This window comes from Drosophila mojavensis, unplaced genomic scaffold (assembly GCF_018153725.1).
Source record: "Drosophila mojavensis isolate 15081-1352.22 unplaced genomic scaffold, ASM1815372v1 contig_36, whole genome shotgun sequence".
In the NCBI taxonomy this organism is placed as follows: Eukaryota; Metazoa; Arthropoda; class Insecta; order Diptera; family Drosophilidae; genus Drosophila; species Drosophila mojavensis.
Genome location: NW_025318858.1, coordinates 3,704,416 through 3,983,385, shown reverse-complemented (window position 1 = coordinate 3,983,385; position 278,970 = coordinate 3,704,416). Strand labels below are relative to the sequence as shown.

Below are 278,970 nucleotides of genomic sequence, written 5' to 3'. Positions count from 1 at the left end.
GTGATTTAAATATTTATCTATATATCTAAATATATATATGTATATACATATAAGTAATATATTTTTAAAATATTTAAATATATCGTGGTATAAATAATGAAATATATATTTTATTAGATGTGTATCTATAAATATAAATATATATATATAATAAAACATTTTTAACATATTCAAAATATTTCGTAGTATGAATAATGAAGATAGTAGAATGTTTTTTACTTGCAAAAGTTCTATTTAAAAATAAAATATAATATATTTAGCAATAAATCTAAAGCAACTTGGCCCACATAAATTGATTAATTGAAGCCGCGCATTGCCTGCCAAAGTCGAATGGCTAGTAAATAAAATTCCATTGTTATAAAAATTGATCAGCATTCGACGTAGACTAGAATTTTCCTGTTGTTGGGTCTCGGAGCAGTCGCCATCAATCGAACTACAGTAGTCAGCCGAAATGTGCGCTTCCGGCAGCAATTGCAGGCGTTGCATTCAGTTTTTGGCAAACACTTTTTTTTTTTTTTTTTGTTGGCTGAGCAGAGGCCAAGGGGCCGCAGCGGACAAAACTGTGTTTAACTATATTCGGTTGCCGGACAATGGCAAAGAAAATTGCATGGAGTGTGCCAAATGGCGAACAATGAAGAGGAAAACGCAGCGCTTTGCCGCCTTTTGTCGAGTGCTATAAAAATTAAATAAAGTCATCAAATTGTCTATTTTCAAATTTCTAGAGTTTTTGCTTTTGTCAAATGGAGCGTGCAAGCAACAACAACAACAACAACAACAAAAATGCAGCAGCAACTGTTGAGTAATTTTTGTTAGCGATGCGAGAGCGACGAACCCATTGAACTACGCTCAGCGCCCACAAGCGTTCCAGGTGCAAAAATTTTCAGATCTCACTCTTTCTCTCTCTCTCCCTCCCTCTCTCTCTATAGCTGACTACGCTGCAGTTCTATCTCTTTCGTGATTTATGATGTTGGTCCTTTTCATGGGAAAAATGCCATGACAACTGCATTCAATAGGCAGCAGTTGGTTTTTGCCATAGACAATTATGTGTGTGTAGGCGTCAATGCACTTGGACTAAATGCCAATCGAGGTCAGCCCACACCTTTCCAAGTATTCGAGTAGCAGCAGCATCATCATCATCATCATCATGATCACCAGAATGACCACAGCGATTCTCATAATCAACAACCCTCATACGTGCCTGGCACGCTTACTGCCCCTATCTGTCTAGGTATATATACTATATTATAGACCCTATCGATGGCCATAACCATAACCCTACCCACTCAATTGTCCTTTTGTTCTTCGGGCCTCTAAAAACTCCAATCTACTCTCCCCCACGCTACTCTGGTCTACTTTCCAACCCCGCTAAACGCTGCGTTTAAGGCGTCTCTTTTTAATTTCTTCCGTGGCGTGTCCTTTTGTATAGACTCAGCCGATCCTTATCGCGACGATCGCCTTTATTGCCCTCGTGTATGTTATATCATATCAAAAGTGCTTTGTCATGCGCCCAATGCTGAAGAAAAACGTAACACTTACACACATACACACATACTCACTGAAAAACTCAATGCGAGGGTGTTCGTGTAATTCTCTCCCCCTTTCGATTTTCTTCTTGTTAAATTTATTATGACATTTGGCGCGTGTTGAAAGGTTTTAATAAGCGGTTCTCTTTCTCCCTCTCCCTCTCTCTCAGCGTGTGCGTGTGTGTGTGTGTGTGAGTGGAGCACAGTTGTGGCATAACATGTGGTGAAAGAGGATTGTGCCAGCTACTGAATGGCTTAACAAAAACGAAGCCATAAAGGATTGTCTCTGGGGCATATTTAAAAGACGTTTCAGCTTATATTTATGATTGGCTATCGAAGAGTTCTTAGTGCTTAAGTAGAAAGTATTCGAAAGCAGCTCAAAGTAACTAAAATTAATGGAATGTGAGGCGTCTCTCTATAAGATCTTAAAGTGGTTTCACATAAATCATATGGATCTCAAAAATAATTTTAGATATTATATTTTGGTTTTAATTTAAGAGAAATAGTTAGTATTATTTACTTATTTTAAATTTTTTTTTTTTTTTTAAATTATTTTTAATCTTTTTTTTTTTCAATTTTATTGCATTTTTTTGCTTCCTCTTGTATCTGTCTATCTCACTTTGTTTGTTTCTCTTCTCTCTTTCACTCACCCACCCATCCGCACTTTGTTTTTCTCTCTCTAGCTGCCGCTTCATTTACATATTGAATGACAACGACAAACGCCATAAAAATACCAAAGCACACATACCAAGCAAAACATTTAAATTTGTTGTAATAAATTGCGACAACAAAAACAACGAAAAAGGAGAGAACAAAGCGTAACGACAATTGGCAGAAGGCTAAACAAAAACAAACAAGTAAGAAGGCTCCAGTCGAGACTGCTCGACTAGGAGATACCCTGAACCCTCCAAGCTGATATTCGAATCATTCTGGACTTCTTTTATGCACACATACATACACATGCACTTATACGCACGCGCTGCGCTTGGCTGCGCTGCAATGTGGGCAATATTATGAGAATTTATTTGTTGAATAATTTATTTTGTAGACATACGATCTTTATGAAACTTTCAGAGCGTAATCATATGGTTAAAATGTGTGTACATTCCAAAGCACAAGTCTCTAGTACTTGAAATGCGTTTTTTACAAATTGGGGGCGATGGGGGCGTGGTATCCAAAATCTGTAAATTACAAAATCTTTGTGCCCATTAACTCTATATACAACTCTATATATAAAGTCTCCAGGTTTAAAAGTGTTCAAACTAGGCTGAAAAAAGCAAGTCGATTTTTCGATTATTCTCGATAAAAAAGTTATCGGATGAGTTATCGAAAAAATAAAGCAAACTCGTACTGCCTATGGTATACACGAGTATGCATGCCAAATTTCAGCTCTATAGCTCTTATATCTTCTGAGATCCTTTTGCTCATACGGACGGACGGACTGACGGACGGACGGACGGACGGACGGACGAACGGACGGACGGACAGACGGACAGGGCTATATCGACTCAGCTCGTCGTCCTGATCAAGAATATATATACTTTATGGGGTCTGCGATGATTCCTTCTGCCTGTTACATACTTTTCACAAAACCATTATACCCTGATTTCCCATTTTCAATGGGTTCAGGGTATAAAAACGAGAAAAATCTGACGATGTTGGTCAACAAAAATGATTGCAGTTCATAAGCGCAAGGCGAATCCAAAACCGAATGCGAATCCGAATTCGAATGTGAATTGTGAATCGCAGTTGTTGTGGTTGTTGTTGTTGTTGTTGTTGTTATATATGCGTGTAATGGCTTCCTTAAAGCCAGCCGACAACAACCAGCCAAGAGAAGAAAACGAAGCTGAAACTGAAGGGAATAACTTGCTGCATGATCAAAATCTTTCAGCCGACAATCGTCATGAAGGGACTCAATGTACGATGGCAAAAGTCCGGCTAGGCGCTCCTTTTGATGAGCCATAGTCAACCCGTCAGCACGTCGGTCCGTCGGTCCCTCAGTCAAGCAGTCAGTCAGTCAGTCAGTCAATCTTACAGTCAGCCATCATGATGAGGTTGTCAACAGAGCCAGGCAACTGGCTAAGTGGCTAACGGCGCTGCCTAAGCAGCCAATCTGGCAGGCAGTGTCAAAGATGGGCGCATGGGGCGAGAAAACCATATTAATTATGACTCTTTCAATATGCCCTAACAGAAGGAAAGGTAGCTTGGCTTTGCTATATAATACCAGAGATTGTGTAAAAAAAGGTTGATATCATTTTTTATTTTATGAAAGATTTCGGAAGCCTTTGGATAAACATCTATGAACCTAAATGTTACTATAAATAAATAATAAATTTAATTAAAATAGACTATCTTTATATAGGTTGTGGAATAAATTTATAAGCGTATTGAAAAGCTCGATTTATAAATAAAAACTAAAAAAAGAAAATAAATAAATAATTATAATAAATAAATAATAAAAAATAAATAAATAATTTTTTTTAAATATTTATAATTCATTTTTGTATCTTATCAAATAAATAAATTTTTCTTTATTAAAACCAGACAACTAACTTTAAGTCAAAGTGCACAAAACATTTAACGTTATCTATAATAAAATTCCTATGATTAGAAGAAGAAGAATAACATTTATAGCCACAACTTCTATAGCTAAGGTACTCAACATAAACATCAAATGAAAACTTTGTTTTTCTCTTAGAAAAAGTTTTATTTTCAATTATTTTGCAGCTCGTGGAAAAGTGAAAAAATGCGACATGAGCTGCCTGACAATAGTCGCCAGGAATGGGGGCGGGGCGAATGCAGAGGCTGACGCCTTAGTTACTAGTGCGAAGAGCAGTGCAAAGTTTCGTTTGTCATTAAAATGATTAAATGCTTTGGCTTATGCTTAGGCATAACTAAAATAGGAACTGATTGAAGTAGGAGAGCGGCGGGGGCGAGGTGGGGCGTGTGAGCTCTCTTGGCCAATGGCAATGCGTGACAATTCGCTGGCAAACGTAATCCAATAATTTTTAATTAAAACTCAACACTCGAGGCAAACAATTTTTTCCAGATAAACTGTCATTATGAGCCGTCAATTAATTTAGACGATGCGGCTGCTGTTCCTCCCATTCCATTCACTTGTTGTTGTTTTAGTTTCAGCTTTAATGATCAACAGCAGCAACAACAACAGCAACAACTGATACAACGACGACGACACTAAATGAATATTGATAAATGGGGCGGTCCGTGTGGGCGTGGTCGCTCTGACTCTGTCAGCTCTCAGTACTTTGCTCTACGACAACTTCACTAGCTACACACTCAAGTTGTTGATGTATTTTTTTTTTTTTGCTCTTGTCGGATACCCTGTTTAATCAAGTTTTGGAGCAAGTGGATAAGATAGTATTAAGATACTACAGAGCTGTAGAGCTATCATAGCCATATAATTGTATGTACTTATAGATTATTTTCTGTACTCTAAACTCTACATCCTAACATTCTTTACAAGCTCTACAGTCCCCACCCATTCTATATCTCTACAGTCTCTACACTTGCTACATCTCTACTCACTGTACACGCTGTACACTCTCTACAGTCCACAGTCTACGTTCTCCGGTTTTTACGTTTTATCTCTACACTCTCTACATTTCCCGTACTTTCTACACGTCCAGCCTCTCTACACACTCCACAGGCTCTATAATCTACACTCTCTAAATTCTCAACACTCTCTACACTGTCTACTCTCTCCACAATGTCTACACTCTTTACAATGTCATTCTCTACACTTATATATATCTCTATACTCTCTTCACTTTCCACATCTCTTCTCTCTCCAAACTCTCTATATTCTCTACACTCTCCTCACTGTCTACACCGTCTACACACTCTACACTCTCTACACTGACTACACTCTCCACACTGTCTACACTTACATATATATGCACCTCTTCACATTCTACACTGTCTACACTCTCTACACTGTCTACACTGTCTACACTGTTTACATTCTCTACACTTATATATACATCTCTATAATCTCTTCACTTTCACATCTCTACTCTCCAAATTCACTAAAATCTCTACACTCTACACCCTCTTCGTTTTCTACATCTCTACACTCTCCAAGCATTCTATACTCTCTACACATTCTACTCTATATCTTCAGCTCTACACTCTCTACACCCCCTACATGCTTTTCCATTTCATCACTTTCTACATCTCTACACTCTTTACACTCTACACCGAAGCATAAGTGTTATAGCTCTATAATCCTATAGTAACTTCCAGTCGCATATTCTCTCATAACATTTTCTCAGCTTCTAGCAGTCTATTTTGGCTTAAACGCTTTGAGCGCTGACAATACTAATAACTGATATGAAAATAACAGCCATCAATGTGGCTGACTGGAGACTTGAGCTGGCAACTGTGTGAAAAACTGAAGACGCATAGAAAGAGAGAGCAAAAGACAGCAATCGAGTGAGAGAGAGAGAGGCAATGCGACTAAGGCCTACTAACAATGGAACTGCAAGTTGTGCATAGTTTTTAAACTCAAATTAAAGCACAAATTGCTACCGCAATCACATCAAAGGGCCAAGAACCGACGCGTCGGTCAACTTCATTCCGGTAGCCGAAAGATTTGCGTTGCGGCACAAAGGAGCAACACACACACACACACACGCATACATCTATAAGCCATCTTCTACTCGGCCAGCATACACATCCATCAATTTCTGACGCTTTCATCAAGCGGCTGCCTTCTTGACGACATTTGCCACAATGGCAAAAGTTGAAGATTGAAGCTGCAAGCTGTAGCTGGAGTTGGAGCTGTAGCTGTAGCTGGGGCCATGTTCTGATTATTGTTTGCCACTCGAGAGCTGCGGCTGGGGCTTTGCGCATTTAAATTGTCGGCAGGATCCAAGCGTTTTGCGCTAATATCCAACCAAAAAGTCTCTCGCTGCTCGTCCCCAATGCATTCCATCAGTTTTAGCTATCTCTCTCTCCCTCTCTCTCTCTCTCTCTGTACCTCTGGTTCTCTCTTCATCTTTCCCTGGCAATGACAACTTTTCGTCAATCGTCAATCGTCAAAGTCAAATCATTCATTTTGCCGCATCACAAATGCATAAATATTTGAGCCGATTTTTGGTTCGCGATTCGCGGCTTGAATTGCTCGCTGATTGTTGCTGCGATTGTTTTTGGGGCTACTTTCTTTTGTAGTCTTCGGCAGTTGTTCGACGAGGCACGAAGCCAAAATTTAAATCGCCAAACATTGCCGTTTTAGACAGGCGCGAATGCTTCTGCAGGGTTGTCAAGCTATTGAAATATTTAGTTGGAAAAAAATTCCCAAAATATGAGAAAATAAATTTTTAATTAAATCCAGCTGGAACTAACAATAAACAGATTTATCTACAAAGATTTTAATTATGTTAAATCAAGCTATTACAAAATTTTAAGTTTAAATTGGAATTTTATGATTGGAATGATTGACTGATTGATGTATACTTGAGGTTTAAGACTGATGGATTCCTAAATGATTGATGGACTTCTCAGCTGACTGATGATTAACATTGATTAAATGAATTTAGTATCGAAATGTTATTTTATAATGTATATTAAGAAAAACTAAAACTAAAATTTAAACTATTTCAATTTCAATTGCAATTCGATTTATGTTTTATAGATATAATTATTAAATTTATATTTATTGAGGATAATTTCTTAATCTGTTAAGCCACCAATCAAAGAAATATATCTTAGATATATAGTATACATCCACATACATTATTAATCGTACAATCCATTTTATATAGAGTTCACAGTTTGCCTTTAGCTGGAACTTCATTTTCAATTTTCGAGAGCTCGGCAACCCTCTACGCCGCTTCACTACATTGATGAAATGCCAAATCCGCGTCCCATCAATCGGATTGATGCTAATCCAAAGCCCAAAAGCCAAATGCCGCTACAAACGGCTACCGTATTCCCCCGCCAGGGTTGCCCCACCAGCCAGCGGCAACGCTTTGAAGCTCGGTCAAGCAGCCGGCGATTGAGCCGGCAATGTGTGCACAATGCCATCAAAATTTAAATAGCAAAAGGCTACGAAAAAAAGGCAAAAAGAGAAAGAAAAAACAAAACAGACAAAAAGATGGTGGAGGAGTCGAGGAAGGGAAGCTGCGCAGCAGGCGCTGCATTCCCCAATGTCTGCGACATTTTTTGCTCGTCTTCAGCTTGGAATTTGCGGTTCGCATATGGCAATTAGGTATCGATGCCACAGTTATGCGCGGTTTAACGGTAAAGCTAAAGGTAAATCAGAGACGCCAAAGTGAATGTCAAGGTCAACTAAAACTGGCTGCAGACGGCAAGGCAAAAAATCTACAAGCCAAAGCTAAAACTAAAGCTAAAGGCTAAATGCGACTGCACGTACTTGGACAGCAAATTTATTTATTGATTTATTGCTGCTGCAATGGAATAACCAACAATTAAATCGAAAGTCCACAAAACCGAATGACAAAGATGAAAAACGAGCTCGATGCCCGGGCTATGGAAATGTGATAAGCTATAATTAGGCGGGGCCAAAAACAACAAATGGGAAAAAGAAAAGGAAAAACAGAAACAACAGCAACAAGAGCAACAACAACAACAGCAGCAGCAGCAGCAGAAAAGACTAAAAGGATGCGAGCAACTGGTTTTCTTAGCCCAATGGGCGTTTATATGCTAAACAACATGCAAGGGGCGTGGCGCTGTAAGCAAATTTAATTTATACAATATGCAAAGAATTAATTTGAAAGCCAAGTCGAGTCGGGATTGCTGCTGCTGATGTTGTTGTTGTTGTTGTTGTTGTTGTTGTTGTTGTTGCTGTTGCAGTGGGCGTGTCGGCGCATTGGCATTTCAATTGGCGTAGCTGGCGCCCCGAACTGGTTATCGAATTTCAATTGAACAGCGCGGAGATACATATATATACATACATACATATCTACATGCGCCTGTGATCCTTTTCTTCAACGGAAATATTAATAACAATTTTCATGTCTGCGCTTGGGCGCAAACCGCAAAATTATCTACAAACATGCAATATGTCATAGCAGAGTGAAAAAAGGAGACAAATACACATATGCACACACACACACACACACACACTGGCATGTATGTATGTGTATATAGCTAATCGATCAGGTGTGTCTAACAGCAATTGTGTAATAATTCATAAACATATTTCAGCTCGCAGCAAAATTAATTTGCTTGACCAGCGGCAAACAATCAACTCTATCTATCGCCCCTCGTTTACCTGTGCTGTTTGTTCATTTATATGACGTGTTGACATTCGGAATGACAACAACAGTAACAACAACAAACAGTTGTTGTTGCTCGCCTGTCAATCATTTTTGGGTGTTTAGTAACAACTTTTATTGGTTATGCCAATTATTCATAGTGTTCCAATGAAACGCAATCGACTGACAGCTGTGCGCCTTTTAAATGGGGTATATTAGTTATCAATGTGGTTGTCGTTGTTGGTGTTGTTGTGTCTACTGCAAGTACTCCTGCACAGCTCCCATATCCGTTACAGAACGTCACGCGAACAAGTCCATTGGAATTATTAACAATGAATTGTTAAACATTCGATTTACTTAGAATTCTTGGCGGATTATCAAGAATTATATGAGTAGTCATCTACAGTAGTATAGCATATAATATACATATATAATAATAATGTAATATATAGTTTATATTGCATAGTAAATAATGGTATATATCTTATTGTAGAATATCTTACAGTAGAATCCGCTTATAGACTCCGTACGGTTATAGCTACGATTCTGGTCCCCAGAGAAACCTTTATGAGCAAACTTATACGATTAAAGCATATTCCGGATATACCGAGGGTCCCTTTAACGTCGTTATAGCCGGATTCTACTGTATTTTATATAGATATCCGGCAGTCCATGTCAGTCTGCGTCATTTACCTAAATTACATGAATTTAATAATTTATATTTAAGATTAGTAAATATTAGAGGAGATTTTAAGTAGGAGAAAAAAAGTAGTCCATTACTTGCCTTATTTAACTCGCCAATCTCTACAGCTTTCATCATATTAATAGTCCTGAAAATATAGATAAATTTCAAATAATTCATATTTTTACCATACATAATATTATTCAAAATATTAAGCATTAAAAATATATTTCATAAAATTCCATAGCCGACGGCATTTGACAACTTCATGGTTCTTGGCTTTTGGCGTCTTCTCACATACTTAGCTCTAATGAGAGTCATATTCAAATTGGGTTAGGTGTAGAAACCGTTAATTTAATTAAGCAAATTTTCTGTTGAGTATTCAAATTAGGTGAATTAACGTGAATTGAGCTCAAACGCGATGCAAGACGTGTGTAATGCGTGTCTACTTCGTTACAGTTGGCCAAGCGTGCCGTGGCATAAAGTCTGTCACAATATATTCCATATACTCGTGAATATGTGAGCCCCTATCATAGCCAGCTGATGACTGAGCAGATATTGCTGCTGTTGTTGTTGTTGCTGCTGCTGCTGCAATTAATCAAAATTTACATGGCTTTCGAAATGCAATTGACCATTAAATCGAACTGTGACAGGCCATAAATCCAAATCACATGATTTGCATTTCTGTTGCAGGAAATGCGAGACAAACGAATGACCCCAAAGGAATTGTGACTTTTGTATTAAAAACTAAATGCGGAAAATGGCAAAGAAATGGAAAAGTGAAATTTCACGAGAAGTAGAAAATACTTGCTTTCTACATTTTTCTATACATATATAAGAATATGTTGTTGGAGAGGGTATCAGCATTTTGCCAGGGAGTGTCTTATGCTAAGAAGAACATATTTTGGGGTATATAAACTATATATGCCTAAAGGACAATGGAAGAATTAAATATAAATAAATATATGCACTTATTTTTTGTTACGTTTTAGAATGCATTAATTGTAAATAAATATTTTTGTACATATCATAATATATTAATCATTAATCAACTTATTTAAGTTATTAATTATTTAGTTGATTTATTTATTATTTATTTTTTAGTATTTGGTATTGTTGTTTATTATCTAATATTTAGTTTTTATTACTTGTTTTTAATAATTTTTTATTCCTTTTTTTTATTTTTTACTATTTACTAATTAGCTTCAATTCTTTATGAATTTTTATTTACATTAATCATAGATTTTCCCCGTATTACTTACTATATTTTTTTATTATTTATTATTTGTTGTATATTTTTTATTTATTTTTTTATCATTTGTTATAATTTATTATTATTATTTTTTTTTAATCGTTTAATTTTTTTATTTACTATTTATTTATTATTTATTTAATATTTCTTAGCTCCATTTTATATGCATATTATTTCTAAATTATTTTATTTATATTTTATATATAAAAACCTCTCCCAGGAATACTTTCTTAAATATGTAAAATATACAAATATATATTTTTTTCATACCATTAATCATAGATGTTCCCCCTATTTTCCAGCATAGATTGCAATTGACCATTATATGGCGCATAATGCAAGCAACGAGAAATCACATGATTTGCATTTTTACCATATAGTTATTGGGATATATTATTGCTATGGATTCCCAGGAGCTGTGCTGGGCGAGACAAATTGCAGGAGGGAAAATGAATTGGAAAACTGAAATGGCAAATCAAATGGAAAATGAGATGGAAAATCATCGCCAGCCGATAGCTGAGCATGCAAAGCGTGCATAAAAAGCAAATGATAAACAAGTAAGAAGGCTCCAGTCGAGACTGCTCGACTGGGAGATACCCTGAACCCTCCAAGCTGATATTCTAATCATTCTGCACTTCTTCTATGCACACATACATACACATGCACTTATAAGCACGCGCTCTGCTAACTGCGCAGTAAGCAGCGGCTACGCTTGGGCTGCGCTGCAATGTGGGCAATATTATGAGAATTTATTAGTTGAATAATTTCTCTTGTAGTAAGAGTATCTTTATGAAACTTTCAGAATGTGTTCATATAGTTAAAATGTGTGTACATTCCAAAGCACAAGTCTCTAGTACTTGAAATGCGTTTTTTACAAATTGGGGGCGAAGGGGGCGTGGTATCCAAAATCTGTAAATTACAAAATCTTTGTGTCTATTAACTCTATATACAACGCAAATTTGAAGTCTCCAGGTCTAAAAGTGTTCAAATTAGGCTGGAAAAACAAATTCGATTTTTCGATTATTCTCGATAAAAAAGTTATCGGATGAGTTATCGAAAAAATAAAGCAAACTCGTACTGCCTATGATATACACGAGTATGCATGCCAAATTTCAGCTCTCTAGCTCTTATAACTTCTGAGATCCTTTTGCTCATACGGACGGACGGACGGACGGACGGACGGACGGACGGACGGACGGACGGACGGAGGGACGGACGGACGGACGGACGGACAGACGGACAGGGCTATATCGACTCAGCTCGTCGTCCTGATCAAGAATATATATACTTTATGGGGTCTGCGATGATTCCTTCTGCCTGTTACATACTTTTCACAAAACCATTATACCCTGATTTCCCATTTTCAATGGGTTCAGGGTATAAAAACCAGAAATGATGAGAGCCAGCCGCACGCTGTCCAATGATGTGGCCAGGACGCACGCACCAGGACACACGGCTAACGAGCTGAGCCACCCTCGCCGCACAGAAGCCGCGACGCGCCACGGCTAGTAGATCAGCGCGGACGCCCTATCAAAACGTGATGGCATTAGAAAGGGGTGGTCTATCTCCACAATGGCAAAGGCATTTGGCTGCCCAGGACAATCATTGAATCCTTATTACAGTCATTATCAAAGGGGCTGGCCACGCGGGTTTCGTGGTTACATTTTGTTTTTTATCTTTTTACCAGCAGCAGCAGTAGTGGCTGGCAGCATTGGCAGTGGTTGCAGGACTCGAACTGCCGTAATTTCCAACTAATTTCAGTTTTAGCGACGCGTGTCCTGCGGCAATTTTTTGTAGCCTGCGCTCGCCGCTTGCCGTGAGAATTTCTATTGTGCTTTCAACGTTTAGCGTATTAATTGTCACATATAGACAGAGAGAGAGAGAGAGAGCGAGAAAGAGAGACAGAGAAGGAGACACAGCTTAGCGTGTCCTGCTCACACTCGCTTCCTTTTTGATTGCCGCATTTATCGCTTTCAATTTATTTGTATTCCAATCGTTGTATACGCCCACATCTCTCTCTCTCCTTCGTTTTTTTATTTGCTCGCGCATTGAATTTCAATTTCAAATTGCTTCAACTCCACCTCAAGCTCTTCATTTGGCCTAATGCCTGCCCAGTTCCATTTGCTTTTTAGTTAATTTGCTAAGTAAATAGGACAGCGCGCTTCATGGTAGTTCGGACCTCGTCATATCAAAACTAGGTGTGTTCTCCATTTCACCATTTGATCCACACTGTCCACTGACCCACTAAGCGTTTCATTTATTTATTTTTCTTAGGGCGGGCCCTATTCGATAGGAGGCGGGCGTTTAGCAACTGTCAATGTGCTCAAATACAATGTCAAGTGGCTAATGGCCGGTGGGTTATATACGCTTTAGATTTCACTGCTCCATATAAAAAGCTCTATAGCCAATGAACACGCTGTCTACAATTGGCGGAACTAGTTTATGTAGCTAAAAGAATTTATAGTTGTTTCATTTATTCTTATGCTTAGCTTTCAATCAATGGTATAAAGGACATACATCTTACATTTTCAGATTCTTTTAATTAGGTTCAACATTTTTTTATTTTTTGAAATTTGCAAAAGAAAAAAAAAAAAAAAGTTTAGTTTTTATAATTAATGGCAATAAAAAAGTTTGTTGTTTTTTTTTTAATGTGTATATCTTGATGGTAAATACATCAGTGAATTTGTGAAATTATTTTTACAGATTTCTAAAATTTAATGGCAGTAAGTGATAATAAATTTTAAGATCAAATAAATCGTTGAATAAAATAATTTATAAGCCTGTTTATATATTATCTCATTTTTTTCGACTTAAAAATGTTATTGAATAAATAAGCTTTTCAGAATATTTCAAACAATATAAATTTCCAGTTATAATAATTCTTCAAGTGAATTAAAATAGGAATATTATTTTCGTTTAAGGAACATTATCTATTTTTTTCTCTTCATTTTTGAAAGTCAGCAGAAATTCATTTGATTATTATAAACTATTATGAAAAGTTTTCGCTTAATCAATTATTCTTATACTTTTTCTAAATATAGCTAAGTCAAAATCCAAATTCAACTGGTATTTCAAGCTTCTCAATTATAATAGAGCTCGAAATCGAAATCAAAAGAAATTAATACACAAATTACCAATCAAGACTCAATGAGCTACGCCTTATCAACCAACAAATGCAGAAATAACAAATTCGATAACAAGTGCTTGAATCGATAAAAAAAAAAGAAGTAAGACAAGACTCTATTTTGGGGCACGTCATCATTCAAAGTCTATTTCGGTGCTTATCTAAACAAATTTACCATTATTTATAACCGAAGTCTGATGATATATGAGCTACGAAAAGTGACCGATTGTATATATATGGAAAAAAAATATCATCAAATATCTGAGAAACTACATGAGTTCATTAAAAGGTAAATGAAGAAGAGGCAGAAGATATTGCCCTAAATAAATACAAGAAAAGTGTTTTGACTGATAATAGAAATGAGTAGAAAATTTTATATTAATAATCGAGCGCGTAATTCAATTCAAATGTCTTTTCCAGCAACAAGCAATTAGAAAGAAATATTCTAAAGGGAAAGAGAAGCAGAAGAGAGAGAGAGAGAGAGAGAGAGAGAGAGAGAGTAGCATTAGATAAGAGCGAGCTAGCTTGCCTTGTAAATATTATCAACGATCACACGCTCGCATAAACAAATTTTTATTTCTTTCGCCGTTTATTTATTCTACGATATATACAGGTGACGCGCTGCCACCTGCGCTTATCTATTAGCAAATATTGAAATTCTCGGAAATGCAACGAACCAATAGCTCCAAAATAAAGAAAAACCTCACTCAAAGTCCACTTCAAGAACGGAAATGCCACTCGAGACATTTCAAAGTTTTTCTTATTTTTTTCTTTTAAACCTAACTCTTTATAAAATAAATTGTCGTCCATTTTGTTTGTGAGGTTGATATTTTTGCATTCAACATTTCTTTTCTTCTGTTTTTGTGGCTGGGTTTTTGTGCCTCCTGCCAGCCGTTGTCATCCACATGGGGACCTTGGCTCTTTGGCAGGCCAATCAATCAAGTTGCTTCGTTTTTTTTTTTTTGCTTCCCAGCTTCGGCTTTTGCATGCGCCGACAAGATGGAGGCATCCACATCGAGACATAAATATGCAAGGGCCCCAAGCATCAGCAAAAAACTAAAGAGTTGAACATCCAATACACACACAAACACGCACACATACAAATGCAGAAATTTACATTGCAAGGTGCAAAAGGCGTAGGTAGAGGTAGCCGAACAACTGCCGAACTACTAGCCGAAGCACAAATGCACTATCCTCATGTTAATTCAAGAGCTCTCTGATTATAATGTTAATTTAAGTGATTTACATGAATTCGAATGCTTATTATGAAACGTACGTTTTTTTTTTTCGATTTACACAGAAATTTAAGTTATCGAGAATTATCGGAATTGATTTTTTTAAGGGTATAGAATTTGCTTTGATTTATTGCCATTTTCGATAAAGCGGGGTACAAATGATCGCGACACGACTGTAATAAATCAGGGAATCGCTTCACACATTTTCATGGTAAAAGTTGTTCAAGCTAATATTAACAACAATCTTATCTAAAGATTAAATATGCTTTTAAAAATAAATCTAATACAAATTATAATAGTTAAGAGACTTACCTTTACGGCAATAATGACAATAACTATTTGCCAGCTGGTTAAATATTAGAAATTCTTTTAATAACTGCAACTAATTTATCTTATGGGAATCACAGTAGAGTTCAGGCGCAAACTTCTTGTTCAAGTTATGAGACTCTTGCCAGCTGTAAAAAAAAAAAAAAGAGCAGAAAAATGAAAGCCAAACGTGGCATGCAACGCAGCATTGACAAACTGCCAGTGAGCGAGCGAACGAACTCAGCGTCCATTGGACAGCGTCTGGATGCGATGCCAGCAGCAGCAGCTTCCAGTTTCCTCTCTCTCTCTCTCTCTCTCTCTACCCCTTCCTCCTCTAGCTGCATCTGCATTCTGTGGCTTTTTTTTGCTACTACTTCATCTTAGTCTTGACGTCTTCGAGTTTTTCTTAATTTATGCGTTTAACGCGTTCGATATGCAATTTTGTTGCTGTTCTAATGACAGACGCTGGTCCGCATGTTCGATGCATCTTCGATTCCTCGATTCCCCCATGGAGGGATGGGCCTTATCTGTGCCAGGTATGCTGCTTTTATCTTGTAATATTTATAATGTTTTAATGTTGAGCAAACATAATTACACAAATGCCACTTGAAAATGCAAAATTATGCCCCGAGATAAGAGTCTCGCGATCAGCAGTTGCCTGACAAGTGGGAGACATAAATTAATGTTGCTTTAACTACTTAGCAACTCCTTCGTCTTCAGCTAGTTAGAAGGAACTCGACTCATACATCAATTATTTATATGCGAGTTCTTTATTGATGAAGAAGATGCGATTGATGTGTGTTGAGGGAGAACTGAGTAAGTGAAGCCTTACTGCAGTTCTTATTAGGAATATTTAGTGATTGAGTCTAGATTCTAGGTAATAATTTATAAACTATGTTTTCATATACGCTTATTGCAATATTTCTATAGAGTCTTTGGAGTCTTATACAATAAGTAATCTATAAGTAATCTACCAATTATTACTTTTCATTAGCTTAGTGAACCTCAGAATGTTCCATATTAAATGGAGCATGGAGATATAATGATTAGTGATTATCAACTTGAGACTTCAAGTAACTGTTTCTCAGCTCTATTAATGAACTTTTCGATATCTTCTTCTTGATTATTCGTAATTATTATTATTATATTTTTTTTTTATTTAATTTTTTTTTTTTTTTTTGTATATATTTTGTATTTAATTGGTTTGAGTTATTTATTTATTTTAAAAATTTATTTTTTAGTTTTTATTTTAATTTTTTTATTTTTATAAAATAAAAAATAAGAAATAATACCAATTTGTATTTTTATATTTAAAAAAAAAAAATATATATATATATAAAGGTATAAATTAAAAAATAAATAAATAAATAAATAAATAATTAATAAAAAATATTTACAAATTTGTAAATTATTTTTGTATTTTTAGTTAGGATTAAAAAAAAGCAAAATCTTGTTTTATTTAAATAATTCCTTAAATAAACTATTGTAAGATCGAAGGAAATAACGAAATAATAATACTTGATCTGCCATTCATTCCCTTTCTCTTTCCAGTGCCTACGATTCCCTTTCTCTATCCATTTATTTCCGCTTTTTGTCTCCCTCCAGCCAATTATTTAAATGACCCTCATAAGAATTATGCGCTCTATTGATGGCCAATGCAGGAGGAGATTGTGAGCAGCCGCTGATCTGAATTTTCGTAGGCAATTAATTAATTAAGCAAAGGCAAACACCCACACATCACACACACACTCGCACACACACACACACGCTTTGCTACAAATTTAAGTCGGCTTGTGTGTATGTTTTTTTTACATAAACGAAATGCAATGAGAATTTATGACTAGCCGCCAGTCAAGTCAACAAATTTGTCAAAGCAAATCAATAGGCGGTCAGCCATGAGGCGGGGTCGGTCGGGTACTGGGTCAAGGGGCAGGCGGCTAACCCCCTCTCGAATAGTTCTCACAGTCTCGTCTTTCTGTATTTTTTATGCAATCGAAGCGCTTAATTGTAACTGACGCCCAGATGTGCGCAAAAGGTTCGGCGGCGACAAACGGCGACAAACGGGCGACACTTGGCTCTAAGGAGATAGCGGTCGGGGAGGAGGAGGAGGAGGAGGAGGAGGAGGAGGGGCGTGGTCGAGGCGGGTGCCACGTTGTGGTGACAGCTTATGCCCGTTGCTCACTCGAAATCGATACGGCCGACTGAGAGATGTGGTTAGGTTATACTCTATTGCTAATTATTCAATTGAAGAACGTTTAATTTATTTCAATATAATCGAATTGAAAGATCGGAGGCGCTGTGGCAGCAACAAAAACAACAACAACAGATACAGTAGTAACTAGCAAAGGGGCAACAGGCGCTCCCACGAAACTCAAACAAATTCATTTAATGTTTAATTGTTGTATGAGAAGAGGGAGTCTTAAGGAGATGTGACAGGGGCGTAGAAGGGGGCGAAAATTATAGATTAGATACATAAATATACAAATAGTTATATATATATATAAATATATATAGATACAACATTTTTAAAAAAATTTTTTATATTATATATAAATATATTTTAATGTTTGCAGAATCCCCCTAAAAACTCTCTACACTACGCCCCTGCTTGGCGCCCATGTTGCAAACGTTTAGTGCCGCCTACTTGAAAGGCTGCGAATTTAAATTTGATTAACGTAAATAACGGAAATTCAATTGCAAAAGCAAATGAAAAGTCAGCTTCAACTTTAATTCGTTTAAAACAAAAACGGGAGATGGGAACAAATAATTATTGAGTCGTTGCGTTCGACAGCGACCAGGCGCTGAGCAGCTGTGCCTCAAGCAAATAAGTTTATTGGCATTGAATGAGTTAAGAGAGCTTTCGTATAATGGATGAAGGCAAGTTCGATATAAATTATATATATATATAAATTATTAGTATTCGACTTTCATATGTTTCGAAGACACAATCTTGACTATTTTAATTTATTTCCAATACACAACATATCAAACTTGGCAAACTTTTTTTTTGTAAACTTTTCAAATCCACCTTCGACTGAAAGCCAAGGACCTGAAACAAACTTTGCCATATATCATCCACTCATCCACTCCCTTAAGTTAAAGGACTCGACTTCATTTTATCAGTCATGATGTCGCCAATCTATTACTTTTGCTTAATGATATGACAAACAATTGATAGACATTTTAATGCGAAAACAAAACGCATAAATTAATTAAGAGTGCGAAACAGGCTGATGGCAAAAATGGCACTCGTAATCGTAAATGTTTATTAATTTTTATGTTTTTTTCTTTCGCTTTTTCCTTGCGCAATTTAATATGTATGGAGCGTGTGTTGTATATAGTTTATATATGTGTATATAGATCGAGCAAGTTATACTAATGTATTTACGATCAAAACAAGTGTGTGAGCTATGAAAAACAACAACAACAAGCGAACAGGTCTATAAGTGGCAATGAGACAAAAACCGTAACACGGCCACACAACACGACAACAAAAATTAATAACTCACAACGACTTTTTCTATCTATATCTAAAGCATACACACACCATAAGTATGTGTATCTGTGTCTGTCTGTGTGTGAGGTAAACTCATTAAATTTATAATAATGCGTAACAATAACTAAACGCGTATTAATAAGTTCGCAGTTAGCGAACTTTGGACTTGTAGATACGCTGGAGAAAATGCAATAAAATTGTCTCATGAATTCCGAATTCTGAATGAACAAGATGAAATACGATTTACATATCTAGTTCCGATATCGAAAACGCTTAACTGTTATATAAATTAATGGAGCTCTATTACCTTTTAGATGAAACTATAAAATAATAAAAAATATATATATATTTTTATTTAACAAAAACATTATTTCGAAAAATTTGTAATTGAAATTCATATTCTAAGAATATATTTATCTGACATATTTTGAAGTTTGAACATATATAAAAAATTTTAAATATATTTTTTTTATTTTATTACATAGTTTTTAAAAATATGTTAAACATTTTGTCAAGAGATAAATTGCTTTGAAACCGTTTACAAATATGTTTACATATTAAAACTATTTATTTATTTATTTATTTATTTTTTTTTGTAAACTTTTTTTTTATTTTTATTTTTTTTTTTTATATCTCTCTATATGTTGCTTCAGTGTTTCCCAACTGCTAAATATACCATCATCAGCTACGCCTACAGGGTATAAAAATCCAAGCTGCTTGGTTATTGTCGAGCAAATGAAAAAGATGTCACCTTATGGATAGATAAACAGAAATGCTTTTTGGGGTTTGTTTTTCTATTATTTCCTACTTCTTTTTAGATGAAGAAACGTTTCATTGATGGCTGATAAAAGCGAGCAGTACATATAATTATTTGCTTTTAATTAAATTACGTAGAACATCTTTGGATTTATGTGGAAATTAGAATTGTTAAAATGTGTCCAACAGATTGCAGGAAAATAAACAGGCCCCCACACTCGCTCTCTCTCCAACCACTGCAATAACAATTGGTACATAAATTCATTAATGCCTATTGTTTTTTTTCCCTCGACTTATTTTGTGTGTGGGGGCAGATAGAAAAGCTTATCAGAATTTAAAAATTTGTTGTTTTTAGAGCTGATGATAAACGTCTGTGGAATGTGCCATGAATCAGTTTAGCCATAATTGAAGTGGTAAATGAGGTGAAGTATGGAGAGGGGGTGAGGGGAAGGTAGCCGCACGCATGTTAAAAAGCTTTAGCCACTGGCAAAAGTAAAAGGGCAACCCAAAGCGAAACAAAAACAAAAACAACAGCTTGCCTACCGATACGTGATCAGCGCATATTTATCGCGACATCTGCACAGTGTTTGCTTTGCCCATTAACAGGCTGGAGCCTCGGAGTCGGGGCTGGCTGGTAATGAGGCCACAGATGGCTGAGATAGAGGATAGAGCATCTGCCTGCCATCCTCGCTGGCTTGACTATCTGGCTGGCCGACTGGCTGGCTGCCTGGCCAACTATCTAGCTATAGCTATAGCTATAGCTATAGCTGTTTGCAGATTGTCAGCCTCGATATGGTAAGCACTCAAAACTGAAGCTCAACTCTGAAGCTAACTGCGCCTGTCTATGCAGAGCAGCCCCCAACTTCGACTCCTACAACTGCCACTGTCACTGCCACTGCCTCATGCCCCAGCTTCAGCTCCCCTGCTCCCTTCACTTCATTCAAGATCACAATCTTTGTTCAAGCTTCAGCTTCTGCTGGAGTACGCGAAACGCGTGCACGACCTGTCAAATTCTACTTTGTCGCTTTTTCTCGTGCACTCATTATGATTATGACTCCAGCCTGGGCATCAGCCGGAGCAGAGGACTCTCTGTAGCTGCAGCCAATGTGGCTGGGCGTAAAAAGTGGTGCAAGATGTGCTTAGCTTAGCTAGGAATGCTTACGAACAACTATAAAAATTGTTTTTACATATTTATGGAAAGCGATGTAGAAAGCACCGAGGTATACAAAAAGCGAAGCGAAAGAAGTCAGAGATAAATATTGATTCGATTAGAGGATATATCAAGCCCCCAGCTTAGTCTACCGACAATCAATGCTTTAACTAAACATTTCCACATATTCATATATAATTTTCATAAATTCTAGAACAGAATTTAAACCAATCAAGCCAAAGCCAGGCCATTTAAACCAAATGGACGACTAATTGGCGTCGACGACTCGACTCGGAGTCGGACTCGTACTCGAACTCGACTCGATTCTACGCGCCAATTAATGCAAGACAAACAATTCGGATTTTTCTTAAGCAAGCAGAGGCGGCGAGGCCGCTTGGCGCAAGGGCACAAGAGGGGGCTGCAACATGAGCAGGGGTATAAAAATGCTTTACAAGTACACAAAAGTGTCATTCCATCACTCACTTAAAGTATTCATCCATTAATTGCCCGAAAGCCATTGCAGAACGTTCCAAAGGACAGAGACAGACAGTGGCTGAGGAGAAGGAGCAGACGGTACAGGTCGCAACAACTGACGCCAGCAACAACAACAGCGACAACAACAACAACAACAATAACAACGATGACAGTCTTCAGCGGCGAACTGACTTTCAAGTCGAGGCGGCAGCCATAATGCAAAGAGCTCCATTTCCAGCTTCAACTCCAACTCCAACTCCGTTGCCAGCTCCTTGCTGCCGGGCAATTACCATGAGTCGCAGTTAGCTGTTCCGCGCGAGGGGGTTAACACTGTGGCGGTGCGGCACGGGCTGCTCACTGTACCGCAGATTTAAATCAGCAACAGAAGATTGGCCGCTGCTGCTGCCTTGACAGACAGGCGCACGTTGACAGTGCGTTTGACAGCAGACAAACAGACCATAAAGACGGACGCGGTCTCTTTCTAGCCGTCTCTGTCTCTCTCCCGCACACACACACGCACACAATCTCTCACTCTTTTCATCTCCCCCAGCCTCTCTCCCTCTCTCTCGCTCGCTCTCTCAGTCTGAACAGCGCTTGTCCTTTGCCAACTGCTGCTGCTGGTGATATTCAAAGTAATTGCTTGAAAAATGCAATAAAAATGTACGAGCAAAAAATAGCGGAATGATTGAGGCGAGCATGAACGACTGCCACATGCCCTGTAAGGGGATTAAGAGTATTGAAATATAATTTATTAATAGCAATTATATTTAAATACTTTGCAACATTTTTTTACAGATTTTTATGAGTATATTTCCAGACTGATTAATTGAATGAAATAAATACTCTAAGTATTCTTCTAAGTATAGGCGATATAAGGCGATTATTTATCAATATTTATTAAAGCTTAGGGCTTTTCGGATGATTGATTGATTGACAGCTTCAAATTATGTAATTGAATATGAACAAAAGGTATCCAACATATATTTATAATGTGCAGCAAAATATATTATATTTACTAATTGACCAATTGTCTGGGAAAAATAACTTTAAAAATCAAATCATCATAATATATATACGTATATATACGTATATTAATTCATTGATCCTAGTTACACAGTCCAAAAATTAAAAATAGAATTTTTAAAAAAGATAACTTTTGTTCTGTAAGTTGACAAACAAAACCTTATCATAATTGCTGATTGATAGACTAATAAACTGAGTGATTGAGGATCGTCTTAAAGCCCAAGTCTCACGAGTTAAAACTCTGTTTTCTTAAGTAATAGTCGAATTTTGACTTGTTTTCAATTAAAATAATATTATAAACTTGCTTTCTCAAACTTGTAAAACTTTGTAGATTTATTTTAAATTTCTTCTTGAAGTTTTTCCAGTCATTACATATTGATATGCTACTCTATAACATTTATTCCCTACACATTCGACCCTAGAACGCACATTTGAAAGCTACAGGGCATCACAGAGTTGAAAAGAGAACAAAATAAACAAGCTGACAACTGATGGCAAAAATGGTGGAATCTGGCCGAAGGAACGCCTGAGTATGTGAAAAAGTACAATTGTTATAGTGGCATAAACTATACTCGTAAGTGGACACTGGACGATCTCAGAAGCCTGAAGCCTGAGGCCAGCTCTGCTGCCTGTGACTGACTGCAACTGACAACAGCAAATGGGACGCAGTGATTGGATGCATATCAAAGTAGACAGCGGAAACAATGAAAGGCCAGCCATGCCAGGACAACGAGTAGAGTCATATATAGATATATATGTATATATATATATATATATATATAGAGAGAGAGGTATATATCAGGGAGCGATTGCAGCAACATTGTCTGTCTGTCGGCATTTTGGCAACGCCTTTGGGGCCATACGCAAAAGCCTTTGGCCTTCCATGTCATCTCTCACCAATCGGCATTCAGCAAAGACAAAAGAATTGCCGCTGAGAATGCGAAAGATCTGTCAATTGTAGAACGACAAAAATATATTGAGGTATAGAAGAAATGGACGAAAAACGCTTTCAGTTGACTTGAGAAAAATATATTTGTCTTATAATATGGAAGACATTCAATTTAGCATGAAATATGATCCAAATATATAACAGTTATGGATCGTCAATATAATTATTGATATATTTATAGCATACTCCATCGTTATAGATATATTTTTATCAAATTTTTATCAACGATATTATAATATGATTCTAATATTCACTCAGATCCATTAGGTTTACAAAAATAATACTAAGCTAATTATTATATTCGATTGGCATCAATTACATAGAGCAGTAAGCGATTACGTCAAGCATCAAGCGTTTAGCTATTCCAGATGAGAGAAAAAAAAAAAAGAAGAGGAATAGAAAAGGGTCAAGGACTTACTAAGGGGTAGGACACTGGTGTCTTGACCCAAGCATAAGCGACGTTTAAGTGTAACTCAAAACCGCTGGACCAAAGCGTCAAATGAAGGCAGACGGTTTACATAAGCGTTGGGCCAAATCGAGCAAACAGCCAATGAACTTACAGCTGTACAGCTACATCTGCAGATACAGATACAAAATGTATATATAGCTACATTTACAGATACAACATGATGCGAAGATACGCAACGGCAACGGCAAAGGCAAAGGCAACGGCGCCTGGTTAAATGCTTGCAATTTTATGAGAGTGAAAACTGCGAGTGCGAATGCGAGTAGGAAACACGATACAATGGCCAACAGTCAAGGACATGCCGCAAATCCTGCAATGCAATACATACACACAGAGAGTGTGTGTGTGTATGTGCGCTGCAGACGTTTAGCTAGACAGCTGGACGCGCTGGCTGGTTGAATCACATGGCTGGCCCATGTTGAGGTCATTGGTGCCAAAAAGTTCAAGCGCACATTTCGCGAATTCGCGCAAAAATATAATCAACTTTCGAGTGAAAGTGAAACAATCAAATGTGCGGGTGGCAGCCATTGAACCTAGCCAAGTTCTTTGAGCGCAACCGAAGAGCAATGCACTGCCTCGGATAAGGCTGAGCCAATGCGAATCTTAAGCATTTGCCGACGGTAAAGCATAAGAAATTTAGAATTAACTCAGTTGAGCTAGATCTAATAGATCTATGTGGTAGAATTAGATCTAAGAATTGATAGATCAACTAGACAAATTTCAGCTTAATTTAGAGTCAATAAATTGTTTTGCAATTTATCTTAAGTATTTATTTATGTTATTATTAATATTAATAAAAAAAAGCAATGAGTGTTGCTCATCTGAAATTTTGATTATAATTTTTAAATAAATCATTTTGAAACAGTTTGAATACAAACAAAAATTAAATCTTTATATTCGTAAATTTTTTAAAATTTACATTTAAGCATTTAATTTAAAAACTATATTTTGTTTATATTTATATTTGTATTTAAATAAATAATTGGAAATCATTTTGAAAGCAGATAATAATGAAATCTTTCATTTTTAAATTTCGCATACATTTTTAATTTTGTTAAATTTTTTTTTTTAATTTATCTTGTAAATGATATATTTTTCTATTTTTACCTATTTATAGGCATTTGTATCTTTAAGATTAAAATGGCATTTAACACTTTGTATTTATTTTATATTCCATTTTTAAATGCTTCTTTAAATTATTAAAATTGTTTTTATACTTAAGTTAAGGTTTTTTATCTTTACTGTAATAGTTTAATTTAATATTATTTTCAGTAATAAAAGAACTTATTAAGAGAATCTCTTATTGCAATATTAATATTATATACTTGCTATATCATTCGACTCTATTCATTCTCTTCTTTTGTAACCTTTCAATAGATAACCGTAAATCTAAATATATGAATCTCAAATAAAAAGTTAAACCAATTAATCTTCCGTTAATAAATACTATGCTCGATCTTCAGTTATTCTCCTCTCCATAGCTGAATTTTCGCTTAGATCTTCACTGTTAATTCACTGCACATTACTTATTGGCCGCTTTTTAATTAACTCACCCGCTACACAGAAGGTAAGGGCATCTCTAATCAAAACTTATTAGGTGCGTGTCCAGCGGGGTCGCCAAGGCAGCCAAGGCAGCCCAAAGAGCCATGAATGAAATGTGGATGAATAAAAAGACGACGACGACGACGACGCACACACGCGAATGCCAATGGAAAGCCTAGCCAGCGAGTGGGGAGAGGCGGGCAGGCCTGTAAGGGAGGGGCAGCGTCTTCAAGGCGACGGTCGCGCGCATGACTCGTAAATAAAATTGTTGCCACAAGCAAGCAAGCAGCAGCCAGCCAGCGCTTGCAACAGTTGGAGCTAAGCGGAAGCTGCGACCAGTTAAGTCAAGCGAAGCCTCGACTCTTGGACCGCACAGCAGTTTTTGCTGCTTGCGGAAGGTTAGGAACGAGGATCCACAGCAAACGGAGCTGCATCGCTGCCTCGCTGCCTCGCTTGCTTATCAGTGCTGCCAGATCGCAATAAGCGAGCAAGGCTGGCAAAGCTGGCAATGCTGGCAAGTGCTCTTGCTCCACTTTATGGCCAAGCGGGGGTGTAGCTGCGCTTAAGTGTATGTGTGTGAGTGCATATACTTGTATGTATGTATGTGTGTGTGTCTTTACACGTGTGCAGCTGTTGTGCGTGTTCCATAATATTTAAAAATCGCGAAAAATTGCCCAAGTTAATTGCAAAAAATAAATATATTTTTTTTAGCCTTTTGTTGTTGCAGCTACTTTTTTCGCATTGCGTGCTGGATGAGCGCACAGATAAGAGAGAGAGAAGATCAGTTGAATAACAGCCTACGAAGCGACTAAAAAGCGGGGCATAAAGTTGGAATAGTATAGATATAGGAAATTATATTTTATAGAATTATAAAATATGATGATAATATTCAGTTTGTTTAATAAATTCTTGTATTATTATTTAATATTGTTTATTATAATATTTTATTTTTTATTTATATAATTAATTATTATAAGATACATATAAATTTTTATCAAAATACTAAATTTGTTTATTCAATTATTTTTGAATAATGTTTATTATAATGATATATTGTATATATTAATTATTATAAGATTATTATACACATATTTGTTGATTATTGATTTTTTAAAATTCTTTTATTATTCCAAGTAGATTCTACTAGAGTAGACTCGGCTCAACTCGAGTAGCGTCCATTATAGCAAAGTAGACCAGAGTTTAAAGACCAGAGATTAAAGTAAAGTAGGCTATAAAAGAACTGAAATAAAAGAGTAAATTAAGGATAAATAGAATAGAATGAAAGTATCGCTATCTGTCTCTTGTACTATACTTTAATACAAATGTCTACTATACTATACTATACTTTAGTTCTTCTATATAGATTCATAACCATATTAAAATTTTCAATTCCTTTAATCTCATCTCATCTATTCTCGTTCACAGTTCCTTGGCAAATACTTTAGACTACCCTCGCACATATACCCACTGTAAGCAAATTTTCATCTTGAATGGGAAAGAATTTCAGTAGAGCCAACGAAAATCAAATGATATCGCAATATAGATAATGCACAGCTACCGATCATCGTCATATGCCAAGTTAATGTTTCTTATGAAAGTCTGGCTACCTCCTGCCACCTCGCAGCAGCAACCACATTGGCAACCACTGTGGGCATTGACAAGCAACACCACTTCCTGCACCAGACGCCCACACAAACCAGCAGCAACAACAACAGCAACAACAACAACAAAACACAATTTTGTGGCCACGTTTCGGGGGCTAATAGACATTTTGCCTATTTTAATAAGTGGCTAAAGGCGTGAAATACTCGAAGCTCGAGTCTCGAGGCTGAAACTGTGGCCGGGACCCCAACTATCGCTGTGGCAACTATCAATGGCATGGCCAACAAGGCAGCTTGCCACACGTTGCAAGCACTGCTCAGCTGCTGCTGCTGCCGCTGCCGCTGTTGTTGTTTGCCTGTAAATATGATTTTTGCAGTTTGTTTGTTGTCTTTCCCTTTGTGAGCTCTCTTGGCCCCCTCCTGCCCAAGCACCTCCCTCCGCCCGCTCCATGCTCTGCCAATTTGAGCTGCAGCCACAAGGTGAGAAATGAGATTTTAATCGGACGTGTCTGATTTCAAATGAGCTTTAATGGGGAACCCATTTAGCAGCATTTACCCACAGACTCCCAGTCTGGCCTGGTCAGCTCTGTTCTCTCCTCTTCTTACTTTATTTATATTTATTTTATTTTTATTTATTTTTATTATATTTTTTTTGGTTTTTACCACCTTTTTTTCTCGCGTTTAGCTTAGGGGCAGTCGACTGCTGCTGCTGTTGCTGTTGCCTTCGCCTGCTGCTGTTGCTGTTGCTGCCTGCAACATTTTTATTACATTGTTGTGCCACAGCAACTATTTCTAGCACGGCAACTCCAGCAATGTTATTGAAACAAACTATTTTTTTTCATAGCTAATTCTATTAACATTTTTATACCCTGAACCCATTGAAAATGGGAAATCAGGGTATAATGGTTTTGTGAAAAAGTATGTAACGGGCAGAAGGAGGCGTGGCAGACCCCACAAAGTATATATATTCTTGATCAGCGCGACGAGCTGAGTCGATATAGCCCTGTCCGTCTGTCCGTCCGTCCGTCCGTCCGTCCGTCCGTCCGTCCGTCCGTCCGTCCGTCCGTATGAGTCCGTCGATCTCAGAAGTTATAAGAGCTAGAGAGCTGAAATTTGGCATGCATACTCGTGTGTACCATACGCAGTACGAGTTTGCTTTATTTTTTCGATAAATCGTCCGATAACTGTTTTATCGAGAATAATCGAAAAATTTATTTTGTTTTTTTAGCCTAATTTGAACATTTTTAGACCTGGAGTCTTCAAATTTGGGTTGTATATAAAGTTAATGGATATAAGGATTTTGTAATTTACAGATTTTGGATACCACGCCCCCTTCGCCCCCAATTTGAAAAATTTCAAGTACTAGAGACTTGTGCTTTAGAATGTACACACATATTTACCATATAATTACGTTCTGAAAGTTTCATTAAGATCGTATGTCTACAAAAGAAATTATTCAACAAATAAATTCTCATAATATTGCACACACTGCAGCGCAGCCCAAGCGCAGTCGCTGCTTACTGCGCAGTTAGCAGAGCGCAGGCTTATGCATGCGTGTGGATGCATGTGTTTGTATGTGTGCATAAAAATGCAGAATGATTAGAATATCAGCTTAGAGGGTTCAGGGTATCTCCTAGTCGAGCAGTCTCGACTAGAGCCTTCTTACTTGTTTAAATTATATTCATTTTATAGGCATTGCTATTGAATTTTTAGGAAACTATTTTGGAATGGCTTTCATATGAAAATTTGTGTTTCTAAATTTGCTAATAAATCTATATTTATTTGTTCAGTCATGTATACAACTTTTTTTTTATACATCCATAAAATATTTTTCTTAAGTTTTGTTATGCTCTTAAATATTTTTGAATATAATTAAATAATTTTGAATATTTTTAAAAGATTTTCCTATATTTTATGCTCTTTCTTTATAAGCTTAAAAAAAAATTTTTTTTGCAAATTTTTTCTTAAACATTTTCAAGCCATTCTCATATATATATATATTTTTTTGTTTTTTTTTGCTTCAAAATTGGCATTGATAAATGACGCATTAAACAAATTAGAACAAAAATAAAATAAAAAATTGTAAAAATAATAAATATTAAAAAAATAATAATAATTTTAAGATTTATTTTAGAGGAATGCTTTAATTTTGATTATTCTTTGCTTTCGGAATTCCATGAATTCTTATTTTACTTCTTCAATTTTTTACTATTTATATTTTTTACTACATATAATATAATTTTCTACTTTTTTTATTAAATATTATATAACCAATTGTCATCACTTCTATGTTATCTTTTTCCCATTCCCTTTATCATTTACATAGCAGACTGTGGGTCTGGGCAGTCCTTCAGTTCATTCCTTTCTTTGCCTACCGTCGCAGCAATTGTGTCTGCGCCGGCGACGGCGACTGCGATTGTGACTACTGTGCCATTAAGGACCTAATAATTTTGCGACCTGTGTGCATCGCGATAAACACGCAAAAGTCGACACCTTTTTTTGTGTTGTATTCCAAGTCGAGATTTGCTGAGCCACCCATATGCTCCAGCTTCAAGTGGACCCCCAACACACACACACACACACACACCATGGTGCTCCTGTGCCCAGCTGCTTCGTTCCCTTTGGGCTATTTAAGCAAATGATCCGCCAAACACGCAACGAGCAGGCCCTTCCCCTCCTGCTTATGCTCCTGCTGCCTATCCGACTCCCTCTCCAGATCCCATCTCCCGTTCCCTTTTCTACTCGCGCACTCCGACTCCCTCGCCCACGTGCCTGCTCCACCTCTTTGGCCTGGCTTAAAGTGTGAATTGTTTGGTGCCCGAAGCAAAAACTTGGTCAAGAGATAAGTGAGGGCCAGCATTTGCAGGTAGCCAACTTTCAAGCCAGCTGCAAGGCCAGTTTTTGCATACGAAGTGCAGGATCAGGAGCGTCGAGCAACTGGAGGGGGAAGCAGGGGCTCAACTGGGGGCATGTGGCTAACTGCAGCTGCAATTTTCAACGCGCATTCTTGACGTTTTTCCCACATTAGCCGCATTGTCTGTGCCAGCAACAGCAGCAGCAGCAGCTACCGGTCTTTGGGCCAACTCCAAAATGCTCTCCATGCAAAACAGCTTGTTAAGCACCAGCAACTACAACAAGAACAGCAACAACATGAATGTGGCACATTGTCTGCTCGACTTTCGAGTCAAGAGTTTTTTGTTTTTTTTGTTGTATTTTGTTTTTTGTTCATTTCTTGTCTTCGCTTATTAGGCAAATAAAGCCACGCATTATTATCATAATCAGCGGGCGAGCAGGCGATCTTTAAGTGTAGGCAGCATATCATTATCACATATCAGGGCTCTTATCAACACGTGTCTGCCTGGCATGGAACAGGACTTTTGAGATCAGAGAGTCGATTATGCAAATGTAAAAGTTAAGAGTGAGCGCAGGTGGAAGTTTATGAAACGTAAATAATTATAAGGAAAAGTTATATGGCAAAGGCTAATGTATGTAATCAAAATTAAATGAAATTGAGAAAGTACTTAAACATAAAATAAGAGTAAATAAAATATATTATTATAGATTATATATTGAAATATAGTTTTGTTATTGAAATCTATTGAAAAAATCTCATTTATATTTTATATTTATCTCGATTACTTATATTAGAATTTAAATTTAATAATATTTCATATTTCTCCCATTATTATCTTCTTTTGAATGTTCAGTTACGATAATATTTGATAAGTTGATAAGAATCAATACAGAAGTGTGATGGGGATTTAAAGGTAGCTAAATGAATAAACTTAAAAAAAAACAAAATGTCGTTTTGATCTTAATCTTTTCCCATGAAATCTCTGTTTCTAAATTACCTATACACAGGAACTGAAAAAACAAGAAGCCAAGCACAATATGTCCAATGCCAAGTTGTTAAAATTTAGGTATATTATTGCCAAAATACTTTGTAAATACTTTTGTGAATCTTCGGGAACCCAACACAGTCGATATTCCAAAATGTAATACTCAGTCCCACAACTATTTTCACGTGCAAAAACGTTTATATATTTTAGAATATATATTTTACTGTACTCTTTTAAGCTTATGCACGTCTCTATATAAAGTAGTCAATATTGTGCCTCTGTGTAGGGGCTTACACAAATCGAATTTATTTCAGCAACACACAAAAAGCACATTACTCATACGTTCCGTGTGCCGAGCACTAAAATTCTCATATTTCATGTAAAAAATAAAAATAAAAGAACATGAACAAGCAAACTAACACAGGCATACCAAATTCAGCTTATAGCTGAAAATTCAATAAAAATTGGCCAAATTGAAAATCATTCTACCAACACCAGCCCCACGCCGCCGCCACCGCCGCGTGCTGCCTAACTGCCTTGAACAGTTGCTCATAAATATTTAAAAATTAATTTCACAATATGCCGTTGCAACATTTTCTTTTCCCCACTTCTCAACATTTCCTTTTGCTCTCTTTCTTATTTTGGGAGCTCGCCTTTGACCCGCGAGTCATTTTTCAATTTCATACTTAATTTTATGGCATAAATGCCAAAAGTTTTATATACCGCGAGAGAAGAAGAGAACGAGAGAGAGAGACCGAGAGAGAGAGGGAGCAATAGCTTATATAAGATGGCATCATATTTTATGTGTGTGTGGAAGGTGCTGTAATTACATACCCTATATGTATACATATACATAAAAGTCTATGTACGTTTATGTATATGGGCATATGGGTGCATATGTATATGGCTCGGGTGGTTTGGGCAGTACCTACAGTGCCCACTCGGTTCGCAGACAAGCTAGAAAGCACCTTTCATATGTAGCACTCGAGCTGCACAGTTATCGTATTTTATGTGCTCGTCCGGATGTCCTGGGCCCTGTCCTTGTCCTGCACACACACACATACACAAGGAGCAGACACTCAGTCTCTCTCAATGCACACACACATACATTCTGTGCAACATTTTCTGCCATTTGTGCAGTTTTTCATGTTCTCATGTGCAGGATATGAAAATTTTCCAAAGCGCATTTCGCTCGGCATCTTTGTATACACTCACATGAGAACCTATGTGTGTGTGTGTGTGAAGCACATTCAAGTTGGAAAATTGTGCACTTACATTATCATAATGGAAATGGTTTTGACTTGAGCGCCAGAGTTGCTACATGTGTCTTAAAAAATATTAAAAAAAAAAAAAAAAAAAAAGGAAAATACATTTATATAAATAAATATAATTTAAGAATAAATAAAACTATTATTAATATGGAATATATAATAAAATATTTCATTGTTAATACATAAACATAACAAACATCATTGTTAATATATAAAATAAATTCACGGCAAACGTGGCACTTAAATGTATTTCAAGATAAAGAGTTCAATTGCTTCTGGGCGACTTTTTACTTTTAATAATTTTTTTTACAATAATTTATGATTTAATTTATTTTTAAATTTTTATTTGCCAATGAACCATTTTAATTTTTTTTTATTTTTTATTATTATTATTATTATTTTTATTTTTTTTTTTTTTTTTTTTTTTTTTTTTTCAGAGGCAACGAGTTGATTTAAAATAGTCAACTGTCAGCTACTAAATATTCTCATATTATGCAATGTTCCTGAACTAAATAACTGCAAGTGATTTACTTAACTCATATAGCTCGCGGCTCGAACAATGTTATTATAAATTAATAAACATTTATTTTATAATTTCATTTAAATTTTTATTTCAGTTTTATAATTTTTAATTGATAACGCTTTAATATTAGATGTTTTTTTTATAATTCATTTAATTATTATATATAGATCAAAATAAATAGTTTTATGAATATTTTTATTATTTTAGTTTAATAATTTTTGTTTTTATTTTCATCATTCATTTAATGTTTAATAAATATAATAATAAAATTAATTTTTGTATACCTCTTTAAATATACTTATTTGATTCTACATTCGCATTTTATCTTCCTCACTATCTCAACTAAATTTTCTAGCTCGGCAACCCTGTTTCCGGCAGCTGCTCCGGCGTGCATTGCTCCATTTTGTGTGTAGGTAAATGCGCGTTAAGCCAAGTCAATGTGTATGCAGCACTCCCTACACAACGCGCCCGCCCACAGGCAGTCCCTACTCCCTCATTGCTGCCTCAACTCTGCTCCTTTTGTAGAGTCCTCGGCATCCACATCCATTATATTCTGATTGTGCGCCTTACGGGCCACACTGCTATATATACACTCATATATATATAAGTGTACGTGTGAGAGTGTGTGCGTATGTGTAGATGGAAAATATTATTTTTCATAAATTTTAAAATATACCATGCGAGGGACCTGGCTAGCCCCCAAAGCCCAGGCGAGAGTCCCTTTGACTGGGCCAAGCTCCGCTGTTAGCTACGTCTCACTCGCACTCACATGCATATATACATATATATAAGCGCATGTGTGGATATATATGTATATGTATATACTGAAGCATACAGATTTGGTAAGCATATATATAAGCACATACACACACACTAGGGAGCAGGCAAAATAGAGGAAAATGTATGCAACATTTTACAATGCAAAAGCCATTTACTTTGGCCGAAGGAAATGGAAAACCCAGAGCGAGCGAAAGCATATGATAAACTTGTGTAAAGGGAAATGCCAGCAGCAGCCACATATGTATATGTATGTATACACATATATTTATATATACATATATATTTGTATGTGTATGTGTGTGGCAGTCAACATATGAAAAATGAAAAGTCACAAACGGAACACAACAACAAGAAAAACGTAAAGTAAAGAAAAGTTGGGCAGTGCCCCGCCCAGCCACCCACAATGCCTTTTATATACATACATATATGACATCTTGTTCCATTGTATTCGCACACACACAGCTGCGTCTTTTTATGTCAATGTAAATAAAAAGAGACAGCAAATGAAATATGTAGACAAAAAAAGTGTATAAAAATATATAAAAAAGTTGGAAAATTCTAAAAGTTATAACAGCTTAGCTGCAGCCTCAACCACCCACACTTTCATGTGCGAAAAAAGAAAATGGGGAGAAAGACGGAAAGAGAGAGAGAGAGAGAGAAAGAGGGAGTGAGAGACAAAGAGAGATGGCGCTCTGCATATAGTCAAATGCTGAGCGGCTTTTTTCTTGCTTTTCTTTTACAGAAACTTTTCAGTAATATTGTCGTCTCACTCTTAGCCATTTCCTCTTTTTATGTGTGCATAAAATTCTGTTTACCTAAAATATTTTTAGGGGGCGTTATTCTAAAATGTTTCTTTTTAGATGGGTGTGGCATAAAACGTTTGTTAGATCGAATTCCAAAGAGCGGTTACTGGGAAAATGAGGTGGAAATCTCTTGGAAATTTCTCACAAGTATAATTAATAATTATTATTATTATAATATAATTTTAATTTACATATGGAATATGTATATATAGTATGGTATTATATATTTTTATTTGTAACTATAAGTCTTGTATTATTATATTATTATTATATCATACATTGAAACAATCCTAAATATTTTATTAAAAACTATTGAAATAAATACATTTAATTAAGATGCTTTTAAAGGGCTTCAAGCGATAGTTTTAGCAAGCTTTATTTAAAGATAAAAACTTTGATTCTCTTAATGCTACCCACATTAACTAAAACTTAATCCGACCCAAAACTAAGTTTAACTCACAAGTTGTGCCAACTATTTTGTCTGCTTAAATATCGAATAGAAAAACAAACTAAAATCCCAATCGATTAGTAAATTTAAGAGAGAAAGAGGCAGAGAGTGAGAGAGGGAGTGGAGAGAGTGAGAAGTGAGAAAAGTCTTAAATGCTCAAATACTTAATGCAAAGCGAAAGCCGAAGCAAAACAGTTACAATTTTGGCAGCGAAACTAAAAATAAACACAGGCACACGCACACATACACAGACAGACAGACAGACAGAGTGAGAGATATATAGACGAAGGCAGGACAATGACAAGCCAAATACAAAAACAAAATAAAGCAACAAGAACAAGAAGCAGCAAAAGCAACAGCAGCAGCGGCAAATGATTTTTGCTAATCAATGAAATTAAAGCCCAAGATGAAATTACAGCAAAAATAATATGAAAGCAAAGCAAAGAGCTTTAACGGGGGTTAACGGCGAAGAGCGACAATGTTAAATGGTTAAAATAGTTGCACGAGACGTCGACGCCGTCGCTGTCGTCGCTGCTGCTTCTTCTGCTGCCGCTGCCAAGGCAACTTTAATGAACGGAAATTAGCAAAGCAAAGCAAAAAGGTAAGCCCGAAAAAAAAGAACTGTCGAAGATGCTGCGCGATGGCGCGGCGAATTGAATGCCTCAAGCTTCTGCTGCTGCCTGCTGTTGGCGGCGAAGAGAGAGAGAGAGAGAGAGAAAGAGAGCGCTTTAAGCACATGCGCGCTGCGAGCGACAAGCGCCAATGCTATTGGCTGTCACACAGCTCTGTCTCTGTGTGTGTGCGTGTGTGTGTGCTTGTATGTGTGAGAGAACGAGCATTTCCCCACTTGCTGGTGATGCTGCTGCTGTTCAAGCATAAACAAACCATTTTGAATAAAATCAGCAGCTTTGTTGCAGGCCCCCATGTGTGTGTGTGAGTTAGTGCGTGTGTGTGAGTGTGGAACGCAAGTGCAGCGCAGGCAAAAGTTGAATGCTTTTGGCTGCCTTTGGCTGCATTTCTCAGTTGCAACGCAGCAATACGCAAAGTCGACGCGACGCGCGCTTTTTGTTACTCGCTGTGCGTATGTGTATGTGTGTCTGTGACAACAACAACAATATCAACAACAAGCAGCAGCATTGAAATCTGCTGCTGCTGCGTCGTCGTCATCGTCCTATGCGCTGTAATTATTTTAATTTATGCGTTTTGTCGCTTTTTACGCTCAGCCGCTGCGGCTGCCATTGGCTTCTGCTGTCACTTCGGCTACTGCTACTGCTGCTGCTGCTGTTGCTGCTGAAGTCGCTTCTTCTTATATCGACTTTTTTGTTGTTGTTCGGGCTGACATTCACATTTTGACAGGCAGCGAATAATTCGCGGTTCTGCATCGCCAATTCGCCCTGTCAATTCTTTCCAGCTGAAGTTGGTTACTTTTTTGTTCGGCTTTTGATTTCCCATAGCCAAGTGACAATTTTTTCTTTATCGTCACATAGGGACACACGTACGCACCATAGAAATGCATTGATTTAATTTAATATCAAACGGGTGGTATACGTAATATTTGTAAAATGCATGCCGTCGGCAAAAACTGAGAAAAATGCTTTAAAATTCGTCATTTATATGAAATTTAAGTTGATTTTACAAGGTAGAATTTATGTTCCGATTAATTAGATCAAATAGAAAAATATTTTGAATATGAAAAGATAATTTAAAACAACTTTTAAGAATTTCACAATTCGTAGTTATATTAAATTTTAAAATGAAATTCATAAATTTAATAATCACCATGAAATATGCTAAAAATATTATTTTCATACAAAAATGTAGAGAAACAAGAAAAAATTGAAAACATAAATAAAATTTACTTTATAGAAATATTGAATTTAAATTACTGATCAGAATCGTATATATAATATTATATGTAAATATGGTATGTAGAATATTTTAGTTAGTATTTAAGTTTTAATTATTTTAAGGACTTTAAAATTTTTCTTTTATTTATTAATTTCAATTTTTAACTTATACATATTTATATAAACAAACTTAATTTCTTGTTCCAAATATGAAATTTTGTCTTTTATACGATGGCCCATGGAAAACTGCAAATCAATTTAGCTCCCCAGTGTGTTCCTTTTTGTTTGCTCCCCCTTACACCCAACCAAAAGCGCTCAATACACACTCGCACACACACACATACACATACAAATCTGATAAGAGCCACCCGCCCACACACACACACACAGAGGCCACCCACACAATATACGCTTTTGATTTTAAAACCTCGTGCGCGAAGAAACGTGCAGAAAAAAAAATCTGCGCCCAACTCCCTGAACGCCAACGAATCTCCAAGTCCAAGTCCAAGTCGGCAACGTCGACGTCTCAGTTGCAGTCACCGCCGCCGCCGACGCCGACGGCAGCGTCAGCGTCAACGTTGCGCCCTCCCCACAGAGCCACCTGCTGACTATACAATACACTCACACTCACACACACATGCACATGGTTAGCCAAAAGCTCTCACACTCACACACATGCGTGCAGCTGCTGCGCTGCCCCCAACATCTTCCACTCTTTGTGTGTATGTGTGTGTGTGTGAGTTTTTTTTGCGCGCGCTTGACAATTCGACGTCGACGTTGTTGTTCCTTCGTTGGTTTTTTTTCTAACTGTTTTATTTTACTTTTTTTTTGCTCATATCTTGTGGCGTTTTTTTAAGTCAGTCGTTTGTCGGAAGTCAATCAAAAAGCGTGTCTCGCTCACACAAGCTCCACACACAGGGCGTGAAAAGCAGCAACAATAACAACAACAACTGCAACAGCAGCAGCAACCGTAGTCGCGGCGTCGTCGTCGCCATTGCAATTAAATTTAACCCGAAAAAAATCGGCGACAAACAATTAAATTAAATATCGAATTCGAATTCGAAAGGTGCGGCTAAAAGCGATCTGTCAGCGAGTGTAAGTGAATGCTACTATTTACGTATGTGTGTGTGTATGTGCATGACTGCATGAGTGGCTGCGAGTGTGTGTGTGTAAGTGTGTGTTACGCCTTCGCCTTCGCCTTCGTTTGCTGATCTTTTAATAGATCTTTCCTTCGATTAGGGCACTTGTTGACATATTCTCAGCTTGTTTCACTCACTTATTACCGTTAATGAGCCTTGGCCGTAGCTGTGGGTGTGTGTAAAAGCTACTTGAGTGACAACAAGTGCTCAAAGGTATCCCTCTCTGAATTCCTACATAGACCTCAGCAAAAGGCTAGGAGCCAAAAAAAAAAAAAAAAAAAAAAACTTGATTTAAACAATTTTAGTTCAAAATCTATTTCAAATGTTTTTGTTCAAAAACCTTTCATTGTTTCGAGGTAAAAATATTTTACAGAATTTATTAATTAATTAATTTCATTTCTTTTGGGCTACACAAAAAGTTCTTGAAAGTAAATGCTTGTCCTTTTCTAAACTTTTTTTGAGTCTAATATATTTTTAAAATCAAAATTTAAAATGTCTACTAACATTAAATTAAATTTCAGTGACATTCCAATTAGTGTAGTTAGATAAAAAAAAAAAAAAAGTTAAAAAGGAACATTTTAATTGGACTTCAATTAACTAACAGTATCTTATCTCTGGACACTATTTCAGCAGAAGCAGCATTTCAAAGAAATCATTTAACTTTTGTACATTGCAGTCGAAATAAAATTAAAGCACAAATTAAAAAATACCGATTTTTTTAAAAATATTTTTTATAAATTTTAAAAATTCTTATTTCAAATTCTTACAGCTAGAAACGCATTTGTATGTACAAATTAGAGAGAGCAAATTCATATTTTTTTTTAAGATTTAACTAGGATTTTTAGAGTTTGTTTTAACTAGAGCAATAGTTAAAGTTTTAACTAGAGTTTCAACCAATAATTAAAAACAACTATTAAGAAAATGGGCTGACTCATTAAAAAAAAATGTAGTTTAAACTACAACAGTCAAAACTCTTACAGCTGGATGTATTTAAGCCTCATTCCATTCATTCATTAAGAATATATTAATATATGGAAATTAACTTTGGTACATCTCTTTTTTTAAATTTCGTTATATTTTTTAGAAATTATGTCGAATGTATCATTTTTTCGCTTTAATCAATATCACATGCTTTGAAATATAATTTAATTACATAATCGTCTTAGTTTATACGCCACAGATAGCTACACTAATACGTCAATCAAAGTTGTAAAATTTAAAATTGAAAATACAATATCTTTATAATGTGCAGAAATACATTTATGAAAATAGCGCTCGCAAATTAACAGCTCAACAAATCGCCAACGACAATGGCAACGAATTGTGTTTAATTTTAAAACAAGATTAACTACAAACAAACAAAAATATCGAACAAAATATCAATGAGAACTAAAAATAAACGCAACTTATCTAAACAGAGCCGAAAAATCAGGTGAATGAGGCAGAAACATGAAACAAATGGCAACAATTGAACAACATAAATAAAGAAATAAAAGAACAAAGCAATGCGAAATAATTTTTATTAACAATTATTGAGTAGACAGAAAAAGGGAGTAGGAGAGAGATAGAGAGACAGCGAGAATGAGAGAGAGTGCAACAAGTCGGAGGCCTTTGAAGTGCAGCGGCGGCTTCTTTAACATCGAATGCGAGAGACTCGCAACAATTGCTTGCTGACATGCAAAGTACATAATGTTGTAGCAGAGCCCACCTGGTCGCCCCCTCTCCACTATCACCTGCGCCCAGCTAGCGCCTTGATTGATAACAATCGAAAGAACTAAGTTATGGGTCCATCCGAGCGGGCACTTTGCCACAGAGCGCAATTTGCGCTGTCGATTGATTTGTTTACAAGTGCCATTAATGTTACTCTCCCTTCCCGCGTCACCGGCCCCACTGCCCCACCGCCAGCACCACCAGCAACAGGTGTATGTAAATGCCTCCCTTTGCGCCGTTGCCGAACAGCATTTCCATAGACAGCTCGATCGAAACGCATTGCACTCACCTTATCTAATCAGAGCAAATGTGTTTGAATACACTGGGAGAAAAAATATAGTGATTCTTAAAGGAAATATATATCAAATTTGCTTAAATACTTTACAAAAATATAATAATTGGAAACTAAAAATTCATAACAAAATCAACTTTTCTGACAAAATAAAATTTTTTATTTAAATTTGATTTTATTCATGAAAAAAAAAAAAATCAAATTGATTTCTGATTTAAATTTTTAAATATATTTGGGAAAGTTTGGGTTAACTTTAGTTGTTTTAAAAATTTTACAAATAATATCAATATCTATAATATTTTTTATATAAACAATTTTTTTGGTATATACAAAAAAAAATTTTTTAGCATAAATTAATAAATTTAATGCTTCAATTCCTGATACTTGTATAAAAAAAACTCAAATTTTGTTTTTGTAAGTGCACAATTCATATAGCATTTAGATCTTCTAGAGGGGTCTACGATGTTTTCTCACCCTACGGTCTTTACGTTTTGATCGCCGCAAAGTCCAATTGAGAAACATGAATTGTTGCTGTAGTTTAATTTACCGATTCCTTTGATTTTAACGCCATACTAAAGACAGAGAGAGGGAAGCCTCTTTCCCACTCCCTGGCATTCCCTCTATCACACACTCCTCTACACTGCGCTCTTATCATTGCGACTTCAATTTGTTTTCAATTTACAACAATTTGGTTTTTAAGTATTTGTAAATATGATTTGTCACTTTGCGTTGTTTGCATAATATAAAATGTCATATTACTATTTCTGTTTTCGGTTCTGTTCTCCTTTTCCTATTAATTTTATTTTGCTGTTATATTTGCTTTTATTAACGTATGATACGCGGCACACTTGTTGAATTTATTGAACTGTCTAGCCATCGAAGTGAAGGGCTTAGCTATTTCTCGGAAATGGATAGGGAAATATTTTACATTTTAGATAGTGTGCAACCTACTGAAATATAAGTAAGTTTCCATTTTTCATTTTTATTTATTTATTTTTTTTTATTTTTTATTTTTTTATTTTTTTTTTTGCATTCGCTTTAATTTATGAGAATATTTACTTGAAAACAATAAAAAAAAAAAAAAATAATGTTTATAGTTAATTTCCTCCTGCATATGATTCAACTTTTCTCACATATTGACCAGCCACTTGTTGATAATTTTTATGATATTATTGGAGCTCAATTTCAGTCGGCTAGCTCTATGCAAACTTCCGCTCAACAATTTGTTAGTAAATAGCAATAATGAACACCATTTATAAATAAGTTACCCATTCACACTCGCGTCATATGACGGCTCACGTGCAATGCAACGGGTGCTTAAAGATTCTCCGATCCAGACGTTTTAGCTGGTCAGTTACACCAGAAATCGCATTTTAGAGGCGACAAGGCAAGTGTTTCGACAGCAAATCAATTACTTTTCTTATCGTGACACCAAAATCGCCAGAACGCAAATGATAGAGTAGAGCACCATAAGTGCACGTAAGAAGAGAGAGAGAGAGAGACAGAGCGAGAGAGAGAGTAATTAAAAGAAAGAGAAAGAGAGAGAAAAAGAAGGCACCTGCACTTGAAGAAAACATTCTAGATGTGGTAATTAAAACGATTTGAAGCCTTTAAAAAATAAATATGAAGTTTTGTAGACACAGAGAAAAATCTAAGTAAGTGAAATATTCCGAGAATCAGAAAGATAAAGGTTAAAAAAGGCGAGCTGACGACATATAGGATAAAAGCATAGCGAGAGAGAGAGAGAGAGGGAGGGAAGGAAAGAAAGGAAGAGAGAGAAGCAAGATGCAAAGAGAAAGAGGGATAGAGAGAGAGAGAGAACGATATAGAGATAGAGATAGAGATAGAAGGAGAGGGACGGAGAGAAAGTGATAGACAGGCAAAGATAGCGGGGGTGAGAGAGAGAGAGAGAGAGAGAGCAGGAGAGAAAGAAAATATGACGAAGCAGAAGGAACAGAAGGCGAAAAAGAGAGACATAGAGAAATAACAATTAAGAATGAAGCAGAAAAGAGATTCAGGAAATTCCCTATCAACCTTAAAAGCTAAGCTGGAGAGAAAATAAAAGAGAGAAAAAGTAACGAAAGCAAAGAGAAAGAAAGCAGAAAATTTAATAAAAGCGATTGAAAGAGAGGGAGAGTGAGAGAGAAGAAGAAGAGATGTACGTACTCTTAATGGCGACTTTGAGTTTCCTTCATCTACTTTTCACATATTTGAAGCTGTATGCAAATCATTTTCATTCTCAAACAACTTTAATTCCCAGTTGATTCAAACAATTTAGCGCAATTAGCGACATTTCAAATATTTATAAATGAAAACTTGTTTTTGCTGATCTTCATGCATTTTCGCTGAGTGTAGTTGTTAACAGGAGGGTTGCAACTGTTTTTAATAACAACATTTTAAAAAGCACTTAACAGCAAATTAAGCTTTCAGCGAGCAACTGACAATGCCAGCAGCAGAAGCAGCAAAAAGAAGACATTTTTAATTATCAACCATTTACAGGCAACGGCAGCAGCAACAACAGCAACAGCAACAACAACAACAACAACAGCAACAGCAACAAAAATTGCCATGGAAAAAATTGCTGCTGGTGCATGGGTCAATATCATAATCTGAGGCAGCAACAAGTTGTGGCAGACAGCAAGGCAAGGCGAAGGGGCAAGCAACGAGCGTCATAAATCAAAGCGACGCAATTTGCTGCCTGACGAACTGCAACAGCAGCAGCAGGAGCAGCAGCGGCAGCAGCAGGCATCAGCTATGCCATTATTGCTGGCAACACTTGGTCAGCAACAGCTGCAGGCACAACAGCAGCACCAACAATCACAGCAGCAGCACCAACAGCAGCATCAGCAGCAGCCCCAACAGCATCAGCTAAACAATTCCCATCGTCCAACAGCAACAGCAGCAGCAGCGGCGGCAGCAATGTTGTTGCTGGAGACAGCAGCAGCAGCAAAGACAACGTCGGCAGTAACTGCAACAGCAACGGCAACACACACGCCAATCATTGCTGCACTTGCAACAACTCCATTGCCGGCAACGGCAACAGCAACAACAACAGGTGTTAATGTTCAAATTACTGCCAAAGGCGTTGCTCGCTACGAGTCTTCAGTCAATGATCAACTGCCAGCAGCCGCAAATGTGGCCGCATCTGTTAATTATGCCGCATACGTAGCCCATTTGAATGGCCTAAAACACAACAGCAGCAACATCAGCAACAGCAACAACAACAACATCAGCCAAAGCCCACCTTCTTACGAGAGCAGCCTGCTCCCACGCCAGCCTCACATTCAAGTCAAGCAGGAATTCATGGAACCAGCGGAGCACATGGAGCATCCCACCGGAATGAATCACATAAATGGCAACAACAACAGCAACAACAACAGCAACGCCAGCAATAAGCAAACAGGTGAGTAACTTTCATAATATTACAAATGCAAATTGGACGGGAATTGTCAGTATAATTTTATAATAAAAACGGAAACCACTTAGAACTTTTTATTAATATAAAAAAATAATAATAATAATAATAATAATAATAATAATAATTACTCTCAATAAAATTTTTAGCCCATTTAAACGTTTACTATTAAATTTTTCAATAATTAACTATCACAATTTATTCAAAATCAATATTTTCTCTTACTTGCAATTGAAAATTCGAGTGCTTTAGTAGTTAACTAGTTGCTTCCCTTCCCCCTCCCCCCATTCATTTGCTATGCCGGACACAATCAAATAACATACATATGTAGTTAAAAAGCCGTTAAGTGAAAAACGAGGTATTTACAATGTGCTAACAACAACAGTTTGCCATTTTTCATGGCCTTAAACCCTTTTCGACGAGTGGCCCTCGCACGCCTTATGCCTCGTGCCAAAAACGCATGCTTATGAGATTTCTCAATTTTTTATGCGTTTAAACAGATTTCATTTTTTTTATTGGGCCGTTACCCTTAAGGAGCAAAGAAAAAAAAAAATATAAAGGCAAAAGGTCGACGTCATCATCTTGATAGAGCCAAAAAGATGTCACACAAGGGACACCAAGACCAAGAAGCTGGCTAATATTGCGAAAAAGGACTGGCAAGGACTCGCCGGCAGACAGACACGAGTGCCAAACATTTATGAAGATTGAAAGGGTTGTCAAACACTTCATCCATCTTAACCGCGACCCAAGACATAAAAAAGGGGCTGCGTAGAGAGAAAGAAAAAAGGGTGCAACGAATTCTCCTGTTGCTTGAAGGGGGGAAAAACATCTTGTTTTCTTTCGATTATTGAAATTGTCGGCAATGCCCTATAGATGAGCTTGCTCTCTCTCTCTCTCTCTCTCCTTATCTTTCTCTTTTTCTCGCTCGCTGTCGACCCTGAAGAGCTCTAAATTGTTTTGCACGCACACGTGACCTCAATTGTATTTAAAAACCAATACCCCCCTGTCTCAATCTCTATCTCTATTTCGCTCTCTTCATCTACCTCTCCTTTACTATTTAAATAAGCTTCATTAGCGTAAACTCTTGAACCACATTCATCTTCATATTCAAATCCATTTCCTCAACAATTGGAATAGGAAATGCGTTCCTAACATGCAAAACCTACAAACGTCTTAAAGTGAACCAATTATATGAAAAAAAGGAAAAATATTTAATGTAAAACAATGTTGTAAAATACCCGAAAAAGTAACAAAAATAAAAAAAAATGTAGAGATTGGGCAAAGCAGACAAAGTGAAGAGTTAGAGCCAACACGCGACCGGAAATTGCGAGCAATTTAACCAAATAAAACTTGACCGAAGCGTTTTTACCCATTAAACCAACAGCTTAACAGAAGGTATATCACCCTTTGTGAGTAAATTCGTAACAGGTGGACGGAAGAGAGATGGGAAACTAAATGAAAGGAATAATGGAACCAATAGTTAAAAATATATATATATATATAGATAGATATGGAAACATATAAATGATAGTTAATAGAAGAGAATATAGATGGAAAAGTTTCATAATTACATATGGATTTACATATTATTTGTTCTACATATATATCTATAAACTATATGTATGTTATTCCTTCAAAAACTCTGCTATAGAAAATTTAATAATATATATACCTATGTAAGAGAAGTGAAATTTTAAATTGTATTCCCTTTTCATATTGCGGAATCTATTTCAACTTTTTATTCATTAAACATACTTCAATCTACAACGTATCGGTTAGTCAGTCAACTTCTCCCCCCATCTTTATACTTGTCTATTGATCATTTTTTGTATTTTTTTTCCATTTGTCTCAATGGCGTATTATGAGCTGCTACTAACTCGGCCATTACTGTTAGCTGCCTCCCCTCCCACCTACCGCTGCCTCTATAATAATTTACCTCAAATGTGCAGCTAGTTGCATGTACAAATAGCACTATATGACGTCCTCCTGCAGTAGCCAAACTTGGCGCATCGAGCTCTCAGCTCTCAGCTTTCTCAGTTGGTCAAACGAAATGTCTTTCTGTCCGCTTAGCCATGGGAACCAAATGATGAGGAACGATGGCGCCTAGTTGCCAGATGGTTTTGAAGAAATGCAATAACAACGATACAGGTTGAGGCAGCATTGAAAAATATAGATACCACAAACATGAAGATACAGATACAGATACAGATACAGATACAGATACAGATACAGATACAGATACAGATACAGATACAGATACAGATACAGATACAGATACAGATACAGATACAGATACAGATACAGATACAGATACAGATACAGATACAGATACAGATACAGATACAGATACAGATACAGATACAGATACAGATACAGATACAGATACAGATACAGATACAGATACAGATACAGATACAGATACAGATACAGATACAGATACAGATACAGATACAGATACAGATACAGATACAGATACAGATACAGATACAGATACAGATACAGATACAGATACAGATACAGATACAGATACAGATACAGATACAGATACAGATACAGATACAGATACAGATACAGATACAGATACAGATACAGATACAGATACAGATACAGATACAGATACAGATACAGATACAGATACAGATACAGATACAGATACAGATACAGATACAGATACAGATACAGATACAGATACAGATACAGATACAGATACAGATACAGATACAGATACAGATACAGATACAGATACAGATACAGATACAGATACAGATACAGATACAGATACAGATACAGATACAGATACAGATACAGATACAGATACAGATACAGATACAGATACAGATACAGATACAGATACAGATACAGATACAGATACAGATACAGATACAGATACAGATACAGATACAGATACAGATACAGATACAGATACAGATACAGATACAGATACAGATACAGATACAGATACAGATACAGATACAGATACAGATACAGATACAGATACAGATACAGATACAGATACAGATACAGATACAGATACAGATACAGATACAGATACAGATACAGATACAGATACAGATACAGATACAGATACAGATACAGATACAGATACAGATACAGATACAGATACAGATACAGATACAGATACAGATACATACAGATACAGATACAGATACAGATACAGATACAGATACAGATACAGATACAGATACAGATACAGATACAGATACAGATACAGATACAGATACAGATACAGATACAGATACAGATACAGATACAGATACAGATACAGATACAGATACAGATACAGATACAGATACAGATACAGATACAGATACAGATACAGATACAGATACAGATACAGATACAGATACAGATACAGATACAGATACAGATACAGATACAGATACAGATACAGATACAGATACAGATACAGATACAGATACAGATACAGATACAGATACAGATACAGATACAGATACAGATACAGATACAGATACAGATACAGATACAGATACAGATACAGATACAGATACAGATACAGATACAGATACAGATACAGATACAGATACAGATACAGATACAGATACAGATACAGATACAGATACAGATACAGATACAGATACAGATACAGATACAGATACAGATACAGATACAGATACAGATACAGATACAGATACAGATACAGATACAGATACAGATACAGATACAGATACAGATACAGATACAGATACAGATACAGATACAGATACAGATACAGATACAGATACAGATACAGATACAGATACAGATACAGATACAGATACAGATACAGATACAGATACAGATACAGATACAGATACAGATACAGATACAGATACAGATACAGATACAGATACAGATACAGATACAGATACAGATACAGATACAGATACAGATACAGATACAGATACAGATACAGATACAGATACAGATACAGATACAGATACAGATACAGATACAGATACAGATACAGATACAGATACAGATACAGATACAGATACAGATACAGATACAGATACAGATACAGATACAGATACAGATACAGATACAGATACAGATACAGATACAGATACAGATACAGATACAGATACAGATACAGATACAGATACAGATACAGATACAGATACAGATACAGATACAGATACAGATACAGATACAGATACAGATACAGATACAGATACAGATACAGATACAGATACAGATACAGATACAGATACAGATACAGATACAGATACAGATACAGATACAGATACAGATACAGATACAGATACAGATACAGATACAGATACAGATACAGATACAGATACAGATACAGATACAGATACAGATACAGATACAGATACAGATACAGATACTTACTAAAGCAATAAGAATACCCTCTAACAATTATATAAAAACAAGTGCGCTCTAAAGCCGGAAACTCCAAAATATATTTGAATCCGCATCCTATGGGGAAATGGAAAATACGGAACGACAAAAGGAAACGGCGTCAGACTCAACAAAAACGTCAGAAATACCAACATTTCATTTAAAGATCTATGAAACCACAAAAAACAAGATCAAGGCAGCTGCCAGCATGAAGAAGAAGCAGAAGCAGAAAAGATGCTCGCGATCGCCGCTTGAATGAAAATAATTATGATAATTGCAACTGCTGCTGCCACTGCTGCTGCCGCTGTGTAGTGGGCAAACTAATTGTAGGCTCGGGTTCGAACCGCAGATCGAGTCGACAACAGAAACTGAAGAAGTTTCGTTTGATGGATAGAAATCGTGTAGGGAAAAACTCAATAAATCCATTGTTGCGCTTAATTATTGTCGAAATTCAAATCGAGTTACCTGTACAGGTACCTGTAACCCCCTTCACACAACATGCTTGTTTCTCCTACCTGTCTGTTTTCTTTTCCCTCTCTCTGTCTCTATCTCTCTTCTAAAAGATCATTTATCTTCGTGCGATGCGCAAAATTTGAATGCATCCGTCAGATACAATTGGAACTGTAGACTGGCGGCTGGAGGCTGTAGTCTGTGCTTGAGATGCTTCTCTCTGATCTCTCTATAAATGCATTTTGGATCTGCATTTTCATTTTTCTGAATGCAGCGCATATAAAAAATGAGTTTGAGTGTGTGGAAATTAGATCCTATTTGGCGCAGCGTGTGATTAGCAGCGAGTTCCTTTGATCAACCGATAGGCTACCATTATGACTAGCTGTTGTGGTTCTTGTTGTTGGTGCTGTTGCTGCTGCTGATGATGTGCTGGGGCTGGTTTTGATTTATATATTCAATCATCTGGCTGCCGCTCTGCCGTTCTGCTCGCAATTAAATTCAAATCAAACATTTATTTAAATTTTATGCATCGGTTGGTGGTTGATTGCGACGCATTTCAATTATGTGCCCCAAAGTGAGCAGTGATCAGGGGGAGATGGAATGCAGAGAGATAGATGAGCGACGCATGTGAAATTTTGGTACAACCTGGGTAATCAAATTTGAATAGATTTTACAATTGATGGAAACTGATGTTCAGCTTCGAAGGTCTAATTAACGGTTCTATGTAGTTCGCTCAACTGGCAAAGGCCAAGAATAGAAATTATAAGTATAACTTTCTCAATCTCATCGTTTGTGTAAGCTGTGATTATTAAAAAATATATAAATCAATATTTATTTATTAATTAACGCAAATAAAAAAAAAATCATATAAACTTTATCGACTAATTTCCACAAATATAATACATATGTCAAAAATCCACTAGTAAAAAATTTAAAAATAAATAAATAAAAAATAAATATATTGTATTTCTCGTACTAATATTGACCAAAAAAATAATAATTTTTAAATTCAATATAGAATATTTCATTTCATATTAATTTTATTATTATATCACTAAGTCTTCAACTCGTTTTGATAATGTTACGCTGGAGTAAAAAATAGATCATTTGCAAGACTACACAAAGAAAGCATATTATTATATTACCACACAATTACAAGTTGATCAAGCAAACTTACCCTATGCATAACTATCTAAATTGAAACTCAAAAAAATCCCCAATAATTAAAATGGAATAGTAACTTTTACTGCACATAGAAATTGTCCTCTAGACAAGACAAACCGGAAAGGCGTTAATTATTCCAAGTACCCCTTACCTACAATATATATTAGGGCAACTACTGTCCAAAATAATGGATCATTAATCAATAAATGGCGTAGAAATGGTGAAATATATAGGTTTATACGTGGAGAGTAAGAGAAGCAGCAGCAACAGCTGACGCTGCAGCTCATCTTCACACCTCGCCGCCAAGGAAATACCTTGGCAACATCTGGGCCATATCCATGTAAAAGACCACGCTAATATCATTTTAATCGCGTCAAATTAAGGGTTCAATGCACAAAGGCAAAGCCAAACCCAAAGGCAAAGGCAAAGGCTAATACCATCTATCGTCAAATTTCCCATGGTCAATATGTTAAACAAGTTCTGTACGAGAGGGCGGACCACAGAACCGAACCAACTCCAAACGAAAATTAGATTTTTAATTAAAATAATTTCGTATGCAATTTAGATAATCGTTTGCAAAATAATAATAACAACAACAGCCAAGTAAGCTTAAAGAAAAGAGAAAATATATCTAAAACGAAGCAGAAGTTCAGTTTGGTAGCAGAAGCAGCAGCAGCAGCAGCAGCCAAGCTCACAGATTGCTGCAGAATGCAGGAGGCAGAAGCTGCAGCTCGATCGATCCATATGCGATTTGCTTGCCGCTTTTTCGGCAAGCATTACTTTTGCCAATACCCTAGAATAGGAGCCGAAAGGGGGTATATAGAGTAGACAGAGTGAACTAGAAAATAAATAATAATAAAATAAATAACAATAAAATAAATAATAATAAAATAAATAATAATAACATAGAAAATAAATAAAATTTTAATTGTTTGCATGTTTTTACTAAATTTTCATAAATTTAATTTAACTTAAATGAATTTCTTCTTTAATTAATCACAACATGCTTCCCATAGGCGAGTCCACTTTTACATCTTATCTCTATATCTATATTTAATAAAGCTCAATTTCTATATATTTTGCCTTTACTAAGTCTCAGTAAAAAAGTTCCACATCATCATATACAATTGCAGAGTATCTCATAGTCATTTCCAGTTTCATACTTAAACATTTTTCACTTGTTTCATTTTTTTTCGTTGGGGCGTTTACCTGAACGAAGGCGGACATCGGTGCAACCAAATAAAATGAAGCACATTTTTTATACAAATCGGAGTAGGAGGTGGCAGAGGCAGAGGCAGAGGCAGAGGCAAAGGCAAAGCCAGAAGAGTAGCAACAGCTAGAGAGGGAAGAGAGCAAGGCAAAGTGTGGCCAGAGAAAGAGTAGCAGCAGCCAAACTGCATCAAGATGCGAATTGCAGTCGCTGGCTCAGAGCTCAATCTCCAACCCAGGGTCAGGCGCACACGCACAACAGCAACAACAACAAAAGCAACAACAACAAACAACAAAATATTTAAATTGATCATCTCCATTTAATAAAGGCAGCTCAACTCAGCTCAGCTCAGCTCCTCTGCAGTTGGTCGTGGCTGCTGCTCCTGCTGCTGCTGCTTCTGCTGCTGCTGCTCGAGCAAAAGTTCTTAACTTAATTTCGCAAACGATTTTCATAATTCACCATGAAGAGCAATGCCGCGCGTGTAGCTTCTTGGTTGGCTCTGCAACTGTTTTGGTAGTTCAAATCCCCTTTCAGCTCCACCCAGCCCCTGCTGCGACGCCCCTTTTGATGAGCCACTGCAAGTCTCTGTGTGTGTGTGTGTATGTGTGGGGGTGTCTGGGAGGCGCTTTGCTTTGCTTTGTGCCTCGACTTGGCTTAAAAGCAAAGAAGACTTTCTGCATGTAATTATGGTAACATGCTTTTGGCAACTGCTTTTTATAAAAGTCAGCTGCAGCAGAGTTGCCAAGCATTGAAATAAATTTTCCTTCTGACTATTCACTTTTACTATCAATAAAATAAACTCAAAATTACTTGAATTTTAAAAATTTATTATTAACGTGAAAATCGTCAAATAATTTTGGTTTGATTCTTAAAAATAGCTATGTTCAGTAATTATGTTAGATTGCTTACAAAACATTATTCGAATTACTTACATTTTGTAATATTCCTTTATTTAAATTTTATTCACTTATTTTTTAAAATAGTTTTTAATATTAGTATGCATTTATATTTCAAATAAATTTAATTTCATTTTATCTTATCTTTACTCTATAAATTAAGCCATCCTCAGATTTTACATAAACTTTTTATTATTGTTAAAATGCTTATTTATTTATGTCCACCTGGCAACCCTACTTTGCACCGACTGAAAATTCGTTGCTGGCGAGCAGCTCCCACTCAGAGGCCGCATACAAGTTGATTTTTTATTACGCGGTCTACGCCTTTCATATTAAAAGACAAGCCCTGCTTCACAATGGTTTACATAAATGAAATTAATGCAGCCAAAGCTGTAGCTGAGAGCCAGACGGAAGAAGAGTCTTTCTCAGTGGAGGCTGAAGTCCAAGTCGAAAGTCTCCGGCTAGAAGATTACAAATGGCTGCTCGCATCTTTGGCTAATTTGACTGTCCATTGTGGCTGCAATTTGTGTGCGGCAAATGCAATTATGAGATAAAAGTGGGAAAAGTGCGCTACAATTTCGACCTTATATATATACTTATATAATTGAAGATTTTGCCAGAGCCACTGAGCGCGCATAGGGGAGGGGAAGATGAGCGAAAGACCACCTGCAAGTGCGCATTGGCACAGGCACTGCTGTAGGTAACAAAATTAAATGAAAAGAAGCATAGTGTAAAAACGTGACTCTCGGACGGAACTGACTGCTTGATACTCGCTCACTGCTAGGGTGTAGAAATATTGGTTTATTGCAAGCTTGAGCTTGAAAAAAGTGAGGCTAAAAATATAAATTAAATCTACTTAAAAAAATATGTTTATGTTTTAGAGATCTGTAGAAATTTGATCTAAGAAATCTTTTACAATTTTCGAAGCATGTAAACAATAAATGCTGAATATTTCAATAGAGGGTTTGGATAATTTATAGGTTAGATCAACGGCGATTCAATTTAGGCCTGTGTTTAGAAAAATTACATTGATAAAAAATACCAATTTAAAGAATATATATACATATTTTATGTTTTAAATACAAAAAAAAAAAAAAAACTTACATCCATAAATTGTGAGTAAACCAATATACTCTCTTGCCACATCTCAAACGAATATAATTAACTACATTTAAGTAACATTTCATGTGCTGCAAAAACACTTTGCATTCGTAAAAGTCAAGATACGAACAGCCAAGAGAAAGGAAACCCGGCAGAAAACTGTAAAAATTAATGATCGCTGATTTTATGACCTGCACAGATTATGGCCAGGAGCCGTCAGAGGAAAAGTCAGTAGAAGTCAGACAAGTCACGCAGCACAGCGACTGCACAGATCCTGCTGAGTCCTTTGGGTAGGGATCGTTTCTACCTGAGCGTTCACTAGCTGGCGCCGCAAATCCATAACAAAATGCATGAAAATCCGTTAGACAGACGGCTAAGATAGTAAGGCTGAGCAACTGTGGGCGATCCTTAAACAAATAACATTATAGGTTGAGGCTTCATTTGGTATGCACAAGGCAGAGCATTCGGCTGCTCACTTTTAGCTATTCTACGTATGATCTGCATCTGAGCACGACTAATGATAAAGTAAAACTGTTTTCCCATCTTTATCTACGTTTTACAGTTGTTTCAGTGCCCAATTCTTTGAAGTGAGTCTCACCTGAACGGCTCTCTGGACTACACCTTCTTCGACTTCATCTGCTTCTTTTTCGCTATCGGTAGTTTTTGCCTTTTGTTCACCTTTTGTCATCTTTTCTCTTTTTGTTTTCTTCAAATGCCATTAATTCGTAATGAGAAAGGTGTCACCCAGTCTAAAGTCAAAAGACAAATATTACCAGACCCGCCTCCCAAGTCTTTAGTCTCTCTATATATATTGAGAAAGAGTGTACGGTCCTCTGCAGGTTCTGCTCAAAATCAATTAGTTCGCATTCAATTACAACCATCATCAGCTGTACTAAAGGTGAAACAAATATATGTTAGGAGTTGCCTTTTGATTTCTATTCAATTGTCTTTAAAAACATCTTGAGAAATGCACCTTAGAGAAATGAAAGAAATTTTATTGCTTCATAAGAGCTGCTTGATTTGAATTAGTAAGTATATCTATTGCTATGACATAACATAAGAACATGATTCGTGAAAATCTAAAATCTAAATTTGTTTTAGAATATCTATTAAAAAGATAATCAAGACTAGTTAATTTATGGTAAGCAATTCATCCAAATTGAAGAAACATCTTCCACAGAAGTTGTGATCTTTTGCTGATCTGCTAGAAAAAATATTTTGTACTGATTTTTGAAGCAGATGAAATGCAATATTGAAACTTAATAAAAAAAAATCAAGTATCAATTTCAGTTAAATATAATTCGAGAGAATTTTATAGATAAGAGTTACAAATTCATCTTTTGTTATGTATCTTTTTCCATATACTACTTCTACTCAGCTTTTAAGATCAGAATAATGATCAATGATTATCAAATTAAGTAGATTTGTGGATTAACAAACCTAAAAGATCTTAAAGAATTCATATTTATGTTTTGTTCAAGTGTATACCTTATTTTTAAACAAAACAAGTAAGAAAGCTATAGTCGAGACTGCTCGACTACGAGATCCCCTGAACCCTTGGAGCAATAGCTATTTCAATCATTTTTCGCGTCTTTCAGCTTACACCAGAAATACGCACACACACACGCACGCACGCACGCACACACAGGCATACATACACACACACGCATACACACACACATACACACACACGCATACACACACAAACGCATACACACAAACGCATACACACACACACATACACATACAAAACACATACACACACAAGCACCCACGCATAAACACGCATGGGCTGCAGTGTTGGCTTACTATGAAAACTTAATTGTTTAATAACTTTTTGGACATAGATCTTCATGAAACTTTCAGATTATGATTACAACATGGATATGCATGTATTTGCCAAAGCACAAGTCTCTAGTATTTGAAATACAAAAGTGAGGGTGGGGGGGGTGGATATGGGAGTGGGGGGTAAATTTTAACAAAAACCGAAATTGCATAAATTGCATATTAGTATACATAAAAAATTTGGAGAGTCTAGCAATAAAGGTGTAGGAGATATAATTTTATAACTGGTTTTCGATAAGGTTTTTATCGATAAAAAAAAGATCGGGATGAGTTATCGATTTTTAATGATAAACTTGATATGCGCGCTGTAATTACGAACATTTTAAAAAAAATTTGAAGCCTCTAGCTCTTATATCTTCTGAAATCGACGCGTTCATACATACGGACAGACGGACAGACGGACGGACGGACAGACGGACAGACGGACAGACAGACGGACAGGGCCAAATCAACTCAGCTCGTCGCCCTGATCAAGAATATATATACTTTGTGGGGTCTGCCACGCCTCCTTCTGCCTGTTACATACATTTCAACAAAACCATTATACCCTGATTTCCCATTGAAAATGGGTTCAGGGTATAAAAATGTATAAACAAAGATCTCGAAGATCTTAAAGAATCTACTTGTTCGAAGTCTTAAGCAAATTTACATGTTAGCCGAAGGGATGTTTAAAGAAGATCAATATCGGATTATATAGTTTGTGGTATGAAATAAAGTTTATATATCTAATGATGATTATTGAAGATCAATTGTAGCGCTTTTCGAAAACAAACTCAAGCTCAACATCCAAATCAATAAAGATCAATTGGTACCAACTAAACAGCTTCAACATAAAGATCAGCAATCTGCTTTAACCTCATCCATCAAACCAATCCTATCTAGAAGAGTCCATCACCTTTAACATTACCAAACATGAAAATCAAAATACAACTCCTTAGCCTCTCCCAATGATCTCATTTTATTTACCAAACGACACATTTCTTAAGCGGATTCATATCGGTGCCCAGTTTACAGTTAAAAGCCTCGCTAAACTCGGGCATATTACTCAAAGTGCCCACGACACGGAACTCCTCGCTGGCATGGGCATCCGTTTTAAGTCTTTTCAGCTTGTACGCGTTGTCGCTGCCCGTGCACCAGGTCTGAGCGATCTTCAAGAAGAAGAGCTGCTTATTATTGTACTCGATGCCACGCAGCGGCTTCTCCTGCCATGCCTTATTCTTGGTATGCTTCTTATAGGCATAGTAGGCCATGCGTGCGCCCACATTATCGGCAATATTATCGCCCGAGGTCAAAGTGCCATTGGTCGCCATGCCGAGTAGCAAATATTTGTTATACTGCGATTCCAGACAGCGATAGCGCTCCTTGAAGTTACGCAGCGATCCCGCCGACCACCAATTGATCTTTTTGCCGTCATAGTTGAACTGATAGCAGTACGAGTCGAATCCATGCGCCATCTCATGGCCCACTATATTGCCTATGCCGGCAAACTTGAGCACATCGGGCAGCTGCATGTGATAGAGCGGCCACTGGGACATGCCGATCGTGATGAAGGCCTGATTGAGAAAGTCAGCATAGTATGCGTTCACTGTACGCGTGGGCATCAGCTGTGGTATTAGTGCCTTGTCCACTGAACGCATTCGCACCTTAGCTCTATTCCGTTCGAGGTCCGCAATATTTTCGAAGAAATCCTGGGTCATATTCACCTCCTTGTAGGCCTCATCGATCAGCTCGCGATGCTGTAGATCATCGCTGTAGCCGACGAAAACATCCATCGAGGATAGCTTCGTTTTCGCCTGCGAGCGTGTCTCCTCGTCCAGCCACGTATATTGCTCCAACAGCTCATAGAAGGTGTCACGTATTTGGAGCGCTAGCTGCAGGACATCTGCTCGACGATCCTTGTCGAAGACGCGCTCAATAAACCAGGGCAGCAGTGCATAGTTGTAATACGACTCGGTGATCATACGACAGGAGTTCGCTATGCTCGAATTTCTCGAACTCTGCGTCTTCCAGACATCGTAGAATTTGAGCAGCACGCGTTGCTTCACATACGAGCGCAGCAGCGTAAGATTTTGATGTTCCAGAAAATGCACCAAATCTCCAACAGATTCCAGTTGATTGTGCACCATCCAATGCGATTGCTGCGTCCCATTGAAAGCCACTTCAAAATATCGGGTCCAATTCAAACGATCCTCCTTATGCTTCAGCAGAAATTCACCCAAAGTCAACTTCTCCGTTTCGTTGCGAGTTTTCACCAGTTGTGTGAGATTTTTTTCGAATTGCGTTAAATTTGCAAAATTATCCAGAAATTCGCGACGTTTCACTTCATTCTCAATATGAAAATCCTTTGTCATATTCTGCAAATGATCCGGCGTGTATTTCGAGAGCAATTTAGTTGGAGCCTGGAGCAAGACGATGAATTTCCTCAGGGCCGGATTGTAATTGACTTTCAGAGGCAACAACGGAAATATCTCATAGTTAGACATGAAATTCACATAAATCCAATCTTGAGTAAAGTTAGAATTCTGATAACGATCTTCCAGCTCCATAAATTTGTGATAGCCCGGCGAGAGATCGGATTTCATCTGTACGCAGCTGGCGTAAAACTCTTTAGCTTTCCATTCCGAACTTGTTGTCAGATTTCGGGGCAGCTCTGTGGCATTCTGTAGGAATTGCAACACCTGATCGTCGATTACCGTTTGTATGCCCTGCAGGAGGCTAGTGTTGCGCTGCTCTGGCCGCAGTAGAGGCGACTCCTTCCAGTTGCCACACGCATACTCATAGAAATTCTCGCAAGGATCAACGCTCAGATTCATTGTGGACAGCATAAATTTGCCATATTCCTCCAGCAGCTCCTCGCGATGCGTCCAATGGGATTTGGCAAACAAGTTCGTATCATTTGCAGCTGATACAACAACAACAGCAGCAGCTACATGGATTATTAACGTGGCCAGCAGCGTATTCACCATTATTTAAATCCAGAAACTAATAGGAAAGGGCCGAGCGCGCTCGCCAACTATCGCAAATGTTCTAAACTTTGGGAGCAGCGCGCTGTGGCAATTTATACACCACGTGCAACAGGTTGGGCCCAGCTCTATAACTAAAATTGGGCAGTTTGCGATACCCTGCTCGGGCTACGAGTAGGGTATGCAGAAATTGTGTAACTCTATAGGGGTTATATGATTGAGGTTAAATTAGATAATATTTTAGTTAAAATATTTAAAAATTTAATTTAATTAATTATAAAAATAAAAATCGAAGTTATATTTCTTGAATTTTATTTATTTAATTGTTGAAAAATATTGAAAAATAAATTTGAATTGAATAATTTATACAAATCTAAATTGAATTAAAAATATTTAAAACTATAATTTAATTAATTAAAAAATAAAAATCGAAGTTATATTTCTTGAATTTTCTCAACGAGATTTATTAAAATTTTTAGTTAACTTAATTTATTAATTGAAAAGACATTAAAAATTAAATGCAGGTAATTTTTAATTTTTAATTAAAAAATGTAACTATATATTTTAAGTATTTAAATTCACTGAGCAAGCTTATCACACCTTTTTGTAAGCATTGAACTTTAGAGCAAGCTGTAAAGGGTATCTATTAGTCTGGCAGCACAGCTGCCAACTCTCACTGCTCCACGCTCAGTTTGGCACAGCTGACGCATTGATTTTGTTGTTGCTGTTGTTGTTGCGTTTTTTGGTATTTTACAAATTTAAACTCATTCTTCAAACTCACCACAGAAACCACAATTAGGCTGCTGGAAAAAATTTATTGTTGTTCTAAATCAGATTTAAGCGAATATCTTCAACGAAATCTGCGCTCTCTTCGACTCTCAACACATTCTCCAATTAATTTATATATTTAGTCTTTATTTTAAACACTTTACCTCGTTCTCTTATCACATTTGGCATATCAGGCTGCTCTTGATTTTTGTTTGTTTTATTTTGTTTTGCGTTCGCTTGGGCTTTGTTTTGTTTTGTTTTTGGTGAAGTTTTTAACCTAATTTATCTCTAATTATAGATCAAAGTTTAGCTGGGCTCAAATTTATTTTGTATTTTTAGTCGAATGTCACATGTTAATGACCCCATTCTAAATAATAGCCGTAATTATAATGCAAAATATATCGAAATGAATTTTTGCTTTAGCTTTTGGTATTTGATGTCAAATTTCATGCTGTCATTTTTGTTCGCCTCTAACAAAAAATGCGAATGGTAATTGATACATTATGAACATTTAGTTGAAGTACGTAAATTAAAATTATAAATATTTTGGATTTTTGTTCTGTTTTTTTTTTTTTTTTTTTTTTTTTTGCATTTTTTGCAATTTTTATGTTATTAATAGAAATCATTCTAATCAATTATGTATTTTACTTCTCGATTAACCTTTAAACTATTTGATTATATTTAGTATTTAAATTTCTATTTGGTAATTCTCTATATTGTTTCTATTCTCATTCATTCTCTATCTCTCTATCTCCCGTTCATTGCTACATCTGTGGCGCCTCTCTTTGCGCTTCTCATACATTAACACAGTCAAAGTTCCCTATAGCTCTTGTATACGATTCCATTCATACTCTTTTTCAACCCAGTATTTCAAGCGCCCCTCTTTGCGCTTCTGATACCTAAAATATGCCATATAGCTTGATCGTCTCCATTAACTTAACATTTCTTTCACCTCTGCTTGCGCTTCTCATTCACAATACATTCCATGGTCAAGGCATCATCAGCTACTGTTTGGCTCTGATCTCATTTGATTTGTGTTAACCCTACTCACATGCAGCTGAAGCTCTAATCTCTCAGCTCTAATCGTCGTTTCATGAATGAAAAACTTGGACTTTAAAGTCCAGTGGCTAATGATGCATGGAAAATACCGAAATATCAAAGACCAAAATCGAGTTGCGCTAACCACAAAATGTTCATTAGACCAAAATAACGATTATTGTAGAAAACTTTGAATAATGAGAGTAGATACAAAACACACATATCTATATATATAGCTATATATATATATATATATATATATATATATATATATATATATATATATATATATATATATATATATATATATATATATATATATATATATATATATATATATATATATATATATATATATATATATAGCTCTAATAGAGTTGTGTTATGGTATGTTTCGTTTGATTTATGGTCAGCTAGAACAAAGCTGAATTAGTTTTGGCCGGTTAAATCGCATATTGAAACAGGAAGTCGAGACGACAAACGGCGACACGCGACAACAACAAATTTTTGTTCTCCAGCATAATAAAGAGCATATTAGTTAACATTTAACCCTAAAGGAGGGCGTGTCGTGTGCCCGACACGCGCTTCTTAAAGATGCAAAAAAAAACTACAAACACAAATAGCGAAAGGGTTGCGAGGGTTGACAGGAAATTTCGCCAGGCCGAGACAGCTGCTAGAGAAAAGTGTGCCACGGCTTATGAAATGGAAATCGCGACCAGGAAGCGAAAGGGGGGAAAGTGATTTTCGTTTTCTCTCTCGACAAAATTCGAAAACTAGGGCGTGGCTGTGCTGACTTTTAATTACGCCCTGTGCTCCGGCTGTCAAAGGAGCTCAATGTCGGTGCCAGTCAAGATTCAGAGTCCTGTCGGGCAATACGGCTAAAAAACAAAACACTGAAAACAGAAAAGAAAACATTTCAATTGATGAAGAAATATGAATCGAAAGGTGAAAGTTGCGCATTGTGCCAAAAAAATCTATTTGACGTGTTCTACACGCAGAAAAATCAATTAGGCACTTGTTGAGAATTTGTAAAACTTGAAATCGGGCACACAGCTTATAGAGGCAAGTTGGATTGCAATAGAAAAAAAGAGCATATTCTATTTATTGATAGAATACAAGTCATATGATCTCAATACACGTATAGATAATCTATAAATATTACTTGTATCTTGAAGAATATAGTTTATATAAACAGTTCTTATATCTTAATAAAAGACTAAATATTTTACACATTTTATTACAAAAATTATATTATTATATTATATTATATTAAATACTCAAAATTTAAAACCCAACATAAATTTAGTTATAAAGAATAATATGGCTATATGTATATGTATATAACTAATATTATTATATTAAAAATCTTTAAAATTTCAATCAAACTTTGCTTTAGAAAAGTTCTTTGAAAATTTCAACTCAATAAGTTTTCGCTCAGTGTAGCTTTAACAAATAGCTGCCAACAGTTGCAATTGCAATTGCAGCACATCCTGCGCAGCAGCTGTCTCCATCAAGCCGGCAGCCACAGCGCGGCCACAGTTAAAAAACTGAAAATTAAATCCTTTTTTCAGGCTCAATTTATTGCAGCTCCTGCTGCTGCTGCATGTCCTGGCTTAAGGCAAGCTGCGCCAACTAAATCGAGCGCGTCAACAAAAGGACAAAAGACGATCCCCGCCTCGTTTTTTTTTTTTTGGCGGTTTATATCCTTTGCTCTGCCTCTCTCTCTCTCTCTCTCTCTCTCTCTCTCTCTCTCTCTCTCTCTGTCTGTCAATCTGCCTCCCTCTATATATTTTTTGGCATTGTTACATTGCGATTACTTTACCTGCAACACGGCGATTAACACGCATCCTTTTTTTGGGCAACCTTAGCCAACCCTCTTCCTCTTCTTCTGCTTCGTCTTCTTTTGGCTGACTGCCTTTATTGCTTTCTTATATGCGCTTTGATTTCTATTTGCGGCAATATCCTTTATCCATTGTGCCTTTTGTTGCATGCACCGGCTGGCAAACACATTAGGAGTTGCAATCGAACGATTTGCGGGGGAAACGAGGGGGAGAAGGCAATGCAGTTGCAGCGGCGGCAGCAGGAGCTAAAAGTGACAGCATTGCCGCATCTACAAAGATCCTTTAACATTTTTCAATTATTCTACGATATTTAATCTACTTTTTTTAGAGCACTAATATCTCTTTCCCTCTCGCTCTCTCTCTTTCTCTATTTATTTCTCTTTGTATATCTCTCTATTATACTATGCCAACGGTAGTTCCTCAGTTTTTATTTCTATAGAAAATATTTTAATCAACATCTTTTAGGAGACCACACATGGATATACTCATAGAACTCGAATTGTAATTTAGCCAAGTGTTGTATGAATTTTAATCAAAAGTATGCAGGAAGTTTTTAGTACTACTGATATATAAAAGATTCAAGTAAAAACAAAATAAAATAATAATAAGAATGGGTTGATAATTAATAGAAATAGGTAGTATTTATCTCCAAAAATATAAATACTACTCTCCATATATACTCCAATCTCTAATATATACACTATAACATCTTTCATCTATCCTTCAAATATAACGATATGCCTGATTATAAATCAAAATCGTAACGCCCCTTTATCATATAAAACATATATGCTGCCTCCTTAATAGAGCTGCAAGCCAGCAAAAACAGGGGGTCTGCTTCATTCAAAATGGGCGTGGCCAGCCACGCTTATCGCCACGTAACGCCCACGCTTCCAACGCAAATGTTCAGATTTTCTTCAATTTAGTTTTTACTTTGATTTGTCAAAAATTGATAATCAATCAAAGTCATAAACGAATCGAATGACGTTCAAAAACTGATTATGAATTAAGCATGCTTTTTTTTTGTAGTTTTTTAAAATGGCGTGCAACCCCCTGAAATACGCACTGCATTATGCAGTGGATTTCACTACACTTTTTGTATGTTGATGCCTAAAAGGCGTAGCTCAAAATAATGATGAGTAATTGATAGTGACACAGAGGCAACTAGCCGAGGAATATGGCAGCTGGTTTAGCTAAGTGACACGTAGGGTGGTTGGGTAGGGTTGGACTATCTAAATAGGGGTAGTTGCTGGGGCGCCAAGTGCTGTTAATGATGATGTTCAACCCTTTTTACGGCTAGTTTGTGCCTAGTTTATGCCTTGATTTTGCCTTTCATTCCACCTTTTTTTTTGGGTTAAAAAATAGCAAATTCTCACTTAATTTTCGTGTCAATAAAAATGCAATTGTGCTTTACACTCTGTTGGGTGTGAAAAGAAAAGAGGTATAATCGACTAAAGCAGGGTTTAGGGTCACCCTTAAAATAAATAATGTTGTTTGACATGGCGAATTTATTGCAAGCGTAGACTTAAGTCTAAACTAGTCATATACATATATAACAGGGTATTTGTCTAGTCGCTTGCCATCTCCTAAAACGTATTTCCCTTTATACTCTCTTTTAATATTCCATACCAATACAGAATAAATCTCGGGCTATTATTGAATATACAGGGTATTTCTCTAGTCGTTCATTTTTCGCCTTAAACATATTTCATATGATACCCTTTTAATCGCAGCTTGACTTTTTCGAATTCACAAATAAAAAACTAGGCTAATTTTAGTTACAGGGTATTTGTTTAGTCATTCACTATAGCCTTACGAATATTCCCTATGATATCCCTTTTCATACCCCTTCTCTCTTGATTTATAGCCATGGCAAGCTGTCGCACGAAAACAATGCCGAGTCCCTGGTATATGCGGCCCATTGGATATCATAATTATGACAACAGCAACAACAATAAGGATGCTGAATTGTTGAACTATGTGGCAGCTAGCAGTCAGGCGGCGTTGCCACCCTTTGGCGTCGGGCTCGGACTGGGTGTGGGCGTGGGCGCGGGCCTGGAGCCGCAGACATGTCTGCCATATTTTGGCTACGAAACAGCAGCCGTCACGGCGAAAGCGCACAAATTGCTGCCAGAGTTTTTGATACCATTGCATGAAATTATGTTTCAACATCATTATCAACAACAACAACAACAACAACAACAGCAGCAGCAGCAACAGCAGCAGCAACGACAGCCACTGGCTACAACAGCAACAGGAAGCACAATTAATAGTCTACCCGGACTAACGTATGCTAAGACAGAGACATTAGCCAGCGCTAGTTGCTATGCAACAAAGTCATTAACCCCACAGCAACAACAGCAACAGCAACATCCACGTCACAATGGCGAACAGCAATTCGTGCGGCATTTTCACGAACGGGATCGCCTCATACGCGAGCATCAACTGCAGCGACTGAGAGATGTTGCCGAGCCAAGCAACAAGGACGAGCCACAGGAGCAGGAGCAGGAGCAGGAGCAGCAACAGCAGCAGCAGCAGCAGGTGGAGTCGAATGGCCATAAAAATCATTGGCATGGTGTCGTCTATGATGGCAATGGCAATGCCATGACAGCAACTCCCAAGCACAACAGCAACAATAGCAATAACAACAACAGCAACAATAGCAGCCCACCAACAGCCATCGCCTTGGCTGCTGCTGCCGCCACTTCGAACAAGGAGTCGCACATTTACGAGCAGCCGAATGGTCAACTTTGTTGCGCTGGAAACCCCGACAGCCCCACCACAACAACACCCGCAGCAGCCGCACCTCCAATAACAACAGCAACAACAACAATTACAACACCAGCAACAGCAGCAGCAGCAGCTACGAACAAAGGTAAGTTTGCTTGCTAATTGATGTTGTCTAGGAATTTGTGTTTGACTGGCAAATATGCCATAATTGAATATAATAATATTTATTAATTAATAATCAAACTATTCATATGCTTAATGATATCGTTATAAATACGTTGATTATTATTATAATTTTAATTATTTTAACTCATTATAAGCAAATACTTTAAAATTTGCCTTCAAATTCCATTAAAAAAAAAAAAAAAAAAAGCCAAAGCAAACCCTCCCAGCCTTTAACATCGAAACTCTCAACTCAATTACGAGCGATTCGCTTAATAGAAATCATGTCAAGGCATGTCCACCTAACCCCAATGCGAAATACCTTTCCAGCTATTCGCACCACATCAACACACGCACACACACTCCACACCCATTCACACACACACACACACACAAACACTGTGTAACGCCAAGCAACACACGAAATCCATTTAAAATCACTAAAATATTAATAAATTTTACAAAAGTGCGCAACAAAATATGCGTGAAAATTCTCAAGTGCGAGCAACTAAACCTTGAACAACTTTATTTAATGGAATTTAAAACCACTTTTCATTGGGTGGTTGGCTGGTTGGGCAGCGGGTGGCTCATGGGTGAGTTCGCCTGGGGCGGCTGGCGAGCAAAAAATACACTTAAATGGAACCACAATTGCATGAGCTAACCTTTGACATGCTACGCACCCCAAAAAAAAAAAAAAAAAAAATCTCAAAAAAAAAAAAAAGGAAAGCTCACTCGGGTGTCAATGCCAACTGTGCCGCGTGCAGGTCCTGAGCAGCTTATGGCCAATTGAACGCACCCACCCACCCGACCAAGCCAACAGACACAGCGGGTGGTGCGGCCAAATCCAATAAAACCGCTTTACAAGCTGTAAAGCAAAGATCATGAATCCCATTTGGTTTAGCAGCTCAAAAGATTTTATGCGCGCCTTTTTTTTTAAACAATTTTATTCTAATATATTTAAATTAAATACAAATTAAAATATATAATATATATATAGAGGTTATGTATATACATTTTTTAAACATACAAATTTAGGTTCACAATTTTGTAGATTTATTATTCCTATTTTTAATCCTTTTATGAAAAGGTGTACTTTTAATCTATGAACTTAAGCAAATGATTTAACATTGAAATGCAAATTTTTTTCTTTCGTATACCTTTCATAGTTTTTCAAATATTTAAAAAAAATGGCTACGCTTATCTTAGGGTGAAATTTGCATAAAGGGTTGCTAAAACAAAATGTCTGCTCGTAAGCTAAAAAACATATAAATATTTAGGTATCTAATATTGACAGATTTATAAAAATAATATTTTATGTTATATAATATATAAATATGTAATAAAAATTGCTTTTATTTTTTATATATATTCTTTATTATTTATATATGTGTATATTATATACTTAAAAATTTTTTTCTCCAAAGGGTTGTTTTTTAAATTTATATAAAGCTTCAAAATCTTTACGAAATGGTGAGAAAATTTCTCAAAAATTCCGTTAGCTCTTCAACAGACAAAACCCTAGTTAATCAAATGTACCTTTCTTACCCTCGCACCCTACTATCAAAAAAGACCCAAAAAAATCACCCATAGCAAGTAAAAAATTGCATTGTTCAAACCCAAGAAAAAATTCGATTTTTGCCTATTTTTAAATTTCACATCTTTTTACATTAAAAAATTGCGCATTATTGAGGCACATTATTGCCCTAGCATAGGGGTTGCTAGGGACTGCAGCGCCATAGACCAAAATAGTGAAAGAGAGAGGGAGAAAGCGATAGATAGGTTGTGTGTGTACAAGTGCGTTTGCTCTGCAGCTAAGCTGTGCAAGATCTTTAGTAATCCTTGACAATGATCCTCAATTTTTACCCTTGAGTTTCTTTTCACATTTTTTTTTTTACCTATTTTCTTGCCCAAAAAAAGTAAAAGAAAAAATTTTCGCTACGCATTTTCAATAAAAATCAAGGAAAATGCAACGGATTTTTTTCTGTCCGAAGGGTTGCATTTGACAGCAATTTTTGCTGTTTTTTTCTTGTGGCTGGATCGAATTCAATAAACGTTAATAAATATCACGGCAAAGAATGGAACAGTATTGAGGCATGACGAAGAGGAAGAACAAGATGAAGACTAAAGACGGCGCTTAAAATGCGGAAGTAAAGGGACATTTTATTTTTTCGCTCTTTCTTTGCTTTTTTGCTTTATTTTGAAGGCTGTTTACTTCTTTTTTTTTTTTTTGTGTGCTCGCGGCATTTCCGTTAAGAATTGATTTTGGGTTTACCTTTGATTTGCTATCGAAAGGTTCGGCTTTTCCACTTATTTTTGGCGCGAATTTATCAGCAGTTGGGCAAATGTTGAGCGGGTTAACACTAGGGCTCTCAGTTGAGAAGGTGAAAAGAAGTGGAAATTTTAAAGGTCTGCGACAGAGAATGTTCTAAAAGCCTTGAGAATTTTCTATGCGATTTAAATTAATAATAATAATTTTATAAAAGGGAATTTCAATTAAATTTTAAATATGGATGGAATTCACATAATTTTTTATTTTTTATTTTATCCAAATATTTTATTCAAATTTTGTTTACAGTTTCTTAACGATTCTCTTCATATTCCGCATACCAATTAAAGCCAATTGCTCAAAATAGAATAACAAATTAAGGCAAACTTTAGACACAGCTAGCTACAACCCTCTATTAAGAGAAACAGACGAAGTCGAAGAAGAAGAAGCATACGAACTAGCCTCAACTAGTCCCATTTTATTTGCTTAACGCAAATTGGGATGTCATTTTAATGCAACACCAACAACAAAGACAACGACAACAAGGACTGAAGTCAACCACTGAATTTCCTGCTGCCAGGGGCTGTACGCTTTTCATGCAAAGTGCGTCGTCCCCTTTTTGGTTCGATGCCGCCAAGCGTTTATTTTCTTGATTAATTTCAATGTTCGAGCAAAAACTTTGTTGCTGTTCTCCCTTTTTGTGTGGAATATTTACATGTGTCTGTCTCTCTCAGTGCTTGTCTTTCTCTCCCCCCGCACTCTCCCTTTCCAGCTGTCTCTTCTCTGTCTGTTTTTGGCAAATAATCAAATTGGACTTCGCAAGCGACTGCAGATTGTTTATCTTTTGTTTCATTCCGTGACAAGTTTAATCAGGCTACGTGGAGCAGGACACACAGAGAATATACGCAGGACACACTGCAGGGCTTGTGCAGGACAGCAGTCAAAAGGATAACTATTGAAATTAGTTGGCAAGCCATACAGCTTTTCCTTTAAGCGCTCACGAAAAAGGGACGCAGATTTTCCTATTGATTTTCCTCGAAACGCATTTTTGTATTCTTTCCCACTTAAATCATTTTGGCACTTTAATGAGAATGAAAAGAAGAAGGCTAAGAAGATTGAGCGAGAGAGAGATAGAGAGACAGAGAGAGAGCGCGCGAATGACAGGGGGCTGCTTGTCCTGCGGTCTTTCATATCCTGCTTCAACATTAATTTTGCAGTTTTAATTAAAACATTTTGAACCACACAAACAAGAAGTGGGACGCACATTTTGCCCCTTAAATATACCCTGTATAAATTAGTGTATATGTGCAAGGGAATAGAAAAAGATGATAATTTTGGGCACATATGCTTAAATTTTTCATTCAGACTCAGAATCATTGTAACTGATTAAATGATATTAATTAAAGAGGACACCTTGGATACACATAACAAGAGCAGAGAGGATATCAGTATTATCTGCAGAGTAACCTACTGCTTAGAGGTGATATTTATTGCACAGCATCAGCATTCTTGAGAAATTGTCTCTGAAATGACATCAGTCAAATTTACACAGTATCCTATAGCTGCGCTTTCTTTCTCTGTTTTTGTAAACCAAAACCAAAGCCGTCTCTGGAATCCAAGTCCTTGCAGCACTTCTGCTACCCACTCATAATCATAAAATGTATTCCCTGTCACCACCCACAAGTTTCCTATAGGAGACATAGCCTAGCTCTACACCTCCCCATCCTCAAGGACCCGCCACATGCCCCACTTCCCTTCTTCTTTGTGCACACATCGCACGTCGGTTGCAAGTGGCAAGTGCTTTCGCGCCGCTGCTTTTCTGCAGTGATGCAAAAAGTTTTTACACCCCCAACTCCGCAATGCCAATCCCCCCTCAATAACTTTCATATATAGAAAAGCAGAAGCAGGAAAACAACAACAATGCGCACCACACTTGTTGTAATTATTCCCTAAACTCCAAACTCTGAATGGTGTTTAGTGTTTATATAATAAAAACTTACGAAGCGCACACAAATACACATGCACAGACACATACATTTACATGCATCTGCATTTTGCTCAATTTCCAACATTTATATACTAATACACACACACATCAATAAGCACACGCTTCATGTAAAGTCATCCAATAAGCTCAAACACCTTTATATGCGCTCACACACACACGCGCACATCCTAATTATGATCCATGTACTTGAGTAAAAGCGAAATATGCAAAAGGAAATATTTAACGGCAACTGCGCAGCGACGCAGCTAGCTGCTCATATTGCACATGCATATGTTTACGTATATGTGTGTGTATGCATATATAGCGAGCGCATTGGCCACACCCATTTCACTCAAACTCTATGCTAATGCATACCAAGTGCTGCGCAGGGGTAGGTATGCAACGGGACAATGACAACACAAAGTCTAATCAGAATGCAGGCAGCCACAGCTGAATACGTTCCACACCGACACATTCACTCACTAGCTCACTCACACTCGCACTCACTGCTCTACGTAATTTAACTCAACTCTAACGGTGCAGGGTTGATAACTGCCTGAGCACAAACATTTGAGCGCAATGCTGTAAGCAAATGTGTGCCAGAGAGTGAGTGAGCGGCCAAAGGCAACAAAGAAAACTAGGCAAAAGGAGAAAAAAAAAAAAACAACACCAACTACAGCAATTGCTGCTGCAAATCATAAAGCATACACTCAGAGACACACACACACACAAACTGAGGCAGGCAACTGCAGCGACAACGACAGCACTGTGTACCGTTTGTCGCTGGCTTCGTCGTTTCAGTTGCATTCGGCAGGCGAACGAAGTCGGTTCGGCACAACTCTTAGTCGTAGTCGCAGTCGCCAACGCAGTTGCAGTCGCAGTCGCAGTGCAAAAGCCGTAATTGTTATTGCTTTTTATACGATTTAAATTCTAACTAACTTCTACAAAACGAGCTGGCAACTCTGTGCGCGCGCTCACTGTGACTTGCAAAAAAAAAAAAGCAAACAAAAACTTTTTGACAGAACAATCGCATTTACATATATATTAACGAAAGCCAGTGAAAAGTGAATTAAAATTCTCGAACATTTTGTGCATGCATAAAAAGAGAAACTAATTAAAAAAAAAAAAAGAAAAAGTTTCAAGCGCAAGAAAAATAAGATGATGTTGCTACAGCAGCAACAACAGCGCCGTCTGTGGGATGCCGCCAAAGCAACAACAACAAAAACCACAACAGGATCCTCAACTGCAACAACAACATCGGCAGAGGCGACAGCAGAAGTCGGCAACAAATTGGATTTGAGTTTGGATGATGTAGCTGCGAAACGTCGAGGCATTCGTCAAATTCAACGCAAGGATCAGGAAGACACAAGACACGCATGTAGGAGACTATCTTCCATATCTTATCCATAAGTATACACAGCGATAGCGTTGCCATATAGCCAGTCTAACTAAGCAAAGCTTGCCGAAAAGCTTGTCTTGCCAGCTTCTGCTGTAAAGCTTAGCTGGATTCGTTGGTTTGCTTGACTTACCGTTAAATGTTGCGCTTTTTTACAGGGTTTACTTCTGCTATCGAAATTTAATTTTTGTTTATCTAATATATACATTTAATATATTAATTTTTAAATTAATATATATAGTAATAATGCAGAAATTATATAATTAAATTAATAATTAATCAATCTAAAAATATTTAAATGACACGAAAATTAAATAATACTATTATTATAAATTAAAAATAAACAAATAAAACAGAAACAATTTGAGACAATTAAAAAAAATTATAATAAATAAATAAAATTAAATATTATAATTAATAGATCATGAATTCTTAAAGCTATAACTCGCTAAAAAAAATAATATGAATCTAAAAAATTTAATATCATATTTTACTGCGGCCAAATAGTTTAAATGTAGCTAACCCAAACATTCTTCTCAAACATTCTTCTTCTTACCATTACTTCACCTGCGACTTTCACTTTTCACTGCTGAACCAAATTTGTTTCAATAGTTGCAACTCGAATGCCGCATGATCTGATTGTGAGCGACGCACGCCCACACAATGGGCAATGGCATAGAATTTCGATTTCCATATCAGGATCTACAATTTCATGGCATTTTGCTATAGTTTTCGTTTTGATTTGGCATCATGAGATGTCCTGCCGAGGCATCTCCTGCTGCTGCAGATGCCGCTTCTTTGAGCAACCCCACAGTGCGTGTGATCATTTTTTTTGTTTAGTTTAGATTTGCATCCTGGACAGCGAGTCCTGCCCTGTGTGTGTGTGTGTGTGACCGTTGTCCTTTTTACCTGTTCGAAGGAACGATGTCTCAGGTATTTTGCATGCATACAAGACAAATGAAAAAACGTCAGGCATATGTCCTTAAAAAAAGAGGGAAACGTAAAGGTAAAAAGGAAAGGAAAAAAAGAAGCAGCGCCTTTTTAGTCCATCTCTTAAGACTGAGGCGTGCAATTTCTCAAATTTTCCCTTAATTTTCCTAGTCATAAAAAAAATACAACACGGAGCTAGCCACAAAAGCCAAATTTTGTGTAATTACATTTAAGCCGTGGCAAGGATAATGCGCCTTTCCTTTTTTGCCTTTTTAATTGCATGAAAAAACTACCCAAAAAAACAAGTAAGTAGGGAGTGCTCGACTTATAGATACCCATTCGATATACACAAATATAATAAATCGTATGGGTATACGATTTATTATATTTGTGTATATCGAATGGGTATCTATAAGTCGAGCACTCCCTACTTACTTGTTTTTTTGGGTATACGATTTATTATATTTGTGTATATCGAATGGAGAACATAAATTTAAAGATCAAATCGTGGAGATGTATATCGTAAGGGGGATATATGTATACAAAGAGATATACTTAGCATTTATGTATTGATAATCAATATCGATATCGACAAGTTAAATATCTGTGTAGTCTTCTATGTAATATCTTCGTTTATATACCAAAGAGATAAAACACGCCTACCTCTACCTCTTACAGACACGCCTACCTCTGCCTCTTACATAAATTTTATCAAAAATAATATAATCCCATTTTCAAGACTTTAGTAACATTTAGCTTATAGCATGCAGATCAGCGCATTGTCCAAGCAAATTCAGTGACAAAATGGACTCCACAGAATCCATTACGTGAATGTCCTCTGAGGTAATCTGTATATTTATAATGTCAAGCTGAAGCATTATGCACAAGGATTCCAAAGCATTTCATCTGCCATATATTGTCGTAAAAATATGTCGCCTTTTCTGCTGTTGCTCTGCCTTTCTATACCCTTCTCTCTCCACCTTTCTCCCGCTCTTTCTCTCAAACTCTCTGTGTGTTTTCGGGCTGCCACACTTTGTTTACGCCCCGGGGGAGCCATAAATATCATATCTACTTTGCAACACAAAAAACTCGACCACTGACTGGACTCTGGACAGCGTCACAGGATAACACGACTACAGAGACGTCTTTTGCCTTTTGCACATATGCGTGTATTTAAAGTACTCTCTGTTTGAATGTGTATGTGTGTGTTTGATGGTGTGGCTGTGTGTTGGACTTTGCATAGACAGTAGCAAAGCCGTTTATGTTAGGGTTTGATATGATAATGCGCTCATAAGCTATTCGGCATTGAAGATAACAAAAAAAAGACAAAGTGTACAGGAACAGATACAGTAGTCATTGGCTAAGATGATTTACAAATATAATTATAAGCCCAACTTTAACTTTGCTTTAATTATAATATCAATAAAATTTGAAATCAAAATTTATCTGCATACATATATTATATATATTTCATGTAATTTCAATCAAACTTTAAGAATTACTTTGGTTACTTCCTTGTATTTAAAGTTGAATTGAATTTCATGCTGATTTCATCGTTGAGCTGTCGCGGAACTCTTAAAAAGTTTACAACGCTAGCCACCCAACCACCCGACCACTGAAACGACACCACTCAAAGGACATCAATGGACAGTAGAAATTTTTGCATGTTACGCTACAACGAAGCACCGTAAATACTAATGGACATTTTACGAGCCAAGTGGCCCGAAGCAGACCAAATGGACAAACGATGACCACGTCTGTATATGTGTCTTTGTGGGTGTGTTGTATGTCTGAGACACTCGCCAAAAACAGACAACAAGCAGACGAAGCAGCAAACACAACCCCCTAAGAGCAAATTGAAGTACGGACTGCAAATGCACAGACGTGACATTTGCATTTGACAGAAGGCAAAATAATCGATAAGGAAAGCTCAATTATCGATGGCAGCTGATAGGCAGACTGAAGATTTTCTGTGGATAAACTACAAATTGTAGTTGCTAGTCTTACTAGTTATCGATACAAATTAAAACATTATTTTACAGTTATCGATATCAAATGTTATCGATAAATATTGTAATGTAAGTAGATTTTGGTTCAATATCGTTAAAACCAAAAATACTCTTATCGATAAAGGTAGTTTAACTATCCACATCGATCTCGTGCTTATCGATAGGCAGCATATTGTAATAACTTGATACAGATCAAAAAGTAATGACCTTGTTGGTAGACAGTTTTTAATCAACTACTGATTCTTCTATATTCTTCTTCCCGTTCCATTCACTCCATTGATTATTATTAAATATACAAATAATATTGGTTGTAATTCGCTTTTAATTCCCCCCATTTTTAAGGAATGCCCTTATTTATCAAACCTAACCACAAAGATTGAAATTTAAATGTTTTTTTCTTTCTATCTCATTTCTTTGCAGTTATGCGACACATGTCAAACTCGCCGACACCGCCATCTCCCCTGCGATCTCTATCAGGTATGCACCTAATCCTTTGCTAACATACATCAAACATGCACCAAAAATATATAAGCAAGGGTCTCCTATCTCTGGTTAGGGTGTAGGGATATTCGAGTTTGCGAACGTGAAACGTGGAACGTGGCTACTTTGTGGCCAAATTGATTACTCACACGAGCTACGTAGCCAATTTATTGATGTCTCTTCGGAGAGAGGGTAGGGCAACAATTTTATAGTTTTTGGCAAAAGGATATATGCAACAACGACTGCAACAGCAATAGCAACAACAACAAAGGCAACCCCCAAGCAAATGTTTGAGGATGCGCCTGAGGTTCAGCTCGAGCTCTGAGCGTGGCAGTTGGCTCGGGGCTTGCGGCTTAGGTAGAGCCACGCACGTGACTAAAGTGTGGCTGGTAAAACTATTTAAGAATATACATATATATTCCCGCATAGACTGACATTGGAGTGAAGTGAAGTATTGAGAAAACATAAGACAGAAATGGAGTAACAGAATGATTTAGTAGAAGTTTTGAAAGGAATTGGAAAGGGCAAAATATTTGTATAAATATAATTTTTCATAAATTCGACCCAATCAGTTAGGTCTATATGATTATATTATTATATTTAATATTTGTTTTAATTTGATTAGCATACATATATTACTTTCATAGGCCTCTTCGAACTTTGATTTCGCAAATGGTTGATCCCTAAAATAGTGTTACACAACTTTTATAGTAGATCTCTAAACGTAATTTGGGGCTGTACTTAATTTCAATTCGCATCTCATTCAACGTATTCCAAGAATCAAAAATGTTCACTTTTCAAAGCAAAAACTCTGATCAGTCCTAATGTATATATATTTATAAAGTATTGTCCTTCCACCCACAATTTGGAAACAACCCTGTCAAATTTGCAAATGTTCTATACTTTGAAAATACAACAACCCTCACGACATATGCAAAAGGTTATTTATACACAATTTGACACACACACACACACATCAGAACACATTTGACCCCATTGTACACCCGCCTGACCCTCTCTCACTCTCGTCTTTTGCGTCTTCCTTTTGCTCGCCCTTTTAGCAAACACAAAATAAAAATAACAATTTGTCAGAATGTAAATTTCACAACTGCGCATTTGAATTTTATTGTTGCGAGCAATTATGTAAGAGAGGTTCGCCCCTAACTGCTGACCTTTAGCCCCTACCCTCTACCCTCTCGCCCTACCTCCCTCTCCTACCCCCTCCCGCTCACTCTCACTCAATCTCTCTTACACTCCTTAACAAAGCGCAGCTAATCTATGCAAAAACATGCATCAATCCACCCCAAGCACTCATGCAAACATTGCGACAACCCTCATTTAAATAGTTGCCGCACAGGGTTGCCATATCATCAACTGACAATTAATTTTGCATTTTTATTGGTTTACACAAATTAACGCGACGCGCTTTATTCAAATATGTCACAACAGCAACAACAACAACAACTGCGAACCCTTATAAAAAAGGGTTGTGGCAGATATTTAAATTACAAAAAAAAATGTGAGTTTGGGGTTGGCTCAAGTGTGAGGTTAGGGTTAAGCCAATCAACTGTTGCGCATCTTCCTTCCTCCATCAAATTTGAATAGCAAATGAGGTATCAGGCGTGTGGCAAATTGTGTGAGTTTTTTGTGTGCGGAAGGGTTCAAGTCTCACTCTCTCTTTTTTCAACCCTAGCCCTCGCGACTTTTTAAGTGCTACTTGTTGAACTGTTATTCAAATTGTGCAACGCCTTTTCCTCTTCCATGCACCCAAAGGATTTGTTTGCGTGCTGCTAATTGTTTGGGTATCCTATTTTTTTGATAGGGTAATTTGTGACTCTCTTTATATTTTAATCAGCGGTTGCTGTTTTTTTTTTTTCCTCTTCCTCTTTGATTGGGTGCGTTTCTTTTGATTGGCTTTGAGGCGTTACGAGGGCGTTTCGCTTTGGTTGATTTGTGGTTTTATGGTATTTTAAAATTTTGAAGTGTGTTGAAGTCGAGACAGGGTTAAAGAGGTAATTTTGGTAAGGAAACTGTTGTTGAGGTGAAGGGGGTTGGGCCGTATTAGGCAATAATATTAGCTTAATAAGGCTTAAGTTTTATACAAATATTATAAATATCAGAAAAATGAGTACGACAAACTCTCAAATTTACATTGAAAAAAAAAAAAAAAATAATAATAATAATAAAAATAAAAAAATAAAAAAAAAACAGTATAAATTTAAATATATTATTATATTTTAATTATTTTATATTATTTAATTTTAAAGTGTAAAAAAAAAATACTAAGCATATAATAATATATTTCATAGTATTTCCTATTTTTATTTCATAAAATGAAAAACAGTTGCTATAATTAATAAATACATATATTTAATTTTATAATTATTCCTTTTGAAAATATTTTAAATAGATTTGCATTTCAATGGCATATTTGCCAAATACCGAATATTCTCTTTCAACTATTCTATCACCATTAGATTTAAATATTTGATAGAAGCCCCTGAAAATGCATTCCATATTCAGAAACTCCAGCGTTATCTTTAGCTAGATATCCTGCATAATTGGATAGTTTTGCGAATATTTATTTATATGCGAACTGTTATATCTTTCCCATAAATCGCAACACGCACACTTTGCCCAGTCGCCCCATGTGACGCGAACAACCCCTAAACAGAGGGAGACAAGCGAATACGAGAGAGGGAGAGAGAAAGAGTGAGTGAGTGAGGGGCAACACTTCATTTGTCAGTGCAACAGAGACTCACACTCGCACTCACACTCACATTCACACATTTCCACATTGTTGCAACAACACATCTGCTGAACAGCACCTGGCGTCAGGTTCTGCATTCGCTTTTCCCTATTTCCATTTTAGAGTTTTTCACTGCTGGATCTCTGGCAGCAGTCACAATAGTTTTTTCTCTTTTTTTTCGCCTGCAGCTTCTTGACTTGCCACATGCAACACAATGCAACGCAGCAGCCTCTTTTTTCAGTTTTATTGTAGCTTCAAACCCTTTTTGCCAATCACAAGTTGCATTTGAACTTCACCCCGAATGAAAATCAAAAATGGAAATCCTTTGCCTTTCCAATTGTAACAAACGAAAAACGAAAGCGGAGAAAATTCCAGCCAGGGGGTTGGCAAATTTTACAATCAGCGGGTGGGTTGGGGTTTTTAACCCTTATCTACGTGACTTTTTTTTTATAGAGTTGACTGCATTTCTGCTAATTATATTAGCCGAAACATAAGTCATAAAAACAGCTGCCCACATATAAAAAGTTTTCCCTTCTCTAATGCCGCCCGCATTTAAAATTAAAGTTTTTTAATCCTGTTAACAGGACTGAACAAAGCTGCAAAGCTGCTTAACAAAGCAAAAAAAAAAAAAAAACAATAAAAATAAACGATTCATGAAATTGTTTCAAACAGGTTAAACTTTAACCTTTAACCGTTAAAGCTGTATGCTAAAAATAATTGTTAGCAATTAATTACATTTTAGTTATCTAATTTTGTCAACCTTTGAGTACATGCTAAGCTGTGTTAGCCCAACAGATTCTAAGTACTTTTAAGTCTCATTCATTAATCTTAAAAAAAAAAATAATAATTTCCGTTATTCAAAAAACTTTTCATAGTATAATTTTTTATCCTTTTATTAAAACACAATTGTTTTATCATAAAACGATTTTAAATATTTGTTGTATGATATTCATACACTAAATATATTATGAACAAATATCAGATATATAATTTTTGCACTTACTACTTTTATTTTTCTTCACAACAATGGAACATTTTTTACTCCAAAGGCCATTCCCTCACCCCGAGATTGATCAATGCTTAGGGTTTTTGGTCTTTTCAATGGATTATCTTACAAGAACTTCCTGACCATTCTTTAATTTCAAGCAAATTCAATAGGTTGTAAATCAATAAATATGCTCATGACACATTATGAAATTTGAGATCTTAAAAAAAAATATATAGAAGAAGAAAAACTTGAAATGAAAACAAAGAAAAAAGCAAAAGTTGTGTAAAGCTTCCGTCCTGCGTTCGATGCCGGCGATTTTTCAATTATTATGCATGATTGAATTTAAGGCTAGTTGATAGATGTAAAACGGGGAGGTCAATGGGGGAGGGCGTGGCACAAAGCAAAACCCTTCCGGTTGAGCGTCTATCGCCTAACAACAGCTAACCGCAGGACAACAACAGGACAACAGGGCAAAGGACTTAGCCGAGAGCCCATTCAATTGGAAGATTGAATAAAATTTGCCTTAAAATAGCAAAAATATTGAAAACTTTTGGAGATGGGCAGGGGCGTGGCTGGGGCAGGTTGAGTTGGGCAATTGAATTATGTGTGTGTGTATGTGTGCATGCGTTGTCCTGCTGTCTCTGCTCTGGCTACTTGCTACTTGCAAACTTCATTGAGTTGGAAAATTGAATATATATATATATATATATATATATATATACATATAAATTTAGTTAGAGAATATACATAAAATGTTTGGCGACTGTTAACTGGCTTTGTATGGTCAATATGATTGGCTTTAACATATTTTAGTAAGGCAATTTAGTTAAAGAAATATATCCAAATCAATCACACTATATTTTATATATAATATCCTATAATCCTATGCTATTCTTGTTTTGCTAATTCAATCTTTTTTCTTCACTTTACAGACTGTGGCAAAAGCTATGAAGAGGAGGAGGAGGAGGACGATGATCTGGACGAGGATGTTGCTCAAAATTTGAGCAGCAAGCGTCGCGCCTCACGGCAACTGGACGTTGCAATGGAGAATGAGGTGCTGAATTTGGCTTCTCCGGCACCCAAGCGCATGGCCCTCGAGCCCCAAGCACCTGAGCCACAGCCAACTGCAGCAGCAGCAGCAGCAGCAACTGCCCCGCCTCCCTTGGGTGTGCCAGCACCTTTGGGCTTTGGACCCGAAGACATGCAGCAGGCACTGCAACTCCAGCTGCATAGCTATATTGAGATGGTTCGTCAACTGGCACCCGAAGCCTTCCCCAATCCCAATCTGGCCACGCAATTTCTGCTACAGAATTCGCTGCAAGCCTTGGCCCAATTTCAAGCGCTGCAGCAGCTCAAAATGGAGCGAGAAAGGGAGCAAGTGCAGCAGGTGTCGAGTGAAATTTTGCCCACGCGCCACTACTCCACGCCCCTGAGCAAAAGTCCGCTGCGCAGTCCGTCGCTCAGTCCAGTCGGTCGTCAATTGGAGCCACAGCAGCGCACGCCGCCCAATTCCTTGGGAGGATTGGGATTAAGCAGCGCTGTGCTAACACCAAATACGCCTAGCATGCAGCAGCAGCAACAGCAGCAGCAATCGACGGCAGCTGCTTCCAGCTCGACACCCAAACCCTTGAATAGCGGCGCCACCGTTGCCGCTGTCATGGCCACCAAGCTGGAGCAATCCCCAGAGGAGACTACAGATCTGGAGGAGCTGGAACAGTTTGCCAAGACTTTCAAGCAGCGACGCATCAAACTGGGCTTTACCCAAGGCGACGTGGGCCTGGCCATGGGCAAGCTCTACGGCAACGATTTCTCCCAGACCACCATCTCGCGCTTCGAGGCGCTCAATCTGAGCTTCAAGAACATGTGCAAACTGAAGCCCCTGCTCCAGAAGTGGCTGGAAGATGCCGATTCGAGTGTGGCCAAGTCAGCCGGTGGCGTCTTCAATATCAACACAATGACCACCAATTTAACCACCACACCGGAGAGCATATTGGGCAGGCGGCGCAAGAAGCGCACTTCGATAGAGACCACAATAAGGGGAGCACTGGAGCAGGCATTCATGCACAATTGTAAGCCTACCTCGGAGGAGATCAATCAGCTGTCGGAGCGCCTGCATATGGATAAAGAAGTTGTGCGCGTTTGGTTCTGCAATCGCCGGCAGAAGGAGAAACGCATCAATCCCTCCCTCGATCTGGATAGTCCGACGGGCACGCCGCTGAGCAGCCACGCCTTTGGCTATCCCCCACAAGTGCTCAATATGTCCAATGGACATATGCTGCTCGAAGCTAGCGGAGGAGGATCACATTGCGGTAGCTCCATTAGCTCGGGAGATTGAGAGATTGATCGTAATTCAGATTGTATATAAACCGAGTGAAGTTCTCCAAATCTTCCACAAACATTCCAAAAATAATAAACCAACAACAAAAACTGCATATCGTATTATCCCTGTATCCAAAATCCTCCCTGATAGATGTTCGTATCAGCATTCCACGAATTTACAAGTACATATAAATATATTATATAAAGCCCCTATATATAGGCATTATATTGGATCTATGTAGAGTGCCACCCATAACTGTTGTTGTCTTTGTATCTGTATGTATGTACGTACGTGTCCAGCATGCCAATCTATCAACTATTTATAGCAACATATACATACTATATATATAATTAATATTAAATCTAGATACCTATGTAACATACTATCTATATATTATAATGATATTGTTGTACAATGTCCAGTTGTAAATTGATCGGAACACTTAGATCTAACACTAAACAAAAAATTTCAATAAAAATTATTTAAAAACTTAATTGAAAAACCAAATTAGTTTATTTTTGGTATGCCATAATGCGAAAGGATTAGTGGAACTTACTAAAATGATTAGTAAATTCACATAATTATTATAAAATAATTTTTTTCACCAGTTCTTAGAACGAGAGTGTGTGGTAATGTAATTGTAAAACTTGGATGTGATTACGCTCCACAAACTTGAAAATTTTAGGCTAGTTTTCTATATGACATACTTCCAAAAAGTAGTAAATATTAATCAAATATCTAATGTTGAAGCTTATAGCTCTAAAAATGGGTTTGGATATATTCGCCATATTTAATTTTGATCTTCGGTTAGATCTCTTTTACTTCTTGTAAGATGGTAATATAACTTTATTTGATTGATTTTATTATATCTGGATTTTTTTTAAATTTTATAGCATATCTTGACGCACAATAAAACAAGTAATAGAACAGCGCAAAATGGTATACGTGTAATTATTTTTCTTTTATAAAACATTTCAGCTAAACTGGTACCTATACTCCCAAAAAGTTTTCTATGAGCAGATTAAAGATATATTATTGCCCATGTAATTTATATGTATGTCAAACAAAATCAGCAAGCATTACCTTTTTACCATCATTTGTAATCACATCGTCTTGGATTTGATTTATAATTCAATTAGGTGCCATTTCTCAGTGCAAAAGCCCTCGATCCTAAGTACACTTGAATCTCATTAGAAGCTCCCTAAATAAATATTTAACAACATATTTAGTTAACTGATTTCTTGGTCCCAGTGAAAACATAGAGGGCTAAAGAATCGGAATCACATCCGCCAGGACACGCGCCAAACGCAAACACACCATTTTTTAATAAACTTCCTTAGAGCAGGAGAGAGACCCTTACCAACCCCTTTTCCTCTTTTTTTTTTTTTTTTTTTTTGGGGTACTCGGGAGTGGATTTTGTTGGATAAGAAATCACTTCATCTTTCTCAATATGGAAGCGAGCTAGCAAACCCTTATTTGTATATCGAAAGCAAGCGTGTAAATCCCATTGACCATCAGAAAAAAAAAGAACCCCGACTCCAGAGGAAGAAAAAGTTTTCAGAGGGTTGGGTTAAGCGACCTGGTTGGTGCCAGTTGCTGATTCGTTTAGGGCTGAACGAACAAAAAAGGGTATATGCTATAAATTCACACATAGTTATGTCATATGGTCTACTAAAGGGCAAAGATTGTTGTCCTTCTTGTCCCTGTTGTCCTTTTTTCTATTGACAGTGAAAGCATTTAGAGCTGTGTGCCAGTTGTTTATTATCTGAGCTCATTTTTAAATTGTTTTACATCGATATAAAACATGAATTTAGTTCCAAGTAGAAATTAAGCTAGGAATAAACATTAAAATATGTTGTAAACTAAATAAACGATTAACATTGAATGCAGTTAACGGAACTTATGTCATATTATTATGATTTAAATTAAATACATTTTTTATGCTCATATATGTATGAATTTATAGAATATAGAACCAAACTTTTCATTCATAAGGCAAGATTTTTTTCTTTTGTTATTATTATTTGTGTATTTTCTACGTATAGGAAAACATACAGATATTTGCATAGAGAGCACATGCGTATTCAGCCGTTACTCAAACCATAAACAATTCTAATCTGGATTTAAAACTGTGCTAAATAGATTTTAATTATATAAGTAAAAGGAGCTCGCTTACGGGATTTGAAAAAGCTTATATTGTGTCCTCCCTCTCCTCTGCTCTATTTCCTTCTCCACTCACTATTATGTATGCGAGAAACCACATTAAGATATAATAAGCTAATCTTCAGAAAGCTCTTTTTTTATCACTTAAAAAAAAAGAAGAAAGAACACTCAGCCCATAGGCAACTTTATTGCAGCGCACACAAAAATTGCGTATGAAACACACGAATTTACACAAACACACTCATAGGCATTCATTTACAAGAGAGCAACACACAGGTATGTATGTATGCCTGTCCGTATGTAAATGCCGCGCTAACAGCATTCACTCCGCTCACTCCATTACACACACAGCTGAAGAAATGGCAACAACGCGAAGTGCAATAACACGCACACGATATCTTCTAGCTAGCTAGCTTGCTCTCTTTGCTCTCCTGCAGGCTGCAGCATATAAAAATTACAATTGCTCTCTCATTTTTGCACTGATGATGAAAAAAGCTTTGCATGGAAAAATTTCAATATATTTTGCAGATACAGCTTACTTAAGTAGAACTTGGACAGAACACTAAACAAAAAACACATAGATGCACACGAAAAACCCGATAAATTATTAAAATAATTATTATGCAAGCACGAGCTGCTAATTCGACCGATCAACAGGACTTCACCGCACAGACTAAATTTGCATGAGTAGCCCAACGAGCACTTGCACTACTACAAGACCAAAAGAGAGCATATACCTAAACCAAAGCACAATTCTATGCAAACACAACTTAAAGTAACGGGATCAAAAGCAACTGGCATGAAAGCGCTCTTTCTCCTGCTCTATGATAATCATTGTTGAATGTAAAATAAAAAGCTTTATTAAGAGTGGGTACGCGGTGTCTGACATGTTGTTACACGTCGGGTGTTAGTAAATTCTTTATCTATCATTTTTCACCGCTCTTACTTCATGCAATAGAACTTTCTGTGCTAAAGCATACACTTACACATGTATCTAGTATGTACATATGTATGTACATGTATGCATATTTTAATGAGATTGAGAAAGAAAGAGTTAACTCAATTTTATAACATATACAGTGCTTCACAGCTTATTTCAACTAGCACCAAAAACGAGTTGGGCATCTATAAAATGTAAACTAAATTAAATTAAAAAATAAAATACAAAATAGTTGCAAGTTTGGTGCAAGTTTAAAAAGTGAGCTTTTTTTATTTTTTAAATATGTAAAAAATATATATATATATATATATACAATTAAGAATAATACAACAGCATGTCTCGAACACTTAAAAATAAAAAGACCTTTCTTTATGGAATGCTACTTAATACTATTTTGTATCTTTAAAAATGTTTAGAAACTAAAATATATTTTTAAAATCCTTTTCACCATATACTCAATATATTCTTTATTATATATTGAATATATATTTTAATAGAACTGTAATTATATGTCGTTAAATGTTTGCTTTTACAAACGCTTCCATAGCCCCTCGCAGCAAAGACTTTGTGAAGTGCCGGAACAGCCCTCGGGCACCCACAGGAGCATGTCGTGCAGCAGCAGGTCCTTGGGCAAGTCCTCTATCTGTAGCACTCACACGTAATTGGTACACTTCAGAGCTTCGCTCTTTGAATCGTTATCAGTCAGTTGCAGACGCTCGTTCAAAGGTTCGCAAATCGCTTTCAATTTTCAGCCCACATATTCAAAATGCCACGCCCCCCACTCTCTCGACCGGCCCTTCCTTTGCCGTCCGCCCTCTGGTCATTTAACTGGTCAAATAGAAAAGCGGGTCGATTGGAAGTTGGGATTAGACTTTCCCTTCAGCTGGGGGCTATTATTTCTCTCTCTTTGTGTGTGTGTAGTAAGTATATGTATGTGTATGTGGCATGTGGCATGCCATCTCCTCCTCCCCTTCCTCATGTTCCTGACTTTTTCTCCTCGCTTAGATCGGCTGCTAAAGATTTGCTATGTGCGAGTCCTTTGATAGATTTCGTTGGCTGCATTTGCAAATTGAATTCCCATTTTGTGAAATGTTCTCTCCATTTGGCTTCATTTATAACAATTTAATGAAATTTTCGAATACGTTTTCATAACGGTTCTTTACGCATACGACCATACGAACACTGTGTGGAAAATCATTAATCAAATGGAAAAGCTGCCAGGACTAACGAAAATTAAGTTTCTCTGCTACAATTTTTATTGCTACTTTTTCACGGCTTTAACTGGATTTCGATTGTAGTGGTCGCCCACTTAAGGAGGCATGTGTAATGAAAGTGTTAATGCATGAGAATTAGATAGAGAAGGCCTTAACTTCATGAAGCATACAAATATGAGAGAATATGTTGATATTTCTTAAACTTTTTCGATGAGCTTCTTAGCTTATGAACTTACAACTTTTTTCAAGTATCTAAATATATAAAATGGTTCTTCGAACAACTTTCCTTCAAATCTTCCTTTAAAATTACTTTTTATTAAACTCCTTTAAAAAACTTTCAGTACCAAAAATTGAGTCTTTACTTAATGTTAACAAATTGATTTTATTATTTGCCAATTCATTGAGAACTAGAGATATCCTCTCTAAAAGAAGATGTCTACGACAAACAGAAAAATCGTGCTCGCAAATTATATATAGACGACATATGTTCAATTTCTGAATGAGTGCTCGCGTCTTTGCTGCTTTGAATTTCAATTGTCTGCCTGTGTGGGCGCTAAAGGGGCGTGGCCATGTACACACCACCCCTTTTGCAGACATTCTAACGAAAAGTTGCCTTTGTTCTCAAGTAAATACAAACAAGTAGAAGAAGAAAAAAGAAGCTGAAAAATTACTGCGAACACAATTGAATTACAATGAAAATATGAAATGAGCGACAAAAAGGAAACTTTTTTTCCTATTTCATTTTATTTTTTATTCTTTTTCATTAAGCAAACAAATGGGACAAAGAAACAAAGCGAAAATCAAACTGAAAAAAAAAAATAAATAAATTGGGAACGAAATGTTGTAAAGTGTGAGTGGGGCTAGTATATAACTAGGAGGCCCCCCAAAAAAAAAAGAATCCTCTTCGTAAAAAAATCACAAGTTAAATATTTGCGCATACAAACAAATGCAAGTCCCTAGACGAAGGACGAGAAGAACGAAGGACCCCTTGGACCCCTTCTAACTGCGCTCTTGATGAGGTCAAAGCAAACAGACCAATGAAATTGTGGCAAAGTGCTCAACGCTGTGGGCTATATGAAAAAAAAGCAAAGCAGTAAGCGATTAGCCAGGGATAGACTGGGAGTTACCCTGGAAACATGGATGGGATAAGAAATATTGTTTATATGTATATAGAACAGATCTTGCAACTGTGGCTCGAAAGGAATGTATAATTTAAATCTTTCTTGATTCATGAAGTATATCATTCATTTCACTAGTTCACTTGGGTCATCACAAGTTTATACATATATGTATGCACTAATTATTCGCTTCATTCATTAAGATCAATTCGAGTTCAGTATGCGGATCAAGTAAAGTAAATAAGACCAACCGTTGGAGCTTGTTCGTTGAACTAGTCAATTTTTATGAATTATTTAATGGAATTGGTTCATTAAAAGTTGATAATGAATCATCTGTATCTATAATTTTATAATAAATAAATATTTAAAACTTTAAGTTTTACCATTTAAGCGTAGAGGTAAATTTGCTTACATGTTACAAACAGTTAGACTTGGCTCAAAATGCCCCTTTTGATATATTTTCAATGAGTATCAAAATGAAATTTGAGCAACTCATATTAAATTCAGATATTCTCTTCATATAAATTTATAATATATATAGTACAAAATGTCTTTCACTTAGAGTTTTCAAACATTAATGCGCAGAAAACTGAAGTTAAATTCAAGAATCATCCCTGCCCAAAAGTATGCCGCAAAATCTGTAAAGCCCATTAAAAATGGTTGGATTTTAAAACATGGCAGACCAAACAAAATTTGCATGCCACACCCTCAAAAAAAAAAGCCGTTAAACAACCCTCGCTGAAGCTCGAAAACTTTTGTGCTCAAAAATCAAAGCAACAGGAGACAAAATAAAACATAAAGAGAATTCCAACCCCCTGGAGAAGAAAATGTTTGAAATCGAAACCATTTGTAGTCGAGCCTTTTCGCTTTGACATGTTTACAGATTTAATTAACTAACACGCGCTCTACAAACTTCCGATTCGTGGAGTTCCCCGTCCTGGGAGCATAAACGAAACAGGCCAAGGAAATGGAGGAAAATAGTAGAAAAAAACCTTTAGATTTGTCCCTTATTTTTCTCGCCTTTTTCTTTTTTGACAATTTGAAACCATTTCAAGTGGTTTAATCATTTAACGCACTTCATAAAAATCGCATCAAGTGATTTTTATTTACTCGAACAACAAAAGGAATGTCAAGGGAAAACGGGCGCAAATCCTTTGAAATGTTAGCACTATTAAAGAAAAAGGCATGAAGGAATTTCTCACATTCAACGATGTGTCAAAGCGGATATAAATAGCAAGAAATTTTCGATGCGCAGATCTAATGACAATAATCATTTGTAGTTGTTTACAAATTAAAAGCAATTGCCCGCAGTTGCACGGCTTACATATAAAAGTGAATTTCATCTAACTCACTTTTTTTTTCGGTATATTTTTAGTTTTTTTTTTTTTTTTTTTTTTTTTTTTTTTTATATATTTTTAGTTTTGTCTTGAATTCCCATTTTATTATTTATTTTTAAATATTTCCAATTGTAATAACTATTTAAGCTATTTTAAAAATTTTATCCTGACTTGCTATTTATTTTCAATATATTTTCCTGGCGTAATTTTTGTTTATTTCTATGACGGATTTTAATTACTATATATATGTATTTTATATAAAAATCATTATATAATTTTTAATAATATTTTTAGTTATTACCCTCTTTATCGTCATAGTACACAAAATAATATTCTTTATTACTATGGAAAACAATATTTAAATTGGCCGCCAAAAAAAAATGTCTTCTACACTTTTTCTACAGATATGGCAACACCAAATCCCAAACATGCTTACGAGTGGCAGCCGTGAAGCAAATACCGAATTTAAAAACAAAAATATAAAACATATGATTCAGTTCGTTGTTAATACAAAGCGAAATACAGTTTTTATTTAAATGTTAAATACATATTAACTTGTAGTGTATATTATGTGAATTTTATTCATTATAAAGGCGAGCCAGATGCCGCAAAATGGAAACGTTATGGATGGTGTGTGTGTTTCTTTATCATATACGTGTGTGTGTGCGTAGGTATATGTAAGTGTGTGTGTTAAATGAAAATGCAAATAAGAGTTGCTGGCAAAGCCAAACTGCTTAGCTCATCGTGTTGATCTGCAAAGAGAAATATCAATTAATAACATAATAATATTTAATAAAGAGATTCTACTCACAATATCATCAATCTTCAGTATGGAGCGTATGGTCTCGGTGGCCAGTGTAATGGCTGATGTGCTCACCAGAAGCGGCTGCACCACATTCTCTGCCAGAATATCGGTGATGGCACCCTTGCGCACATTGATGCCGGCTGTCTTTTCGCCCTGAGCATGACGATTGCGCAGCTCGGTCACCGTAGCAATTGGATTCAAGCCTGCATTCTCGGCCAAAGTTGATGGAATCACCTCCAGGGCATCCGCAAAGGCACGATAGCAATATGCATCCACACCTTCGACGGTTTGCGCCAGTGCAGCTAGCTGCAATGCCATCTCTATTTCAGGGGCACCGCCGCCCACAATCTGAGCACGCTTCTTGACCAAACAACGCACCACACACAGAGCATCGTGCAACGAGCGTGCAGCCTCCTCTAGAACGAGCTTATTGGAGCCACGGCAGATAATAGAAACGGTGCGTCCTTGATTTTGAATGCCCGTGATCTTGACAAACTTGTTGGTGCCACTGGCAACTTCCTCGACGAGATCTGCGCTCGACAAATTCTCAGCCGTGAAATGATCCAGCGAGGCAATTGGACGACAATGCAATGATTTGCATACAAACTCAATGTCCTCGCGTTCCACGTCCTTGACAACCAAGCACTTGATCTTGTCAAGGAAATGCTGAGCCAGATCCGAGACGGCATCACTATAGATACGTAAAATTCAGTTATATAGTTCCACAACATCAAACTCAAGTAACCTACCGCAATATGGACTTCTGTACGAGGAGGACATTGCAGCCCGCCTTCTTGATCTGCTTTACGATGTTCAAAATATAGGAGCGCTCCTCCTTGAGTACACGATCCATGGCTGCATAATCGCTAACAATCACATTGTGATCCATGTCGGTTTTTGGTGCCGAAATACAGAATTGAATGAGACCAATCTTTGCCTTCTCAATGCGTTTGGGTGCATTGGTGCCGGCCGAGCGGCTGGTGAAGACCAAGCCCTGGACCAGTTCCGTATCCTCAACAGTGCCGCCCAAGCTCTGAATAACCTTAATGTTCTTTAGATCCACCGATGCCTCTTTGCCTGGTTCGGTGACTTTTAACACTGCGTCCACAGCAATGGGAGCGAGCAAGCTGCTCTGCTGGGAGACAACTTTAGAGTTGAGCGATGTGGAAGCACTCTTGATCAAAGTTTCGCGATCCTTGAGTTCAATTGGAGTCGACATTTGAGTGAGAATCTCCACAGCTTTGTTCGAGCAACGTTGGAACGAATCCGAAATGGCAGTGGGATGCAAACCCTTCTGCAGCAGCTTCTCACATGCCTCCAACAGGGCACCGGCAATGACCACAACGGAAGTGGTGCCATCGCCGGCCTCAACATCCTGGGCACGGGACAGCTCAACCAACATTTTGGCAGCGGGATGCAAGACATTCATCTGCTTCAAAATGGTCGCGCCATCATTGGTAATGGATACTTCGCCATTGCCAGCCTGAATCATTTTGTCCATGCCGCGAGGACCCAAGCTGGTACGAATGGCATCGGAGACAGCTGCAAAAAGAATCGATTAGTAAGAATCCCATACCGAAACACATGACTCATATATTGCCATCACTAAGAAGCTTCCAGACGGCAGCCGGCAACTGCTTTTTATTAATGCATTTAAATACATTATCTCATCCTACCAACAACAAACATGTAACATAATTCACAATAAGTATCATAAATAACCTTTCTACACCCATTTTATGTTACGACTTAGCATATTTCTACAATAACCACATATTTTCTTACCCTTTGCCGCCTGTATATTGGACAGCCTCACATCGGTTGGCTTTGACTTGTCTTTAAAGGTCTGTGATTTTGGTGGAACACCAACTGTTCTGGATTTCGGCGCCATTGTTGTATGAATGATCTTATTATAAGCAGTTTATAATTTTTTAACACAATTTTCAACGCGATTAACACAGATTAAAAATTGTCTACAACTATGTTTTTTCGCTGCCCCGTGACAGATAGTGACGGGAGAAACTTCGGCAACGCTATCGATTTTTTCTCGATAGCTTAACATTTTTTGGTATTATTTAGCAACTTTTTGTGTGCGTCCCTCATTGCATGGCAATTTGAATTTTAAATGCGCGAATTAATTTAATTACATTTATTTGATTTTATAGAATTAATTGTATTTAGCCGTAGGTGGCACTTCATCAGGTCCAATTTCTGTCTTTTCCGGCATACCAACATTCAATGTCTTATCCGAATTTATTTGCGCAGTTATCTCGGTAAAGAGCTTATCCCATTCCCAAATTTCGTCCGGTTCATCCAAGCTTTCCTGAACCTGTAAGCAACGTGTCAATATTGTCAAATCCACGTCTTCTATTGCTGAAAAGGCATTTTGTGAGAGCAGATCGGAGCTTAACTCTTTAAATGTAACATCGCGACTAATAGCGACGCTTCTGTAAGTTAAGTAAATTATTATTTTATCATGTTTATATAAAGAAACTATCTTACGATGCAGGCTCAACAATTTCGTTTAGCAATATTTCATCTCTGACATCATCTAAATCCGGTATAATGGGTATATCATCCGTTGGTATTGAACTTGTCGCAGATTTGATCACTTGAAAGCGTTCACTATAAATTTGATATTAATTATGTGAGCTAATATAAAAGCTGTAGTTGCTTACTCATCAAATGAATTCTTCTTGGATCTAGAACAAATAAATTCGTATTAGGTAACACTCGAAATTTAAAACTTTTACTTACTTAAGTCCTTTAAAACCAGAATCTGCCCAGCCACCAGAGACGCGCCGGATGGGCGGCCGACTTGAATCAAATTCATTATTATATGCTGTAGGTGTTGTAGATGTGGGACTGCTACTATCATTTTGTACATCCAACGTAATATCTATGGATATATCTTTATTCAATTTGTGTGTCGACGCAGCACTCGATGATGATCCTGCCTGATTTTCCTCTTTCAAGACATCGCGACTCTTTGAGCGACGACCCTTGCGTGCAGTGGTCTAAAAATATACATAATTATATAAATTATAGTTTTATTTAATTCAATTTAACCTTTCTTATAGTCATTTTCAGTTCTTCAGCCCAATCCATTGCACAAATTATTTATTGTTTATATTTTTTCGCGTTGCCTAGGCAACAAGTTGTATTGGCAGTGCTGTAAGGTAGCCAATAGATAGTATCGCCAAACATCGATATTACTCGATAGAAAACTGTTTTGATTTTTCTTAAGCAGCCAAGTTCACGTCAGAAGTGTATGGGAAGGCTCTAAGGCCTGTTTGTTTAAAATAGTAAATAAATAAGAAAACTGCCAAAATGCTGACGGACGACGATGATTTCTTCTACGAGGATAAAATGTAAGTACCGGAATGCATGTATATACGCTTGCATATGTAAATACATTTCGTGGGTTAAACGTGAAACTGAAAAGCTTTGCCAACTGTTTGAAATAAAAAATCAATAATTGGGTCAACATATTGTTTATGATAGTTCTAACATAAATATAAAATAATGTAATACAAAATTTAATTAGAAAGCAAACGAGCGAGATCACGCCAGTGCTAATACAATTAAATGAGGATTTCATGGCCGACTTTGAGGCGTAAGTATCGGGTGGAATAGGAAGTACTAGCTCTGCCTCTATTTCTCTCTGTATGTGTACATATATGATAAATATATATCTGATTCCTAAAAGTTCGAAACAAAAATTGGAGGATTTAAAAGTCACCGCGGCCACCGATACAGAAACTGCGGTGTTTTGCACTGGCCTCGAGCTAACACCAGATCGATATGGACTCTTTAGTAAACAAAAATACGAGCTAGATCGCTTGTAAGTCAATATTTCTTGACTCACTAAATCGTTAGAAACGTTATGAATCGTTATATGAACCGTTATATAAAGCATATACTTCATGTAGTGTCTCAAAAGCTAACCCAAACCTAGACGGAGACAAAGCGTATTTATTGTATGCCTCGTTCTTTATTTTGTAAGCTCCTAAAGGCTAAATTTATTTATTTTTTAATAGAGTAAACACGAGTATATGTGTGTAGTTCATTTACATTATTATGTTTTACTTGGGTCCAAAAAAATATATAACTACTAGAAAGTCCTTTAATAAAGACATATCCTATTTTATAAGCATATACAATTTAATGGAATTATAGATATATTCCGATTTATTACGATAACTACTAGAAGGTTGAGATTTAAAAAAAAAATTATTTTTGTTTATAGTCAAAAAACTCTATAATCTATAATTGAATTATAGAATATTGGATAGCCAACAAAAAAAAAAAAATATATGTAACATATTTTATATTATAATATATAGTACGATACTATTATATTGTATTCTATTGTATATAATACAAACAAATATTCATAGTTAAAGGTACATTGTTCGAGAGAGAAAGTTGATTTGAAATAATTTTTAACAATGCTAAAGCTATTATTAAATTAATTTTAATTTGAATAATTCTAGAATTCAAATTGCAGAAAGCGTTTTTTTTTTTAAGTTTATTAACAACTCTACGGCTAATTAGAAAACTGCACAAATTGATGTGAGTATCGCACGCTTATTGCTCTAACAAAAAGCTTTAACTTAGGCCTAGACTATATAAATATATACAATATGGCAATAACTTCAGGTAAACCGAACTTCAATTAAAACATTTGCAGGGGCATGACTGTCAGCACGAATGCAGTTGTGATTACGAAGGATCAGAGCAATCTAATTGGCATTAGCATTGGAGGCGGTGCGCCGATGTGTCCGTGCCTCTATATAGTGCAGGTAAGTGGAAATTTTTACGATATGTTAAAAGTAATAATAATAATTTAGTTATGGGTGAAAATCCTTAATTAATTAATTAATTAATTGAATATGAAATTATAAATAATTCTGTTTTTTTTTTTTTTACATTTTAAAAGGAATTTATTTATTTTTCACAAAAATGTAATGTAAATGTAAAAATCAGTTGAAATTTCTTTCAGATGATTGCTTTAGTTCGCTTCCAGGGATTTGGTGTAGCCTTGAAATTGGTTAATTTGCGGGCCTGCACATATTCGTCGTGGCAGCGCTGCGCCCACTCGATCGCCTTTCGTTGCCAGCGCGTCTCCTGCTCCCGCCGGTTCCACAAATCGAACTGTTTGCGCAGCTTGCCCCGTTCCACGGACTTCAGATGGAACGGTTCAGTCTTCACAATGCTCGATAAGATGCGCGGCACGAACGGAGGCTGGCGCCAGTTCTTCGAGGCTTGGCTCAACTGCGGCCGCAGCGTCACCTCACTCATTATCTGTTGCTCCAGATTCGCCCGTTCCGTCTGCCAACGTTTGGCCGCCTCCATAGATTTCTTTAGTGTGTGTGGCGTTTGCGGTTTGGTCAAGTTGTACAAGCACTTCAACTGACGCATTCGATTTCGTATTTCCCAGCGTTTGTGCATCAACTTGAAATTAGGCACCGCATGGCTATGGAACTGGCATTGCCGGCTCTGCTCCTGCTGCAACTGACGCAGCTCCTGCTGCCGATTGCGGTCGTACACGTGCTGTATGCTGCACACCTTTGGCGATCCGCGCAGCGTCTTCTTCTTCTTTTTCGAATTCATCCTCGCCTTATCCAATCCCGCCTGCTGCCGCAACAACCTGTTCGTATTATTCTCCAATACTATGGATTGCAAGCGCGCGTCCAACCGTTGCACGCGGTTCACCAGTTTCGATTTCGGCTTCTCCTGCTGCGATTCAACCTCTCTGTCCCTATACCAATGGGAAAACGTCATGGTCTCTGGGTATCGTTCCGACAGGTTCTCGTCTCAAACAAATTTCAAAAAAACGGAATTTCGCTTAACTGAGTTTTCACTAAACACCTTTACATTACATTTTAATTTTATTCGCACAATAATTTTTTTTTTTTTTTTTTTACCGAATTGCTACAAAATTAAAATATCGAAAATGAATTCCAGATCAAAGCACATCTGTCAAAAAGGTTTTCCAAAAATTAAGCTATCTTGTTCTAAGATTTTGAACATGTTTATGTTTTGCTATGTGAAGGACATAATTTTGGTCTTAAGATATAATCTAAGTTTGTAACTCTTTTAAACATCAATTATTTTAGCTGTATATATAGATTTTCATATAAATTTATACATTTTTGCTTTAAATATTCCTACATTAGTTTTCTTTAATTAATTTAAATTTAATTTTTTCCCATAAAACCAAAGTCTATTTTAGGGTATATATTACATATAATACGATTTTATTTATTAATAATTTTCTTCTCCATTCCAGGTCTTTGATGGCACTCCCGCTGCCCGTGAGGGCTCCCTGCAATCAGGTGATGAATTGCTCGCCGTCAATTCGGTGAGCGTTAAGGGCAAAACCAAGGTGGAGGTGGCCAAGATGATTCAAACGGCTACGGATGAGGTGACCATTCACTATAACAAGCTGCACGCAGATCCGGAACAGGGCAAAACGCTGGATATAATCCTGAAGAAACTGAAGCATCGCATTGTGGACAATTTGTCGAGCAATACGGCTGACACGCTGGGTCTATCGAGGGCTATACTATGCAATGATTCGCTGGTCAAGAGACTAGAGGAGCTGGAGGGCACAGAGCTGATGTACAAAGGACTGGTGGAGCATGCGCGGCGCATGCTGAAGGCCTATTACGATCTATTGCAGACATACAAGAGCTTTGGCGATTGCTTTACCCAGATCTCGGCACATGAGCCGCAGCAGCGTGCCAGCGAAGCATTTCGTACTTTTGGCGAATTTCATCGCTCGCTGGAAAAGGACGGATTGGCTATCATTAAGCAAATTAAACCCGTGCTCGCAGATCTGGGCACGTATCTGAATAAGGCCATACCTGACACAAAATTAACCGTGCGACGTTACGCGGATGCGAAGTTCACCTATCTCTCCTATTGCCTGAAGGTCAAGGAGATGGATGATGAGGAGCATGGCTTTGCCGCGTTGCAGGAGCCGCTCTATCGCGTCGAGACGGGCAACTATGAATATCGTTTAATCCTGCGCTGTCGCCAGGATGCGCGCAGCAAGTTCGCCAAGCTGCGCACCGATGTGCTCGAGAAAATGGAGCTGCTGGAGTGCAAGCATGCCATGGACTTGAATAAGCAGTTGCGCAGCCTGCTCGATAGTTTGGCCGAACTGCACAGAAGCTTGGTGGCACGTCTGGACTCTCTACCTCCTCTCTTCCCCATCGAAGTGGACTTTAAGGAAACGGATTTTCAATACAAATCGAGTACGCTCAAGCCCCAGGAGCTGGATGATGATGAAATTGAAGAGAATTCAACAACACGTTCCCATAAAGTAACATACGGCAGGGAAGCAGTCGAGCAGCCGGCGCCCATTATCAATTTGGAACTAAAAGAACCCACAACTGCGTCCAATGCCAACGACAACGAATCCCTGCTCAAGGAGCTGGGTTTACACGATGTGGATTTGCTTTCCAATCCGCAAACTATTAGCAATCAAACGGATTCCATTTCGGCACAGAATGATGGGTACGATTTTGACTTATTTTTGAATCAGGCAAATGCTACGACAAGCCTCGAACGGGATCTGATGTCAGCCAATGCCAGCGAAACTGATTTGCTGCTGCAATAGACTTTTTGTGTACAAACAGAATTTCCTTTATTAGAATCGAGCTAATTTTCTAACTGTTCGTTTTGCTATTTACGTGTATATATCTTTAAGTGTATGTAAAATTCGATATATTGAACACCAAATGAATAATAAAACTAGAAACTAATACAAAAATTATCTTTCGGTTTCGATACCATAATGCAAAAGCTTTTTACCGTTAACTTTGTTTACATAGCCATTAAAAGTGCGCGCTGACACATCTGCTAATTAAAAAACAAAACCTAATATATATTTACATGCATATGTATTGACCGCACCAGCAACGTGTGCAAAATATACAAAACAATGCTACGCAGTTTATACAACTGGGGTCATCAATATAAAAGTTTGTGCCCGACAAATTCAATAATTGTCCTTGTCCCACTTTTGCCGTTCGTAGCGCACGCAAACAGCTGATTGGCAGCGCAACAGGTAAACAAAATATTTCGATACGTTGCGAATATTCAGCAACTCAATACTATGACCCTATGCAATGCACATTCTATATAAAAACCAAGCCACTTGACTCATATTTCAAGTTTAACTTCAAATTTACACGCTGGGCACTCTACTTAAATTTGCAGCCATTCACATATAATTTTTAGTTTTGCCAGTCACTGCGAATGCAAACACCATCAGCTGTTTGGCGAAATGTAAACAAAACGTGCTCCGTTTGCCGACATGCCGCCAAAGTCGAGTAATAAAAAGAACCAAGCTACTTGGTTTCACTGTGAGAAATGTAATGTGCACATAACAAGCAAATCACGGGATACACACGAACAAGTATGTCCTCTAGCTGAAGACGTAAGTGGTGCACCTGTGGAGACAGAATTTGTGCGCAATGGAACGCTTTATACGAGCAGCGTGCAACAGAAAAATTTTGAAGTGGAATCTTTGAAAGACCTACCGCCGAAATATGCCAATACACTTCTATTTATGTCAGAGGGTGCCATACAGCTTGCTCAGTTTCATATTGGGCAACAGGTGGTTGCAGAACCTGCATTGGAAGAAGCTAAAAATCCTGTGCTGGTTCGCATTCTCTGGCCCATTTCAGAGCAGTTTCTTACGACTGTTTTCGCCACAGCTGAAGGTAGTGTGGAGATCTTTAATAAAGGAAAATTGATAATGAATGATCTGCTATTACAGATTATAGACAAAATTGGTCGGCACTCCAAGGCAGATTGCTCCGCATTTCAGCCCTGAATCACAGTCAACTTTTTGCAGCTGCTAGCGTGACTCTAAGGCATTCAAATTCAAGTGAATCCGAACTGGAGCCAATGCATCTGCCCGATGTGGCGGCGGTACTCAAGCGCAATATAGTGAATCAAGTGTACAGGAAAGGCAGCGAACTGTATTTAAATTTCTTTAACAAACCCTTGACTTTTCGCATGGAAAGCTGGCAAGGAGTGGAAGAAGATGCTCTAGAGGATGCGCTGGCCAATCTAAGTTTGGCCAACACACAACAATTTGTGCAAATAACAAATGCAACACGGCTGGAGATATTACTTAATGAGGAACAAGTCGAAGAGCAGCAGCCAGAACTAGATCAAGGATTAAGTAAAGCAAAGATTGGCGGACTGGATAAGCAAATCCAATTGGTGGAAGAAAGCATGGACTTTGCACTAGGCTACAAGCCAATGCCAAAAGGTAAGCGAATATATATTTAACTATATTTTATTGAAAAGTATTTTCATGTAGGTATCAAAATTTCCCGTGGTTTGCTGCTCTATGGCGCCAGCGGCTGTGGCAAATCCCTGATCTGTGAGGCCATGTGTTCGTCGGCTCAGAGAAGAAACAAAAATGCCCAAATCATTAATATCAGCAGTGGCGAAGTGTTTAGCAAATTTCTAGGAGAAACAGAGCAAAAGCTGGCGGCATATTTTGAGCGCGCTTACTCGCATTACCCACATCCCTCGCTGATTATCTTGGAGGATATTCACACTCTCTGTCCTAAACAGGATTCCAATGATTTGGTCAAGCGTGCTTCACTGGCATTGCTCTCCCAACTCGATCTGCTTAGCAGCGGTTGTCGGGTTGAGACGAGTCGCACTTTCTTGCTGGCCACAAGCTCGCAAATTGATGCACTGCATCCGAGCATTAGGCGTGCGGGTCGTTTGGATTGTGAATTGGAGCTGGGGCCTCCTAACCCAGCTGCTCGCAGGGAGATTCTACAATGTCAGCTGCAACAATTGGAGCATAACATAAAAGATGCCGAATTGGAGCACATTGCGAGCATCACACATGGCTATGTGGGTGCCGATTTGGTTAATCTCGTATATACAGCCACGCTAGCTACACTGAAGGACGAGCCTCGCCCTCTAGAGCTACGGGACTTGCAAGCAGCACTCACACAAGTCAAGCCCTCAGCTATGCGCGAGGTGCTCATTGAGAGTCCAAATGTACTTTGGTCAGATATCGGTGGCCAGGCTGCATTGCGTCTAACTCTTCAACAAGCCATCGAGTGGCCGCTGCTGCATGCCGATAAATTTCAGCGCCTGGGCATTAAGCCACCGCGTGGCGTTCTCATGTTTGGTCCGCCTGGTTGCTCGAAGACAATGATAGCCAAGGCGCTAGCTACGGAAAGTAAACTCAACTTCCTCTCCATTAAGGGCCCGGAGCTCTTCTCCATGTGGGTGGGCGAGTCGGAGCGTGCGGTGCGCGAGGTGTTTCGCAAAGCTCGCCAAGTGGCGCCGGCGATTGTTTTCTTCGACGAAATCGATGCGATTGGCGGCGAGCGATCCGAGGGTTCCGCTGGTGGCTCGTCTGTCAAGGAGCGCGTCCTCACCCAGCTGCTGACCGAACTGGATGGCGTAGACGCTTTGCATAATGTCACCATTGTAGCGGCCACCAATCGCCCAGATATGATAGATAAGGCACTGCTCCGGCCCGGCCGCATTGATCGTGTCTGCTACGTGGGTTTGCCAGAGGCGGCGGCACGTCGCGAAATCCTCCTCATCAAGCTGCGTCCCATGCCATTGGCTGAGGATGTGATTGTCGATCAACTGGTCGAACTCACCGAAGGCTATTCGGGTGCAGAGATTCAGGCTGTTTGCCATGAAGCAGCGCTCAGCGCTCTGGAGCAGAGCTTCGAGGCAGAACTCGTGCATTGGCGACACTTCGAATCGGCTCTGGCAACAGTGAAGCCACGCACAAGCCCCGAACTGTTGCGTCTCTACCAGGAATACATGCAAAAGTAGATAATAAAGTTCTCTTTTTGATGTTCTAAAAAACTATTTCTGCTTAATTTCAATTTTATTTGCTGTAGAAAGGCTTGACAACAATTAAAATTAATTGGAAATTGATTTATAAAGTATTTGAGGCATTTCTGGAAACCTATGTGTAGCATATATCGTATATATATAGTACGATATGTATCTTTTTTTTCGACAACTCTTATATATATTAAATATTAACATTTTATTTTACTTATATACTCATATATAGATAATAATGTTTTATTTAGTTTTCTTTCTTTTTTTCGTTGCACATATTATTTTTATTTATAAAAAGTAATTCGTATATTGGGGGATTTTTCTATATTTTGATTCAATTTTAATTTAATTTATTCCAATTTGCCTTTGTGTCTAATTCGCATATTTTTTTATTGACCACATTAGTTTGAGATTTTGTTTTTTTTTTTTTTTTTTTTTTTTTTTTTTTTTTGAATCACTTTAGCACTTCAACACATAATCATAAGCTAAACTCATAAATTCGTAAAAGCCTAAACGATATAGATTAATCAAGGCAAACAACTATATAGAGTTATATATGTATGAATATTAACTGTCTGTGATAAGATTCAGTTTTATCAGTCTGCCAAATCTAAAAGAAAGAAAAAAAGGAGGGAGGAAAGTTGGAGAACTACATAGTCGACTAAGCGTTACCCTGTAAAAAGTGTAATAAGTGATTGAGAATGGAATCAAAGAGTCTCGAGCTCTATGAAATTAATGTTAATATGGAATAAAGTTATAGAAACTATATATATTTGACAATTTACAAGATTTAACTTGCTTGTGGATCGAAATTGTAATATGAGAAGTTACAAAAGTATAAGCAATATAAATTTCGGTCAGAACTTACAAATTGTCAGACAAATATAATTATATATTCAGATACAGTTCTAGATAGCAAGTCGCGTTAATAACCTTGGTTTAAAGTGTTGCAAGCTCAATGGCAAGCTTGTTATACCCATAAGTAAAGTAAAATCAATTTGATTGCCCAATTGAAAAAAGCTCTACAATGCTAATAGGAAACTGAACATATTCTGCATATATGCTAAAAAATACCTTGTAAATTCAATATATAATTAATACATTTTTTTTTATTATTTTTAACTTTATATATTACAATTCTTTTAGATAAATCTGCATATATATATTTTTTTATTATTATTATTTTTATTTTTATTTATTTATTTTTTTTTTTTTTTTGTGTTGTTTTAAGATACAGTTTAAAAATTTTTCACAATGTATAATACTTAAAAATACCATTTTTGTTTAATATTTAAAAATAGATTTTTAAAAATTAATTTTTATAAATAGCACAAAATAAATATGTACTCGAACTAAATTAGATCGCTTAATTATAAGCTCACATGTGTATTTTAGACCTTTTTTGAAGTAATCGAAAGTGCAGGGTATTACCAGCTCGTAAATATATAAGTACATCTATGTTTGTATGTATGCATCTGGTAAATAGGTATATTGCTTGTTTTAAATCGTTAAATATTTTATGCTTCGGCTCGCAATTTGAAACGTTTTTTGGAAGAAAGCAATAGGTCGCTCTTGCTTTCAGCTGACCGTCAGCGAATCGTCGCGAGTCGCGTTTCGCCTTTGATCGGATCGGAACAGTTGTTGTCGAGCAGGCGTTGCGGTTACGACACCCAGTCAAGTAGCCGCAATATATTTACATTAACGGGCGGGAGAGCGTATCGGCTGCTTCTCCAGTTGAGATGCAGAGCTGGCTAAAAATTTCTCTGCTCTTGTGTCTGTTCGGTTTCTTTCGCGAGCTGAGACCCTCGGAGCCCTTTGTCACCGAGTATTTGGCTGGCGATTGGGGCAACGTGACAACAGAGCAAATCTATCAAGATGTTTATCCCTTTGGCACCTATGCCGTGCTCGCTCAATTGGTGATCGTGTTTCTCATTACGGATCTGCTGCGCTACAAGCCGATTATTGTGCTCTCCTCGATAGCTGGCATAATTTTGTTCTCGTTTCTGTTGTGGACGGACACTATCTTTGAGCTGCAGTTGGCACAGCTATTCTATGGCTTCTTCACCGCCGCTGAGGTGGCCTATTACACATACATGTATGCCAAAGTGGATCGGGAACGCTATCAAGTGGTCACCGGACATACGCGAGCCGCAATCTTGGCTGGCAAATTTCTCGGTGGCGTGATTGCCCAGCTGCTCGTCTCCACGGACAGTTTGAGTTTTCGTGGCCTACATTACATTTCGCTGAGCACGCAGGTGATATCGCTGGTCATCTCAGTGCTGCTGCCAAGTGTGCCACGAAGTCTCTACTTTTACTCCACTAAAACGCATCATTCAGAGGCAAAGGCTGTTGTATTAGTTACTACGGACGAAACAGCTCCAAAGTTCTCTTTGAGCAATGCTGGTCGTCTGCTATGCTATCATCTCGCCTCCTCGTATACGAACCCTGTGGTGCTTCTGTGGAGCATCTGGTGGGCTTTGGCCATTTGTGGACAAATACAGGTCATATCCTATGTACAATTTCTGTGGAAGGAGCTGGCGCCCGAAAATCAAAGTAATTACAATGGCGGAGTCGAAGCGGTGGCCACCTTGCTAGGCGCCATTGGAGCCATCCTAGCTGGCATGTTGAACAGCAATAGCAAACGCAGCTTCTACATGCTGATCAATTCCATTTGTGTCGCTGTTCTGGGCGGACTTTTACTGCTAGCGGCGTGTGGCAATAGCGTCTGGCTGGCCTACGTTAGCTACGTGATCTTCTGTGCCGTGTTCTTCTTCATCATCACAGTGGCCGCTGCCATAGTGGCCGAGAACCTGGTGGACGACAGCTTTGGTCTGATCTTTGGCATCAATATGCTGGTGGCACTGGCGCTGCAAACCATTTTAACCATTGTCGTAGTAACGGGTAAGTAACAGAATTAAAGTAATTCCTATTCAATTTTCATAGCTAATACTTTTCATAATTATTTTTTCAGACACCGGATTTGGTCTGCCTCCAAAAACGCAGTATATTGTGTACGGCGGCTATTTCATTGTCTTGGGCGCAGCTTATTTGCTGCTGCAGCTATTACTTAAGATATTTGAAAAAAAATCTCCTGCAATAAATGCGTCTTGAATATCCATAATATATTTTGAATTTGTTGTTTACTTTTCATACCGAACATATGTTTAGCAAACGAGAACTTAACATGTCACTGTTACATTATTCTTATTAACAGCAATTAGTTATTTAATAAAAATCAAGTCTTTCCAAAGTAATATAGAAGTCTTTCCAAAATAAATTTGTTGAATAATTAGTATATTAATTTGACTTAATAATCATTTAAAATATGACGACTTTCATAAAATGTACCAGAAAACGGTTACAAATACAACATTACAGTGATCAGCTGTTTTTTATAACATACGCAAAATTTCGCTGTTGCAAAATAGACAAATCCGATGTGCTACTGCAGCCCTGGGTCAGACGCAATCGGTGCTGTAATCGTAAAAACCAAAACAAAGTCGAACGCCTTTCGGTCTACGCGATTTCGCTATCTTTGCATGGCAGCTAAGAATACAAGTACGTTTGTTTTAATGAGTATAAAGAGAGTTGTTTATACTTAAGTAGCACAGATATGCATATATATGTGTGTGCGTCTAAAGTGCAGGTCGTTAGGGAGAATGTGACTCACTCAAAAACAACTTGCAGCTGATTACGGTTGAATATCGTGTTTTTAACTGTGTGTGTGTGTATGTGTGTGTGTGTGTATATGCGTTGTGTGTGTTTGGCCTTAAGTAATTATTTGTGCTCTTTCTTCATTTTATAGAGTTGCGGTAAAGAATATACATATAGCTGACAAATGAGTAGTGAAGCCTCATTACTGCCGCCTGCTGTGGCTACCTCCCCCATAAGCGCTGCATCTGCCTCAAATACCTTAACTGAATCTATCTCGAATACAGATTTTTACATTGGCGTCGGCTTAGCCATTTCATCATGTTTCTTTATTGGCTCAAGTTTTATAATCAAAAAGAAGGCGCTCTTAAGGCTTAGCAGACATGGCGAAGTGCGCGCTGCAGCTGGAGGATTTGGCTATCTTCGTGAATGGATTTGGTGGGCGGGGCTGCTAACAAGTGAGTCATAAACGGAAAATTCTTATATCGCTATACTCATTTAATATGCTTTCAGTGGGTCTTGGGGAGGCGGCCAATTTTGCTGCTTATGCCTTTGCGCCCGCCTCGCTAGTCACGCCCCTAGGAGCACTCAGTGTAATCATCTCTGCGGTTATGGCATCGCGTTTCCTTAACGAGAAGCTCAACTTGTTGGGCAAACTTGGTTGCTTCTTATGCATACTGGGCTCTACGATTGTGGTGATCCACTCACCGAAAGAGAAGGAAATCGAGGACCTACAAGTGTTATTCGAAATGCTAGAGGATCCAGTTTTTATACTCTACATAATTTGTATATTTGGCTCATGTGCATTTATCGCCTGTTTCGTGGCTCCACAATATGGACACAGAAACGTTTGTGTCTATCTATTCGTTTGCTCCGGAATCGGGTCCTTAACTGTAATGTCCTGCAAGGCTTTAGGCTTGGCCATCAGGAGTACGATTGCCAATGGCTCAAATGTGTTTAGCACTTGGATGCCATGGTTCCTCATCGTCGTCACAGTGACCTTTATAGCCATCCAGATGAACTATTTGAACAAGGCACTTGATATATTCAATACGAGCATCGTGACTCCCGTTTATTATGTGATGTTCACCACCTTGGTGATTACGGCATCTGCCATACTACTCAAGGAGTTCAGCAAGATGCGTTTCGAGAATATCCTCGGCGATGTTTGTGGCTTTTTGGTGATCATCATCGCTGTGTTTATGCTAAATGCATTTAAAGATATTGATATTACTTTGACTGATGTTCGTGGCCTGATGCGTCCCAAGATGCAACGCCTCTCGCAATATGATGAGGAGGTCCTTGTCAGTACTCATTTAAAGGAGCGTCGCAATTCGTACGGCTCCAGCGATGTCTTTCGCAAGGCCTGACATAAGCAGCGCTATCAAGTTTAGTTATTCCCCATAGCAAAAGCTTGAACAAAAATTGAAATTGCATCCAAACAAAGAACACGAACTCCCATATCATTCGCATTTATCATTAAATGTTCCTTCACTCACATTTCGTTAAGTCTTAGCGTTATAAGAATATTGTTTACAAGTTGAAAAGTGCGATCAGTTATTATTTCTTTTTAGGCATATTTAAAACATTATTCATATTGTATATACCCTTGCCAATTTCTATGCTTGTTTTAATACTTAATAAAAGGAATCTTTTTGAACTTACCCATACTTTAATATATATTAACACCAAAATCATTTAGATTTTACAAATCAACAAAGCCATAGCTGCATTTTAAACTTAATTGTTTTGCCGGGCTTTTAATTTCGAAGATCATTGATAACAATAGCAATCGAAAGCGCCTCCATGTGAATGGCAGAGCTGCCAAAATCACAATTTGAAATTTATTGCAACGACATGATGAAATGATATGTGAAATCAAATTTTAATTCTTGGTTTAATTTTTTAGTTAAACCTTGATAGTTTGTATTATATTTTAGCCAACAATAACGCGCATCTAGTAAGATTTGTTTATATATAAATATCTCCACATCGAACAAATTTTAGTAGCTATTTAAGTCTACAGCTTATACAACCAAATCAAAAAATGTAAATAAAATTTTTTGTTAGTACGATTTGAAATTTCGGCAATAGTCGGTGGCGATAACAAATTGCCGCGTTTCACTGTGAATGGCAGGGCTGCCAATTAAACAATTTATTTCCACAGCTATATACATATATACTCGTGGAAATAATTTAAAAATTAGGCAGAAACTGTGAGCAGGCCGAAAAATGAGTGCCTTACGTTTTGGATTTGCGCGCTACGTGGTGAAATGTCCATTCGGCAATCGATGGAACAACCTCATTAGGGCTGCAACAACAGCGGCTGTAAATGGGAATGCCATTAGAGGAGCCGCAACGAAAGCAACTTGCAAAACTTTTGTCATTTTACAACGAGCTTCGCCCGTGCTCATATCGTTGCGCAGTTTTTCATTCAAATCAGTCACCAGCCTAATGGAGGAGAATTGTATTGTGCCCGATGTCATTTCCAAGGCACCCAAGTCCGTTGTTTCACTTGAATATGACGGCGGCATTTGCGTACAGCCCGGTGTGGTATTGACCCCCACTCAAGTGAAGTGTGAGCCCCGTGTCAAATGGGAAGCCGATCCTTCGAAGCTGTACACCCTGTGCATGACCGATCCGGATGCACCAAGCCGCAAGGATCCAAAGTTCCGTGAATGGCATCACTGGCTTGTCGGCAACATTCCCGGCAACAACCTGTCCAAGGGTCAGGTGCTCTCGGCCTTTATTGGCTCCGGCCCGCCACCAGACACCGGATTGCATCGATATGTATTTTTGGTGTACGAGCAACCGTGCAAGCTGGACTTCGACGAGAAGCCGTTGCCGAACAACAGCGCCGATGGACGCGGAGGCTTCAAGATTGCCAAGTTTGCTGAAAAATACAATCTGGGCGATCCTATTGCCGGAAATTTCTACCAGGCCGAATATGATGACTATGTCCCCATTCTCTACAAGCAATTGGGTGCTTAGAGGCGTATGTACCCGAGGCATTTGTATGGATTACATAATGTGGGAAGGGAGTTCTTTATGAATTGTTAATTAGAAACTGATATTGTAATTGAATATTGGCAATAAAGATGCATTTAGCATGAACTTTTTTTGAATTTTATATGCTATTGACCTATAGCAGTTTCAGCCCGCCGCAAGACAGCGGATTAAATTAATACATATATTTGATCTACTAGCAAAATCCGCCCCAGGCTTAGATGAAGAAACGTTGACGAACAGCAGCTGCAATAGATGCGGAGGCTTGAGGATTGCCGAATCTCTATCCTTTATAAGCAATTGAGTGCTTAGAGGCATATGTAACCGAAGCATTTGTATGGATTACATAATGTGTGAGGCGAGCTTCTTATAAATGGTTGATTAGAAACTGATAATGTAATTAAAAATTGGTAATAAAAATACATGTAGCATACATGTTTCTAGAGTTTTTCAATTTTACATAGATCACAAGTGCACAGAAATGCACCGTTAATAGTGATCATAAAATAGATACTGTATTTAATATCGATATTTCGCGAAGGCTTGGGGAAAAATTTATATGGCGATACTTGCAAACATCGGCTAATTACCATACTAAATAATAAAAATTTTTTTGATCTATTTCACAATTTCGGTTAAGTGGACTTTGATAATTATGTGATCTATTATGATCTATTTGTCTAGTAATTTCTGTGACGTGGGCTTTAATGAATATGTGCTTATGTAAACACCTATTTTTCCTTAATTATTTACATATATAGCAGATGTACTACATTAAATTTTCACCTGTATATATTATGTACTGTGGCGGTATAACATTATTTTTTAATTTGAAATCGATTCTGAAATTGTGAAATTCAATTTAAGCTATAATTTTCTAATCTCAGCATTTGAAATGAGTTGCGGTTTTATTGCGTGCAACTGTACTAATGTTTTTGTTATTAGAGATGACAAATATGAATACGATATTCGGAGTAAAGGCATTTGGAAAATATCGCTAATATCTATAAGCCAAAGCTTTGATTCAAATTATTTACTAACATTTTGACGAAGATAACATTAGATATTAATATACAAGTTTTTTTTTTTCAACGGAAGAATTTAAAAACACAAACAAACAAATATAAGACCTTTTTAGATTAACTAATTAAGCTCAAAATATTTTTATTTTTAAAATAATTTGACTAAAGCAAGATATTCAAATGTTAAAAGCTTAACGACTGTTTGGATATTCTCGATACTCGACTATCTTTAATAGATACGGATTATCGATACTTCTAATGCGATCTCCATTTGTTGAGATTATTAAAGCAAATTTACGATTTAAACAGCTATATGTGTGTAAAATACAAGTTCTCAAAATTTCCTTGTCTTCAATGTAAAATCGTTTACTATATAATGTATGCATTTATTTATTCATTCTCAATCTACAAATTTTCGCTTATGGGTGGACACATAAAAATCATGTATATATGTATAATCAAATTTATATTAACTTGGGTTTCAAAATGCATACAGGTGTAGAATTTGCTTTAAGATGATGAAGGTGCAACGGACTCTAAAGTTGGGTACTGCTGCTTGTGTTCCGGCCATTCCACCTCGCTGATGGCCTGGCAAAGAGAAATGGAAATGTTAAGAGAATATTTTTGCATCGAAATATTTATTTCATACCTTCAACTCGTCGAATGCCTGCTTGGCTATCCAATGGAATAATGGATTCTTCCAATCGCGTGCTATGGCCTGCAGCTCTTTGACTCCAGTTTCCGTGGCCGGCGACGAAGTCTTTGAGATTTTCTTATACTGAGCCCACAAATAGATCATGCTGCGCATTTTGTAAGTCCAAAAATCATTCGGAACCGTTCGTATCATATTCTGAACCTTCTCGGTGTTGGGCATCTTAAGGTTCTCCAAAAATGTGATATTCATTAGTGTAAATATGGACTTCATATTATTGAAATAATTGTCCGAATTCTTTTGCAATGCAAATTGGGCTTGGTTAACAATAACGTCGACCACCTGTTCTGTGGTCAGACGTGGCAAATCAGGTATAAAGCAGTTGCGCAAATTAACGCTGCCAAAGGTGGCCAGTTCCTCCTTGATCGCCTCCTCGCACCACTTGTAATCTGTCCACCAGCTCTGCCACGATGTATATTTCTTGGCCTCCTCCTTGATGGCCCACTCGTAGTGCAAACGTTTGCGAATGCGTTTCACCAAGGTGCGTCCAGCATTTTTGCCTTCCTGCTCGTAATCCTGACTCTCAGCCATTGCCTCATCGTCCAGCTCTTCGCCGCTTGTACTATAATTGGGTAACTGTTCGAAGAACATAATCGCATACGATTTATCCTCGGGCTGAGGCAATGCTACTTTCAGGTTATTAATATAGGGCAGCTTAAAGCCGCCGATCAAAAATCCACGCTTAATTGCGAGCTTGCGACGCTTGATATCCGCCTTGGTCAGGGGCGCAGGAGCTAGCTCAGCCACACGCTTTTGAGCTCCAACTAAAAGGAGATATATATAGATTAGATATGCATAATATATAAGTATTTAATATCGCCTACCTTTAACAATAGTTTTCTCTGCTGGCTTCTGTGCTTCAACCTCTTTCTTGTTGTTGTTGCTGTTGTTGTTAATGCCTTTCGCTTGAGTATTTGGGGCAGCATTGGGTGCATTTGGCTTGGGCGGCATATTAACGGGTTTCGGTTTGCCGCCATTGACACTGACATTCTTAACTGTCGATACATTCCTATTAACAAATTGTCTTTGTGGCAGCGGCTGCGGCTGCTGTTTCTGTTTTTGTTGTTGTTGCTGCTGCTGTTTCGGTTGTTGTTGTGGCTGCTGTTTCGGTTGTTGTTGTTGCTGCTGTTTCGGTTGTTGTTGTTGCTGCTGTTTCGGTTGTTGCTGCTGCTGCTGTGGATTGAACTGCTTGTTACGTGCAACATTGGGCAACTGTGGCTTGTTATTATAATTGATATTGTTGCTGTTAATTTGTCTGGGAGCACGTCCCTGTCCTTGTCCTTGTCCTTGCCCTAGCCCCTGATTGGGAAACGGTGGCCTATTGCCCATGGCAGCTTGATTAGGCTTGGGAATCGGCGGTCCACTAATATTTGCAGGTCCATTCCATTTATTGTTGCGATTGCCGCCGCCAATCGGTTTACCCGGTCCAAAGCCATAATTGTTGTTGCCCACTTGCCAGTTCGATTGGTTCTTCATCAAAGCATTGACCGTTTCCAACACTGCCAAAGTATTGCCAGCGGAACCAGAGTTGTTCGGACCGCGATAGTTGCCCGGCCCATTGCTCTGGCTGTTGTTGTTATTGTAAAATGATTGTTGATTGCTGCTGTTGCTGCTATTGCTGTTATTGATTTTGCTGTTGTCAAAGTTTAAGCCATAATCGTTGGGCGGTTGTGGCCCACGAAAGTCGTTATTAAAGTTGCGATCATTAAAATTGTCAAAGTTTCCAGTATTATTGGGACGCCCATACGGTGCTGCCGGGCGATCATTGTTGAACTTGAAATTGGAGCCAGTGCGGCTCACATGATTCGAGTCTTGGCCACCGCCACCGCCACCGCTGACGCCACTGAAGGTATCGGAGCGCCTAAATGTGTCCAAGTTGCGATCATTATTGTAAAAACGTGATGGAGTGTTGTCCGATTTGTTGTTGATGTTGTTGTTAGTGTGAATGTTGCTGTAATTAAGATCGCTAATGGAACGAGTTAGGCCCAAATTGCTTGGCAGCTGTTGTTGTTGATGCAGGGGCCCACGATAATTATCAGAGCCAGACATAGAAACAGAGTTTGATCTTGGCTCAAAAGAGCGGCCAAGGAAATTTGAATGCGACTGCGACTGCTGCGGCTGTAGCTGTGGCTGTTGTGGTCGAAACTTATCGTCAAAGCTACTCTTGATCGGTGCAACACTGCCATGGCTATTGCTGTTGTTAAAACGTTGATTGTTATTAGAATAATTTGAGTAGCCGCCGCCGCCACCACCGCTGATGCCGACATCGTTAGAACGACCAAAAGTGTTTGATTGCATGCTGCCAAATTTGTTGTTATCGTTATCGGGATAACGCTGATTATTGCCAAATTTGATGGTATCAAGTTCAGAAAATCTTTGATTGTTAAAACCAATTCCGCTGTTGCCATTGTTAAAACTATCCGTGCGACCATAGTTCATTGGACGACGGAAATTGTCGTCGACTGCACTGCCACCACCGTTGCCGCTGATGTTACCGCTGCCACCGCCGCCGCCGGCACCGCTGCCACCACCACCGCCGCGAATTGGCGCAAAAGACGATGCATCATTGGGCTGACGACGCTGGCCAATGCCGTAGGCGCTGTATCTATAATCCATAGCTAATTGTTCACAAATTCGTTTATTTGTTGACAATTTCGCGTCGAACACGTATAATCTAAACGGCAATATTTTTTTCCGTAACTTTTTAACTAATTTCTTTTTACTTGATGCCGTTCGAACTTGTAATATTTTCACATTTGACAGACACGCACACGCACAGGCACACAATACACAAACGCACAAGCTCACATATACAAAGCAGTGCTGTCAAACGTCGAAATGCGCTACCTCGAATATGAACTAGTTCAAAAACTATTCGTGCCAGTTCACTGTTCTGATTCATTAATCATTTAATCTATTTCTAAAAAATATTCTCATATGTACAGGATAAACAAAAATTCCTGCGAATTTAGAATTTCCAAATTTTGTTAATTTAGGATCGCTATTTTTAAAACCAGTTCGCATTTCCTCTATCATAATTTTGGTGAGACTTGGAACAAAATTCATGTTTGTAACCACTAATTCATGTTTGTAACAGACACAACCAGGGCTGAATAACTGTCAGTTGCAGGTAAAAAATAACATACTTACAATGTCAGGTAGAATACATACATTCACATAATCTGGCTATCCAAATCTTTATTGTATTTGAGAGAATATCTATTCATAATATACCAATAAAAGAGTAATTTTAAAAAATTTTAAATATTCCCGAAACATATTCTTAATATAAAGATATATTTCTCATCAATTTCCTAAAATGACTAGACTGGGCATAAAAAACATTTCTGTAGCGAAATTATATTAAGTTTCGTTTATTAACAACTCATTCCTCTCTCGAAATGCCACACAGCTCATCATTTTTGTATTTCAGAGTCAAACATTAATGATTGACTAATGAGACAGAAGCGCGCTGACGAAAAGCGAGTTGCTGACCTTAGTGAAAGGATGCGTTTGGGTAAAATAAACATTATGTTTAAAATTTTAGTTGCATTGCTTTATTTTTATTATTTTTTACATTTCACATTGAAGTAATTAATTTGTTAATAGCTAAGTGCATGCCACTTTGTTGTGAATGACCGGAATACGAATCTGAAGCATCTGTAAAAATATAAATAAATATTAGTGTTTTAAAAAATTATTTAAATAAATTATAATATTAACCTTGCTTGTTTTATCAAATAGCGCCTGCGCACGCTCCTGATTGAGGCGATATTTGACAAATGTATCAAATATATAGCCATGTTTCAAGGACTCAACCAGAATGCGATCTTCGCCTACATCCAAGCTGAACTCTTGGGATGAAACCTGGTTGAAGCAAGGTGAAATAAATGATTATTTTTTAAATTATGCGAGGACAGTCTGAACGATTAGGATTAAAACTTTTAAATCTTCAAAAATATGGAAGCTATTCCATATTCCATATAAAACACTGTACTTACGCAATTGGGTAAATAAAGCTCGGCATGAATTTCATCGACATTCTCATCGCGGATTCGAGCGCGTAGCTTATAAAGCGGCTGATGATTTTTGGTCCAGTTGTTACGAATAGTTGCAGCATGCTGCTCATCAATTTCCTGTATTAATTTCGAAGGCTTTGTGGATGTGGACGTGGATGGCTCCGCTGTGTGTTTATTTTCCGAAATTGCTCTGCCAACTGCGTCAGGTGTACCACCTGCATCGCTTGCTCTTTGCATGTCCTTATTTCTCACACGATGCGCCACCAAAGTGCCGATAAATTTGCGATTACTCAATATTATTGTCTTATCCATCGTTATTTGTACATTGTATTTTTCGCTGAGCGCTTCGGCAACGATTTGCAAAAAGAAATTGTTGAAGAGTTGCGATTTTTTTATTTTAGTCAAAAACTTTGGATTTATTGCTATGTCGCATACTTCTACGGAGTTATTGGAACGATCTTTGGTATGACGTATCTCCGAAATGCTCATTGGGACGCGAAACGATCCGGGCGTCGTTGATTCCAATATACTTATTAGCTCGCCATCGGATATATCTTTGGGTCCAGGAACTTCCGGTGCTTGGCAAACGTTTATGAAGAACTTTTCATTGCTATTGATCTTAAAGCTCTTAACACAGAAACCTGATCAGATTGACGAAATCAGAAAATTGTAGTTAATTAATAATTGAATTGATCAAAAATTTGTTTGAAAATTAATTTACCTCAAATAAAGAAATGTATTTTCTATCAGATTATGTTGAATTAATAAGTAATTAGAAACAATTTATATATATATATATATATATATATATATATATATTATATATATTTATATATATATATATAAATTCATACGATTAATATTCTGTTGATACAAATCATTTTCGCTTATAATAGCCGTTTCGCCTACGTTTAGTATTTTGTAATTTTAATTATTTCGCTCGCGATAACAGCTCTCTCGCTCTCGATAACTGTCGATACCTTTCCAATACTCTTTTATTGCGTTCGTTAAAGCCTCTTTGAGCTAACTAAAGCTTTTATAAAGTTGCGTGCAAAAAATAATAAAAAAAAAAAATGATGAGCCATTGAGAGAGATGAAAAGAGTTCGAAACAGTAATTAAACCTCGTCTCATTGTAAACAGAGACAATACATACATATATATGTGCCTGTCTGTTTGTTTTTGTTTTTTTTTCACCCGTTTATATTTGTTTTAAGTTAAGCATATGTATGTTTATAGGAGGTGTTATGTCTCTGTAAACAATTGGTATCTTTTTAAGTATGATTCAATAAACACTGTTATTCCCCTTAACTATTATTCATAAATAGCCTATACATGTGCGTATGTATGTATGTATGTATATGGTCGGCAAACGTTTGCTCGCGTATTTCCTCGTTAACTCTTTCTATCTTGCTCTTATCAACTAACTCTCTTGGAGGCCTTTCACACTATCTTTTCGCGCGCGTTAAATTGCTACATAATGGGCAATGACTAGCCAAATGCATAAATGTATGTTTGTGTGGGTGTCTGCTCATCTGCCACAAGCACAGTTAGCAAGGGTGGCCAGCAGGCTGCTTGGGCTTATTTATGCCGGCATAGCTCGTCGCGCCGATCAAACAAAAGAACACAGCGTGAAAGAGAGCGAGAGAGGGCATTTGTGGATGTGTGAGAGCTTGCACATTTTGTCTTCTATCAAGTTTGCCTTCTGCTACATTAGTATTGGTCAGAGAGCGAACCGGCCGCTATCGTATCAAATTGAAACAAATAAGTTGCGCTGGTTTGGGCGTTTGGTATTCAGTTGCTTCTGTCCCTCGACACGGACCGGTCGAAAGGAACACACGAAAATAGAAATAACGAAAAAAATTATCAAGTTGTATTTAGGTCCGATTAAAATTGCCGAGGTAATTATAAGTGGTTTTTTATTGTGGTGCTGTGTTTGTTGTCATTGTTGCCGTTGTAGTTGTTATTGTTATTCGGTTGGCTGCAAGCGTAACAAGTGCGATGAAAAGTTATTTGACTCACATTGTGAAATGCTCTCTACGCGTATTCTAGAAGGGCTTTATAGGTGTTGTAAATATTAAGTACTCTAACGATTTTGAATGAATCATTTAAAAAATTAAATTTGATAATAAATAAATTGTTTTTGTTCGGCCATGCTCAATGCCGATTTATAATTGATTGAATCGAACAAAAAAAGAAAAAACAATTAAATGAATTATATGCGTAAAATATATACGTATGTGTGTGTGTGTGTGAGTCTGTGCGCGTGTACGTTATGCTGTGATCAGCTAAAACAGTTAGCACAGTTTTTAGGCAAGACTTTAGATGATGACGTCAGTGAAGCTCAACAGAAGCTCGAGTGTGCTGCCGAAAAAAGGGCTCTCGATGGAGTACGCACAGAGTGAGAGCGTGGATGAGAGACACATGTACGACACACTCATCCAAACTGTTATAAACAAGCGCGATAAGCATTTAGAACAATAAAATTATAAAGTGCAATTGAAAACTAAAGCAACAGTAAATAGAAACAATACACGCGAACGTCTATGTATATATGTATGTATGTGTATAACAGTAGTTTTATTGTTGCACACATATATATGTACATCTATGACAATTATGTATGTGTTTATTGGGCAAGTACGGGTACTTGGATTTGCGATTGATAACAACGCGTTGCCGCTTGAAAGATAATGAGATAATTGGAATTTGCGCAATCCTGTAAAGGACGCCATGAACGAAAACAAAGAATTCAACAGTCCAGATAACGATGGACCAGTGTGCTGCGATAACATTCAAAAGACAATTAATTATAAACATTCAAAAGAAAACTCGTGCAAACGACTGGGAAATACCCTGTCTAATTGTTTAACCAGCGTTTGCTTAATGAATGTCAGTGAAAAATGTTTGTCAAATGTGTGTGAACAGTTTAAAATGAGTTGGGCCTCGTAGCAGTGAAACTGATGTGAAAACAATGTAGGATGACTTCAATTTAACAGTTAAAGGCCTATATAAACCAGATAAATACAATATACTCTCTATGGAATTTTGTCTACAGGGCACACGAGTTATTTATTGCATATATGTATCATATATCATTTCAATGTTCTTTTCAATGGAACCTATATATTGTATATGCAAAGTCTACTGAACTTTGGTTTTTGTTACTTTATTTTTAATCTTTTATTATGATATCATATTGCGGATTGCCCTTTTCTGTAGAATATACAGCATCAGAATGAGTCGACAAATTTGTATATACATATGTATATGTATATTAATTGAAAATATGTGTAGGAAAATATCTCCGCATTTCTTCTAAACGCAATTTTTGTATTAAAATACATATTTCGTTTTGAGATATTTGATTATATTACATAACACTGAATGATCGCCGGAACAGGTTTGGCATTAATTACAGAAGAGAAAAAATACCCGTTTTTTTCTGTTTGATTGTTTACTTTAACCTTGGGTAGAGTATAATTTATTTTGTCAGTCGGTTTGCAACGAAGCTTATCTTTAATTCACAATGAATGCATTCACAGTTCCATGCTTATATGCTACATGTTTGATTGATTTGCAGATTGTTATTTGGGTCGACGATTTTTTTCAGATAGTATATAAAGCTCAAAAATTCAGATATTTAAAAATAAATAAAACTAATCTAGTTAAAAATTCTGAAGAACTCTATACATGTAGCATAAAAATATATTAAAGCTATTATATATGCTTTTATTTCTCTATTTAAATTTTTAGAACATGTAAATTTCCCAAAAAATCTCCAAGAGAAATTCAGAGGATATTTTTTAGAGCATTTAATCTACGTTGTTCGGCAAATAGGTAAAAAGTAGTTTCTTAATTCAACAAAAGTTTTATACTAAAACAGACAAACAAACTCGTTTCTAGCATCAAGCATAGATCAATAAAATAAAATATATACAGGTGGACATATATTGTGGCATTGGCAAAGATCAAGAGTAGGGAGAGGCAAAACTGGTTTAATAAATGAGCTGGAAATATGTCTATATATAAATAGACACACATAGCTACTAAATGTAGAAGAAATACAAAGTATTTTTGTTAGGAATTTCTAGCGACAAGACGGTCAAGCCTAATAAAGATATTTTATATGTGAACACTTCGTAGCGAATTAGCGCAGGGGGCAATCTATGTGTTTGTCACTGATTTATGAATTGCTTGTGACGCTCAAGGCAATTATTGATAAGCGCTTAAAATCTGATTTAATTGTTAGCAACAAGGCAATTGCATTCAATTTCAATTGTCATGCGCGTGAGACAACAATTTGTTATTTTAAGAACAATAAAAAAGTCACTAACCGGGCGTAGGTTGTACGATAATCCAGTCGCGTGGCGGCGCTGCCATGCCGGCCTGATCTGTAGCTGTAGCTCCACCACTAAAGAACTGATTTATATTCTCTTCAAACTCATTCTAAAGGGAAACAATAGTTGTATTTATTCACAATTATATTCTTGTATTTTGTTTAATTCCGCTTACCTTGACGAAGCGCAAATTCTCGTCGCGAATTCTATCGTTGCCATCTATAAAGTTACAAAGTTTCGACATGATGATGCATTTGTTTTATATACGAATTTTACTTTATTTAACAATATTGAATACTATTTGAATATTATTTTCGATTATTCTAGTTTTGTGACAGATAGTTTCTGATTTTGTTTTATTATTTTTGCAAGTTGCTGTCAGGTTGCTAAGCGATTGGTTCGATAACAAGATTAGTGCTGTGAAGTGCTGTCAGGTTATTTATCGATGAACGAGTTGGGTTGCGTATATACCAAAATCCGCTAAAAATAAAATAGCTGCCACGAAAATACTTTGTTTGGTAAAATGAAGTTTCTGACAAATGTGTGAAAAATATGCTTTTATTTTCAAAATTAATTTTGATGTACGATTGACAGTTATTTAATCAGCTTTAAATTTCAATCTTGTTATCGACTTTTAAATATATATGTTTATAATAACAAACAATTAGTACACATATTGTATCCAATTTTAAATTTTCGAAAATGCCAGCTCTAATTTATAAATAGATATATAGGCAGCACTCCGCTAAATTAATCGTTATCGTTTTTTTTTTATTATTGTTTTCGTCTTGCGAAATAGACCAGCTGTTTTTACAGTAGTACAATCGTTTCTTCACTTTCATGTTTCATGTTTTACAGTTGCGTTAAGCTGAAAGACTCGCACGTGGAGGAGTGCCTAGAGAAAAAGTTAGAAGACAAAACGCGACCATGGGAGACATTACACCCATGGACGAGTTTTGCGGCTCCACATTCTGGGTGAGTGCCAAAAGAATATATTTATATATATTTAAAACTGTTGTATAATTTCCTTTATTTTCTAACAGGATGTCAATGCGACGTGGTGGACAGTTGATCCAGATTTTACGATCTGTTTCGAACAAACTGTCTTAGTGTGGGCACCCTGTGCATTTTTTTGGGCATTTGTCCTCATCGATTTTTGGTATTTGAAAGCAAGTTTGGATAGGAATATACCCTGGAATAAATTGAACATTGGCAAAGTGTTGTTCAATGTGGGCTTAATTATAATCACCGCTTTGGATTTAATTATGGCGCTCGTCAAGAAAGGCGAAGCGGATATACCGATGTATCCTGTTGATATTTGGACTCCTGTTATTAAATTGGCAACCTTTGTAAGAAATATGAACTGTAGTTGGGTTAAATTTCTCTATAACTATCGTTTGTTTCTTGTTTGCAGATAATGCTATTGATTTTTATACCCCTCAATCGGAAATATGGCGTGCAAACATCTGGTTGCCAATTTCTCTTTTGGTTTTTCTTGGTGATCTTCTCCATACCGCGCTGTCGAACGGAGGCGCGAATGCATCAGGAGCGCAGTGATATAATCAACTCACAGAACGCGACGCCACATGACTTCTCCTGGGAAACGTACCAATTTTGCAGCTTCTTCATCTTCTTTACCTTGTCCGTGCTGATGCTGATACTCAATTGCTTCGGCGATCAATTGCCCAGGCAAACAAAATATAAGCGAGGACCAAAAGAGATTCCCGAGTTGTCGGCCAGCTTCCTTTCCCGCATCACATACAGCTGGTTCGACAAGATGGCCCTGAAGGGCTATCGCAATCCGTTGGAGGAGGAGGATCTATGGGATTTACGGCCACAGGATAGCTGTAAGGAGGTGATGCCCACCTTTGCCTATTACTGGAATAAAAATGTGCGCAAGAACTATCGTCGCATGGCTAATGCACAAGAGACGAAGGCACAATTCAGCAATGGCAAAGTCTCCTTTGAGAATCCCCAGAAGAATGGCAAGAAGAAGGGCATGGCTAGCATTATGCCGCCCATATACAAATCCTTTGGTGGAATTTTTCTCTTTGGCTCCTTCTTCAAGCTAATCACCGATGTTCTAACCTTCGCCCAGCCGCAGGTGCTGAGTTTGATCATTGGCTATGTGGAGGACTATCAGACGAATCCACAACCAGAATGGAAGGGCATTATGTATTCGATTCTACTTTTTGTGCTAGCCAGCGCACAGACATTCATACTCGCTCAATATTTCCATCGCATGTTTATTGTGGGTCTGCGCATTCGCACGGCCTTAATCAATTGCATTTATCGGAAAGCTTTGCGCATTTCGAATGCGGCACGTAAATCGTCGACGGTTGGAGAAATTGTGAATCTAATGGCTGTGGATGCTCAACGTTTCATGGATTTGACAACATATTTGAATATGTTGTGGTCGGCCCCATTGCAAATCGCTTTGGCCCTGTATTTCTTATGGCAGCAATTGGGTCCATCTGTACTAGCCGGTCTCGCCGTGATGGTCATTATGATACCTCTCAATGGATTCATAGCAAGTCGCATTAAGACCTATCAAATAAGGCAAATGAAGTATAAGGATGAACGTGTTAAGCTAATGAATGAAGTCTTGAGTGGCATAAAGGTTAGTGGAGCTCATCTAAGAAATTATTATCATGTAATATTTATAATCTGTATTCTTATAGGTGCTCAAGCTTTACGCATGGGAGCCCAGCTTTGAGAAACAGGTACTGGGCATACGTGATAAGGAAATAGCTACACTACGCGCTACGGCTTATCTGAATGCCAGCACATCCTTCCTTTGGTCCTGCGCTCCCTTCTTGGTAAGCTATGGCAAACGATTCGCCACACTTTGAATTCTCTTTGCAGAACTTGACTTGATGGAGTTTAACTGAGGAATCTGTATATCTATCATTTAAAATGTTTGAAAAAAAAAAAAAAAAAAAAAAAAAAAATCAAACAAACACAATAAGGTATCCTTGGTGACATTCGCCACTTACGTATTGTCCGACGAGGCGAATCAGCTGAGCGTCTCAAAAGCCCTTGTCAGCATTTCACTGTTCGAAATCATGAGGCTGCCATTGGCCGTAATGCCCATGCTGATGGTAGACATAGTCGAGGTAAAGCCCAAGGATCAACTGGAAATTGGAAATCTATTAATAATAATATGTATAATTCGAGAACCATTTACTTCGGCTATGGGCATCTATCAGCACCGCAAGAGTGGGCTCACAAAATACAACCGAAACCTATAATCCAATATCGTATTACTATAAAATTACTGTATATTCTAGGTATCATTAGTCACATTTGCCACATACGTTCTAATCGATGAGAATAATGTGCTCGATGCGAAAAAAACCTTTGTCTCATTATCATTATTCAACATCCTTCGTTTTCCGCTAACCATGTTGCCCATGCTGATCACCAACTTGGTGCAAGTAAGTTAACCTTATTGCGAATCGACTACTTTTCCCCATGTACACCTTGATATTACATGTGATTTGACTGATATATATTCAAACGATGATAGTCTGAACAATCTGAAAATAATATAGTATCCGAAACTACTCAGTCCATTATCGTATAGATATATATATGTTTTATCTACATATATATCTAGATGTAATTGGGAAAATATATTGTGCTGTATTGTGATTGTCAATCTTTGTTCAACTATATTATTTACTTTTATAATTATTATTTTTTATTTAGCTACAGCAAACAATGACCCCTATTTAATCCTAACTAAACCTAACCTCTCTCGAAAACTAACATAAAAATCTAATTCATTTAACTTTAAATTTATAAATGGTTCAATTGAACGAAGATTTGTATTTTGTTCCTCAACTCTTCTAATTAGATGTTGTTCCCTCTTTCATGAAAGATTCACCTTGTTCAAAGAACAAAGAAGTTAATCATTTACTAAGAAATTCATAAAAATATGTTGAAGGTGATAAATCAGTTTTCATAATTTGTATTTATTGTTAGCGGTCTTTTAAAGGGCTTATTAGATATTATCATTCAAGTGTCCTTTACTATGAAAAAATTGTTGACATTTTTAGTGGGGCAATTCATATGCTATTTGATTCTATTTCTAATTCTACAGCATCTTCATTTAGTTTAAAATTCAATTTACCCTTGCAGAGGGTATTTTTTGAGAGAGAAAAAAATTGCTATTTAATTTATTATCTTCAAAACTATTTTAATTTTTGTCCGACCTTTTCAAAATCTAATGTAGTCGTATTTGAGGAGTAGAATTTCGCATTTATTTGGGTTTTTAACAAAACAAGCCCATTATAATACCCCTAGCTCTGCAAGGGTACCAAAATTTCGGTAACCCGAGTTTAGAGGTCTACTTTCGTAGACAAGAGCTTCTCCCAAAACCTTTCCGTACACTCCATCCACGAACTTACTACTAATAATAGCTGTGTGTTGTTTAGTGTTGTATATGGATAAAATAATCTCTAACCGATTTCCTCTTTGCTTAGACGCAAGTTTCTGTAAAACGTATAAACAAATTCCTGAACAGTGAAGAGCTAGACCCAGACAATGTACAACATGATTCCTCAAAGCGTGAGTACATCGCTCTATATTTATTTATATATGTACCTTTATATAATTATTATAATAATACTTTTCTTTTGTAGCCCATCCCATGAGCATTGAGAACGGGCACTTCTCCTGGGGCGACGAGGATGAGTTGACGCTCAAGAATATCAATATGGAGGTGCGTAAACAAAATCTAGTCGCCATAGTTGGCACTGTTGGCTCCGGTAAGTCCTCGGTCATCCAAGCGTTCCTCGGCGAAATGGAAAAGATCTCGGGCACGGTCAACACGGTGGGCAAAATGGCCTATGTGCCACAGCAGGCATGGATCCAGAATGCGACCGTACGTGATAATATATTGTTTGGCAAAGCGTACGACCGTAAACGCTATAATCAAGTGATCGACGCATGCGCTCTGCGTACGGATATTGAGATCCTCTCTGCTGGCGATCGCACCGAGATCGGTGAGAAGGGCATCAATCTGTCCGGTGGCCAAAAGCAACGCATCTCCTTGGCCCGCGCTGTGTACAGTAATGCGGATCTATATCTACTGGATGATCCGCTGAGCGCTGTGGACTCGCACGTAGGCAAACACATCTTTGAAGAGGTGCTGGGACCGAAGGGTATGCTGGCGAAAAAGACCCGCGTCCTTGTCACCCATGGCATTACGTTCCTGCCACAGGCCGATAATATCTACGTGATGAAAATGGGCGAGATTAGTGAGAGTGGCACATACAGTGAATTGCTGAGGAATCGTGGAGCCTTTGCTGACTTCCTAATGCAGCATCTGCAAGAGGGCGAGGCGGAAGCGGAGGAAATCGATCAAATCAAGCGACAGCTATCACAAACTGATCCCGCTTTGATTGCCCCATTCGAAAAGGCCATACTGCTTGCTCGCACCGAAAGCCTCTCAGACTCTATGTAAGTTGGATGCATTTATCTTCAGATCCTCCTTATATATTTATTCATTTTGCTCTTTAGCTCCGTCACATCTGCCGACAGCTTGATGGGCGGCAGTTTGCGTCGTCGTAACAAGCGCCAAGATTCATACGATTCAACTGCCTCCGCTGCCTCGTTGAAAAAGAAACAAGAACTAGAAGGCAAACTGATTGAGATTGAGAAATCGCAAACAGGCGGCGTTGATTTCAGTGTCTATAAGCATTATATCAAGAGTGTTGGCATCTTTTTATCGGTCGCCACTTTGGTGCTCAACCTTGTGTTCCAAGCATTCCAAATCGGCTCGAATTTGTGGCTCACCCAGTGGTCCAACGATAAGGAAGTGGAGCATAATACGGACAAAAGGAACATGTATTTGGGTGTCTATGGTGCCTTCGGTTTCGGTCAAGGTGAGTTCGCTGTGATTCAGTTTTTTATGCTATGTTTTGTGGCATTTATGTTATCGCTATCGTTATCGTCCCATTTCCGTTAAATGTTTATTTTAGTATATATGTTTTTATATGTTAAATGTTTTTATGGCTTTTAATTTATAAGTTAAAAATGGTGACAGCAAAGCAGATCGTATAGCTCTAGATTAAAATTCAAATGTAATTGAAACGGTTGGAATGAAACGCTCTATTTTAAAGGCTCAACTAAATGCGCTTTAAACCCATAAATTTTGATATTTGACAAGTGGAATGGAACGCATATATTTTGTCACCATTTCTTATATTTTATATGGTGTTTGGTTGTTGTATACGTTTTTTGTTAACTTTTATTTTGCTTTTTATGTTTGCCCGCTAAATCATGCATCAATAACTCGCTGACAAAAACGAAAATTGCGTAAACAGTTCACAACCTCTTAACACCGACTCGACAATCGGACAACTCATTTTTAAAACAAACACGAACTGCATTTAGACGTAGAATGTATATACAACTTAATATGTATTTAACAATAGATAACACCTTTTAATTTGCACACATTTGCTAAATTCACACGCTTTAGGACTATACAGTTGGCACATCACTTCGAATTTTAGTTCAATTACGCATGAAATGAATGGGAACTAGTTATAGATGTACAGTTTTTGTGCGATAGCACTTCGATAGTGATAAAGATTTGAAAACTCTAAAACGAAACAGTTTTGTGATCTATTCTTGTAAATATAAAACACTAAAAACTAATAACTCAAATTTAGAAAGGTTGTAAATATTCAAATTCAAATCTCATTCAGAGCCAATCCCAATGTACAGATTCAATTCAGAGCATGCCTAAACATAGAATGTGATTAAAAAATGTCTTAACAATTTCCCCGTGGGGGAAAATCTGTGTGCATTTTAATTTCTTTGTATTTTATACTTAAAAGCTGTGTGTTTCTTGTTCTATTTTCCCTTTGCAAAATATTAAAAAAATAAAAAAAACGCACTAAAATTTGTAGTCGGATTGACATATTTCGCATCGCTCTGTGGCTCATTGGCGGGTCTTCAGTGCTCGCGCACCATGCATAACGTTCTGCTGCATGCGAATTTGCGCTGGCCGATGGAGCTGTTCGATACGACGCCACTGGGACGTATTGTTAATCGATTCTCGAAAGATATCGATACCGTCGATAACACACTGCCATTTAATATACGTTTCGTTCTGTCACAGATCTACATGGTAAACAACTTTCGATAGATTCTACCCACAACTAACCAACGTACTTCACTGTACCCCGCGCATCCACACGCTCTATCGCTATCGAATCAAAGCTAATGTTTCGTTACATCACTTGCTTTCATACACATTATTGCCTCTGCCTTTGCCATTGTGTCCTTTTGTGGTCGGTGTAGTGGTATATTGATCATTCTGATCCTTTCTATACAAATATAGTTGCGAGCAGTTTCCTTTCGACCCTCGCCCTGTCGCTGGGCTGCATTTATAGCGCCGAATATTTGCATAATACACTCGTGCGATTCGTTATGCGTTGGCCCATGGAATTGTTTGATATAACGCCCATCGGTCGCGTTGTCAATCGTTTTTCCAAGGATGTCGATACCTGTGATACGACTTTACCTCTCAATCTACGCGTCGCTATTACGCAATTCTTTGCGGTAATTTCCTATATTCCATCTCACCTCTCTAACTTTTATAAGCATTTCTATTCACATTTCATTTGAAACACATAACACATCTTGAAAAATTAACACAATTATTTTGTGATAGACTAGATAGAATGATTGACGTCATTCGGGGAGTTCTACCTTTCCCCTAGATCAGCTCTATTGATAATACATTAGTTAGGATAGCCAGGGGATATTACAGGATTCGATCCCAGGAAAATTGCTGTATCGATAATTTTGAACATTATTCTCTATTCTTAAGGCACAATTACGCTTATCTATTTTATATCTGCTTATAGCGCTTATACACCCACGCTTTTTGCACTTTGCTTTGCCCAGTTGATTCTACTTTTTTTTTTTTTTGAAATTATATCCTTCCTGACCTCTACTACCTTAGTTCTTGCATTTTGTGGGTCCTGCCTTATACTGGCAGTTGGTTGTATGCGAGCCGCCATAATATTGCATTCGATACTCCTTTATAGCGTAATGCGTTGGCCCATGTACCTGTTTGACACGACGCCCCAAGGCCGAATACTGAATCGTTTCTCGAAAGATATTAATGTTGTTGATACCACAATGCCACTGCTCTGGCGAATTGCTATATTTTGTGCAAGTGCGGTAAATGTCTTGGCCTTACGTTATTCTAACACACATCACAAACACAACTGTACTTTCTAAGGACACTTTATTAAAGTTACCTTATTAAAACTAGTTTCAAATAGAATTAGCTCTTATTCATAAAAAACCGGAGAGTTATTATAGACAGATCTATTTGTATTACAATTTTCAATCTATAATATGAATTTGGGAAATCTATTAATAACAAGTATATGTAGGCCACAATTACTAAACGCTGAGCACATAGTCTTCATTTCAAATTGGAAGTAAGTCTATTAGAATTTAAAAAAAGAACCAAACCCAATTCCAATTCATGCACCATCTCCAATCTATGTTCAGTGCAACTAATACGGCTCTACGTAATTCGAATCTTGTATATATCTAACTATGCTAACTAACGGACCCTGTGATTTGTGTAAATTGTACATTATATAGATTATCTAATTCCTCTACAATAGTTTAGATATGGCTCGCATGTATAGCATGGATACATTTTCCCTTTTATATTTATATAAGTGTGTATATTTATTTGTTATCGATTTTAAGAGCTAGCTTTATCGATTAACCATAAAATGTTCGATATGCAGTTTTGTCGCGTTATTTGGCGGGCCTCGCCCTGGCCATAGGTGGCCTGCACTGTTCCCTGGCGGTGTTTAACAAAATGATAAACATGGTGCTCAAATGGCCAATGGAATTATTTGATACGACGCCATTGGGCCGTATACTAAGTCGCCTTTCGAAGGACATTGATACCGTGGACAATGTGCTCCCACATATAGTATCACAATTTCTATCCACCTGCTATTCGGTAAACACGTATTTTAAGAGCAAACCAAAACCCATCATGTCTTCCTTCCTTTTCTAATTACTGCTTCACGGTTTCTAAGCTCTATACAAATAATATCCATATTCATATTCATCGCATTCATTGGAATCGAAAATCGCCATTTACTTGATTTGAGTTGAATACTTAAGTTATACATATGAAGTTCACGCTTCTGCTTTTATTTAATTTCTTATAGTAGTTTTGTTAAAAGACCCATCCAATAACAAGAACAACAACAACAACAATTTACTCTGAAATTCTATTGTCTCAGAGCTCAAACGAACCGGTTAATGTCGATCATATTGGTTGGGCAATCCACCTTGTATAATTAGCTTATTTCGAAGCCACTTACAGAGACTCATCCAATAACAAATAACTCACTCTGAAATGCGCCTGTTTCAGAGCAAACAACAATGGCGATCATTAGCGCCGATTAATATCAATGATAGAGATTTGGAAGCTATGGCTTATAGGGGGAGATCCTGGTTTGAGTGTGGTTTCATGTAATATATATATTTTTAAGTGATAAACGCGCCCATTTCGATTCGCATTACACTCACTTACTGTAAATGCCCACTAATGTTTATCGATAAATGTTGCGCATCTCTGCGTGCCATTCCATGCCGTTCCCTAGGTGTGTTTGCCTACATTGCGGTCGTGATTGTCTACTGCGGCGGTCTGCGAGCTGCCAAACTGTTGCACAATCAATTGCTCCATCAGGTGATTCGCGGCTCAATATGTCGCTTTTTCGATGTAACTCCCCTGGGGCGCATCTTGAACAATTTCAGCGCCGATATGGATGTTATCGACGAAGAGTTGCCCGGCACCCTGGACTCTTGCATGACCTATATATTTATGGTATTTTTTTTATTCATTTTCTTCTATTTCCCAATTTTTTCTGTTTTTCGCGTGAGTTTTCTTTGAATTTATTATAGCCAACATTTGTGTTACGGTTTGTACTTACGAACTACATTTAGTTTAGTTTCCTAGAATTTAAGACTCTTACACCGAAGATCTCTGATCTCTGATTCTCTATAACTCTCTATCCATCACATATCATCATATATATCTACGTAGGTCTTTGCAATTACGGCGCCGCCATCACACTCTTCACATCCACTCTAAACGCCTCATTCAATATGTTTCGCCAACTCTTTAATAACCTCATGCATTGCCCATCTGAGTTTTACGATACGACGCCAAAGGGGCGTATTTTGGATCGCTGTTCGAACGATATCAACTGCCTGGATCTGGTCATGCCCCTAAATATACGAATGTGCCTGAGCACAGCGTTTCAGGTAAACCCTTCACTCTTTTCACTCTCTAGGCAAAGTCCAATGCATTTTTCACTTTTCAGTAGGTTTTGCATTGCTTTTTGTTTGCTTTATTTATTTCAAGATTTTTCATATGTATTTTATAATTGGTTTATTTCTTGTTGAGTGCACAAAAAGGAATGAACTAATCACAATTGAACTTGGTAAAGTTGGTCTGGACATATTAGTTCTAATTGCTTTTATCTTTTGGGTAAAAGCATTAGACTTTTTATTGATGACGAAAATATCGAAAATAAACTTGTGTGGGTCTCTCCTTGTCATTCTTTATATAGTATTAATTGAGAGTTAGATATTAAAGTACCATGCAGGCATAGTTTATTCCGGTAAACCCTTCTCCTCAACAACCAGCTACATCTCTTACACATACCACGTACTGTCCAACACTTCCAAAATGTAAAAAATTACATTAATTCTATATTATATATTCGTTATTAGTAACTAAACCAACCAAAATTTGCATCGTTTATAACCTCAAATATGTTACCGTCTCTGTGATATCCCTAATCTTTTCCCCCCAACTTGCAGTAATTAGCTATATAGGCTGCGTGCTGATCGTCTATATTGGCGCTCTACATGGTGCACAGAAACTCTTTTGCCAATTGTTTAGTCGAATTCTGGGTGCTCCACAATCCTTTTTCGATAGGCAACCAAGGGGTCGGATACTCGATCGGTTGTCCAATGATGTTTACAAATTGGATATGGTATTGCCCGAAATATTTCGTGTGTTTAACTCGCAAGCATTTCGGGTATGTTGTCCAACTAATTGTGCTCGTGACTAACAAAAAAAGTTAAAACTAAAAAAGTTAAAACTAACATCACCTTACCTTTACTAAAGTCGTAGCAACTTGTAGGACCGTTCAAATGATATTTTACATATTTATAGACGCCTGTACATACAAGAAACCCATATACCATATATCATATATCTATATATCTAGTGTTTCGAGCGGGAATGCTTTGTTTGTTTTTGGTTTCTTTTTATTAGTCTCTATGCTGTTTAAAACTTTAAATACTGTTTCGATACTTCATGCACTGATATACACATATCGCAGGTATTGCCTCGTTCCTCGGCGATTTGGGCCTTCAACTGGGCTGCTTGCATGCCGCTCAGTTGCTACACGCGCTCATGCTGAACCGTATCCTGCGCGCACCTATGTGGTTCAGCGATACCACGCCAGTGGGTCGCATTATGTCTCGTTTCTCGAAAGACATTGAAACGGTCGATCAGAAAATTGTGGAGGTCTTGATCGATTGTATTTGGTGTGCATTTGAGGTAATTTCTAATTAGAGCATTACCCAACACTGGATGGGATTACAATTTGCTACAGTAAAATAATATTAGTAGAACAAAATTACAGTACAGCCTCCCTATTAATTTCCGGTTTACAAACGTAAAATTATTAGGGATTTTTATTTAAATTTAATATTTAAAAATTATTAATTTGTTAATTAAAATTTTTGTTTCAAGATAGTTGGCTTATTTTTTCATCATCAACATCATATAGATTTTCAATTTACTTCCTAAAATGTCCACTTTAGAGAGGCTATACTGTATTAGATTTTGTCTGTCAAAAGAAAAGAGTCCTTAAAATACCCCTGATATCATTATAAAAATCCTATCCCAGCACACCTCAACTAATCTATATGATAAACTAATCAAAACTTTACTGTCGCTTTGGTTTGAGATTCTAATCGTGATTGATCGCAAAAGCATGAAATGCAAATTAACTGCTCTAGTAACTGCACTCAGATCTGGAAAATATCTTTAAAGAAAAACTTCAAAGAAATATGTCTTCAATCTTCAGGTTTTTTGTCCGTCGTAAGGATTGTGGTGCCCGCAATTGGAGGCTTGCGTGCTTCTAAATTGCTACACGCCTTCCTTTTGCATCATGTGGTGGCTGCACCGCTGAGATACTTTGATACCACGCCGGTGGGTCGCATTATGTCCAGATTCTCCAAAGATATTGACACGCTTGATCAGCTGTTGCCACAGCTAATTATCAATTTTGTGTGGCTGTTCTTTGAGGTAACCAAAACAAGAAGAAGAATAAAACTATTCCTAATATATCAAATAAACTCAAAGAAGCCAAAATTTAAATATAGAAATATTTGTTAATTATTTTGATCACATAAAAAAATTCTTTTAAATATTTCTATATATATTCTGTTATTTTGATACAGTTCTAGATAAAGAAATCTATGTCATGATATATCACTCTTAAATATTTCTACTCCTCAAGTTCAATCTTGCAAAAGCAACTGTGATTAATCCACATTTCACATTGACACAAAAATTTATTTACAAGAGATTCCTTATTCCTTTTACAATACTGTACTGTCTTGAGAATTTGAATAGAATTGTATTCTTTAGGGTATCTTATCATCAATTACCTCGTTGTTTCCGGCTTTCAGAGAGATTCGTGCTGCGCAGCTATTGCATGACCAGGCCCATTCGACATGTCCTTAATGCGTCGTTACATTATTTTGATTCGTTCGTAATTCCCTCAAAATCACGAAAGATCTTCCAGCAGTTGTCAATTATTAACTGCTTAAATATTTATTACATCTGATTAGATCAAGTAATCCAAAAAATAAATTAAAAAAATTTAATTGATGGATTATTTTACTTTTACTTTTCTTAGAAATTATTCTTGAAGCTAATTGACTTATTGTTTTACACATGTGCGAGTCAAGTTTGTGGAGCATAATGTTAACTTTAACAGCACTGTTAAAACTTTAGATGCAAACCTTGAGTGTCGAAACAGTTGCCGCGAATTTGAATATTTGTTTAGAACACGAGACTCAAATCAAGTAAATTGCGTTTGGGGCATTCCAGCATGCATTTGGATCGTATCGAATTCGAATCGAACATGAATTTAATAACATGATTTCAGTTTCCCATCATTAATATTTTCCAACTAACACCAACTCCTGCACCCCTGTAGAAACCTATGTGAAAGTTCTCTTTAATAATCGTTTGCTATATTTGGCTTAGGTTTTGGCCACAATTGTGGTTATTAGCATATCGACGCCCATTTTCTTGGCCGTCATTGTGCCCATTGCGTTTATCTACTATTTCGCGCAACGTTTCTATGTGGCCACATCGCGTCAGCTGATGCGCTTGGAGTCCGTTTCCCGTTCGCCGATCTATTCGCATTTTGGTGAGACTGTGACTGGAGTTTCAACGATACGCGCCTACACCGTCGAGGAACGGTAAGAAAAAATCACCAAATTATAATCTCAACTAATAATCAATAATTACCCCATCGACAGCTTCATTGAGGAATCGGACAGTAAGGTGGACAAGAATCAAGTGTGCAAATATCCATCTCTGATTGCCAATCGTTGGCTTGCCGTTCGCCTGGAGATGGTCGGAAATTTGATTATCCTCTTCGCCTCATTGTTTGCCGTGCTGGGTGGTCAAACGAATCCCGGTCTGGTTGGTCTGTCGGTCAGCTATTCGTTGCAGGTGACGCAAACATTGAACTGGCTGGTTCGCATGTCCTCGGACATTGAGACGAACATCGTGTCCGTGGAACGCATCAAGGAATATGGCGAAACCAAACAGGAAGCCCCCTGGGAGCTCGAATCGGACAAAAAGCATCCCAAGAACTGGCCAGAGGGTGGACGCGTCGAATTCAAAGACTTTCAGGTGCGCTATCGCGAAGGTCTGGATCTGGTGTTACGCGGCGTTACCTTTAACATAAGTGGCGGCGAGAAGGTGGGAATAGTGGGCCGAACGGGTGCTGGTAAATCCAGTTTGACACTGGCTTTGTTCCGGTAAGACATTGGTTGGCCAGTCTAAAACGAAAGTAATTTACATAAATTTCTTCTTTTTACAGTATTATCGAAGCAGCTGGCGGTAAAATCATGATCGATGGCATTGACATTGCCACGATGGGTCTGCACATGCTGCGATCTCGTCTAACGATCATACCACAGGATCCGGTTCTCTTCTCAGGCTCGCTACGTTCGAATCTCGATCCGTTTGAGGTCAAGACCGACGATGAGATTTGGAAGGCATTGGAGTTGGCGCATTTGAAGACCTTTGCCAAGAGCCTGACAGCCGGTCTCAATCACGAAATTAGTGAAGGTGGTGAAAATTTGTCCGTAGGTCAACGTCAATTGGTGTGCTTAGCACGTGCCTTGTTGCGCAAGACGAAGGTACTCATTTTGGATGAGGCTACAGCAGCTGTGGATCTGGAAACGGATGATCTTATTCAGGTATGTTCGACATGGTACTGTAAATTAACATGGCAAGAACTTTTAATTAACACAGCTGAAGAAATGCTAACTGACAGTGCTGTAACTTAACATTTCATATCTATGTTACCGTATGCACATTTAACATTTGTTTGTTTTTCGATATTTTGCAGAAAACCATTCGCAGCGAGTTCAAGGAATGCACCGTGCTAACCATTGCCCATCGCCTGAATACGATAATGGACTCGGATAAGGTAATTGTGCTGGACAAGGGACAAATAACGGAGTTCGCTTCGCCCACCGAGCTGTTGAGCGATCCAAAATCAGCCTTCTACAGCATGGCCAAGGATGCAAATCTTGTTTAGTTTTGTAACGATATAAAAACACCAACCGAAACTCATATAAAATATGTGCCCAAAAAACTAAATATTTAAAACAAAACAAAAAAAAAAAAAAAAAGGAAGAAAGGAACTAGAACTAATTAGGCAGAAATTGAACAATAGCTTTTAAATAATATTGAAACACTGGTAACTAGCTACTTAAACCGTTAAAGGTGTTCTACCTCAATAATCACAACAATAGCAACAACAAGAACAACTGTAATGCGCGTGTGCCTGCAATTTAGTAAATACCATAAAATGTTCATTAGCTTAAGTCGAAAAGTTGACAGGATTTCATTTTATCGGTACATTTCATTTAAAATGTACCTCTATTTGTTTATATGCATATATATATATATATGAAATGATATATATGTACGTCTTTGTATGGTACTTACCTAAGTTGTTTTATGCGTGTGTATATATGTAATTGCAACTATCTTAATGGATTTATTTTTCTATGCCAGTTTACAAGTTACAAAAATAGAAAACTACCGAGAACCTCGTCCATTTGGCAATTGAATCAATCACGTACTTAAAAAATATGTATATGAATGAAAAAGTCTCTTAAAAATTTGCCTTCGAATGATTAAATCACTTAGGCAATGCCCAGTAGTTAATTAAAATTTTGCATCAATTTTGTAAGATCTGTATACTTAATATGCGTACTTAAAAAATCAATTGAAATTGTATTCGTAAGGATAAATAAATCCCATCTAACTAATCTACAGTTTACTTAAAATCAATATAAACGTAACTCTACCTAACTTGAATATTGTACAAAGCTCTTGATCATGAAGTACAATAAAGAATAACTACTATTTGTAATACACAATTTCGAATTTATAAGTTTGGTATTAGTTGGTCTAAATTGCAACAAAAAATTCAAAGTCCTAACGATGTTATAAACTCATTACTGGATTACAACATGATTACTGTTACAAGCCGAACTAGAGGCAGTATAGAAGAGTGTATTTTTTTTAACTAAAATTATGTTCCTTTTTTTATTGAAAATTCTATAGCAATTTTTTTTTTTTTTTTTGAATATATGAAAATAATTTAGTTGTTAATCTAAAATTATTAACATTGCGCGCGGCGTCCGGCCGCAAAGATCATATGTTAGTTGAGCAGCAGCTGGGCAACAATATTGTTATCGTCCGCTGTATTGGAGGCATGCATGCCAGAGCCACTTTCGAGGAATTCACGCAACTCGTTCTCCAGATCACCAGCGCCAGCGTGCACATCAGGCTCCTCAATATCCATGGGCTGAATTTGAGGCAGTGCCACGGGCTGCTGTAGAAGCTCCGGAAGTTGAACTCGTGGCGAGGCAGTCGGAGGAGGAGGCAAACCAGCTGCAAGGCAAAAAATAGAGTAGGCTAAGTAGGGAAACTCGGATATACTTAAATAGTCGCAGACATACCGAAAGACATGCCCATGGCCTTGCGTAGCGCATATTGATCAGCTATGGCGGCCGGTGGCAACTTTTTGGCCAATTCGCTGAGTTGCTGCGTCAGCTGCTGGGCCGTTTGCACCTCTTCCTGGCCAGCGGGCGGCACAAGAGCTAGATGCGCAGGCAAGGGCTGCGATAACCGCTCGTGCTGTATGACACGCAGCTTCTCAATCAGAGTTAAATTATTGCTTAGATGCTCTTTCATGCGTTTTGATAGCTCGAAGTTCTTCATATCCGCTTCCATAGCATCGAGGAATCCCACGTCAATGCCTAGGTCCTTAAGCGAGCGCAAACGTTTGAAATCCAATCGGATATCTTTGTACTTTTCATACTCTTGTTCAATTTTCTCAGCCTCAGAGCTGTTGCTTGGCTGCTCCTGCTCTCTGTTGAAACATTTCTCAATCTCTCGCTGCTCATAGTTGTGCAGCTGCATGTTGTACAGCTCATCCAGAGATTTGCTATGCTCTCCATTGGTGAGTATATCGAGTAACCCGTTGGCTATATTCGTAGCATAGCTAGAGTCCTTTGTGAATTGCAATATGCTCTCAGCATACTCGGCACTCGATGCATCGCCGTAGGTGCGCAGCACCAATTGCGTTTCTTCAGCACTCAACGTGGAAAACCTCGAATCGAAAGTGGGTGCAAAGCTGGCAAAAGGTCCATAATTCATGGGCTTCACAGGCTTTACGGCATTTCGCTGATCTGTGTGCAGACCAGGCAGTTGTCCACTACCCGCGGGCAGCTTACCCACCAAATCTCCAATGGTGACCACCTTTTCTGGTCCTTCATTTTCATCTCGAATAAGTAAATTCAGTGTAGTGGTTCCATCCTTGCGCTGTCGTAGGAAACCCATTTTATGAGCACGCTGCTTGGAGCTGACACGCTGCTTGGCCTGCTGTGCTGCGTTCTGTACCTGGGCTAATATCTCCTCGCTGGTTAAGTCATCCACGTAGGGTTCAAAATGGGTTTTTGGTGCATTCTCTAAACGTAAGGCTCTCTTCCGTTCCTCCTCCTCCAGTTGAGCGGGCGTGGGCTCTTCCGCACCAGTTGAAGCGCCCTCATCCGCCGAATCGTGTGCCATATCATAGCCAGCTAACTCATTGGAGCTCAATTCAAAGCCCAACTCTTTGGCGGTTAATTCACGTATGTAGCCAGAAAGAGGTTTCAATGTGCGCATCAAATTATCCGGTTGCAAATGCTTTAAGCCCAATTGAAGCAAGCGCTTAGCTGCTTTATGGTAAACGGTGTCCACATGATTGTACTTGATTGCATTCTCACACATTAAACGGAAATCATCGGTGAATTCACTTAGCGCCGCATACTCATGATCCTCTATCTTTTGCCGCATTGTTGAAAAGTCCATCGGTTTGTGGATGATCGATGAGTAGCCCGGTGCAATGTCATCCGTGACGGGCCATGCAAAGAACTGATGCGGATCTCGTTTCTCCAGAAAGCGTAGCAAGTGCTCCAGTAGCTTATTCAAAGGCGACTTCTGTTGCTTTAGTTTGAGCACACAAGATCTTGGTTCTCTGCCTGATTCACTGCTGCTGCTGGGAGTTTTGGGCGCCTCCAGTGCTTTGGGTGTTAGGGCATTCAATGAGCAGGCCGTGGAGCCGGAAGGCGATGGTATCAGCAGCTGTGTGGAATGAAGAAATTTATCTCTATATGACTAAAACTTTAATGATATTTGTCTTACGTCAGGCAGGGGCTTAGTTGGACTGGACGAACAAGTGGGTGAACTGAGCAGCATTTCGTCCAATTTACGCGCTGTTATGGGCTTGGTGACTGGGCAACTGGATGGCGAATTGTCGGTGGTAATGCCTGCATAATATAAAATATTTTCTGGCAGCGGCTGTGATTGCTCCTCATCCGCATCGTCGTCCATAAAGCTGAAGCCATCCTGTGAGCAATCGCCAACTGCCGGTGCTGTCGCCATCGGCATTTGGCGGCCACTGCTGACTGCTTCATCTGGGCCAATGGCATCGTCCATTTGTCGCTCGTCATCAGAGCACAATTCTCGATGTCTTTCGCGACGCTTCTCCTTGTGATGATGCTTGTGCTTCTTCTCGCGATCCTTCTTCTTCTTCTTCTTTTTTGATTTCTTATGTCGTTCACGATGGCCCACCTCCTCGGAAATTGCTATTAGTGGGCTTCCAGGAGCAGCGGCCATCATTGCCTCTGCTGCAGTTGGAGGTCCACCGAGGCCATCAAGTGGGGAATTGGCTTTGTACTCGGGCGTTGCATTGGAGCCGACCTTTAATATCAGCTTCAGACCACGTTGCAGCTGTGCCGGATCCTGATGCTGGCTATATTCTAGAATTGAATGTGTTACTTTCACAAACACGCGCTACAAACATTTAGTTTTGACTTTTACCTTCATACTTCTCGCGTCGTTCCGATTTGTTCTTTTTGTGCTTTTTTGATGAGCCCATATTTGAAGCAGGCTTCTCTTTTTTTATGCAAAACAAAATGTAAATCTACCCAAATAAATGAAAAAACAAAATTTTTGGCTGTTGTAGGCGAGACAGACGCCATGATTTAGTGATGTCAAAACCGAGCATCGATAGTTGCAACACAATATATCGATAGACTAATACTCGTATTGTGTCGACGAGGGCTGCTAATGTCGCGCTGATTTGAATTTCAGGTGAAACACGCCGTCGTTTAGAAATATAAAAACCAATAGTCGATGGCTGCAACACACAAATATCGATAAGACAATATCGTCGTGCACGAACTTTAGTTACTAGGGCTGCCATCATTTTGCCCGCTAACTTCAATTTCCGTATTGCTTCGAATATTAATTACGTTTATATAGCTAGACTTTAGTTTTGATTGTTGATTTGAACTGATTGTCACTGGAAGCCATATGGCTGATTTTTACCTTGGAAGTGTAAGTGGATATTTAGACACCTAAACGCGATTGCGCCGCTTCACTGCAGCCGCATGCTGACGCTTAGTGGTTATACTATTCAGTTTAGCTGCAACGGATCTGTTTTTGGATACGCCTGATCGAGTTGAGCCGGGACTGTCAAGATTAACATCCGGAAATGGAGATCCCATATTCTTTTTGTTTTTGGTGATTCCCGTGTACAGAGTACGTGTCGAGTTTAGCGCTTGCAACGAGGTATCCAGCTTGGTTTTAATCCGATCGAGATCCTGTCGCATTCGCTGTATATCCAGCGCAATTGTTTGCCTGTCGCGCTGCAATCTCTTGTGCTGTAACAACATATTCTCTAGCACAGTTTTTTGCAGCAACACCTCACGAATGCGGCGCTGATTGGTAAAGCTTTTCGGACCAAGTTCCGTGTAGCCACGCCTCATCACCTGCTGTGTCTGTCGATTCAGCCGTGCTTTCACCTGCGACAAGGGCAGCTTCGTTTTAGCTGCCGGCATCGGGTTAATACCGCCGCCTCGGATACGACGAATTTTTTTGGATGTGGATGTCGCTAGCTTGGTTACGCTAGGAGGCGGGGGTATTTCCGCTATAGCAGCAGGTATAGAGGGCACGGCCTTGCGTGGCGGAGTGGTAGCTAGAAGGCGTACATTGCCAATTAATACCAATATGCAATGCATTGCTGACTCACTCACTTTTCATATGCCTGTGTATGTTGGCCATCATTGAGTCCACACGAGACTTGACATCCGCTTTGTCGGAGAAGTAGCGATCGACGGTATTGTCCTGACCCATTCGCAGTCCGTGACGCCCCTTCGTGTATATATCATTCATATCATAGCCCCTCGGTTCCGTATGCATTTGATTCCTCAGTATAGCATCTAAATTCAGCCGCATTGCCATCTTGCTGTGTTAGCTGCTGCGAATTTTGATCTGATTAAAAACAAAATTGCAAATTTGGGGATTTACTAATTTAAAGAGCCGAAAATTGGCGAAATATACGACCAAAAAATGGTTTTTGCTTAACTTCAATTTTGAATTTATTTTATGGAATTAGTGTTCTGACAGAAGGGCCTATTTTTTTCCCCAAATGAACATCTTACAACTTCAAAATGTTTAGGCTGAGTAATGAAAGGAGTCTAAAGCATTCCGACATTTGTTCAAAAAAAAGAAGAAGATATATACCGAGCTTTATTAAATTACAGGGATTTCGGTGATTTCAGGTCGGATACTCTTGACAAAGTTACTAACAATTATTTTAATTATTTCACTTTCGCTAACTTTGTCTCCCTCTCTCCCTTTCTCTCTATATGTTCCTTTTGCTTTCTCTCTCTCACTATGTCTATCTCCCTCTTTTTTTCTCTCTCTCACTCTCTCTCTCTCTCTCTCTCTCTCTCTCTCTCTCTCTCTCTCTCACTATCTCACTATCTATCTATCTCACTATCTCTCTAATAGCTCGCTCTCTCTCTCGCTCTCTCTCCCTCCTTCTCTTTTCCCAATGCATTGGTTCATGGAATAGTTCAATGTATATTTATTTGAAATAAATTCAAGTTATGCTAAAGGCTGCCAAGTGAAAGTAAACTTTTGCCTTCCCTAGACAACCGAATTATTTGCGTGGGGCGTGGTTCAAGTGCAGCATCCGCTCCCACGATATAAACACATGTATATATGTGGTATTATGCAACTTGTTTGGCATTGTCAATACGCACTGTTGGTTATTTATTGTTGTTATTGTTGCCTCTTTTATTTGCTCTTATTGATTTTATGACTGCGTTTTTCAACAGCTCTGAACGCATTGGCTTTTAAAAACTTGTTTTTGCTGCTTCTTTACTTACGTGAAATGTGAAGTGGAAATGGTAAAAAATGAACTGTTCAATCTGAATGTATGCGTTAATTGCTGACAATGCAATAAGTGTTCCATTAGTGGGAGAAATGTATTACAGATATAGAGTGGAGTGGTAAAGGGCAAGGCTATAAGGAATATGCCAAAATTTAACAACGAATGAATAATAATCATAATGATAAGCGTATTCGTAATTATTAAGAATAGTATTGCTAATGATGATCACGATAATTCATTATAACAATGATAATGATAGATGATGATGTATGGTCATGGAAATTAACAATAGCAATTGATTATGATGGTATGATTATAATAATCAGGATACTAATATAAATACGATCATGGACAATAACAATAATAACGGTAATGATTATGACAATGCTAATATGGATGCAAATAATAATGACTAATGACACTATATAATATTTTTCTACAATTTTCTCTCGGGTCTCTGAATTTATGGCTTTCTATCTATATAACAAGTTGTCTTTCATGAGTGCCATAAGAATCGATGCATATGTTAATATCTAACCCCAACTATATACAATTGAGACACTCATCTGAAGTATGATAAATTGAAGAGTAGCTGTTATTGTAAAATATTCTAATGAAGCATTTTTGCGGCACATTGTCAACTAGATGCTAAAAGTACTTGAAATAGGAAGTATTTACTAGAAATATGCGAGATATATAAGATGACCAATATTAGCGAGTTCATCGGACTAAATGAAGTGAGTCGTGAATGGAATGGGGCAGAGATGTTTGGAATACCATTTGCTGTAAACGTTTGGGGAGACAAGCAAACGCTTTTGTTTCCAGCTCATAAACAAGAGTGCAAATTGTTTCGGGCAGATGGACGAGGAGAGACGTGGGGAGAGGTAGACACCATGGTAGAGCCTATAGCTAATGCAAGTGAAGCCGAAAAAGTCGCACCTACAATAATTGTATGGCCGGAGAGTCGACGTCGTGTGACCCGCGACGTGTTTAGTTGTATTTTGTCGCGCGCTAACTCAGGTGCTCGCTAATTGGCCTCGCAAAATGTGGCGCAAGGATATGCCAGGACTTACCCGCATATATAATGTGTATATGCTTACGTATATACTTCACTTAATCTCGAGTGGTTGCGCCTTAGTGCACGACGAGCTGCCGCAATGCACGCTCCAGGGCGTCTATAGAGAGCGCCAGAGTTTGATTGAATCACCGAATTATCCGGACACTTATCCGTTCAACAGCTGCGTCGATTATGTTATCCGTTCGCCCTATCGCTGTCCGACCAAATTTCACGTGCAGTTCCTTGACTTTCAGCTGGAGCTGTCGGAGAATTGCAGCCGGGATTATTTGGCTGTCGGCCTGCAGCAGGATGAGCGCGATTTGGACGTGCTCTGTGGCCAAGTGCGAGGCATTAAAAAGTATCAGACGCCGGACGGAATACTGCGTTTGAGATTTTTAAGTGACGACTCGCCCTGGACTACGGGCGGTGGCTTTCGTCTGCTGGTGACGCGCTTGGCCTGCGAGCGAGAGGAAGTGACGGCACGTGGCTTGGATACGGACAACGGCGACGATGATGACACGGTGCAGGTAACTGCTCAGTTGCCAAGCAGGAAACATCACCCACATCAAGGTGTGGCACATCGCAATTTCACTCTGCCTGCTGCTTATCCGGCTTTGCCGCCGTATCCAGGCTTTTCTGGTGGGCTTTATTTGCCTGCTGCTCCGCCATGCAATGATGAAAAGTTGCCGCTGCAGCTGCAGCTGCAGCAACAGCAGCAGCAACAGTTGCAGCAGATACAAAAGCAACTGCAGCAGCAGCAGCAACAACAGCAGCCACAGCAACAGTTCCTGCAGCCTCAACAATTTGCACAGCAGCAACAGTTGCTGCTGCCTCAACAACAGTGGCAACAGCTGCAGCTGCAATGGCTCCAGCAACAGCAACAGCTAGCTCAGCAGCAACAACTAGCTCAGCAGCAACAGTGGCAACAGCTGCTGCAACAGCAAGCGGGACAGCAGCAACAGCCAGGGCAACAGCAACAATTGCTCCAGCAACAACAGCAACAGCTGCAGACACAGGAGCAACAGCTGCCCAGCATCTCGGATCAGTACCAGACGAGCTCCTTCCAAGCACCCAACGCCCTCCTGCGTGATTACGATCCACAGTTTGGTGGGCAGGTGGATCTGTGCTGCATCAGCAGCTTCAACCAGGCCCATTTCTATTTGTCCAGTCCCGGTTTTCCGCGCACCGTGCTCAACGCTCTGCTGCCCAATCAGCAGCGCGATTGCGTCTTCTATTTGGAAAAGAGTTCGCAGAATGTCGCCGGCCTGCGCATTCAATTCAAATTCTTCGACTTTGGCCACTCTTCGGGCGGCATTTATCCGGCTCAGGCTGTTCCAGGGGTCTCCAGTTGTACCGGGGACTTTATCGAGATAGATGGGCAGCGCTATTGTGGCTGTCGTTCGGGTCATATACACAAATCCTTTTGGCCACAGGGCCGCAAGGCCTTGCGTTTGCGCATGGGTCAGTCGGGCGCCACGCCCACAAATGGTTTTCTGCTCGAGATCTTTCACGATCAGGACACGAGCAACTATGGGCTGATTGGCAATAATCCTTTGACTCAACCGGGTCTTGGTGGCTATCAGTCACAGCTGGCTGGGATACAGCCACAGCTCGGAGGACTTCAGACACAGTTGGGTGGATTGCAGTCACAGCTCGGAGGACTTCAGCCACAGCTCGGAGGACTGACTCAATTTGGTGGACTGCAGTCGCAGCTCGGCGGACTTCAGTCACAGTTTGGCTTAGGTGGCTATCGGCCTAGTTTGGTCGGCTATCAGCCACAATCCCCGCTCTGGCCCAGCTATCCGGGGCGCCTGCCCAGCTACCCGCTGTCGCCGCTCTCTCCACTCCTGCCCACGCCGTATCGCCAATCTAGGCAATCCGGCTCCTGGGCCTACGCCCGTGGCCTGGATGCCCAGCAGCCCTCGCGTGTGGTGGAGACGAACTCCACGCGCAAGGAGTTTTACTACTTCGATGCCGACGAGGCTTTCGCTCGAGCCGCCCTCGACAACGATGAGGGCGATGTGAAGGCGACGTCGACGACGACACCGAGGCCGGTGAAGCTTAGCACGAAGGCTTTCGAGCAGAGCAGCTGCACCTTCGACTACATGGAGGTGTTGCGCCTCTCTGTGGACACGCTCTGGCTGACCAAGCCCATCTGCTTTGCCCCGATACGCAGCTGGTTTAGCAATATTTTCGGCTAGTTCTGAATAGTAGTATAAATCCATAAATAAAATATAATATAATAAAGTAAAATAAAATAAACATACTAGCTAAATATTCTAAAAATATATTTTTAATTAGAATTATTCATTCTCTGTAATAGAATTCCCTACTCCGCATCTCCTCTATCTTCTATTTTAAATCTGACCTTCAGCCACATCGCCAACGCTCTATGAGAATGCGTGACCCACGAATATTATGACTAGGTGCTGACTTTCGTTTTTCATACAAATGCGTCGCATTGTTTACAAAGTCGCATAAGTGCTGTGATTGTGGTTCCAGTTATTCCCCCCCACTCACACCTTGAAGTGTGAATACGTTGACGCTCTGACATTAAAGTCTCGCAATCCGACTACGCCCCGCCCACCCACTGACTGGCCAGTTCTTGGTTATGTTTGCTCAAGCTCTGCTAGGTTATCTATTTGAAGAGCTGCTGGCACTGACAACGGCGGAAATGGCCAATGGAGTACCCAAGGCAGAGAGCTCATCTGGAAGATATGCTGTCACAAACAAGTGCTATGAGAAATATGCTTTATACATATACCTACGATAACTATTTGGCTTACGAAATTTTTATGACTTTAAATTATTTATATATCAATATATAAATATTATTATTAAGCATATGAACTAAAATCCAGAATTGTATGTGTCATATATCATAAGTATTTGCAAAGAAATTATATTCCAACACATTTTTTACATAAAATTTTCTCACTTCAGCTTACTGGAAAAGTTTAAAGCTTGTCACTTTATATAAGCCACCCTTTCTAGCACTCTCTATACAGGGTATCTGAACCACTATGTGCACATTTTCTTTGCTAGCTCTAAAGCGACGTTGAGCCCATGCATGACTCAGCAACGATACCTCTTTTATTTTTTGTCACACATTCAATGACGTCAGCAACGTCAAGCGGATAGAGAGATCGCTGAATGACAATGGATGCGCGTAAGTAAGAAAAATGAAAAATATGATTTATATTAAGTCATTTAGCTGAGAACATTGTCAATTGATGTGTTTGTCAATATATATTTTTTTTTTGTTTCATATTTGCATACATCATATATGGAAAAAAAAAAACAAGTAAGAAAGCTCTAGTCGAGACTACTCGACTACGAGATCCCCTGAACCCTTGGAGTAATAGCTATTTCAATAATTTTTCGCGTCTTTCAGCTTACACAAGAAACACGCACACACACACACACACACACGCACGCACACACAGGCATACATACACACACATACATACACACATACACACACACACACACATACACAAACAATTACATACATATACACACACAAGCATAAACACGCATGGGCGGCAGTGAGCGCTTACTATGAGAACTTAATTGCTTAATAACTTTTTTGTGGACATACGATCTTCATGAAACTTTCAGATTATGATTATGACATGGATATGCATGTAATTGCCATAGCACAAGTCTCTAGTATTTGAAATACGCTTTTTACAAAAGTGAGGGTGAGGGGGTGAATTTAAGGGTGAGGGTAAATTTTAACAAAAACCGAAATTGTATAAATTGCATATAAGCATACATTAAAAATTTTGAGACTCTAGCAATAAAGGTGTAGAAGATATAATTTTATAACTGGTTTTCGAGATGAGTTATCGATTTTTAATGATAAACTTGATATGCGCGCTGTAATTACGAACATTTAAAAAAAAAATTTGAAGTCTCTAGCTCTTATATCTTCTGAAATCGACGCGTTCATACATACGGACAGACGGACAGACGGACAGACGGACGGACGGACAGACGGACAGACAGACGGACAGGGCCAAATCAACTCAGCTCGTCGCCCTGATCAAGAATATATATACTTTGTGGGGTCTGCCACGCCTCCTTCTGCCTGTTACATACATTTCAACAAAACCATTATACCCTGATTTCCCATTGAAAATGGGTTCAGGGTATAAAAATTAATTAAAGAAATCATAAAATATTCTCAAATATATTAAGTTGTTTTTTCAATATTTATAAATACATTAAAATCTATGTATGTGATTGTATATTTGGATTAGAGAGATAGTAAAAACTTGTTGTTGATAATCAAATTGTTTAAAATGAATATTATTATTATATTATTATATCATATTGTTAAATAATTGATAATCAACAATATTCAATCAATATTTAAGTGTTAATTAATAATGCATTATATTTCCCCCATAATAGAACAAATAAAAATATCATTGCGCAGACGAATAATATAGATATATTTATTCATATGTTTATTTTAGTAATTAAATCTCCCGACATATACACATATATATATATATAGATATAAATATATTTAGTTACATAGGTACATAGATTCGTACATATAAGTCATTTTAGTTGTTTGTTAAGTATACATATACATATATACACATCGATGTTGATTTATACATACATATATAGTAATAGTATATATATATAAATATGATTTCGTTCGTTAGTTTTTTTTTTTTTTTTTTTTATATATTTGTATCATTTAGGTTAAGGTTTCTAGGTTAAGTTAACATAGATAATACTTCGACTACCAACATCGATAGACGCGTTCTCTAATGATATGACAGGCTGGAACATTAGCTCGGATTAACTTGATATTAAAAACTTTAGATACATATATAAATATTTTTTAGTATATACAACACATTGAGAGACATTAAAAAAGTTAAACGTGGTTTAACACTAGTTTTGCAATTCAGTGTTGGCTAATTGGCTAGCTTAGTGTGCGAAAAGGTTGTTTGCATAAATAATTACCTAGTAGCTGGTTAGTTTAATTAGTTTGTTAGTTAGTTAAGTTAACTAATTGTTAGTGCTTGTTGTTCTCCAGTTTTCGCGCTTGACTTTGTCAGCAATATACAAACTGATGCTTGGTATACATATGTCTTTATGTGTGTGTATGTGTGTGTAGGTGTATGGTTGTGTGTATCCATCTGTCTCTGTCTGCCATTCTCAGATCTAGCCCAGGAATCGAATATTGGTAAATACCGCCTTGGCGGGTCGCTTGCGATTGCAAAAATTCACAGTCTTGCTGTGATTGCCCTTACGATTCTCATGCAAATTGACCAGAAGCTTGAATATATCCTCCTTGCTAGGTGTGCAGGCGTAACGCAGTTCCGGTTCATAGTTGCTGTTGATAGAATTCATGTAAGAACTGAATAACAGTAATATTTTGCAATTAGAAATTATCGTTTCACATCACGCCCACATTTTTGAACATATATGTATATATTCTTTACATATAATATACATATATATAAGTATATATATATATATATATATCTGTGGATTTCGGTAATCGGAGGGTTCATTGTGTGTACGGCCTAGAGAGACTCTTGGAAATGCAGTTTAGTACAGTTTTCTAAATTTAATATGTGTATATGAACATATATCTAATAAGGTTTGGCATTTGTTGCTGAAATATTTTCGATTTGAAGATGTCCAGAAATTTTTCTTTTCTTCTTTTCTTTTAAAGAGTTTTTTTCTTTTAAAGAGTTGTTTTCTTTTAAAGAGTTTTTTTCCGATATAATTTGTGTTCTTAAATTCTTAGTCTTAGCAAAAAATAATCTCAGGAACTTAGAATAATTTAGAACAACTATGAAGAAATTAATTTTAGTAAAAATTATTCGTTGACTATTCAAAAAATTTGTTTACTCAAAATATGTATATATTTTTGAAGTTATTGCTTTCTTTCTCTTGTAAAGTTTTTTTCCTTTAAAAACTTTATTTAAATTATTTAATTTCGAAGCTGGAATTCTCGAAACATATTCTAAAAATGATGAGTTTGTATTAAGGAATTTCTTTCTTTAATGCTGGTTTTTTTCTCCACTTACAAATTTTCTAAATTTGAAATATTGCTTTTCTTGAAACTGCTTTGAATTAATTTAATATTTTTTGCTTTAATATATTTGGTAATTCGGTTGAAACTCGAAAAGATTTTTCAGTAACAAAATCCAACATATATAAGCTTAATAACAATATAAACTACAACTCAAAAAGGGTGCTAGGGCGTTTTCTGGGTTTTCTTTTTAATAAAAAGAGGAGTTTGGGAGTGTGTGTGTGCTGCTTGTGTGCTACCAGGGCTGACAAAAGCTTACCCGCGATTGCGATTGTGTCGCTTCCAGGGATAGCGACGATAATAACGGGAACGTTTTGGCTTATTCTGCCCGACAATTAGGTTCTGTATGCCATTATCCAGTTCTGGGTAGTCGTCGGCCGCAATTACTGTCGGCTCCTCCTCCTCCACATAGACCAATGGCAGCGTATCCAATGTCGGGTCCTAAGTGAGCGTAACACATTTGTTATCGAAGTAAATACCAGCACATGTCAGGACCCACGCAACCACACCGCCTGCCCCCCCTCACTCACCTCTAACATTTTCATAAGCAAAGCGGATTTGTCGACTAGTTCCTGCTCAGCGCGTAAATCCTGCTCTATCTTCTTAAGCATGTCAAATTTACTGGCCAGCTCCACGGCAGTGCCGTAGTCAGGCTGCCGTTCCGTTTCACGTTCCCGTTCGCGTTCCGATTCCAACTCCATGTTCAGCGCACGCAGCAGCTCTGTCACGGGCAAACGGAAAAGAAGATGAAGAAAGGAAAAACTCGATTTATGTGGCATTTGAATATTTTGCACAATTTAATCCGACCACAAGGAGCGGAACGACTCGCAAGTTTCCGCCAAACTGACATTTGAAGTTTTGTTTGTCTCGCTTCTGCCCAGCCTCAACTATGTTGCCAGGGCTTAAAAATACTCATACATATTAAATACACAGCGAGTGGCGGAAATTGACCGGCGGCTATAGTCACGACAATGCCACAGACAGCCGTCATTCCGTCAGTCACTCACTCACTCATTCACTCACTCAGTCAGTCACTCGGTCAGTCAGTCAGTCAGTCTATCAATTTTCGCTCATTCATTGTGTTTGATGCTTGCCCGTTTATCATGCGGTTGCCTTTTGTCTCATTTGGCAGCTTCCTGCCACAGCAACCAACGGCTTAAATGCCACGCCTTAAAGGGCTCGGATTACAGCTTACAAACCATTTGGCATTAAACCTTTGCCGATTTCAAATAACAGTTCACCAAAGAGTAAGCTATATTTGGATTTATTCAATATTTAACTTATTGTTTTAACTGCGTGATTGACAGACTGACTGATTAGCTAATTGATTGATTGATGACAGGTAAAAATTGCATCGTTTAAATGGAAAATTATTTTAGAAGGAACTGAATAATATATAAATAAATATTAAAACAAGTAAGAAGGCTCCGAGACTGCTCGACTAGGAGATACCCTGAACGCTCCAAGCTGATATTCTAATCATTCTGGACTTGTTTTATGCACACATACATACACATGTACTTACAAGCACGCGCTCTGCTGACTGCGCAGTAAGCATTGACTGCGCTTGGGCTGCGCTGCAATGTGGGCAATATTATGAGAATTTATTTGTTGAATAATTTAATTTCTAGACGTACAATCTTAATGAAACACAACACATAAGTCTCTAGTACTTGAAATGCGTTTTTTACAAATTGAAGGCGAAGGGGGCGTGGTAATACCACGGTGGTATCCAAAATCTGTAAATTACAAAATCTTTGTATCCATTAACTTTATATATGTACAGCGCAAATTTGAATTCTCCAGGTCTAAAAGTGTTCAAATTAGGCTGAGAAAACCAAGTCGATTTTTCGATTATTCTCGATAAAAAAGCTATCGGATGAGTTATCGAAAAAATATGATAAACTGCCTATGGTATATACGAGTATGCATCCCAAATTTCAGCTCTAGCTCTTATATCTTCTGAGATCCTTTTGCTCATACAGACGGACGGACGGACAGACGGATAGACGGACAGGGCTATATCGACTCAGCTCGTCGTCCTGATCAAGAATATATATATATTTTATGGGGTCTGCGATGATTCCTTCTGTCTGTTATATACTTTTCACAAAACCATTATACCCTGATTTCCCATTTTCTATGGGTTCAGGGTATAAAAAAAAGTGAGATAATTTTTCTAAGTGTGCCTCGTATTTAAAGTAATTATATATAAACTTTGTATTTATATAATAATTTATTTTTATTTTATTTATTTTTTTTTTTTTTCATTTTTTTATTTATTAATTTTTTTTTTAATTTTGGAAATTATTGTTTTTTTTTTTTTTTTTTTTTTAAATATTATAATATTAATTTATATTAAAATTTTTTTATTCATTCTTGTTCCAATTTTAACAGTGCTCGATTTTAAATTTACCCCCCTGCTAATAGATAAGAAAATACATTTTCTTTTTTCTATGTTCAAACAAAACTTCCAAGTCGAACCCAACTCAAATCGATTGGAAACTGAATCGAATTATGCATTCTAAACAAATGATAATCAATTGTGCTCATATTTTAATTTTATGGCTTAAATGTTGTGTGTGTGTGTATGTGTGTCTGTCTGTGTCTGCGTCTGTGTGTGTGTTGACTGTAGACAAGACGACGCGACTTCTCTGACGTAAAACAAACTTGAAATGCGTTAAAAAATGTGAACATTTTGTAGGCGTATTAAGTGTTAGTCCTCTCTATGGATGTGCGTGTGTTTGGCGTGTTGCCATAGATAAACGCACTTCGAAAATTGCGCACTGACCGGAAATGCCCAGCGACCATTGAAATCCATTGCTACGTGGGTCGCCTAAGAGCAGGCTACACAAAGAAAAAAAAAATCGCTGATGGGGCACCTGTTGAGTGCCCAATCGAACGAGCGAAGTGAACAGAAACAAAATATGGAACTTGAAATGGAATGAGATCTCATGTTAAAAGCCATAATTCAAAAAATTATCAAACCAATATTTTATTTCAGTTTATTTATTTATTTATTTTTTATTTATTTATTTATTTTTTTTTTGTGAAACATGATGAGCTTGAAATCACGAGTAAATTTATTCTTACGAGCCAAATTTAGGGTAGGACGGGACTGGTTGAAGCATTCCGAATCTGAAACTGCATAAGGAAACTTTCTAGGCTGTGCAGCCTAGCTTTAAATTTATGAAAACATAAAAAGAAGACGATCCTAAAAGGGAATTCCTATTTTTCGGACACTTGTTGGAAATTTAAGCACTGTAAAATCGTTGTAGGCGCACTACAATATATTGTTTGACCTAAGAATGCTGCTTCCTTATTAATGGGTATTACTATTGAATATTGTACTCTTTTTTAATATTTAACTATTCATTTTAAAACTATTTTTAAAAATTAAATAAATACAAAAATGAATGATTTTTCTAATATTTTACCTATGGAATATTTTTAAAATATCTTTTACTTACTAAAAAAGTTACATTAAAAATACTATTTATTTAATTTATTTTTATAAATTATTAAAATTGAAGAAACTATTTCATAAGGAGAATTTTTATATTTCTCAATCTAATTTTTCAGTTATTTCACTTTCAATAAACTTGAATTTTATATAGATATGAACTAGCTGACAAACTCGGACCAAGACAAATTGTTAGTGAAGAGAAAAAAAAGTGTTAACGAAGTTTTTTGCTCGACATAAAATACATTTTCATGGCCTTCATTGTTGAAGGCCATTCGAGCCGGGCAAAGAGCAAACACAATGCCTACGCTGCGGGCTGAGTGAGTCAAATGTCAGTGCGTAATCCTTGTCAGGCACAAAAGGCTGTGCCGTAATTTAATGAGGGATACTACTCACCATCTCCTGGATCGTAAACATTGCGCTGCTGCTGCGTCTCTATGTTCAGCTGCTGTCTGCTGTCCTCGTCGGCATCAACTCCAGCTCCGACTCCGACTCCGACTCCATCAAAGAGGCCGGCGAGCTGCTGCTGCTGCTGCTGCTGCTGCTGTTGCTGCTGTTGCTGCTGTTGTTGTTGTGCTGCAAGTGTAGCTGCTCCAACTCCATTGAGAGACGTCGCTTGGCCCGTCAGAAAGCTAAGGACATGCTGCGAGTTGGCCAGGATCGTTAGAGCCAGCATGCCGAGCGTCAGCATATTTAACTTCATGTTTGACTATATCTATCTCACTCTATCCCCGTTTGTGTTGGTGTGCGTACTGACTGTTATCCTTGGGATTAGCGGGCTGTTAGCGTCGTCCTGTCTTCTCTGCAAGCATAAAATGAGAATGTGTATGAGGCTAATTACCATCACTACCAAACAGCAGAGCCCAACCCGCTGTAAACCCCTTAAACCAATTGTTCGTGTGGGTGTTGCCACTTTTTCGTGCTTAAGCAAAGAACACGCACATAAACTCTCTCTCACACATACACACACACATACACATATACATAGGTTTAAATCAACAGCATGTGTCAAAGCGTCTTCTTGGGCAACTTTTTGCTGCCGCTGCTGCTGCTGCTGCTGCTGCTGCTGCTGTTGATTCTTCCGCTTTTCCCCTACTCCCCGCCCTAATCCCCATCGCCTTGTGCAGCTTGTTTTTATTTTAAGGCCGCCATTCGCATCGTTTCATTTAATTAGCCGTGGGCGTGGCATAAGCTTCACTCCTTCGCTACGCATTTGCAGCACAAGTTTAACACCTCAGCCACGGCCCCCGCTCGTCCTTCATCAACACTTCTTTATCCACGTGCATCCATTAGCCTAGCCACATAGCCTTCATTGCCTTCATTGCCTCTGCCCTTGGGTTGAGTAGCTTATTTTTTTGCTTTTGTTTTTTTCTGTTGTTTTGAGGCTTCTCCGCTAACATAACTTTTTGCCTGATGGAACAATATAAATGAGTTGGCTTCCAACTTTTGGCACTTGCGGTGGTGTCTAAGCCTGTAAAACTTCGCGATTTGGTTTAATTTCGCAAACCAAACAACAACAAAAAATCGTGAAACATCAATTTTGTATTTGACTTAAGCTGTTCATTAGAACTACAATTCATGCCAATGATACATGCAATTATTTCCATAAATAAATTTGCTCTGTATGAAGCTAGAAATTCTTCTAAAATTTCAGATCCTTCAACTCAAGCTTAGCTCAAGCTGGGATATTAAAAAAAATATATATTCTGAGTAAGTTTTGAACTGATTTTCAGTGACGTCAGTTGCGAATCAGTTTAAATAAAGATAGTTCATTTTCGAAACAGTTCCTTTTTTCTTGTTTTGCTTTTTAGGCAAATTAAGATCGGAATCAGTTTAATAGTAAACCAACTCAATGAAGGAAATCAAGTATCCAATGTAATTGAAACATTATTATATGTGAACGAATTATTTTCATCTAGTTCTTTGAATAAACTTGAAACAAAACTATTTTTCTATCTAGGAGGTCAACAGCGAACTAGATCAAATGCGAACTATGTCAATTAACTCAATTGAATCGGTTTAGATAAAACCTTACTCGATTGACAACAAGTTTGAGAATATTCAAATCTGAACCAGCTTAAGTTCATTTGAGAAGCAGCTCAAGTAAAGTCAGTTTAGAACAACTGATTTGAGAACTTCTTTGAATGAGCTCAATTCTAAACCTGTTTAAATTTTATAATCTCTGAATCAGTTCTGTTTATTGCGAACCAGTGAATTTTGAAACAACGTATGAATCAGTTTAAATGAACTCATTCATGAGCTAGTTCAAATCAACACAATTGTGAATCAGTTGAATTTTCATACTAGTTAGATAGAATGAACTTATTAATTAGCTCAATTATGAATCAATTCAAGTTAATTTAAGTCTAAACCAATTTTAGTAGACCCAATCACAAACCAGGTTTAAAAGAACGGAATTCTGAGTAAGTTTTTGCCCAACCGACAGTTTTAAAGGTAATAATTTACCTCAATTTCAAGTCAAATACATTTCACGCACGGAGCTGCCAATTTGAATATTTTTCCTTGGCTGGAAATTGACGAATTACCAAATGAACCGTGAGCCGAGTTAACAATAAATAAGCTGCCTAGCACGCCCCACAAATTAGGCAACGAAACAACAACGCAAGAAAAGAAACGAAAACCAAATGAACATTTTCAATTTGTCAACTGAACTCATTAAATTTTCTACCTAGAAAAAAAGTTAGTAGTCAAAATTTTGTTGTTCACTTCACGCTTTGATTGTAGGGCAAAGTAATGCAAACTTTTCCAGATTCGAGCATTTTACTTTACCTTCGGACTCAATCAAGCAGTAAACAAAATATTGTGAAAAGGGAAGATGGAAATAATAATAAAATAAAGAATATATTTGAATACCCTTTTCCCAATATTATTTAAGACGCTTTTAAGCATCATCAGACGACGTCTTCCATATGTGTATAAATATGTGCTTCTCTTTTAATATATGCTTCATATTTGTATACTCGCACTTGCATACATTATAATATTGATAATGCATATTTTATGGCCATACTAAATATAGATAGGTTTACAGTTAACTGTTTGTGTAGCCATCAGACAGACAGGAGTAAGTACTGGCATGCACTAAGGCAGACGGACGTAAAGACAAAACCTGTGTATTAACGAGACGGGAATGCCCTTATGGTGCGAAAATATTATATAAAATAAAGTACAGTTATGCTAATAAGATTCAAAAAATAAAATATAGAAGTATATTACCATATATCACTCAAAATAATTAAAAATAAGATCTGGATGCAGACAAGAAAGCTGGAAATCCCTAATGATGAGTATATATTAAACAGGTCAGAGGTTATTATGAAAACTTGTTGCGTTTAAATTTAAAAAATGTGTATATATGTATATACATATATATTTAAGTATAAAAAAACCCCATACAAATTAATAATAAAGCAGACAAGCGAAATACAAACATGTCTGTAAGATAAAAAAGTCGGATTATCCTTATACTCATAAATATATACTCGCGGCTAGTCTGCTAAATTTCAGACACTGATATTATACAAGTAAGAACGTTGCAGTCGAGCATTACCGACTGCAGAATACTCGTTCACGGCACAAACACTGACAGTTCCAGTTCCGATTTGTTATATACATATGCAGTTGAGTCCCTATAATTCGAAATGGCAAGGAGATCAATTTTTTCCAGTTTACACAGAAATGCAAATTATCGAGAATAATCGAGAAAACTATAAAAATTATAATTTTATTATTATCTCTGAAATTATTATTATAGTTTCATCCGATTATGAAAGAGTGAGTTATGAATGTAGGCGAATAATTCTGAGAAATTTTCATTTATTAAAGTATATATGTACATAGTAAAGTTATAGAATCACAGTTTGCTAATAAAATATTTGTTAAATAAAAAGAAAACAAAGAGCTCTTAAAAATGCTAAAAATTTTCAGCAACTAACAGACATATTAAAATAAATATTTCTTTTATTTTTTTCGAAAGCCTCTCAAGCTGTCTAAGTACAAGCAATTAGAAAGAAGATATTTTTTTATTTAATACATGTATTAGACACATATAAGACTATTTGTAACTAGGGCGTAGTCAGGCCTAACTGGGTGGCAAATAGAGCTCTGGACAGCACGAATCGTTGTTCAACTGTTTTAATTAACTTGTTGACACACACAAACAAAGCGTAAAACTGGCCCAAAAATCAACCAAACGAAGGGCGAACAGAAAAGCTTGACAAAATTGTTGTTGTTAGCTGTGTTCCCAACGGTGAAATAAAATTTACCACAAGAATGTGGGCGGGCACATTTGTTGGCTGTCACCTGGCTGGGCTGCTCACCTGCTCACCTGCTTCGCAGTAAACGCACAGTTAATTGCTTTAATGAGAGAATTGAGCCAAAATATGGGTAAGCAAAGACCAATTCATAGTAGTACCTATACACACCTATATATAGTACAGAAACTTATCATGCGTACTGTAAAAAAAGTTGTTGTTTAATTAACGCTGACCAAGAATAAATGCTCGAAGGGTTTTCCCTCTTTTCGGCACGAAAAGCTAATGCAGCTGTTGCGGCCAGCCAATTAGGCCGAAGAAAAGTGTCATTCCTTCATTCTTGTTCTTCTTCGTCTTCTATGTTTTCCTTTCACATAATGGTGCGTTCAATGTATCAATATTATACAATATATTGCGACACTTATGACATGGAAATCGAACGCAGCTGTCACCGCCAAGCCCCAAAAACTTTCTTACACTTTCGGATAAATTCTATAGAAATGTGATAGAGATGTCCTTTTTATATAAAAAGGACACTTATTTAGGCAATTTAAAGGTCAAATTTTATATAAATGCATTTCGAGGATTTTTTGCTATCATTGAAGTGAGTTAAAGCTGCATTAAAGACTTTTCGAAAATTTTGATAATGTCTGTAAAAATTAAGCTGTTAAATGTCAAGTAAAATAGTTTACAACTTTTGTTGTACATTAGCAATTCAAAATATTCATATGGCATATTCAAAGAATATTCTCATTCAGAATGCTCGCCTGGGAAATACCTTGAACCCTGTGAAGAGTTGATATTGCAATTATTCTTCGCTTCTTTTATGCATTCCAGTAAGCAACAGAAATTTATTCCAAATGCCAAAGCTGAAATATATTCGAAAGAATATCCACATAAAGTAATCCATCTAAGCAGTCAACATTTCTACAAGTCCCCTCTAGGTAATGATTTAATAGCTTAAATGTTGTTTGGCTTTGTTCAAAATATAACGTATCAAATATTGTTTTGCTCTGATTGGCCCGCTCCCACAATTCTAGCTGATAAATCCAATATGCCATTGTGTGTCCAGCGGCAATGCGCAAGTATTACCATGAAAGAGTCAAGAATTTGATAGCTCTACTTAAATTGTGAGTGCGCTGCTTTCAGCAGTTAGACAAACACACACGAAAAATAAAAGCACTCAGACGACGATCATATTTTGTGTGTGTGTGTGTGTGTTGGTGGAGCAGAGGGAGGTGGTTGATGTAGCCAAGGGAGTTTTGGAAGGATGTGGGCAATCGCGCGCCTGCGGCAGGAAATTTGATCCATGTTCGATGACCATGTGGAGTAACACACACCTACAAGGACACACACAAGCACACACATACATATTCTAGATATTTTGTATATACTTTAACAAGAGGAATTTAGGGAATAAACATACTCAAGATATCATAAGATTATTATTATTATTATGTCAAATACTATATATAGCTTGGGTAAGATGGATGGAAATATGCATTGATATATGTATAGAGATATAGATTATAGGTTATAGATTATATAGACTAATCTATCAATCTATCTCATGTTCCGTTTTTCATAGAGTTATGGTATTATATGCTCCCCTTTGCATCAAGTTAGGGTATGATTAGTCCATCATTGCTCAGCCATAATTTCGCTATTCGCTTGGCATTCTAACTGATGCTGATGCGTGCGTGCATTGCATTCTATCACCCCCGGGATTCTTTCCCATATCCCCATTTTCTTGAGTTTTCTTGAGTTCATTTTTTTTCGTCTCTTTGGAATTTCGCAGGTGAAAATGGAGGGATTTAACACGAGATGTTTGCCTAGCAACATATGCCATTGAAAATGGGAAATCAGGGTATAATGGTTTTGTGAAAAGTATGTAACAGGCAGAAGGAATCATCGCAGACCCCATAAAGTATATATATTCTTGATCAGGACGACGAGCTGAGTCGATATAGCCCTGTCCGTCTGTCCGTCCGTCCGTATGAGCAAAAGGATCTCAGAAGATATAAGAGCTAGAGAGCTGAAATTTGGCATGCATACTCGTGTATACCATAGGCAGTACGAGTTTGCTTTATTTTTTCGATAACTCATCCGATAACTTTTTTATCGAGAATAATCGAAAAATCGACTTGGTTTTTTCAGCCTAATTTGAACACTTTTAAACCTGGAGACTTCAAATTTGCGTTGTATATAGAGTTAATGGATACAAAGATTTTGTAATTTACAGATTTTGGATACCACGCCCCCTTCGCCTCCAATTTGTAAAAAACGCATTTCAAGTACTAGAGACTTGTACTTTAGAATGTACACACACTTTTATCATATGATTACGCTTTAAAAGTTTCATTAAGATCGTGTGTCTACAAAAGAAATTATTCAACAAATAAATTATCAAAATATTGCCGACACTGCAGCGCAGCCTAAGCGCTGTCGCTGCTTACTGCGCAGCTAGCAGAGCGCGTGCTTATAAGTGCATGTGTATGTATGTGTGCATAAAAAAAGTCCAGAATGATTAGAATATCAGCTTGGAGGAGGGTTCAGGGTATCTCCTAGTCGAGCAGTCTCGACTGGAGCCTTCTTACTTGTTTTTTTTCAACCTTTTTTCTAAGTTATTTTATTGGAGTTTTTTGTTTGACATTTAAAGGAAACATTGAAGTTGTTGAATTGTGGATTTGGTTTTCCGTTAGCAGAAAATTATGATTTATTAAAGTTACTCAGTTGAATGAACCAAATAAAAATGCATGCACAATAGAATTAAAATGTATGTAGAAATTCAAATCAATGTCTAGTATAGTAATATAATTCAGGTTACTTTTACATCAGCTCTCAGCTGAGTCTTGCTCTATAAATTTTTTCATCCTAAACGATTTACTTACACCGTAATCAGATTAAATGCATAAACATAAATATATATAAATACCGTTAGACGAGCAGCCATTGTGACCTACTTTATTATTGGTGCTTTCTGCTCGAAAAATTGGCCAAGGAATTTCTGTGAAATTTGGTAGCTTATGGATAAAAACCAAAAACAAAAAAAGATTGATTTATATTTCGAATTATTTATTGGAAATGAGCTGGCATTCTACTTTTAACTTTTGATTAGTTTTCCTACACCTCAAATTTGATTGATTTTTGATGGTGCTGTGAAAATAGCCTTATATTATTCTTCGATTCTTTACCAGCTGCAACCAAAACTAGTTTATTTTTATACTCATTCACGAAAGTGAATCATTATACTCATTCACGAAAGTGAATCAGTATATTGGTTTTGTGCAATGTCCGTCCGTCTGTCCGTCCGTCCGTCTGTCCGTCTGTCCGTCTGTCCGTATGAACGCAATCTATTTCGGCGCTATTGAAGCTAGAGACTTGAAATTTGGAACACATACTCGTGTATATCTCCGATTTATAAAGTGTTAAAATTTTCCCGATCCGCCCACTAGGGGCGTGGCAAATCGGAAAATGCATTTTCCGATATACCAGAAATCATGTTTGTTGAAGAGCTAGAAAGCTGAAATTTGGTATGTAGGTCCGCGTTGACCACCCAAGATCACGAGCTATGGCGGATATATCTACGCCCATTGGGGGCGTGGCAAATCGGATAAAACTGTATCTCCTAAAGTTGTAAACCTAGAATGCTGAAATTTTGCACGTCAGCTAATGGTATGATTCTATAAAGTCTTAAGATAAATTATAAGTCTACGCCCATTGGGGGCGTGGCAAATCGGACCTGAAGATATAGTGATTTTTTAAATTCTCTTATATTTTGGACACTATTGATGGCAGAGACCTCAAATTTTGTATATATACTCGGACTGATCACCCAAGACCAAAAAGTTTTGTCGGATATATGTCCGCCCACAGGGGGCGTGGCAACCCGCAAAAGTTTATATCTCCTAAAGTATAATAGCTAGAAGCTTCAAATTTGGATAGTTGAGTTACTGGTAGCCTCCTCTATCGATTCCCCAAAAATAATTTTTACGCCTCTTTAGGGGCGTGGCATATCGAAAAATACCCTGTAATTTTCACATTTTTTGAGGGTAAGCATTCAAACTTTGCAGTTAGGGTACCGTTATCTCTTTCTAAAAACTGACCAAAAATGAGGTGTCTACGCCGAGTTGGGGCGTGGCAAATCGGAAAAACCTGTATATTCTACAGTATTAGAGCGAAACTTAACTACTATATTGTTAATGGGATGTGAATGAGTATTCCGCAGTCGGTAACGCCTGACTGCAACGTTCTTACTTGTTAACTATGATTTATCGACGGCAATTTTGTTTTGTTTAATAATTTAAAATGTTGGCAGGAGTTAGATGTTTCTCATAATACACTCGTTTCTTGACAACTATATTAATCATATATATATATATATTAATTATATATATATATTTTTCTTATATGTATCATTCGGAATATTATTTAAAAATCTAATCATTTCCTGTTATAATGATTTGAAGCTTTTTGAGTAATTAAATAAAAAGTAGGCAATTTTAAAGGACAGCTATATTTTGTAAGGAATTTTCATTAAAATATAATTGAATGATAAGGTATTAAATGCTACCTCAATTCCTAATTTTCTAAACTAAAAAAAAAAAAAAAAATTAGGTAGCTAGCAAAATAACAAAAAATATATATTTTTTTTTTAGTGTAAAAACATAATTTGAGTTGATTTAAAAAAAATAAAATCTACGCTTTCCAGTGATAAAATTTAAAAATTGGGTTTTAATTAAAAAAAAAAAAAAAAAAAAAACAAAAAAATTAAAACATAGCAAAAAAAAGTTTATTTTTATTGTTATTATTTATATTATATATTATATACTCTCTTAAATATCGACTCTTTTAATTTAATTTATATAAATGATAACAAAAATTTTTATTTTTTTTTTTTTTCAAAATATTGTCTTAACAGTCTGAGTAGCACTCGCACACACTCCCACAGTTTATAGAGGATATATATATAACATGTATGAATACGTATATATTGAATCGTGTAATATATATATAGACAATCTGAACACGCATTTTGCTTGGCGACGGCACTTGTAAGATTTCGCGATGGGCTTAGTTCAAACCATTCGATACGATATGCCAAAAGTCTCTATGAACCAGTTCATATGAACACATATTTTCTTTTTTTTTTAGTTTGTTGTCACCCTCGTTATGGTCTTTTTAAATGCATTTTTATTGACTTTATTTTGATTTCTATGCCGCGCTAACTCACTTATACGATTCACTCTCCGTTTTCGAATGCGTTCTGCGTTCTGCGTCTGCCGCTCTCCGCAATTGGCAACTGTTGCTCCTATCTACTTGTTGAACACTGCGTAACCGACTCGTGGCGCCGACTTCTTTTATAAAGGACGAGCGGAGCCGAGCAGCGCGCGAAGCTCGTGGCGAGCGCACACGAAGGTGACGCGCCAAAAAATTGCGTAAAAGCTCGACGAAGCTTTTACGATTACGCCTAATCGTTGCCCACCTCTACGGCTGCTTCGCCGACTCCTGCTCCATTACATTCCTTCCGCTGACTTTATCAATGAAATATTTCGTCACATTTGCACAAGTTTTGTCGCCCGATATTGTCTTATGAAAAATGATGGGCAAATCGTGCGGGGAATTTAGCCGTAAAAAAGTAGCCGCAATTATGTACGCCGCACGATACAGTAGGCTGAGTGGGCGTGGCCCAGTTAACAACACTAATTGTTGACAATGCTTTATAATAATATAGCATTTCAGGCGTCACTTTCGATTCCAGGAAAACTAACTAGCGTGGGCCGAATTCTCTTTATTGGCGCATTTTCTTTTTGTCCTGTAAATGACGACGCGGAAATCCCCGCGGAACGCGTGTGACGACGATTTCTAAGGAATCTGCGTGCGTGCATTTCGCATTCTCTAGCTCTCACTCTCTCGTGCTTCCTTTGCTGTTTTCATAAAATTATTTCTTATCGGCCAACTGTCACCATAAATCTCTTGATTTTTTATTACGCTCATATATTGCGCTTTGACAGGCATGCTAATCACAGCAATTAGTCGGCGATTGTGTCATATGTCATTTAAATACCTTTACGTGGGCGATTTTAATTTGAGCCATAGCTGGATAAATGTTTTTTAGGTAGAGCAACCACAAGTCGGTAATGAGCTGGTTTTTAAAAAGACCTCTGTACTTTTTATAGAAATTTTCTTTAATTCTGCCATCATTGTTTAGATTAACATTTCTTTCTGTCGTAGAAAAAATTCGTCTTTCTTATAAACTCTCTGCTTTTCCTTAAATTTAGTTATGGTCGAACTGTAAATATGTATATCCAACCATCAACAACCATTTATTAAGTTATTTACTTCACATCTAGTATATGTGTGCTCATAAATATGGAACTTGGAAAAATTCCTTTGGCACCTGTGAGAGTAGAAAGCGTCTTACACATAAAATGAAGCCAAGTCTCGCTGGCTAAAGTTTTATTATTCCTTATCGAAGTAAAACGAAGATAGAGTGCCGCTATCTGTGGTGCGTTAAGTTATGACAAGGGGCGGTCCGGTGTGGGTGGGTAATCCGCAGTCAGTTGGCTGACACCGCTCTGGCACCCACAAGCAACACTTTAAAGTCAATAACTGGAAGAGAGAGCAAATCATTTGCATGGGTTCCACTTCGCAAAGAGGGTCGCAGCTAAGAGGGATCAGGACACACACACACACAAGAATTGCCTAGGGCAACCAAAACCAAATGATAAAACGCTGTCGCTCTAAAGAAAACCAATAACAGACACATTCGAAGAGTCCAAGTTCAAGATGTAACCACGACCAATCCACAAAAGGGGGGCCAATGAGAAAAAAGTATTTTTAGCTTGTGGCAAACATAAATTGTCTATTTTTATTTTCAACTTAACTTTTCATTAAAGACAACAACAAAATGCAGTTTGCATTCGTTACAAAGGTTCATATTTGAAAAGTTTATATGGCATCCCAACCCACGACTGCTAGATGCGTCACGTCAATTAATATATGTATATATATATATATTAATATTTATATTTATTTACATTCATGATTTATAGATTACAAAGCGGGCGCCAACATTTCCGGTGTGCAATAGATAAATAAATTACCTCAGCTAATTACGCTGAGATTTGTTATGGAAAATTCCATAAATCAAATTCCAAATAATTTTCACAAAAAAAAAAATATATATATAAATATAAAAATATTTTTGTTTTTTTTTTTTTTTTTTTTGTTTTTGTTTTTGTTTTTGTTTTAAGTAAAGGAAAAATGTTAAGAGAAAGAAACCATTTTTTTAATTTAAAAATTTTCGGTTTAACCCGTATAAATTTTATTCGTAGAAACTTTATCGTTTTGTATTTTGCATGACTTTGTATTAAGATTTTAATCATCAATATTTAAAAATCAAATACAATAACAGAGATAAATTTTATTTTAAATTAAAATAATAAAAACTTGTATATAATCTTTAAAAAATTGTTTAAAAAATAATAAATAATTTTTTTTGTAAATTTATAAAATTTTGTAGTTCTTAAAATAATAAGCCAAACAATTTTGTTTGTATATAAAAAAAATTGGTTAAGTGTAAAATTAAATAGGTGATTTCGTTTTCAGGAACACGGTAGTTCGCCCGCCTTATCGCCTAGGCGAATGCAAATATTTGTAGTCTATTGAGTGGCTGTTCGCAGTTCAAATGCAGAGACGCCCACGGCAAACCGTAGGATTAGTGTTGATTTTTTTCATATGAGGGCTTTATTCGTGTTATCTTAAACGTGTTATAGCTTTAATTAAAATCGTTGAATTGACACTTATTCGACAGGTATTTAGACTGATATTTGACTGTTACGAAGATTTCATTGTGGATGACAGCCGTGCTCCCTGTACAATTATTTAAATATTTTCTTCTTTTTTTATACAGCTATAATTTTTCAAACGTTTGGTTTGCCCTTTCTTCGATACTGTTAAAAAATTTGTTTGTTCGACAATTTTGAACATGAATTTTTTACGTTTTGTTTTCTTATGTAAAAACCCACCAAACGAGTGTAACGGGAGTGGATCGAAAGAAAAAGTTGGAAACTATCATATATAAAAAAAAAGAAGAGACAACACTGACACTTATTCCACGTCATCGTCATCATCTGGGGGCGGAATATACTCCGGAACGGCTTCCTCTTCGTTATCCTCCGGCTCCTCCGGTACCGGATCGCCCATAATGATCTGCTCAGCCAGTTGGTATAGCTCAAGTATGTTCTATAAAACGTATATAGAGTATTTAAAGAATGTTAAGAGAGTTTGCAAAGAAAATTGATAGATAGATATAGAGATGGATTAGAGAGTTTGAATAGAGTATATAGTGTAGGTTGAGATATAGGGAGTATGTATGAAAGGATGCAGATAGTTTATGTCGAAGTCTTGAAAAGTTTATATACTTTTCAATGTAAACAAAATGTTACGAAAGTGAACATGAACAAAATATTTAAGTATAGATGGATTAGTCTGTCTAACTATAGACTATATAAGAACTATAGAGATTATACTGAAAAGCATATAAATCAGCTATTTGCTCCAAATAGCTCTAGATAATCTTTCCCTTTGGCTCACCTTGGCGTTCCGTAGTGCCACAATTTTCTCATCCTCATAGCGCAATTGATCGTACTGCTGCTTGGATATGAGCAGTCCCCGATTGAATTCATCCTCCATTTCTTGCTGCAGTACCTCGGCGTACTGTTGCTTAGCAACCGTCAAGCTAATCAAGCTCTCACTCTTGATGGATTCCTCGGTAACATCGGAGGCATCGTCCAGGTATTTGCTTTGAATGGCGCCCGGATAGTCGCCAAAGCTGCCCGACGCATCATGCGGCATCTCGATGCTGTCCAAGCCCATCTCTTCCATGAAGAAGCCATCCCCATCGCTGCTGGGTGCCACCGTTGTCGCCTGCTCCTTCTTATCCGCATCTAGTTGGTGGCGTATGCGCAGCTCTGTCTCCCGGAACTTTTGGCTGCAGATGCCAAATTATGAATAGTTAAGTTTTAGAGCACTTTGCTGCACTTACCGGGCGCGAACGATATTGAGAATATCCTTCGGATCCGATGTGAACGGCATGGGCACACGCAACGAACGTTCCTTCATTTTGGCTCGCTCCGTTTCAAGGAACTCCTTCAGATTCTGTTCGCAATCACGCCAGTCCTCGTTGTCAATGCTGGCGAAGTGGGGAATAAGAGTTGGAAAATGAATTAGAATAAACCATTTGTAATCAAATTCAGTTTAAGTTAAGTCTTCTATGGAATTTCCCTTTAGTATTTTTCTAGACTTTTATATAATGACAAATTAATTACATTCTCTTTGACAACTTTTTTCATCAGCATATGCCGAAGCTAATTAGTGTCTAGGCACGATAGTAATATTTACTATGAGATGCTTTTCTTCTTCATGTATACTAGAAACCTTAAGCCTTGGAAATCATAGATACTTTAGTTGGATGGTTTCTTGTTAGTCGACTTACGGGTTACGAATTCTTATCGAACAGATTTAATTTATAAGCTCCAAATATTATAATATTATAATATTTGTTTAATTTTTTTTGAAAATTTTTCAATAATTGTAAAGAAAAGAAATCCAAATGTTGCTAAGTAATTATGTTATATATACTCTATAAAACATGATGGATTAAAATATAATACAATATAAAGATCTATTGGACATTAAAGCAGTGCGGCAGATTCACATATTCCTGAGGATATATTGCAGCTGACCCTTTAAATAAAAAATGATGTAAATTGCTCTCAACATCCTTATAGATACAAAACTATCTAACTATACTAAGGTCAGCCATTCAACTGCTTTATTGGCAGAGAACTTTATCTCAGATACTTAAAGTTTATCAAAGTCGCTTTTCTCTACTTGAAACTCGTGCACTTTCATTGTTGTTATTTTTTTCTTTCGCCAACAACAAAGGCATTTAGCTTAAAGGCTTAAGGGGGTGTGGCTTGCAGCCCGGCGCCCTAGCCTAACCTCAAAATATATCTTTAATATTGTTGTATTACGCATTTACTTAGTCTGTGTACTGCGTTGGTTATGAATAACTTTTAATTAGTTGGAACAAAACTCATTTAGCATTATTTCTTTCACTTACCGCAGCAGGTCCATGCCTCGCTCCGCATCCTCCACTCGGTACTGCTCGACGAGGAGCTTCTGCTGGCGCTGTCGCTCGTGCTTCTTGGCCAGCTGCTCGGCCTCCTGGGCCGCATGCTGCAGCCTCTCTCGCTCCCACTTGACGCCCTGCACCTTCAAACGTTCCGCATTCTTCTCTCGACTCGTTTTCAGCTGAGGAATTGTTTGAAATCAAGTTTAGGATTTGCGGTTTTCGTGAGTTTCGAATGGTTTGATACCTTCGCGCGTTCCTTTTGTATCTCCATGTTGGCATCTTTGTTGACCATAAAGATGGGATCGTTGGCCAGCTCCTCGGGTATTATATCCGATTTACCTTCGATAATCAGCATGCGTTCACGTTCCACTTCTCTTAACTATAGACGAAATAAAAAAAAAAAAAAAAAAGATAAAAGTTTTTCAGAAATTAATTTCAAGTATCTAGGATATGTAATATCCTTTCATCAACCAATCCTACATAAACTTTATAATTTGATTGATATATCGTATCTATTCATTTAGCAATATCAAACTTCTTGGCATATAGACTTGTCATTGAGAATGCTCATATGCCTTCACCTACAAAACTGACAACTGCAAGTGCGCAATGCAGAAAAATAAATATAATACTCGACGAGCTACTCCGATTACGTCCCCAAATATCTGCAACTCTCCTCGTAAATCAGAGACAAACAATATTTAAGTGGGCATTTCCGACTCTTGAAGCACTTTTCCAGCCGCTACCGGCTTCACAGCTGTTGTAATACCCTCGAAATGGGTAAATGGTATATATGTTGCTATTTTGTGTGCATACTATGTAACAGACATAAGGAAATAATACTTATTATAAATTAAAAATTTATAAATATTTGTACTCTACTATCTGAATATTTTCGTGTGATTCATTCAAAGAATCTTCATATATATCGTAGATAGAAATCGTCTCTCCCCTATATAGTTTAAAAATATAAAAATATCAACATCTTAAATGCTCAATATATTAAAACTAATCTTAACTCAATTTAAACGTTAGGCTTAGGATAAACTCTAGTTGTGCAGACCCCACTCTAGAGCTCTCTTGCTTCGTCTATCGTTGCTTTTGTCGCTCGCATGTCTCGCATGTATAAAGCCAAGTTGTTGGTGCCTATCGCGATGGTCTAATTTTTTATGATTTTGACGGCTTGAATTTGCCATTTTCATGTCGAGGGCTCATTGAATTCAATTCGAAGAGAGAGCCGAGTAGCAGCAGCTGAACCAGGCGCGACATTTGTTATTGAAAACTTTTCTTTTCGTTGTCTCCTCGGCGCACGCAAACTCCTTGCCGAAAAATCCCTTTTTTTGGTCTCTTTTGTGTTTTGTTTTGAAAGTAATCGCAGCTAATAAAAAAACGGACTACGTGACAAATTTTCGAGGGTCTACAAATTTTTGAGTCCCCCAAAAATTCAATTAGGTCTCATCCAAATTGGACACATTTGTGTGGCCAAGCTTAAATACTCTGTAGAACTTAAAAATTGCGTGAAAGGAGAAGTGATGTACTGTAGGGGATGTTTATAATACAACTATCGGGTTTCTTATATATTTGTGATTTATTAGCGATATTTTTTGATATTTTATCAGGTCTAAACTTTTTTGAAAATTTGTCTTAAAACGATAAATATCGATATAGCAGATGTAGGTTAAATAAAATGTACCTTATCGATAGAATCTCTATAAAACAAAAAGAAGAGATAGATGCGAAAAGCTTTCTTATAAAACCTATAATGATTCATTCGCTTCATAATCTTTTCACTATACCACTTTCGATATACCGATAGTCTTCAATACTTGGTATATTCACATCAAAATCGAATAACACTCTTTCACTGAACATAAAGAGGGTCTCAAGCCTCATAACAATATTTCATTGAGTATCCTGAATAAACCTCTAGTCAACATATAAATACCTGTCTCAAACTGCTTATGGTAGATTCTAACCCTATGTAGAGTATCTGTAAGTCGGTCTACTCACCTCACGCGCTCGAATCCGGGCGAGTAGCTGCTTGCGGTAGTCCTCGTCGATGCGTTCTCGCAGCTGCTTCATATAGGCGCGGTCAGTCAGCTTGACCACATTGGTGCCCATGAGGCGCTCCAGCCGGGCGCTGATGCGCGGTAAATTGAAGCTGCGAAGAAGAAGAAGAGGGAAGAGAGAACACTCCTGGTTAATCAAACTGACAAATGTGACACAATCATTGCCTAAGTCAAGACCCGGAGTTAATTACCGAGCAAAAGGTTTACACACAATGCACAGCCTTTTTGTGGGATTTTATTTCTTGTTTTATTTTAATTTTTTTCTGGGTTTTTCTTGTATTTTTCACCTGTGTCACGAATGCGCCGCGTTTTCGCGCTTGTAACTCTTGGTAACGAATGAGGTCGGCCACATATTTGGTTTCTATAGAGCTTCTAGCTCTTTGCCATTTTTCGGCTTTTGGTATGGTTTTTTCGCTTTTTATTTTGGTTGCCAAACACCCAAAAATAAAAAAATAAACTGGCACCAAGAAGTCAACGCCACCTGATTGTCCCTCTCTCAAGTCCATGTCTATAAATGTGAAAATTTGTCTATGCATGAAACTCTAGACAACTTTTGTTACACTCTACTCGCCTTGAATTACCTCTATCCTTATAGATGTAATGATACCTTAATCTGTTTTCCCTCCTCTTTCGTTCACACTCTACTTATTTATCTTTATTTGTATCTCAATATCTATCCTATCTTGTGTGTCTCTGTCTCTGTCTCTCTCTCTCTCTCTCTGTCTGTCTCTAATACGAATCTTCAACTGCGCTATCTCTATCTTCAACACTATTTTTAGTTGTCTCTCTCACTCCCTTTCTCGTTCTTTCGCTCTCTCCTTCTCTCTCTCTCTCTCTCTCTGTCTCTCTCTCTCTCTCTTTTAATTTATTTTATTTTTTTTAGTGCATTTAAAATTCGATCATTTCTCCATTTCACATATCATATTTTTCCACATTTGCTGCTTTGAACAATAGAATCTCCCTCCATCCCCCCAATTGAGCGTAATTTCAACCCAGTTGGGGAGGCATTGAATGCAAAGAGGGAGTTCTATATTTATGGATAGGTATACTATGGATTGTTGTTAGTACGATATACGTATATTCTGTTGGGCCTTTTAGCAGACAGTCTAGTCGTTAGACGTTTTTCTTTTTGACAGAACTCCATTTGATGTGAGTGTTCCACATATGTGCCGAGCATTAGATGGTAATACATATTGGAGCCATACATGCGATATATAGATATACATATATAATATATAGCATTAAATGCAAGTTATCATGAAAAAACAATTCTCGACTTTTATAGCTAACTCTCTTGCATTGCTTCAAGGAATTGTTGTTAATGGCAATTAGTTTAGCTTTACCATGGGCTTATCCGCATATTTTTGCATGTTTATGATATATAGTATATATATATTATATATACTATGCAAATATGCCATATTTGTAGCTGCCAACTTTGTCTCATTTGCTGCACGAAAGAAATTTAAGCTGACAGCAAACCTTAATACGAAAAGAGAGAGAAATTCTGGTCTAGTCTAGTCGCTCTGAATCGGGCCAACTTTTGTGGCGAAATAATGTTAAATTACCTGAATGATATGGTCTGACGGCATGACTGACAATAATCATGCGCTACACCCACCACACATTGCCTGACTTGGGACTATGTCTGGCGTCGCTCATACCAAAATCTGCATTTGGTTTCACTTCTCGGTTTGGGTCGGTGCCAAAAAATAAAGAACAGTTGTTAAACGGTTCTTTGGCCTCAAATTAAGTTTTGATGTGGTTTTGGCCAGACTTAAATAAAGTTTTAATAGGGCTTATAATACGGGAAAATAAAATAAGTTTACATATAGTGCACAGATACATTTTTTAAATATTTTAATATAGAATAATATGAATTGATGAACAACTATTTTTTATATATTTATTTTGTATTTTTTTTTTCATTTTTACTTAGATTGAGAAAAAAAACATAAATATATTTTTTTTTCTATACAATTATAATTTTCAAACTACTTTTATCCAGAATACAAAATATATTTCCCTAAAAAAAATGTATGTGTATATGAATTTCGATATACCGAAAAAACGAATCATAAACTTTGACCTCTAGTTATAATAACTTTCTGATACCAACACTAATATTTTAAGTATATTTGTATTTGTATTTTATCTTTTGTTTTGCAATTAAAATTTGATGAGCAGAAGCCTAGTTTTTTATTGGATAGTTAGTGGCATACGGGCATACATGAGCGCTATCCCGCCCACACATAAAGTACGCCCACAGCAGGTCCTGACCTATTAACTACTCGTATGTAGTTGGCATTAAAGCAACTGTAATAACCCCAAGTACGCCGCTTATAAATCACGGCCCACCTGTATGTGCGTGACAGGAACGGATGCAGCCTGAATAGCTGCAGTGTCAAGGACACGGGAAGGAGGACAAAGGAACGGAACAATGAAGGAACGAAGGTAATAAAAAGATTGTCGACATATCCTGAACTCATTCCGGACAGGAAATTTGACTATCATACGAGTGCTTCCTTTTCCTTTCCGTTACGATTCTTTGTTTTATTTGGAATACCCTGGCAATTCGGCAGTACATATGGGGCATATTGGGCGGGTAACAGAACGCAAGCTGCAGAGAAACAGATTATTTTCTACTAATTGTAGTGTGTATTGGGTGTAGAACAGCGAAGATAAATATATAGTTTAAAGAAAAATATATACTACTTATCAACAATTTTCGAGAACGTTTTATGTATTCGTTTATAAAATAGATGAGCTAAAGACATTTATTTAAAAAAAAATAGAATAAAATAAAATAAAATGAGAGTATCTAGAATCTTATTATTATTATTAGGAAGACATTTTAATGTAAAAAATTAAATGGGAATATATGGAATCTTATCTGCTTCAATGAGAATTAGCCTATATGGAATCTTATCTGCTTCAATGAGAATTAGCCTATCTAAACACCAAAAATTTAAATTTTAAATAATATAAAATAAAAGAAATGATGCTTCTTTAGCTAATAAAAATGTAAACAAAATATATATATATTTAAAAAGATTTTAAAATAAACATACTTAAATTTCTCCTCTGATAAATTTTCTATTTATGCAAATATTTATATATAGAAGTCCCTCTGACTACAGAGCATTAGCTGGTCGCGCATTCATCCATTGAGTCAATCTTGTTTGTTTTCTTATTGCAATTATTTAGCACACACTTCGAATTGCAGTGCCTAACGACACATGACATGACAGATTGCCATAGATAGTTGTTGGCGACGGGAACTGGGCTCTAGGTGATTCTACTTAAATTTATGCATGTAGAAGTTGACTTATTGGTACCAGGAAAGCAACAACAAGAACTACAAGGTTCGATTGGAATTTCATTATCAATGTCAATTGTGATGTAACTCGTAGCAGACAGTTAACAGCGGAGAGCGAAGACGGGAGAGTGGAGAGTGGAGAATGGAGAGTCGAGAGGCGACAGGCCAAACTATGTATGTGTAGAGCACACAGACAACACTTAAGTTGGCTCAGGCTCACTCTTTCGCTCTCGTTGGCTATATTGAAAATTGATTGAATTGAACTTTGATGGCTTTCAGCGAAAGTCGCGTCAAGGTTCAGTGGGGAGTTAAGACATCAAAGCCAAGACATTGTTGTTGCCACAAAACATACGTGACATTGTTGTTTCTGTATCCGTTTCGCTTCCGCGAAGCTGTTGCCCCAATGAGCTCCCACACGGAAATGAATCGACATCAAGTTTCACACATTCAAGTTTCGATGTACAAATCAAGTTACAATTTAAAAATAGCTATACATATATAGTTTGATAGATTAGGTGTAAAGGGGTTTCATATTACCACTTTCAACTTGATACGAGTCTGGGAAAATTCTTAAGGAATTGTTGGCGATAAAAATAGGCTTTTAGAGAAAACTTTTAGTTAAAAAGTTTTAAAGAGTTTTTTCTATAGATGCAAGTCGCCTAAGAGTAAAGGTTTTTTTTTTAATTTATAATTTTATCTCTTATCCTTTATTAAGGCTTCTCTCCTGGGAATTTCCCTTCAAGATGCCGAATATGTTAAGGCTCTGATCATATACTCATATACTTTCTCGCATCCCTCTGTCCATCTCTCTCCCATTCTCCCCCTCTCTCCCTTCCTTCCTCTTCCCCACTCCTCTCACCATATGCAAGCAGACTGTCGACATAATTTCTAATTGATTTTATTTATGACTCAATTAGCGCCCTTCTCGAGGAAATGTCAGGCGATATTAGTTTACAGCGAAAGTTCAGCTAGTTGAGCTAATTGAAAGACGCAAGTCGAAGCACTACTCCATGGAACTAGCCGTGGGCCTCGACGCCTCGAACTATGCAGCGTTAATTAATGCGAGAGACGTGCATAAATTGTCAAGCACTTGACTTTTATGCGTTTTTCCAATTATCCTTGACTCGACTCGACTCGACTCGACTCGTTTGCTGCGCATCAAAATTGATAGGTGCAACACGTAGCCGAAGGGCAATAAATGCCACCAAATTTTGAGAAGCAATTATGTATATGAAAATTATTTACTTTAACTGCCTGATTGACACAATGATGGGCGGATTGACTGAAGAAAAATAATCAATCAAAGAATCGTAAAAGTTGCATTAAAAATAATCAGATAAAAAAAATAATAATATCAATCCTATATACTGAATGTTTGACTGACTGATAGGCAACAACGAATCCAAATGATAAGAACTATAGTTGAACTATAGTTTAAAATTAAGAAATAGTAATAATTTATATGTGTTTTGATAGTGATTGGTTAGCAAACAAAGTTGTGAGTTCATTGAATTTGTTAACTGAAGAGTAATAAAGAATACAAGTCAATGGAGATTTTAAATAAAAAAGAAAAAGTATATAAAATTATGATCCAGAAGAGAGTCGAAGACAATCGAGTGATAAAAACATTAGAAACCATAACGGCTTATTGACAAGTATTTTTTAGTATTTTCAATCGCATTAATTACAAAAGCAAGGAAATAAATATATGTATAATATTTTAAAAGATTAAAATTTAGCATATCTAATACATGCTCAAAGAACTATTTTTTAATTTTCCATTTATTCATCTTGATTTGATTTCAGTTGTAGAACTTAATTACAACTTTGCTGACTGGACTCATACTCCAAGCTAGGCTCAAGTTAACTCAGCTTTACACTTAGGCATTGACTTTAAATCAAATAATTCAAAATCTGTATAAGAATTCTAAAATTCGATCTGCAAACTAGCCAAATGAAGTCTGCAATAAAATCTCAGTAATTTTATGTATTTATCTCGCTTTTACCTCTCTGACGGCTCCAGCGTGCATTGTACGAAATCGACTAGGAAATCCTCCTCAACCTCCAGGGGCGTCACATTTCTGGCTCTCAGCCGTTTGCGGCCCAAGTTGACACGCCCCCACTTGGTCATGGAATCAAGTCGCTTGGACGAGAAGCAGGTTAGAATCTGCCCGTTTACTTAGCTCAAAGCCAAATGCAAATTCAAAGCGAACTGCGGCACTTGCGAGCGCCAAAGGCGACAGACGAATGTGAGGCACAATGTCAGAGGATTCTTGTTTTGTTTCGCTAACGTTTTTTTGTTCCAACTGTTGTTATTGCTGTAGACACACACGCCTGTACACACACTCACACATACACTCTCACACACCTGCCCAACCCCACACCCACACACATGTGTGGCAACAGAAAGGGTCGAGTGCTGCGATTCACTTTAATGTGGCAGCGTTTCGTGTTTCAGCTCGCCGCCTGTTACGGCCCAACCCAGCTCCAGTTCCAGCTCTAGTTCCAGCTACAGTTACGGCTACAGCTCTAGCTCCAGCTCCAGCTCTTGGCCAAATGTGTGGGCGGGTCTCGCGGAATCGCATGTTGAGCTAAGCGTTTAATGTTTGCTTTAATGACATGACACCAATGTCAATATTATGACAAATACACAAACGTTTGCTTGTCAACAAGTTCGCATTTTACACTGCGCAAAAAAAATTATACCGATTAACATCGCCAAAGCAATTGGGCCAAGATGATGGGTATGAATGTGGAAAGTAAACAACATCTCATAAAAGTTTGAAATAAACAAAATACATTTTTTTTAAATATACCTATATATCTAACGGAAGTTCTGATGATGTCTACCAATATTTCCTTAACATTTTACTTAAATGGGGCCTGTGAAACTACAAAGCGTGAATGAGCACCTGAAAAAAATTCAAGAAATGCTTCTAAATTTTAATAAAAATATATATAGATTAAAAATTTCGGATGGTACACTTATATATTATTTAATCTGTCATGTGGTTCAAAAGGAAAAAATCAATATACACTCTCCATTTATTTAAATTCATTAAATATTAAATCATTATTAGAGACTAATCTCATACATATACATATAAATATATATATATACATATAAACTAAAAAATAATAATAATAATAAATAAATAAATAAAATAAATAAATAAAACCAATTTTAAATTTAATTTAAATACAATTAATTTATCATGCTATCGGCTTCAGAATTGAAGGTCAAAATTCTCAAAATAAAATAAATAAAAAATTTTTTTATTTAATTTAATTACAATTAATTTATCAGGCACACTTGCCTTCAAATTTAAACGTATATATAAGAAATTATTAATAAATGTTTAATACTATCCTCAATCAATCTGATCAATCCCATCATAAATGCCTTTCACTTCTATTTCATTCATTTCTAAAAGAGCCCCATAGTTTATTTTTTCCAGTGCACGCATTTTGCACTGCTCGAAAGGTTTCTCGCAGGTGACAACTCTATATCTCTAATCGTCTCGCAAATAAATATTGCCAGCAACTATTTTCCGTGGCTCTAGTTTCCTTTTTCATTGCTTGATGCCAGATTTTTATGGCTATCATCGTGGGGCTAGCCCAAGGGGTGGCTCGCTGCCTTGACTGCGACTGGGTTAACTCAGTCAGTTCTGTGCTGAAACAGATAACTATTTGGCTTTATGGCCAGGTTTCATGCCAGACCGTCATACAATAATTCCGTCTAATCGACTTTGAGCGCAGGAATTGAGCAAACACTTTGGCTGTCCCAACGGCTCGCCATGCAAACTTGTTGGCCGTGCAGCCGGTATGGATATATTTGTATTTATTTACATTTGTATATCGGTATATACTTCGCGTGCTTTAAGAATCATTTTGCTGGCAGCTAGAATTACAGCCTCAAATCCCACCCACAAATGGCAACCGCAAAGCTGTTTTCCCCAACGGGCACAAAAATGTGTCCGCTGACACCTTCAGCCCAATAAATCATTCAAATTCTCAATTTCGTACCCTCGTTGTGAAAAGTTAAAAACGGGTGTATTGACTTCCATACGTAGAATCTATTGTATATAAGCCATACAATTTTTGTCCTAAAACTTTAAGTCCCTTCTTTGGAATTTAATCTAATCCTTTCTAGTTTAGTTATGAACTTTTTAAATTTTTGACAATCGACTTTCGATTCTAGTCAAAACTTGTGTACTCAATAGAGATCTAAAATATTTGAAAATTTGAAGAAATTACCAAATTTGATTGTATTTCCATCATTTCTCTCTAGGACTATTAACACAGTTTCAATACTCTTACCAACTCTTGGTTTATTTTGTTATTGAACACTGGAAGATGACAGTCTATACCCACTCTACACCTTCTAGTATAACACTTTATTCAGTTTCACATTGATTGCTATGCCTTTGTGACAATAATATGAAATGCATGGTCAAGGCTTAAGTTTTATTCCCATTTATTTTTGTTTTGCATCGGACAGCTTAGAGCCAACACCTTGACGGCAAAGAAGCTCAAAGCGAAATGCAACCGAGTTGAGGACATTTTTAAGCTGACCAAGCGGCGGTCCTTGCAGACTCAGGGCCTTCCTTGATTTATAAATGACAGAAAAAAAAATTCAATAGAAATTTAATTTCAAAAGCAATTTGTAGTTGCATCAATAAAAGTTTGACCAATATTTCAATAGCTCAATTTCATTTGCATTTTCTCTTTGCAAAGGTCTTGTTTAGTTTGCCAAAAGCTCTGGGTTTGTGCAGCTGCTAAGCTTTGGGCGAAGCTTTTTAATTGCCTACACTGAAAGTTATTACGGCAACTTTTACAAATGAATGTAAAATAATTATTGATGTGAAACATTGTGAATAAATATTATTGAAGATTTAACTGAAAGTGGGATACATATTTTAGACTGAACACTTTTGTATATAACTTTTATAGTTATCTAAAAATTCTATATAAATATACTTAAATGATAATTATATTTATAATATAAATAGCCAAAATTAATATTTTAAAATTAAAATTTTTTTAGAACTCGTAGCTAAATCCCCGGAAAATAAGTAATTCCATGTCCAAAGTGGTTCTGCTTTTCTAAATGTAAAAATATCCTTCATCTGAATTACTCAATATGATTTACAGACATTCTTTTCCCTCTCTAGGTTAACTATCTAAATTTAACCACACATTATTAGGTCTTACGTGCACTTGACCAGATCCTGCAGATCATCCTGTGTGAGAGCATATTCCGCAGCAACGACAGTTGATTTCGTCGTCTTGCGGCGACTGCGGTGCCTCCGTCTCGGCACAGCCTTGGCGACGCCTTGTTGACTTGGGGCCAGATTATCCGTGGATTGCTGGTAGCTGGGCATACCTCGGACCATGGTCGTGACCACCACGTCGGCCACGCTCTCGATGCCACGCTCAGCCGGATACTTGGCTTTGCCAGGCCCGGTGCCCGCCGCATTGGCCTCCTCCGCCTTCGTCTTCTCCGCATAGCTGTCCCTTCTCCACGATGGAGTCAGAGTGCGTATCAGATGCTGCGTGTCCACATAGCCCTCGTAGTTGTATCGCTTGCGTAGACTGAGGCCGGAGAGATATTCGAGCGTCTGCCAAACGTTCATCTTGTTCGAACCGTAGCGCGGCTCAGCGTCGACTGACCAACAATCGTTGCGTGCTATCCGCTGGGCGAGCAGCATCGTCACCGTTGCACATTTGTTGGCGCCCCTTGTCGGGGTGGGCAGCAGCCATTCGTTCGAATTGGAGCGCGCAACAGTGCCAGCTGTGAGTGGCATGTGGATAACACTTTGTTTACGCCGGAGTTACGGGGTCACACACGTATCACACGTCAACGGCAATACCCTTCCCCTTGAAGGATAAAAGGTATATGGGGATAATAGATTTCTCACGGCTTATGGATAACAAACAATAACTATTCCATACCCTTTCTTTAAAGGAACAAGGGTAGATTGGTGAGATATGCATACGTCTATCAATGAGCAGAGATATAGATGGGGCAGTATCCGTTATCCCCAAGTTATTCACGTCGGTGTTGAATGTGATAAGTTAGACTTAAATCTCAAATTGATCGAGTATGGCAGTGCGAGGTGTAATCTGTTATACGTATAACAGTTGACTGAATTCAAATATCAATTCATCCATCCATTCAGCTATATCTGAAGCGGTACGTTCATCCAATTCGTTGCTTCTTATCCGCTCCTACGTGCGCTCGTTCTGCAATCCTTACGGATGTTTGGAAACACCTGTGTATACCCGAATATACCCTCGCTTTTATACTTTTATACTCAACAAACGCAAATTGAAATGTAATTAAGTTTCTTTAAAAAAAAAAGAACACACACATAGGATAAACTTTGCAGCCCGTTGACGGGGTCAGGAGGCGGCTCTCGCGTGCGACGCCGCTGACGGCCGAACTTGATTTGAGACCTGTAGCCAGAGCCGCCTAAACTGGAGCTGATGGCCCCCACCATTTAGGATGAGCAACAGCAGCAGCAGTTGCGTGGCGCGTATCGTGTTTATTGTTTGCCATATGCAGCTCCGAGCCTCGCTGGCGTCGGCTGAGCCACGCCTCTTCGGCTCAATTCGGTGCCATTAAAAATAATATCATTCTGATTGAGTGACGCGCCGCTTAAGTACTTTCCTTTCATTCCCGTACTGGGTACTGACACCATTTCCGCTTCATTTCCCTTTTCTTTGACTTTTTTTTATTGAACACGCAAAGTGTTCAGCCTACAATTGAAAGACCCCGACCCTAACAGCCGAGAGCTATTAGCCAAAAACAAAAACAAAATTCTACGCAGCGAAGGCTCTAATAGTGGGCTGTGCGCCTAGCAACACCTACATAAGTGAGGCGTGCTAATAACATTGAAAATTCTTTTATTATATTTTTTATGCGGAAAAATTGAGTCATTAAGAGAGTTTAGGGATAGTTGGAATTTGAAAATGGAATTAGGATAAAAGTGTAGAAAGATCTAATGATAAGGGTGCTACTCAAGGTTGAAAAAAGAAACTATTTCTTAATTTATTTTTATACATATCTTTACTTCCCAAAATATGCTGCCAGACCGTTTCATTACAGAAGTTTAGAAGATCCTTGGCAAACTTCCATATATTTAGGCTCCAAAACTTGTATTAAATATTTTCACACACAGCCTTGAGAGCACCGCAATAGCACTTGAGGCTGTCCACATGGAGCACACCAAGTGGTAATCGACCTATAAACAGAGCGCCAGACGTTTTTACCAATTACTTGGCAAACTTTTGCTGACAGCCCGTCAATCAAAACGCTTCGTTAGCATCGCGTGACTCCAAGTGGCACATTCATTTCATATATAATATATAGACTTATACACATATACATATATATAGTATCTATAAGGTGTAACAGCTAGCCTCTTTCACGTGAACTGAAAGTCTTATCAGGCGTGTGATGCAATTGTCTGGGCGCATTTCTTGCACTCGATTAAAGACACGTTCCCAACTTTCATTTGCACATTGAATAAATAATTCAAGGCCGACAGCTAAATGCTATGATGTATGGATGTAATTAGCATACAGACGATAATGCTTTGATAGATCCAAAACGTTTTAGTTAAAAGGTTTCGACTTAGCTTAGTCTATTAACTATACTTTTCTTCAGCCAATCAATCGAACATATATTTGAAATATTTATGGAAATATATGACCCTTTGCCTATCATGTGTACCCATAGAGAATGCTTTAGTTCGGAACTTTAATCAAATCACAGTTCGTGTTAGCTTAGCATTAATCGCTGTACCACAAACTATGTATGAATCTAACCTCATGATAAACTAGGTAAGCTCCTTTGCCATATACTAGTCACTCCACAATCGAAATATTCTAATTATATGTGCAATACTCACGCAACAATAACATCTGGATCCTCCCACCATTTTTTCTGCGTGGGCTCCAATCGCAGACTCACCTGCCGCCAATGATTCTTGTGAACTATCTGATGTAATAATAGATAATAGATAATCGATTAGTAAACCCCTTCTCAACATTTTTAAAACATTTTCCAGCTCACCTTATACTTCTTGGGATCATAGGAATTTTGTTCCTTTTCATTAAAGACCAGACGAGCCATGTCCTTTCCCTAAGTCTATTTGCAGAAACATATATACACGGTTACTAGCTACAAAGAGCAATGTGTACCTATATATATATATATTTATATATATGTGGAGAGCTATATAATTGTGTATTTCTTACTCCAAACGTTTAACTTAAGATTTCAAATATGACAGATTTTTTAAGGGTAACGCCGTTTACGTTTGGAGTTTCAGTTGAATTTTTGATAGATATTTAAAGGAGTACGAGATAGCATTTTATATGAGGAGTAAAAAATAACTAAGAAAAAGACAAAGAGAAGGAGAGGGAGACATATGGATATATGGAGGGAGAAAAGAATTGATAGAGACAGAGACAGAGAGAGGGAGAGAGAGAAAGATAAAGAGATATAACGAACTATATGCACATAAAAAATATATATTTGGTTATTTCATTCAATAAACTTTTCCGTAGACTCTAATTTTACAGTTTTCTTGTATATTCAAAATACCAGAAAATTACCTAACGTATCCACAGCTCAATGGACATATATGGCTCGCAAAAAAATACCGTAAAAGTATTATGCAAATCTCTCTTCTAGATTACATAAGCATTCCATTAGCTTAGCTTTAGTCTAAGTGTCTTTTAAAAGCTTTTCCTCAAGCTCTATTAGCGATTTAAATATTATATTAATTATCTGTCTTGGGTATTTATATGGCTACATAATACATGCCAGAGTCCGCCAATTTAATATCAGAGCAAACACTTTTAAAAATGCTGATGAAATATAAGCTACATTCAGCATAAAATTCCAAGACCCGAGCACTAACAATTGTTTTGAATGCTTGCTATTATTGTAATAGTCTATACCCATTGAAATCGGCTACTTAGAATGGGGTATATTGGTTGTGTATGAAATACTTTTAGTGAGAGATGAAAGCTGCATTAACCAGCATATATTTATATTCAAGTACTACTACAGATCTGTAAACATTTCTTTAAAATCGATAAATATCGATTAGCGTTATATATGTTTATATACAGTTCTCTTTTCTTAAAAACTATAAATACTTATAAATTCTATTAGTTACTTAAGCATTCCAGTTTCACGTTCACTCCATCTATATTGATCTTTTACTCAATGCAGGGCAACCTCAAGTCAAACATTCTTCGCAGCTACAATTGTCGCCATGTGGCTCAATTGATAAGCGTTACGAGTACAAGCCCCACACATGTCGCTGATATATTGTGTGTGGTGTTTGAAGTGATTAAGCGAACCAAATGGAGGCTGCTTTGATCGCCATGTCTTGGACTTGTTTGTGGCGTTTATCATGGAACTGGCGCTGTCAACTACTGTGGCTAATTGTGACCTAGGCGAAGGTCAAGAGGGGGGAATATGTTCATACACATCGTTGCCATATCGCTAATCTGTCCAGTTTCCGCATTTACTGCATTGTCCGAGAACTGGAACTGGCCTGGGCGAAAAATCTGTCTCTCAGAATTCGTGCGCTATAAAAGGCCAAGAGCCAAGAGCAGTTGGCAATTAGTTACGTTTCAAGCGTTGCAGCAAACACAGAAAAGCTAAACATGAAGGTGAGACGACCGTTATCCGATTGACAGACCCAAAGGCTTAGCCTAGAATTAGCAATGGCTTAAAGTGTTTATCAAAAAGTTAAAACCTGACTGGTCAAAGGACTTACTTAAAAATATACCCGGTGAACTAGTTCTAGGCATAATCTGAAAACACCATACCAAATTTCATCAAGATATCTAAGGATTAGAACTGACTAAAAATACGTCAAAGGACTGCAGTTTTTATGTTTCTTGGATTTATTTAAGGATGAAAAACTCTTATCTTTGAACATTTCTTGGCATTTTCATCTAAAAATTGACTATTGTAATTTTTATAATTTGTGAATAATTCATAAACTTCAATTCAAACTTTATTTTCAGTTCGCCGTTGTCGTAGTCTTGTTCGCTTTGGCCTGGGGTGCCAACTGCTCGATTGTGCCTTTGCTCAGCGCTGGTCCCGGACCCGCTCTGCTGCTCAGTGCTCCTGCTCCGGTTGGCTCTGTGGCTGTGCATGCCTCCGCTGTGCCCGCTGCCGTGCCCCTTGCCATTTCACCAGCTGGCCCCATTCTGGTGCAAGGTGCCGCTGCCTCGCCTGTTGTTGTCGCTGCTCCCGCTCCAGCTGTGGTAGCCGTCGCTGCTGCGCCCGCTTCGTATGTGGCCAAGACTCGTGGTGCCGTCCACGTGGCTCCTCTGCCCGGACATGTTCAGAGCGCCGCCTCCGTCAACCTGGAGCCCGCACCAGGCACCTTGTAAAAACGTTTCGCAATAGACCTTCACATGGATAACACACTCGCTTAAAAGACCTTGCCATCGCTATCCCGTTTTATGGTTTTCTTATAAATGTTCTTTTGTTTATTTTCGTTTTCCTGAAAGATTTTCTTACTCCCATGCGCCTGATTCGATTCGGGCGCTCTGCCATCTAAGTCATCTATCTATCTTAATAGTTAGCTCTTCTCCTACTCTACTGATTCTGGTCTTTATTCTATGTACACCTATATCTTTAACGATCTGTTAACCAAATGATATCCGATCAAGCACCCACTGTTGTCAAATGGAAAATTGTTTCAAAATAAAAATATTTGTTTAAAATCAATATTAATATGGACTTTTTATTTATTTTGGATATATTGCCTCTTAAATGCTTTCCAAATAATTCGTTAGCCCACGAGGGGCTCTAAAACATTTCAGACTTGACCAAAAATGATTTATTGATTTTAAAAATTAATTATTCACTATATATATATTTATATTTATATATTTATTTAAAACTTTATAAAAATAATCATAATTATAATAATAATATCTCCATTTGCATCAATATAGGGTGTACATTACGATATGTAAATAAAGCAATTAATCATTTCAACTTAGAGATCAACAGATACAGGGGTGTTGACCACAGCCCGCATAGCTAAGCAAATCCAACTTGTTAACTACAGACAATAAATTATGCACCTGGCTAAAATCGAAAGTTATGTATATGAACTAAACTGGAGCAGGGCCAGTTGACCTTGATTGAGCAGCGCACTTGCACCTATGTATAGTATAAAATAAAACTCTGGTTATGTTTCAGCTTGTCGTATGCTAATTCTAAAAAAGCCTCAGGTAAGGTTTAGCTGCTGTTCAACTGTCATGTTGGCGCTTAAACCCACTAACTGTTGCTCATAAATCTTGAATTGCCAGTTTGCGAGTCTGTAGCAGTCATTGATATTTCTTACAGTTTATCAGGTTTATGCAACGATTTTTTTTATAAATCATTTAAAATGTATTTATAGACTGTTTCAAATCAATAAGGGTGACGCAGCCCTGTCGTAATAGGTACACTAGATTGTATTTAATGAGTTCAAAATTGTTATATTCGTCATTATGCCAATTATCTACTGCATTCATTAAAAACACTCATTTTCAGTTTATATAATAGCTATCTAATAGCTTTCTAAGTCTACCTTCATGATTAAAATAGTATACATTTTATATACGTGTGAATAAGGAGTTAAATGCAAAATAATGTAGCTTTATATCTAGTTTTAATTTATATTTCGGAGCATTTGTAAATATCGATTTATAACTGACAATACTAATCTAGCGTGGAAAGCTATTATTTAGAGCTAATTTACTAATAGCTTCAATAGCTTCATATATCGATATAAAATAATAACGGATTATCCAGCGTACTAAATTATCGACACAAGAATACATTCGAGTTTTTCCATATTAAGAGGGCGCCGATACTTGACAGTACCAAGTGAGTAGATAGTTAACAATAGTCGAATAACACTAACGTCTTTGTCATCAGTGTCAGATTATTCAAAGCCTGTTAAATTCAAAATTAGGCGAACCGGTCAATTGTTGTCAACAAATAAATAAAAAAATAAATAAAATAAATAAAAGAATATTATATGGGCTGCTTAAAAATAAATGGCTCTTAGAGAATCTATAGATTCGAATTTGTTCAAAATTGAATCGCAGTTTAGTAACATCGAGCTGTTATTAACAGCGAACGGTTTATGTTAAGCACCTGAATGCAAAAACATATGTTTTTACACCGCAAACGGAATTTGGTTATCAATTTTTGCAAGTGCATAAAGTAAAGGGCTGCGCGCCCACAAAAAAAAAAAAGAAAAGAAATAATAATAATACGAGTGATAAAAACAAATATGGCTAATAACTATAAGGTAATGCCAGCTGGCATGGAGTCTGATGATGAGGAACTTGATTGTATGCTGGCACATTTGAAGATTAAGCGATTAGAGGATATTACAACGGGTAAATGAAATGATTTCTTAGCACATGGGATTGATTGCTCATATTGCTGTATATGATTTTGAACTACATCCTCAGGTGCTGGCATCGATGGCGATTTTGACGCCACCTTGGACGAAAACTTGCAACAGTTCTTCACCGCCTTTCGTGATAAATGGAATATGCACAGCAAATGCAAATCTTCGCCATATATGAGACAAGAGTTGATCAAAGCGCTAATGCAACATCCCAATCCCCTGTTAATGGCACTCAAAATCTTTGCTAATTGCCCGGACAGCAGTAATGTTAAGAACAAAAGTCTATCGCACTTTGTGCTCGATACCGTTTGCAAACTGCAGGTGGATTTTCCACACCTCAGTGAGCAATGCGACAAAAATACGAGCATGATTGCATTTCATTTTGTTAAGACAACGGGCTTGCCTTCACTAAATAATGCCATGGTCCAAGCATATCGTATTAACCAAATCAGGGAGCTGCTCGTACCTAAATTGAAAAAGATGCTCGATGAGGGCTACTATAAGGAGGTGGCCCAATGGACTCTCTATTTACAGTTAACTCATCAATTTGATATTCTGGAGTTGGCATTTCCCTTGATAGCACAAGAAAAACTACCGTTAGCTGAAGAGTACCTGGATCAAGCAACGCAACAGCGTTTGCCTTTTGTACAATTTCTCGATTCCCTGCTGCACAGGGAAAAATCTGTCATCGAGATGTGTGAACAGACTTTGAGGTAAATATGTACAAAAGCTATATAGTACAAGCAAAAAGCGCGACAAAGTTCTATAAATTATATATAAGCATAGTAACGATCAATCACCATTCATCTCAAAGCTAGACACTTGACGCACAGGTCCTGCGGTAGCACGTGTCGATCACGTTTGAAATCATCGATAGCCCTAACAACTACTATGAAATCGATTAATATCATAAGCTCTTCTCTTTCGCAGTCGCTATAAGAATCTGAAAGTCTCCCATCACGTGCTAAGCTATCGTCCTATCTCAAAGATCGTCGCTCGCTTGGCCAAAAAATATGGCTTCGACGATACCATAACGCCCAACTATAAATTCACCAAGACCTGCAGCTATCTACATTACCTGTATCGAGAATATGAGAAGCAGAGGATTAATCTGGCCAGCTTTCGGGAGCTGGTTAGGGTTCATGCTTCGGATTATGCGCTGCGTCTGGATTTTGTCAACTATATAGCAGCTGCATCCGTAAACAGTCCCTTCGAATCAGAAGCCATCTATTGGTATAATGAATTTAAGATTCTCAACGAACATTGTCCACATGAAATTAAATCGCTAATCTCACAAAAATCGGATCTGCAAAACTGTCGAGTAACTGAAGAGCAATCAACCGAGTCGATGCCTTGTGAATTGTACCTGGGCATGGATCTGCCAGACGAGTGCCTCATCATAGTAGATTCTTTTCCAATCTTTAATCGAATGCTGAAGCATTTGCAGCGCGAGCATATCATCTACCTGGACTCTGAGTGGATGCAAAATGTTTGTGCGCAAAACCAGCTTTGCCTACTGCAAATTGCGACCACCTGCAATGTGTACCTAATTGATTGCTTGGCTAGTCGGCCAGCACTGGAGGAGCAACACTGGCGGGCGCTGGGCGCCACGGTGTTCAACAATCCCAACATACTCAAAGTGGGTTTCTCCATGTTGAATGATTTGTCGGTGCTGCAACGATCGTTGCCTCTTCAGCTACGCCTCCATATGCCGCATCATTATCTCGATCTACGCAACGTGTGGCTGGAGCTGAAGAAAAGGCAAGGAGTCGAGCTGCCTTTTGGAAATGTCAATCGTGCCGGAGATGCGCTCACAGATCTTTCTATGCTCTGCCTAGGCAAAAAACTGAACAAAACGAATCAATGCTCAAACTGGGCAAATCGACCGCTGCGACGAGAACAAATACTCTATGCAGGTGGGAACCTAATCTTAATGTAGATCCATTAGTTGGAGTTAATTTTATCTAATTCTATAAATTGATCTCCTTTATAGCCATTGATGCCCGTTGTTTGCTGTTGATCTATGCGTGCCTCTCCAGCTGCGTGCCGGACATTAATGTTATTATTGAAAAGTGCATTGCTAGCAACAATTTTTTGCGACGTGGCGGACACAATGTGAAATAGTAGAAATAAGAAATAATCTCGGTAGCAGTGATGCGCCTGTGCAAGGACAACTATGTTAAAGTTATGAGAGTATTTGAATTATATACACATATATATATATATATGTAAGCATTCATATATATATGTATACATGATAGCAAGTATTAAACGGAATTGGACATTGATTATTTCTGTTTATTTCACAACTCTTGTTTTCATATTTATTTATACAAACTTGTAAGTGCCCACATATTTAACAAAAAGCTCATATTAATCAATCACTCAATCGTGAAACAATCTGTGTCGCAAAATAGCATAAGTAAAATACTGTTAACAAGCTTTAAAACTTAAATGATATAAAGGGCAACGCTTGGGCAGTGAGCTTAGATTAATATGTGAGCATATGTACTATTCCAGTCCCTATCAAAAACGCTTTCCAAATCATTGCGTATGGAATTTGCCATTTGGGGCAACGAGTCTTTCAGGACCAAACCAATGCCCGCTGTGGTTTTAAAATAATCGCCCGACCAATTGGAAGTACCTATGTAGGCCACCTGGTCGGTGACCATATACTTATTGTGATTAACGCGGGCATAGGGTATGCGCTGCTGCTGCTCATTCGTGGGCACAATAAAACGGCGCTGCAAGAGTGGCAAGTAATTAGTATAATGTTGTTGCCTATAGAGTTTCATAGTTACAATTTGTATATCGACATGATTAGCCATGGTTAGATCCTGCAGTGAGCGCAAATAGTTGTCCATACGCTTATCGGAATGCTTCCACCAAGAGATGAGCATCTTAACAGCTACTCCACGTTCCACGGCAGCTGTACGTAATGCATTGTCGATCGCTGACCAATATTTAATCTTCGATTCAAACATGATTAAAGGATAGTAGTCCATAACAGAAATGTGCACAAATTTAAGAGCTGTGTTAATTGTCTTTAGAATGGCATCCAAATCGTTAGTGCGTCCAGCTGCAGAGAGTGGAGGCGGGGAGCTGGATGCATATCCCTTCATTATGTATCTCCCATTCACATTCAATAACATGGGCTGTTCCGCATTGTAGTTGGTATTGTAGCCATAGGGCCAAGAATTTGGTATACGAGCATCGGGATTGCTACCCAAATACCAGTAAGCTTTGAATATCTTAGCCAAATCGCCGGCCAATTGTGGACAATTCTGGCCGAGGACGCCCATTTCCTTGATCTGGGTTAGGGAACGCCAATCCATGTTGGCACTGCCCAAGTAGAAGTGCTGACCATCTACAATCCAGAGTTTTGTGTGCAATATGCCACTGCCAAAGTACTTGGGAAAATCAAGAGTAACTACCTCAGCAGCTCCATAGGTCGAAAGGATTTGCGTATCCACATCCGGAGAAACGTTTGAAGGGGTGCTCTGTGCAATACGTATCTTAATCTTTGAACCCACACCGTTGCCATTGTTCAGCAGACGCTGAAATATCTCCTCTCCAGGTTTTGCACTGCTCTCATTCAAGCCCAAATCCTCGCTGCGCATTGTCCAGTAAAAAGAGCCAATGTCCAATGAAGTTTTTCCAATATCCAAAAGTTTTTGCCACGCCTCAATGGTGCTGATGAACTTCGGACTGTTGGGCGTATAGTTTAGACCAATGGGTATGGACTCCACTAGTGTTATATTGCAATCATATATCGTATCATCACGTGGAAGTTCTTTGGTTTTAAGTGCAAAAGACTTTGGATGCAAAGCGGAACCGGCTATAAATAGCAACAGGAATGTAGATAGAAGAAACATTTGCACCGCATATACGTTTCCTCTTTGCGCATTCCTATTCGAAGCTAGCTCGACGTCGTCCTCATGGTTGATAAGTGGTTGAGGCTTGTACATCTTTCGATTTTTAGCTAATGGAGTTTATCAAATTTGTTAACCAATTTGTCTACCATATCCTTATCGAAATAGCAGTAACTAATAAGCGTTGATAATTGACCAATTTACTTAAATATGTGCATCGACATCTATCGATTGACACTCAGCTGCTCCCACGATAATAAGGCTTGACGGCTTTAGCTAAGTAAGCTTTTTATGTATTGTTTTTGAAATATCAAACCTAGCATTAGCATATTTTGTAATTAATACTCAGTTTATTTATATCGTCATATTAGTTCCATACATTGTCCTTGATATTGCCGAGAGGCTTTGTAAAATTGGCTTATTGCAAAAATACATAAATCAATTTTTAGCTTTTTTCATGTTAGCTTTTCATCCGCTTAGATCGTCATCTCTTATATGTTGTTATCGGTTACCGACCGGCTCAAGAAATCGATTGCTTAACAACTAATAGCCATTTGAGGACAAAAATAAACAAAAACAGCTGATTGTTAAAGTTCAAGACGTAAAAATGTTTCGAAACCTAAGCTTGTTAAAACGCAGCAAGTATGCATGTGTAGAGTAACAAAAGAGAGTAAAAATAATAAATTTCTTTCCACAGCCTATTGGCGAGGAAAATCAGCTTAGATGCTGGTGCAGGTACTGGGTCTACGCAGCAAACATCAGAAACGATTCGCGAAGTGAAGCATCATGAAAACTTGGCCGCCAATTGGTGGAATAAGAAAGGTCCAATGGCAGCGCTGCATGCCCTAAATGAAATTAGGTAAGTCAACTGATGCTAACTAAAATATTGGCACTGAAATTGTCTTCTTAGAGTTCCACTAATACGTGATGGAATCGTGGCACGCGGCAATGTAAATTCGCGTTATATAAACACAACAAAAGTATTGAGTGGACAGTGCATATTGGAGGTTGGATGTGGAGCTGGCTTACTGACCGAGCAACTTGCGCGCTTGGGCGCTCAAGTTACAGGCATCGATCTTGGTGAAGAACTGATAAAAACAGCAAAAGAACATTTGAGCAACTGCAGTGCGGAACTCTGTGATAGAGTCCAATACAAAATGGAACCCATCGACCAGCATGTCAAAGCGAATTTCGAGAGGTATGATGCGCTAGTAGTTTCTGAAGTTCTAGAGCATGTTGACGATAAGGTGGCTCTACTAAGCGCTTGCGTAAAGACTCTCAAACCTGGCGGCTCAATATTCATAACCACCATGAACAAAACTGTGCCAATGTGGATCGGCGGCGTCGTCGTTGGTGAATATATCCTAAATATAGCACCTAAGGGCACGCATCACTGGGATAAAATGATTGCGCCACTGGATGTTCAACGCATATTGGATACAAGTAAGCGATATATAAAACCATTGAGCAATTTTGGCATGCAATTGAAACATCGAAATTCACATAAGAAATTTATACTATAAAGAGTTACTATAAATATTTATCTATTTTACAAATTAAAAAGATAAATGATGTAGCGTAAAATTAAATAATAACTAATCCAATGTCTTTGCAGTGAATTGTCAAACCGTGCTCGTCAATGGCAGCACCTACGATTTTTGTCGCAACACTTGGCGCTGGATCAACTCCACACAGCTTTGCTATGCGCTGCAAGCTGTTAAACAGATGCCATCTGAATGCAGCTGAGCAAGTTTATTTAATATTTAGAGTTAAGTCACTATGTAATATGCTTATAGTGTTTATTTAAACCTCGTCATCTACTCGTGGTTTCTTAAATTGTCCTTTCTTTTGCCATTTGGGATTGTCATTGGATTTGCGCTTGTACTCGTTTTTTGTGACGAACTTTTTGTTCATCGTTTTGCTTGCGGCTGGCGCTTGATTTGCATAATATATCTCAGCCATTTCCTGATCATTGACTTCTGTTGGCTGCTCTGGCCTCGTATTGCCTTGTTTTTCGGCTTGCTCCAGTTCCATTAGGCGCTCCAGTTCAGGATTCATACCACGGAAGCTAAGACGTCCATCGATCAATCCTGCACAAATGGAATAACTTGGCTCGATAATAAAATTGGAATTACTATTGAGCATCTTTTGATTCATCTCATTGGAGTACAATGCGCGGCTCTGTTCGTCATCGTCTTCTTTGGCTACTTTCGCTTTGGTGCGTTGCATGAACTTCATGTCCAACAAGCCGCGCGAAAGTCTTGGTTTCACTTTTGAAGGCATTGTATTCCTTATACAATTGTTTTGAAATAAATATGAATATAATTCGACTGTGCACGTTGTGTCTGTACAGAATGTGTAAGCAAAACAAACTTACAAAAAAATAGTGATGGGCAACAATTGAAGTGTTGGAAAATACAAATGTCTCAATGCCATGTGGGCGCGCATGACTCGTTCAAAATAGGAATTGTGAATGCATGGTGCAGTACAATATGCAAATATCGGTTCTTCAATTCATAAAAATATAACAATTTAAATAAAACACTATAGTATAAAGGAGATACATAGTATATATAACGAGATATATATAAATACGCATGTAAGAAACAAAATATGCAGCACTTTCGTATCCTTTGCATAAAAAGACTTGCATGCTAAGTACTCAGTAGTGTAAAACGTGCTTGAAATGTTAAAGACTTTCTAATAAAATGGATTTATTTGAATAAATAAAACCTAACCGCGCCAAATATTAAAGTTACTTCCAAATAAGAAGTAATTGCGATTATTGAGTGACACGCAATTAAAGCAGCTGTAAAAGCGCGCCTCTCATATACACACATGGTGTGCAGTAGAAACGTGTCTAACCAATATCACTTTTGGCTTCTAATGCTATTATTGTAAGTAATAACGTAAGACATTAGTTGATTCATGTATAAACTTAAAAAAGTGGTAGATTGAAATAATTATATATAATCATGTTCAATTGATCGATAGCTCTTTTGGGTGTTTCGATAAATTGGTACAGCCGCACACTGTAATATTAGAATGCGTTAGCAAAACAGTCATATGAGTAGCAGAAATATGCTTAACTTTAATGATTTTACGTTTAACAAAGATAATTTTTAAAATAAGCAATAATTTTGGTTTCAGAAAAGCATACATAACTAATTGCGCCAACCTTTTTGTGCTTGTAATTGTGGTGGGCAGTCGATAAATTGCAAATTAACAACCCTAATTGCAGCTCTGAGTGAATGAAAAAAGTGACATAAATGGCGGAATTGTGCTCAAGCGCCAACATTTGTATTTAATTGAGATTTATATTAAAAATAAAAGAATATTATCATTGCCGAATCACGCCACAAATCAATAAGGCCAACAAATAAAAATTTAAACATCGAACCGAGATCTATATTTAAGTAGCGCGCCATGTATAAGCGTAAATCTGGTGCCCCAGTACCCAGGCAGCGGATCATCACGGCCAGCAGCAGCAGCCCTGATGACAATGATGACACTGGCAGCGGCCATGAGATTAAGTTGGATACCAAAGCCTTCGATACTTACCACATTGATATGGCAGTGGACGAAGAACCAGAACAAAAATCTAAAATACAAATACAGCAACAACAACAACAGCCACACAGTCAACAGCGCTCGGTGGGCTCGCTGGTATTGCTCACCCAAAAATTTGTGGATCTGATGAAACAGAATGGTGGCTCTATTGACTTGAAAGAGGTAGATAATGTTCACTTCACAATTGCATCCTTAAATTTGTATGTGTATATTCTTTAAAGGCCACGAAAATCTTGGACGTGCAGAAGCGACGTATTTATGATATCACCAACGTCTTGGAGGGCATTGGCCTTATTGATAAGGGCAGACACTGTTCGCTAGTGCGTTGGCGGTAAGAAGGACTACTACTATACTATCATAAATCAAGTGTTCCTTAGAGCTACTTTATTATTACCCATATGTGTCTGAGTTTAGTTAGTTTATACCTCAACTTGTGATAATATATATTACTTTCTTTTGCTTTAGTGGCGGAGGCTTCAACAATGCCAAAGATCATAAAGAGTATGACGTAGCCTGTGAGCGAACGAATCGTTTGAAAAGTATAGAGGAGGATTTGGATAGACAATTGGAGTATGCACAGCGTAACCTACACTATATAATGCAGGATCCAACAAATCAGTCGTATGCGTATGTTACACGCGATGATTTACTTCAAATATTTGGGGACGATTCCGTTTTTACTATACCCAACTACGATGAGGAGGTGGAGATTCACCGCAGTGATGTATGCAGACCTTATATAAGCTTTCTCGCATATATATTTCATACTTATAATTTAATTTATATAATTAATTAGCGTGAACTGAAAGTTTCACTAGATAATGGGAGCACAATAGATATACGTTTGGTCACCAACCAAGGCAAAGCAACAACAAATCCAAATGATGCTCATGGTCCGTTCGATGATCGCTACTCAGACTCACCGTCTCCATCATCGTCGCCAACACATTCTTCCAGTAAAGCAGGCAATGGCACTGGTAATGTCATTCAGAATGAACATACGTACTCGTGTAATTCCGAGCACAAGGAAGAGAAGGCGCTTGAGAATGAACGTACAGCAAAAATAATCTTTCAAAATTATATGGCTGGCCACTCACTGAGGCGTTTCTATCCCGATGATCCCAATTTAGGTAATTTGTGAAATTCTACTAACTTGCATTTTACTGTGATATCAATATAATCTATAATTTCAGAAAATCCACCACTTGTGCAACTAAACCCTCCACAAGAAGACTTTAATTTCGTTCTGAAAAATGACGAAGGAATTTGCGAACTTTTTGATGTACAGTGTTAGGCGCAATTTGCGATTGTAATTGGCCGAGTGCGTTGTGCAAATATTTAAAATTAGTAAAATTTTGACCTTTAATTTTGTTTTATAATGTAGACATTTTAAATTAGATTAATTGTAAAGTACATTACATTTGGGCCAATAAAATACGTCGATGCGTATACAATGTACATATACACATATACATATGTATGTCTCACGCACTACCTAAGTTTAGATCGACGTTTTACTTTAATAGTCTATAATAAACTAGGGTTTTTGGTTGAGGTTCCCATTCTGAAAATGAAAGCAAGTGGCGCGCTTTCGTTTTGCCATATCATATCTTAGTTTTCCTTTCTTTTTTGTTGGTGTTGGCAGAGACCGTATAATTGTATCGATAGTAGGTATGAAAGCTATCGATTAATAGTGTCACGCGCGTGTATCAAATTGAAAATTAATTTTTAATATATTTGTCATCCAAAATATATTATGTATTTAGTCGTTCATAGTTTGACTAATAGCTTTCTATCTGTGATAATGTTTATAGACCTATATTTTCTCATTTATATCTACGGAATAAGACAACCAACCCCTTTTCTAAAAAAAAATAAAAATTGATACGATAACTTTATTGCGATAAATTTCAAGTGTCTTGAGAATACCAAAAAAAATCTTCTGCTTCTTGATACTTTTCCGTATTAACCACGCAGCAAACATTGTGAATGACAAAACGGGAGAAGTGTAAAAAAAAGAATAGTTAAAATTTGCAATTTGTGTCAAAAGCATCGAATTGGCTGCCGCAACAAAACGACCGGTACTCGTACCAAAACGTTAAATTCATTAAATCATATAGCAAAATAGTGAAAATATGAATGTTCCTCCTAGCGCTGGCAATGGCAATGCAGCTATACCGCAGCCGATGCCGCCAGCAGCAGCCGCCGCTGCCGCAGCCGCAGCAGCTGCAGCAATGGGCGGCATGGGATACACACATCCTCACACGCCGGGCATGGTTCCAGTGCCACCATTTAACTTGCCTCCGCCAGGCTTTGGAGCGCCGCCGCCACCCGAACTGGCAGCTGCATTCGGTGCCCTTGCCTCGAATACGGAGTGGACGGAACATAAAGCGCCGGACGGACGTCCGTATTACTATAATCAAAATACAAAACAAAGCTCGTGGGAGAAACCGGAGGCGCTGATGACACCTGCCGAGCTGCTACATAATCAATGTCCATGGAAGGAATATCGGTCAGATGCCAACAAGGTTTACTATCACAATGTGAGCACTAAGGAAACGTGCTGGGAGCCACCGCCGGAATATTTGGATATGAAGGCTAAAGCTAAGGCGGAGGAGTAAGTATTGACTGTAGATATTATTAACACCAAGATTAACCAAAATTGTTTATATATCCTTCCAGAGCAGCAGCAGCGGCTAAAGCTGTGGCTGCTATGACCTCGTCCAGCTTGACTGGCATGGTACCACACGTGGCATTGGCCAATATACTGCCTGCAGCATTGCCTACAGTGCCGCGAATACCCACGCCGGAAATTCACTCGCCTCTGACTCCGAGTAGCAATGAAAACAGTTCTTCAGCCATGGATCAGGCAATGGCTGCCACGCTAGCAGCCATCGAGGTCCCACAGCAGAATAGTAAGTAGACGGAGCATAGATATCAATTAATAATCAATCAATGAATCCTTTGAATATTCAGATAAAAAAGAAGATAAAAATGGCAGCGAAAATAACACCCTTGTCTTCAAGGATAAGCGCGAGGCAATTGAGGCATTCAAGGAGCTTCTGCGCGATCGTAATGTACCATCCACTGCTAACTGGGATCAGTGTGTGAAGATCATATCCAAAGATCCGCGATACAATGCCTTCAAAAATCTCAACGAACGCAAACAAACCTTTAACGCCTACAAAACACAAAAGATAAAAGATGAACGCGAGGAATCGCGTTTGCGTGCTAAGAAAGCGAAAGAGGATTTGGAGCAATTTCTCATGTCGAGCGATAAGATGAATTCGCAAATGAAATACTTTCGCTGCGAAGAGGTATTTGCCAACAATCGAACTTGGACAGCAGTGCCTGAACAGGATCGCCGCGATATATATGAGGATTGCATCTTCAATTTGGCCAAGAGAGAGAAAGAGGAGGCTCGCTTACTAAAGAAAAGGAATATGAAGGTGCTCAGCGAGCTGCTGGAATCAATGACCTCCATTACGTACACCACCACATGGTCAGAAGCGCAGGTTATGCTTCTGGATAATGCGGCATTTAAAAACGATGTGACGCTGCTTGGCATGGACAAAGAGGATGCGCTCATTGTGTTCGAGGAACATATTCGCACACTGGAAAAGGAAGAGGAAGAGGAACGGGAAAGGGAAAAGAAAAGGTTAAAGCGGCAACAGCGTAAGAATCGTGATGCTTTTCTCGCATTGCTCGATTCCCTTCACGAAGAGGGAAAGCTCACTTCCATGTCGTTGTGGGTAGAACTATATCCCATTATATCGGCCGATATACGATTCTCGGCTATGTTGGGTCAAAGTGGATCCACTCCTTTAGATCTATTTAAGTTCTATGTAGAGAATTTGAAGGCTCGCTTCCATGATGAAAAGAAGATCATACGTGAGATACTCAAAGAGAAGCAATTTGTAGTGCAAGCGAAAACATCCTTTGAGGACTTCGCCACCGTCGTGTGCGAGGACAAACGATCCGCCACCCTGGATGCGGGCAATGTGAAGCTCACCTATAACGCGCTGCTGGAAAAGGTAAACAAATGCAATTCAAACCATAATAAAAGTAAATTATATATTTTATCTCAATTGCAGGCCGAGGCCATTGAAAAGGAGCGCATGAAGGAGGAAGTAAGACGTTTGCGTAAATTAGAAAATGAAATCAAAAACGAATGGTTGGAGGCGAATGTCTCGGTCAGCGAGTCCTACGACAGTGCCAAAAAGCTGGTCGAGCATTTAGAAGCCTTTGCCTTGTATGAAAAAGAAATTGGCGTGGAAAAGATTTGGGAGGACTTTATCAAAGAGAGCGAAGATGCCTGTAGTCACCATCATTCGCGCTCTCGTAAATCCAAAAAGAATAAAAAGCATAAAAAACGTGTTAGGTCTACGTCTAGATCAGATATTGAAAACGAGCTGGTTGAACTAGAAAAATCCAAAAAACGACGTTCCAAATCACGCTCCGTAAGTAAAACGAATTTGATGGTCAATAACTTATCTAATAGCCTTTTTGGATATTTATTTATCATTTAGAATTCGCTTAGTTCAATTGGCAGCATTGAGAGTGAAAAGCTGTTAAAGAAGAAGAAAAAACGCAAGAACAAATCCAGAGCCGTAAGTATTTGAAATGCATTTACTTTAATTCACTGACAAAATTGATTGTTTCAGTCATCTTGCGAATCGGACTTGATCAATCAGTCGCCCCTCAATGCTGCCGCCCTGCAGCAAAATGATTCAAATTCCCACTCGCCCGCTAAAAAGAAGAAAAAAGAGAAGCGCACCAAACGGGACAAGGAAAGCAAACAACGGCATCAGAACAATCGTTCAGTGACTCCGCTCAGTCCTGCAGCTCAATCAGATTCGGCGACATCTAGAAATGAGGAGCTGACGCTGAGTGATGGCGAACTGGAATCCAAGCGTGCAGCGCTGCTGGCCCAACTCAATGAGCATCTGGACGAATGACCAAGATATTATAGATAAACGGACCACAACACCAGTTAGCGTAGTTAGCTATGGCCATAAATAGATACGCAAGGAGTTCGTGCGCCTAGTTGTATAAGTTGTATAAAAGATACGTTCATTCAGCTACAGCTACATATATAGTTTGTAAATGCTATAATGTATTTGTACTATCGCACAGCTCCTCACTTGCTTTGCTCTGGAATCCTTTTTTGGCCACCTGTCGCAACACACAACAGGCAACAACAGAATATGTAAGTTTTTTCATCAGCGCTAAGTTTTATTGTAAAGAAATTTGAATAATAATATGATCATTTTATAAGACATCAAGCAAAAGAAATAATATTCGCACTTTGTGTGAACAACAAAACGAACGAGTTATTCATTTTTTATTCAAAGGAGAGGTCGTAATGATCTCATTAATTTTGAAGAAACATTTATTATACGATTGTAAATTTAGATAATATTTTTGTGCTAACTTCGTTACGTAGAACTGCTCAATTTTGGGAATTGAATAAAATTTTGTTCGCTGGCTGAACTGAAAAGCTTAATAAACTTTTAAGTGATAGTAAATGCTGTTGCAATCAGTTTTAAAATGTTTACTATTATTTTCTCTTCAATGACAATCTTGAATCTTAGCAAAGAAATTGATGCACTAAAACTTGAATTCCTTGTACTTCTTGGTGGTCTTAGCCGGGTCAGTTTGTTGTCGTTTGCGTTTGGATTTCTGTCGAGCCACATGCTCGGCCAACATGTCTGACAGATCCTCCTTTTGCAGATGATTCTGTTGTTCGCGCATTTGCTGCTCATAGCGCTGAGCCATCGCATCGTTGTCCAGGTCCAATTCACTCGGATCCAAAGCAAGTTCCACAATGCCTTCGCGATCCGTTGTGGAACGTACGGGTGGCTGTTTATTCGCACCGGCGCCGGCGCCACCAATATCATACACATGTGTGGAGCCCATCATGGAGGCGCCAATGCGATCGGTGCGCTTTTCTGGCAGCACTTGGTAGAGTACGGGCGTTTCATTGCTACAAGAAAGAGGATTACAGGTTAGCTTGTCTTGTTTGTAGACGACTTCATTTATAGCTTACTCCTCCATTTCGGCTTCGATTTTCTTTTTGCGTAGCTCAATATTTTCGGGTGTTTCCATGCCCGCGGGAACACTGGTTAGACCAGAGGGTGTGACCAGACCCTCGACAGGTGTAACCAGGCCAGTTTCATCCTGCTGGTTGCCCAGATCCTCACCGTCCTCCTCTTCCTCTTCGGAAGACTCCTCCGACTCCGACTCCAGCTCACCCCATTGATTGCGCTCAATGTCTGCCTCATCAATACCATTCTGTGAATGAAATGAAAGATTCATATTTGCTTTCATATGATATTTGTTAGTATCTACTCACATCCAAGTCCAGAGTATTCATGCCAAATACATCGCCATAGAGCGGCTTGCCATTCTCATCGACTGGCGGCTTACCCCAGCCACCGGCATGATAGCCAAACGAAGTGCCCTCTGGTATGGGCGCGTTAAGGCCGGGTATCTTTAGATTCGGATACGAAGGCGGTGGTCCGTAACGTTGTTGAGCAATCAACCATGGAGGCGGTATTTTGTGCGAATTTGGTCCAACGGGCATACCCAATGCAATACGCAACTCTTCAGACAAATCTCCGGGTTTTTTCTCTTTGAGACGTGTCTCGAACTCCTTGCCCTCATAATACAGATCTCCGTGAATGGTCATGCGAGGCTTGGTTTGCCATTTGAAGAAGGCATCGTGCAGTTTCTGATAGTCTATGTCGATTTTGCCCATTTTAGGGCGAACACGTTCCCTCATTTTCGCTTTCAGAGTTTTTGCATCCTCGCGCTCTTGCAGCGATTCACGCATCTCCATGATGCCAGTTTTCTTGATGAAGGCGGGCAGATCAAATGGCGGCTTCTCAATACCACGTTTGCCCTGCAGATATTTACGCTTGAAGCACCAATGACGTGGCACCTGCACCGTATTGCGATACGCTTTCAGCTGGACGAGCAATTTGGGATCTCTTGCTGTCACATCGTGCATTTCCACAACATCTGGTCGGGAAACCAATTGCTTTAACTCCGCTACACTGAGGCGTGTAAGCTTCTTTAACTTCCGCTTGGATAACTTCTCTTTGTCTTCCTTATTGTCATCGTCATCGTCGGCATCATCGTCATCGTCGTCGTGCATTTTGTTCGAGGATTTCTTAGCTTTTGCTAGTGCTTCGGCATCCAGAGCTGCCTTATCCTTTTCCACGGGCTTCGGCTTATTCTCCAGCTTAAAGATCTCAAATACACGATAGAATTGACGGTACATGGGCGCCAGATCTGCTATGGTAATTTTCTCCGGCACATACCTTAAATTGTGGTTGTATTAGTTTTAAAAGAAATTCTAAAGCTGTGTGTACTTACTCAATGGTTACATCTTCCTCGTTGCTTTCCGACTTATTTCGCTCTTTAACCTTTTCCTTCTCTTCACGTTCCTTCTTCTTTTTGCTGCTGCGTGTCTCTCTCTTAGACTCCTTTTCCTTCGCTGGCTGCTCTTCATCGTCACTGCCAGCTGCTTTGGCTTCTTCCTCGGGATCCTCTCTTGGCTCAGAGCGTCGCGCCAGTTGCTGTTGTCGCTCCAATTCCAATTTTTGTCGTAACTTTTTATTTTGCTTCTTGCGACGTTTCTTCTTTTTGTTTTTGTCCGCCTTACTTTGCTTGCTGGATTTATCGTTGGTATTACCATTTATTTGGTTATCGGCCTCGTCATCGCTATCATCGCCTACATCGGCGAAGTCGCCGTCTTGCGAGCCCCCGTCTGCAGCGAGGCCCCCTCTTGCATCAACATCCACATCAAATTCAGCCACACGCTGATCTTTGAGTGCCAACACATCTTCTAGCGCCTTAGGTAACACTAGCTCAGCCGCTTTCTTAGTTTCAGCAGCCACTTGGGCGCCTTCAACGTCGCCGGCTCCATTGCCATTGGCAGCCGCATTTTCGGTCGTTTGTTGCGGGTCGAAACGAATGGACATCAATGGCGCCGGGGGACCGCCCTGTTGAAATGTTTCTTTTAGTTTTAAAGCTTTAATCTTAAACTTTTTACTTACATCAGGTTGAATTGGATCAGCCATTTTTATTATATTTTTAATAAAATAAACAAAAAGTCCAGCGAAAATGCAAAGTTTGGTGATGTCCTATTCGCGTTTATCGTCTGACTTTTGTGGTGGCTCAGCCGATTCCGGTCTCACACCACTAGTTAATGTTATCGATAATCTGGTGCAAGCAGCGTGCTTCCACTTAGTGTGTGGAATTACATTTTTAACAGCTGACTTTCAGTTAAATTAAATTACTATTAGGTAAAAGCAAACATATTTATGGATTTCCAAAAACAATAATTACTTAAAATTATTCTTTGCGGCATTTTTTCTGCTTGCCGGTTAAACAACAGTGAACCAAAACAAACAGGGTGACTTGAGTGCTAAAAATGTTCGAGTTCAATTTTGAAGTGAACGAGTCTGATTCATCGGATGCTGAAAGTCCTTTTAAAAAACCTAAAATTGTTGAAAGGCCAAAATCAGATTTGCCAAAGAAAAAAGAAAAGATTGACTGGTATCAAGCTGAGGATATAAAACCAACGAAAGATCTCTTACAAAATTTGGATATCTACGAACTCAACGCAAATGAACTAACTATCGGCGATATCGAATTACGACATCTGATTGCAGGCTTTCTGCTAGAAGATATTAAAAAACACAATGATTTAGACACCCAGGACTTAAGGAAGTCAGAAGAAAGTCACTCTGACTTAATAGCAGGCGTCTATGAAGGTTTGATAAATAAAATGTAGTATTTTCTTTTACCTGTATATACAAAACCTTATAACACCAGGCGGTGCCAAAATTTGGGAATGTACCAATGATTTACTGATATATCTTTCGAAAAACTTTGAAAAATCGGATTGGAAAGAGAAGTTGGTTTTGGACTTGGGTTGTGGCTCCGGACTTCTAGGCATATATGCCTTTAAATGTGGCGCAAAAGTTGACTTTCAAGACTATGTAAGTCAACAGTTATACCATATCATTATTGTTCAATAAAATTTGTAATTTTTTGTAGAACAAGGATGTCTTAGAGAAAATAACAATGCCAAATGTGCTGCTTAACTTCGAAGATACGTTAAACGATGATGAGAAAATGGAGCTCCTACAGAAATGCCACTTCTATGCAGGCGACTGGTCATATTTTGCGGAGCTCACAAATAATTTAGAAAAATATGATATAATACTGTCATCGGAAACTATTTACAACATAGAAAACCAACAAAAGCTTTTAGAAACATTCCGAAAACGCCTCAAGAGAGATGGAAGGGTTTTAGTAGCTGGCAAATCACATTATTTCGGTGTAGGCGGTGGTTTAGAGCAATTTATTGATTATGTTAAAAGTGAGAATGTTTTTGAAACTAACTACTTATGGAATGCTGACGAAAATTTAAAGCGCGGCATAATTGAATTGAAGTTACAATAAAAAATCAACTATCGCCGATGATTTTTACGGTCACAGGTCACCCTGTGATGGGGGGTGGGCTTTTGTTGTTATCGCTGAAGAGTTAAGCGTGTAAGTAGAAAGTAATTGAAGTGCCTATTAAAAGTAATATTTTAATATGTTTAAATATAGTATTCAATTGCACACTTTATTTCCATTTTGTGGCTGGTCTTAAATTAATTTAAACAAATTATTCTTCCACACGCTGCGTGGCGATAAAACAAACTTTTTCTTTTGTTCAAAACTTGCAAATCGATCCGGCTTGAATGTCGAATTTTATTGCTGCAGCGGAAGAAGCCGAACGGGGGGAAAAGGATACTCGTGGCCTCTGCTGCTGCGAATATATTGGACATGATAGGAAGCGATTTCATATACTAGGATGCTGTTGTAATTGCGAAGACTTTGATTTGGTATGCACAAGGTAAGAAAAATTGCACACGACATGGCAAGCGAATCGAAGGAAACTCGGGCTGAAGTAACCCTTAGCCATAGTCAAAGGCATACCATAAATTGGATTGAATTCAAAAGAAATATATCTACATCCACATACTATTTTCAGCTTTATCTTCTGCAAGCCCATTGATAAGCGCAATTTGGACAACATGTTGATTGCGTTCCAGGATCGACTGCGACTGCCTTGGCGGGGCGGCGCCAAGCGCATCTCGCCCGCTGCTTTGGCTCCAGCTTTAATTATCCCGCTCATGATTTGCTTGGCTGCACTCAATGCAAAGACGGCAATTGTGATGATGCTAACGCTGATTGGGTTCACCTGCTGGGGCTTGCAAGTGGCTGAGCGCACGGCCACAAAGACGAGTTTCTTTCGCAGCTGGGTTGTATTTTCCGTCTGCTACATGGCCATCATCTTTGAGTCTGCGGTGCCGTTGCTGGAGCTGCTCCCAGAGGAGAATTATCTATTACTTAGCTTGTCGATCGGAGCACTTTATATGCTTTATCGTGTACAGAAATTGGCGTCACTGGATCTGGTGACGACGCAATACGGAAACACGCCACGAGATGAACTGCCAGGCATCACGGAAGCCTCCAGTGGCGAGGAGCAGGCCGAACAGCAGGCACATGAGGCAGTTACCCTCATGGCGGACACTGTGCTAGGCATCGAGGACGATGAGGAGGAGAATGAAGATGCGGGTCTTATGCAACATTCGCAGCCAAACATCTGTGAGATTTGTCGCAAGGTAACACCTCGACGTGCCTATCACTGTGTCATCTGTGGCAGCTGTGTTAAGCGCCGATCCCATCACAGCTTTTGGCTCAACTGTTGCATTGGCGAAAGCAACTATCGCTGCTATCTGCTGGCCTTGGTCCTCTCTGAATGTGCTCTGCTGCTGGGCGCCAATCTGACATTGACTGCTGTCTGTCATCCATTCCTAGTGGTGCGTCTGCTAGGAATTCCTCTCCTGCTACCCGATGACTGCAGCGAGGTCTTCGAGGACTTTGAGTGAGTTGCAGCTCAAATTATATAATATCAATTATTTAATCTTTTATTTTTCATTCATAATTAGATTGGGCATCTCGTTCGTTGTGGCTGCGTATGCCTTGCTGATCTCTGGCTTTATTACTTTTGTTCTACTCCGTCAATTGTTTTTGTGGTGGCGCGGCACCACTTTGCACGAGTATAAACGTATTTCAACTCCCAATGGGAATCGGAATCGTGTTTGGAGCAATTGGCGCGCAATTTTAAAGTAATGAGAAATCAACCAAAAAATACCAAATACTAAACTAATGCAACATTTACACTAAGCTACAAATTCTTCAATGTATTAGCTGCTGCTGTCGGAGCCAATTAGATATTAAGCTATACATATATATGTATATGCTTATTTATATATTTAGGGTCAAGCTCGAGCGCGCAATTTAAGCTTATGTAGAAATACGTTTAAGCATTTAGTATTACAACAATTTGAGAGCCTTAGTCGTGATTGAACAATTAATCGAAATATGTTAAAATATAAGTTCAAGGAAACTATCCCAATATATGATACAATTTAAGGTGTATTAATAGTTTTTAGAGCTTCGCACAAAGGTGTTCTTAAAATGTAATTGTTTTAGTGATTATTATTTGTTTTTCTTGTTTAAGTTAGACAAACCACACTTATTGTAAAAATTAATTTGGCAATTTCACTTATATTGTCGCTTCTATTAGATAAAGCAATTTATTGAATAAAAATAAAATGAATATTCATACAGACTTAATATTTAAAATATACAATTTTGTCTAATTATTGGGAAGTCTACCAATTGGGTCAGTTCTGTTCTCCAATTAGAACTAAAAAAGTGTCTAATTACAGGTATATCTATTAGTTGTGCCACCACTGTGCGGATGCAACTCTGTTTTGAAAACAACGACTTTTCTTTACGATTCCGTTGAGTCAACCAAAAAAAAGTAAATTTTCAATACCAAACAATATTAAAGCTACCATAAACTATCCTCCCTTGGCTTGTAATCGGGCAGCAGCTCCCAGATCTTCATGCGCCAACGCTGACGTCTCTCCTCCGTCTCCTTTTCCAAGCGCAAAATTTGCGGCAAGCGTCGCCAGCAATCCAGGACTTTCCACTTGAGATGCCTAAAGGAGAATCAGAGTAAGGTAAAGTTGTTGATATATACTGCATTCACTTACCATTCATGATGCGAGATTGCCTGTTGCATCTTCGTGTCCTCAATCAGGCGACAGCCAGTGGTGTAGCCTAGCCAGCGCCCGAACCAATGCTCCGTGCAGTGCAAGGCATGCCAGTCGATGGCCACCAACATCTTGTTGCGCTGCTCCACGGCATAAAGACGCCACTCTTGCAGGGCTCTGCGCTTTAGTGCCTTCTCGTAACAGAGCTCGGCCCGTATGTGCTTCTGTCGGACGCTGAATTCCGCGTATTTGCGCCACTCCACAAAGAATTTGCGCTTGTAGAGGCGACGGCAGAATTCTTCGCTTTTGACCAGATTGTCGCGCTTGCGTTGAATGAGACGCTTGAAGCACTCCATGCCCAGGCGCAGGAACAGACGACGACTAAACTCAAGAGCCTTGCGCTGATTCTCCAGGAAACGCTGGCGCTCGCGCTCCTTCAGCACCTTTGCCATTTTCTCCTGGCGGCGCTTCTCCTTCAGCACCTCGATGCGCAGCCGCTTGGCCTCCTCGTCCTCCTGGCGCTGTGTAGTCAGCAGGTAAATGTATATGTCTATGTTTCTATATGCCTGCCCTGACTTACCTTTGCTTCCTCCAAAGCTAGCTTGGCTGCCTCTCGCTCAGCCTCCGCCTGTGCCCTACGCTGACGCGCTTGCTCATGCCGCACGCTGCGCTCCAGCGCTCGGTCCTGCATGTGTTGCAGGAAGCGCGGCTGCAGCAACGCCCTGCCCTGCAGCCTCTCGAATTCCTCATCCTCCGCATCGCGCAGGCTGCCAATTAATTGCAGACATCTGGCTTTGGCCTTGGCCTTGGGATCGCCGCATCGTATAACAGTCTTCAGCTCCTGTTTGAGATCCTCACGCGCCGCCTTCGCTTCCTCGCTGAGCTTGTTTAGCTTAAGCTGCATTATGAGACGCTCCTGACGCTCCAGCTTGACGCGCTGCAGGTCAATGATGTCCTGCTGCACCTTGAGTCTGTGGAAGCAAAGGATTAGATGAGGGAAGAGACTAATCCTTAAGCTATTGGCATTGCCTACTTTGTCTTAAACTGCTTGGCCATCTTGACGGCCTCCTCACGCTGCTCCATCGACCTCTGAGCTCGCTTGTCCGCATCGGTTGGCGTTGTGGGTCGCTTGTTGCTACGCAGGCGCCGCTTCTCCTGCCGGAGCTTGTCCAGAAATGCATTGATCTTCGCCGCACGATTCACGTGCGTCTTGCCAGGCTCTCGCTCTATCTTCTCCATGGTAGTATAGTGTATCCACTTCAGGAAATGCTTCCGTAAGCAGTTCAGTTCCGATTCGCTGCGTGGATGGAAGAGCTCGTCGATAATCTTTTCCTTCTCAACAGGTGCTGCATCCGAGCTGCTGTCCAACGGCTGCTTCTCCTCCGGCTTTTCCGTCTGCTGCTTGGGCTGAACCACCACTTTTGGTATATCCATGCGACGTATAAGCAGCGGCTGCAGCTGCTCCACGGATGAGGTAGTGGGCGACGGCGTTGTCTCCGGCGTCGGCAGATGGAATTTGACCAGCTTGATAGTTGTGTCGACTGTCGTTTCTACCACTACTTGCTTCAACTGCTCCTGCTCCTGCTCCTGCTCCGCTGCCTCGAGCTGCAGTTCGTATAGAGCCTCCTCCGCCAGATCAGAGATGACGGAATCAATGCCCTCGCTGGTATTGGAGCAAGTGGATGCCTCACGTTGTAGCGTGTGTTCCTTTGGCTGCTGTTGCTCCATTGGCTGCTGTTGAGCCCGCTGTTCCTCCTCCGTTTTCACCTCCTCCATGTGGCGCCGTTGTCGCTCAGCTGCCGCACGCATGGGTCGGAACATTTCCTCCGTGGTCAGCAGAGGGCTTGGCGTGCGGCATCTCTTATGGAGCAGATTCCTGCTCTCGTCTAACTCCACCTGCTTGACAAACTTGCGATACTCCAGCATGTCCACCTCCTCGCGCAGCTCCGCCTGCACCTCATCCGGCTTCACCTGCAGCCAGTTCTGATCCGTATCTGCGTCGGCCTCCGCCTCGGGCTGCCCTTCCAGCTGCTGCAGCAGCGATGTCGTCGCAAGCTGCTTGCGCATGGAGCACAGCTGCGCAGCTTGGCTCAGAGCATCCACGGGAGTCTTGTAGAAGTTGTCAATGTGCTGAGCTGCCTGCGACAAGCTCTGCATCAGTGGTCCATGATTGAGCTTGAAGTCCGGCTTGGTGGGCCGCACGTGTATCTTCCGCTCCTGCACGCGCGGATGCTGCCTGGCCAGCTGCTGGCGAAACTTCTGCAGCTGATTGTTCATATAACGCTGCTCCACTTCCAAATTGTGAGCCTTTGTGGTTTCCAGATTGCTGCCAAAAGCCACTGTGGCCAGCGGCAGCTGACGTGGAATCTTGGCGAACTGCAGCGAGAATTAAATATTTAGCCCTCAATTAAATTCATATATCCAGATCCTGGAACTCACCATCTCATGGCGCATGTCCATGACAACGCTCGGATTCAGCTGCTTTTGCGGCTGGCCATCGATGAGCAGCTGCGCCTGCTTACGATCCACATAGTCCACCTCGATGAAGCGACGCACTGCCTCCGTTTTAAGACCCAGAGAATTGGCATTCAGCTGACGCTTCCGTATGCGATCCCAGCGCGTGGGTTTGTTTAATTTTTCACGACGTTTCTGGAGTGACATTGTGAATAATTCTGCAATAATAATAATAATGCCTTATCCTTAACGAAATTTTCTCTTTCAACTTAAAAGTAAAACTAAGGATTGCTTGTAAACAAATTTCGAAGACGTTGTCCAGGCAACCAGAAATCGCCGGCTGAGTTTACTGTATTAGCTTAGCATATATATATCGCGGGTTGCTATGTTGCAAAGATTACTGTAAGTGGAAAAACGAGATGGAAATATCCGACTAGCAGATGTCCTAAGTAGAGTCCAATCCATTCCACCTTTAACAAGTACCCAGATCTCCCAAATCCAAATATATATATAACAGAAACTTTAATTTGATTTAAGTGTCCCAGGCTTTAGGCGTTTTAAATTCAATTTATTAAAGCCAAAATAGTTGAGATATTTTGTAAATCATTTAAAGTATAGAAATCAATTCGATTATAAAATTATCTTCTACGCATCAAGATAACAGCTTTATATATAACCATACACCCTATACTTGCGCAATATACTTCAATAGCTTTCAGTGGCTATCTTATCTTGTTATTGATATTTGAAATATCTATATATATATATGTATATATTAATAATAAAAGATATATATATTGTTCTATAGCTTTTGCATTGTGAAGCGCAACTTGTGCCCGATTTAATTATAAAACGTTTTTGCAGTAAATGCGATAAATATATAATAGATAATAACACAATTTTGAAAGCTTAATTTATGCTGAGTGAATCGCGTGGCTTGAGGATTGGGATTGGGATGAATCTGTCCTTTAGGCAGCTGCTGTATCATCTTCTAGGGGTCATTCGGTATAAAAGTTAGTCTTTAGCTTAGGCAGCTGCAGGATCCTTCTTCGGCTTCTCCTTCTTGGACTTCTGTTTGTCGGCGGCAGCTTGTTCCAAGTCAATTGGCGCTGGCTTCACATATGGAATTTCATCCTGAAATTTGGAGGGCATGTATTTCTTTAAAGGCTCCGGCACCTTGATGCCCGTCTCCGTCTGATGGGTCTCCAGGATGGCGCAAATCACACGCGTGGCAGCGCACATTGTGGCATTCAGCATGTGGACGTAGTCCACAGCTGCATTCATCTTCTTGGTCTGGCCATAGCGCACCAGCAGTCGACGTGCCTGGTAGTCCAGACAATTGGAGCAGGAGACAAGCTCTCTGTAGGCGCCACTGCCGCCGAACCAGGCCTCTAAATCGAGCTTCTTAGAGGCGGCATGATTCAGTGCGCCCGAAACAATGTTGACAATGCGGTATGGGATGCCTAGAGATTGGCAGAACTGCTCCGCATTGCCAATCATCTCGTCCATCATCTCCCACGATTTGTTGTCATGCGGCGAGGTCAGCACAAATTGTTCCACCTTCTCGAACTGATGCACCCGGAAGATGCCTCGCGTATCACGTCCATGGGAGCCCACCTCTTGGCGGAAGCACGTGGAGAGGCCAGCGTACTTGATTGGTAGCGATGCCTCTGGCAGCCATTCATCACGATGATAGGCGGCTATCGGCTGCTCCGAGGTGGCTATCAGGTATTTCTCATCTGTGCCGCTCTCCTCGGCCCGTTCGCTGCCCTTGCCCACCACCTTGTACAGCTCTTCGTCGAACTGCGACAGCTGGGCGACTTCCTGCATCACCTCCTTGCGCATAAAGAAGGGCGTATAAAGGGGCACATAGTCCTTCTGGTAGAGCGAATGCAGGGCATGCTGTATGACGGCTTGCTCCAGGAAGACAGCGGCGCCAGTTAGGAAGTAACCACGGCCACCGGACACCACGGCGCCCTTCTCGGCATTCATGCCATCGATCATAACAATCAAATCCACATGCGAATATTTGCCACGCTTCGTACAATCACCAAATGTGCGCTCCACACGATTCTCGTCCTCGTCGTTGGAAACGGGCACCGATTCGTGTAAGTGATTGCCCACCTCACGCAGCGAAGTATTCCTGGTTTGCTCTGCCAGCTCCAGCGCTTTTTGATTCTCGGTCATCGCATCATCGATGAGCAGCCGCAATTGCTTGATTTGATTCACCGTCAACGCTTGCAGGGTTTCGGCTGTGATTTGCGTTAGATCCGAGCGTACCGAAGCGGGCACCTCCTCGCCATCGGCGCCTAGGGGCTCCTTCTTCTTCATCTTCTCGCCAATAACTTTGCTGCAGACGTTCTTCACCTTGTTCAGGTTGTCGGCTCGATGCCGACGCTGACGCCATTCGGTGTCCTTTTCGATGACGGTCTCGACGAGGCCGACATCTTTGAAGCGCTTCTTTTGATTCTCGCGCACCGCATCGGGATTGCCGCCCTTGTCTTTGCGAAATAGATCCAAATCCAAAACCATTTTCAACGCTTTTCAATTTAATCAATTTTCACTGCAGATTTCGTCAGCGATTCGTTTCGTTTACCAAAACGTGGCGGCTATAGAGATGAGCTAACCTATGCGTAACTGTTACTTTTCATCGACAGCTGTTAAGACCAGGGCTGCTACTGCTGGTGTATTGGTTCTTATTCGATTGAATAACTAGTGATATGGTTATTTGTTTTGATAGAACAGCCCTGGCTTAAACTGTTTTCTTATAAGAGTTACGATTTTATTGATTACAATACTGATTATATTTGCAAAACTTCAAACAAATACCATCATGTTTATTGCATTACTAACATGCGATTGCTGGAATCGTCACCTAATGGCCTGTGCTGATAGTTCTTGACACACCAGCCCTGGTTTGACATTTATTTACAAAAATTCTCATTGCAATCAACACAAAACTTTGTTGTTTTTATTATTCCGCCCAACATGGATTTGATTGACCGCGAACTGTGTGACATTCGCGCTAAATGTGAGCAGCAAATTGCAGATAGCAAAATAATAAGCTGCAGTGCGACACTGGTGCGAGTCGACCTGCTGCCACACCGCCCAAATCGCACGTTGACCGTTTGTTTACGTTTTCCCGAAGAAGATTATCCGAAAACTTCGGCTATTTTAGTGGAGCTGAAGAGTAAAGTATATTCTGAGAAATTTCATGCGGAACTAACTAGACTTATAGATGTTTATGCTAGGGAGCACTTGGGTGGGCCGCAGGCTTTGCTTGTGTTGAGCTTTGCTCAGCAATATTTGCTGGATAATCCCCTCTGCGTTTGCCTGGACGAAATTAAGCAACTGCGAATGGATCTAAAGAGCGATGAACAGGCGGATAATAGGGGCAGCCAATTAAAGCTGAAGCAACGCACGAGCAGTGTGGAATTGATAGCTCGTGGCGGAAACTATGTTTACCGAGTCACAGCCGCTGTACCCGACTCGTATCCCAATCAGTCGGTGGAGTTGCGTGGCCAGCAATCAAATCTCCCCAATGTACTGATTCGCTACCTCAATGGGCAGTCGCGGGAGATAGCGCGCCAGTGCGTGGAGCCACCGTTGCGACTGAACAAGGAGCAGCTGGCCAACTTTCAGCCCGTTCGCAGTCTCTATCGCACGCTAAAGTTTTGCCTCGAAGCTACACGAGATTTCCACCAGGAGTTGTGTCCCATTTGTGATAAAACAGTATTGCAGCAGGAGCCAGAGAACCTAGTGCTCGACGAGCATGCGGATGGCTTCGTAGAACGTGTCTACTGCGGCCACCTCTTCCATCAAGGGTGCCTTAAGCATTATTTGGCTGAGCCGCCGTTTCCAAAGGGTGGAAAGCTTTGCCCTGCCAAGCGGCGACATCCTCGATCCGATGCGCAGACATACATGGGCAGGGGAGGAACACTAGAAGCCACGTCCACTAGCTGCAAGAAAACCATAGAGCCTGGAGTATGTGGCATAAAGCTCGCTCACGATCGTTGGGTTGTGAATGTAAAGACAGCGGAAGCTCGTTGGGCACAAAAGCAGGCGAGGCAAAGGGAACTCGAAGAAGTTGTCGATTTTCTACAGTAGCTGAAGCTGGGAAGGATCGGATGGTAAACAAAGGTCTTCTGTACATATAATTCGTGTGTGATGTATATTATTCGAATACGCTTAAATGACTATAGATGCTATGAAATAAATAAAAAACAAATGATATTGAATGGGAGTGAATTAAATAAATAAGCGCCGCTTGCTGAATGGTAGATGAAAATGTAAAATCAACAAGTAGCTTGAGTTAGTATCGATTACTAATTATGCGACTAGCTCTGTCTACATTTCGTCTACTTTTCTCACTGGAAGCCTTTGGCCTGGATAGACTTAAAAACCGGTAATAATTTCATCATCCTCGTGCCGTTTGATGGGATCGCCTTTAAGCAATGCAGAAATCAAGCTGAAGAAAAGACAAATAGTTATTACACACATAGCTAATAGATAATATTATAAACAAACCAGTAAAGGCCCACAAAGAACATGACAAAGTAGTAACCCAGATAAATCATGCAATTCCTCAAATGCACTTTGAGCAGTCCTCGACTATGAATATCAACTGGATCATAAACGCCCAGGCTATCGCGACGCTGGCTCTGCAGCTCATAGAATAGCCAGACGGCCATGGGCAGGTTCATCAGAAACATGATCCAGTGCCTAAAGATAAATATGTTATTTATATATACTTAAACAGAAAAAATGTCTTCTAGACCAACCCGCAGATGAGGAGCATAGCGCAGAGCAGCGCCTGACAGCCAAATTTGGGAATGACCCAAAAGTTGAGTCGGCGACAGCATTCCTGTGCATTTAAATAGTCGCACTCCAAATCAGCTAGCGTCAGCACCTGCTCAAATTGAAATATTAAAATTTTGTTTTTCTTATCTCGTTTTTCGCACCTGCTACTTACATAGTAAATTAATAGCAGAAGTATACCGCCATATATAAGCAATGTGATGCAGAACACAGCTATTTCGGGTAGAAACATATTTGAGCTATTTATATTCTTTTCACTTAATACTTATGGGTCTTAAAATTAATTTAAATAAATATTTTTCAGCATTTTCGCTGTTGTTATTAATTAGTGCTGATGAACAGTGCTGGAAAATAGTGTAACATAGATATCACATCTCTAGCAGGCTGGCAACGCTGCACCGCACAAAACAGCTGTTTGTAAACAAACGAAACCAGTTTGTAATTTACTAAATGGGTGGAAAAAGCTATTATTGTGATTACTGTTGTTGCTTTATGAAAAATGATCTAAACGTGCGTAAATTACACAATGCAGGCATTTCACACACGGCTGCCAAGGCAACCTATATGCGTCGATTTGAAGGTACTGGGATATTTAGTTAAGCAAAAAATATTTATTAAATTCTATTTTTTAGATCCCAAAAAAGTTTTGGCTGTAGAGAGCACAAAAAAGCCATGCAAACGCTTCCTGGCCGGCTACTGTAGATTTCAGTTGTTCTGTAATTTCCGGCACTATAGCGATAAGCAAATGAAACAGCTCGAAAAAATAGGTGCATCATAAAATTCCAAGAAAATGTTTTATTTTTAACTTATTTACACACTTTTGCAGTGCGTCAACTGAAGAAGAAGCGTTCAAAGAAAAAAAGGAATCCCCAAGTAACCAGAAAATGTAATTTGCCACCCTCACTGCAACCTATTGACATGACTAAGCTGAAGCAAACAAATTGGGATTTAAATTGGGGCTAAAATAAACAAAATACAAAATTGTTGCAACATCAAAGTTTTCTATTATGCGAAACAGTGTTGGAAAGTATGTAAAGTACACAGATACAAAGAGCAATAATTTAGGGGAAAAACAAACTTAATTTTATTAACTACTACTTATATTTAGATATGCCTAGATTTACCATTCAGAATGCCAACCACTTTGTCCATAACACGTGATATTTTTAGATTAATGCGCAGCACTCGAGCAAATTCATAATGATACGATTTAGGACTGTGTCCGCTCAAGTTCTCCTCATCGGGATTTGTTAGATGGGCGAGCAAGAAATAACATAAATGCTCCAGCTCTCCCTCAATTGCATAGAAGAGGCTTACATTACCCGCTCGTGCCTCCGAGGCATTGAGTATCTCATGCTTTAGCGCACGTCTGAGCAATCTATCTGTATTATTGTCCAATCGATCACAAGCATGCTCATAGAACTTGGCGAATTGCTTCTCATCCTTGGCATCCATTCCCTTACTATTATTATCTATCGATGTATCTTCCTTCTCAGTCGAGGTCCGCTTGTAGACAGGTTCGCCCAGTTCCCTTTGATCGATTGTGTCGCATATTATCTCAGCCATTTTATAGCGATTATGGCGCACGGCGATATGTAGAGCTGTGTAGCCATCGTCGTTCGTCTTCAGGAGCAGATTAAGATCGATTCGCAACATCAGTTGACGCAGTGACTCCAACTGGACGTTATTGATAATAGCGAGGTGAAGCGCAGTGTTGGAGTCCTCATAGATATGATTGGGTAACACGCCTGCTGTCAATATCACTTTCACAATCTCCGCATCGCAATCGTTGGTCAGAGCCAGCTGCAGGCAATCCTCACCATCCGCGCTCACTAGTTCATTGAAGTCAACGTCGCCCTTCAGCTTGGACCAGACATAGGCTTGTCGTTGAACACCTTGAAGGTCGTCCACTAAAATAGCATCGTGAATAGGTCTGAAAGAGGAGTCAAAGTTAGAATATAATAATATATATTCAAATATACATATATAAATTTAAAGACTTACAGCAAACCTTCGACGGATAGGATATCTGCTTTTCGGTATTCATTTTCCATGGTTGTATAGATTGTGTTTTGAATATCATTGTTAATATAATTGTCCCATCCGTTGGCGAGGTCCATTATATTAACATTATTTAGATCGTCAGATAAATTGGAAAAGAAGGAGTCTCGACGTTGCATATCTCTCTTGGCTGGACTCTCCGACCGACTGGGGGCCTAAGACAAAAAAATCAATGGATTAGTAATGGCTGTAGGATTATCACGTGATTATCGCTTACGATTGTCTCCAGCTTCTTCTTTTTGGGCACCGGGAGGGGCGTCAATTGCTTCTCCTCGCGTTCTTGTAGCGCCATCTGGGCCGCTGATCTTTTGACCACCTGTGGCACACATGTGTTACGTTTACGGCCACGTTTTCGTGGCACTTTCGCAGGTGCTGTTAATTGTGTTTTGGGGGAGTCGGGTTCGTTTTTAGCTGGTTTCACGGGTTCTTTTTGATTCACGGGTTCTTTTTGTTTAACACACTCATTTAAATTTGCTTTACTACTGTTAGTCTCTTTAGTCTCTAATGTTTCTGTTTGTGTTGACGCATTCACTTTTAGGCTAATTGCTTTTTGTTTTTCATTTATGGAGCACTGCTTACACTGATTGGGGTTTAAGATAGAGGACTTATCACTTCGCCCGTTGATAGCGTCGATTACACGTTGTTGCAACGCCTTATCTGGGAGACGCATTAGCAACTTGAAGATCTCTTCGTAGATGGACTGAAACGATTTTCGTTGCATATACGTATCGGTTATTACATCGGATTGCATATGCATAACACGCACATTCGCTAAATTCATTGTAGTAGCCGCTGTTGTGACAAGGTTTTGTGGTTTCTTTATCACATCTGTTGTCAGAAACTTGTGCTGTGATTTCGTTAATAACACTTTCTTCATTGCTGACGTTTTGCTATATACTGCGGTGTATGTAGTCTACCTCGGGGGATGTCTTGATTTCCTCTGCTGAAAATATAAAATGTTGGTTTTTCCCCAACACGCTTGCACCAAATAATCCCGATCAAGTGCATGCCAGCGTTGATTGGCACATATCGTTTCGCTCTTGGCGCTTTTCAACACTGACCTATCGATGGCAATATATGGCCATATTTGAAAATATTTTAAATAATAACCACAATTTTTAAAAAGAAATTTAACTGGGCCTAAAATACTATCAAAACAGTTTAAAAGAGGTTGGCAACCGTTGCTTGCTTCTTCTTCGGCTTTTAGAAGCTAACGACAATCGTTCCAGTTCCAATCGATAACATTGAAGCAGGCATCTCCCTGTGAATGACAACAGCAGGCTGAGATTTTTTCCATCATTTTTTTTATTGTGCGTGTGTTCTATTGTAAAGGTAGACTCGTAACGCTTCATAATTAAGTTTATTTATTGAGATACGTTTAATGAGTGAGTTACGTGGTAATTGTTTGTAGCTAGAGCTGTGTCCACGCAGTGCACATTTATTTCGATTTAAAAGCAACTTTAGCCTCAGGTAGGCGTAAAATGGAGTCGCATTCACGCTATGGACGCAGCTTTTCAGGAGGCAACAGCACAGGAAGCGGCGGTGGGGGCGGGGTTAGTAACAGCGGCAACAATCAATACAGGCGCTACAGTCGCTCCCGTTCGCGATCCCGGTAAGCATACGCCTTCTCATCTGCATGACGTTAAAAATAGAATTATGTTTGCTAATTTATTTTTGTTGTTTTTAATGTAGTGATCGCAGCAGGGATCAGCCGGGCTACAGGCGACGCAATACGCGTTCGCGTAGTCGCGAACGTTCGCAACATTATCGCAACGCGGGCAGTGCCGACAAGGATCTGTATCGCGATTTAATCAACGAGGACTACAACGAGGACCGCGCCAGCAGCAGCAATAGCTACAACAACACCAATAGCAACAGCAACAATTATAACAATGCCCGAAACAATTATCACAATCGTCGTGAGATCGATAACTACGACAGTGAACGTGAACGCGACCGGGAACGGGAGCGAGATCGAGATCGGGATAGGGATCGGGATCGGGACAGGGATCGCGAACGTGAACGAGATCGCGACCAGCGCTGGAAAAACTACGATCGGGAGCCACGTGAACGCAACTCAGACTATGAGCGGGGCATGGAGCGCAGGTAAACTAGCCTATTTGTTACACTTGATTTATTGCAAATTTACTGACAAAAGTTTTCTCCTCTCTCGCTCTCGCTCTCTGTCTCTACTTTCTCTTGCTTTAGTCGCGACTATCGCTCGCATAACAATGGAAGCAACAATGGCAATAGCACCGTGGCTAAAGGCGGCAGTCGTGATCGGGATAGGCGTTACGCCTCCGATGAGGATAGCTATGACAGCGATGAGAGCGACGATAGCCAATATCGTCGCAATCACATACGCACCAGCAACGAGGCACTGCATCAAATAATCATATTTGATTTGAAAAAGCACATCACCGAGGCGGACGTAAGTAGTTGAACACGGATCCAAATATTTGTTCCACGTGGACATGATGGAATATAGAGAATACGTGATGGAAAATAGAGACTAAGTTATAATTCGAGCTGCACCAATGTCTTGAGCCTTACAGCTCAACAGCTTTCGGCCGGACACATTTAATATCTAAATTTGTTGGAGTTTGAGTTTTTAGTATCGAAATTTGTATATTGATCCTGATAACGAGCTGAACATGTCTGTCTGTCCGCTTGTTTGTAAGCATTTAGAATATAGAATATTGTTTTTATATCATTTATATTCCCCGCTATTGTATTTATCCAATTCCACAACATTTATAATAATTTTCTTTCATATTCCACAGATTATGAGCGCTTTGATACAAGTAAACATGGAGCCCTCATCCATACGGCTGATACGCAAGCGACCTACAGGTGGGTTACAAACACGCACATAATTACCTTAAGAGTTAGCTTTATACGATATAGTGAGATATAAATATACACACGATGCGTAAGTAATATATAAACTGTGTTAACTCGGCAGAAGTTCACATCCAGCAGCTAAATTGATTACAAACCATACTTGGCCTTATAAAAAAAGAGAAAAAAGACAACAAAAACATATCCTCCAAAAAATATTAAAAAACAAAGAACATATTTTGACAAAAACCATTTTGTATCTGCTTCTATCTAAAATTTAGGTGCATCACGCGGTTTCGCATTTGTCGAGTTTAATACCGTTGAGGAAGCAAAACGTTGGATGGATATAACCCAGGTATCACAACAACAAGAAACCAACTAGCAAAAAAATAAAAATATAAAATTAAATATCTAAAAAACCAAGAAAAACCCGACAATAATTGTGAAATATATGCCTTAAGTTCAGTTCAACGAAAGCCAACAACAACAACTAAAATAATACCCCAACTGCTATTTCGTATTGTATTACATAGTAGTATATATAATCCATGTACCCCAGGCCAGATTCATTTTTTGCGGACTTTTGGTTTGTTACTGTTTTTTCTTTCAATTATTTATTTCCTCTATAAAAGAGAGAGTGAGCGAGAGAGAGAGATTCTCTAAGAGAAGTTCTAGCTTCTGGGCAGCAACTGAACTTTTCGCAAACATTTCAATTTATTGTGCATACGCGGGACAACATAAACAACAAAATCAGCAACAGCAACAACCTCAGCAACAACAACATCAACAGCAGCTACTGCAATGAACAACAACAAACAGCGAGCGCGCGTTTTAAGACACAGAAGCAACCTGGTGACTGTGTACTCTGTGTGCAACATTCCAAAGATCAAGCCACTAATCGTCCTCCTTCTCTCTCTTTTCTCTTCCTGTCTCATTCAGGGCACCTTGGAGCTGGGCGATCAACGCGTCTCGCTGCAATACAGTCACAAGCGAATCACCGATTGGCATTGCGTTAAGGTGAGAGGGAAGCTAAGGAAGTCAAGTCTGAAACTATATAAATAAAATTTCCTGTCTCTTCCAGTGTGGCGTCTTCAATTTCAAGCGGCGCTTCTCCTGTTTTCGCTGCATGGCATCGCGAGCGGAAAGCGAAAGCATTTTCTCTGGCGGCGGCGAGGGCATCGATGAAGTTAGCCCAATTCTAACCAAAAGTATAGACAGACAATTTAGATAAGAAATTGTAATCAATAATAACCTCCCATCATTTGAATTCAGAGATCATGCTGCGGAATCTGGATGCGCTGACCAACGAGGAGAGCGTGCTAACAGCGTTGCAGAAGGTGCTGCCGAAACAGGCCAAAACAATCAGCAAGGTGCTCATCAGTCGCGATACGCTGACTCAGACTTCGCGTGGCATTTGTTACTTACATTTCGAGACTCTCGTCGATTCGATGGAGGTGCACAATGCGCTGACATCGCTGGACCCGCCGCTGCGGATCGATGATCGTGATGGTGCGTGGCTATGCCCAGCGGCAATCAATTGCAACCAATAATTGCTTAATCTAAAATCTTATTTATAGTCTGCATCAGCTACTGCATGGATGCAGAGAATCGTCAGCCAAAGGATGCGCAAGGAGCCAGCAGCCAGGTCGGCGCCCTTCAAGTTGGCGCCTTGGACGCTATGCCGCCTACCGATGCTGGCGGCGTTTATACCTTAGCCGATGTGCCACGCCTCGCCGAGTATAGTGCCTCGCTGTATGCCTCCACGCCGGCGGAACATGCGCATTATGTGCAGTATTATACGGATTACTATATGGCCGAGATTAAGAAGGGTGGCGGTCAGTTCGGCGGCGGCGAGACCCAGTTGACGGAGGCTAATTCAGGCGCTGCGGTTGCCCTCTCCGCCATACAGCGCAAGCAGAAAAAGATGAACAGTATTGAGACGACGGCCACAGCGGCGGCCACGGCGGCCGCTCAGGCAGCTGCTGCCGTAAAGGCAACCTTTGCGGCTCAGAGTGTGATTGCGCCTCGAGGAAATGATGGCAAAACGTATCGTGAGTGGATCAATTTGAATATCTATATATATAGGCTAATCAAATATGGAGCAGGCTCAATACGCTTCACATTTGATTAGCTGTTTCTCGACGAATTCAGTTATCCGCATCTATATCTCTCCCTCTCTATAGCCACGCCCGATGTCTCGCGCTATCAGTACGACGAGACGTCTGGCTACTACTACGATCCCAGCACGGGCCTCTATTACGATGCCCACTCGCAATACTATTACAACAATGAGACGGGCGCCTATTTGTATTGGGATCAAAGACGCAGCACTTATATACTAGCCACGCCAGCCTCCACACAGGCTGCGCTGCAGGAGTCGCTGGCGCAGGAAGCCGCACAGGCTGACAAGGACGAGGAGTCGAGCAAGAAGGAGAAAAGCAAAGACAAAGACAACAATAAGCACGACAAGGTCAAGGTGGCCAAGAAGATTGTCAAGGACATGGAGAAGTGGGCCAAGCAATTGAATCAGAAAAAAGACTATACGGTGGTGGCCACACCACAGCCCATACTGCCAGGACGCGGCGATCCTGGCGAGGGGCCGAGCACTTCACGCGCTGCAACTGGCGCCTATGCAGACGTAGGCTTCTCTATATTGGAAAAGAAGGAGCGTGGTAAGCTGAGCGATTATGTACCAGCTGCTGCACCAATGAACAAGCTTGTAAATGCCTATGGAGGTGGCTCCGATTCGGATGAGGATAATGGAGGTGCAAGCGCAGGTGCGCAGGCTGCCGGCCCTGTCGATGAAATGGACTATGTTGACTTCCAGAAACTTACCTGTCTGCTGTGCAAGCGTGCCTTTCAATCTCACGACATACTGCAGAAGCATTTAAAAATGTCCAATTTGCATAAGGAGAATTTGGCTAAATTAAATGCGGGCAGCGCTGCCGGCGCCAGCAGCGAGGATGCAGCGAGCGCGGGCTTATCGTAAGTGTAGATACTGCTTATCGCTTATCGTTTATCGAATTCAACTTGTTTATATCCGAATAGCTATCGTGATCGCGCCAAGGAGCGACGTTTAAAATACGGCGAGGGTGATCCTCCGCCACCAAATCGCAGTCGCGAGCGGTTCGAGCATGAGATCAAGAATTTACAGACGCGTCAAAAGGATTCTGGAGCAGCACCTGCCATGCCCATTAGCTCAAACAACGTGGGAAATCGCTTGCTCCAGAAAATGGGTTGGTCGGAGGGTCAAGGACTGGGACGTAAGAATCAGGGACGCACGCAGATCATAGAGGTATTTTGCAATTCTAACTAAATTTGTTCAGTGTATTACAATTGGTCATTTCTGTTCATCAGGCTGAGGCTCGTTCGAATAATGTCGGTCTTGGTAACAAGAGCAGCACTTTGGCACCTGGCGACGATTACAAAACGTATATTAAGAAAATGATGAAGTCTCGCTATGAGAATGCTTAAACTCAATTAAATATTTAAAATTGTTTAATCGTATTTAACAACTTAAGTTTGATATGTCTGTATTTCAGTTAGCTGCATACAAATGGTTTACCTCAAATTTCACAAATTTAAATATTGTCATCTACCAGTCACATTACTTAGCTGAAATAATTGTAGTTTAATAATTGTATATAATAAATATATATACATATATGAAAAATTCAATGGTGTTTAATTCGAAATGATATATATCGATAAATAGCCAGTGGTATTGCTTGCGCGAGTATTTTGTGGCTTAAATTGAAAATTTCTTGTTTGCGAAATGCGGTCACACTTTCTGCGGTAAATTTTGTTTACGTTTCGTGCAACACGTGTTTTTATTAACTTTTCTTAATAATTGTATGTATAATTAAAGCAAAACTGTGACAAATGAGTTCCAGCAAGCTACCTCCTTTGACCTACAAGGTTGTAGCCGAGTGCTCCGTGTCAAAAGCGCGCGCTGGTCTAATGACACTGAGGTAAGTGTTTTATTGAAGACTGATTTGATTGATTACTTAACGAATCCCTCGCAGGCACAGCGAAGTACGCACACCTGTATTTATGCCTGTGGGCACCCAAGGCACCATGAAGGGTATACTGCCAGATCAGCTAATAGAACTGGACTGCCAAATATTGCTTGGAAACACTTATCATTTGGGTCTTCGGCCTGGAATTGAAACCTTGCAAAAGGCTGGAGGACTTCACAAATTCATGTCCTGGCCCAGGGCAATCCTGACGGACTCTGGCGGCTTTCAGATGGTCTCGTTGCTGCAGCTGGCGGAGATCGATGAGCATGGCGTTAACTTCCGTTCGCCCTTCGACAATAGCGAATGCATGCTAACGCCCGAGCATTCGATGCAAATTCAAAATGCAATTGGAGCGGATATCATGATGCAGCTTGACGATGTGGTGAAGACGACAACGACGGGGCCGAGAGTTGAGGAGGCAATGGAACGCACCATACGCTGGGTAGATCGCTGCATTAAGGCACACACACGCGATGACGAACAATCCCTGTTTCCTATTGTGCAGGGAGGATTGGAGATTCCTCTGAGAGAGCGCTGCGTCTCAGCGCTGATGGAGAGACAAGTGCGCGGCTTTGCGGTTGGCGGTCTGAGTGGTGGAGAGAGCAAGCACGACTTTTGGCGCATGGTGCACGTCTGCACGGATCATTTGCCTAGGGATAAGCCCCGCTATCTGATGGGCGTGGGCTTTGCCGCGGACCTGGTCGTTTGTGTTGCGCTGGGCATCGATATGTTCGATTGCGTCTTTCCCACGCGCACTGCTCGCTTTGGCTGCGCCCTAGTGGACAGCGGACAGATGAATCTGAAGCAACAGAAGTATAAGCACGATATGGAACCGATTGACAAGCAATGCAATTGCAATACCTGCAAGAGGTATACCCGCTCATACTTGCATCACATAGCCACCAATGAGAGCGTCTCGTGCTCGCTGCTCAGCGTTCACAATGTGGCCTATCAGCTTCGTCTGATGCGCTCTATGCGGGAGGCGGTGCAAGCGGATGCCTTTCCACAATTCGTAAAAAATTTCATGGCGCGACATTTCGGCAGCGAACCGATTCCCAGCTGGATTCGAGAGGCCTTGGCTGCAGTCAATATTGAATTGCCGCCAGATGCACAGGAGGAGCAAGCAGTGAACAGCTGATCGCCTAAAGACTGTAAATTATAAACAGCTGACTTATATGCAAACTATGTATATATATATGTATGTATATTAAAAAGCGATGTTTTTAACTTTTGAGCTAAAAATAACAAAAGAGTTTTTGTCAACATTTTCCCTTGCGGAATAATGACATTAATACCTACACTAGTATTGAATAAAAAAATACACTTAAATAGTTATAATACAAAGAGAGTATTCAATAGTCGTTTATTACATTCCATTCTCTTAATGCAAAGCTTACCTCGAATAGTCTGACGTAAAAGCTCACCGCTTACCTATGGGAAAAAAACTACCACACTCAAATGACGCATGCGAATAATCGAACGCCGCATCAAATACGATCAATTCATATACAATATGTGTACGTTATTTTCGCTTTTCTTTAAATGTAACCACGCATACATATGTAAATGGCAAATTTGTATATGTGCGTGTCGTTGTGTGTGTTGTCTGCTGTTCTAATATTGCCTTCTCCTCCCCCACAAGAAACGTGCGCTTTTTTGGCCATTGCTCTCTTTGTTCTTTACACTTAGCTCTCTGGCTCTCACCGTGAGAGTCTTACGTATGCGTCAGAGACGAAGATCAACGAGCATTTTCAACAGTTGCGGACACATTGGCCGATTCAGTGTGTCTCAAAGCGTCGTCGTCGTCGGTGATCGCGCGTTTGTTGTCGTTGTCGTAGTTGCGCTTTAACGGTTTTTGCAGGCGCTCAGTCTACGCATTTCAGTAAAAATACAGCTCACCCCGTCTTCCAAATCAACGCGCTAATAATAAATAAAAACAAAAATTGTCAATTTTGAAACCAACAACTACCAATTGTAAGATATTATTGTTAATTTATAGCTACAATCAATCACAATAGCTAATGCAAGTGCGTGCGTGAGTGAGTGAGTGAGAGAGCTTGATTGGCTGTTTTTGTTGCTGCTGCTGGAGTTTCTTGCGTTCGGTCGTATGTGTGTGAGTCTGTGCTACGTTCTGCTGGTGTTGCCAAATGTGGTCAAAGTAAAATAACAAAAATACATATGTATGTGCATAAATACACATACAGACACTACCTTTCATATATATGTGTATATATATGTATGTATTTATGTGTGTTTTTTGTGTGTATGTATTATTCATACATTATAAAGTGCTTTTATGGCTTGAAATTTTTTGCGAGTTTTTTGTCGCATTTGTTGCGTTTGCACCTCGTTCAGTTCAAGAGCCTCCTGCTTATATTTTTATTGGATTAATGATAGCAAGTCAATTTAACGGGTATTTGAACTAACCAATCCGAAAATCATTTGCAAATTAGATGAATTCAAGGCCCATTCAATAAAATTCTATCTTTGCATAGGAAAATTTAAATTTCTTCTTTTTATTATTTTCATTTTGCTAGCCATCGTTTTGCCTGTGTTTTTGAAATTTTCATGGTTTCATTTCTTTAAATAAGTTTTATTTTTAGCACATTCAGTTATTTTTGTGTATATTTTTTTCTCACCAAGTTTTTGCCTCTGTTATTCGTTTGATTATTTTTGAATATTCTTGGCGTTTCTTTGGAATATATGTGCATACACCTATACACATACACTTTATGTGTGTGCGAGGAGATTTGTGTATTAAATGTTTTGGTTACACGTAAAATATGTGGCAAAGGCCTTTAGCAGGCGCTAGATGCCAATTGGTTGGATTCCAATAAGAACTGCGAGTCTAATTGAAAACGGAACACTTTTAGCCATCTCACACTGAATAACAGTGCATAACACAATATTGACAATAAAATATAAACAGTGCTTATGATTGAACAGAATCAATTTAAAGATAAAGTGAGAAAAGAAATAACAATAAGAGTTTGCTTATACATGTGTGTGTAAGGGAGAGTCAAGACAAATGGCAAATGACCAATAAGAGAGTCAAATGCTGCTAATCATAATGATGATCATACATACATATACATATGCAGACTTATGCATATGCGGAGCGTCAAATCTTTACCGTTATAAGTATATTTGTATTTTTAAATTATGACACACTAGATAGCCACACTTTGCGCGCTAGCGCTATCGCTCTCTTTTACTTACGCTCTCTCGCAGTACTTAGCTTAACTCTTTGAACAGCTGCTGAGTGGGTGGCGCAGACGTAGGCGCTGGCTGGTGGTGTTTTTGTTGTCGTTGTTTCTTTTTGTTGTATTTCTTGTTGTTGTCGACTTCAAAATTTGCTACACATGATTTAAATGAGCCGCTAAAGCGCTGTTCGCCGTAAATAAGCAGAGAGCGTGATATAAAGACGAAACACAAATTAAGCGCATGCTAAACGTAAGGCATTTTCGTTAGAGAGAGAAACAGAAAGAAAGAGAGAGGAGAGGAAAGCACTGCATGAAGGAAATGAACTGATGAACAAATTAAGCGAATATTAATCGCAAGCCGTTTGGCAATGAAAGAGAAGAGACTATAAGAGCGAAGAACATCATGAAAAAAGCTTTTGTCAGTTATTTATATTGATTGATTACAATTTATGGTTGCTGTTATTGACACGTTACTTCTTACACGTGCTCAAATCAAATCCACATGATTAATTAAAATTGATATTATTTTTATATTTTATATTCATCAGGAAGCATTGATTAAAAATATAAAAAATGTTTATATTGCCAATAAAATTATATTTTTCGCGCTCTTTAAAAAAAAAAACCCAAAATTAGAAACAAGTTTTTATAGGCGTATGCAAATTTTTTGGTGTCCGAAATTCCATAAATTCTTTAACAAGCTTGATGATTTTTTCTCTGCTCTCTAAAAGATGTTCTAAATTGTTTATTGTTTCTAAAATGTAATAAAAACGTAAATTAAATTTTTTCATATTTCCAAATCTAATTGTAGATGGTGACTAAAACCTAAAGATTTGCACACACAAAATTGTTGAAGAAGGCCTTTCGAATTATGTGATTCATGTTTTCTCCAAAAATAAAGAGAAATATTTTTTCTGGCCACGTGGGAGTCTGTACTATCCAAAGCTTTTACCTTTCTGTTTATGCTTAGTCACTTGTTGACTATTTATGTAACGGATTTGCGGCTTAACAAACGCCCACAGTAAAAATTTCTGGACTTCAATTTTCGCATAATAATAATTTTTATTATTTTTTAATATTTTATAAAAATATTTGTAGTAATTTTTAGCGAAACGTGGGTGAATAAACTTCACGCTGTTTGATTTTATGTTTAGCCTAACTCAAATCAACAACAAAAAATCAGCAACAATAATCTACAACAACAAAAAACAACAACAAAATGTGGTTGTCAATGAATGAAGCTGTTGTTGACTTTGAATCGGAGAGCGAGAGTGAATGAAGGCATTTTGTCTGCCAAATTCAATGCGAAGCGAGTTGGTCAAGATATATTCAAAAAACCAAAAACAAGTTCGTTAACCTTGAAAAAAGCTAAAATTGTAGTGTTGTGCAGTGCCTTAAGTGTTGACTAATGAAATTTGCAAGAGTTGTGCTCGAATAAATGTGTCAGACTTTCGTTGCGAGATAAGACAATACGTGGGATAATATCTATATAGACTATAATAAATGTAAATTGTGTATATAATAATGATTTTTAAACTCAACTACTAAATATTTAATTAGGGATCGTGGAAGTGATTTTTTAAGCTTCAACTAAATATCAATTGAGTGAAATAATAATGGAATAAGTTAGAGTGCTGTGAATACTACTTAGGTTTCTATAAGTGATGATGTATGTAAATAATTTATATCCTTTAAGTATTTGCTCTTCGTTTTAGCTCTAAGTATTTCTTCGAAGTATTCTTAAAAGTATTTCCTCTAAGCATTTCCTTTAAGTATTTCCTCTTAGTTCTTCCTCTTTGTGCTTCGCCAAAGTATATCCTCTACGTATTTTCTCTACTTATTTCTTGTAAGTATATCTTCCAAGTATTTCCTCTAAGTCTTCAATGTTTATTTGAACGATTAGGCCCTTCCCTTCACTTTACTGCACTGCACGATTGACATCCACCAGGCCTAGGCGACTGAAGAAGTGCTCCAGCTGTCTCCCTTTATATAGGGCAACTTTCACTCAAAGCCTTACTCGCTCTCAAGTATTAAACCAGCCGTCAGGTAGGGATCGTTGCAGTTGAGCATTAACTGACCAATGAGAACATCCTCTGCTGCTGCAAGTATTCTAGCTTCGGTTTATTTAAATACCGAATGAATACTATAGCACACATATAGAGAACAAAAATGATCTTCTTCGTCTCTTGCTTTTGTTGGGCAGAGAGCAGACAGAGTTACGAACAGCTATATAGGTAAAGAGGCACACATTCAAATTCAATACATGTCATACTGTTACTTTACAGTTACTATTTAATGGTAATAATAGTATATTAATAAATATATTAGCTGAAGATGTAAACAAAAATATGTATTACATTATTTGTTGTATTTTGTTTTTTAATGAAAACTTTATAATGCTTCTTAAGAAGTTAAATTTTTAGCATAAATTAATAATTTAGGCTGGTTAAAGCTCACATGGCATCAAGTTTTTTTTATATATATATATATACGTAATGGATCACTTAAGCCCCTTTCAAAATACATTTTGGTAAATCCCATAGCTATATTTTTCATTTTCATAATATTTTGCCCCACTTTAAGCCATAAATTATTACCTTAAGCTTAATCATAAATCTACAAACATTTATTTAAATATGATACACATATAGTATTAAATATTTCATAATATATCAAGATACTTTTTGTCTTATTTAGCTCATGCGTTTTTGCAAAATTTATGAGCCAAGAGAAGAGGCGTTCGTTCGCTCGATCGTAAAGTGTGGATAAAAAGTAAAGCGCGGCATTATAAATCAAGTTCAATTCAATTAGAGCGCTGGCCTCATAACCTACGACAATTTATTAATAATTTTAGCTCTAGCACAGATATATCTAATAGTGTACGTGTGTGAGTGTGTGTGTGTGAGTGTGTATATGTGTGTGCCGAGTGCGTCGAGTCTTTGTGTGCTTATATAGAAGCAGAAATTGCATATGCAAAACAAAAACAAAAAAAAAAAAAAAAAAAAACACAGAAAAGGCAAACGTAAATAGAACATAGAAATATGTTGAAGGGTTTAGTTTGCCAGAATTATCAAACATCTTAGCAATAAATGTTTAAGTAAAAGTAAAAATAATATTAGAAGTACAAGGGATTTGAATTAGACAGGAAAAAATGTTTTAAAAGTTTATTATTATTAAATAACATTATTATTTTATTGTTAACAGTTAAGTTATCTAAGGAAATTGAAGAAAAGGTATTTAATAATGACTAAAGGAGAAAAATTAAAATTAATAATTAAGAAAATAATTAAAATTTGTTAAAAAAAAAAAATAATAATAAATGAATAATAATAATTGAATTCCAAATTTTAAAATTGATATTTAGCTTATATATATTTTCTACATATATGTATAAAATATTTTAGAAATGTCTTATCTAATTATTTAGCACTTAAAATTTTTCATACAATTATCAAAATATAAATATAAAATATAAATAAATTATCAAGATCTCTCAAAAAAACCCGAATGCTCCACGTATTCAAAACTCCTGTTAGAACTCGTTTTATGCTTAGAGGGTAGAAAAAGTAATGAAAGCATTTCAATATGCACACAAATACATGCACATATATTTTAATATATTTTTGCCTGCCTGCCTGCATGCGCATATTCAATGGCCATAAATTGTTAAACAAATGTTATATTGTAATCAATATACAGATGTCTCTCTGTAAGTGTGTGTGTGTGTGCGTGTGTCAATAATTTATGCGGAAGTCTCGCCCACACAGAAACATGTTGTAATTGTCAATGTAGCAGAGGGGCTTGCGACTTGTTGGAATGAGAATGGGGGCGTGGCGCTCATACTCATATGGTATTCATATCAGCATGAATTTATATCCATGTAGCACTCATTATTTTGCACGAACAATGTTCGAATCTTGTTAATAATTCAATAAAAAAAAAAAAAAAAAAAAACAAACGAAACGTGCGCGAAAGATTTTTCCAATTAAATTGTCAAAAGCAAAATCGAAGCATAAAAATAAAATAATAATATATATATAGAAAAGTGCTATAAAATACACAGACATTGCGTAATAATTTTCAGGAATTATTTTTGGCCATACGCAAAATTTGTTAACAAAAAAAAACTAAACTTTTTTATGTGTGGAAAAATTATATTTATGTTTGCGACGTGGCTGGCCTTGCCTGATAGGCCACGCCCCAACGCCCACGCTGTGAATGTGGCACAAATTTTGGCACGATTCTAGCTGATCGATAAATGCATTAAATAGATATATATCGAGTCGCAGCAATTAGTCTTTCCATATCGTTGATCGCTTCCATACGAGATCGAATTTGGTATTCGATTTGAATTCAAGGCAGCAAAATTTGCTCAAATTATATATATGTATATGACTATATAATAGATATAAAATGATATGCCAAGATGAAATCAGTTAAACTGAAGGCTGGCAATTGCATTCAGTCTGAATTGTCAGCGCGTTGACATGCTGAATGTTAATGAATCGCATTCGCCAATCGCATTCGATTCGACTTGAACTTGATGAAAGCCAATTGGAATGACTATTCGATTTGCTGTGCAGCAATGCACGACATTAGGAATTTAACATAACATACTTAACATATTTTGAGTAACATTTTGGTGCTCTATCTAGCCTCAAAACTTTGGGAGATGTAAATTTATTTCGCATTCTTTGATTCTCTTTGGGAAAATGTTTATGGTTTCTGTATTTATGAGCTTGCAAAAAATTAACAGGGTATAATAACTTTATAGATACTAAAAGTTCTCTATTATGTTGTATTAACATTTATACCCACTGTTAATTAGCTACATCAAAATATTCTGTTATGCATTTAATGTAAATTCTGTTATTTAAAATATGTAAACAGACTCAGAATGTTAATAGTATTCTTAACATTAGATTAATACGTAATTATCTGATTCATTTCTACCACATTTTCTAATACGAGTTTTATATTTGATTGATATAAATTTTAGTTATTATAGAGAACATAAATATTTAGCTTTTCGCTTCAGTCTCTTCCGTTATTACACAAATATTTGTTCAAGTTCGTTGTTTATTTTGCTTTTTTGTCTAGCTGCAAATTGTATGTAATTAATTTGCACATGATTTGCGCTGCTAAATGCGGCTCTATTGTTGTGGTTAACATAATAATATTCGGCTCGATTTCAGATGTGATTAAGTTCTGACTATGAAATGTCTTTATAAAATCAACTGTGATTGACGGTGCCTAACCGCAGCTAGAAGAAATTATTAGATGACAGCATATATTGTATTGCTTTAACCAGGAACAGTTCGAATGACAGACATCGGCATATATACTATATATATATCAGTGTATACAGACATATTTATGTATGTGTGTGTATACAGATGATCTGTTGTCAGTATTTAATAAAGACATTCATAAAAGTCATTGTCAATTTGGAATTCGGGCGCATGTTTTGAACTCAATTGGACTTTCAGAGCTTTGGGTAAGGTCAATGCAAATTGCCTAGATATATGCTGAAGACATATGAAGATATATACATATGATGTATGTATATGTATGTACTTAAATTTGTGTTTATTGAAAGTGTTTGCCGGCTCTTGTGTTTATTTGTTAAATGTCTAAAAATTATTAGTTCTATATGTATTTTGCATAAGCAAATATTTAATTTAAATATATTTATATATCTACAGACAAATAGATATCTGTACTCGTCGTACGATTTTCACTAATCTTCGCGCTGTGTGTGTTGTTTTTGAATGCTAAAATTAGCAAAACGCGTGGGCGACTTTAGCATTGAATATGGACAAGGCCTGTGACGTGCTATGAAGGCGTCTAACATAATGCTAATGATAATACGTATATACTTATATGCTTATATGTGTATTTACAATTGCAGATCCAACGAGCAACACACGACAAACATGTATGTGCCATCATAGGAGGACCGTGAACATATGTTTTGGAGCAGTATCATAGCCAATAAGTAAAGCCCGGAACTGGAAATTCTAATATATGCCTACATATATATTTATGTATATGGACTATAGACAGATGATATACACACTTGTGAGTACTTACTTCTCAAGTTTATTTAGATTTTCTGAAGATTTTGAACAATTTACATTTACATAGTATTTATATACATTTTTAATGTATTATATTTTTTTTTATTATTTATTTATTTTAAATTTATTTAAAATATATTTTTTTTAAAAAGGTCCTTTATTTTATTTAAAAAGGTCCTTGAATAAAATATTAATTTTTTTTTAATTTCAATGTGTTTGGATAGGAATTTAAATTTTTAAATATTTAATTTAATTTGTAATCATATTTTATGTTTATATTTTTTTACTAGCACTTATATAGTCTGTTATTTTTACTTTTTTTTATTTTAATATACAATAATATTTTATTAAGATTTTAGACAAATTAAAAAAAATATAGATTTATTTTCTGTCTAAAAGGTAATATTAATAATTATTATTTTTTAAATATATTTTATCTTAGCTAAAAAATAAATAATTGTTAATATTATAATTATTATTACTATTTGTTTTATTCAATATTTGGAGTCAATTATCTTATATTTTCTTTCCATTTGTTACAGATTTTACAGAGCAGCGCATAGAATTAAAGAAATCACATCAGATTTATAAAGCAACACCCCCGCACACATACTACACACACACCAACACACATACACACACAATGGGCAAGGACTACTATAAGACTTTAGGCATCACAAAAACTGCCACCGATGACGAGATCAAAAAGGCCTACAGAAAATTGGCGTTACGTTATCATCCTGATAAAAATAAAGCGGCAAATGCTGAAGAGAAATTCAAAGAGGTCGCCGAGGCATATGAAGTGCTCTCCGATAAAAACAAACGTGAGGTCTATGACAAGTACGGCGTGGATGGACTGAAGAGTGGAGGTAGTTAATAGAACTAGTTCAATTGTGTGATCAAATGAACTACAGATGCTGCAAGCTCCAACTAAATTCTTTTTCTATTTTTCTAGGCGCTCGTAATGGCGGCGGTGGAGGCGGAAATACATTTACATATCAGTTCCATGGCGATCCTCGGGCCACATTCGCACAGTTCTTTGGCAATAGCAATCCGTTCTCATCGTTCTTCGATATGGACGATAATCTGTTCGATAAGAATGTGTTCGATTTGGATACGGAGCCAGATTTTTTCTCATCGCCATTTGGTGGTCTGGGCTCAAGGCATGGCCTAGGCAGCGCCTTCAGGTAGTCTAAGTCTCTCACTCTCGATATATATAGTCGAAACCATTGCTAACTTGTTGTAGGCCCTCTTTTAGATCACACTCCTTCAATGTGCACACCCCCTTTAAAAAGGAACAGAAACAGGATCCGCCCGTTGAGCATGATCTCTATGTGACGCTGGAGCAGATCTATCATGGCTGTGTTAAGAAAATGAAAATCTCACGTTATGTCGTCCAGCCCGATGGTAGCTCGAAAAAGGAGGATAAAGTCCTGCAAATATCTATTAAACCCGGCTGGAAATCAGGCACCAAAGTCACGTTCCAGAAGGAGGGCGACCAGGCGCCCGGCAAAATACCCGCGGATATTGTGTTCATCATCAGGGATAAGCCCCATACCATGTTCAAGCGAGAGGGCAGCGATTTGCGATATACGGCGAGGCTGACACTCAAGCAGGTGAGTGCGAAAGCTGATAGAATTGAAGTGGAGAATAGTAGAACAGTAAAACAGAAGAACAGTAGGACAGTAGAAGAGAACAGTAGAAGAGGGAACAAGAGCATAGCACAACAAGGGAACAGTGGAACAATAGAAGACTCAGTAGAAGAAGAATAATAGAAGACACAGTAGAAGTAAAAGAATGGAACAAGAGGACAGCAGAACAATATGAGAGTGGAACAGGAGAAGATTGGCACAAGAGAACAGTAGATCAGTAGAATAATAGAATATTGGAACAAGAGAACAGTAGATCAGTAGGAGACATAGTAGAAATAGAGTAGAAGAACTGTAGACGAGTAGATGTATATTGTGATATAAGCTGTCAAAGAGGCGACCTGTCTTAAGAGAGCTTATCTAACATTTATAGGATCGGTTATAGGGTGTTATACTTGGGTTTTTTTACAGACTACTCTATAATGTATCAACAAGGGTTTAATCTAAAGTAAGCAAGCTAATTTACTTTTTAGCTTAAAAGTGAAAAGGTATATATATTAAAATATATTTTTATGAACTGCGATCAGTAGTTGCTCAAAGTCTTATAAACTTATCCAATACTTAAATCATATTGGATACCCGAGTAGCTTAGATGATCATAATGTCTTGCATCTAGCTCTTGAAATGCTCTAGATCTAATCAGTCATATAAGTAGACAAGGGGATAGGCAAACGAAAGACAGATTAAATAGAGAGGTCGTATGTAAGAGAAAACCTACTTTAATGGGTTGACTGATGGCAGTCTATGCCCCTTCGACTTTTATTGCCAAAAAAAAAAAAACATAATAATTATAGTTTTATGTACTTTTTGAATTAGATTCTCTCAATGTTTCACTTCTTAGAAGTGCTAAAAAGTTTATTTAAATTTTTCCACTTAGAAGGTCAGAGTTTTTTATTTGCGAACTGCCATAAAGCACATTGCCCATGTTCATGTTCATGTTAGTTGGCCAAAAGCAAGTCAAGTCAACTACCAAATCCAGTGTTAGCAGTCATAATTGAAGATATTACCAAATGCCGTCATGCAATCATAATTAAACGCGAGCCGCACGTAAAAACCGTGTCAAATATTTCTAAATAGAAATCGCAAAATGACACTTTTAATAGCTAAAGCTGCGATTCGGCCAAAAACAGGCAAACATAATTTATATAGATTTGATGAAAAGCTGAAAAATCATTTCCATGTTGGGCAGAATGGAGAACCCCAAAAATATTTACTAAATTTGTCGCACTAACAAGCAATAAAATGTTAAAAATGTCAAAAACTTGGAGAGCAACTATTTAATCTAGTTAATGCAATTAACAATTTTAACATGACTGCGCAGTGCTCAGCATGTTTGTTGAACTATGGGGCTTTAGCCATTTTGTTTTCTACTATTTTTTAATGATTAAAGAATGATTTTTTTCTTAAATGAAAAAAAAAAAAAAAAAAATAAATAAATAAATAAAATAAAAATAAATATATATATATATATATATATATTTTTTTTATATTTTTGGTTCTGCTTGCCTTTTTTTTGGCTTCAACGCAGTTGACTGTGTAAAAATTTAACACCTCAGCTGCAGCGTCAACTGCCGAGCCGTTTATATATATATATGTATATATAGAGCTATACAAAGAGACAAACATATAATTCATATGTATTTATATTGAGTGTGCGTACGTGTTGGCTTGACCAACTGCTGTGCCCGCCTAATTGAAACTTGACCATGTTGACCAAATTTGACAGCCAGCTAGCCTGGCAGCCAGTTTGATCGCGTCGCTCGCGTTTATGGTAAATTTGCCATAACCATAACGCGCTTTATTCATTATAATTTAATTTAGGCGCTGGCCGGGGCTCTAATTGGGCGCCATACTGTGAGAACTCTGCCTGAGTACCGTATCATATCTTATATTTTGCAATAATGCGGACTCAAACGGCTGACAGACAACCATAAGCTACAGTTAAGGGTCGTAATATGTCGTTCTCAATGGATTTTATGTTTTCTTATTATATTTTTTTAGATCATAACATTCGGCTGGTTAGAGTGTAGCTTAAGAGTCATTTATATAAATGGTAACACATTCCGTTGTTATTTGGGGGTAATCCGAGATGATATAAAACAAGCGAGATTTTTGTCTGATAAACTTCATGTTGAATGACAAAATTTTGACATGATGACATGATTTTGATGTGTAAGATTATGCTTATTGACTTGAATTTATATTAGATGTTTATTTCTTTTTTTTTTTTGTCAACTTTACCCATCATAGTTCACATTCATGGAACTTAACCTCCTTTAAATTTTTGACTTTTCGTCAATTATCTCTTAAGATTTGGGAATCTCCCCCTCTCTTTCATTCTCTCTTTAACTTTCAGTCTTTTACTCTGTCTCTCTCTCTCACTATATCTCTCTAGGCATGTCTCTCTCTCTGTCTCATTCCCCGTCCCTCATTTTCGATTGGCTCTCTCCTCTCTCATATTCGCTTCTTCCCATTCGTCTTCTCCAAACATTTTCAGCTTGTGATTCATACCTCGTTCTTATCTCATTATACAATATCAATTTTAGATCGGCTGTAAAACAAGTTTTTAATAATGTAAATTATACTAATAAATAACAATTTAAATTTATTTTAAAAAAACATAACTGTTCTAGCTGTTCATACATGTTTTGTTACCATCTTGCATTTTCGCTCTTATGCATAAGTGAAATAATTGACATATTTTTTTTTCTCAATTTAAATTTTAATTCGGCTTACAAAAGTGCGCCGTAAAGCAATTAAAGCACCATATAAGTACTTCACATAATTGGCCACAGCAATATTGAATTTTTGTATTTTTTGTGTTGCTGCTACGACTCTTGTTTGCTTTTGTTGAGCATTAAATTTAATATCGGCCATAAATTACATCATCGTTTACGATAAAATATCACAAAAAAAGCAAACAATTTTTAGATGACATTTAATATTTGAGTGAATCACAGCTGAAATGGGTTCATTAAAATATGGATGCACTCTCCATGGCACTGACCTACAGCATATAATTGAAATAATAGAAATATTTGATAGACTTCTGTATAAATACGAACATATGTGTATGTATTGCAATATGTATATGTATGTGTATATAGAGTCGTGAATTTTAGATGGAATGCAAATTCAACAGCTTAATGGAAATCATAAAAATAGAAATGGAGACAAAGCTATGACCGACTGCGCAATGCTCGCTCAGTGTTCCAAATGAAAATGTGAAACAACATTTAAGTAGTTGATAGACTTAAAAGAGTTAAATATTATATTAATAATATTGAGTTAAGAATTTAAGATATTGAAGAAGCATAAAAAGTCGAGTTAAAAAAAATAAAATAAATAAAAATTATACAGATTAAAATATTATAAAAAATAATAAATAGCCTACTTTGAGCTAAAAATATTTGTTTTTAATAAAACAACTGACAAGAAAATTATGAAAATAAACAAGTATACCCATTTTTAATTTTTGAACGAGTATAAACATGTCAGCAAGTCTTAATCGCATCATAGTTAAACTATCAACTAAAATAAATAGTACTACAAAGAACAAACGAAATATCAGACAAAACTAATATACCCCCTTAAACCCTTTTCGAGAGCGCGTGAAAACAAAAATGTTGGCGCTTTGAGTGTTTGCGTCAGCATTTCGCGAATGCTGCAGCAACCCTAAAAATTGATGAATGCCAAACAACAATTGAACGTTGGCTATGCGCGTTGTCCTCACCGTCTCACTGTCCTCTCTGTCCTCTGTAACTGATGGCCAGACATCAGAAATATTTTTGTTGTCGTTTGTGCCGTTGTTGTTTGAAATGCTCACTGGCCATTGTCAATTTTGGGCTGGAGAACTTTTCGACTGCATAGAATTGGTGGCTCAATACAAAAAGCGTTCCGTCGGCTTCGTTTGCATTTTGATGACAGTCGTCAGCGTCCTTCACATTGTCAATCTATACGAAAAAATAAAGAAAACATTGGAAAAATAGAAAAAATGCAAAAAATCGGAAAAAGAAAACAACAAAACCAAATAGAACAAGCAAATGCTTTATGACATGCTATTGAAACGTCGTTGATTTGTTTTTCAAAACACTTTTGCAATTTATTTTGCAGTCGTAATTGTCTGGGCCAAGTTGCGAAATGCTGGAGTTTGATGTTTGCTGTTTGTTGTTTGTCGTTTACTGTTAGCTGGATTAAGCTGTCTGAAAATATATGCTTCGTAGTGCTTTATTAAATCTAAAAATGTTTTGAATACCTTGTGCTTTCAGAATTTTTTAAAGCCCATTGACACAATACAACATTTTTGAGTTCCTTAAAACTTGTTTTTTTTTTTTTTTTTTTTTTGTTAAGTTTTAGGTAATATTGTTATATTTTACTGTGTTATATATCTTTTATTATTTGTATTTTGGTAGTTTTATGTATAATAATTTTTTTTTTTTTTATTTTGTGTATTATATCTAAGTAATTTATTTTAAATTTAACATTAATTTTTTTGTTAAATTTTATTTTAGTATATTGTTTATATTTTAGTATATTTTAATATATTTTACTTTAATGATTTTTCGTGTATGCCTAACGATAAGAATACTTATAATACTTATTATTCTATTATTTACATAAATTTTTTTATTTTTTGTTTATTATTTGTTTTTTTTTAATTTGTTAAAATTATGCGGGTTGCCAATGTATTAATTGATCAATATTTTGAAATTCAAAAAAGTATTTACATTATTTTATTTATTTTGCACTCTGAGCAGGAAGTTTTTTCCTCATTATTTTACCTTGATAAAGTTCTGTACAGTTTTTTGATGATTATTTATTTTTGAGCGATCAGAACCAGCTGCCATATTTGGCTACAGATTTGTGCCCTTATCCACTATGTGCGTATATATGTTTGTACACATGTATATGTATGTATGTACAGCGCTCTCACACAACAGCTGATCCAGTTGTAAATGAAACGCGTTTCGCAATTTGTATTCCTTGTGCTCGCTTTTTTGGTTCAGGTTGGGGTTTTTATGGCTCAGCTTCCGTAAAAGGTAGCAAAGTATTTTAAGCGTTTTTCTGTTACAGATTATTGTAGTTGTTGATTTTTGTATACTTTGCCTTTAGTTTTTTCTCGCTTTTGATTTAGTTCTGCTTTACCTTTTTTCACATTTTTAACATTTCCATTAAAAAATATCAATGCTGGCAGCGTCGTCATCATTGTTATTGTTGTTGTTGTTGTTGTTGTAGCCGTCGTCATCAGTTTATGCTGTCATCGCTTTAAAATCACCCGACTCTCGCATATTCTGTATATATGTTTATATATATGTATGTGTATATACATATATTTAAATATTCATAAGGTGTGCACTTTGCTTTTGTCGCAATTTATTTATGTTCTTTTCGGTTATTTGTGCGCGTCGCGCTTTGCTCACATGGTTTTATGTTCTGGGCCAATTGTCCGATGCGGGTAACTGGGTATCGAATCACACACACATCACATACATATGTCTCTGTATGTTCTTTTGTTTCTTGTTCAGTGTATAAACACATGCAAAATGTCGGATTTTAGCTGTTAACAGTCGAAAACGAAAATGTTGTTTTTAAAAGAGAGCCGTAACTGATTTATTGCACTAGAAGTGGAAAGGAAATATTTACATTTTACATAAAAAGATACGCTTTTAAATAGACAACATAAATAAAGCATATTTATGTTATTGCAAACAAATAAATATTCAATTTTGAAACATTTAAAAATATTTTCACTTTATTTTGAGAGAAAAATATTGATAAATGTAAAAGAACTATAGAGCTAAATTTATAAATATATGTATATACAAACAAAAATCTGTTAAAAAAAATTGGTTAACAAATATGTTAAAATTATTATGATTTTTGATATATTTTATTTAAAATTTGTTTTGCATATTATTTTAAACATGCTTTATTCATGCTTATTTAATAATTTTGCTTAAATATTGTATTTCTTAAATAATATATTTATTTTATTTATTCTTTTATTATTTACTTACATAACATGTATATATTATTTCACCCCTTATAAAATTACTATTCACAAATTTGGTTAACATATTTTTGTATTGATCAGAATTTGATGTAATCTTGATGTAATTTAGCTAACATTCATCTAATGCACGTTAGCTATTTTGGTAAATATTAAGGAATTCCTTAATAATACTTAGCAGAATTTTCTTTACATATGTGCAGAAAGAAACTTTGCTAAATGCTCTTAAACTTTAGTAACTCGTATGAAGGAGATGTATTGAAGCAAAAGCCACAAAGTTTTTGCCCCACTAATTAAGTAGATGACATTAATAACTTAACTCAGTGGCCAATACATACAAACACATAGATAGCTAGCCAAATCATGATTGATGGCTATCTTTTAGTCTGGCCAATTAAACAAATCGAATGTCAGTTGAGGCCAATGAAATCGTCTGCAAGGGCAAACAAGAACGAAGGATTTGCGAGAGATAGAATGGGATTGAGGGAGTGGAGGAGTGAGGGAGTGGGAGTAAAGAAACATGTCAACAAGATGTTTAAACACGAATTAGGCACATAAAATGGAATAAAAAGGCATAAAAAGGATTTATGCAAGACACAAAGCAAACAAAACCCAATGCAAAGACGAGAGAAAGTTTTTCGGTTTCGGCTGCTGCTGCTGCTGCTTCTGCTGGGGCACGCAAGGAACATAAACAGGATTACCAGAAAAAAAAAGATTGATAGATTTTCCATTCTGCTTCCTTGGGCTATAACAATTCGAAGGAAATTGAGTTGCTTAGCCATGATTGATAATAGTTGTATATATAATAGTTATATATGTATATTTATTTATTGATATACATTTTGTGTGTTTCTTTGTCTTGTTTTGCAGGCGCTTTGCGGCGTTGTCTTTCAAGTTCCTACAATGTCTGGCGACAAGCTGCGCATTAGCACCATGCAGGAGATCATCAAGCCGAACACTGTGAAACGCATCCAGGGCTATGGCCTGCCCTTCCCAAAAGATACGACGCGCAAGGGCGATCTGCTGGTTGCTTTCGATATACAATTTCCGGCGAAATTGACTGCCGAGCAAAAGGAGGTGCTCAGAGACTTGTTCTAGAACCCACATAGAAGAGATGAACAGAAGAAGAAGATGAAGAAATGCCGCCTTTAACCACGACACACAGCACAAAGCACGACTCACTCAACTCTGCAATCCAGTCTGCCCTCGTTTCCTGCTCTTCTGCTGCTAGTTAGTCATACTAAAACCAAATTCTTTTACCTTCACGATTGAGCATTGAATGTGTCATCAAATTTTAAAATAATTCGCGTTGCAATATTTTTACTTTTTTTTATATATAATAAATAAATAAAAAAATCAATCCCCACCATCCGTCGAGCTGCAATAATAATAATAATAATACATAGCTGTTATATTGTCATAATTCTTAATTTATTTGTCTAAATTAAAGCTACGTATAATATTAATATTAAAAAAAAAAGCAAACAAAAATAAACAAGAAAACGTGAAAAACAAGCGAATTGATAAAAAGAAATGTTTTTATTTGGAATATTTTGATATCAGATAAAAACTGTCTGTTTTTGATTTTCTAATTGAAATAATTATTGTTAAATAGTCTAAAATATTTTCGTCATATCAGATCATTGGATAGTTCCCCTGCTGGGACTTAAGAATATTTACATTTAATTTCTAGAAAATGTTTTTAATACCAGAATCAAAGTTGGACTTGATCAGAGTAAAGAGTGAAAAGTTGTGTATGAAAGGAAAAGTGGAAATTGTGTGTACGTGTGTGTGTGAGAGAGTGAGTGTGGTAATCGGAACGCGTTTGCCTAATTAGCTGCCATTGCCAGCAGTTGGCAGTTGTCAAAGGAACTTGGGCAGCGTAGAGCTCGTTAAGTCATTAAAACTGCATGAAGTCAAAACTTTATGGTCTGCAAAGTTTGCGTCAAAGCAGAAGTAAACCCCCTCAAAAAAAAAATAGAACAGAAACTGAAAAAATGTTGGAAGAAAGAGCTTTGGAAAAGTGGGCAGCAAATGCAGAAGAAACCGAGCAACAACATCAAAGCCGACAAATGGTAATTCGTTTAAAAAGCAAAGCCAAGGCCGGGCCACAGACGCATTTCATTTGCAGACAATAAACTGGACAACAACAACAACAACAACAACAGCAGAGCAGCAGCAACACGAGAAGTCTAAATAAATTAAATTTTGAGGAACTCTTTGCATACAAAATAGACACAGGCAAATGCAAGTGCGAGGCAGTTGTCAACGACTACCTCATACTCGCTTAGGTAAGATTGATATATAAATTTACATTTATCTCAGGACTAGGCTAAGAGTAATTGAACTAAAGTTTAAAGTTTAGAATTTCTAAGCCTAAAACATATTCGAGATCTCTCTCTAATTCTCTCTCTATCTATAGAGTCCCGATAACTCGAGATGACAAGGCTCAGTTTTTTTATTTACACAGAAATTCAAATGACCGAGAATTATCGAGAACGAATTTGTTTCAAAGGGATAGAACGTCTTTCGATTTATCGCGATATTTTATTTAGACAAATTATACAGAATCGACTGTATATATTTGATTATATTATATCTAAAATCTCATATTAGTTATCTATAAAAAAGTTTTACACATTTTCACACTGAAATCTCGTGCTATCAAAACTAATATACCCACTTCACTTGCTGGGCGTATTAGCACCCAGGCCCCTAGGCAGCGCTTTGGCCAGTAACCGATACTGGGAGGGCGCCAAACACATTGACAGCACAAAAATGCTGTCCGTACCCTCGCCTGCTCGCCTCGTTCGTCTCTCTCTGGCACTCCAGGCATCTTCTTAGTCTTCAGTCTGGCGCAACATTGTAACAATTCGTTGCGATTTTCCACTTGTTTTGAAAGCGAGAGACCTCAACTCAGCTCAGCAGCAGCTACTGCTACTGGCCTGGCTATTGCTACATAGGCAGTCGAAGGGTTTGCATCGTGGCAGATTCGAAATCTCGGCATCGACAGCGCGCAAATGTGTGAATTGAATTTTCAAACAATTTCTGTTGCAGTTCGCTTTTCCTTTTGCCTTTCCTTCTATGGCCAGGCACACGTTGCCCCTGTGACCCTGAGTCACCCTGTTGCCAGTGAATAAGCGCTGTGCACAGTGCTCTGTCATGCCCTAATAAGGCGGCAAAGGTACCTTAGCTATTTAATGGGAAAGGGTTGCTTTGTCGAGTTTTTAAGGTTTTATGTTTCAGGCAGTGCCTGATAGCCATGTTTTACAGTAGTATGAGTTTAAATGATATATTATTTATACTTGAACAAATTTTGAATTTTTGTTAATGAATAAAATATTCCTCTGGTTTAAGTTCATTTAGAGAGGACTAAGTTATGTGGAAAGAGTTAATTTATATTATAAAATCTGTAGTAATCTTTAGTTAGGCTGTAAAATATAATTATAATATTATAATTATAATATATAATATAATTATAATATATGTATGATTATAGTAGAGTTCTATGTATCAATTCATATAAAAATATCTATCTAATATTCTGAAAAAAAAGATAAATTCTTGTTTATTTCTTAAAACTATTTCTATTTATAAATTTTTAAAACTTAAAAAAAATATTTCCTAACATATTTTTTTATTTTATATAAATAAATAAAACAATATTTTTTTATTTTATATAAATAAATAAAACAATATTTTTATTTTTTTATTTTGTTGTATAAGACTAACCGAGCCATGATGGAATATTACAAAAGTTGATTTTATTTTAGTATAATTGCATTCAATTCAAAGTTTAGCTTTATACAAATAAATTAGTTGTATTAAATAATTTTAAGAACTTTAATTTATTGAAGATGCACAATTCTTATTTAAATTTTTAATTAATTTTCCTTATGACATAGATTCCAACTGTGTATAAAATATATATTATTCTTTAAGCTTAGATAAATTAAAGGTTTTATAAAGTTCGATTAGTTCAAGTACAGCTCCTTTTATGTACTTTTTACGCTGGTTCATTTTGTTCATTTATGACAGCTGAAGGGCATTTAAAATTCGTCGAATAATTTTCGCTTATTCCTTTGTTATTTCGTTTCGATTTGGGTTCTGCTTTGGACTCGAAACGTGCATGATTTGAGATTTGATTTGCTGTGCGGCTGTGGCAAACGCGCTTTTGGCTACATTACAACCATGACGGCTCTTCCTACTCTGACTCCGACTCCCACTCCGACTCCATCGACTGCTGCTTGTGATCCTTAACCAACTGGCTTTGGCTCTGTTTGTCCTGTCGCATCCTGTCCGATTCGTTTGTGTTTGTGGCGGCATTTTAAACATTTCGCTCACGTTTCGGATGTTTATGCCATTAGCGTTTAAGTTCCCATACAAAATGCGAAACGGTTTGCGATTTTCCTTTTGTTCAGATCCGTTGGCTGGGCAGCAGCAGCGGCAGGGAGCTAACTTGACGTGGGGCGTGGCACATTGTTATTTGTAATCGATGCTATTGCGACTTGTTGTAAATTTGTATAGAGTTTAATATAAAAAAAAGAAAAGGAATATGAAATGGCAAAATTTGATGGGGTCGTTATATATTTTATTTATTATTATTATCTATTATTATATATGCTATATAGGAGTTTTATTATTTATGACAAATGAACTATAAAACTTGTGGCAGAGAAAAATAATTGGAAATGCTTTTAGGAATTTTTTATATGAGTTTACAGCTATATTTATTTCTGTATCAATTTGCATTTTATTAGAATGCTTGAAGATGATGTTGCTTTCTGTTTATTTTTTTTTTTAATTATATTTTATATTGTTTATATTATGATTATACTATATATATATATTATGATGCATATTATTATGAAAGTTCAACTCGATGAATTGTTTATCTTATGCAAGTCCATTCTGTGCAAGGATCAGGGTATTACTTAGTAGAGCATTTCTGATATTTCTGCTATCAATCCCATTTTCTTCAGTTTATTCTAAATGGAAATTTAAACTGATTTACCAATTGCCCAAAGGCAGCCTCTTAAATAAAACTTTTACACAATATTTACTTATATATTTTAGGGTAATACCACTAATATACATAAATTAAAGATTTTACTCACTCTGTTCTAAATGCACACTGAAATTAATTTACTAATTCCTCATAAACAGCCTGAGTTGCCAATTCCAACTTTTACACAACATTTACTTATTTATTTTGAGGGAATACCACTAATATAAACAAACTAATGATTTTTCTCACTCTATTCTAAATTCAAATCGAAACTGATTTACTAATTGCCCATAAGCCTGATTAGCAAAAATTTTGCACAACGTTTACTTATTTATTTTGAGGGAATACCACTAATGCACACAAATCAAAGACTTCCACATCATTGGCAACAGGGACAGCAATTGGTGTTGCAGGCGCTGAGGCTCAGATCCATTCGATCAGTGTCCTCCGGCTTGCCCCACCCATTGCTAGTCGCCGTCGCATTTGATGTGAACTCCTTATCGATGCCATCCTGTAGCAGGTGCGCCGTCACAGTTCGAATCGGCGTATTTGCATTGTCCAACTCCAGCTCGCACACGCAGTTGGCATGCAGATTGAAGACGGGCACCCATTGGCCTTTGGACTTGGCCTGGCTCTTACGGCAGACTCGTTGCTTTGTGCGTTTCTTTTTCTTGTTGCGCCGCTTTGGATTATCGTGAATCTTGTGCGTGGGCTTCGCGGGTCCTGTGATGGCCGCCTGGATCTCCGACTCGTACAGTCGCTGGTGTCGCTCGGCTGTGCTCGTGCGCCTCGACATCGAGCAATAGCGACTGTTGATGTGGTTTATGGTCTGCAGTGTCTCCTCGAAGGCCACCTCCAGCTGCTCCACGGTCTGCAGCGTCTCCCACAACAATGTGTTCTTCATAATTTTTCTACTTAAAATTTGACGTGTCTGAAATTGTTTTTTGATATTTAATGCTTGGATTTCATAAAATGCTTGAATTTATGATATACTCGGCAGAATAATATAATATTTACTGAATAAATAAATAATATTAATTATATGATATTTACATCCATTCATCTATATATCTTATTATATTTTATTTTCTCTGTTGCCAAGTAATAAGCATATTTATTTATAAATCTTATGCAAATCCTATTTATGGCTTTTTTGTTTCTATGTGTTTGAGCATGTCCATAAAACTGACTTACGGCCTGTCAAATGTATGGAGTATATGAATATATAAAAAAATGTTGATAAATTTCCAAAAAGCCAAAGGCCACAAATTTAATGGTGAAATGTGAAAAATGCGAACAAATTAGGGGCTGTCATTGCTCGTATATCTGCGCATTATTAACAGCTCCGCCCACAGCCCGCACCCAGAAGAAGGAAAAATAATATAAAGATGGGAAAACTAAGCCCAGACTCATATACAAACGAACTGTCTATACATCATGGCCCAGGCACACACGTCTAGTCAGGGCTGGGGAAGCTACGGTCGTAATAGGCGAATATCTTTTCATAATGCGCGCGGGCTCTGCCAGCAGCTGAGAAAGTAGTTTCCATTTCCGCAACGCGAGCAAACATGCAAAACAACATGAGCGCAGAGAAATATGAGGAAGCAGCCGAGGCAGCAGAGAAATCAAATAAGAGGGCTTAAAGTGGACAGTGATCGACGGGCAGATGCCCTATAAGTTGAGGAATTTAATGCATTGCAGTTAACTGTGCAAGAAGTAAAGCTTAGATCTACCAGATACCTTGCAAACAGCAGAGATGTTCAACAAAACTCTGGGAACTAGCGACATTTTTCTCATATTATAATAAAACTAGATTTTTGAGAGAGAATTATAATTAAGTATATTATAAAGACGATTCTAATGGTAATTTATTGCGATTTAGCCGATATAAATAAGCTAGGGAAAATTGCTGACATAAAAAATTTTCATATATCGATTTTCCTAAAATAAAGTTTATATAGATATGGAAAAGTATCAAAGTGACTGAAAGACAATATATTAATAAAACTTTTAGAGTTTATTAGATTCCGCTAAGGTTTCTACACAAATATATAGAGAACTACATTATCTCCATATGATACAATAATTCCACTCAAAAAATCATTTCGCCTTCAGCTACCCTTACCAAATCAGAAACACAACCCTAACTATTACATACGCTCCCTTAAAAACCAACTCACCTCACTCATCCGCTTTAAATGTTTGCTGGGTATTAAAATTGGATTATATTAATTTGAATTAATAACATATTTTCCGGCAGACTTTTCCTCTGGAATGTTGTTATGCTATGCGGCGCAGCTAGATACGGGACGGAAAAGCCCTCACAATTTTCTTGTTATAATTTTCTTGTCTATGCGCAACGAGGCGCGTTCTGATTTATAATATGCGTAGGTTGAAGGACTGCTATAACAACCAACCAACCAACCTACCTATCTACGTCCTCTTCATTTGTCTGCATAGCTATGCTTGTTGTTGTTGCTATTGTTGTTGTAGCTGCGAGGTATTCGCCTCATTAATGTGCTCTTAATATAAAGTTAATTTGCATCGGCATTTAACGCACAGAGTTCAGTTCGACTGTAGTTTTAGGTTATTAAGTGACGTACAGTGGTGAGTGGCTAAAGACCACAGTTTTCTAGTCTTAAGTATTGTCTTTTAAAATGTAGCAAACAAAAATATTTCTAACAAATTATTTTTTGATTGAGTAGTGCAAAAAAAAAAAAAAATAAATAAATAAATAAATAAACAAATAAGTAAATAAAATAAATAAATAAAAATAAATAAATAAATCAAATTAAAGAAATAAAAAATATTATAAAAACTAAAAAAAAACTAAGAAAAAAATGTATTGTTGTGATCAAGATAAGTATTAATTTTTTAAGAAAATCTTCTTGTTCAAGAAATATTTTGTTTTTAAATTATAAATTTAAAAAAAAATGTATTGTCTCAGTTTCTTTTATAAAAATATTACAAAATTTGTAAATTTAAAATTTAATTAATTAAAAACTAACTTGAAAAATTAATAAGCATATAAAAATCAGTTTTAAGATAAAATTTTAAATACTTTTTATTTTTAAAGAAATTTCATATCAGTAAACAAAATTTTTTCATTCAAATATTTTAACTAAAAAAATAAAAATTTTAATTTTATAGATGGAATCCAGACAGGAAAATAGTTTGTATAAAAAAAAAAAAAAAAACCAAATAATTTCAAAGATCAAAGTCTCCCAAAAGTTTTATGATTTAAGCTGAAGATAGCTATAATTTAATTCATCAACCAAACTCATGTCACCTACTACATATTCCAATTAGATTTCACTTTTATGAATGCTCACAGTTTATGGAATTTAAAATCTGATTGGCATTTGAGTCAAGCTGCGAGTTTCGAGTGCTTAAAGTGCATTGAGATTGAACCTATATGAATGTGGAAAGAGAAATGCGCAGCATCAGTTTCGTCCACATGCCAACCCTTGCCCACTTCCTTAGTTCGACTAAACCCAATGCCTTGCCTGCCCTACCCCCATTTTGCCCCTTTTCCATCGATCCTTTCCATTTTTTTTTTGGTCAGTTAACAGTGCAGCGCAGCGGCAATTTATTGACTGTATTGAGACGGGCTACGTGCCGCACATAAACCGCACTTATCTGGCTGACTGACTAACTGACTGAATGCCTCGCTGCCAGCTGCTTGGCCGGCATTCGCTCTGCTTTGCTGCGTCCTTCCAGCCACTTCCTGCCATTGAAAGGCGATAGCAGCCAAGTCGAAGAAAAATTGCATGCGGTTTCGAGAGCAGCAGCTAAATTAATGTGTCTGTCCATGTGCGGTGCACAGCGAACTGTCTCCCCTTTACCCTTATGCCCTCGCCTATGCCACTTGCCAGTGCTTCCTGCTGCTGCTCCTCATCCCCATTCCCTCTCTTCCCTTCAGCTTCAACTCTTAAGCAAATACTCGCAAACGTGCCCGTGGCATGCATATCAAAATGATGTATGCGTGTTAGATATGTTATAAATTTTATTCTAGCTTCAACTTCTACTTATCTGCTTACTCTTTTCTCCATTTACACACACACGCACGCATACAGATGCACAGCTACAGCCACAGCTGCAATCAGTTATTAAACGCTTGACTGATTGACCGGCAATGGCATTTGATTCTGATTAGAAATGAGCAGCCACAAATACCAACTAGAAGACAGCTAAAATGGAGGATAAACAGACAGAGCAGGGGAGGGAATTAGCGAGAGATTAAGTGAAAGAGGGCTAGTGGGAGAGAGAGAGAGAGAGAGAAAGAGAGCTATATTAATAGCTGTGTTGGGGAAATAAGAGTATAAATAGAGTTTGAAACTCAATTATTGACTAGACAAATATCACTATTTAAATAAGACAGTAATGAAAGAGGGAGAGTTAGAGAAAGAGAGAGAGAGAGAGTGAGAGTGAGAAAGAGTGAGAAAGAGTGAGAGCGAGAGAGAGTGAGAGAGAGTGAGAGAGAGAGCGAGCTGTATATATTAATAGCTGTAGTTGGAAAATAAGATTATTAATGGAACTCAATTAGTGACTAAAAAGTAAAGAAAGAGGGAGAAAGAGAGATATATATATGTATACATAAGGAACGAGTGAGAGAGAGAGAGAGAGAGAGAGAGTGAGAGCTTTCTTTAGTAGCATTTGAACAAGAAAGGAAACCAAACGAGTGGGATATATATTTCTATATAAGTAAATCCAGTTAATCTATAAACTAATTTACTTACTTCATTTTTCAATTAGCCAAGAAAGTTTAGTAACCATCGATTCCTATCGAGAGCACTTACATTTTAGGTGCTTCTCCTGCAGCTTAAGCAAAAATCACTTGCCCTTCAATTTGACTAGAATGTCAGTAATTTTTAGAGAACGTTACTCAACACTGCCGCGCGAAGGGTGTTCGGCGCGCAGCTACTTAGCATAACTGCTGCATATTTGAGAATGCAGCTGAGACCCGGCTGCCGAGGGCCAGATAATTGTGAATCCCCAACACGAGCTGCGCTTCAAATGAAGTGAAAGTCGCACTTTTATTTGTATTAAATATTTACGACAAAGCATCAGCAGGAAAAGCAATTTCCAAAACGTGGCTCACTGCAAAGTGAAATTCAAGTCCAAGGGGGCGCGTCTTGGCCGGGCTGCCGGCACGGGGTAAGTGCGAAAGTGCTTTTCGCTGCTTCACTCCAGCTGCACTCGGTAGGGAGTGCGGGAGGCTGGGAGTGTCAGCGAGTGCGAGCGAGTGCGAGAGTGCTCGAGCTGGGGAGCGTGGGCGGCAGTCATTAGATCTGTTAAAAGCGTCGCGTGCGCTGCGATTCGAGTCGCTTGAGTATCTCCTCGAGGCGTCGTCTCTCCTTCACTGTCAGAACCTTCTCCAGCGTTTCCAGCGTTGAGTTGATTTCCCGTTTCGAGTGCAACGGCAGCCACAGCGTTGTGATCGAAAATGTTCTGCAAGGCAAGAAGTTTACGTTAGTAGTTAACTGACAGTTAAGTGCATAGAAAATGCTTGAGCAAGAGTCATATGTGCTAGTTTATGTGTGTCGAATATCGATAAATGTCGGGCAATTAAATGTCAGCTTAAACTCTTGTAGACAATAAGTAAACTGCTCTTGGGAACTAACAGCAAATGTTATAGCTGCCGCTAACTACTAGTTAAATATGAAATATCTATTAAGAAAGTAAATTGCATATGATGATTATATTATATATAACAGTTTGTCGATTAAATTCAACAGCCAGTTAAATATATAAAATGTTTATATATGTATATGCATCTATCTGATAAAAGAAAAAATTAAATATTCAGTTTTATTGTAATAGTTTTACTTACAGTTAAATTAACTGCCAGTTCAATATATAGAGGGAAAAAAGTATTTCAAAATTAGAATTATATATGCTTAAAAAGCTGGCCTTCAAAAAATTAACAATCAGTTAAATATATTTTGAAAAATTAAATGAAATGAAAAAGGTCATGCTGTCAAAGTTTGACAAGCAGTCTATCCACATGTTAAATACCAATGAATGGAAACGAATACACACATAAGGTTGCTGTACTCTTCAGTTGAACATGCATAAATAAATTCTTATAAGCAGGTATTGCCTTCAAGAATTAACCGCCTGTTAAATGCATTTTCTGCAGCACAAGCTCCTGCTGTCAAGCTCTGACTGAGCAGTCCATCTAAATGTTAAAAGCCTGACATGTAGTTAAATTTGTATTACTATCTATTTCTCTTTCGCGTTTTGTCAGTTAGGAGAGATGAGCTTATTGCAATTAAACCTCTTGTCAAGTGGAACTGTCAAAGCGAATTGTGAATTGTAAATTGTAGCTGGCAAATTGGAGTTGGCTAATTGAATTCTCAGAATTTGTTTCGCTCACCTGTGCACGCGCATTGCGTCGATGGCACAACGTTGCATCTGCTCGTGCATTCCCATTTCCCAGCGGAAACGCTCGTTATATCTACGAAACGCGGCTACATAGCGTCTGTGGCATATGTCAGCGCTTTAACAGTGGGCGAGGTCGAGGGCGAAGGCGAGGGTGAGAAAATTGTAAAATGTATTAAATCAACAGGAAATTGCAATTTTCACACAATTTGATTCGATCTTACGTACTAGGTGGGCTCCTTTTCGCTCGGCTGAGGCCTCTGGCCGAAGCCCACGCGCCTGGCTAGAAGCACACGATACCATTGCTTCTGCAATGTATTCATTGGACGCTTGAAGGGATTGGCAACGGCACTGGCATTGGCATGGGCATGGGCATGGGTCTGAGTTGGAGTTGGAGTTTGGGCCAGACTCTGGATTGGGGCTTTGTTGGTCTCCGGCTGGCGTTTGGCTTTCAGCTTTTCCATTTCGCTTTGCTTTGCCGTTTTACAAGTTTTCCGTATTAAGTTAGAGATTGCTTCCTTACCGTTGGGCATTCGCCAATGCACTGTGGAAATGTAGTTGTTGTTGTTCCACAATTGTTGTTCCCAGCCGTTGTTGTTGTTGTTGGTGTTGCTATTGGCGCCGTGTTGTCAGGCAGCTCCATGACGAGTTTATCGAACCAACATGGCAAATGGGTTACGCGGCATTGGCTATTGGAGGTAGATATAGAAAGGGAGAGAGAGACTGCGAGAGCAAGAGAGAGTGAGCGAGAGAGAGGGAGAATGGCAACTGTTGCATATGCGAATGCATTTTGTGTGTTTCAGCTGAGTGTGGCATATCGTTCGCTTGTCTGGCGGATGAGAGATTGATGTTCTATAAATGAATAAACGAAATGCTTCTTCTTCTTTGTAAAATAAAATATACTGTGTTAACATTTCTATTATCTAAGATGAGGTTTGAGCTTAGAGCGGAATGAAGGTTTTTAGGCAAGTGGATCAATGAAGAACAATCATATTTATGAGTCTATGTGGAGCTGTATTAGAGCTTTGAGAGAGCTTCAAGAGCGCTTTTAAAGAAATGTAATGAAATAATCATTCCCTTTTTGATAATATTTATTGAAATTTGAAAGGAATCTAAAGAGAGCTTTTTAGAGAACTTTAATAGAACTTTATTTGGGATTTGAGAGTTTGGTGCAAGAGTTTTGAGTTTGAAGAGAGCTTTAAGAGTTTTGTGAGAGTTATGTAAAAGCTTTACTAGTTCCATAATGGAGCTTTAGATAAGCTTTAGAGTATTGCAATTGAGTAACATAAGTTATAATAAAATATAATCGGGTAAGTAAAAAGTATTTAGACTTCCCCACCTATCCTTACCATGCATGGGCCTGACAAGCAGCTTTTCTTACATCTTCTAGTACCTTTTCTAAATCCTCAAATATACCCAAAAAGTTTTCTACTGGGCCTGTTTTCTGCTGATCTCATCATGAACTCGTCTGCCTAATATTGTCAACAAATGTTGCCTCTTCTAGGCAGTCGCCTCTATAAATATCAACATATGTTCTGCCTTTTTGATGCTATTACAGGGTATCCTTCACCCTACTTAATCAGCTAAATAAACACATTTTTCAGCCCCGCCCCCGCTCTAAGCTGGCTTAATAACTTCTGGCCTCAGCCGACTCGCATCTAATCACTTTCATATTTCATCGAAAGGGTTAAGCACATAAAGGACACTCGTGTATGGCTTTCGGTTGTAGCTTAGAAAGTTTGACCTAGTCACATGCGATTGACAGACAGCCCCACACCCACACACCCACACACTCATCCTATCACGTTCCCAAAAATAGGCCAACAACAACAGCAAAAGTGGGCACAAGAACAATATGCTATATAAGCTATAGCGTAGCCGTAGAGGGAATTGCACTAAGAAATCGCAGCTGTCACAGCTGCTGTCTGCCGATGTCTCTTTAGCTGTTCGACTGTTTGGCTCTGCGACTGTTCGGCTGGCATTTTGCCGAGTCGACAACAAAACAAAACTATTGAACTGCGCGACGGCGCCTGTCGCCGTTTATGGCCCGTCGCAAAAGGCAATCAGAGAAATGTGCTCTAATTTAAAGTGCCATAAAGCAAGAACAACAAAAAATTGAATCTAGAGTGTTTTAGTGAGGAGTTACTGACGGCAAGATCATCTATAATGTACTGGGAGTACGAATATTAATATCGATTTTTATCGATTATGGTAGTAATCAAGTAGTAACAAAAAAGTCTACAGAAGTCTAAATTCGATGTAGAACTTATAGATATCAGACGAAAGTAAGAGCAGACGGATAGACAGGCGAATGGATGGACTGGCTAAGATGGCGGTAGGATGGAAAGACGAACGGTGGGACAAAGGCTGGTTGGACCGATGAAGAAAAGGCTGGTCGGAAGCACAGACAGACACATGAAGAGATGGACGGACGGGTTCGGATTCCGATTTGATGAGCAAATATCATAGAAGATCATAGATCAGTGATCATTTCTCAATCCGAGGGATATAAGCTGATGAGCCTTTAGAGGATGGGATGAAGAGCAACTAGAAGAAGTAAAACAAGTAGAGGTATGCCTATCTCCTTCTATCCTTCACACACGCAACCTATATACCCCATCGAGGCACACGCATTGGGTAACAAAAACAACAGGAAAAGCAGATGTGCAGCCGCTGCCAAGACAGCATATGACACGAATTGAAACTGTTGCCAGAAACTGCAGTTGGCTAAAATGATTTCTATTTGTTTTTTCCACAATTTTTTATGTTTTTTTTATGTCTGTTTGTGTTTCGAGTTGAGTTTGGTGCTTGGCTTTTGGTCGGTTCGCTGGGGTCGGGTCGAGTTGGGTCGGATCGGGTCGGGTCGTGCCAATATCAACATTAGTTGCCCGTAATGTCCTGAACTTTGCGTTGTTCGCTCTGTTTGTCTTTTATTTTATAGATTTTTTTTTCTGTTGGGGTCTCAGCTGTTGGCAGCATCGTCTTTGTCAGCGCTTATTGATGGCTGCCACGGCTAAATGTTTTTCAATTTATTTTATTTGGCAGTTTTTTGCGTTTTTCCATGAGTATAAAGTACAATACAATTTATTGGCATCTCATGTCCGGGCTTTTATATTGCGTTGGCCTGTGTTGCGTTGCGTATTAGCAGTTTGATTGATACAACAACAAAATTCTGCTGCATACTTTTAGGCTGACTTTTAAAAATCTCATGCGCGCGAGTGCGTGTGTTAGAGCGAGACAACTAGCGGCTGCAATGTGAGCACGTAGGTGCCATTAGCTATTTAATGGCTGCCGGAAGTTATTGAAATTGCAAAATAAGCACATTTATCATACGATTTGAGCTGAGTTCAATTACTTGAAGGAATAATATAGAATAATATTGAATAATATGGAAAATATGCAAAAAATGAGATATGGGAATTTTTGTTTTATTATGATAGCAAAAATAAATTTGACAAATTAATAAATACAAAAATTCATATCTTTCTATGTATTTATATTTTTGTAAAGTTTAAGTAGTATCAATTATGTTTAGATTTTTTGGTTTATCAATTAACAATTCTCTCATTTCACTCAAATTCAATTAAAATTGTTCTTGAAAAATTCAAACATCACGTATTTCAAAAGTCAATCAATATGAACAGAGTGAAAATGATGAAGCTGCCTCGGCATATGGTTAATGAATCTTATTAAGCCAATAGCCCGACCAATTAAGTAGAAAGTAAACAGTTTAAAGCTTTGAACTGCTTACAGAGCGAAGACAACGAATGACAAACTGCCAAATGAGTAAATGGATGAACGGATAAGCGACAGACAGACAGACTGGCAGACAGACAGAAGCTGGGGCACGTTGATGTGAGCGGGGGCGTGGCACTAGCAAATGCACAATGAGTTGATAATCCCTAAGGCAAACAGACATAGAGAGAAGTTGTGAAGGCATATGAAGTTGGCGTTGGGCTGAGATGGGCTGGGATGGGGTGGGCTGTGTTGGGTTGGCTTTGGGCTCGGGCTGAGGCTTGTCTGGGAATCAGACTATGCATATAAGTATGCAAAAGCCATAAAGCAACAATAATAAACGCGCATCATCATCAGCGGTTGGTTTGTTGCTGCTGTCAGCAGAAAAGTATGAAATATCATCTAAAATAGGAAATGCGTAAATGCGAAATCCAACGCAACGGAAGCGCAGCTCAACGTACGCTGATTCCCAGCGAAGCGCACACATGCACACATACACACACACACTCATTTATATAGCGAGCGTATGAAAGTCAATTTTTCATTTAGATAACTTTGACATACGCAAACGTCATGGCTTGCTTTAGCCCCCGGCTTGGCGGCGGCGGTGGCGTTGGTGGTGGTGTTGTTTGGGGTGGGCGTGGCTGGGTGGCTATGCATAACGATTTAGATTGGAGTTCAGAACAAGTTCCTGACAGGCTGCTACTGATGGCGCCCAGTCGGGCACAAAGCGCCAAAATGCGGGCAACGTTTTGATAAATGAATATTCGACAAAGCCAAAGCGTGTGTGTGTGTGTGTGAGGGTGTGTGTGTGTGTATGTGTGTGTGGCTTAAATGAAATGTTAACAATTAAAAGCAGAAAGCACGAAAAGACTATCAAAATACATAATAAGCCGCTGAGGCTGTTTACACGCGCGTTCGCCTTAATACGCGGCGTATGCGCAATATTGCGATTATAAATTATGCTTTGCTCAAACTAAGGGCTGCTTCTTGTGTCTCTTGCAGGGGTTGCGCCCCAGCAAGTTTAGTGTAAAACTAAGCCAAACAATATTATGAGCCTGACACAAGTGGCAAAAAGGGATAAAGCCCCCGAAAACCGGCTTCAAGTGGGATTTTCATTATTTTTACCCAGGCCAAGGCGTATTTGTTGTTGTCTTAGCTGTTTGTTGTTGCTGTTGTTGTCTTTGTGAAATGAAAACAAGTTATTTTGTATTTGCACAGCGCCTTACACATTGTTATAATCATAAAAAGTATTAAAAAGTAACAAGGCTGCTGCAATCGAGGGGGGACCCGGACGTCAGGTGGGTCGCCGCTGCCATTTGAAGTTGATTGCCCATTTTTGCGGAAGCTACACTTGTTTATCTACTCGAGACCCACTGCGAAGGGCTGCGCTGCTCCAAGGGGGTTGCTCAGCCGGCGAGGGCTGGAGGCGAACAAGCCCTGTAAGCAAGCAAGCAAGCATATTGGATGAGAATCTGGTCGCGGCTTGTATGCGAACGTTTGCGCTTACGTTAGCGTGAAATGATGTTCAGGTAATAAAGCGAAAGCGTCCCCGCAGCTTAGGCTTAGCGCGCTGCACAGGTGCGCTACAGGAGAGCAGGGCGCTACAGAGGTTAGCAGCAAGATCATGAAAGAGATATCAATGGAGGCCATCTTATGAAGTGGATCGAGTGATTAGAGGAAAAAAATATGTGTTATTTTTGTAATGATATAGTTGATCTGAATAAAAAGAGACTTCTTGAACAATTGGAAAGATTTGACCTAACAAATAATTTTATATTAATTATATTTTGAAATATTAAAAGAGATTTAATGAAGAGGCGATATTTTATTTGATTGATTTTTATAACTATATAATTGTCTAGCAGGAAAAGATTTCTTAAGAAATCTAAATGTTTTTGATTCTAAGATATGTACATTTCTTTATTTTCTTTTCTTTTTTTTTATTTTAATTTTTTTTTTTTTAATTTTTTTTTTTTTAAATCTTTGTCAAAATCTAAATGCTTTATATGATGTATCACAGGTAAATGTATATTTAAGTTACATATTTTTCCTAGACGAATACGATTTGATTAAATTTAATAGGTCTAAAAGCTATTCAACTTAAGGCCTACATTAAAAAATTAATAAATTGGATTTATCAACTCCATATATGTATATCAACTTCCCAAACTACCCACAACACATATGCCCTTGTAGTCGCACCGTAGCGCCGCACAATCATATTTCATGGTTTGGTTCATTCAAAACAGCCAAGTGAAAGCGAGTCCATGGGCGATATTTTATGGGCCTGCCATAACGTCAGCTAAGTGTTACGAGGCCTATGGCCTATGCAGATTGTAAATTTCAAGCTCAAATCCCTTTAAATTGCAATCGAGCTGGGCTTCGGGCCTAAACTATAGGCCCTTTTATGATTGAAGCTAAGTAGCAGCAGCTGCAGCGGTTCACAGTGCTTGAATGGCCTATTGAATGGGCGTGGTTCGGGTATATTGGTTGTGAGTGAAAATATGATATAGAGATATATTGATGTAATTATACGTTAGTTTCTCTGGTTGGGTTTCTAGCATTCAAATCGATAAAAATCGATAACTGAGCATAGAGTGTCTAAATTTGGAACTGATCTAGTATTATTTTGCTTATCAACATATCTCATTTAATGAGGCGCACAGAAAAGTTCTAGTCCATTCCAGCCAACTATTTTCTGGCTGTTATTAAGACTTTGCTTATCGATATTTTTCATTCGAAATCAATAAAAATCGATATTTAGCAGACTTGGCTTATCGAACATAGTATTGAGGCTAAAGAGTAATAAGTAAAGCCAGGGTATAGCTTAGTCGTGCATTTCCATCTAGACGATGGTTACTTGTTATTAAAGCTTCAGTTGAAAACTTAACCTTCAATATGGCAACTGTAAATGTGCACAAGCACACCTAGACTCACGCACACACACACACATGTATACAGACATACTTAGCCACACCTATACACCCACTCCCACACATTCACACAGTCTTCAAATACATCTAGCGCGTGAGCACGTGTTGTTGTGTTTGCCCTTTCCTTTTCAACGGCGGCTGCTGGACGCAGGTGTTGGCGCTGCTTCTGTGTCTGGGCTTGGCTCTGGGTCCGGGACCGGGTACGCCAACAAAGATGCCAGACCGACTTGGAAGCCACAGAGAAGCACTAGCAATGGCAGCAGCCACCCAGACGACCAGCATTCAGTTCAGGTAACATTTTTTGTGTCTGCGCACCTTGAAAATCCTTCGACTTTTGCGGCTCCGCATTTTATTCCTTATGGACAGGTGTGGAGACGGTGGCAGAGACCGAGTTGCATACCTTTTTGGCACTTTGTTGAATTTATCGCATAAGCTTTGCGCATACTTCTGGGTAATTGGCAGCACCCTGTACAGCACCTATCTCACTCGCACACACACACACTCTCCCTCTCTCTCTCTGTCGCTCTGTGTGCGTTGCGCATTTAAAGGCGTTAAGGTGCAAATTTATTTGCACGTAACCTTTTTTTTGCTAACGTCCGTCCGTCGTAATGAGCACTTCTGTGTGCGTTATATTTCTTCGACCCTGACATATGGCCGGGCGCTCCAGCCCCAGTCGGATCCGCTCGTCCGGTCTGGCTGGGAGGCTCGTTAAAGACGTCTGAAGTGGCTGCCAGTGGCTGGCATTTTTCGCACTTGTGGTTTCATGTTATTGTTCAAAAATTGTTAAGCACATTTAAGCCTGATTTAGTTGCATATTTATTGTATTTACGCCCATTCCCATTCCCATTCCCATTCCCCATTTTAATGAGTTATGTAAACTGTTTGGGTCCTGCCTCTTTATGTGTGCCCGGCTTAATGTGAACTTCTGTGCTCCGGGCTCTGGGCTCTTAAGCAGCGCACCAAAATCTATTTATTGCTTTTGGGGCGCTCTACGGAACAAAATTCATATTTATATATAGTGCTTAGAGTGAGCTTAAGGCAGATTTTAAAGTGGGGTTTGTGCTCCTTCTTGGGCCATCTTTTTGGAGCATAACTTTTTAAGATTTGATACGAACTTGGGTCTAAGGTCAAGGTATAAATATCAAAAGGCGACCTGTCTATTAATATAGCTTCTCAAATAGCCTAAGGACTGTATTATTAGCATTTTTTTTATTGAATCATGGTTTGCAATTGCTTTGCTCTTTTTATAGATTTTCAAGCAGTTAACAGAGTTTAAAGGCTTTGTGCATTTTCATTTGCAATGCAGCTTTGTGGAAAAGGTATTTTGTTTTACAGAGCATTAACATACGTGTATATTATCTGCCAAATCATAGTAAGCTTTAACATTAAAATATATATGTATAAAATCTTACCTTTAATATCGCATTAACAGACCGTTAACATAAGTTAAAACTAACAGTAAAAGTTAAATACTTGGTTGGTTATTGATTTAACAGTGTATTAACATAAGTTAACAATACTAATGTTGACATTATATGTTTGTAAAAATTTTCTATTCTTATTTTCATATATATATTTTTTTGTTGTTGTCATTGATTTAACAGCGCATTAACATAAGCTAGCATTGCCTATAAAGAAGCTGTTATCATTTCTTTATATACGTTTCTTTTCCTACCATTTCATATTCATTGAAAAATTCATATTTTTTGGGTCTTGTAAATCTGTGCCTTATCACATATTTTATTTAGCTTTAGCTTTAGCCATAAAAAACTCTAGCCAAAAAACTAGCTGCCACTGGCAGTAGTTTCCGCTACACCTTGGCCTCGCCGCCATCTTAGGCGAAAGGGACAAAAACATGTCTCTTATCGTAATCTTTGCCAGACAGCTGCGTTGACTTTCCGTTGCGCCCCCCGCAGACCCACACTACTAAATGCTAAGCGACCCTTTTTTCGATGATGATGATGGAAAGCCCGATGCCGCATTGCTTTATGGCCATAAATATTTCATTATGAATTCTGTTTTTTTTTTTTTTTTTTGTTCTTCTTATATTTTTGGTAGCGCATTTCGACATGCTATCTACATTTTGGCTGGAGGGGCGAATGTTGGCCCACACACAAAAGTTGGCCCGTAATAAATAATAAAAAATGCAATCCGTTGCCGCCTCGCTGAACCTTCGCCGGGCAGCCAGGCGAAATTTTTGTTATTACGCATCAAAATGTGCCGCACGGTAGGGTTAAGAATAGCTAAGTATTGATGTTGGCTAGAATAGACGAGCAGTTGGAATTGAGCAGGAGGAGGGGCAGGGGGAGGAGCAGGAGTAGCAGGATACTCTCTCGGTGTTCGTGACATCTGCAGGTCGCATTAATAATTAAATCAAGCAATAAAAATTCAGCACGAGTGGCAGCAGTCCTAAACCCTTCTCCAGCCGTATTTGGCTGAAAAAGCACAGCTAAATATTGAAATGGAATTCTTTGATTAGGCGTACTTGACTTTATTTTTGATGACCTCTCTTTAAATGGCATTGGCCATAAATATTATATATCTGTTGCGTATTTTGAGGAGGATTTATAAGTACATTTAAAAATCACTTAAATGTTTCTAAAAGTATTTTTAAATTAATTTAAATACGTGATGAGCTGGGCCAGGTCTGCAATGACAGCTGAAGTAGGAATGTAGCTTGAAAAGAATATTCAAGCTTTATTTATATTAAATCGGATGCCAATTTTAATAAACAATTTGCATATGTTTCTATATAGCGTTTGCTCTATTATTATTGCATAGCATTTAATCACTTAGTTTAATATCATAATGAAATCTCTCTGAATCATATTTAGAGGTGAAAAGCTTCAAAGAGCGACTTTTAAAGCACATGAAAGCTGAGCTGAAAAGTAAAAGCTTCTTAGAGCATTTCAATGTGGGCTTGAGTGAATATGAAAATTTTCTCTATAAAATTTCATCTTTTACTAGCCTGATATACTTCGATTTAGCCTTTCATGTGTTGGGTATACGGAAATATACAAATTCTCAATATATATTTACCCTCGTCCACAAAATTTGTAATTCAATTGACACATTTAATCTGCAGTTCTGTATTTCCATGTATTTCCAGCTAGAAAATATAATTGAATGTCAATGTATATACACAAAAATGCACAGATAATTAAATCTGCATGTTTGTATGTATATCACTGTATATTTTGCTGTGTATTTATTTGCACACGAATTGCTAAATTCATAATAAATTAACATTGTCTTGGAAAATTGAAAACGCCGCCTGCAAAAACATTCTTACGCACGAATAATTCAGTAATGAACAGCGGACGCGGCCCGACGGATTCCCGGCACAGATTCCATTGCCTGACAACTAAGTAGAGCACAGAGCAGTTGAGGAAGAAGATGAGGCAGAAGGAGAAGGAGAAGAAGAAGTAGTAGAGATGCGGGCAACAATGTTGTTAATATTTTGTGCAGTGTTTCGCAAATGCGATTAAAATTGTTCGAGAAAATTACAGCAAGAGATTTACGCGCATTGCTATATAGAAATATGTACTTATATAATGGTATATATAAGTAAATAGATTTATGTGTGTATGTTTGAGAAATCTTGTTCAGTCTAATAAAAATAGTTGATAAATTCGCAGATAGAAATTCCAGCTGCGTAAAGGAAATTACAACAAAATTAAGAAACTTCTTGGCAAAACAAGCGAGCGACCGCTTGCAGTGCGTGCTCAACTTCAAGTTTAATCAATAAAAGCCGCATGGGGGCTCGCTACCTCCAAACTGTAACCCACACATATTGACACACACTCACACTAACATGCTCTCTTTCACAATATTGAATATGAATAGCAAATGGGCATATTAGCTTTTGGAAATGTATCAATATCAAATATCCATTAACTCTTATGTGTTTTTCTATGTTTACACAGCGATAAATATATAAAAATATATCGTGTAATGAGCCTTGAATGAGCCTTAAGCTTACAGAACTGAAGATTAAATGTGCATAACATTTTATATTGATAATCGATAAATATCGATATACAACTCAGATTATTCAAAACCTAATGAAAAACCTGCATTCACTATATGAAAATATCAAAGATTTCACTGCTTCTCTACTCTTTAGCAGGGTATCTCATACTCCTGCACTCCCCATTTACTAGCCCAGTAACTTCCATTTTTTTTCTTCTTCTACTTTTCATACGTCTACTTCAGAGTTATTGTTGTTATCATGCAACCCCGTTGCGCTTTGTTATAAACTTGCTGAAATTTTTATGAAAAGCATTCTCATCCGAGCTTGAGCGAGCGTTTCGCTGCCTCCTGCTGCTGGCTCGAGATGCTTCTGCTCCAGCTGCTTTGTAGGTCCTGGACCGTGGGTCGCGCCCTTTGAGGCAGTTACCATATCTAGTTGCCTGCTGCCAAGGCGTTTGTAAATATTTTAATTGAAATTACATTTTAGCTCCTTTCTGCAGTTTACTTAACAAGCTCGCAGCCGCTGCTTCTGCTGGCTTTTGGCTTTCACCTTTTTGGGCTTTCGGTTTTCGTTTCTCGGCTCTGCCTGTCTTGGCAACTAGCCAGCAGATTTTCCCATGAAAAGGCCAAAGGCGCAACCAAAGCCTTACAACTAATTGTGTTTATGGCAATGTATTGAAATTTAAATGAAAAAGATGCCGAGATTTAGATATTTTAATAATAAGCAGATTTAGAGCAACACTGCGAGCTTTTATGGGGATAATTATATCAAATTTACCAAGTACCTCATTGTATTTGTTAAGATATGAGTAAAAGAAGATTTCATTAGTTAAATAAATTTAATCTTCATCTATATATCGACACCCTATTAATTATATATATTTTCTTGACCAGGATGAATTTTTTTTGTTATTCAGATTTGACATAGTTGCAAATATTTTACATAAATTTACTAAAGATATCTTTGACTTTCTCTTTTTAAATTTATTATTAATTGAGTAAGAACACGAGGGAAGTTTATACATGAAAAACCACAAATAAATTGTAAAGTCAGTATAATACAAGTAGAGCTGAAAATCTAATGACAAGAAATGGAAAACTTTTGAAAACTTACGACAGTTAGGAACTCTACTTCCTATTGGTTGTTCTTGTTGTTTATTTTATATTTTATGCATTTAACTGCTATTTATCATATTAAAATACAATTTCTGACCATCTTTTCTATATATACACATACATGCATTTACATATACATATATATTGACACGCATCTTGTCCTTCGCTGAGTCGGTGTCAACATAAAGTTAAGGCCACAATTCGAAAGTGACTTTTGCATTGAGTTTCAATAGCAGAGACCGGAAACTTTTTGAAAGCAATTAGATAACGGCTTTTGCTGATTTTGAAGTTTTAACTGGGGGTGGGGGGAAGGGCTCAGGGCGGAACGGGCTGTGGACTTGGCTTCTCAAGATTTCAATGGACTTTGGGTCACACATAGAGTTTAATCAGCGCAAAGTTTTGTATGAAGAAGAACTTTTCAAGCAGATGCAGTTGACCAGAGACCAGAGATACCTGAGTGTATGTGTATGTATGTGTGTGTGTGTGTGTTGGTGTGGGTGGAAAATCTCAGCCCCAAGTTCTATTTAGCTTGAATAATATTTGGGCAAGCGTTAACGGAAATGGCCTCTATGTTGAGTGTTTTCCTGGCCCGAGCTTAAACAAAGAAAAAATATTTAAGCACTTAAGTGTTGCCACGCCCAGCATCCACCAACTACCCCCTCCAATCTAGAATTGTGAGTCCAGTCCGGTTCATTTTGGTCCACTTTAGTTTTGGTTTGGTTTGTGCGTGCGTCCACTCAGAAATTAGTTGGAAGATGAATGGCCCAAAGTCGCAAAGTTTTGCAGTTTTTACTTGGGGATTTAGTGCAGGCGATGGCTGTAACTGGCTGAAGTCCCCTCATGAGTCCGCCCCCTCCCTTGAATGCCCTCACTCTCACAGGCAAGTGTACGTCTTTGACTCTACATCATGCTCTTTAGTCTTTATTTAAAGCAAAAACTTTTTTAATGAATGCTCTCAGTTTGTGCGCATATTTTTAATGCATAGTTCATTAAAAAGCAACTTGGCTTTCGTTTATTTTTCACTACTTATTTGTGCCGCAGAGCTCTTAGCTTCAGATTTATGTAAGGCTTATTCTATTAGCTGAGCACAGGCTTAAAATGGACTTGAAAATTGCTTTTGCTAACAGCAGAGTTTACACACGATGCTTAAAAAGTCACTTATGCACTGCAAGAAAATGCGAGTGCTTCTCAAGATAATAATTTGTAAAATAAAAGATATTTCTATTTAAAGGTATAAGTTGATAGAGATAAATAATCAAATAAATAAAGAAATGTTTGTATAGAGAGATAATGCAAGAGAGAATGCTATACGTACATAGGCAGATATATATAAAGAGAGAGTGAGAGATGACTGAGGACGTAAATAATAAAAGTGGGAGCCCTGTAGAGTGAGTGAAAGAGACATAAATACAGTGAGGTAGATAGAAGAGAGGGACAAAAAGAGAAGGAGAGATTGATAGAGTGAGAGGTAAAAGAAAATATATATTAAGAAAGAGTGAGATATAGTCATATATGGATAGCAAAATAGAGTAAGTGAAACAGAGATAGATAGAGAGAAGAGAGAGGAAATAGCGAGAGAGAGGAAAAAGAAAAAGTGTGAGAGAGGTAGAGAGAAAGAGAGAAACTCTGAAAGTGTATGCTTTAGAGAGAATGAGAAAAGTAAAGAGAAATAGAGAGTAGGAAGTAAAGAGAAAAAGAGAAGGTAAAACAAAAAACTTTAAGAAAGAAAAAGTTCCTGAGAAACTGTTAATAACAAAGAGTGAGAGAGAAAGAAAGCTCTCATGACAAGCTGAGTTAAATATAGATAGAAAAGAGAGAGGCACAAATATTACATATAATACTAATAAGAGAATTAAAGAATAGTTATAATGAGTAGCAAACAAAAATTAAACCAAAAACTTTTTTTAAATTCAGAAATATGCAATACAAATTTTAAAATCAAAACTCAGCTTGTGCTGTCTCAGACCAAGCGAACTAATGGAATCTGAACTACATCAAACTTAAGAGCTCTTCAGCTTCCATTTTAGACCCGACGAGCTGTAGGTAAACAAATATGACTGCATAGTTATGTTTCATATATGATATTTTTTTACTTTTCATTTTGAGCTGCCAACAAAATGCAAGCAAAAACAATAAACAGACCATTCAAAAAAAGAGAAGAAGAAGAAGAAGGGATGGTATTGCAGGCAGTACTCTGATGGGTTCTGCTCCTGCGCCTGTTGTTCCTTTTTTTTCGCTTTTATATTTTTGATCTATTGATAGTCAGATCACGTAGCATCAACGAGAAAAGCTGATACGCCGTGTATAATGGGATTTGTTTATTGGTATCATTTGCGCCAACTTTTTTCGGTTTCCATTTTTTTTTTTTTTTGTTCTCTGTTCTATGAGGCGTCACAAGGCGGCAGCAACCCCCTTTGTGGGTCTGCGCTCACACTCCGTTCGCATGTATCCATTTTCGTATGCGACCCCCATGATTGCAATTCGTGTGCCCCCCCGCATCGAAAAAGTTTCGTATTGCGTTTTAGAGTGCACACAACGGTACATAAGTAGCTAAAGTGGCACGAAAAACGTACGCGAAGCTAATCCCGAACAGCCAGAGTCAAACAGCCAAAGAGCCAAAGAGCCAAACAGCTAAACAGCTGACAGCTGGCTATAGACATGGCCAGAATGGCTGGGCTGGCGCTGGAGCTGAGGGGCGCTGCAGGTGATGCCCGGCTGCACGTGATGCTTGAGCTTGCCATATTGACACTTTCAACAACTTGACGCGCCAAAAGTCATAAAGGGAGTCAAAAAAGTTTCCGATTGCATAGAGCTCCTCCTCCTCCTCCTCCGTTGGTGGCCTGCATAAAAGTAAATCCTTGGCTTTTGCTGCTCGCCACTTAAACTTGTTCACAGTCGAACCTTGTCTTTAAGTGCTTGGACGTCTGGGCGGGGGGCTTTTTTGGTGGGTTGTGCGTGAGTGAGAGAGAGAGAGAGAGAGAGAGAGAGAGGGGAGTGTGTGTGTGTGTTGTGTGTTTGGCTTGGCATTATTTTCATTGTCGCATTTTTCATCATCAGCCAGCCTGAAGTTTTTATGGCTCTCTCACACTCAATTCTCACTCGCTCTTTCTCTCTCCCTCGCTCTCCCTCTCTCGTCTGTCGCTTTGTCCTGCACCTGTGCGCCGCTTAGCTCATCGGCCGCTGCATGTGCGTGGGTGGTGGTTGGCCGGGTGGTTGCTCCGCTGGCTGCTGCGTTTGTCTGGCTTTGGAGTCACGCTGGCTGCTCTCTAAGTCACCGTCGTCACCGTCGTCGTCGTCGTCGTCGTCGTCGTCGCCTGGCAATTGCCACTTTGCAGTCTGCAGTCGTTGCTTTCATTGTCTCTTGTGCAGGTTTTCCTCTTGTATTTTTCCCAATTTTTTTTCTTGCCAAATCTCTTTTGAATTATTACTGTAATTACCGTTGAGTTTCGCCAGGCATCACCATCATCATCATCATCATCAACAGCTAGAGCTAGATCCACAGCTCTCTGGCAAAGCTTCGCCTAGGTGCTGTGTTGTGACACCGCTGATGACTGTGTTGATCCGACGATTATGATTTTATTACGTTTGCGTGTAGTTGTGCTTTGTTTCCTTAATTTCATGCCAAGCCCAGGCCAGCCCCGCCCAGCCCTGCCCCTTGCACCCGCGGCGTGAGTTATGGCCCTCGATTTGGTCGCAAATATCTCTAGTCCCACAATCAAATCTAATCGCTTGCAATAAGGCTTGCTTGCAGCTTCATTTCTTTCTGGTTTCTGGTTTTTGTCCACTGGATTTTCGCTTTGATAAACGAGCCATCCCAAAAAAAAAAAAAAAAAAAACTGTCGCGCTTAATTGTAATTGTACCGCAGGGCGCAGAGACTCGAATCTCTGGCAATGGACGCGGTCTCTCTGCCATCTGAATATCAAGTGTTTGTTCAGCTATTTTTCGTCACCTTTTTCTTTCAGTGTCTTGCTTGATGCGCTGCTAATCAAAATTAATGCGGGCCGAAGTCTTTTGTCCAAGTGCGAAATTTCAGGAGATTAGATTTGGTTGATAAATGTGAAGTATATTTACATGAACATTTGAATACAGAGATAGGATCAGTTTCTGGACTATATTTTTTAAGATGATGATGATGATGATTTATTTTTATTTTTTATTTTTGTTTTTCTTTTTTTTTAAATTTATTTATTTATTATTTATAAACTGAAATTTTTATATATTTTATATATTTATTTACAAAATATTTATAAAATACATTTTATTTATGCATGCATGCATTTATGCATATATAATTTATTAAATTTGATATTTTTATAGTTTTAAATTTATCAATTTAAAATATTTTAATTAAATTTTAATTGATATATTTTTTTAATTTATCTATCTTTACTTTAATTTTTTTTTATTTTATCGATATTTTTACTTTACTTTAATTTATTGTTTATTTAATTTATTTAATTGATTCCTTAAATATAAAAATTAAAAGTTATATTTAGTTAAAAATGTTTTTTAAAAATATTTTGAAAATAAATTTCTTCTAGCATCTACAGATAATCAATCAATATACCTTATAGCATGATATAAAATTACAGTTAAAATCACAATTCAAGCTGAACAAAATCTGACTCTCAGCGCATTTTGTACAAGATGAAGTTTTGAGTCTCGTTATATTAGTCCAATATAGATATATATATATAAATATTGGAGTAGTGAAACAAGACTAAAAACTTCATCTTGTACAAAATGCGCAGAAAGTCAGATGTAATCAAATGCCTCAATGTGAGAGCTCTTTAATATACTTGCGTCGCCATTGCTCACTTCACTCTGTAATTTGTCAGACCTTAACTGTACCTCGTTTACAGCTATTCCCACTATCCACCCACATACGCACATTTAACTCTTCGACTCGACTGTTAAGTAGAATGTAAACCGCGCGTCGCACATTCCACAATCCAAACAACAACTGCGACAGACAGATAGACAGACAGAGAGAAAGAAATAGTCGAGTGCAGCATCTGTGTTGTTGTTGTTGTTGGGGGGCAGCGAGTGATGGAGGCGTGGGTGAATTTCGACACATGTTGCCGCAATAAAAATGTCAACACACACATAAAACATCTTCTAAAATGGCATTTGCGAAGCTGCGTAAAATTCCAGCAGCCCAAAAAATTTGAAGCATAATAAATGGGCAGAGCTATAAGTGAGTGAGTGTGTGAGTGTATGAGTGCGTGAATATCTGAATGCGTGTGTTTATGTATGTCTGTGTGTGGCAATTGTTCCCACATACACAGACACATGCACACACACACACACACACACACTACGTGCTTAAAGCTCAACGCACATTGTTGGCCATTAAACACGCATTCCTTGGCTATATATAAATTTATAGAGTAAAAGTAGATGAAAGTGTGAGTCCTAGAAAGTTAGACAGGGTTATGTGTGTGTCTCTCTTTCTCTCTGTGTGTGTGTGTGTGTGTGTGTAGAAAATGGTGTCTGCGTTCCGCTAGACGCGTTTCGCTTTCACTTGGAGCCAAAAGTCGCTGCGTTTACGGTTTTAGTTTGTCCTATGCCCTTGCTCTGACTCCCGCCCCCCTCCACCACTCAACGTTGCCACTGCCCTTGAGCCTGGAGCATGTGCATGGAATCTAAAAAAAAAAGCTGCCTTTAATGAGATAATCTACGCGCTGAGCGCTCATTTTATATAATTGAACGTTCACTTGCCGTACAAGCGCCAGAACCAGAACCAGTTCCAGACCTAGCCCCTGCCCAACCCCCAATGTCAAGTTGCCAAGTCGAGACCCCCGTTCGGCCGCCTGCTGATTACAAGTGCTTTCAGCCCAGGGGGGGTTGCGGGCTGGAGCTCCAGCCTCGGTAATGATAGTGCCCCGACCCGTACGTGCGTACAGCCTGGCAGTACTCCATGGCTGATGTGGGGGGTTCCTGCACTTTATGGCGCCTTGCATCCAAGCAACAGGGGCTGGAGCCTTGTGGCATGGTAATCTGCAATAAATGAGGCATGTTGGAAGATTTATTTGATTGCTTTATTTAATATTTTAGAAAAGGCAGATGTTTCCCAGCCGATAAACCCGACTAGCTGAAAAATTCCCAGACAGCGCCAGAAAGTGGTTGGCGTTACGTTGACGTTGAATTATGACAGACGTAATGAAATTTTTAACCGATGTGCGAACGGAGGGGCAGGGCAATGTGAGACAGCTGGAGATTGTCAAGGTGTTGACACAAATGGAATGTCAGGGAAACAAAACAAAAGCTAATTTACATATATGTATGTGCTGGAATACCAAATGCCGTTACGAGTTATGAATGAATTATGGCGACGGCAGCTACGATAGCTGACTTTATTTATGGGGATTCCATCCGAAACATATTTGCTAAATATATGCGATTTTTATTTTGCCCACGTCAATTACGAAATTTTCAGATGTGACAGCGTTTTACTGCCAAAAGTTGTGAGAAATTAAAACGGAACTGAAAACTGAGCTACTTTATGATATTGTTGAAGATATTTTATGTTATTATGAAATATGGTATATTCGTTGAGTTCTACGATGTAAATATACACATATGTTTATTCTATGAGAAACATAATAAAATTATATAAAATAATATAAAGTAATATATATAAATTTATTAAATAAAATAAGTAAACTTTTGAGAGAAAACCTGGCTTTCGTTATTAGTACTGAAAATTTGTGTATAAATTACAAATACTAATACAATAAATTTTTAGAAGTATACAAACTACTCTTATAAAAGATACAATATAATCGATTATTATCGATAGTAAGTAAATAGCATAAAGAATTATAGATCGCATAAATAATACATTTCAAATCTCTGGCTGTGCGATACGAGAAATACATACATGGATAGATCGACTTAGCTCAGCCTTCTGGTATAGAGTATATATATTTTCTGCCATTTAAACAAATTTTCACAATAGCTTTTAAATCCTGATATTCCATTTTCAATGGTAAAAAATAAAATAAATAATTTTGAAATTTTTAATTTAATTTAATTTGCAAGTTAAGTACTACATAAATAAACTCCAATTAATAAAATTCACTAATTAAATTTTGAAAACGCGCTCAAGCCAAATGTAAAATCTAATTTTCCATATTCACTTACAAATTTGATTAGTATTAATATCATTTATCTCAAAAAATTTATATTTCCAAACATGGTCCCATTACACCCTTCAGCAGATCCCTAATGCTTGGAAATTTTAGCCAGCTATCTGGCGCTTCATTAAAGAAATTCTTGAAAATTCTCATCGTTCACATAGCACATATGCATCATACGCCCCGTTGGCCAACATAGCAGCAGCTATGCCTCTTCCATATGGCTTAACAAACGAAGCTTCCCACATCAATTAGGTTTATATAGCGTATGCGCCGCGTGGTGTGGGTCCATGCAGAAAATTTAAGTGCCCCGTCGACCAGCGGAGTATTGCCCCACGGCGCAACCAAACGAACCAATTTCGTAGACCCAAAAAAAAAAAAAGTAGTAGCAGCAGCAGCAGGCGGAGCAGTTGGAGCTAGCAAGTCGTGCATGAAGCGCAGGACGAAGGACACAAAAATCAGGCAACGGAGCATGACAAGCAAAACGCAACGTTGCGCATCCTGTGCCACAGTTGCCACAGCAGTTGCTGCCACCACAGATCGCCTGCTGTTGCGCTGTCTCTTTCGCACTCGCTCTCACTTCCACGCTGTGTGATAATAAAATGAAAAGTTTGAGCAGCGGTCCAGGGCTAACAGTTGGACAGGCCAACGGTGCCGCACCGCATGTCTGGCATATTTAATTTATTTATTTTATGCAAATTTCGGATAATGTATCTGCGGCCGCAGGACACAAAACAACAACAGCAACAACAACGAGCTATGGAGAGCTTAACATCAAGGGGTTTTCCTGCAAGCCGGCCCCTCGCATCTCTCCTCATCTCTCACCTCCCATCTCTCATCTCATCTGCGACCAACAAAAAATTCTAATGAAAGCAATTGTTGCCAAACCGCGCACAAAATTATGCTGCATGCACGCCACGCCCACAATGCCAGCCGCTGCTGGCTCGCTGGTTGGCTGGCTGCCTCGCTGGCGATATTTGGCATTACACGGTTCATTGTCTAAAGTGGCGCTCGGGGAGGCACCATCCACTCACTCAAACCACTCGCACCACTCGCACCACCCTCCCGCCTACCTTAACAACCCACCCGAACCAGCGTATCTATTGTATTTATTCAAAAGTTTGAAGCCGCCTGCTTGCACTAACTACTAATGTGCGGTTGTCTCTGTGTGTGTGTGTGAGGTGGGCGTGGCTTTGTGCACAAGTTCTATCTAGCGCCATTTGCTTTTTATTGTTAAACTGCTAAAAAGTTTTACCATAATTTTAGCTTTCAGCTTTGCTACTTTTTTTTTTGTTTTTGTAATTTTCAAACGCAAGAAATTGCAAATAAAAAGTCGAAACCTTAATATCCATTATAAGAACAGTCTTTTATGATAAGAATGTGAAATAACTATACATACATACAAAAGTATATTTTAATATAATTTAATGAAATATCACAGTTAATTTTTTTTTTACATAATTATATTTGCTCATTGTTTAGTATAAGACAGATTTGAAAAAAAAGGAATTTTTTTTTTTTTTTTTTTAGAATAAAAAGATAATACAGAGTGAAACTTCTTTTATAGGTTATAAATCTAGCTTAAGCATTTTTTTTGTTTATTTCAACTTAGTTTGATTCAATATGAGATGTCTTTGTACTAGCTAAGGTCTTCAGGAGATACTGGATAAAATCTCAAGCTATCTAGAAGTTTTTTTTTTTTTTTTTTGTAACCCTTGAGACCAATGAGCTTTTCAGCATTAAAGAATTAAGCAATTAAGGAATTAGGAATTTAATTTGGCTGTATTTTTTTTTATTTTTATTTTTTATTTTTTTTGCACTTTATGCAGTAAAATATTAAAGTTCCTTACTCTCAAATTTTTTTTTATGTACAGCACCTACATAAATATTTGGCTTTAAAATATTTAAAAATAAATAAAAAAAATATTCTAAATAAAAAAATTAAAATTAAAATATGTTACATTTATATGTATATTAAAAACTTTAAAACAATATTTCAAACTTTTCAATTCAAATATCAAGCTCGTCACGCACCTGGCACGAATTTGTAAATTTATTAAAAAAATCAGAAATATTTGTAATTTCCTACCTGAATAATTTAATATGAGCATCGTTACATATGCCGCCATGAAATGTGCATACCAGGCGCAGCAATATTTGGTTATGCTTGAAAAGGATTTCGTTTTAGCTAAATATTACGTATACGCGCGCTTTAGGGAATATTTACTAATTAAAATGGCTTTTCCGCTGACGTGTGCCGTGGCGCGCCTTTCAAACTTTCCATGTAAGTGCCACAGAGATTTACAAATCCACAAAAAATTAAAAAAAATGAAGTGAAATAAAAAACAGGAAATTAATATATATATTTCTGCAGCTCATAAATAAGTCGAGGGCGCAGCCTAGGACCCTGGGCCGTGGCCCACGTGTGAGTGCGCGCGCTATAAAGTAGCATTAAAAATGCCTTGGGGCACGGATTATATTCGTTCTTTTTTCCAAATTTATTCCCTAAGCCCCATTTTAAAATCGGGAGAAAGGGTATGCTCATTAGCTGCAAAGGATGGTATCAGACTATAAATATTTATAAGCGTTAAATACTTAAGTACAGTTATATAAGAGATTTCAGAGCTGGGCTAGCTATAGATATTTTAGGTTAGCTCGATCTACACTTCAGACATTTATAGGGCATCTACCAGTCAAAGGGTTAGACTTAACAGCTGAGCTAGCCATAGCTCGCTTAAGTTTCATCTGCTTACTCATATGACATTTATAAGGTATCCATGTGTCTAGCAAGTTTTTTTTTTTTTTTTTCAATTTATTTCAGACTCTTTAGCAGCTATCACGCGCAGCTAATAAATACAGATTGGTTGCATTCACGAAAAAAGGGATTGGGCATCGAAAAGTGATTAAGTCTGAGGCCAACCCTTTTTCGGAAATTGAATGGATTTTTTATTTGATTTGATTTTATTTAGCTGGACTCTGTCGTTTGTGCAATTGTTTGTAAAATATTTGCGACTTCAACCCTGGACATTTGATTGTTTTTGGGTATCCCCAATGAAAGGCAGAAAAAAACTGTCGCTTGCAGTCCATTTACCTGCACAATTGACTGATTTTCTAAGCGCCAAACATTTGTTGCAAAAACCCTTTTTTTATTTGCTTAGCTCTTGGGTGGCATAAAAGGCGTTTAAAGTATGCAACGGCCCTAGGGGCTTCTTGCGGAGTTTCAATTAATTTACACGTATTGAATGTGAGCTATTCACTGGAATTCCAGCTGGCTGTGCAGTGGGAGGTTATCGATATATGTATATCGATAGAATCTGGCAGTTGACATGGAGTTGAGAAAGCTTACCGTCTGTTTTTACTTATGCTAAGTTCAAGTGTTGTTTTGTTTTAAGTCTCTAGAGTAGAGGTTATCGACATGAATTTATCGATATTAATCACATTGATATTACAATCGAAATGTAGTCGCCTTTAGGTTAAACAGTCATTCAAGTCTTGTGTCTTTTTGACAATGAGTTTTAATCTCTCAGAATCTCAAGTTTTAGCTTTAATAATGAATCGATATTTATCGATAGTCATATAAAGTCTTTTGTTTCTCTTCTTTGAGAATGCATTGATATTTATAGTTACGAATTACAAGCTCGGTTTCGGTTTTTCCATTTCGACTCTGACTGTTGTTTAACTAACTCTCGGTTATCTACCAAGAAATTTTCGTATGTCAGCCGGAAAAAAGAGTGTGTGTTTTTTTTTTTTTTTTTTGCAATAACATTTTTTATTTTGCAGCATCGTAAATATTCAGTAGCCGTGCGACAACACAAAAATTACATTTCCCGTGGTCAGTTTTCGCATTGTATTTGTATTTGTGTCTATCCTCTCCCCCTGTCTCTCTCTCTCTCTCTCTTGCTGTTCCGTTCGGGTTGTTATCTCAGTTCATATAAAGAGCGCACTTCCGGCTTTTGCCGGGCATATTTATGCGCATGTTGGTCCGAGGCAGGCAATTTGCTGCTTTACAATAAGTGCCAGGACATAAAAATAATAATTATGCTTGTACCTTTTATGATTATGGTGTGAAAACAACAATTGCTCGTACACAGCCCGCCGTTGCGTGGGATGTGGCTCGCTTTTTTCGCTTTTCCTCGCCGTTTTCGGCCGGGGCGAATCTGGGGGGAAAAAGGACAACAGCTACAAGGACAACAGCGACAATGACAGCACGCTTTAGTGCAGATTTACGAGCCATGTAGGTGGAGCAAAATATTAAAACAACAATGATCCACAAAAAAAAAAGAAGCTTCTAATGGAGGTATGAGGCGGAAGAATACTCGGTAGGTAAACTTAGATTGGGTATATGAAATGCTCTTAGGTTTAGTGATGTCCTAAGTTGATTTAGATATCCTGACTTAATAAATGGATAAGTGAGAAAACTTAATTATGAGATAAGCTCAATGATTGAATTCTCTTTTATAGATTATTGAGAAACGCCACAGTCAACTCACCAACTCAAAAGATATAACCAATCTTTCAAGTCATGTCTATCCACAAGCATAAACACTCACTAACCATTATTGATTACAGGGTATATAAATTGTCAGTGTGTAGACCGCAACGCGAACAACTCAATGTTATTGTTGGCCAGGAGCATGGGACATGGAAGTGAAACAGAAACAAGTGCTGCTGTTAGATGTTAGGTGGGGAGCGGTAAATGGGATGCTATGTGGAGAGACGACCACCTTGGCCTTAACATTAAGCTTAGCGTGGCTTTCAGCACAATAAACAAAAAGTAATTTTCACAAATTTGCCAACTTGTAAGCCAGGCCAAAAGTGGGCGATGCCGTCGAAACCATTGGAATTTATGTGGCGTGCAGTCTTCGTCTACGGCCATTCTAGAGCTCTGGCCCCCCTGTCCACCCCCTGCCGGAAATTCAACCAACCAGTAGAGGCTCGGGCCACCTTGTTTCTATTGCTGAGAGTGGACGCAGGTGTTTTGCGGTGCTTGTCGTTAGCTACAAGCCAGACGATGGTTCTTAATACCGGATACACAAAGTTTTGTTAAAAGGAAACTGTCGCGACGCCATTTATTATGGCCATGCTCTGAAGGGTCGTTGTCGCCCCACAGATATCGCTAATGTCGCTATCTCTGTGAGTATGTGTGTCTGTGTGTGTTTGGGTGTCCTTAAAGCATATCTATGCACATATGTATATATACGCTCACATATCCGCTCTGCGTCCTTATCGAGCACGCCTAATTCAATCAGCCGTGGCAAATTAAAGTTCCATCTTTCGACCAAGTCAAGCAGCGAAGCGTTTGAATGCCATGAGAAAAATTACATGGATTGCTACCCTTTGTCAGGGTCAAAGTTCGATTTCAAGTGTATGGCGCAATGACACTGGCCTATAATTACACTTAAGTTTTAGATATTTGCACAACCAGGAATAGAAGCAAGAGCTCAGAAACCCTTTTTTTAATATTGAGCATACAGAAAGCTTTGTGAGCTTTACATAACCTAGCGATAGGAGCTTTTGCTTGCTTGTTATATAAGGGAGGCGTAAGGCAGAGCTTAGAGACACATATATTCTAATGTAATATAAAAGCCATTTGTAAAGGATAAAGCTTTAATGAGCTTTAAGAACAGCTGTCTTTAAATAGTGATTATTAAAATATATCCCATTAAGTGAGAAACAATTTTTATAAAGGAAATAAACACTTTAAAATCAAGTTTTAAAAAGCTTTGTTGGGCTTTTGAAATGCATCTCGGCATTATAAGCGAAAAATTTCAAAAGTAGTGAAAATTTGTTAAAAGTTTATTTAATAAAAGCTCATATGCCTGTAAAGCTTTTGGAAGCTTTGCATAACAGTCATATTAAAAGCGTTTGTAAACTGTGCATACAATAGTTACTTTCTCTTCCTCATTGCAGCTGCCCTCCAGATTAATCTCAAGTTTACTTTAAGCAAATGTCATTGGGGTTTTCTTTAGCATATGCGCATAAATCACGCGCCCCCACTTCAAAAAGGGGCTGGCCCCAGCAGCAGGACAATCGGAATTGCTAAATGCTACAAGAACAGTTGAAGCATGTAAATTAAAGCGCATCAAAAAAGAAAAAAAAAGAGAGCAGAAAAAAAGGGGAAGAGCAGGAAGCGAGGCGTGGGGCGAGGTGGGAGGATGGCGAACAAAAGAACGATGCAGTCGAAATCAAACTCCGGCCTTAAAGACCAGCGAGGATATTGGCAGCGGCGAAGGCGCGCAAATGAAATTAAAGGCGAGCAAACAAGTTACGGTCAGACAATCAGCAATGGGCCAAAAGGACATTGGATAAGGACAACGGCTAAGGGAGCAGAGCGACGAATGAACGACGGACGAGAGACAAGGGACAAGAGACAAGGAACAAGGGACACTGCACAAGGGACAGGGGACAAGGGACACAAAATGCGTTGTGCGCTGCTTAAAGCAATTTCATTTTGGTAACGCCTCTCTCTGCGCTCCTCATCCACCATTTGAGCACATCTGCCTGTTGGGCGCCTGGAGATTGATTCGTGCTGCCTGCCTCCAGTGGCTGCTGCTGGCCTGTTTGGCCTTTGATTAAATTAAATTTCATGGGACATATGTACACATTGAACCGAATTTTCGTAGCTAACGGTACTTTTTTTTCGTTTTGGGTTCGCTTCCATTTTTTGCTTCGCTGTTGTTTGCCCGGATTTGAAAGAAAAGTGTTGAAAAATGGCGCGTAATTTGCAGCAAATCCTTCGTGTAATTTGTTTGTCAACAAATGAGTGTGTAAATGTTGCACATTTAACATTCAACTGCTGCTGTTGCTGCTGTTACTGCCTCTTTATCCTCTTTTTCTTCTTCTGTTACATTTTTTTTTTTTTTTTTGACCCAACTGGGACACTGTGACATTGTCTAATGAGTTAATTAGGCTGCTTTATACGGGCAGTTGTAAAGGAATTGCGCTTCGGGTTCATCGTCAATTTGATGGGTCAGTGTCCTTAATGATGAGGCCGGGCATATATCTATATAGAGCTATATATGGAATTAGGTTCAGCAGGGGGTTACCACTGAGATAATGACATTAAATAGCCCTCATTTGGTTTGCATAGCTGGAGATTACGCAGTTGAACTGAGCGCTAAATGAAAGGAGATCAATTTGAGGTTGATTGTGAAGGGTTTGTAAAGAGTTTTATGCTTGATTTGGGAAGGGTATAAGTACTAGACATTGTTCATTTAGTCTACCTAATCTAAAGTATTCTTAGTGCTTGGAAAATATTTAAATTTATAAATAAAACAAATATATGTTGCAGTATTTATAATATATGTTTATAGGACATCTCAGCTTTAATATTTAGGTCTTGAAACTTCCAAGACTGTTCTAAAGAATTTATATCTGTTTCCTATTAGCTAGAATACAAAAAAAAAAAAAAAAAAAAAAAAAAAAACTATAAACATTAAAGACACTGAAAATAATTTATAAACCACATTATCAAGACGCAGGACTCAGTGCTTAGCTCTTCAGTTAGCCTTAATTTCAGATTAATTCCATTCTTTCATAAATTACATAAATTTTTACAACAAGTTCGGCTTGTGTACAAACAATAAACAATTCTTAAAACATACTCAAAACTCTACAAACTCTTGCAAAAAAGTAAATTCAAAATATTTCCCAAGTTTTTATAAAGTCTTCGCCAGTTTCGCTTGTGGCAAATATTTATGCGGCAAACATGGCAAAAACTTTACTCACTTTTTTGCTCGAAAATATTTTTCAGCCCTCTTCACATGTGGCCCAGTCAACTATAAAAAAAAAAAAATGGAAGAAACCAACAACGGCGTAAATAATGTAAAAGAAAATATGAAATACATAAATACGGGCAGTGAAAGCAAATGCATAAAATTTAACCCACGCGGAAAGAAAGAGGAAAGTAAAAATAAAAAAAAAATAAAAAATAAGTATAAAAGAAAAACAATCGAGAGGGAAACAAAAACAAAGTTAAACCCAATACATTAATGGTATTTGCATTTGTACTGATTTTATTTGGTTTTTATTGAATTGATAAAATCAGGGAACGACAAGCGCGCAGGGCAAAGCCAGAGAGAGGGTCCTGCGACGTCCTGGCTTGTGTCCTGCTGCCAATTTGATATTCCGATTGCAATTTATGTGCGTTCACCCTCCCCCATTCGCCGTTGCCCTCGTGCCGCTGTAATGTACATTACATGCATACACATGTGTGTGTGTGTGTGTGTGTGTGTGGGTGTGAGGGCGTGTCAGGCAAGTCGTTGTGATTCTTTGTGTTACCCAACTCCCAATCCCCAGCCGGCTTTATGTTTAAACATCTGCAATATGCTGCGGCAGCCACGTACAGCAGTTGGGTGGATCAATGCAGTCACAGTTCGAGAGTGTCGCTGTGTGGGTGTGTGGGTGTTTGCCATTGTGTGTGTGCGTGTGCGTGTTTATTTGGCACCACAAATGCGTTTCCTTTGGCATGATGTTCGGGTTGAATTGGTGGCTTGCTGCCTGTGGTTGTCGTTTAATGGAATTCCGCTCTTGCATTAAATGTGACACACAGAAGCTGCCAATTGGAATGCCTGCACACACACACACGCATACAGACGCACAGCTACAGTTACAGCTGAACGGGACACTGTTTGAGGCTGGGCTGCGGTTTAGCTTGTTTAAGTGTTAAATTAACGTTTTAACAGTTTCGATTATTCCGCCAGTTAATTTTTAATGTTTCCAAAAAAAGAAAAGAACGGAAATTCAAATACTTTCGCATCTCGTTTTTTGTGATGGGGGTCATACAATTTCATTAGTTTAATTAAAATTGAACATGTGTGTTGCACTCGAGTTGCCTTTCTTACTGTTGTTGTAGTTGCTGCCACAAAACTTTTGCCACATGGCATTCATATCAATTTGCTTTGTTTCTATACATTTACATGCCCTGTAAGGGTTAGCTAAGGAGAGGCTAGTTTAATTCGATGAAATATTTATTTAAGTATTTATATACAAATCTATTTTTCGGGTGTATATTGTGAATAATTTTTATTATTATTTTTTTTTTAAATAATAATAATAATAATATAATAATAATGACAATAATTTTAATAATATAAATTTAGGTATATAGAATAAATAAATATTATTAAAAAATATATATATTTTTTTTAATTTTAAAAGCTCAGAGTTATCAACAAAATATCATAAGACAATTTCATAATTTAAAAAAAATTATTTAAAAAATTTCATTTATTTATTTATTTAAATGTATTTAATTTTTTTTTTTCAAAAATTCACAATTTTTACAAATAAAAAAAATTATAAAATTATAAAGGCTACAAATAAATGATATATATTAAAATAAAATAAAATAAAATAAATAATAAAATAGTTAATGCTCTATAATTTTATTGTTAAATTTGTATATGCCGAATGGTGTTCACATTTTCTTGTTTTACTCAGCAAACCCTTTTACTGCTTACAGGGTATCAGCTGGTCAATTCCTATTGTGTTACTCATTATTTTTGCGGTCTGGAAGCTCAAAAGTTGCATAGGCAGCAAGTTGCTGCAATTGACAGGCATTGCAACCGCAGCTTTCTTCTCGTCTGCGGCCAGTTTTCTCACAATTTTCCACACAATTTTCTGCACAGTTTTCGACAAACTAACGCAAAACGATTGCGGTTGCAGACCAAATCGTTGGGCTTCTTATGAAAACTTATTAAATTTTAATGTGCGTCAGGAGAATTTTCTATTTCCTTTGCAATTGAATTTTATTCTTATCTTGGTTTTTGCATAAATCACAAAAGATTTATGAATTAAAGCGGCGAGTGAATTTGGGGAAGCGACAAATTTTAAAGTTACCAAAAATTTATAGAATTTGTAGGCTTTTAAAATACCTAATCCATATCTTGAGAACCAACATAAATTAGTTGAAACTAAACGAATTTTGATGATCCTAAATATTTATACAAACGCTTTCATCTCAATCTAATTTATATTTAATATTTATTCAAAAATCTATCTTTTTTTAATAAAAAAAAATCTTCACAATTTTGGGACCTTTTTAATTCCCTATGAGAAAAATTAATAATGTTAAATAATGAGGAATATATCTTAAAACTGTAGCCCGTACAAATAGCATATATGGTATATTTATTGGCAATTTACATAATTTATGCAGCTTCATTAATAATATTCGTTATTAATTTCCCTGCTAGTTGGCGCACACCTGCCAGTTTCCATTAACTATTTTTAATCAGATCAGGAAGGCTCTGCTCTGGAGCCATATTTGTTGATTCCATTAAATCGTAATCTGCGCAGCAGCTAATTTCGATTCATGAAATCCAACAGATGCGCACAATTTGTTTCGTTCCCCGGCAATCGCTAATGAACTCTTGGCGTGTGAAGGATATCTAAACAAAGGAAAGTGTATGTGTGTGAGTGTGTGTATGGGTCTGAGTTATATATCTACCTTTCAGCAAAGCTGCCAGACCTGGTCTTGGTCCGAGCACAATTCAATTATTATTTTATAATTAATATTTTCCACATTAGAAACGCACCAACAGCAGCACACGCCATCGGCAAGGACGAAAAGCAGCTTCAAAGCTGGGAAAGCGTGTTACCATGTTGCGTGTGCAAAAGTAAAGAAATAAGAAGAAAAATTAGGCAAGCAATTTTTTTTTTTGGTTTCTTTTTTGAAAGATGGAACGGAACAAGCAAAACAATTAATAAGAGTGAGAACGTACTTAAGAGGGTGTCAGTAGGAAATATTATATTAAGCACGAATCATGATATACTCGAAAATGACGCAGAATAAGATATGAGAGATTTGTTCATAAGATTTGATTAAATGTTGGAAGCAAAATAAATAATCATATGAAATCTGTTGGAGAGAAAAAACAAATGATTTAAATCTCTAAGGATTAAATATAGTCGAATATCGATTTTGAATTTCTTTTGAATTTTTTTATTTGCGTTAGTTTTTACTATATACATTATACGTTGATAATCATAAGAAATTTTATATTATTAAATATTAAATTAAATTAAATTAATATTTTCCTCAACTCAAGATCTATATCTAACCTTACTTTCTTTTTATTTAACTAGTCTTTCTACTTTCCTTCATACTAGTCTCCATAGTATCATTAGTTGCTGCCCTAACTAAAGCAGATTTTATATACATTTTCTCATTTTACTTCTCCACTCAACGCTTCGCTGCTCTTGTCTGAAATCAAATTAAAAGTCAGTCTTGCATGTAATTATGGCTTTTAGCAGCTGCTTTCACAACCTGCATGATTGATATGCATGCACGCATGCATGTGCTCATATGACATGGACTCAGCACTCAGCACTCAGGACTCCGGACTTTAGATAATGGAGGGATAACAAAAACATTTTTAGCATTCTGTCAGCTTTTATGCAAATTGTCAGTGGCTGCATTTAAAACTCAATTAAAAGGAATTTATTTACTCAATACCCCTAGATTAATAACTTTTTAAAGACCCCGAACTGAAGGATGTGGATGACGAAGGTAAGCGAGAGTGGACTAGATGATATTCTGCAAATTTAAATGGAATTTTTAAAATTTAAAACAATTTTAGTATGAGTGAAAAAATAAAAAATAAATACAATAAGCTGTATTTCGCTTAGAAGTCACAGTTTGGATTACTTGAAGCTTACGATAATTTTAGTAATTTTTTTATCTACATATATCTTACGCTGTACTCAGTATTCTATTCTCATTGACATACCTAATATATACATACCTAATATATACATACGTCAAGCTACAGAGTATTCTATAGTCAGTCATAACTCCCCTTAACACATTTTTCGCAGCTACAGGGTATATCAAAAAGAGATAAAGCTCGTTAAATGTGTAGGCGTGACTGAGGCAACTACTGAGGCTGCGACGTGGCACAATTTCTCTCCATGTGTAGCGCAAGAGTGTTGCATGTCTCTGATAGCTGCCTCACACACACTCACATATTATATATATATATATATATATATATATATATATATATATATATATATTCTCCTTCTATACATATATACGTATACATATATAATTATTCCTCAGCCAGCACTTGCCGCAACTCCCAGATGTCTACTTAATTATATTGTCGTAACTTTAAATGTCATTTTGTCCATGTGTGTGTGTGTGTGTGTGCGTGTGAGTGTGTTGGACATGAGAGATAGCTGTTAGGCGAAGGACCGGCAATTGCAGAGACAAATCAGTGGACGTACGTGGCCGCAGTCTAAACAACAACATTGAGATTCATGCGGCAGAGTTACCCCCGTCTGGCTGTGGCCTAATCCCGGGCTGCTCTTTCATCTTTAGCAAGGGGGCAGAAGGCTGGCAGGCTGACTGGTCGGCTGGCTGACTGGTTGGCTGGCTGGCTGGTTGGCTGGCTGGCTGGAGGGGTCAAGAAACTTAAAATCACAACCAGGCACTCTGTTTCATGACATTTGCCAGCTTCCGGTTCCGCTAGCCACACGCCTCAGCCTTCCCTTAGGCAATGTGCCTGCTCGTAAATATGTTGAGCATATAACTCATCTGGGCAGATAATGCAGCAAAGCTCTAAACTACGACGAGTGCTCGCACTCATGCTAAGACTTTAAAATCGCATTATTATTTCGCTCATGCCTATTATTTTGCTTTGTTTTGCTTTCTGCCTCTCAGCGACAACAACAACAACAACAGCAGCAGCAGCGACAACACTTGAATGAGGAATACAGCGACTCTTCCACAGAAAATAAAAACCCATCGAACCAGTTTTGTTCGTAGTTGTGGATCGCGTGCGATAAGAGACGTCAGCTGTGAAATAATGAAATACATAAAGGCGATTATCATTTTACAGAAACGTATATTAAATCAGCTGGAAATGACGAATAAGTCGCAACACTGCGATTGGTAAAGAGAGAAAATTTGATGAGCATCTTGAATGATGCCAAGTTAGGTAATCAATAGAACTCTATAAAGCATACTTAATATTGCGAGAGATATGCGATTTATGTGTTGAATAATATTTTTAAATATTGCTTTAATACAATTTTACTTTTTGTAAAGATTAAAAAATATATACATATTTTATCATATATGTATTAAAAATATTTTTATTATATATTTTTATAGAAATATACAATGATAGGGTTTTAAATGCAAATTAATTCATTTTTATCTAAATCAATAAACAAAAATAAATCATTTTAGATATTTATTAATATTAAAAAAAAAAAAATAAATAAATAAGTAAATAATAAATATATTTTTTTTTTTATTAATAAGTTCAATACATATAAATTTATTTAAACTTTTATACTTTTACATTTTTATTTTTTATAGAATTTACATTTTCAAGAAATCATCTAAGTTTATTATGAGAAAAAATATTTAAATACCATTAATGCTGTAAATTAATAATTTATTTATTAATAATTTATTTATTTATACATGGGGCAATGGTAACGGGTAATGAGTAAAGAAAACTTATTGTAGTAGTATATGGTGTACTAGTTGATAGTTGATAGCTTATCGCCTCAAAGCTGTACAATGAGCTTAATAACTTTGCCATCCAAAAGAGATTCTTTATATCCATATCCACACCCATAGATCACTTTATTTAATATAGCGCATTCAGAGTTCGCTATGACTTAATCATGCAATTAAATAGTGTCTCCGCTTATATTTGGTATTTTTTGTATTTCTGAGGAACGTGATTCGAGTCCCAAATGAAAATTCTCTATAGTCTATCTACACACACATACATACACATATATAGAAAGATGCTTATATATAGTCTTAAATGACCAGTGGCTGATCGTGAACAGCGCGAAAATAAAATGAAACAACTCTTGAAATTTTATCAACTCGTTGTTGTTGTTGTTATTGCAGCAAGTGAATAATTATTTTATCGCCCAGCCGGGCTAGTTGCCGGCCTTGTCAAGAGTCGCTGAGCTTGGAGAGCTGAAACGGCCGGCGCATTCGCACAGTTCCAAGTTGACAATCGAGCGAAACGCAATGCGAAAGTTGGCGAAGCGGAACATTTTGTGGCTGCTGCTGCTGCTGCACTCAGTTGCAGCTGCATTGACCTTGAGCGAGGCGGACTTGGAGTCGGAGTCGGAGTCGGAGTCGGTTTCGCATCGTCGCGTGAAGCGCATTGTGGGTGGCAAGAGTGCCAAAGCGCCGCCCGTCGATGATCCGGTTGTGTTTGCCCGGCTCTACAATCGCGACACTCGCATCGAGGGCTTCCGGAACACCCGAACGGGCATCTACAGCTTCCTGGGCCTGCACTATGCGGAGCCGCCGGTGGGGCAGCTACGCTACGCGCGGCCCGTCTACAAGCGGCTCAGCGGGGATATCAATGCCACCAGGCATGGCCCGCCGTGCATCCAGCCGCATCCGCAGCAGCCGCAGCGCATCGTCGGCGAGGAGGATTGCCTGCTGTTGAATGTGTATACGCCGCAGATGCCGGACGAGACGACGGGCTTGCCGGTGTTTGTCTGGATACATCCAGGTGGCTTTCGCTTCGGCTCGGCGGCTCAGTACGACGCCACGCCCATGGCCCAGCAGGGGGCGATTGTGGTGGCGCCGCAATACCGCCTCGGCTCGCTGGGCATCCTGGGCGACGGCACCAAGGAGTTCGACGGCAACCTGGCCATGTTCGATCTGGCCACAGCGCTGCGCTGGGTCAGCGAGTATATCTCCCACTTCGGCGGCGATCCCAAGCGGGTGCAGGCAATTGGCCACGGCTCAGGTGCCGCCAGCGCCATGTACCTGTCCATGTCGCGCACGGCCCGCAGCGCCGGCGATATCCACGGCGTGGTGGCCATGTCGGGCACTGCGCTCTCTCAATACGCCATGGACAAGGAGCCGGTGCAGAGTGTCGAGGAGGTGGCCAAGATTAACAACTGTCCCACAGGCAATGAGCTGGAAATTGTCAAGTGCATGCGAGCGGTGAGTATTGTAGAGAGATGAGAGATAGAGAGAAAATAGGAGAGCGAGAGAGGGACGGAGATAAGGTAGAAGAAGGAGGGAGGGAGAGGGAGAGAGAGTGGGAGAGAAAAATGGAACATTAAAATCTGTTAAAAGTTAGTTTCCTGCAAATCTGAGCGGAAATGGCTTACAGCAGCAGTTTGCATTGACTTAACATAACAGGCAAATTATATGCTACAAACTGTTACATAAATAAGAATGTAAAGTAAATGTATATATGAAATTAACATTGATATAACAGTTCATATTCCCTAAGAAACTTGGGCCTTTACTTTTATTTTTCTTCACGACATTCAGAAACTTTTCAAATGACTCTCGCACATGGATGTACATACCATTACATTGTCAATCGAATTACTGTCTTGCCGCTAGATGCAGTTACATATGAAGATTATTCATAAGTTTATTAGTAAACGAGTTTTTATTAGCATTTTTACTTTAATGTTCCCGACTTATGCATGTGATGTGATATTTATCATCACGATTTACAACATCAGTCAAGCTACTCATCAGCCAGTAGCTAATAGATAATAATTTATATGCTAAGAGTGAGAGTAATTCAATGAGAGTAAATAAATGCTAATGACATGCTTTGTCTAACTCGATGACAGTTGGCGTTGTCTGTTAAGCACTTAACAGATACTTAACATGGGTTTGAATCAAATAAATACTATTTAAATAAATTATAATATTTATGAAAGCACAGAACTAAAAATTTTGCTTAATTTTGGATCTAACCTAGATCGAAATTAATAACAATTTTTTGCAATTGTAATCTATGTTAGCTCATAAGACAGATTAACTATGTTATCAACAGAATTTGGAAGCAGACTATAGAAAATGGAGTTAGAAGTTCCTCAAACTTGAATATATTAAAAGCGAAAGTCAAGAGTTTGTTTCAGTCAGAATCGAACAATTCAAGATGGATCTGGAATATATGTATATCTCAATATATATATTTTTCCCTCCTTCCCTCAACTTTAGTTAACATTTAGCTTACACCTATTTAATCAGATACAGGTCTCAAACTTCGATTTTATTTAATGGCCTTTCATTCCTCTCCGCCTTTAGAAATCCGCCGTGGATATCATCAAGAACGATAACAAGGTACAAACAGAGCGCCTGGCTGGACGTGCTCTGGTCAAGGGGCTCACAGGCAACGCTGGCTTCCAGCCGCACATGGAGGCCGAGGAGGACTATCGCTCGCTGCCGAGCATCATAATAGGCGAGCCGGAGGCGCAGCTGCGCAGCGGCAATTATACGGGCATTCCCCTGCTGACCGGCGTGACCAAGCACGAGACGGCCAACTCGGTGACTGTGGATACGCTGAACAAGGTTTATGGCTCGGCCGAGAAGTTCTTGGGCTCGCTGCAAGGCGCACTGGAGCAGCTGACGGGCTTCCTGCGCATCGACGAGCTGACTGGAGGCATAGCGAAGCCCGTGCTGCCCGGATTGACTAGCGCGCTGACGCCCACGCTGCAGGATGTGTGGAAGGTGCCGCAGGCATTGAACGTGGATCAAGTGCTGGCCAAGGTGGTGGAGTCCACCACCGACGTGCTCTTCAACCTGCCCGCCGTGCTCACCACGCAGGTGTGGTCTAAGCTGGCGCCCGCCTACATGTACAGCTTCGAGTACAACGGCACCAAGTCGAAGGGCATCCACTTTCTGCACGGCCTGCCCATCGTGGCCGAGCAGGCCCAGAGCAGGCCGGAGCTGGTGGCCCACGGCGACGAGCTGGGCTACATGTTCGATGCGAACGACATCTTCGGCGAGCCGCTGCTGGAGACGCGGCTCACCGACGAGCAGGATCTGAAGGTGCGCAAGAACTTGATTGATATGCTGCTGCAGTTCGCCCAGCCGAAGGAGGAGCAGAAGGAGGGAGTCACGGCAAAGCTCTTCCAGAGCATCTCGAGCAAGGGCACGCCTTTCATCAAGGTCGACACTCAGCTGGAGGCAGCCAGTGATTTTCGCTTCTGCGAGCTCTCTGTCCTGGGCGCATCCCTCTCTCCGCTCAGCTCCACCAGCTGCGCCGCACTCGGCAGCGTCCTGGGCCAGCTGGGCGGCGGCCTGGGCCAGACGGTGGGCGGCGTTGGCAAGACTGTGGGCGGCATTGGCAACACTCTGGGCCTGGGCGGCGTTGGCCTCACCGGCAGCCAAAACAATGGGAAGAAACGCGGCGGCGGCGGCTTGGGTCTGGGTTTGCTCTAAGTTCTCATTGCCATATTGAATAAAGCCTGGTTGGTATTGATATAAGCTGCTGCTGCTGTTTCTGCTGCTGCTGCTGGTTGCCATGAACCGGCGCTCAATTAGCACAGCTCGCATAGCTCTAGCGCTAATCTCTCTATTGACTTTGTGCCTCTCTGAGCGCCACCGATAAGCAAATTTCCGGCCAGCCGAGGCGCAAAATTTAAACAAAAAGCAAAGTTTTCTGAAACTTGTGGGCAGATCCGCATCCGGAGTGGCATGAGCTGGCTGAGGGGGCGGAGGGCGGAGTCAGGGCAAACAATGAGCATAAGCTGGCAGTGAAAGTTTGAAGAGGATGAGCAGCTGTCGATGCTGCTGCTGTCGATGCTGCTCCTGCTGCTCCTCCTGCTCGTTGCCTTGACGTCTTTTGTGAACTATGGCCAAAAAGCTGAGCGCAAAGCCGGCTTACCTACGGAGCAGACTCATTGTAGCTGTTCTTTCATGTGCCTCTTATTAATATTATTAAAACTAATTTCATAAATTGAAACTGTCCGACATGCCATCCCATACCATTTTCGTTCTCAGTGTGGGCGTGGCCGGAGGCGTTAATGCCTAGGTTCGTTGAGCTTAAGCGCTGACAAACGCCGAGGGGCCGCCTGAAATGAAACTGGGATTGGGATTTGCTATTATAACGGGGCATAATAGATGTGTGCATGAGCAAGGGGCAAGGGGCAAGGGGCAAGAGGCCAGGGGGCAGGCAAACAGTCACGCGAGGGTATTTAAAGAGCACCTCGACGAGTTCAATTAGAGCCATTTCTTTTAGTAGCTATAAATATTTCCTAGAATTCAGTTGAGGTTCAGCTTTGAGCAGCAGCTTAAGCAGCCTGGAAGTACTTGCTATACAATAGCCTCGCTCAGTGACATGTGTTGCTTCCATTGTTGGCCAGGTGACATTAGATTTACTAGACAAAGTTTTAGATACATTGCAGATATTTGAGGAGCATATGAAAAGAAAGAAAATTCTAATAGTTAAAATCTATTCAATTTTTCACTTAAAAAATTAAGTTTAGCCTGCTTTTG

General features: G+C 38.1%; 39 protein-coding genes and 2 long non-coding RNA genes across 75 annotated transcripts; 21 read left to right on the top strand and 20 right to left on the bottom strand.

The window, feature by feature from the left end:
• The first annotated feature begins 37,332 nt into the window (after positions 1 to 37,332).
• On the top strand, positions 37,333 to 79,054 carry LOC6575935 (POU domain protein 2). Of its 3 annotated transcripts, XM_032729112.2 has the most exons (5): positions 37,333 to 37,423; positions 41,969 to 42,872; positions 62,411 to 62,578; positions 72,444 to 72,500; positions 77,173 to 79,054. In XM_032729112.2, the coding sequence occupies exons 2-5, from the start codon at positions 42,224 to 42,226 to the stop codon at positions 78,573 to 78,575; spliced, it is 2,277 nt and encodes a 758-aa protein (XP_032585003.2). In that variant the 5' UTR covers positions 37,333 to 37,423; positions 41,969 to 42,223; the 3' UTR covers positions 78,576 to 79,054. The 3 variants fall into 3 exon arrangements, with proteins under 3 accessions (XP_032585003.2, XP_015020380.1, XP_002001939.1); XM_015164894.3 differs by lacking the exons at positions 37,333 to 37,423; positions 41,969 to 42,872; positions 62,411 to 62,578 and adding an exon at positions 63,394 to 63,418; XM_002001903.4 differs by lacking the exons at positions 37,333 to 37,423; positions 41,969 to 42,872; positions 62,411 to 62,578 and adding an exon at positions 68,473 to 69,066.
• On the bottom strand, positions 54,758 to 57,009 carry LOC6575937 (endothelin-converting enzyme homolog). Its single transcript, XM_002001905.4, has one exon. It carries the CDS (start codon positions 56,897 to 56,899, stop codon positions 54,896 to 54,898), a length of 2,004 nt encoding a protein of 667 aa, XP_002001941.3. The 5' UTR covers positions 56,900 to 57,009; the 3' UTR covers positions 54,758 to 54,895.
• Positions 79,055 to 85,829: 6,775 nt separating the features above from the next.
• On the bottom strand, positions 85,830 to 88,154 carry LOC6575934 (T-complex protein 1 subunit delta). Its single transcript, XM_002001902.4, has 4 exons — positions 87,923 to 88,154; positions 86,887 to 87,679; positions 86,144 to 86,828; positions 85,830 to 86,084 (listed from the first exon to the last, which is right to left on the bottom strand). Exons 1-4 carry the CDS (start codon positions 88,026 to 88,028, stop codon positions 86,067 to 86,069), a joined length of 1,602 nt encoding a protein of 533 aa, XP_002001938.1. The 5' UTR covers positions 88,029 to 88,154; the 3' UTR covers positions 85,830 to 86,066.
• LOC6575933 (intraflagellar transport protein 43 homolog) lies at positions 88,034 to 89,337 on the bottom strand. Its single transcript, XM_002001901.4, has 5 exons — positions 89,207 to 89,337; positions 88,895 to 89,154; positions 88,816 to 88,839; positions 88,640 to 88,762; positions 88,034 to 88,584 (listed from the first exon to the last, which is right to left on the bottom strand). Exons 1-5 carry the CDS (start codon positions 89,243 to 89,245, stop codon positions 88,305 to 88,307), a joined length of 726 nt encoding a protein of 241 aa, XP_002001937.2. The 5' UTR covers positions 89,246 to 89,337; the 3' UTR covers positions 88,034 to 88,304.
• Positions 89,338 to 89,392: 55 nt separating this feature from the next.
• On the top strand, positions 89,393 to 93,913 carry LOC6575931 (PRKCA-binding protein). Of its 2 annotated transcripts, XM_002001899.4 has the most exons (5): positions 89,393 to 89,508; positions 89,685 to 89,753; positions 89,847 to 89,981; positions 90,831 to 90,942; positions 92,433 to 93,913. In XM_002001899.4, the coding sequence occupies exons 1-5, from the start codon at positions 89,468 to 89,470 to the stop codon at positions 93,765 to 93,767; spliced, it is 1,692 nt and encodes a 563-aa protein (XP_002001935.1). In that variant the 5' UTR covers positions 89,393 to 89,467; the 3' UTR covers positions 93,768 to 93,913. The 2 variants fall into 2 exon arrangements, with proteins under 2 accessions (XP_002001935.1, XP_015020378.1); XM_015164892.3 differs by lacking the exons at positions 89,685 to 89,753; positions 89,847 to 89,981 and having other exon boundaries at positions 92,433 to 93,910.
• LOC6575932 lies at positions 91,083 to 92,103 on the bottom strand. The gene has a single exon (XM_002001900.4). It carries the CDS (start codon positions 91,922 to 91,924, stop codon positions 91,139 to 91,141), a length of 786 nt encoding a protein of 261 aa, XP_002001936.1. The 5' UTR covers positions 91,925 to 92,103; the 3' UTR covers positions 91,083 to 91,138.
• Positions 93,914 to 94,416: 503 nt separating the features above from the next.
• On the top strand, positions 94,417 to 97,018 carry LOC6575930 (ATPase family protein 2 homolog). Its single transcript, XM_002001898.4, has 3 exons — positions 94,417 to 94,875; positions 94,932 to 95,432; positions 95,484 to 97,018. The coding sequence occupies exons 1-3, from the start codon at positions 94,467 to 94,469 to the stop codon at positions 96,980 to 96,982; spliced, it is 2,409 nt and encodes an 802-aa protein (XP_002001934.1). The 5' UTR covers positions 94,417 to 94,466; the 3' UTR covers positions 96,983 to 97,018.
• Positions 97,019 to 98,352: 1,334 nt separating this feature from the next.
• LOC6575929 (thiamine transporter 1) lies at positions 98,353 to 100,122 on the top strand. The gene is made up of 2 exons (XM_002001897.4): positions 98,353 to 99,898; positions 99,969 to 100,122. The coding sequence occupies exons 1-2, from the start codon at positions 98,737 to 98,739 to the stop codon at positions 100,106 to 100,108; spliced, it is 1,302 nt and encodes a 433-aa protein (XP_002001933.1). The 5' UTR covers positions 98,353 to 98,736; the 3' UTR covers positions 100,109 to 100,122.
• Positions 100,123 to 100,445: 323 nt separating this feature from the next.
• LOC6575928 (magnesium transporter NIPA2) lies at positions 100,446 to 102,312 on the top strand. The gene is made up of 3 exons (XM_002001896.4): positions 100,446 to 100,555; positions 100,803 to 101,106; positions 101,162 to 102,312. The coding sequence occupies exons 2-3, from the start codon at positions 100,836 to 100,838 to the stop codon at positions 102,016 to 102,018; spliced, it is 1,128 nt and encodes a 375-aa protein (XP_002001932.3). The 5' UTR covers positions 100,446 to 100,555; positions 100,803 to 100,835; the 3' UTR covers positions 102,019 to 102,312.
• A 348-nt stretch (positions 102,313 to 102,660) lies between these two features.
• On the top strand, positions 102,661 to 103,762 carry LOC6575927 (protein D3). Its single transcript, XM_002001895.4, has one exon. The coding sequence runs from the start codon at positions 102,881 to 102,883 to the stop codon at positions 103,637 to 103,639; it is 759 nt and encodes a 252-aa protein (XP_002001931.2). The 5' UTR covers positions 102,661 to 102,880; the 3' UTR covers positions 103,640 to 103,762.
• A 1,284-nt stretch (positions 103,763 to 105,046) lies between these two features.
• On the bottom strand, positions 105,047 to 114,147 carry LOC6575925. The gene is made up of 8 exons (XM_044009071.1): positions 113,921 to 114,147; positions 113,743 to 113,854; positions 109,390 to 110,048; positions 109,112 to 109,255; positions 109,013 to 109,048; positions 106,213 to 108,214; positions 105,326 to 106,152; positions 105,047 to 105,264 (listed from the first exon to the last, which is right to left on the bottom strand). Exons 1-8 carry the CDS (start codon positions 113,987 to 113,989, stop codon positions 105,187 to 105,189), a joined length of 3,927 nt encoding a protein of 1,308 aa, XP_043865006.1. The 5' UTR covers positions 113,990 to 114,147; the 3' UTR covers positions 105,047 to 105,186.
• Positions 111,158 to 129,521, top strand: LOC6575924 (multidrug resistance-associated protein 1). 22 transcript variants are annotated; one of them, XM_015164881.3, is made up of 14 exons: positions 111,183 to 111,306; positions 114,604 to 114,720; positions 114,789 to 115,094; positions 115,160 to 116,365; positions 116,427 to 116,564; positions 116,715 to 116,861; positions 118,233 to 118,317; positions 118,392 to 119,211; positions 119,272 to 119,636; positions 123,854 to 124,074; positions 127,106 to 127,323; positions 127,384 to 127,890; positions 127,953 to 128,334; positions 128,487 to 129,521. In XM_015164881.3, the coding sequence occupies exons 2-14, from the start codon at positions 114,673 to 114,675 to the stop codon at positions 128,676 to 128,678; spliced, it is 4,635 nt and encodes a 1,544-aa protein (XP_015020367.1). In that variant the 5' UTR covers positions 111,183 to 111,306; positions 114,604 to 114,672; the 3' UTR covers positions 128,679 to 129,521. The 22 variants fall into 22 exon arrangements, with proteins under 22 accessions (XP_043864756.1, XP_043864754.1, XP_043864755.1 ...); XM_002001892.4 differs by lacking the exon at positions 123,854 to 124,074 and adding an exon at positions 123,411 to 123,634; XM_015164885.3 differs by lacking the exon at positions 123,854 to 124,074 and adding an exon at positions 121,103 to 121,323.
• Positions 129,522 to 129,751: 230 nt separating this feature from the next.
• LOC6575923 (bromodomain-containing protein 7) lies at positions 129,752 to 133,016 on the bottom strand. Its single transcript, XM_002001891.4, has 4 exons — positions 132,518 to 133,016; positions 131,840 to 132,456; positions 130,114 to 131,779; positions 129,752 to 130,045 (listed from the first exon to the last, which is right to left on the bottom strand). Exons 1-4 carry the CDS (start codon positions 132,573 to 132,575, stop codon positions 129,813 to 129,815), a joined length of 2,574 nt encoding a protein of 857 aa, XP_002001927.1. The 5' UTR covers positions 132,576 to 133,016; the 3' UTR covers positions 129,752 to 129,812.
• Positions 132,647 to 134,168, bottom strand: LOC6575922. Its single transcript, XM_002001890.4, has 2 exons — positions 133,735 to 134,168; positions 132,647 to 133,676 (listed from the first exon to the last, which is right to left on the bottom strand). The coding sequence occupies exons 1-2, from the start codon at positions 133,940 to 133,942 to the stop codon at positions 133,057 to 133,059; spliced, it is 828 nt and encodes a 275-aa protein (XP_002001926.1). The 5' UTR covers positions 133,943 to 134,168; the 3' UTR covers positions 132,647 to 133,056.
• A 1,682-nt stretch (positions 134,169 to 135,850) lies between these two features.
• On the top strand, positions 135,851 to 138,174 carry LOC6575921. The gene is made up of 2 exons (XM_002001889.4): positions 135,851 to 136,823; positions 136,953 to 138,174. The coding sequence occupies exons 1-2, from the start codon at positions 135,924 to 135,926 to the stop codon at positions 138,135 to 138,137; spliced, it is 2,085 nt and encodes a 694-aa protein (XP_002001925.2). The 5' UTR covers positions 135,851 to 135,923; the 3' UTR covers positions 138,138 to 138,174.
• A 2,426-nt stretch (positions 138,175 to 140,600) lies between these two features.
• Positions 140,601 to 155,072, bottom strand: LOC6575920 (mastermind-like protein 2). Of its 2 annotated transcripts, none has more exons than XM_002001888.4 (5): positions 154,977 to 155,072; positions 145,866 to 146,271; positions 142,537 to 142,727; positions 142,266 to 142,447; positions 140,601 to 141,322 (listed from the first exon to the last, which is right to left on the bottom strand). In XM_002001888.4, the coding sequence occupies exons 2-5, from the start codon at positions 146,170 to 146,172 to the stop codon at positions 141,127 to 141,129; spliced, it is 876 nt and encodes a 291-aa protein (XP_002001924.1). In that variant the 5' UTR covers positions 146,173 to 146,271; positions 154,977 to 155,072; the 3' UTR covers positions 140,601 to 141,126. The 2 variants fall into 2 exon arrangements, with proteins under 2 accessions (XP_002001924.1, XP_015020363.1); XM_015164877.3 differs by having other exon boundaries at positions 140,601 to 141,298.
• A 2,397-nt stretch (positions 155,073 to 157,469) lies between these two features.
• On the bottom strand, positions 157,470 to 173,581 carry LOC6575919. Of its 2 annotated transcripts, XM_044008802.1 has the most exons (9): positions 173,538 to 173,553; positions 173,353 to 173,480; positions 173,189 to 173,277; positions 161,895 to 162,045; positions 160,129 to 160,263; positions 159,873 to 160,063; positions 158,793 to 158,939; positions 158,342 to 158,738; positions 157,470 to 157,990 (listed from the first exon to the last, which is right to left on the bottom strand). In XM_044008802.1, the coding sequence occupies exons 2-9, from the start codon at positions 173,410 to 173,412 to the stop codon at positions 157,856 to 157,858; spliced, it is 1,305 nt and encodes a 434-aa protein (XP_043864737.1). In that variant the 5' UTR covers positions 173,413 to 173,480; positions 173,538 to 173,553; the 3' UTR covers positions 157,470 to 157,855. The 2 variants fall into 2 exon arrangements, with proteins under 2 accessions (XP_043864737.1, XP_002001923.1); XM_002001887.4 differs by having other exon boundaries at positions 173,353 to 173,581.
• A 1,281-nt stretch (positions 173,582 to 174,862) lies between these two features.
• Positions 174,863 to 176,040, top strand: LOC6575918 (adult cuticle protein 1). Its single transcript, XM_002001886.4, has 2 exons — positions 174,863 to 174,968; positions 175,329 to 176,040. The coding sequence occupies exons 1-2, from the start codon at positions 174,963 to 174,965 to the stop codon at positions 175,698 to 175,700; spliced, it is 378 nt and encodes a 125-aa protein (XP_002001922.1). The 5' UTR covers positions 174,863 to 174,962; the 3' UTR covers positions 175,701 to 176,040.
• A 1,233-nt stretch (positions 176,041 to 177,273) lies between these two features.
• Positions 177,274 to 180,015, top strand: LOC6575917 (exonuclease mut-7 homolog). Its single transcript, XM_002001885.4, has 4 exons — positions 177,274 to 177,713; positions 177,789 to 178,440; positions 178,658 to 179,643; positions 179,721 to 180,015. The coding sequence occupies exons 1-4, from the start codon at positions 177,605 to 177,607 to the stop codon at positions 179,849 to 179,851; spliced, it is 1,878 nt and encodes a 625-aa protein (XP_002001921.1). The 5' UTR covers positions 177,274 to 177,604; the 3' UTR covers positions 179,852 to 180,015.
• A 3-nt stretch (positions 180,016 to 180,018) lies between these two features.
• On the bottom strand, positions 180,019 to 181,839 carry LOC6575916 (5'-3' exonuclease PLD3). Its single transcript, XM_002001884.4, has 2 exons — positions 180,529 to 181,839; positions 180,019 to 180,471 (listed from the first exon to the last, which is right to left on the bottom strand). Exons 1-2 carry the CDS (start codon positions 181,693 to 181,695, stop codon positions 180,214 to 180,216), a joined length of 1,425 nt encoding a protein of 474 aa, XP_002001920.1. The 5' UTR covers positions 181,696 to 181,839; the 3' UTR covers positions 180,019 to 180,213.
• Positions 181,840 to 181,917: 78 nt separating this feature from the next.
• On the top strand, positions 181,918 to 183,435 carry LOC6575915 (ubiquinone biosynthesis O-methyltransferase, mitochondrial). The gene is made up of 4 exons (XM_002001883.4): positions 181,918 to 182,241; positions 182,297 to 182,458; positions 182,510 to 183,042; positions 183,215 to 183,435. The coding sequence occupies exons 1-4, from the start codon at positions 182,207 to 182,209 to the stop codon at positions 183,343 to 183,345; spliced, it is 861 nt and encodes a 286-aa protein (XP_002001919.1). The 5' UTR covers positions 181,918 to 182,206; the 3' UTR covers positions 183,346 to 183,435.
• Positions 183,098 to 183,980, bottom strand: LOC6575914 (M-phase phosphoprotein 6). The gene has a single exon (XM_002001882.4). It carries the CDS (start codon positions 183,880 to 183,882, stop codon positions 183,403 to 183,405), a length of 480 nt encoding a protein of 159 aa, XP_002001918.1. The 5' UTR covers positions 183,883 to 183,980; the 3' UTR covers positions 183,098 to 183,402.
• An 842-nt stretch (positions 183,981 to 184,822) lies between these two features.
• Positions 184,823 to 186,673, top strand: LOC6575913 (transcription factor E2F2). Its single transcript, XM_002001881.4, has 5 exons — positions 184,823 to 185,331; positions 185,391 to 185,500; positions 185,635 to 185,893; positions 185,966 to 186,299; positions 186,363 to 186,673. The coding sequence occupies exons 1-5, from the start codon at positions 185,026 to 185,028 to the stop codon at positions 186,461 to 186,463; spliced, it is 1,110 nt and encodes a 369-aa protein (XP_002001917.1). The 5' UTR covers positions 184,823 to 185,025; the 3' UTR covers positions 186,464 to 186,673.
• A 445-nt stretch (positions 186,674 to 187,118) lies between these two features.
• Positions 187,119 to 190,498, top strand: LOC6575912 (pre-mRNA-processing factor 40 homolog A). Its single transcript, XM_002001880.4, has 6 exons — positions 187,119 to 187,786; positions 187,852 to 188,084; positions 188,146 to 189,203; positions 189,264 to 189,629; positions 189,699 to 189,779; positions 189,834 to 190,498. Exons 1-6 carry the CDS (start codon positions 187,305 to 187,307, stop codon positions 190,125 to 190,127), a joined length of 2,514 nt encoding a protein of 837 aa, XP_002001916.1. The 5' UTR covers positions 187,119 to 187,304; the 3' UTR covers positions 190,128 to 190,498.
• Positions 190,499 to 190,708: 210 nt separating this feature from the next.
• Positions 190,709 to 193,356, bottom strand: LOC6575911 (splicing factor 3B subunit 2). Its single transcript, XM_002001879.4, has 5 exons — positions 193,233 to 193,356; positions 192,550 to 193,178; positions 191,525 to 192,494; positions 191,219 to 191,463; positions 190,709 to 191,155 (listed from the first exon to the last, which is right to left on the bottom strand). The coding sequence occupies exons 1-5, from the start codon at positions 193,254 to 193,256 to the stop codon at positions 190,780 to 190,782; spliced, it is 2,244 nt and encodes a 747-aa protein (XP_002001915.1). The 5' UTR covers positions 193,257 to 193,356; the 3' UTR covers positions 190,709 to 190,779.
• A 17-nt stretch (positions 193,357 to 193,373) lies between these two features.
• Positions 193,374 to 194,654, top strand: LOC6575910 (histidine protein methyltransferase 1 homolog). Of its 2 annotated transcripts, XM_002001878.4 has the most exons (4): positions 193,374 to 193,481; positions 193,574 to 193,952; positions 194,014 to 194,180; positions 194,239 to 194,654. In XM_002001878.4, exons 2-4 carry the CDS (start codon positions 193,610 to 193,612, stop codon positions 194,644 to 194,646), a joined length of 918 nt encoding a protein of 305 aa, XP_002001914.1. In that variant the 5' UTR covers positions 193,374 to 193,481; positions 193,574 to 193,609; the 3' UTR covers positions 194,647 to 194,654. The 2 variants fall into 2 exon arrangements, with proteins under 2 accessions (XP_002001914.1, XP_043864505.1); XM_044008570.1 differs by having other exon boundaries at positions 193,394 to 193,952.
• LOC6575909 (palmitoyltransferase ZDHHC23) lies at positions 194,646 to 196,860 on the top strand. 2 transcript variants are annotated; one of them, XM_032728667.2, is made up of 4 exons: positions 194,646 to 194,736; positions 194,953 to 195,085; positions 195,224 to 196,120; positions 196,185 to 196,860. In XM_032728667.2, exons 3-4 carry the CDS (start codon positions 195,267 to 195,269, stop codon positions 196,366 to 196,368), a joined length of 1,038 nt encoding a protein of 345 aa, XP_032584558.1. In that variant the 5' UTR covers positions 194,646 to 194,736; positions 194,953 to 195,085; positions 195,224 to 195,266; the 3' UTR covers positions 196,369 to 196,860. The 2 variants fall into 2 exon arrangements, with proteins under 2 accessions (XP_032584558.1, XP_002001913.1); XM_002001877.4 differs by lacking the exon at positions 194,646 to 194,736 and having other exon boundaries at positions 194,805 to 195,085.
• On the bottom strand, positions 196,822 to 200,454 carry LOC6575908 (trichohyalin). The gene is made up of 5 exons (XM_002001876.4): positions 199,740 to 200,454; positions 198,334 to 199,676; positions 197,881 to 198,271; positions 197,301 to 197,821; positions 196,822 to 197,246 (listed from the first exon to the last, which is right to left on the bottom strand). The coding sequence occupies exons 1-5, from the start codon at positions 199,959 to 199,961 to the stop codon at positions 197,096 to 197,098; spliced, it is 2,628 nt and encodes an 875-aa protein (XP_002001912.1). The 5' UTR covers positions 199,962 to 200,454; the 3' UTR covers positions 196,822 to 197,095.
• Positions 200,455 to 200,549: 95 nt separating this feature from the next.
• LOC6575907 (serine--tRNA ligase, cytoplasmic) lies at positions 200,550 to 202,413 on the bottom strand. Its single transcript, XM_002001875.4, has one exon. The coding sequence runs from the start codon at positions 202,284 to 202,286 to the stop codon at positions 200,781 to 200,783; it is 1,506 nt and encodes a 501-aa protein (XP_002001911.1). The 5' UTR covers positions 202,287 to 202,413; the 3' UTR covers positions 200,550 to 200,780.
• A 58-nt stretch (positions 202,414 to 202,471) lies between these two features.
• Positions 202,472 to 203,992, top strand: LOC6575906. The gene has a single exon (XM_002001874.4). It carries the CDS (start codon positions 202,743 to 202,745, stop codon positions 203,859 to 203,861), a length of 1,119 nt encoding a protein of 372 aa, XP_002001910.1. The 5' UTR covers positions 202,472 to 202,742; the 3' UTR covers positions 203,862 to 203,992.
• LOC6575905 (protein cornichon homolog 4) lies at positions 203,907 to 204,908 on the bottom strand. The gene is made up of 4 exons (XM_002001873.4): positions 204,727 to 204,908; positions 204,536 to 204,663; positions 204,282 to 204,476; positions 203,907 to 204,222 (listed from the first exon to the last, which is right to left on the bottom strand). The coding sequence occupies exons 1-4, from the start codon at positions 204,802 to 204,804 to the stop codon at positions 204,150 to 204,152; spliced, it is 474 nt and encodes a 157-aa protein (XP_002001909.1). The 5' UTR covers positions 204,805 to 204,908; the 3' UTR covers positions 203,907 to 204,149.
• A 70-nt stretch (positions 204,909 to 204,978) lies between these two features.
• Positions 204,979 to 205,564, top strand: LOC6575904. Its single transcript, XM_002001872.4, has 3 exons — positions 204,979 to 205,152; positions 205,205 to 205,339; positions 205,399 to 205,564. The coding sequence occupies exons 1-3, from the start codon at positions 205,023 to 205,025 to the stop codon at positions 205,533 to 205,535; spliced, it is 402 nt and encodes a 133-aa protein (XP_002001908.1). The 5' UTR covers positions 204,979 to 205,022; the 3' UTR covers positions 205,536 to 205,564.
• LOC6575903 lies at positions 205,554 to 207,800 on the bottom strand. The gene is made up of 3 exons (XM_002001871.4): positions 206,851 to 207,800; positions 206,577 to 206,788; positions 205,554 to 206,505 (listed from the first exon to the last, which is right to left on the bottom strand). The coding sequence occupies exons 1-3, from the start codon at positions 207,508 to 207,510 to the stop codon at positions 205,677 to 205,679; spliced, it is 1,701 nt and encodes a 566-aa protein (XP_002001907.1). The 5' UTR covers positions 207,511 to 207,800; the 3' UTR covers positions 205,554 to 205,676.
• Positions 207,801 to 207,884: 84 nt separating this feature from the next.
• Positions 207,885 to 213,152, top strand: LOC6575902 (RNA-binding protein 5-A). 4 transcript variants are annotated; one of them, XM_015164875.3, is made up of 13 exons: positions 207,888 to 208,030; positions 208,104 to 208,245; positions 208,326 to 208,739; positions 208,842 to 209,064; positions 209,417 to 209,486; positions 209,756 to 209,829; positions 210,414 to 210,491; positions 210,556 to 210,682; positions 210,747 to 210,983; positions 211,052 to 211,525; positions 211,658 to 212,459; positions 212,523 to 212,769; positions 212,832 to 213,152. In XM_015164875.3, exons 1-13 carry the CDS (start codon positions 208,015 to 208,017, stop codon positions 212,946 to 212,948), a joined length of 3,021 nt encoding a protein of 1,006 aa, XP_015020361.1. In that variant the 5' UTR covers positions 207,888 to 208,014; the 3' UTR covers positions 212,949 to 213,152. The 4 variants fall into 4 exon arrangements, with proteins under 4 accessions (XP_032584557.1, XP_015020361.1, XP_043864503.1 ...); XM_044008568.1 differs by having other exon boundaries at positions 208,098 to 208,245; XM_002001870.4 differs by having other exon boundaries at positions 207,889 to 208,245.
• Positions 213,153 to 213,240: 88 nt separating this feature from the next.
• LOC6575901 (queuine tRNA-ribosyltransferase catalytic subunit) lies at positions 213,241 to 214,841 on the top strand. Of its 2 annotated transcripts, XM_032728668.2 has the most exons (3): positions 213,252 to 213,269; positions 213,343 to 213,445; positions 213,500 to 214,841. In XM_032728668.2, exons 2-3 carry the CDS (start codon positions 213,357 to 213,359, stop codon positions 214,629 to 214,631), a joined length of 1,221 nt encoding a protein of 406 aa, XP_032584559.1. In that variant the 5' UTR covers positions 213,252 to 213,269; positions 213,343 to 213,356; the 3' UTR covers positions 214,632 to 214,841. The 2 variants fall into 2 exon arrangements, with proteins under 2 accessions (XP_002001905.1, XP_032584559.1); XM_002001869.4 differs by having other exon boundaries at positions 213,241 to 213,445.
• A 424-nt stretch (positions 214,842 to 215,265) lies between these two features.
• LOC6575900 (dnaJ protein homolog 1) lies at positions 215,266 to 231,798 on the top strand. Of its 3 annotated transcripts, none has more exons than XM_002001868.4 (6): positions 215,266 to 215,467; positions 222,608 to 222,777; positions 223,319 to 223,645; positions 223,732 to 223,963; positions 224,035 to 224,392; positions 231,306 to 231,798. In XM_002001868.4, the coding sequence occupies exons 3-6, from the start codon at positions 223,420 to 223,422 to the stop codon at positions 231,531 to 231,533; spliced, it is 1,044 nt and encodes a 347-aa protein (XP_002001904.1). In that variant the 5' UTR covers positions 215,266 to 215,467; positions 222,608 to 222,777; positions 223,319 to 223,419; the 3' UTR covers positions 231,534 to 231,798. The 3 variants fall into 3 exon arrangements, with proteins under 3 accessions (XP_002001904.1, XP_032584560.1, XP_043864504.1); XM_032728669.2 differs by having other exon boundaries at positions 224,023 to 224,392; XM_044008569.1 differs by lacking the exon at positions 215,266 to 215,467 and adding an exon at positions 215,658 to 215,673 and having other exon boundaries at positions 224,023 to 224,392.
• On the bottom strand, positions 226,398 to 228,705 carry LOC122757158. Its single transcript, XR_006357073.1, has 2 exons — positions 228,159 to 228,705; positions 226,398 to 226,976 (listed from the first exon to the last, which is right to left on the bottom strand). It is a non-coding gene; the product is annotated as an uncharacterized LOC122757158 (long non-coding RNA).
• Positions 231,799 to 235,753: 3,955 nt separating the features above from the next.
• LOC6575899 lies at positions 235,754 to 236,459 on the bottom strand. Its single transcript, XM_032729356.2, has one exon. The coding sequence runs from the start codon at positions 236,345 to 236,347 to the stop codon at positions 235,823 to 235,825; it is 525 nt and encodes a 174-aa protein (XP_032585247.1). The 5' UTR covers positions 236,348 to 236,459; the 3' UTR covers positions 235,754 to 235,822.
• Positions 236,460 to 240,516: 4,057 nt separating this feature from the next.
• LOC6575898 lies at positions 240,517 to 242,481 on the bottom strand. Its single transcript, XM_002001866.4, has 3 exons — positions 242,056 to 242,481; positions 241,823 to 241,945; positions 240,517 to 240,894 (listed from the first exon to the last, which is right to left on the bottom strand). Exons 1-3 carry the CDS (start codon positions 242,358 to 242,360, stop codon positions 240,738 to 240,740), a joined length of 585 nt encoding a protein of 194 aa, XP_002001902.2. The 5' UTR covers positions 242,361 to 242,481; the 3' UTR covers positions 240,517 to 240,737.
• Positions 242,482 to 270,818: 28,337 nt separating this feature from the next.
• Positions 270,819 to 271,568, bottom strand: LOC116803981. Its single transcript, XR_004364021.2, has 3 exons — positions 271,451 to 271,568; positions 271,177 to 271,310; positions 270,819 to 271,117 (listed from the first exon to the last, which is right to left on the bottom strand). It is a non-coding gene; the product is annotated as an uncharacterized LOC116803981 (long non-coding RNA).
• Positions 271,569 to 274,692: 3,124 nt separating this feature from the next.
• Positions 274,693 to 277,959, top strand: LOC6575897 (carboxylesterase 1E). Its single transcript, XM_002001865.4, has 2 exons — positions 274,693 to 275,667; positions 276,778 to 277,959. The coding sequence occupies exons 1-2, from the start codon at positions 274,732 to 274,734 to the stop codon at positions 277,912 to 277,914; spliced, it is 2,073 nt and encodes a 690-aa protein (XP_002001901.1). The 5' UTR covers positions 274,693 to 274,731; the 3' UTR covers positions 277,915 to 277,959.
• Positions 277,960 to 278,970: the final 1,011 nt, after the last annotated feature.

Bases quoted from the DNA above. Each gene is read 5' to 3' on its own strand.
- LOC6575935 (XM_032729112.2), top strand. From the start codon at position 42,224: ATGCCATTATTGCTGGCAACACTTGGTCAGCAACAGCTGCAGGCACAA. The intron at 42,873-62,410 runs GTGAGTAACTTT...CTTGATTTATAG, and splicing joins CGCCAGCAATAAGCAAACAG to CCATGGCAAGCTGTCGCACG. The intron at 62,579-72,443 runs GTGTGGGCGTGG...ATTTCTTTGCAG, and splicing joins TGGCGTCGGGCTCGGACTGG to TTATGCGACACATGTCAAAC.
- LOC6575937 (XM_002001905.4), bottom strand. From the start codon at position 56,899: ATGGTGAATACGCTGCTGGCCACGTTAATAATCCATGTAGCTGCTGCT.
- LOC6575934 (XM_002001902.4), bottom strand. From the start codon at position 88,028: ATGGCGCCGAAATCCAGAACAGTTGGTGTTCCACCAAAATCACAGACC. The intron at 87,680-87,922 runs GTAAGAAAATAT...TTCTTTTTGCAG, and splicing joins CAATATACAGGCGGCAAAGG to CTGTCTCCGATGCCATTCGT. The intron at 86,829-86,886 runs GTAGGTTACTTG...ACGTATCTATAG, and splicing joins GTACAGAAGTCCATATTGCG to TGATGCCGTCTCGGATCTGG.
- LOC6575933 (XM_002001901.4), bottom strand. From the start codon at position 89,245: ATGGATTGGGCTGAAGAACTGAAAATGACTATAAGAAAG. The intron at 88,763-88,815 runs GTAAGCAACTAC...TCAAATTTATAG, and splicing joins AAGAAGAATTCATTTGATGA to TGAACGCTTTCAAGTGATCA. The intron at 88,585-88,639 runs GTAAGATAGTTT...CTTAACTTACAG, and splicing joins GAAATTGTTGAGCCTGCATC to AAGCGTCGCTATTAGTCGCG.
- LOC6575931 (XM_002001899.4), top strand. From the start codon at position 89,468: ATGCTGACGGACGACGATGATTTCTTCTACGAGGATAAAAT. The intron at 89,754-89,846 runs GTAAGTATCGGG...GATTCCTAAAAG, and splicing joins TTCATGGCCGACTTTGAGGC to TTCGAAACAAAAATTGGAGG. The intron at 89,982-90,830 runs GTAAGTCAATAT...AAACATTTGCAG, and splicing joins AAATACGAGCTAGATCGCTT to GGGCATGACTGTCAGCACGA.
- LOC6575932 (XM_002001900.4), bottom strand. From the start codon at position 91,924: ATGACGTTTTCCCATTGGTATAGGGACAGAGAGGTTGAATCGCAGCAG.
- LOC6575930 (XM_002001898.4), top strand. From the start codon at position 94,467: ATGCCGCCAAAGTCGAGTAATAAAAAGAACCAAGCTACTTGGTTTCAC. The intron at 94,876-94,931 runs GTAGTGTGGAGA...CTGCTATTACAG, and splicing joins TGTTTTCGCCACAGCTGAAG to ATTATAGACAAAATTGGTCG. The intron at 95,433-95,483 runs GTAAGCGAATAT...ATTTTCATGTAG, and splicing joins CTACAAGCCAATGCCAAAAG to GTATCAAAATTTCCCGTGGT.
- LOC6575929 (XM_002001897.4), top strand. From the start codon at position 98,737: ATGCAGAGCTGGCTAAAAATTTCTCTGCTCTTGTGTCTGTTCGGTTTC. The intron at 99,899-99,968 runs GTAAGTAACAGA...TTATTTTTTCAG, and splicing joins AACCATTGTCGTAGTAACGG to ACACCGGATTTGGTCTGCCT.
- LOC6575928 (XM_002001896.4), top strand. From the start codon at position 100,836: ATGAGTAGTGAAGCCTCATTACTGCCGCCTGCTGTGGCTACCTCCCCC. The intron at 101,107-101,161 runs GTGAGTCATAAA...ATATGCTTTCAG, and splicing joins GTGGGCGGGGCTGCTAACAA to TGGGTCTTGGGGAGGCGGCC.
- LOC6575927 (XM_002001895.4), top strand. From the start codon at position 102,881: ATGAGTGCCTTACGTTTTGGATTTGCGCGCTACGTGGTGAAATGTCCA.
- LOC6575925 (XM_044009071.1), bottom strand. From the start codon at position 113,989: ATGTCGAAACTTTGTAACTTTATAGATGGCAACGATAGAATTCGCGAC. The intron at 110,049-113,742 runs GTTAGTGACTTT...CAATCTGATCAG, and splicing joins TATCGTACAACCTACGCCCG to GTTTCTGTGTTAAGAGCTTT. The intron at 109,049-109,111 runs GTTAATATTATA...ATATTTTTACAG, and splicing joins TATTTGATAAAACAAGCAAG to ATGCTTCAGATTCGTATTCC.
- LOC6575924 (XM_002001892.4), top strand. From the start codon at position 114,673: ATGGGAGACATTACACCCATGGACGAGTTTTGCGGCTCCACATTCTGG. The intron at 116,565-116,714 runs GTAAGCTATGGC...AAACACAATAAG, and splicing joins GGTCCTGCGCTCCCTTCTTG to GTATCCTTGGTGACATTCGC. The intron at 119,637-123,410 runs GTGAGTTCGCTG...GCCGTTCCCTAG, and splicing joins TGCCTTCGGTTTCGGTCAAG to GTGTGTTTGCCTACATTGCG.
- LOC6575923 (XM_002001891.4), bottom strand. From the start codon at position 132,575: ATGGGCTCATCAAAAAAGCACAAAAAGAACAAATCGGAACGACGCGAG. The intron at 132,457-132,517 runs GTAAAAGTCAAA...ATTCAATTCTAG, and splicing joins ACGACGCGAGAAGTATGAAG to AATATAGCCAGCATCAGGAT. The intron at 131,780-131,839 runs GTAAGACAAATA...CATTCCACACAG, and splicing joins CAACTAAGCCCCTGCCTGAC to CTGCTGATACCATCGCCTTC.
- LOC6575922 (XM_002001890.4), bottom strand. From the start codon at position 133,942: ATGGCAATGCGGCTGAATTTAGATGCTATACTGAGGAATCAAATGCAT. The intron at 133,677-133,734 runs GTGAGTGAGTCA...TACGCCTTCTAG, and splicing joins CATACACAGGCATATGAAAA to CTACCACTCCGCCACGCAAG.
- LOC6575921 (XM_002001889.4), top strand. From the start codon at position 135,924: ATGTGGCGCAAGGATATGCCAGGACTTACCCGCATATATAATGTGTAT. The intron at 136,824-136,952 runs GCTCAGCAGCAA...CTGCAGACACAG, and splicing joins TCCAGCAACAGCAACAGCTA to GAGCAACAGCTGCCCAGCAT.
- LOC6575920 (XM_002001888.4), bottom strand. From the start codon at position 146,172: ATGAAGTTAAATATGCTGACGCTCGGCATGCTGGCTCTAACGATCCTG. The intron at 142,728-145,865 runs GTGAGTAGTATC...TGCCCGTGACAG, and splicing joins TGTTTACGATCCAGGAGATG to AGCTGCTGCGTGCGCTGAAC. The intron at 142,448-142,536 runs GTGAGTGAGGGG...ACGCTCACTTAG, and splicing joins TGCTTATGAAAATGTTAGAG to GACCCGACATTGGATACGCT.
- LOC6575919 (XM_002001887.4), bottom strand. From the start codon at position 173,412: ATGGCTCGTCTGGTCTTTAATGAAAAGGAACAAAATTCCTATGATCCC. The intron at 160,264-161,894 runs GTGAGTAGACCG...TTTCGTCTATAG, and splicing joins CCCGGATTCGAGCGCGTGAG to TTAAGAGAAGTGGAACGTGA. The intron at 157,991-158,341 runs GTGAGCCAAAGG...TACGTTTTATAG, and splicing joins TGGCACTACGGAACGCCAAG to AACATACTTGAGCTATACCA.
- LOC6575917 (XM_002001885.4), top strand. From the start codon at position 177,605: ATGGCTAATAACTATAAGGTAATGCCAGCTGGCATGGAGTCTGATGAT. The intron at 177,714-177,788 runs GTAAATGAAATG...CTACATCCTCAG, and splicing joins ATTAGAGGATATTACAACGG to GTGCTGGCATCGATGGCGAT. The intron at 179,644-179,720 runs GTGGGAACCTAA...TCTCCTTTATAG, and splicing joins AGAACAAATACTCTATGCAG to CCATTGATGCCCGTTGTTTG.
- LOC6575916 (XM_002001884.4), bottom strand. From the start codon at position 181,695: ATGTACAAGCCTCAACCACTTATCAACCATGAGGACGACGTCGAGCTA. The intron at 180,472-180,528 runs GTAACTATGAAA...CCACTCTTGCAG, and splicing joins ATCATGTCGATATACAAATT to CGCCGTTTTATTGTGCCCAC.
- LOC6575915 (XM_002001883.4), top strand. From the start codon at position 182,207: ATGTTTCGAAACCTAAGCTTGTTAAAACGCAGCAA. The intron at 182,242-182,296 runs GTATGCATGTGT...TTCTTTCCACAG, and splicing joins AGCTTGTTAAAACGCAGCAA to CCTATTGGCGAGGAAAATCA. The intron at 182,459-182,509 runs GTAAGTCAACTG...TTGTCTTCTTAG, and splicing joins CATGCCCTAAATGAAATTAG to AGTTCCACTAATACGTGATG.
- LOC6575914 (XM_002001882.4), bottom strand. From the start codon at position 183,882: ATGCCTTCAAAAGTGAAACCAAGACTTTCGCGCGGCTTGTTGGACATG.
- LOC6575913 (XM_002001881.4), top strand. From the start codon at position 185,026: ATGTATAAGCGTAAATCTGGTGCCCCAGTACCCAGGCAGCGGATCATC. The intron at 185,501-185,634 runs GTAAGAAGGACT...CTTTTGCTTTAG, and splicing joins TGTTCGCTAGTGCGTTGGCG to TGGCGGAGGCTTCAACAATG. The intron at 185,894-185,965 runs GTATGCAGACCT...ATAATTAATTAG, and splicing joins TGGAGATTCACCGCAGTGAT to CGTGAACTGAAAGTTTCACT.
- LOC6575912 (XM_002001880.4), top strand. From the start codon at position 187,305: ATGAATGTTCCTCCTAGCGCTGGCAATGGCAATGCAGCTATACCGCAG. The intron at 189,630-189,698 runs GTAAGTAAAACG...TTTATCATTTAG, and splicing joins GACGTTCCAAATCACGCTCC to AATTCGCTTAGTTCAATTGG. The intron at 189,780-189,833 runs GTAAGTATTTGA...TGATTGTTTCAG, and splicing joins GCAAGAACAAATCCAGAGCC to TCATCTTGCGAATCGGACTT.
- LOC6575911 (XM_002001879.4), bottom strand. From the start codon at position 193,256: ATGGCTGATCCAATTCAACCTGAT. The intron at 192,495-192,549 runs GTAAGTACACAC...CCACAATTTAAG, and splicing joins GAGGAAGATGTAACCATTGA to GTATGTGCCGGAGAAAATTA. The intron at 191,156-191,218 runs GTAAGCTATAAA...TCTTTCTTGTAG, and splicing joins ATCGAAGCCGAAATGGAGGA to CAATGAAACGCCCGTACTCT.
- LOC6575910 (XM_002001878.4), top strand. From the start codon at position 193,610: ATGTTCGAGTTCAATTTTGAAGTGAACGAGTCTGATTCATCGGATGCT. The intron at 193,953-194,013 runs GTTTGATAAATA...TTATAACACCAG, and splicing joins AATAGCAGGCGTCTATGAAG to GCGGTGCCAAAATTTGGGAA. The intron at 194,181-194,238 runs GTAAGTCAACAG...AATTTTTTGTAG, and splicing joins AAGTTGACTTTCAAGACTAT to AACAAGGATGTCTTAGAGAA.
- LOC6575909 (XM_002001877.4), top strand. From the start codon at position 194,931: ATGTCGAATTTTATTGCTGCAGCGGAAGAAGCCGAACGGGGGGAAAAG. The intron at 195,086-195,223 runs GTAAGAAAAATT...TACTATTTTCAG, and splicing joins TTTGATTTGGTATGCACAAG to CTTTATCTTCTGCAAGCCCA. The intron at 196,121-196,184 runs GTGAGTTGCAGC...ATTCATAATTAG, and splicing joins GAGGTCTTCGAGGACTTTGA to ATTGGGCATCTCGTTCGTTG.
- LOC6575908 (XM_002001876.4), bottom strand. From the start codon at position 199,961: ATGTCACTCCAGAAACGTCGTGAAAAATTAAACAAACCCACGCGCTGG. The intron at 197,822-197,880 runs GTAAGTCAGGGC...CTGACTACACAG, and splicing joins TAGCTTTGGAGGAAGCAAAG to CGCCAGGAGGACGAGGAGGC. The intron at 197,247-197,300 runs GTAAGTGAATGC...ATTCTCCTTTAG, and splicing joins GCAATCTCGCATCATGAATG to GCATCTCAAGTGGAAAGTCC.
- LOC6575907 (XM_002001875.4), bottom strand. From the start codon at position 202,286: ATGGTTTTGGATTTGGATCTATTTCGCAAAGACAAGGGCGGCAATCCC.
- LOC6575906 (XM_002001874.4), top strand. From the start codon at position 202,743: ATGGATTTGATTGACCGCGAACTGTGTGACATTCGCGCTAAATGTGAG.
- LOC6575905 (XM_002001873.4), bottom strand. From the start codon at position 204,804: ATGTTTCTACCCGAAATAGCTGTGTTCTGCATCACATTGCTTATATAT. The intron at 204,477-204,535 runs GTTGGTCTAGAA...ATTTATCTTTAG, and splicing joins GCTATGCTCCTCATCTGCGG to GCACTGGATCATGTTTCTGA. The intron at 204,223-204,281 runs GTTTGTTTATAA...TCTTTTCTTCAG, and splicing joins TTCTTTGTGGGCCTTTACTG to CTTGATTTCTGCATTGCTTA.
- LOC6575904 (XM_002001872.4), top strand. From the start codon at position 205,023: ATGGGTGGAAAAAGCTATTATTGTGATTACTGTTGTTGCTTTATGAAA. The intron at 205,153-205,204 runs GTACTGGGATAT...TCTATTTTTTAG, and splicing joins CTATATGCGTCGATTTGAAG to ATCCCAAAAAAGTTTTGGCT. The intron at 205,340-205,398 runs GTGCATCATAAA...ACACTTTTGCAG, and splicing joins GAAACAGCTCGAAAAAATAG to TGCGTCAACTGAAGAAGAAG.
- LOC6575903 (XM_002001871.4), bottom strand. From the start codon at position 207,510: ATGAAGAAAGTGTTATTAACGAAATCACAGCACAAGTTTCTGACAACA. The intron at 206,789-206,850 runs GTAAGCGATAAT...TTTTTGTCTTAG, and splicing joins AGAAGAAGCTGGAGACAATC to GCCCCCAGTCGGTCGGAGAG. The intron at 206,506-206,576 runs GTAAGTCTTTAA...CTCCTCTTTCAG, and splicing joins CTATCCGTCGAAGGTTTGCT to ACCTATTCACGATGCTATTT.
- LOC6575902 (XM_044008568.1), top strand. The intron at 210,683-210,746 runs GTATAGACAGAC...ATTTGAATTCAG, and splicing joins TAGCCCAATTCTAACCAAAA to AGATCATGCTGCGGAATCTG. The intron at 212,460-212,522 runs GTAAGTGTAGAT...ATATCCGAATAG, and splicing joins GCAGCGAGCGCGGGCTTATC to CTATCGTGATCGCGCCAAGG.
- LOC6575901 (XM_002001869.4), top strand. From the start codon at position 213,357: ATGAGTTCCAGCAAGCTACCTCCTTTGACCTACAAGGTTGTAGCCGAG. The intron at 213,446-213,499 runs GTAAGTGTTTTA...AATCCCTCGCAG, and splicing joins GCTGGTCTAATGACACTGAG to GCACAGCGAAGTACGCACAC.
- LOC6575900 (XM_032728669.2), top strand. From the start codon at position 223,420: ATGGGCAAGGACTACTATAAGACTTTAGGCATCACAAAAACTGCCACC. The intron at 223,964-224,022 runs GTAGTCTAAGTC...AACTTGTTGTAG, and splicing joins GGCCTAGGCAGCGCCTTCAG to GCCCTCTTTTAGATCACACT. The intron at 224,393-231,305 runs GTGAGTGCGAAA...CTTGTTTTGCAG, and splicing joins CGAGGCTGACACTCAAGCAG to GCGCTTTGCGGCGTTGTCTT.
- LOC6575899 (XM_032729356.2), bottom strand. From the start codon at position 236,347: ATGAAGAACACATTGTTGTGGGAGACGCTGCAGACCGTGGAGCAGCTG.
- LOC6575898 (XM_002001866.4), bottom strand. From the start codon at position 242,360: ATGCCCAACGGTAAGGAAGCAATCTCTAACTTAATACGGAAAACTTGT. The intron at 241,946-242,055 runs GTACGTAAGATC...CCACTGTTAAAG, and splicing joins AGCGAAAAGGAGCCCACCTA to CGCTGACATATGCCACAGAC. The intron at 240,895-241,822 runs GTGAGCGAAACA...CTTGCCTTGCAG, and splicing joins GACGCAATGCGCGTGCACAG to AACATTTTCGATCACAACGC.
- LOC6575897 (XM_002001865.4), top strand. From the start codon at position 274,732: ATGCGAAAGTTGGCGAAGCGGAACATTTTGTGGCTGCTGCTGCTGCTG. The intron at 275,668-276,777 runs GTGAGTATTGTA...CTCCGCCTTTAG, and splicing joins TTGTCAAGTGCATGCGAGCG to AAATCCGCCGTGGATATCAT.